A 288,358-nucleotide genomic window follows, 5' to 3' on the forward strand; every position below is an offset into this window, starting at 1 on the left:
TCTTTGACCTGCTACACTTTGAACTTTAAACCTGCCACATTCGACTGAGATCAAAGCATTTATCATTTCATCTGCTATTTTCAGCAAGTAGGGCAGCAGGTGCCTTGTAACTAGTCTCTGGCAGTCATGTTATACCTGTAGGAGAGCGAAAAACCCTAATGGGGCCTGCCCATGGGGGGAATTCAATTCAGTGCGCTGTAGATAGTGCCAGGAGTAAGCTATATTATCTATTCAATTAAGCGCGCTGTTTAGTCCGGCAGACGCCAAGTCGGAGAATGCTGGTTCTCACGACTTAACCTGGGTGTTTAGTTGGAGAATGACTGTTCTTGCAACTAGAGTGCTGGCCGCGAGAATAGCCTCGCAGACGGCACCTTAGTCTGATTTCTCCACGCACCCTCCTCAGGAGGGTGCGAGAAGAAAGAATTTAGTCATCCTAATAGCATGCTGAATTGAGTACTTCCAGGGGCTCCCTCCTGGCACTAAGTGCACTGACTTGAATCCTCCCCCATGAATAAGGTAGGCACAAACTCTTGTAAGTGACAATGAATTGCAATCATAGGCTGACATTCTAGATAATTTTACAGAAGTGTTTATTTTCCATAGTGGTTACATATCTTACAAAACAGAAGTAAGAAAACCATCTTAAAAATGTTGAAATATTCTCTTTAGAATGAAGATGTTTTCTTTAAATAGTTATCCCTTCCACTTGGAGATACACAACTAAAAGGTTGTTTCACACTACAGAGAAAATTTGGCTTATTCAGATGAATGGGGTCAGGTTATCATTTGCACTATGAAGTTCCAGCAGCTGAATCAAACCATTGTTAATTTTAAATTAAAATTGACATATTAAACAAAAATCACAGTAGCCCTTTGGATTAAGGAAAAGTATATATTAGAAAAAAAGGCATTCAAATAAACTGTAAATGTGACAATGTATAGTAAAAAGGTCTAACTCAAATACAGAGTTGCATTTCACCATGATAATGTCCTTCCTGAAGTCTCTGGTACACCGCATGCTGTATGTGGTTACCGTCATACAACAGAAGTTATAATAGTGACCAGTAATGCGTTCTGAATTTTTTTTATTAGCTGTTAAATATTTGCTAATATACAAAGTTTGCAAAACAAAGAAAAAAAAAAAAAAACACCATTGTTGAAATCTTAAATATTTAACCCGCTATGATATATACACATACAAAATGCTAGTCTTGGAATGTTATATCACAAACTTGCAAATTTCTCCAACTGTATTTCAAGGCTCAGTATCAACACTTAAAATAAGACTGGGACCAAACGGTCAAGTATTCCAGAACAATCAGAAGTCTTTATAACTGTGGCAACTTGTCAACAGGTGTGTCAAACTTAAAGTCTGCCGGGAAGAGGTCCGGAGCCCGTGGGTAGATAAGTCTATAGGACTGTCGGATGGTTACATCAGCTACTCCTGCAATGTCACCGATTTCTGTTGAAAACAATTTTTGAGAGAGATTACATACATGTAAGGCCAGGAAGAGTCTACAGGAGTCCTCCGTAATCACAAACGTTTTAGTGTAAGTTTTGGGAGTCCTTTATGAAATGTAACACCGCACTGTTTGAAGCAGAGCTCCCTCGCATGCTCTAGAAAACATCAGATTCAACAGCACAGAATTACATTTTTAAACAACTTGTGTTCCATTCTCTAGCATGAGAAAAGAAAAAAAGTGAAAAAGCCTGTCATTCTGTAATATCCCACTAAGGGTAGTTGCAGGGTATAGAACCACTTGTACAGAGAGCAGGGTACCCAGCACAGTGCTGGAGAAACCTCCACTCTTCTTAAATTGCAGCATGTGGCCCTTTTAGATAGCAGCCATTGTTCAAATTTAGGTTATGTTATGTCTAGTTTTCTTACAGTACATATAGGCGCTTCCACTTTATTTGAAGCATTTACATGTTTGAGATGTATCAATGTTCATGCTTAATAGTTCTTATAACATGGTTTCTAAATGTTTCTATTGACCACAGACAATTGTGTTAAACATAACCTATGAGTTTTGGCCACAGCAAACAAACACTGACTGCAAGCAGCCCTAACAAGATTATCACACAATTCATTGTAATGCAGCAGAGTAGACCAAGAAGCAGCATAGTTCACATTACTTAATTAGGTCACAGTGATGCAGTCGTTCAGCTCTCATCCAATACACATCAACCCAGGATGTGTGGATATTTACGAGCTACTGTGTACTAATTGGCTGCACTGCTAGCCAGCTCATCATAGACTTCCTGGTAATAACCCAATAGATATTTACGAGCTACTGTGTACTAATTGGCTGCACTGCTAGCCAGCTCATCATAGACTTCCTGGTAATAACCCAATCAGGACCTGTGATCTTGCATCTTTTCACTCCTTGTACAATGGCAAATTTTGTGGTGGATTAACACAATCCAGCGACTGGCTATAGATGCTATTCTGCAGGACTGGTTAGTTTCCCCAACTCTGCTGTAACAGTGCAGGTTTTAAGGCTATCCATGCTTACGCACAGGTAGCTTGATTAGTACCTCAGTCAATTTGATTTAGCCATCTGGACTAGTGGCGCAGTCTAAATTACAAATAGGGGAGCCACACCAACTGCCAGTGAGTCCCGGCTAGTAATGTTTGACAGAGTTTGGGGTGGCAGTTGGTGTGGCTCCCATACCTGAATATTGGACTGTGCTGCAGCCCCACGGGCGCTACCACTCATCCGGACTCGAGCATTGATATTCTTAAAACCTGGAATGTAATGGCATAGTTTGGAAAACTCCGGGTTAGAGAGTACAGAGTCTACTGGACTGTTGGTATCCATGCAGAAGTAGTAGTTGAACATGGGAAACACCTTGTGTTTAAGGACTTGTGAGTGCCCGTCAGAAGCAGAGTTACATTAAGATATTCCGCTACCTAGATGGCAGATGGACAGCTAAGCAGCCTGAGATTAGTTCCTCTGGAAACCTTATTCACACTGTATGAATTTGGCTTTCTACCATTTTAAGTATTCAATGTTAAAAGAAAAAACATGCTTTTTTTTTTTTTTTTTTTTTTTTAAGATGGCTGCCTAAGCATGAATCCATAATGTATTATTACTCTGACCAGACTGCCAGAGTAACTAATCTCAGGGTCATGACACCATATAAATGAGACTCATCTTAAAATTGGTTTTAGCCAACTTAACCTAGAAAATGTTTAAAAAACAAAAAAGGGGTTTAGGGTGCAGTGTAGAGATCTGGGTAATCTGACATGTGGATGGGCATCCCTTGATGAATGTACCCCTCCTTCTCTGCTCTGGCAGCAGTAGCCAGATGAAAACTTTAGTTCCACATAATTCAGCATTTACATGGGCGAGTCTCGTGAACTCTCTCATTAAAATATTGCAAATTGAATATTGTCTAGTAAAGAAAAAAAAAAAAAAAAAAACAATTTTACAGCTTTATTAGAATTTTCTTCCAGCAGACACTGCTCATTAATGAGGAGAAGTAGAAGTCACAGGTCGCAGGCTGCACTATGTATACAACTAAAACAAAATGTAATAATAGATCTGCCCAGCAATGATGAGCTTGTTGAAGACTCTTGCAGGGAAATACAGCCAGAGAAAAGAGGGTTCCTTAGACTTCTGATGGGTCATTCCAGCAACATTTCACTAACCTTTCTGCGTTCTCTTTTCAGCAGATGCTTGTGAAGCCATGTAAATAGCAGCAGCTGCCACTGATATGGGACTTCTTCCAGGGACCAAGTCCAGCTCCACAGCTTTGCGTGCAATGTAAGTAGCTGCCATCTGCACTTGTTTGGTTAGACCCAGGTTTGAACAGAACCTGGACATGAAGTCTCCAGTTGTAATCAAATCCACATTTGTTTCCAAAGCTTTCAAGATCAGCTTAAAACATCTGCCAATTTCTTTCTTGGAGATTCTTGAGACAGCACAGATTTCTACAATGTAAAAAATTAATTATTTGACTACTGTATTCATTTTGTATCAACTAGTAACATTTCATTTAATACCAGCAAATCTCTTTCAGATGGGCTGAGCAAATATATCTAGCTAAGGAACATAATCAGTTTTCTCAACACTGATCCTGAGGGACAGAGATCTGTTCATGCTGTAATTCGTACAATAAGTGATATATTTCCAATGAATGCTACTGATTCTGCAGACATTCTACTGTAGTCATGTATGAGAAAATAAAATTCCATACAGAAGACTAGTACACGTGTTGACTAAAGTAGATTCTGTAATAGTCACAATTTCTTCAGTGCAAATTATTCAGTCGATCACATCTAGTAATTCTCAGTAACCTATGACTGACCTCATGCCCTCACTGAAGCTGTAGTGTGTTTATATACATACATACACGTTTTTAGGAGGGCACGTAATCTTAAAGATATATTAGCACCAAGCATGTTAAAATCTGTTCAACCAGTGGAGAAAGGATTTTGGGGTACTAAGATTAAAAGCTTCCACAAATGTGGGCTTTGTAATATATGCAGGTATGCCCACCCGTTAACATGTACCTTCACTAATTTAGACAATTCCAGAACTCTCCAAGTCAATGATTTTAGTAATTGTAATACATCTTGTGTCATATATCTAGTATGTTAGAAAAACAATGCGTCCACTTCAAATCAGAATACAGGAACACAGAGGTGCAAAAAAAAAAAAAAAAAAGCAAAAAAAAAGATTTTCATGTGATGCCTAGACTAATTCATCATCATGCTGATTTAAATATCGGGTAAGTCCCTAACATTATAGGGGTTCATGTCTGGGGCGTGGGGCACCACACCAATTAAAAATAGCGAAATGTTAGTTAATTCTAACACTAAGCAGCTACTTTTAACTTAAGTGGAAAATAAAATGTGTTAGTGTAACAAGTGAAAAATAAATGTTTGTAATTTATTTGTTACATTATCACACATTTATTTTTAATGTTGGTGACCTGGTGTGGTTTGGCTGGGTTGGTTTAGGGTGCCCCATGCACCAGACATGAACCTCTATAATGATAGGGACTTCGGACCCAATGAAGTTACCTCGACATTGGTGGGTAAGCTCATAACTTATGCCAAAAACCTTGTATAGGATGTATAATTATTAAATAGTTGTATGGTGTATCTGCATTCCCCGCTTTTCTATGTTTTAGTACGAAGTCTCAGCTAGGCAGCACATCCCATTAGAAATAGCTAGGGTGTGCAGTCCAGGCCCTCTCCCCCTAAAATATATCATTTGATTAATAAATCTGGGTATTTAAAGGGCATCAGGAGGCACCTACAATGTTTTATCCTCCAAATGAAGTCCAGCCATCGGGCACATGATGAAACGCGTTGAGATGACTGGGAATGATTGCCATTCTCTGCTACTTGTGACCTGAACCAGTGTCAATTCAAATAAGCTCTCCATATTGTTCTTATGCTGGGCATACACTACACAATTATCTGTCAGATATTTGGCTGGTTGGAATGAAAACCTGTTAATGTACGAGAGCAAATGACAATCATCCATTTGCTCACTAACACTGGAAAACAGACAAAAATGGTTGTTCAGACAAATTGGTTAAAAACACATGAATTTACCCAATTTGAACAATAGTTTGTCAGTTTTCCAGTGTTTTAGACCATATGATCAACTGTCATTTGCTCCCATACATTACCAGGTTTTCATTCCAACCAGCCAGTATGGACAGATATGACAGAAATGTATATAGTGTATGCCCAAGCATAAGATGTATGTTTTTAATATTGCCTATTAACGAGTTTTCTTTATGTAAGAAGTAATTGGTGCCTTATTTCCCTGTTTTTATCCACAAATCAAATTGAGTGACAGTGTAGACGTCAGGACAGAGCCAATTTCCTCCTTTGGTACGAGCATGTGCACTTTTTTATATTTTGTAGTAAAGAAAAAAAAAACAAATCTCCTAAGGGTTTTGTCTAAGCACAGTGCACCCCATCATTTTGGGAATACACTTTTTTTTTTTTTTTTTTTTTAAGTTTTGTTCTTTAAGCACAGTGCCCGTTACAGAATGTCGTTATTTGAGAGACTTGTTTGCAGTGCTTTATTTTGCTCACCAGTTAACATTGGGATTATTGAGCCTATTCTAATTTATTTTATATATACTACTGACTGGCATACCCATTATTATTTTTTATGTACCACTGATTACTGAGATCACCAAGATTCTCTAAGAGGAGAAGTTCAGAAAATCACAACCAGTTCGCTATTTTCATAAAGAAAAAAAAAAAAACACGACATCGTCTCACTTATATACATTAGACATATATACATACAAATATATACAATGTTTAATTTATCCGCTTTCCATATAATTATACCTACAGCTGTTGAAATAAAGTCACCCACATTGCGGAGCTGTACGCCTCATCCATGTAGCTTTTCTCACTTGGAGCCGTATTCAATTAGCGGCGAAAATTGCCATTTGTCGCCAAACAGGCGAAAAAGCAATAGGCGATAAACTGGAGAAGTTTTCTCCATCCCAGACCAGGTGAAAAAAAACTGCAAAATCCCTATTTTTGGCTAAAAATGTGGTGATTTCTTTCAGAACCCTTTGGACACCCCCCTAATGATAAATGACCCCCTCAAAAAATTTGCAAGTTGGACACTGGCGAAAAACAACAAATTTTGGGTAAAAAAAAAAAAGTTGCAAATGGTTTTAATGTATTGGGTCTGATTTTTCAGGGGACGGTATGGATGTGTGAAGTATTGTAAACATCGCATGCGGTTGCAGCAAGCGATGTTATACGATTTTTAAAATTACGTTTGTACAACACGAAAATATAGTTGCACCCATCTTAACGTACCCCCAATTTACGTGGAACAGTAATTTCCTGGAAAAAAATTGCTTCCCATTATTTCAATTTTTTTTTTCACCCAAAATTGCGCGGTTGTGTTTCGCCAAAGTGCACAACTTACAATTTATTTGGGGGGGTAATTTATCATTAGGGGGGTGTCCAAAGGGTTTTTGACGAAAAACGTCAGTTTTCGCCGCTAATTGAATACGGCCTTTGGTCTCCAATAGTCTTATTACAGTGCAGTAATATAAAACACACCATTAATTAGCAGCTAAAGTTTATAGCAAATTATGTACAAACCTATCCTCAGGCCTCAATAATAGATATTTTACAGAGCTATACACTGGAAGAGGTGCTCCCCTTTGTAATGCCAGGTTTAGGGTTTAACGGGGAACACTAATCCTTTTGGAATGCTACAAAGCTCGTGAAGCGGGAACAGGCTGTTAAACAATAGAAAACATACCCTGTCATTGGTATTTGTTTACAGTATAGGGCACAGTGACTTTCTAAGGTACAGAAATCGTAGATTATATAGACGCCAGTCAGTGTTGTGTACTTCAGCTCATTGTGATGCAGCACGACTAAACTATTGCGTTCCCCTGGCTCACCTACAAACCTGCCCTAGAAGCAGCAAGAGAGCAGAGAGACCAGTTATCCCACTGCCTGGTATCAGCTCACTGTTTTAGATTCCCAAACGCGGCCTGTGAGTTACAGCAGGTCTACAGTATTCAGATCCCCGTCCCTGTTGCCATTGCCGGCACTGACAGCAGCTCTGCAGTGTTGAAATAGGTTTCATGTATTGATGGGTGTACAGAATTACTAAGCTGACAGCTGCATTACATGGTTAGTCTGGTTCAGATACACGATAGGAAATGTGAAATAAAGCTGAGCTGATATTTTCAGGGCTTATAGTCACTATATGGGCACCACTAAGTACATTTTATCATTTGTAATAGTAAAAATGCCACGGTGCAGTGTGACCAGCACCGGACTGGATGGCTGCAGCATTTGTGCAATCAGGGGCTGCATTAAAAACACAACTTGAGGCTGTCAAATAGCACAGTGATGGCTCAGCAGCTTACTCAGATGGAGGGGAAATGCACTACAATAGGGCAGTGAACGGATATTGGCCTGGTGTCACCATAAAGTGGTCAAATACAGATGTTCGGCTAACAAAAGCCTGTTCAGGCAAGGAATTTGAACTAAAATTTTGGTGAAACATTAGCACATAAAGCAGCTTACAAAGCTTGCAGCATTCCTAGTATAAAAGCATGTCAGTGTGCCAGAAGCTCTGTGCAGATATACACAGCACCCAAGCAGCAGGTCCTAGGAATATCCATGACCAGCATATAAATGTTACATTCCCCAATGCCACAATTTATATTTCACGTTACAAATGACATAACCAATTCCAAATGTCACTGTCAAAAATGTGTTACCTTTAAAAGTCCGAGGTACACCTTCTTGTCTACATGCAATGTATAGACACGCAGAAGCTATGGCATCGTTTGCTCTCCCCTTCAGGCTTTTCTGTTCATATACTTGCTTAAATAAATTATTAGTCCTATCCTTTAATATGAAAGAAGAAGAAGATTTTATGATCAGGATATTTATGGCTTTTGCTCTAGCATCTCTACATGACTGGTACTTACAATTATATTGCGTGGGAGGTTTATTCTGTCTGCCATAGTTGTGATTTCCTTGAACGCATTCATCATGGCTCGGTCTGAACTGCTCATCGTCCTGCGGTTCTGGTACTTTGAGTTACCAAACTCATCAAAACTGGCTGCACCTGTTCCCTGTAATATAAATAAGGTTATTATAATAGACATTACAACAGAATGAAAAAGAGAAAATGTTCCTGAATTATACTACAGATTAAGAGGGACTATATATTTGCATGTACGCGTGATGTGAAATATATTGTGTTTACCCATCCCATAATCCTAGAAGCTTATCCATGTGCATTGAGTCCATTATGCCTGCTGCCATGCACTCTGGGAATGACATGGGAACAGGATGTGAGCACTAATACATCTATGAAACACTGGAACATTGTTCAGGGGAAAAATATGGTGTTACTAAAATCTGCCAGATGACCGTATTGCTTTATGTCCTCCAAACATTCCCTATAGGCTTATGTATGACCCTAATGTAGGTGAGGTGGACATGAATCAAGTCCCTCTAGCCCCATCGCTGCTGAGGCCACTGCTATGCTGAGCCCACTTTTCCATTTTACAAAAAATCCAAATGAGTCTTTTGCAAGACAACTATTAATAGGGCACGAGTATGGAAGAGATAGATAGGGGAGAGCACAATATTCTCTAAAGTATATTACACGTTTCCATAGAAAAGTGGCTGCGTCATTTAAAAACACACTGTTAAAATGTGAGTGCCCTAACGTGTGCATGTGCCATTGTGGGGGCGATAGGGCAAATTTAGTGCCATCCCCTTATCCAGGCCTGGCCAACCTGCGACTCTCCAGCTGTTGTGAAACTACAAGTGCCAGCATGTTTTGTCAGCTGACTGGCGGGAGGGTGTACCAACCTGTGGCTGGAAAGCCACAGGTTGGCCAGGCCTGCCCTAATCTATGGAAAAATGTATGCTTCCAGTAGCACAGGGTAATTTTGTCTAGCAGTCACCATAGCTACTAGGAAGACCTTTAAAATAATGGAAGACAGGAATGGTGTGATCTTTCCACAGATAACAGCTTCTATAAGGGCACTTACAAAAAAGTAATGCTGGGAATAGGAGTTCTCTTAAATTAAGTGACATTACCTGCAGTTACTGCCGTACAGTTTTGCTTATTTTTATTTCTTAACAGGAGCTCCTTACGGGCGACAGGTGAGACTCGTTCTCTGCAGTTTTAAAAAGGTATATGCAGACAAAGCATCCCACTTGTTGTCCGCAGCAAAAGGTTAAGGGTAAGTCCTTGCTGTACTCTATCCTGAAGCTTCTAGAAAGATAGCATCCTAGAATGTACCAACATTCTGATAGCGGTATGGTTTGATTGTATTCACAATTCATATGAAATGCCAAATATAATTACAATCTCTAAGTGCCAACTGTAAGAATATTTTCAATTCTAATTATGTTAATCCATGAACCTGAACTCAAAAAGGTCAAGATTATCTTCAGACTACTTTAGCATTTAGATTTATTAATAAACCATATTCATTACTTTCTTTCCTTATAAGAGCTTTTAACCTTCCTTCACAGAAAATTGTACCCAGAAAACCTGCAGTGTTAGCACTACCATAATTGGGTGATATGCGTGCAGCCGGGCATTACCGTGGAATATTGTGCGGAATTGAATTTTGCACTTTTTATGGCTGTTTATGCCAATATTATTTGCTTTTAATCATCTTTGAACAGCTACCAATATTCCACACACAGTAGAACATTTTACTGCGCACCAATATTGGGGTGCAGATAAAATGAGCAATTTCGCATTGTGCCACTGGTACAAGTGTCCCTGTACCTTTCCAACAGCACCCACAAAATGATATTGCCCCCTATGAGTTGTAGATAAATCAGATAGGTCTTTGGTAGGCATTGCCATCAGATATTTGTGTAAGATCCCACTTCACATAGCAGACACCCTCACACTTCAAACCAGATATAAAAGGGATGAGGCAAACCGGAATCTTACACATTTCTGTATAACTTCTCAAGGTGATCTATTAGTGCAGTTAAAAGCACCTAACAAGTTGGAGAAGTTACCTTGCCAATCATTGTTGTCAGGTCTCCACCACTTAACAGAGGATTCTGTGTATCTCCAACTCTAGATGGATCTTTGGTAGCTTTGTCATTACTAAAAGTTCTCCATTCTGAACCAACATCAATAACTCGATCACCTAAAGGTAGAAATGGTAAGCAAGGATTATACAGAACATTCAGAAGTAGGCAGATCTAGAATGACCATGTTGAATATAAAGGTACTAGAGATAGAAAACATTGCAATAGTGCCATCTGGACTTATAACCAGCCTATCCATGGTGGACAGTGTTATAGGGCTGGTCCTTTTATTAAGGGCTTGTAAAGTTTTTTGTTGCAAATTCACCCTATTCCCAAAGGACACCAACATTTCCTACATGGTTGATGGGAATTACCCAAGTCTACATTTCCTGACAAATATCACAGACAAATCTGAACACTCTAGATAGCTCTAAAATAAGCTTAAATTAATGTCTCCTGAACCCCTTTTTTTTTTAGTGGTAACAGCATCGATAGAACACAGCTTCCATCTTTTAATTGTTAGGTTATGGTTCAAGGGAAGCAGTCTTCCCACTGTTCTGAGGCAATAAGGTTGGGGGAAACTGTTGGTAGAAGTGTGGCTCCAGCTTACTGCCCAGTCACACCACTCATTCGGTGAGCTGTACTTCTAAACTGCCTAGTAATCCTATCCATCTGTCTAGTTAGAATGGTCTTCCTGGAAAAAGTTATCCCCTTGCTTGAATTGTATAGGCAATGTCCTGTAAACAGATTAGTACCCGATACATCAACTACTGCACGTCATTCTGTGCACTGGCATAGCGTATACCTTCAACACCACTATGTCCCAAACAATAGTATCTTGTTGCCAAATTCTGGGGCAGAAGTCAGTATGACTTCAGCTCATTTTGTCTTTTGCATGTAGTGTGGTATGTTAACCAGTATAACAGATGCCAGATCATTTTAGAAGTGGGGAAAACATATGGAATCTACTAAGCCATTTTGGAGCTTAAGGATGGGGGTGTTGGGTGGTTGAGCTGCAGAGCCCTCACCCTTTTACATAATTAGTATGTCATAGGTGACCCAGCCATTTCTGGGGATGATCTTCAAAATTGGTCCACTTGACATGGAATGACCCAGGTATAAGATTGGACTGGGAGTACTTGCTGCTGGACAATTATTGCAGAGTTGCAGTAGTAGGGATATGACGCATGCAGCTAAAATGATAAACCTCTTTTGAATGAGGAGTCTCCTTTAGATGCATCTTTTATATACAGCTCTTCTTGTCCACTACTAAATCAATCCTGCATCTGTACCACCTTTGCAGGAAAAGGGAACATCTAAAAGCTGTGAAAGGGATAGTTAGGAAAAAAAAGATGAGTAATGCTCAAGGGTGTGTATGTTGTAATCAAATGCAAGTTAGGAGGCTCTGGAAAGCTTGTATCCTGTTTTTGATTGTATATTAAAAAGATTTTTATTTTAACCAGTATGCTGACAAAAGGCAGACTCCCACAAAAAAAAAAAAAAAAAAAAAAAAAAAAAAAAAAGAAGAAGACACTCCAACACACTTTACTTTTGGAAATATTAAAACCAGGATCATGCCAGGTTAACATGAAGCTTTGTAAATATGGGAAAATACCTCTAAACATGAAGAGGTTAATAGAATTTAAATGGCCAGATAGGGATTTTGATATGTTTCTCTACAGTCAGTCTTTAGTGGTAATAGCTAATCTATGTATTGTACAGTGTAAATTACCATATCACCTTGTAGTTTTAGAGGAGTGTGTAGTGTATGGCCATTTCCTAGTAATATTTGTGTCGAATAGAGTTGATACGTTTAATGCATTAGATGAACGTGGGTTTATAGATTTGGAAGAGTGTTGCCAGGCCTTGGTGGTAATTGTGTAGTTAGAATACACTGAAGTGCCAAAAATCAAGAGATAGATGCCTAGTACCGCAAGACCCTCTAGCCCAGCGAGTGCAGCAACACAAAGTGGCAGCGATTCCATAAGTGGACCTCTGGAGAAATATTGACCCATGCTGTATGGATTGCTTCCCACAGATCCCCGATACTTGTAGGTGCAGGATCTTGGGTGGGAATATAGCTCTCCACCACGCCCCATAAATGCTCCATTGGCTTCATTTCAGACAAATGTGGTGGGCACATTATTCGTCAGAACCCTTCAGAGTGCTTTTTCAACAAATTCTAGACAACTTGGGACCGATGACACGGTGCATTATCCTGCTGGAATCTTCCATCGTTGTGGGGTACATGTGACCCATGAAGGGCTGCAAATAGATCCAACCCATGCCAAGGAAATACACCACACACCATTATGGAACCACAAAGCCTGCATGGTGCCTTGACGACAACTGGGGAATATGGCCTCATGCGGTGCGCCACATACGAAACCTCCCATCAGCCCGAAACAGGCAGAACCATGACTCATCGGACCACGCCACATGTTGCAAGCCTTCCAGGGTCCAAATCAGCAATGTCAAGAGCCCAGGTGAGGCGCTGTGTCCAGTGTTGTAGTGTTAACAGGGGCACTCTGGTGGATCATCTGCTCCCATATCCCATAGAAGCTAAAGAACGCTGCACTGACCTTCTGTATACGAGTCTGGTATCTCATGCATTAAACGTGGATGCGATTTCAGCCAGTGTCGCTTGTGTTACCACAGACAATTATGGCCAGACCTCTGTTCCCCATCATTAAGCAGTCATGGTCGGTCACAGTGGGTGGTAATGCCCATCATGAGGTCTTCCCAGTACACTCATGACACCGTACATCGAGGAATGCAGATTGTCCGCACAACTTCAGAAATGGAATGTCCCGTCCATTGGGCACCCACTATCATGCCCCGTTCAAACTCTGATAATTCATGTCGCCTTGCTATGAGCAGCCTAGCCAGTGTTCAAGCGGACTCACTAGATGTCACATTACAACTGACAAGTCTGCGCAGTTCCAAGATGTCACAGTATGGTGATGCTACCTAACCATTACATCAAATGACTTTGGAACTTCATTGTATAATCTGTTATATGCTTTAGTTAGCATTAACAGTATTCTTTATACAGTATTAGTGTAGTTTTAAACACTTAACTGGCTAATAGTTTTTCCAAATGTGTCCCCAAAATAGTCAGTTTATCAGATTAGGTTAACAGCCATTTAAACCTGATTCAGTATAAACAAATATGCAGATTTGTTTAAAAAATAAATAATCAAACTATACTGAATTAGGTGAAAAAAAATGTACATAGTTTGCTAATAAAAGATAAATTTTGGGGACATTGGGGCGATTCAACTCAGAGGGAATTAAATAGCACTGGGAGGGAGCTCGTAGCTTTTCAATTTAGCGCTCTGTTTAGTCTGACTAATGATCTCACACCCTACTGACGGTGTGAGGAGAAATCCGATTAAAGTGCCAGCTGCGAGGCTGATTTCCGGTATAGCGCAGTGCTGATAGCCTCACGGACGGCACTTTAGTCGGAGAATGCCTGTTCTCTCGACTAAACACGCAGGTTAAGTCAGTAAACATTGCGGTGAATTGAATAGCTCCCATAGGCCCGTATTCATTTAGAGGCGAAAAGCCGAGATCCGCGAAAAAGTATCACATACACGAACACGCAACAAAGTAATAGGCGGAAAAGCAGCCTGAGACCATTCATGTGTGGGGTTACTTCTCAGCCATGAATAAAGAATGCTACCAAAACATCCTCCAAGAGCAACTTCTCCCAACCATCTAAAAACAGTTTGTTGACGAACAATGCCTTTTCCAGCATGATGGAGCACCTTGCCATAAGGCAAAAATGATAACTAAGTGGCTCGGGGAACAAAACATTTAAATTTTGGGTCCATGGCCAGGAAACTCCCCAGACCTTAATCCCAGTGAGAACTTGTGGTCAATCCTCAAGAGGCAGGTGGGCAAACAAAAACCCACAAATTATGACAAACTCCAAGCATTGATTAGGCAAGAATGGGCGGCCATCAGTATGTGGTCCAGAAGTTGATTGACAGCATGCCAGGGAGAATTGCAGAGGTCTTGAAAAAGAAGGGTCAATACAGCAAATATTGACTCTTTGCATAAACTTAGTGTAATTGTCAATAAAAGCATTTGACACTTATGAAATGCTTGTCATTTTACTTCAGTATACCATAGTAACATCTGACAAAAAGGTCTAAACATACTGAAGCAGCAAACTTTGTGAAAACCAATACTTGTGTCATTCTCAAAACTTTTGGTCATGGCTGTAATCCCTGCCTGGCAGAGACGTGAACAATCTGGTCAATAACTGGGACATTGCTCCAAGGGAATGCGTTACTATAGTCCCTTCAGGGTAGGGTTGCTTAGGCATTTTGTGTAGTGAACCTCCTGGGCTTTTGATACCTACAAAAAAAAAATCCACAAGTGATGGCAGGACGACAGCCATAAAACATTTGCTATTATGGTAGCTATAGACATGCTCCAGAGTAATTTCATTTTATAAAGCAATTGTTGTTCCATATACAACTTCTGCATAAACTTAAAGATTTTCAGATATTGTGACTTTCAACAAGTGTCATGATGGTTCATATAATACATAAGTGTCTAGTTCTTACCTACAACCAATCCACACTCAGAGCAGATCATGTCCCCTGCTCTATAATCTTCTACCAGTATGGCTTCAGGATGATTTGGACAAGTAACTCTTGGCTCCACACTAAAAAAAAAAAAAAATTTTTTTTAAATTGTTCAGAAACGTAGGAACATCATTCTAGACTTCACCAATTAAACACAATATTCAGCACAATTGTAATCATGTGCAATTCGTTCAGAAGGTTTTTGGAAAGGCCCCCATACAGAGATTGATTGCAGCAATCGTGCAATTTGAAAAAGGGAAAGATTTTTATACACAATTGATTGCAAATTGCACGATTGCTGCAATCAATCTCTGATGTATGGGGGCATTTACACAGCTTTAGTGTAAGATTGCAGCACTATAAACACTAGTATTCAGCAGCTAGTTAACCTCTGCCATCTGATAAATTATGACACAGGAATGGCAAATGCTGATATGAGGCAAATGTAAAAGAAACCCAGCATTATAATGCAAAGATTAACCACGTAACTGGCGTGGAGGTATGTGATGCAAACGGAACCAGAAGTGCTATATTTAGCAAGGTCACATCACACGCAACCATGCCAGCCCACTCGGTACCCCGGCTTTAGCAGAGGAGATCCGTTCTGAACTCCAATCTCCCCCTGCATTGATGCAGCGGTCTGTGCCATCACTGCCAAAATCACACCAAAGAATGCCATGCGAATGGCATTCTGGGGTGCATGTGCCTAAAGTGAAAGTACGAGGAGGGATTCCATTCTGAGAACAAATACAAGGGGTGTGCAATAAGTTCCTGGATGTACAGTGATTAGGTTCAGTAGACAATGACTGTCTGGTTGTGAAATGTAAAAGTTCTTTAGTCTTTCAGGACACAGAACCGTATATAAGCAGCACTGCACACAGAAAAAGTCAGCTTGTTCACTTCATTCCATAAGCTCGTTGCTGAGGCCACTGGAGAGCCATGATCTTCTAGGACTTGAGTCACAACTTTCATGCTGTTGCAGATCAGACTGCGAGTTGCTTTTGGGAAAGGGGAAGCCCTGTCCTGAACCACTGTGCTTGCATGGTTTACAGAATTTTGGCACACAAGACTGTTCCTGGACAAGGAGTGCTGCGGTCAACCTGTGTCAGCGATCACAGAGGACAATCTTGCTGCCGTGATGACCATGGCCCAGTTAGAGAAGGAGATAGGCATCTTATCTGGATCCATCTGATCATACTCCACAAAATGGCCTGAATAAAGTTTCTGCATGCTGAGTGCCCAGTCAGCTGACTCGAGAGCAGGTGGCTTGGGTGACTTGGAGACGCAACATGCTGGCCAGGTTTGATGGCGGGTGCTCACTCTGGGAGATCAGTGGTGATGAATCCTGGATCTATAGTATTGACCCAGAGACCAAACAGTCGGCCCCAGTTGTAGGTGCACCACCACAGAAGTTCTGATGTGAGCGCAGCGTGACCAAGCAGATGGTGGCTGATTTTGTGGCCAAGACTGGCCATGTTGCTACTGTATCACTCGTGCAATGGCACAGTGTCACTGTGGACTGGTACACCAACCAATGCTTGCTGCAAGTGCTGATTTCATTTCCAGGCGCCGTCCATCTCGACAATACACCTGCCCACAAGTCCAGAAAAGTAGTGGATTTTCTGGCCCATGAACGTATCCAGGAGCTTGGTCGTCCACCATATAGTCCAGACCTGGCCTCCTGTGAAGTTTGTGTTCTTACAAATCAAGCACAAGGTGCGTGGGAGTCTTTTTGAGTCACCAGAAGCTGCAGTGGAAATCTTCAACCAGCATGTATAAGATACCTGCTTCTGGCAGGTCCAGATGCTTCACCAAGTGGTTTGAGCGCATGCAACGGTTGCATAGACTCCTCTGGCAAATACTTTGAAAAAAATGTAATGTTCACTTTGTTTAGAAATATAACACTGTGTATCGGGAAACTTAAATCGTATGCACACCCCCCTCATATGCTTATCTCTGTGTGCAGAGATCAGCTACAGCAGGAGGACTGATGATCAGTCTCCTGTCCCCCCCACGCTCTGCAATAAGGCGAGGGTCTAGGCCATTGGGGAGAGGAATAATGGGGATATACATAAAACATAGTAACACATGGGGAAAGGGGGGTGCAAGCCAAAATGCACGAAAAGTGACCTGTTTGGGCGCCCAAACGGCACTTTTCGCAATCACACCCAGCACTTTGGTCGGATGTAGCAGTTTTACACAGCTAAACCCGACCTCTTTGGGCGCGATCGACACATCAATTGAATAGCGCCCTGCAATCTCCAGTTATTGTAGACGGCAGTTTGGGCTCGCTAAAACAATTGAATACCGTCCAAAGAATTTTATTTCTTATGCATACAGTAGTGTTCCCACTAGGCTGTTTTAGCGGGGGAGCCACATGCTGCTCAATTGTAAAGGGGCAAAATGCACTCTACCCTTTGAACTGCGCCCCGCTAAAGCAGCCTGTTCTGATGTCCCCACCCAAGGGCCTCAGTGTCCCGTGGGTGGAAAAAATGGTTTTTGACAGCAGCTAGGTGAATAGATGTGACATCTATTCACAGCGAGGGGAGAGCTTGGGGGAAGCCCAGCACTTATAAGTGATGGGCTCACACCCAAGTGTGACAAATTGGGGCATGTCATGGGGACACTCCCCTCTGATATGCCATGCCCCTTTTTTGGGAACACGTGCCGCAAATCTTTGCCTGCATCTCAACGCCCTGACCCCGGTCTGGGGTGGCCACTACGTACTGTATATTAAGACCTACAATATCATCACTCTATGGGCGGAATTCAATTGATTACACGGTCCGGATCTCCCTTCTAAAGTGACAGGAGATCGCGGGACGCTATTCAGTTGATGCCGTTTTTCGCGCCCATAGAGGTCAGGTTTAGCTGCGTAAAGCAGCTAAACCCGACCAAAGTGCTGGGCGCGACCGCGAAAAGTGCTGTTTGGGCACCCAAACAGGTCACTTTTCGCGCATTTCAGCTCTCATCCCCCTGGGGCTGCGAGCTGAAATGTAGTGCTGGCAGCTGATCGCACCCGACAGGAGCAAGAATTGAATAGCTCCGTCGGGCGCGATAGGGGCTGGAATCAATTGAATTCCGCCCCATATTTCAATTACATTTTACTAGGATAAGGTCACCTCTGCACTGCAAGCCATTAGTTGGACTACAGACTGCTGCAAGCAATAAACATGTAAAGAAATATTTATACACAATCTGGTCAGTGAGAAACTAATTTGTAAGCTAGTCAGTGCCACTAATGCAAGGTTGTTCAAAATATGCCTGTTTTTAGACTTGTTAAATTACATAAGTAGTTTGTATCAATTACTGTGGTAGTGTTTTACAGTCCAATAACTGGTTACATTTGAATTAATGTCTTTTCTACTGAAAAGTTGAACGCTATACAGTTAATTTCACTTGAGAAACTAATCTATACACAAATGTAACTGTTCTCTTGACCTTCATTTAAATAGAAAGTTAAGCCACTGCTTGACATTATGTTTTAAAGGTTATGCTAAGGACCTGAATAATATACATTAAATAGGAGAGTTTATACTTAACTAGGAGGGCCTTTACTCAGGGAACAATGGGCTTTATTCAATTCAGCACGCTGTTTGGTCTGACTAAAGAATTTCTTCTCGCACCCAAGGATGCGAGGAGAAATCAGACACAAGTGCGGGGTACGAGGCTGTTTTCCGGTTTAGCACTGCGATAACAGCCTCACGGACGGCACTTTAGTTGGAGAATGCCGGTTCTCACGACTATGCACCCAGGTTAAGTCACGAGCTTCGGCATTCTCCGACTTAGGCCAGTATTCAATTTGGAGCGAAAAGCAGTTTTCGCGTGTTTTTGGCGAATACTTTTTGCCGATGAAGTCATTTCGCCAGACGGAAAAGTACCGCCGTATTCAATTTGAAAGACTTCCCGCCTAGGCGGAAAGTCAATGCAATGTAATAGGAGAAAAAGATTCGCCTATGAAGAGCAGGCGGAAAAAAGTGCAGAATTGGGGGTTTGGGGTGCAATGTTGCGGGAACCCCCATGCAGCCTTCAGACAGCCCCCCAAACCAGCGAACTTTAAACTGGCGGGGTCCCCAAGTATGCCCCAGGTGTTTTTTTCATTGCAGGGGCTTGTGGCAGGTGGATTTTTCACAATTTTTTCAAATTAACTTTAGCAACTTTAAAATATGCTGGCCCCCATTGTCAAGTACCCCAAATTTGCTGGGATAAGTTATTTTCTGCAAAAAAACCTCAAGAATACTATTCTTCACCACTTATACAAAAACGCTATTTAGCAGCTATTGAGCCCGTTTAAAAACACCAAATACCTTCAGCAAGCCAATTCGGGGGGTAGCATAGGGAACCCCCATGTCAGAGCATCTTTTGGGGCGCGCAATACTTTTCCCGCCTGCAAAACACGCGATGTAGGCAAAAAGTCCGGGAGGCAAAAAAGTATCGCGGCTCAGCTCAAATTGAATACGGGCCTTAACTGGCCCGTGTCAGACCAAACAGCGCAGTGAATTGAATAGCTCCGAGAGCTCCCTCCCAGGGCTTTTCAGCATTGCGTTGAATTGAATCGAGCCCAATGACTGGCAGCCACTGTTTCTGCATAAATATCTTGTGGCTTGGTGGAATCATGCAGGGCAAGTAATGTGACAGTAGCTGAATGCTGCATTGCCTGCTTTGACATGTAGACCCTGTTCTAAAGATTTGAGAGGATGTGTCATGACTGACTTTACAACTGGGTATTAATTTACATGTAGCCGCCCAGTTGTTTTGTCAGTCATCTGCAGCATAGCCAATGGCCGATATATATCTGCAGATATATCGACTCATCGTGCTGTATGTTGCTGCAGAGGCTGCTGGTGACTGACATGGCGAGTGGGCAAGCAGATTGAACTGGCATCACGAGATATTTACGTCACATCTGTACACACACTGTTTGGCGCAAACAATATATAACCGCCGTTCAATTGAACAGCCGATATATCGGCCAGTGTGTACCCAACATTATGGTATCGACTTTGCAAGTTTTTCCTCGCCCATCCCTCGTGCCGGGAGGATATGATGTGCTATCAGGAACAGCCAATTGTGCAGATATTGGGATTTGAATGCCAACCAAGGAATGTTTCTTGCCTCTAATATACCACAAGGTTCCTACAGAGCCTCGCAGTGAATGGACTTGCTCTTTAAGTGTAAACACAAAAAAAATAAATTATGTTACCTCCCCACTGCACTACAGACCGCTGAATAGAAATGCTTTCCTAATGTATTTTACCATCATGGCGCATACCTAAACATTTTACATTTGGGGCTAGGTGGTCTTTTATTGAGAGAATTGGTTGCTATGGAACACTTCTCCACTTATTAAAGCTTGATACTTCTACCCAAAGTTAGTGTTAAAGTTTTTGTTTTATAAAGTTTAATAAACTATAAACAATTCCTTCCAAAAAGTTTAAAAGTATATTTTCTGCGTTGACTTACATCAGATAAGATTTTACAATAGGAATTACGCTTCATCTTTTCTTCCAAAACACTTCTGGGAGACAACATGATTACTAGAGGTTGTGTGAAGGTATTTTCTCTCTCACCAAGGATAGAGCCACCTAAACAACACACACACCCTGCCATTTTACACACTTTGCCTACACCCTTCAAATAGCAGCTCGATTCATATTTCAGTGCCATTATAAACATATTATAGCTACATTGCAATATGTAGTCATCCAACCCTTTCAGGTCACATTTTTGAGTGTATTTCCTTACTAAAAAACAGACCAACAAACAGGTACACGTACACATACCTTCAGTGTCAAAGATAACACAAATGTCACTGAGCACTTCACAAGCTACATTCAAGTGATTGCTGGCTGGGGGAGTTATTACTGTAGGGATTTCTGGAAACATGCTATAAATATGAAGAACTGTGATTACTCCATTACTTTAGCATGGTAGATCCAACATAAAGACTTATGCTCTGCGGTTTTCTTATAGCAAATTACATGAGACATGTTCAATTACACCCTGAGAATGACAAAGTTAAAAAGCAGAAGTGTAAATGCGAGGTCTGTTTTTTGTTCTGTGGAGGGTATTTTGTATTTCTTTCTTTAGTAAAGTAACTGTAGAAGTACAGAGATGCTGCTGGGAAGTTATAAATCACACAAGGAGAAAAACTCATCTACATGGACAATGGGGTGATTTTATGGGGGGGGGGGGGATCCAATTAGTTGCGGGGATTACCCAGTGGACGGCAGTTCAGTTAACCCTGCACATAATCTCCCCTGGGTGGATTTTACTTTGTAGCTACAAGAAGGTAAACTAGAAAGGCACCATCAGGTGTAACAGGCAGGGAAACCCATTGATCAGTTTCCGTACATTAACCCTTGATTTACCACGTAGGGAAAACGCTATTTCATTGAATAAAATGTTCCCGTGTGGAGCGGATAATTAGCCGCAGGGTAAACCTAATTGAATTCCCCCCAAAGAGTTGCTTCATTGCTGCTTAAACTAGGCACAATCAGCATAGAAATTTACCTGCACGGAGTTAAGGACACCTGGTGGTGGCACCACATTAAAATATTTATTTTCTAAAACTTTATTAGATAAAAGATATGAGAAAGATCTAAAATTTCATTACAGGTTGAGTCTCCCATATCCAAAATGCTTGGGACCAAGGGTATTTTGGATATCGGAATATTCCGTATTTTGGAATATTTGTATACCATATTGAAATGTCTTCGGAATAGGGTCCAGATCTAAATACAGAATGCATTTATGATTCATGTACACCTTATACACAGCCTAAAAGTAATTTTATACAATATTTTCAATAATTTTGTGGTTCAAACAAAGTTTGTGTACATACATGAAATTAATTTATGTTTCATATACACAAAGCCTATAGGTCATTTTATACTTCAATTTGAATAATTTTGTGCCTTTTAAACAAAGTTTGTGTACACTGAACCATCAAAAAGCAAAGTTTTCACTATCTCAGTCATGCTAAAAGTATTCCGTATTTCGGAATATTTGGATATGGGAGACTCAACCTGTAGTACTTTTAGGGGGTGATTAAATTGTTTTGGGCGGTGATAATTGGTGCCCGGCGGAGCAATGCAATTGTTTTCGGTGCCTATTAATTCTTCCTAGTCACACCCAAAAGCATTGGGTTTAGGAGTGTTAAGCGGCTAAACCCATCTAAAGTCCTGGTTAGGGCGCCCAAACCATGGACTTTCGCACATTTCTGCTCACCACTTCAGGAGGTTGTGAGAAGAAATGTCATCGCCCACAGCACTTGTGCCCAATCAGAGACACAGTTTAATTACTCAGGCACCCAAAAAGAACAATTGAACTTCCCCTTTAAAATGTTAAAACCGTAGTCTTATATGGCACTTAGAGCTGTACATTAATTTAAGGTGAAATGGTCCAGATAAAGGGACTTGTTACAGATGTAGAAATAGCCTCATGAAACAGCTGCTAAATGGATGTGTGTCTTTAAAGGCCAGCTCAATATTATGGTATTTGGGGCAATTCAATTGTCGGGTGCCCACAGCGGCACAATATAAAATTGTTGATGCTGTCTGGCGTGAGTGCCATAGGCACAAATTACTAATGACGCATTGACTGATTTCTGCTCGCCACCTCAGGTGGGTGCTAGCAGAAATAATGGGCGCCCACGGCACGCGCACCCAGTGGTACCAACAATTGAATATCACCCTTCACTTTAGACGGGAGCCGCAGACACTCAACAGGGGCATACAAGGTAGGCAAAGTAAGTGCAGATGAGGCCATTGCTAATGAGAGAGCTTACACTACTTGGAAGAGGACACAGCTGAAACAGGGGTGAGTGTAGCTCAGACTTGAGATTTTGACAGCTGTCCGAGTAATACATGAAGCACATGACTATAGATTGCCAAAAACAAAAAGCTAAAAACTTAAGTTCTAGAGATTGTAGGATGGAGAAAATAGTAAATTTAAAAAAATAGGGGTGCGCAAGAAAACTTAATGTAGGGGCTACCGTAAATGGCCGATGTGTGGGCAGATAGGCATCGCAGAACATTGTCCTGAAATGAATCCATCCCTTAACTACCCCCGTACCCCAAAGTGGATTTAAGCTGCTCATTAACAGTCCAACGGGGAAATTAATCTCTAATGTTGGGCCTACACTGCCAGACCGACAAGACATTTTACCTGGCAGCCAGTCACCCTACAGATTTCACGGGCATACACTAGAGATCTCACAGTGTATTGGCCCAGATATCCGCGCTCCACCTCCGTGGAGAAGACATTTCCCTGTTCCTTCCATGGAAGAACAGAGGAAAGGTCTGTTGGACGCAGCTGGGTATACACTGCCTGATGCGACTGACATTTAACAAAATATCACATCGGACGGGCCTTCCTGACGGATCGATATTTAACCCTTGGTTGCCCGTACACAGTGCAATTATCAAGGTGATCCACCGATATTGTGTGAATCGCCTCGATAATTGTATAGTGTATGCCTGGCATAAGTGATGTGCAATGCTCTGCTGCACACATCTACTATATACAGTACTGCCCGCATCACAAGTGTTTAAACTTTCCATTGTATGGGGTGCGAGGAAAATGTGCAATGTGGATGGATGCGATGTGCGTTCCAGAACAGCACATCACATCACTGCCACCATGCTGAATTCAATTCCCCAGACAGATACATAACCTGTATCTCTACTGTGATACAAAAGGTTGTAGAACACTGCACTTACATTTTTAAGATCTTTCTCCTGCAGCATCATCTCTTATTGTTGTGTGACCACCATTGTATTATACAGCTGCATGGTAAAACATGAATCTCCTTTTGTATGTCAGTTTATCAAGCTGTCCATATTCAAATTACTATTAGTGATTTTAAAGGTATACCTTTGTATTTGACATGCAATAGATCAGGTGGTACATTTCTGCCACATTTATAACAAATGCTGATGGTTATTTACTTTACACAGATTCTTCTATGATTGTTCATAGCCAACTACTGTGACACTCCGCTAATCATAATAAGTATTTTAATGCATCACAAACAGGTGGTGTGACAGCAGGAAGTCCATCACAAATAGTTAGGTAATTGTCTATGCATGTCAACTACATTACAAGCAAATAGAGTCAGGAACAGTAGCTGAGAAAAGCACCTTCCACAGTCAAACATTCTCTTTTTCAACAATGTTTAGCTATTCAGCTCCCCCCTAACTACCTGTCATATCAGTTTCCCTTTCAAATTACAGATTTATGGGTTCGGTTTTATTCGGTTCCTACCGCTAACTTAGCGCAAGTTCAGAATTCTCTTATTGGCTATCCAAAACACGTGACAGCCGGATAGCCAATATGACGCAGTTTTTGAGATCCGAACATATCCAAGTAACTCAGTAAAACCGAAACGCACATCTCTATTTCAAACGGCATGGTCTTTATCCAGCCTCTGGTTTCATTTCTAACAAACTAGAAGAAAAGAAAGATTGAACAGCCACCATGCTTTGGAAGTAGGATAGTAATGCGTGTACACACAAACAACGGATTGATCAGGAGTCCGATCCGCGTCAGAACAGCAGATTGGTAAGCTATACACACTTACCAATCGGCCACACGATATTTCTGGGCTGACATCACAACTGGGCAGGCATTTAAGTTTACCCATCCAGTTGAGATGTCAGTGTCGGCGGTCCCTGGAGCAAGTGTACGGGCAGTCAGCCGGTCGCCCATACACAAATGCACAGCTATATCTTGCGGAGATATCGCCATCGGCTGTGCTGCAGGGCTGACCTGATGTTTGTACAGTGTCGTTCACAGACATATCTGGTGTACAAACCCACTGACATACTTGCAAAATATTGCTCGTCAAACGAAAGGTACATCGACAATAGCTCACCCAGCATAAAGGTCATTAAAATAACTTTGTTCTTAGCACAGCCGCTACACCATTTCCATTATATTGGCACCATGGCGAGGGTCACAGATCAACTGCAGCACAAATCTCTGGGCAGAATTCAATTGTTTCCAGCCCCCATCGCGCCCGACGGAGCTATTCAATTGTTGCTCCTGTCGGGTACGATCAGCTGCCAGCGCTCCATTTCACCTCGCAGTGAGGGGTGCGAGCTGAAGTCGGCGAAAGTGACCTAATGGCACTTTTCGCGATCGCGCCCAACACTTTGGTCGTGGTTAGTGGGCTAAACCCTACCACTTTGGGTGCAATCAGCACGAAAAGCTGGAAAAATTGAATAGCAGCCCGCGATCTCCCGTCACTTTTGACGGAGGTCCGGGCCGCGAAAACAAATTGAATTCCGCCCTCTGAGTCTGTTTAATACAAGAAAACTATTTTAATTTAAACTGGGATAAGTTCTTACTTTCTATTTAGTCAATGTTTTCCATTACTACAGGCCAGGTCCCGTTGCTCAAGACAGCAAGTTTTGAAAAATGAATAATGTACTGCCAAATAAAATTCAGCATGGAGATATGCACAATGATAAATGTGACTATGCAACAAGGGTTCTCTGTATTACACTTGCATAACTCCATTCCGGCATACACAGCATATCATAGTATGGGGCAGAACATTTCAGCCCTCAGGATACACTAAAAGTGCATGGTTTTCCAAGTGTTTCACAGAATCACAAGCAAAATAATTAGAACCACCTGTGGATCTCTGAAAAGGTATCAGTAATAAATACACCTGTGCTCCAGCACAGACATATGGCAAAATATTCACTGTTAACGCGTCCAAAAGGACTGGATTTGAGAAGCACCGGTATAGCGTACCAGAGGGCAATGGCACATCCAGCATATTAAAGACAGACTGTGCCGAAACATACCTGCGATACACACGCCAACTAATAAAAAAGGAACAACAATTCCCAGCTCAGTTCTCTCCATACCAATGCACTGGCCAATAATTATTAAGGGCGGAATTCAATTGATTACGCGGTCCAGATCTCCTGTCTAAAGTGACAGGAGATCGTGGGCTGCTTTTCAATTGCTGCCGTTTTTCGCGCTGATCGCGCCCATAGAGGTCAGGTTTAGCCACGTAAAGCAGCTAAACCCGACCAAAGTGCTAGGCGCGACCGCGAAAAGCGAGGTTTGGGAGCCCAAACAGATCACTTTAAGCACATTTCAGCTCTCATCCCCCTGGGGCTGCAAGCTGAAATGTAGCGCTGGCAACTGATCGCGCCCCACAGGAGCAAGAATTGAATAGCTCCGTCGGGCGCGACTGGAAACAATTGAATTCTGCCCTTTGAATCAATTCCTGGACAATCCACACAAAGTGGTTTCACTATGGTCAAAGCCTCTCCTATAGGGAAGCCCAGGTCAGGTAATCACCTGCTGGCAAACACGGAAGTGCTGCTTTGGATGCATTAATAATGGCCAGTGGGAGCTTTAAAGGCTATGTACTGGTTTTTTTGTGGTTTTCTCAGCTACAGGATAATGCATATACAATAACATCTAGCAATGGTTTCCAGTAGCATTATTTGGTCAAACTGATAGCCAGTAGTCCTTCATACAACTATTGCTGCAAACATGTCTTTAGTGAAGATTCAATTCTATGTGAAGTGCCACCGGCCATCACAGCTTTGCCTGGCTGCGCAATATAATCAATTTATAGTAGTGCTGAAATCAATAGTTTTTCATCGCACCTCTGTTGGACGCAAGGGAAAACCTGCGATAACAACAGATGCGATGTGGTGTTTCGGAACAGCACATTGTGACCTTCACACAGAAATGAATTCCCCTTTATGCCAGCTTCCATTTATAGATGCATCTTAAAACAGATTGGTCTCTGCAAACATTAACTAGGTGTGGCAACACAGTATCATCAAAGAAAGGCATGACATGCACTAACAGCTGCATCAAACATCTAGCATCATAGTTACAAATGTAAGCCATTGTTTCTCCTTCATAAAATGTATTTATAGTAAGCACAGAAATGGGTTTTGCTCACATGCCGGTCTGAAGAACTTTAATCATACAAGTCATGACAATGCATCAGCCCATTGAATGGCCTTAAGAAATGTCAACTAAACAAGATATTCAGGTGCTGTTGCGCGCGCCAAACAGCTGAACGCCCAGCACTTTTGTCTGATTTCTTCTTGCAACCCCCGGGGGTGCGAGAAGAAATCCTTAAGCCGCCCAAACACTGCGGTGTATTGAATATCTTAGGGAGCTCCCGCAGCTATTCAACATCGCACTGAATTGAATTCGGCCCTAAGGAAAGAAATCAATTGTTTTTGCACATTCGATTGTCCAACTAAACGGATGGGCAATTTTCAACTGTTGTACGTTAGAGCGCATGAAGCACAAATAGACTGGGCGTAGCCTCGTAAAGCGGCTATAACCATCTACAGTCCTGCTCAGTGCACTCAAACAGAATTTGGCTGCCAGAATGATGAACTTTCACGATTTCTACTCAACACCTCAGGAGGGTGCGAGCAGAAAGCATGCATTCACACCCATCTGCAGAAACAATTGAATCGCACCAACAGGCACAGAAAAACAATTGAATTCCCCCTAAATTAACCTCACTTATTACAAAATAGTGTGAGAATTTTATGAAAAGGTCACTTCCACATCACCAAATGTAAACCTGTTAGGTTTTTATTTTCTCGTTGAAATGTCCTAAGCTTGAGTTTTACCACGTTAAGGACACACGACCCACAGAAGTCACTGACTGCTCAGAAATCAGTAAATAAACTCATTACAGTCTGATTTATAGGATGATGATATTTTATTAGTGTCTCAATCAAGCACTAGCTGGGCAAAGTCAGCATAGATTACAGAGTATACTATACAGTACAATGAACATACATACACTGCATAGGAGATCAAGGCCAAATCAACATTCATTAGGTCAACAATCATTGTCGACACCAGAATGTTGAATGTTATGGCGACGGAGAAAGTCATCATTATCAGTAGGGTTAGCATTAGATGTCAGCATTGTGAACAGGTACTCTGTCGACAGGCAGCCAGTGGCTTATCACCTTCTGTGGAACCACAAATACCAGCATGCCAAAACTGCAGCTACCCTCTAGCAGGACAGGCACAGACGGATTACCTGTAGCCCGGGGGTAAAGTCACAGGGTAACGCCAGGGTAGGAGTCCATGCCACCTGCAGTTATAGGGACAAAAAGACTGAGAACTCAGCAGCTAGGGGAAGTCCATGCCGTGCTCGCTAACCCTGCTGGAGGTAAAGGCGGCGGCGGCTGCCCGGCCCAGGCCACTGCACATGAACTCCGGAGCCCGGTACTTTACATACAGAGAAACAGCCGAACCCGGCAACAATATAAGCGACGGGTCACTCACCGACTCGTCGACGCCATTATTACGGCGTCCGTCAACCTGAGATACCCGTGAGGCTGCGAACCAGCAGGCACCGCGCTTCTCCTTATATAGAGTGCGATCACGTGGTGCAGGGGACGCAGCCAGCTCCAAACGGCGGCCCATTGTTACCTTCTGCACATGCGTACAAGGCACCACTCTGCACTGCGCATGTCACCACCTGACAGCAGCTGCAGAGCTAAGCTGCAGAGTGGCGACGTCATCACAGTAACCTGGTGAGCACCGGACATGCGTCGCTGATCGCACAGCTGCTTTGTACCTTGTTTCGTGTTTCGGTTCATCAGTTCTACGTGGTGTATATGAATTTCAGTATAGAAATACTCAAATAGACAAGACAGAACGAGGCTGAAGTTGGCTTCTTATTCATGTTCCAGCCTCTTACTCACTTCTTATTCATTTTGCAGCTTCTTATTCACTTCTTATTCATTTTCCAGCTTTTTATTCAGAAAATTTTATATTAAAACATTTAAATAAAGTTAGATCACTAAACTAACACTATGTAAACGAAGAATTGTGTCCCTTACACAGTTTTCAATTGTTAATTTTCCTGGCACAATAAGGATTTGGTCATAAATAGGGCAGTAAAGCAGGCACAGGCACCAGATTTTGTCATTTTGAATAAGAAGCTGTAGTTGTGCAGGGGTTAACTAGCCTCAGTCATCAAATTTTACACTGGGAACATACATAGGGTGGTCACATACATATGACCCACTTGGCATTTGCTTTGACCAACAAGGATTTTGGCATAAATAGGACAGTAAAGCGGGCACAGGCACCAGATTTCTTCATTTTGAATAAATACCTGCAGTTTTACAAGGGTTAAATAGCCTTGGTCAACAAGTTTGACGTCAGACATGTCTGGGTGGAAGAGTCAGTTTGGCGGAAATGGCTGAAGATCTCCAGCGACTGCAGAAGACACCGGGCTTAATAGAGAAGAGCTCCGACGGTGCCGCTGCTGGCCAAAACGGGCCAGCGGCAGAAGAATGCGGCTGAGTGCTGCAGTGGTTGGGAAGTAAAATAGCAAATTAATAATTGTCAGGGATTAGGCCCATGGCCACTGTGGGCGTTAAGCTCTAATCAGCAGGGATGGCCTTTGTTAGGCGGACAATAAGCCTGAGCCAGAGGGCACTAGTCCTACAAGGTATAAGGGGCAGGCCATATAGGGTTCATTTGGGTTCCACATCATTAACCCATTGCTAGGTGGGCAATAGGCCCTACATATAGCCGTATTCAATTAGAGCGGATCTGCAATACTTCTTTGCCTCCCAGACTTTTCGCCTACATCGCATCTTTTGTAGGCGGAAATGTATCGCGCGCGTGCCCGCTTTACCCCGCATGCTATTTGAAAGTACACGAAAATCGGACCTGGCGAAACTTGAACAGGGCGGAAAGTACTGTCAGATTTGGGGAAATCAGCCTGACACCCCCCAAAAGATGCTCTGACATGGGGGTTAGTTATGGTACCCCCCGATTTGGCTTGCTGAAGGTATTTGGTGTTTTTAAATGGGCTCAATAGCTGCTAAATAGTGATTTTGTATAAGTGGTGCAGAATAGTATTCAGGAGTATTTTTTCCAGAAAATAAGTTATCCCAGCAAATTTCGGGTACTTGAAAATGGGGGCCAGCATATTTTAAAGTTTCTAAAGTTAAGTTGAAAAAATAGTGAAAAATCCACCTGCTTCAAGCACCTGCAATGAAAAAAACATTTGGGGCATCACGACCATCGGGCTTGCGACGAGACCCTTGTGGTAGGGTCTCGTCTGCCGCAAGCCCTGGAGTGCTTTCGGCTCTATCAGAGCCTAGAGCACTCCCACTGACATCACTTGTGATGTCAGTGGGGCCGGCCCCAGACGGTAGGCATTCCCATGGGAACGCCTCTGTCTGGCCAGCCACGCCCCCGGCATGCCCACCAAAGGGGGCGTGCTGTCACTCGCCATCGACAGCACGCCCCCTTTGTAGCGAGACCCATAGCGACGGCTTGACTTGGCTGTCGCTATCCGGGTCTTGCGCACGACGGAGCCGGCTCCCTCGTGCGCACTGGGCCAACATCGACACGCTTGCGAGCGCTCACAAGCGGGTCTGAATCAGGCCCTCTGTGCAAAGGTTATATGGTCTTTTTAATGTATAATTCATAGTCATATGATTATTGCTACGGGATTATAATGATAAATTTGAATATTGTCCAAATTGACAGTAAAATAGTTATTTGATTGGTCTCATGTCTTTAGGGGAGTATGACAATGACAATTATTTGATTGGCTTATGTGATATTAACAGTTTGATATATAAATGTATAAAAGATTGATGTCAGTTGGCAATAAATTATTTTGCTAGCTCTGTATGCTACACAATAAATCTACAAAAAGACTTCATCGTTTTAATATGATCATTGCCGTATCAGTATCACGTTGCACGGATGGTGGGCACATTACAACAGGTGTCTGCCTAGCACTCATGAGCTCCCCTCGTCTACAAACACTCCCTTCATTGCCACGCACACCAGCAGCAAATGGACCAGGGATGGCCATTGCAATATGCCTACTGATGACGTGTAGCCATCACAAGGTAACCAGTGGTTACTTAAAATGCATGTGCAGTAAACCCTCGAAGTTTGTGCATGCGCAGTCGAGCTGTGCTGCAGATACTCCTTGGTGCCTACAGCAGGATGGACACAGACATCGGAGAGACAAGAGTGCAATGGCAGCAGTCAAAGCAATCCCAGAATCAAATGTAAAAAAAAATAATTTCTGAATCAGGAACATCGATGTGGCCATCGAAACAAAGGTTTCAATCGTTAATACATGTGCACAGCACTCATTTATGCCTGCTCCAAATAGGACGAAACTCCCCACTTTCCCACTGCAGGACAAACATGTCTGCGAGGAGACAAAGGGTTTGATTCAGAGTCACACGCTATGCCGACTGATGTTTTAAACACTGCACGTGTCCTGCACTGAAATGCAGAAGGAATTTGGACACAGGAAAAGGGGTTCCTGGGAGGTAACGAGGGTGGCTAGGCAGACGGAGGCAGCGGCTGCGTCTAAAGAAGCATAGTCGCTCACACAGAAGGACATGTTCAGATGAAGAAACTGCACTTGCCATAGGGCTGGTAAAAGGTTCGATGGTGCATCCAATGATACTTCTAAAGATGCACCAAAACGGATTTACACAGATGCAAAATTGGGCATTGCAGCAGAATTAGCATAAGAACCCGATGCGGCGAAAGGCACGGCCACATCTGCATCAGACTCAGAAACCCTCAAATCTGGACAGTTGGGAGGTATAGTCCCCTGACCAGCTTCAAGACGGGATTAGAGTAGTACATATTTTGAGTACTGAGGACAGGAGATTGTAAGTAGATAGGTATATATTAGGGTATGAACTTGAGAGAGCACATGGGTCATGTCTGTGTATATATTAGGGAGTGTGTAGGTGGTTCACTGGAAGGGTAAGTAGTCACTTACTAGACAGGATGTTTCTCTGCATTGAAGGTGCTTTTGGAGAGGCCAAACTTCAAAGCAATTTAAGCCTTGTGCTTATGTAATGTAATTATATCATTCTCTGCATGTTTCTGGCTCCTGATTGGTTTATCCTTCCTGTTTGCTGTTATATTGCACTTTAGGTTTTGTCAATTTGAGCAAAATATTTTCTTCCTACTTGCTGCCTGTCCTGTAAGAGCGTGACTATCTCTCTAAAGTGTATACTGGTGGGATAGCCTCTTGCCACTGAAGAACTACAATGCATCCGGAAAGTATTCACAGCGCTTCAATTTTTCCACATTTTATTATGTTACAGCCTTATTCCAAAATGGAATAAATTAATTTTTGTCCTCAAAATTCTGCACACAATACTCCATAATGACAACGTGTAAAAAGTTTTTGAGATTTTTGCAAATGTAATTAAAAAAAAAAAAAACCCTAAGAAATCACATGTACATAAGTATTCACAGCCTTTGCCATGAACCTCAAAATTGGGCTCAGTTTCATCCTGTTTCCACTGAAAAAAAATTTGACCGAAATTTAATTTTTCACCAACGAAATTTCGGTCAAATTTTAAAATTTTTGAAAAATGCATTTAATGTATTGGGGCTGGTATTTTGGAGGGACATAAAGATACGCCAAGTGTTGAAAAATCGCAAGTGGCTGGCGTTTTTTTAGCGGTTTTTATCATTTGTGTGACTTCCTGTTTTAGCAGAATTTTTTGTGTTTTTTACATTGTAAAACCGTAATTGCAATTACTAAAATAATAGTTTTTTTTATAGGACACCGACTGGTGCTTTACTTGGTAAGGGAGTGCAGCATAGACTCAATAGTACGCCATTCCTCCTCACATTTTGTAAGGGCATCCTTCTTACTATAAAGGACAGAAGGACAAGGGTTTCAAATTTAATGTCCAAAGCGAACAAATGTTAGATAAAGGATAAGTATGGAGTAACAAGTCCTATCCTGGAGGGGCCACTCTTTACATCAGAGTACACAACATTTTTATCCCATTGCTTCCACGAACTGCCTGAGAACCTCACAGCTGGCATTCCGGGATACGTCGTCGCACACTGTGACCATCAACAGATATCAGTGAAATATTAGCCAAGGAGCCATTCCCTACATCAAATGATGAGCATATTGGATGTGGCTTCACCTGTTAAAACTTAATGTAAACTATATACATTTTCGGTATCCATATAACACCTTACAAATGAATGGTTGGAGAAGCACTAGAACTACCCATTTTCCTGCATGTTTCCGCTTTATAGAACATTATTGGTTATAGTTCCCCAGGTCAGAGCTGCATACTCTCATCCTTCGTTGAACCTTCTTCATCTGGAGTGGCTTTTTCTTTCTGGGGGACTCCTGAATTTTGGGAAGTCACCATTCTGTATGCTGCCTACTTTGTAGAGAAATGGACACAGCGCGATTGTCAGCAGGTCCCATCATCTTAGCACATGCCCCTATTGATCCCGTGATTTCACCAGGAGGAGGGGGGGGGGGTTATTTCCAGGGGGTTACGACAGAAAGACACTAAGGGCCGTATTCAATTTGGAGCGAAAAGCTAGTTTCGTCGATTTCATTTATCCCCGTATTCAATCTCAGCGTCTTTTCGCCGGAGCGATAACGCAATGCAATGTAAATTCGCCTATGGATACCCAGTGGAAAAAAAGTGCAGAATCGGGGTTTAGGGGTGCAAAATTGCGGCAACCCCCTAAACCCTTTTTACAGCCCCTTGATGCTAATTGCGTAAAAAAATGCAATACCCAACAAAAAACACCCCAAAAAGGGGGAGGGTTTTTTTTTTATTGCAGGTGCTTGCTGAAGGTGCGTTTTTTGGTGCACTTTAAAGCTTTATTTTAGTGATTTAGAACTATGCTTGTACCCATTTTCATGTACCCCAAATTTGATGGGACTACTTACTTTGCCCCAAAAAAGTTGCAAAATGCTCTTCTTCACCACTCGCTCAAAGATGCAAAATAGCGCCGAGTTTCGCCGAGTCCCGTTTTTGCCAATTTGGAATTGGATACGGGCAGACACGCGCGATACATTTTCGCGCAGAAAAGCGTCAAAAAGTCCGGCAACTGACTTTTCGCTCCTAATTGAATACGGGCCTAAATGTTGAATATTGCAAATATTAATGCTATTTGATATATCATTTTGTATTGTGTTCCTTATATTATAATCTTGTCTCTCAAACAGGATATTTATTCCTATCAGTCATATTGTGCTCAGAAAATATACATTGACAGTAAGAAATCAGACATGGTTTTTTATTTTTTATTTTTATACAAAGAACCAGCTTTAGTTCTCCCCAATCCACATCGCTGATAGTGTTTTATGATGCACAGTCAATCAGTGAAGATGGAGCACATCAATTTAAAATAATCTTATGTAAGCAGTACAGTATTTTAAATAATATACTTTATTCACATTATCATTTAGTTTGTTATAAAAATGTCAGATAAAACAGAACCTTAGTAAAAGTCTATGTTACCTAATGCTACATGTCTGGTACAAGCATCAGAAATTGCACAGTAGTTCATTTAGGTAGACAATACATTTTACTTATTCCAGTTTTTCAGGATCTTCTCAGCAGCATCAAATGTTTCATCTTGCTATATAAAAACAAAGAAAATATAGCATTAATGTATAATATTATATTTTAGTAAACAATGATAATCGTATGCTGGGTACACACTGGCAGACATACTGGCCGACTGCCCATACACTTGCTGCAGAGGTTGCAGGGTGGGGGTGGGGACACGCGGCTAGATTATGGTTGTTCAGTGTGTATGAACGACCATCATCTACAGACATATCTGGTAAGAGTGTACCCAGCTTAATAAGTTTGGATGCCACATGGGTCTGCAGAGACTTGACAACCTTCTGCGACTAGATGCAATGTAGTTTTAGGGCTTGTACACATGCAGCACCTAAAGGGCCTGATTCTGAGTCGGACGCAGACTGAAGGCAATGCTGACCTTCACGTAGTTGAGAGATTTGCTACTGCGCATGCGCAACAAATCCTGTAAACCCAGATGACACATGTGTTACCCTGAGTGTACGCACTAGAGTGCTATTGTGATCGGCTCAAACGGTGTCAGAAATCGAGCGACAAAGTGATGGGCCTTCCTGTGCGGTGGCCTGAATTGAACACAAAAAAAGTCTGTCTCATGGGCATATTATGGGAGAGTTGCGGGTGTGGCAGTAAAAGCATCTGTGCTCTCAGACATAGAGCACACACAGAGGCCATGTTCAGATAGAGAAATAGCACCTGCTATAGGGCTGGTGCAAGTGTAGATGGTGCACGTGATGGTGTGCCAGTGTAGATGGTGCCTGTGATGGTGTGCCAGTGTAGATGGTGCCTGTGATGGTGTGCGGAGAATCTGTTACACTGAAAGTGGAGAGCTCAGGGATTGGACATACAGATGCCGGCTACTACACCAGGGGAGCGCTGATATTAGCATTTGCATATAATCGCTCCCATGACTCCACCAACAGACGCAAGAGCGGTCTGAGCAGCATCCACGTCTGAATCAGGCCCAAAGTGCATTGTGAATGTAGTGCCATAAGGACATACTAAATGAATGTATAGCATAGTGAAAATAGAGTAGGGAGCAACCTCATTAAATCCATAACACTTTCTTCCACATATTGTCACATAACTATACTCTCTGTGGGGCTGATACAGACTTAAACCCAAGTCAGCATTTTCTGCACAGAAGTAAATGTGTATTTTGGTCTGTACCTGTACGCATGGTTTTATACCCATCATCATCAGTGCACATTTGTACCATCCTATACTAGGCGCAAAACATATGCACAACTGTGCATAGCCCAGAGGTTCCCAAACTCCGCCATTACAGTCCAGGTTTTAAGGATATCCATGCTGGAGTCCAGATGGTTAAATCAAATTGACTGAGGTACTAATTAAGTGTGTCTGTTCTCAAGCATGGATATAAATTAAAAGAGGACTGTAACGATGGAGTTTGGGAACCTTTAGCATAGCTCGTAATTCAGTCTACACATCCACACTGAAGTTCAGGCCCATTACAACCCGCTTACTCCTCTTCAGACGCAAGTGGAAATATGACTGGATTATGTACTACTAAGCATTGTCTGTACGTCTGTTCAGGGTCTGCGGTGTGAGAAAACACACATACAGTATTACGCTCTACCACAATCTGAATCAGTCCTTGTGTCAGGAATACTGCATGCAGTAATAAAATGAGGCAGTGTTTTATTACACTAGCAAAAGGTAAATTTTTCTATCTGTTCCAATACAATCCATTCTGTTGCTGCTGTAATGTCAGCAAATATGTATGCTGGTTATCTGCAAACTGGACTACTGTAACTTCCTCTTATCTGGCCCTCCCTGCCTCCCACCTCTGTCCACAAAAATCTGACCTCAATCCTGCTGCCCGGCTCATCATCCTCTGCAAACATACTTACTCTGCCTCCCCACTCCAACAAGCCCTACACTGGCGCCCCTTCCCCATCAGAATCCAATTCAAACTTCTTACACTTACATACAAAAGCCTTCCCCCATTCCTCTCCCATTTACATCTCTGACCCTACCTCTGTTCATACTCCCTCCCACCCACTTCACTCCACAAATGAATGCTGCCTCTCTTCCCAATTGATTACTAACTCCTACTCCCGTCTCCAAGATTTTGCCCGTGCAGTTTCTTACCTATGGAATTCTCTCCCTATCAGACTCTCCACCACTCTACAAAACATCAAACGGGCTCTCAAGACCCACTTTTGTTTATCAAAGCCTTCCAGCACTCATCCTAACACACTGGTCCATGCTCCTTGCTCTCTGTCTCTCCCCCCTGTGACACCCCTGTCTGTCTGCCCATCCTCTTTAGACTGTAAGCGCTCACGAGGGTCCTCTTCCCTCATTTATACCATCATCTCCTCCCCACTGCCTACACCACCTAACCCTTGGGTTCTACCTCCCTATTGCTTATTTGGGTATGATGACTGCTGATGCAGTAATGATTATAAACCATGTCCATGTCCTGCAATGTTCTGTACTGTAAGTCACTTCTTTCTTGTTTTGTTCATACTGTTTGCTTATGTACTTTGTAAGGCGCTGCTGCTTGCGCCATATAAATAAAGTATAATAATAATCCAAATTAAATTATTGCATTCTGAAATTAAATAGAAGCTTAACACTACCAATAAAGATACCCTTATTATGAAGCTTACCGTATATACTCGAGTATAAGCCGAGTTTTTCAGCACAAAAAATGTGCTGAAAAAGTCCCCCTCGGCTTATACTCGAGTCAAGTGTAGCGCTGACCGGACGGAGTTCGGTCAGCGCTACACACTGCCAAACACATAGCCGCCAGAGCCGGCAGCTATGTGTTTGCTGTAATCAGCAGCCGCTGAGAGTCTGTCAGACTCTCAGCGGCTGCTGCTGCTCCCACTGCGGGAGCCATCTTCAGGCTCCCGCAGTGGGTGATGGGAGACACGTCGTCATGACGACGTCTCTCCCATGCAAAGCGGCCGGAGGAGCGGACAGTGGCGGGACCAGGAGCGGACAGCGGCGGGACCATGAGCGGGAGTTTCAGGTAAGTGTTTTTTTTTTTTTTTATTGTTATCACGTCTCTCTCTACTAGGGGGGGGGGGGGGGTACGACTACAGGGGGCACTACCAGGGGGCGATGACTGCAGGGGGCACTACCAGGGGGCGATGACTACAGGGGGCACTACCAGGGGGCGATGACTACAGGGGGCACTACCAGGGGGCATTATCAGGGGGCGATTACTACAGGGGGCACTAAAAGGGGGGAATACCACTGGGGGAACTACCAGGGGGGGATTACTACAGGGGGCACTACCAGGGGGGGATTACTACAGGGGGCACTAAAAGGGGGGATTACTACAGGGGGCACTACCAGGGGGGATTACTACAGGGAGCACTAAAAGGGATTACTACAGGGGGCACTAAAAGGCGGGATTACTACCAGGGGGGGATTACTACTGGGGGCACAACCAGGGGGAATTACTACTGGGGGCACTACCAGCTGTTGCCATTTCCCACACTAGGCTTATACTCGAGTCAGTAAGTTTTCCCAGTTTTTTTGGGTAAAAGTAGGTACCTCGGCTTATATTCGGGTCGACTTATACTCGAGTATATACGGTAATTAGAAAAAACAGGCATTTATAATGGATGCGATTCCACAGAAGCCTGCAACAAGGGAAGACATGTAATGGTAATGTTGTATGCTTTCTAAAAGGTTTAATGCATACACACACTGCATATCATGGTCCTTTAGCATTAGCTGACAAACTGGTTGAGTCCAATTTTGCCTGAAAAAATTAAAGATTAATTCCATATATACAACTCACTGCTTAAGTCATATGTAACCATCAAAGATAAATACAGCGCATACCTTGTCAGGTTCTCAATAAATACACTCTAACACAGATTCACTGATAATAAAATATATATATGTATTTATTACAAAATATAACATTTAATTAATCATAAATCAGGCAAAAAAATTCCATATAGAGAAATTATAAAATTAGGGGAATCTAATACCGGTATACAAAATAGACAATACAGGACTACAAAAAAGGACAACATGCAGTGTGACTGTTTTCGGGGTGTCCCAATTATGGTACACCTTATAGGGATGTGCCTCTTCTGTGTAATGAGAGGTAACTGGTTAAAATAAAAGGTGACATGCTGGTGGCGTTTTACTCACCTTTTGAGCAGTATAAATCTGCTGTATTTAACCAGTAAGTGGTCCAAATTCTGAATGAGAGTACAGCTTGTGTATTGTCTATTTTGTATACCGGTATTAGATTCCCCCTAATTTTACAATTTCTTTATATGGAATTGTTTAGCCTGATTTTTGATGAATTTTATATTTCTTAATAAATACTATATATATATATATATATATATATATATATTTATCAGTAAATCTGTGTCACAGTGTATTTATTGAGACCTGACAAGGTATGCGCTGCATTTATCTTTGATGGTTATTGTGATTTCTAGGTAAGCTCATGCAGTACTTACATATATATGGCAGAAACTTGTCATCCAACCCTCTCTCAGAAAGCGCAGCCTTCACCACCTTTTTCGGCTTAAGTCGTATGTGCCTACTCTCCCGGAACGTCTGGGAGACTCCAGAATATCGGGTGGCAATCCCGGAAGAGTGGGCAAGTCTCCCACAGCCACTTGGAAAGTGAGCGCTCCAGGCGGCTAGATGACGCAATTCACGCTGAATCACGTCATTGTGATCACGCCCCCACATCACAATGCCAATAATTGCAGTATTGTATAGCAGAGGGTTGGGCCATGATAATGCAATTATGCCATTATGCCTCCGCACCGCTCTCTTAGCCACGCCATACTCTACCCCTGCATCACCAACCTGGCTACTCAGAGGGGGCAGCCAGAAACTGGCAGCTATGGCTTAAGTAGCTGGAAATAAAACACTATTATTAGGTATATAATCCTCAAAAAAGTGGTGTCACAATGGTCTTGCTGTCATTTTTGGATGCAATTATGTTGCATGTATTATATGTAACCTTATTAACTTAACTGCAAAGTAAAACAATGATAAGGAGAGGTATATTCAATTAGGTGCAAGAATAGAAAAAATCCTGCACCTGTGGGGTTTTTCCTGCAAGTGGGGGATTTTTGCTCTTCAGTTAGGTGCAGAGTTTTTCAGTTTTTGAGCACCGGGAGGTATTTTTCCCTCGCACCTCCAGCGCAAGTCTGATTTTTCCTAAAATCATTAATTTTAGGAAAACTCAGCGGGACACCCCGAGGACTAATTAAGCAATTGGAAGTTTCCAATTAGCTTAATTAGTCCTTAATTACTCACCTTCCGAAGCGGTCTTCTTCCTCCAGCGTCGGGAGCCGGGTCTTCTGCATCAGGGTAAGTAGGTCAGTGTGTATGAGTGTTTGTGTGTGTGTGACCTCGACCCCCCCCCTTCCTGTGTAAGTGTATACCCCACAGCATCCCCCGGGGACTCCCAGCAGCCCCCTCCCTAGTGACAAGTTGGAGGGCACCGGGAGCCGCGGAGACTACCGGAGACCCCCTGGACATGTAAGTATATATATTTTTTTCTTTTTTTTTTTTCACGTGCCTCCGGCTTTTTTAGCTCCGAGCACCCCATGACCACTTCTTTTTAATTGGATACCACGGGTATTAGGAGCGCACATACCTGCGGTAATCCAAAATTGGGTGCAAGGTTTTTTTACCTCACTAAACCTAGCACCCAATTGGATATACCCCAAAGCCAAGCAAGCATTTTATCACTCCGATGTCCACTATAAGTCACTGTTCCACTGGAATCTGTGCCTAATATTTTCAGTAAGACCACTTATCTCTCTAATGAATATGCACATTCATTGTGCACAACCCTTTAACAATACTGTAAAGCCTTACCTTGATAAAGCAGAAACGTATATACTTTTCAAATTGTTTTCTAGACTCTGGTCCACAAAATGCTGTTATTGGTATAGCGGCTAGTTTCTAGAATAGATTTAAAGTATACAACTGAAATGTTAGCGTTATAGGTTTACAGTCACACAGATGTGTCACACTTTTTAGAACGTAAAACTAGAAGTTATTTTCTTTAATATAAGACCCTGCAATTTGTTTCACTGTGAGGTTCAGCAGAATGTAACATATATTAAATCAGAGTTAGTGGCTCTCCAACAGTTGTGACACTAAGGGCCTGATTCAGAGCCGGACGCAATTAGCGCTCGCTCGTTCAGAAAAAGGGGGTAGCTATTCAAATGAACCGTTCGCTCTTTGCGGTCTGTTGACGCCTCCATGTCTGAACGTGCGAACAAAACATGCAGACGTTTATTTGAAAAATACGCCCCCTGGCCGCTCGCATCATACGTCATGTCCGCTATTTATTAGATTAATCGAGTACATCGATCAGCGTATGAACTGCTCGCTATTCTTGTGGTTGGTTTTTCCTACCACTATATTGCGAGCAGTTCTGACTATAAAACAACCAGGTGACGTGGTCAATGATGCTGCTGTTTTAATTATGCACACCCATAAAACGCCCGTTTTGACCTTTAAACACGCCTGCGTTCTTAATTCCACTCCCCGTTTTCAAGCACCTTCCCGTTACCACCCACATACGCCTCATCCTGTCACTCAAAGTAGCAGGCATTCGCTATATAGCGAACAACCGCACTGACTGGTTCGCGCATGCGTATTATAAACCGTACGCATGCGCAGATATGCGAACATCGCTCGGAACGAGCGTACTGCCGCTTACGAGCGGCTCTGAATCAGGCCCTAAGTCCCAGCACACCCTCCCTATGGTTACATGCTTTGGAACCGCAGAGTACCAAACCTACTCATTTAGATCATAATAGTGACCCCACTTCTGATTGGCTGATATTACCTAAATCTTTTGCAGGGCAGCTATCTAAAATAATATCAAGTTGTTCCCGTTGCATTACTTAATTGACTTTTACATTTGAAATACAGCAGGACAGAAGAGTCCCTTTTTATTTTTAAAGAGGAGAAACAAAAGATGTAAAAGGTCTTTGTATTTAATTCCATTACAATTTTGATTTTCTCATTTATGAATTACAGTCAATGCCGTTGTCGAAGCTGGATAACTGGCTGAGACAAGATCAGTTTAAAATTGAAGCGTGCGCGACGACATCTTGTGAATGGCAGCTAGACTCCATTTTAGAAACAAGAATCTGCAAGACGCCATTTTGCGACCAGCGTCACTTTAAGTTACAACTCACAAGCTAAGAACAGATGGCAATGTTTTTGATAATCTACCAAGGGCAACTAGAAGAACAGCCTCATGAGAAAAAGTAAATAGAATAGACAATGCACCAGAAACTGTGAGTGTTTTACATACAAATTGGGAATCCCTGTATGTAGACAAGTATAGTTGTGGCAATTGTAATATAACCCAGGCATTGATCTACACAATTGAATGTGTCTGAATCCTAAACAGGTTTTAGCCCCACACCCAGACAGTATGGCCCCAGCTTCACAGCTGGAGGTAACACATTTGCATTGCAGTCTGAAACTGTGAGTGAGGAATGATATGTGTGTGTATGTATGTACGTGTATATATATATATATATATATATATATATGTTAAGTCCATCATAGATGGAATCTCATGCATAAACACCGCACATTACGCACAATTGAGCTGCTAACATGACGCCCAGTAGCAAATGCACAATATCCTGCATGCGAATGCTGTTTATTAGCATCATGCGATTGAATCTTTCACCATTTCACATACACACATTAATACGCACAATTGCGCTGTTAACTAATTGCATATTAGCGAATGCTTAAGATCCTGTATGAAAACGCTGGTTGTTAGCTTCATGCGCACGCATCTGCCCCAAGTTAACTAGAGTCTTTACATCACACATTACATATCCACATAAAAGGTTTAATGCGCTTTAAAGTATAAGATTTAAGTTGGTTCAGTTAGTTTAAATGCTGTGAAATAAAGATATTTGATAACTAAGGTTTTATACATGCTAAGAGAGCTGTGTTTGGTTTCGTACTGATGCGTACTCTTTCAACAGAATTCCGGTACTATCGGTGTGCAGATCGCATCATGCATTCTCAACTTATGGACCGCAGAGACTACAAGCAACAAAATGTATATTTTATGAACAACTGTTAGGATGACTGTTAGGGTGCGGGAGGGCAGAGACCCCCTGTTGTTGGAGGCTGGGTTGAGTCTATTTGAACCAGCCTGTTAAACGCTCTGTAACAGATGGTTCCCCCATGGGAACCAATGGCATAAGCAAGAAACTTCTCTATTGTCCTGTCTATTCTGGGGGGGTATAAACATGTGTGCTCAAACACTGGGTCTTTAGTCTTCTTGCTGAATGCTGATTGACAAAGGTTTTTTTCCTGAATGACGGGATCTGGTCCAGAGCGCATGCGTATGTATACTGTACTTGGGGTCTGTATAATTCCTTTACCTCTAATTGTGTATGGATCAATAGCGTGTAACTGACTGTACTTTTTACTTGAATAATACTTCGGAACCACACGTTCCAAGTCTGGAGTCTTTTATTTACTGTATGACTGCGTACGCAAATTGGCATTATCCTTAGAGGTTTATAGATAGGATTTTAGAAGGTACAGGCAGGGGTATATAGAGGTTCTGATCCAATATCGCCACCGTATTATCTTGTGTATGTATACCTTCCAACATTTAGGAGCAGATTCAATAAGCCCCACCTCCTATCTTCCCAAACTCTGCCTGATCAGACCACCAGTTGAGTCTGCAAATTAGGACTATCCTTCCAAAATTGGGACAGTTAGGAAGTACGTGTATATGACAGTTCATTACATTATTATATTGTTTACAAACAGGGTAATACTACTATAGTATTTACTACTAGCACTTCCAAGTTGCACATACACCTTTTTGTGCTGTGTGTTTTTTCCTCTATATGTTAGGGCCGCAAGTGTGTCTAACTGCAGATGAGCTGCTTACAAGTTAGTTGGTGTAAAACTATAGGTGTGTATGGGTGTGTGTGTGTGTGTGTTTTAAAAACAAAACAGAGGATCTACCACGTGTGAGAATGATATTACCCACCTTGGTTTTAATCATCCACTTCACAAATTTATAATCATATGGTTCATTGTCCGTCATATGAGAAAGATCCACACCTTCAATAGATAATAAAGTGATTTAAGATAGATGTGTTATATTTCTATGGAGCCCTTTACCTGACTAGTTACTAACCATTCATATACTCACAACACAGTCAACTGAATTTAATAGGCAGGATTTGACACTGTTGACAAAGTCTATTCACTGGGCTGTCATAACCAAGCTGCATTTATGTTCTCCTCTTATTTAAAGAATTTCCTTCCGTATCAACTCTTCCACCTACAACCCCTTTTCTCTTTAATTGAATATGCATGTCTTCTATTTACCGATTTCCAATAGATGCTATTTTTCTTGTGTTTATAGGTATATAATATTGTAATTTTTTAAATAGAATTTGGACTATTTATAATTGTTACTTTTTTGTATCTTTTGTTCCACTAAATACAAAAATAGAAATAGAAATGTTATTTTGTGTTCTATCCTTTCGGTATATAGTTTTGGAAATATGCAAAAAATCCACAAGGTGGCAGCAGATAACAGTAGAACAGCATATTGTAAATCAGTCACCAATTGTACACTCCTGCAATGATCGCCTACAGACATGTCAGTCTGTCATTACAAGGAAAAAAGCACAGTAAAACTAATGTTGGAGCGCTAATGGTGAGGGTGTATAACATTAAAAAGGTGAGCAGCTGTAAATGAGAGGATGGTAAATCCTCAATAGATAGCACAGTACATACAAACAAGAGTAAACAGCGCTCGACTAGTAAAAATACAATTACTGTTTTAATATTGATGAATAGGTAATAAACCTTAATCAGCACATTGCTAGCATAGAATCATAAAAAAATAAATTAAGAATGTACACATCCTTCATTAATCTCTCAGATAATAAGTCTTGATCACATAGAGAACAAGTTCATGTATCCATGTATTAAGTATAGGTTATAATGTGGATTAATGTCCAGCCAAATAATTACCCAGTCCAATGTCCACATAGGTGTGAGGTCCATTTGGCAATGCTGGTATGCTAGTGCACAATAGGTTCCCCCAAACACAGGTGTGTGAAGGACTGTTGGGACAGGTCCAGTGTCCAAATATACCAGGGTCCAGTTAGCGAATCTGCAATTCGCACAGTAAGGTCTACTATACATGGGAGAGGTGAAGGATACATGTGTGTGGGGTGGCGGGCTGGGCCCGAGCTTAGTTCTCTATGGCCGTTATATAGATGACCTTTTTATTATTTGGGATGGGTCCCTCACATCTGCACAGTCCTTCATTTCTTCACTGAATTCTAATAATTACAACCTTCACTTCACTTAGACGTTTCACCGTCAATTTGTTAATTTTCTGGATGTGTCCTTGGAGATATATCAAAATAGAATTGTAAAAAGTAATAACATTAAAGGAGGTGGGGACTAATGCTTATCTACATTTTAAGAGTTCACATCAGATAGCATGGAAACGGAATATTCCCAAGGGCCAACTTATGCGCTTGAGAAGAAATTGCTCGGACCTTACTAGTTTCAAATCACAAGCAGATAACATGAAGCATTCTCTGAGGTAATTTCTATGGATAGAGGATCACTCCTAAAAACCAAAAAGAATAAAACCTCGAACTATGACAACAACAGAGAGAGGAATAGCCTTTATTTCAACTTATAATGACTCCCATAATGAAATAAAGAACATCATAGCAAAAAACTATGGTATTTTAAGACAGGATAGGATCCTAGGTGGGGTGATTCCCCCCAGACCTGTGTTTACCTTCAGACGGAAAAAATCCTTGAAAAATATGTTAGCTCCGAGTTTTTTAAGACCATCTGAAAGAACCAATATGGGTGTCACCTGGCTTCCGTCTCGACCATTAGGGTGTTTTATATGTGGGAGTAATAGATGCAAGACTTCTGAACACACAACCAATGGTATCAAAAATAGCGCTATACCTAATAGTGAGGAGACCTACACAATCAAAGAGTTCATTAACTGTAACTACAAGTTTGTTGGATATATGTACTCACATGTGGTTGCAATCTAAAACACGTGGGTAGGACAACTCAGTGCCTTAAAATTAGGTTTATGGAACATCGGAGAAATGTTATTAATAGACTACCGTCCCATAGCGTATCCCGACATTTTAATGAGTTTCATAATGGAGACCCCTGTTCTTTCAAACTTACTACTATTAAGAAGATTTCCATCACCCCCAGAGGAGGGGGCCGGTTTAGATTATTGTGCAAACAAGAACTATTCTGGATATTCAGAATGGATTCTCTGTATCCGAGAGGCCTAAACAAAATGATAGAATTGAACTCAGGGCCTGATTCAGACCCGGTCGCAAGCGCTGAGCGCTCGCAACCGGGTCGATGGTGGCCCAGAGCGCATGCGCACAACGGAGCCGGCTCCGCCGTGCGCATGCGCGAGACCCGGATAGCGACGGCCAAGCCGTTGCTCCGGGTCTCGTACCAAAGGGGGCGTGCTGTCGATGATGAGTGACAGCACGCCCCCTTTGGTGGGCGGGCCGGGGGAGTGGCTGCCCAGACGGAGGCGTTCCCCTGGGAATACCTACCGTCTGGGGCCGGCCCCACTGACATCACAAGTGATGTCAGTGGGAGAGTTTTCGGCTGTTAGAGCCGAAAGCTCTCTGGGGCTTGCGGCAACGAGACCCTACCACAAGGTTCTCGTCGCAAGCCCGATGATGGTCGCGATGGTTTTGACCATCGCGACCATCATCATGGCCGCTCGCTATAGCTGTGGGTGGCAACCCACAGCTATGCGAGTGGCCAGGAGACCGTTCCGAAAAATTAAAAATGTCCGTCCCTGAATCAGGCCCTCTGTTCCTAGTTAACACCTACATGTTTGTTCCCTTGGGTTCTTGATGACCATTAGTTTTGAGACCAATAGATTTACAATCTACCCCCTCCCTTTGTCCCAATGCCTGATCTTAGCTTCTAATGAGTTTATTCTTTCTCCCATGTTATGTGCCATGGAAGAATTATCCATTTATTGAGGTTGAAGAAATCTTCATCCAAATTGTATCCAGGTGGCATATATATATATATATATATATTTATTATTTATTTATTACCAGTTATTTATATAGCGCACACATATTCCGCAGCGCTTTACAGAGAATAGTTGGCCATTCACATCAGTCCCTGCCCCAGTGGAGCTTACAATCTATATTCCCTATCACATGGAGCCAAATAATACCAGTATATTTTTGGAGTGTGGGAGGAAACCGGAGTACCCGGAGGAAACCCACGCAAGCACAGGGAGAATATACAAACCCCACACAGTTAGGGCCGTGGTGGGAATCGAACCCACGACCTCAGTGCTGTGAGGCGGTAACGCTAACCATTACACCGTCTGTGCTATATTATATTATAATATATATATATATTTATTGTTTGTATTAAATCAGCTATAGATGGAAATTCCCTTGAAAACATTTTATGTACTACTGCAGGGGACATAATTGTGAGCAATCTTCCATCTATAGTTTTCCTATGTAATTACGTTTTTCAGATATTATGTATTGGTTTTATTCATTTAGATTCTATTTGTTCAGAATAGATGTCTGAACGGATCATATCTGGGTTTGACACTGTTGTTCCCTTTAATCACGATCCTATCAAGACAGCTCACGTGATTACCTTCAGTAGCGTGTTCCATAGCGACATCTGTATCACGTGACAAACTCTCAGATCATGTGAGCGGAACGTCTGTATACATCCAGCCTCTGCAGCATGTGACGGAGGGAAGATCACGTGAACATGGCTGGATCAAGACTATGACGGTATTCCCCCTCTCAACACACGTATGTTTGTTTACATCACATGGACGGAGAGGACCAGGTCTGGTAAGTGGCGGTAACCTTGGTATTAGATTAATGAATAAGAAAGATGTATGAATCCACATTTGGATAGGTCTGTCGACCTTAGAGGTTTTTTTTTTGTATGTGTTTATAATGTTGTTTAAATGTGTTTTATATAAGTAGTAGGCTTAAGTGCAACAGCTGCTAATTAGCAGTCATTTTAGAATAGGAGTATAAATAGCTCTTACGGCCATAATACCAACACCTTTCATAAAGCTGTGATTTGGACACAGCGAAACGCGTCAGTAATTGGCTGCCACACTTGACATTACTCCTCCTGATCCAGAGAAATGCTTGCTGCATTACACTGCTGTGCTTGGCAGGTGAACATTACCATACCAGCCTTCTATTGGACCTGTGCCCTGGGGAGCTTACTGTGCGAATTGCAGAATCGCTAACTGGACCCTGGTATATTTGGACATTGGACCTGTCCCAACAGTCTTTCACACACCTGTGTTTGGGGGAACCTATTGTGCACTAGCATACCAGCATTGCCAAACGGACCTCATACCTATGTGGATATTAATCCACATTATACCCTATACTTAATACATGAATACATGAACTTGTTCTCTATGTGACCAGTGTCACGACCCTGTCTAGTTGTCACCTTTTTGCCTTGAGACTTACCCCTGTCAGCTGTCCCATGGATCTGTGTTTGTAGTTCTCCTGGGGGATCTGCTCTGACTTCTCTATGCATTCCTGTCACAGTGATTACTGCACCTGGTCTCTCCTGTCTGTGAGCACTGCTAGCCCTGATTGGAGTCACAGGTGTAGTTCTGATTCTCAGAGCTGCAGAGATGAATACTCCCTCTGCATGTTGTGCCTTCCACCACTCAGAATGCTACTGCCAGACCACCTGTCCATATCCACCAATTGCTGCCAGACCCAGGGTATAAGTTTCCTCCCCTGATAGCATTCTGGGCCTGAACATCTCGTCTTCCCGTGGTGTATGGTTCATGCTGTTTCTGCATTTCAAGTGTATCCCTGAAACCTGCTACAGCAACCCCCGATGCTTCCAGAAAACCTGCTACAGTAATACCTGGCATCCAATCATCCTGTTACAGCAATATCTGGCCTGTGCTCTGCTGCTAGTCCTACTCCTGGTTGGTCCCTGGCACTCTGTAAACCTGCATCGTGTCACCCTGCCTTGCTTCCTGCTGTGGTTCAACTCCTGCTCCTTTTACCTACCTACTCCCTCCCTGAACCTAAAATTCCCAAACCTACCCATTCCTTCCTGAAACATGTTATTCCCAATTATCCAATCCAGCCTGCACCTGAGTTCCAACCTTGTCACAGCATTTCCGGATCACCCTGTTTAACCCTCGTCTCAGCATTACCTGATTTCCCTTCAGCCATTGTCACGTTATTCCAGTCCAGAGTCAAGTTCCAAGCTCATCAGTTCTATCCACGTAGCCACCCAGCTACCAGCGTCTACCCACGGCTATCCAGCCGCTCCACGTAGCCACCCAGCTACCAGCGTCTACCCACGGCTATCCACCCGCTCCACGCAGCTACTAGCGTCTACCCATGGCTATCCAGCCACTCCACGTAGCCACCCAGCTACCAGCGTCCACCCACGGCTATCCTGCCGCTCCACGTAGCTACCCAGATACCAGCGTTTACCCACGGCTATCCAGCCGCTCCACGTAGCCACCCAGCTACCAAGGTCTACCCACGGCTTCCCAAGCCACAACAAGTAGCTTCCACGCTACCATCCTTCTGCAAGCCCATCTACTAGTAACCCGACCAGCTCAGTCAGCCTACCTGCCGGTCCCAGTCCGGTCCCTCCAAGTTCCTTCTGGTCACATTCCAACGTCTCAGGTTTCCAGTTCCAGTCACTCATCACCAAAGGCAGTTCTCACTGATACATACTTCTTATAATAAAAGAGCTATTCATCTACATCATTTGTGGTTCCAGTCATGCCGGCCTCCGTTGAAACCCGATCACCACCTGAGACAGGTAACTCACAGACACCAATTGTGACAATCAGGACTTACTTTCTGAGAGATTAATGAAAGATGTGTAAATTCTATATTTATTTTTTTATGATTCTATGCTAGCAATGTGCTGATTAAGGTTTATTACCTATTCATCAATATTAAAACAGTAATTGTATTTTTACTAGTAGAGCGCTGTTTATTCTTGTTTGTATGTAGTGTCCGTCTGTCATGGCTTGTGTCTGTACACAAAGGTAGGATTCATTACTTGGTTTAAAAAGTATAACGGGTTGCACAATTGTCTTTTAATTTATTTTTATAAAATAGATTGATGAACAGCTCTGTTCTATAAATCTGTGCACATCACAATGAAGATACAAGGGGGTAAAATACACTAAGAATAGTGTTTGATCCGAGATTGCTCGAGCTGAAACAGGATCAGCATCGCTGAAACACCGGACTTTTGGCAGCTGAAACTCAAATTTACCAAGAATCGTGTTTTTCGATGGTGTATGTGATCGTCTTTCTCCCCGAGTTTCCTGTGTCTGACCAAAGCCAAACAAACAACCTGCACATGTCAGTGAGATACGTGCAGGCTGCTTGCATAACCAGCCCCAGGCTCCTAAGCCAATCCTGGTTCTAAAAATACGGGGGACAAAACGTTTAGGGTTCCCCCATATATTATGAACCAGCACTGGGCTCTGTGAGCCAGTCCTGGTTTTAAAAATACGGGGAAATAAATGGCGTGGGGTTCCTATATTTTTAAGACCAGCACCAGATTCAAACTAGCCGGGGTGTAATGCCACAGCCAGGGGACCCTTTCACCGGGTCACCCTAGACAAAGCATTAACACCCCAAGCTAGTCAGCCCAGGCAGGGGGATCTAAAGGGAGGTGAGGACCCCCCAATAAAGGGGTCCCCCACTCCTAAGCACCCTAAGCCTAGGCTGAAGCCTGGGGCTTTTCCCTGCATCCCTGGTCGGTGGGTGCAGGAGCTATAATGGGAATAATAGATGTCTACTATTGATTTTTACAGTGGGACAACAGGTGCCAGCGTGCCTGCCCTTTGGCACTTGTGGAACTACAGTGCCAGCAGGCGGCCGGCACCCATACCCCCACTGTAAACTTAAAATAGTAAAATAATGACAGTACACACACACCATAGATAGTAAAATATTATTTATTTATTTTTAAACTAGGATTGGCTGAGGAGTCCGGGCAGGTTATGCTTTGGAGGGGGAACCCCATGTCATTTTTTTTTTGTTAATTTAAACCTTTTTTTCTAATTACAGGCAGAAGCATACACAGATCACACTGATCTGTGTATGTTTCTGCCAAACACGCAGCTGAGGAGGTAGTCTATTTGAAACTTCTATTTAGGACAGAGTTTGCTAAAATTGCACCAGTGATTATAATCAAGATTCTTGGTAAATTCCAGAGCTGTATTCCTGGTTATGAAAAATACCTGCGAGTTTGGCTGATGGTGTATTTATTTCTATTTGTGTTTTCACCCGTGTTTTAAAGAGTTTCATGATTGCTCAACCAATTTTGCAATTAGTGAATTTCGGAGTTCTAAAACATGGCCAAACATGCGTGATTGCAATCTCTACCAGACACGGCGCTTATTAAATTCAACCCAAAGTCTTGTAAATGTGTTTCAGTAATAACTACAGTCCTCTCCTCCCCCCCCAAACCTGCAATTCATTTCTCACTGACTGGTAATGTGCTCCTCCAGCACATTCCTCCTGCATTCAGTATAGGGAGGACCTACTGTCATACATAGAAAGGTGAATATAGAAGATTTTTGCTGTGACTTACTGCCTAACCAGTATACCAGACAGGGAGTCATGTGGACACGAGTGCCACGTCAATCCGTGCATGTTTCTGTGTGTGTGTAATATATATATATCTATATCACACACAGTATATTATACCTATGTTGACAACTCACATATTTCACACATGGCGTGTGTTATATATATATATATAAGATAGGGGGTACACCTTTGGTGCGAACTTTGAATGTTAATTAAATTGGAGAAATTTCCACCACTTAGGGCAGTGGTTCCCAAATTTTTTTGAATCACGGCGCACTAGTGTATCAGCATTGTTTTCACCCAAACCGCTAAGCCAAAAGTTTGTTATGAAGAAATTCAGATTTTTTTTTTTTAGTAAACTAGTAAAGTGAAGTAAATTGTGCTTACCTGTCATCCTTAGGTTCAGTTATGTGGTGGTGGACAGGTTTGTGCTTCTATTTGTCCAGATATTTACATTACATTGACCATAAATAATTTCATTTGGTGCTGGACCACCAACCTGAGGCACCCCTGCAAGTGACCCGAGGCACCCCAGGGTGCCACGGCGCACAGTTTGGGAACCACTTACTTAGGGGGATTTGTTGCAATATTAGCTGTTGGTCAAACACAACCTTCTAGTTACTCTTCATATCACCCTTTGTTTATGTTTGGGATATTACTCATAAAATGAAAGCCCTATGGAAGCCTATAATTCTTATACCTGAATATTTTATTCTTAGTATATCAACAGAGGTAAAACTATATAAAACAATTTACAATACAAGTCAATACATAGATAGCATAAAACAACTTTTTGTAAACCTGCCCCAGTACCGAAGGATAGATGTCATCTGCCACCTACACCCTTAAAAAGGTTATTAAAACCGAAACGTTGGACTCAGTGCTATGTTATACATATACAAGCCCTCTGAGTGCCGCCTGTTTTTATATATATATATATATATATATATATATATATAAAAAACACGTGTCTCCTTGTGCAATATATGTAAATTAACACCAATCTGAACAGAATATATATTGAGGTGATAAGTCAGTTATCTCTGAACCAAAATGAAATTATATAGAGCTTCTCTGAATCATAATTTTATTTTCAGTTTTTATGGATCACATGTTCTTCCCACTTCCTTCAAACAGATCTTGAATATTCAGAAGAAAAGATGAAAAGAGAAGATAATAGCACACTTCATATTACATATTTTTTAGCAAAGTTCTTATGCCGGTTAAAAACATACATTGTACAAAAAACAATATTGCTTAGCTGATAAGACACCAAACGTTGGATAACAGGATTTGTTGTCGTTAGTCTGACCCAAACAAAAACTCAATGCTTTTGTCCTGCTCCACCATTGTGGACAGTATAATTTATTTTTGGTATGGGGAAAACTAGTTATCATCCTTATTATATATTTTGTTCACATTGGTGTTCATTTGGAATTATCGCCCAAGGAGGTGACGTTTTAGTTTTGTTTCTTTTTAAGATCTTTTTCACCTACAACTGCAAACTAGGGAAGCCAATCCCTGGATCCCGGACATTTTTGAGTCCCAAAAATACCCAGGATTATAATTATTAAATCATGAGTTTTAGGTGAGTCAACACATTGTGCATTGGGCCAGGGACAGTGAAATAATAATTCTTATCTTCTCGGTCGCATTATTCGGTCCTCTGATCTCAAAGCTGCCTGTAGAATAGATGCAGTCCAATGATGCAGTTGCCCTCAGTCAAGTCACAGAACTCCAGCTCTTCTACTGCAGCTGAGCTTGGGAGAGGATCGTACAACGCTCCCACTGACCAGAGAAGCCCCTTCTGACCACCGCTGTGTGACTAAGCTAAGTGAAATGGTGGGGGGAGGAGGACAAGGGATGCCAGGGGAGGACGAGGAAGAAGGAAAGCAAGGTGGGAGGGGACGGAAAGATATCTTTATACAAATCAATCCCAGGATTGAGATTTTATCAATCCCGAATCCTGGGATAAGAAAAATGGGACGGGATTGGCTTCCGCTACTGCAAACAGTCTATCGTTTGTTTTCAGATAAACAGGCAGCTCTTCATGACCAGTAGAGAGCGAAGAGGCCTGTGTCATCTTAATCTTTCTCTGCATTAAATTGTGAATCTCTTAAACGCTGAAGTACTGAATATTTTATATGTGACAAAAAGCAAGAAATGTTCTGTTACCTAGTACAGAGACATCCACCATCATGAAATATCCTCCTTCTGGGATTATTGGTGTTAATCCAGCTTCTTGCAGTAAAATAGCCATTCGATCACGCTTCACTTCCAATTCCCGTGGCAGCGAATTGAAGTAACATTCTGGCTCATCAATTCTTTTAAAATCCTTGAAGAGGGCATGAGCTAGAGCTTCCTGCACATAGGAAACGCAATGAGGTGACATAGTAAAGCCACACCACCAATCCTCCCAGTGCTGCAACCCTCCCAGCTGCCCATAACACTTATAAATAAAAAATAAAAAAGTTTCTGGAGACCATCACAGACAAATACAGTAAAAACCAAAAACTTAATGGGCTCCTCTTCTTATAATAGTGTTTGGACATTTCAGCCACACCCATTGCTAAAAGGTGAATTAAATCAAGCATACAGCCATGCAACGTCCGTAGTCAAAAATTAGCAGTTGAAGTGATTTTCAACATGGCAGTCACCTTCCAAAAAGTCGGCTAATCAAATACATGCACTAGGCAACAGCAAGAGCGATTATTGTGAAATGGAAACATCTAGGAGGAATAAATGCTCAGCTGCAAAGCAGTAGCCTAGATAAGCTCACAGAACGGGATCGCCAAGAGATTCGAAATTTACCATGTAAAAGGGATCTGTTATCGGTTGCAATCATCACTACTGAGTTCCAAACTGCCTCTGGAAACAACAACATCAGCACAATAACATCGGTTGGACTGGTGTAAAGAACTATTGGACTCAGCAGTAGACACATCTTCTCTGGAGGGACAAATCACGCATCTGGTGGATGAATCTGGGTTTGGAGGATGCAAGGAGAATACTTCCTGCCTGAATGCGTACTGCCAACTGTAAAGCTTGGTGGGCAAAGAATAATGGCATGGCTTTTTTTTTTGTCACTCTGTTGTCTGGGTCCGTTAGTTCCAGTGAAGGGAAAAATTTATGCTACAGCATAGAGTGACATTCTAGAGAACTTTGCGTCTGCAAAGGGAGTACCTTTCTTGTTTCAGCCTGACAACACCCTGTGCACAAAGTGAGATCCATCAAATAATGGTTTGCAGAGCTTGGTGTGGAAGAACATGACTGGCATGCACAGAGCCCTGACCTCAACCCCACTGAACATCTGTGGGATGACCAACTGCAAGCTAACCCCAAACCAGCATAGTAATAGCCATCACTTGGAATGAGACATAGGTGTGTGATGTTGGTGTGTGTGTGTGGGGAGGGAGAAGGGGAGAGAGAGAGAGAGAGGGGAGAGAGAGAGGGGAGAGAGAGAGGGGAGAGAGAGAGGGGAGAGAGAGATTGAGAGAGAGAGATTGAGAGAGAGAGAATCACTTAGCAACCCTTGAGATTGACGGTAGTTTGTAAAGTAAGTAACATATATATTATTGCTGTTATTTGCAGTTACTTAAACTACAATCTACTGTCAGTCGCAAGGATTGTTAAATCCTACCATTTGTATTTTATGACAGATTAGCACTGATACTGTTATTTAATAAAACAAAAATGAAAAGTAAATGAAGTGTTTTTTCTCTGGACACGGCTCATACTTACTTGCAGTGGAGTTGGGCAGGTATACAAACAGTTCTGCTGGACGGTTTGCAAGTGTCTGATGAGATGTTCCGGGCCAATGGACCAACCAAGCTGGGTATCAATACTGAATAATTAGTCATTGCTAATTCATCACATTCTAACCTAAAGAACTATGGGAATATCCAATACAGAGATATGTTTTGTAAGCAGTGAATGGGGCATATGGTTATAATTGTGGGTCACAGAATACAACCACTAGAATGAATGCAGCTCAACTGCTAAATGCAAATTACAAAACCACATATTGCGATTTATTCATGCATTATTCACACATGGGAAAATGTGTTAAGCAATGTTTTACAACACTGTCCAGTTATTGTAGCATACATAGCAACATCACTTCTGTCAATCGTGTAAATCCAGTGCACACATTTACTTTCACCAACACAGAGCCTTGCATTTATTAATCCATGTGCTCTGCCCACCATCTTGTTACCTGTAGCTGATTATCCTGCAGAGAAGTTATCCAGCAGGATGAGCTTATCTTAGGATATTATAAAATACATTGAGATGGCAGGGTTCGTAAAGGGAACATCCATTTTATAGTGCACCTACTATACAGACAGTAGTGCCTCAGAGATGTCACTTTTGCTAGCGATGGCTAGTGTTCATCAATAAGCAACCTAAGCCCACAAGATGGCTACCTCCATTGTGTGAGACAGACACACTTTACTAGGCTGCATAAAGTTCTTACCTTCCACCCTGTTACACTAAAAGTCTTCCCCGCGCTTCCTATTGTTATGGTTCTCTCCCACATTCCGGGTAAATTCACTATAAAATAATATCAAATACATTGTGTTACAGGTAGTTTTATACTAATATGCTATATAAAACATGCAGTGCTGGCCGTAAATTTATTTAATGACATTGTTCATTCCAATGTTGTATTTATTTATAAAGATAATAAACTAATCATTTTTAAAACTGTGCTGACAGGAGAGGAGCAGTTCATTGTTCGACCACATAGCAAAACTTGGGTAGGGACCTGGCGATTCCGTTGTTTCCTCGCAGACCACACACTCTGCTGTGATTATGGCAGAGAGAATGAGAGTGCCTCTTCTGACATGCACAGTCTATCGAGAGCAGAGTTAGGTCCACAGCTGGTTGCCAGGCAACGGAGGCTGGTCTTTGTAGATGCTGTTCCGGGGTCTTCCCAGAAGTCTAGCAAATGATGCTGACTGGGCCGTGTAGTATAAGTTAAGACCATGGTAATATTGCTGTTCCCTGAAGACTGGTTTATTAAGGTCCGAAACGTTGGAAGAGATGGTTGATCTTGTCAAAACTATATGTGGATCAAGACCGAGGGAGTGCCATCCCGAGGGAGTGCCATCCCCAGTAAATTCGGTGTTTGCAACTGTATCGCGCTGCCACTACACAGGGGTGTTCAGAGAAAGGGTGGCAAAGATTGTGTACCCATTTGATGGTAGACGGTGGACTTGGAGAAATGTCTATTTTACCCTTGATATAAAGAACCCACAACAGGCTAAGCTCATTACTACAACACTAAGGGGCAATTCAATTAGACCCGAAATTTTTTCCGGTGTGGTTTTCAAGGTTTTTTTTTTTATAGCCCAATTCAATTGCTTCGCATTTTTCCACCTGAAAAAAATATTTTTCGGGTGGAGAAAACACATAGAACCCGTGTTAACATAACACACGGACCTGTGTGTTTTCGTGGCCCCGGGTGTCATAACTGGGTTGCCTCAGGCAGGTGAAAACAAATGGCCAATAAGTGCCGGCTTCCTGTCAGCAGCCCAGCACATGCTGCTGTGTGCTGGACTGCAGTGAGACCAAGGGGACTGCTGCTGCTGAGCAGCAGTCTCTCCTCTCCCTGTGTGGTAGTGGGGGGAGCGATCACACTCATCGCGGCCCTCCCTGGATTTGCCCCTGGCTGAGGGGCTCAGAGAGCCCAACCTCCTTAGGGGTGTGTGGCCACGCTTTCCAGGCCATACCCCCTGATTAGTTCTGACTTCAGAACTAATTTAATTACCCCCTAAGGGGTATATTTAATAAAGTTCGATTTTTATTGATTATAAATTGATTACATTTGACCGTTAGTAAATATACCCCCCAAGGCCCTTATTTATGGTATTTCAGGGGAGGAAAACTGGACAGTTAATCCATAGATTTAAAGAAGCAATCATTTAAAAAACAAAACCAGGTTAGTTTTGCCTTTCAAATTATTGCAGCTTTATATATATACATAAACAAGCTTGCCACAGTTTTGTCCCAATTTAAAATCGCATCATTGAGTAACTTTGATATAAGAGAACACCAACAGTAAACCAGGAATAGTATAATTATCGTAGAAGTATTCAGTACCTATTTTAACATGCTTGTTTCCAGAGTACACCAGCCATTCATAAACTTCATCACTGAAACACAGTGTGTCATATTTTATACAGAGGTCAGCAATAACCCTTAGTTCTTCTTTTGTGTACACCTAAAATACAGGAGAGAAAGTATTTTATTCCCACTTATTCACATCAGAGGTAGCAGTTTCCCTGATGTACGTCTGTCCTGAATGATGCATAATTTGCAGATATCCTAAAAGGACAGGTAGACTAATCATCAACTGTGGACTTACATGAAATAATAATTAAGCTACCTGAGTTCATGTAAGAATATCTAGAAAACATGCATTGTTAGTGCCGCCTATAGAAACTGGAGCTCTGAGAAGGTTCCTCACTAACCAAACACATATCTAATATTGTGGGGAGGAAGACAGTACAGGACGGGACATAACAAGAGATATGGTAAGAACTTACCTTTGTTATCTCTGTTTCTACGAAGTCCTTAGGGTCCACAGGGATACCTTGGGGTAATGGAATGGGCTTATCCATGGGCACCACACAGTTAAAGCTGTCATCCCAGGATGCACTGGGCCTCCTCCTTATACCCCGTCCCCAGGCCAAGGCACCTCAGTTTTAGTAGCAAGCTATAGGCCGGAGGAGGAGAAAAAGGAAGAAGGAAGTCTGGACCACACAGGAATCACATTCTCACAGAAAAGGAGACAGAAACTGGCGACCAGAATCTCGCCCTACAGAAGCACAGGGCGTCAGGGCGGGCGCCCTGTGGACCTTAAGGACTTCGTAGAAACAGAGATAACAAAGGTAAGTTCTTACCATATCTCTTGTTTACTAATCCAGGGTCCTTAGGGATCCACAGGGATACATTGGGGATGTCCCAAAGCAGTATCCTTGGGAGGCTCCTGTGCACAAACGAAAAAATGAAAAACAAAAAATGGCAGCTGCTCAATCAATCTCGTAGTACTATTTTCAGGTGCATGAAAGGGAGGGGTCATACCAAGTAGAAAAGGGAGGGGGTTTTAACCCCCTATTGTTCCTCAGCACACTGAACCATACTAGCAACAATATATGAACACTATATGGTAATAGAATTTCAGAGATATTGGTTGCATGCATTTGCAAATACATGGGAAGCTGCTAGGCCTCGTCACAGCTTCTCTGTCACTAGCAGTCCCTAACACTAATGGGTTCACGTCCAGGACACAGAGCACCCTAAAACACATCCAGCCCAGGACCCCCCTGGGGTATCACACGAAAATGGAAAAAGAGTGACAGTGCAGTGTAAAGTAAAGAAGTGTGCGGGGTCCTGGGCTGGATGTTTTTTAGGGTGCTCTGTGTCCTGGACGTGAACCCGTTAGTGTTAGGGACTGCTAGTGACAGAAAAGCCGTGACGAGGCCTAGCAGCTTCCCATGTATTTGCAAATGCATGCAACCAATATCTCTGAAATTCTATTACCATATAGTGTTCATATATTGTTGCTAGTATGGTTCAGTGTGCTGAGGAACAATAGAGGCTCCTGTGCAGAAAGGAGTACCCGCCGCCCGAAGGAAGCATCCTGAGAAGCAAATGTGTCAAAGGCGTAATGCCTGACAAAAGTATGGGCAGAGAACCAAGTGGCCGCCTTACAAAGCTGAACAGCCGAGGTGCCACGGCGAGCTGCCTACGAAGGACCCACAGACCTCGTAGAATGCGCCTTCACAGAGGGTGGCACTGGAAGACCCTCTTGAGTGTAAGACTCAGAGATCGCCAGGCGAATCCATCGCACCAAGGTCTGCAGGCCAACCCCTTCTTTGAAAGCCATATAGGACAAACAAAGAGTCAGATTTTCGTAAAGAAGTGGTGCGGTCCACATAAATCCGCAGCGCCCGTACCACATCCAATGAGGCCTCACCGGCCGAGAGATCCGAGGAATTAAAGGCCGGGACCACAATTTCCTCATTAATATGGAAACTAGATACCACCTGTCGAACTGGATTATTGGCTGAGACAAGATCAGTTTAACATTGAATTGCAGCGACGCCATTTTGCGAAATGGCCGCCTAAGCGCCATTTTAGATAAACTCACACTTTAGTACATGTGGCGATAATACTATTAGCATCATGTGAATGCATCTGTGACCATCGCCATAAGTTACGGAGATTCGCCAAAAGCCTATTTCATGACTTTACGTATTATAAAGGATATATTTCAGAAATGGCTTTACAGTGTATCAAAAATTGCATTGCATTAGATGAATAGAGCAAATGGCTACGTGACAACTAGCTTGTGTAGATAAGCTTCCTGGACAGTGTCTGCTCTCACTACAGGTGGCCTGGCTCGAATACACACCTTACATTAGCAAGCTTCCTGCAATGACAAGACTTCAAAGACTAGAGTGTTATCTTAGGTTTGTGTCATGTAGTTGGGCTATTTGCATTTACACAAGAGACTGGGAGAATAAAGGGTTCTTCTTTATAGCTTGGGAAAGGGGGGGGGGGGGGACTGCTGACAGAGTGGGCATGTGGAACTATCAGGCTCAGCATGTCACACTGCTAGATGTTCACTTAGTAAGTGTTAAGTGCACCATTTCTCATACACACATTAATACGTCTTTATATCAAACCCCGCATACTCACACATTACATATTCACACATAAGGTTTAATAAGCTTTAAAGTATAAGAATTAAGTTGGTTCAGTTAGTATAAATGCTGTGAAATAAAGATATTTGATAACTAAGGTTTTATACATGCTAAGAAAGCCGTGTTTGGTTTCGAACTGATGCGTACTCTTTCAACAGAATTCCGGTACTATCGGTGTGGAGATCGCATCATGCATTCCCAACTTATGGACCGCAGAGACTACAAGCAACAAAATGTATATTTTATGAACAACTGTTGCATGGATGTAGCATGGGGGCGGGAGGGAAAGGACCCCCAGTTGTTAGAGGCTGGGCGAGTCTATTTGAACCAGCCTGTTAAATGCACTGTAACAGATGCTTCTCCCCTGGGAACCAATGATATCAGCAACAAAATTCTCCATTGTCCTGTCTATTCTGGGGGGGTATAAACATGTGTGCTCAAACACTGGGTCTTAGTCTTCTTGCTGAACGCTGAGGGACGAGGGGTTTCTTGCTGATACCTAACATCTGGACCAGAATGCGCTGCGTATGTATACTGTACTTGGGGTCTGTATAATTCCTTTGCGTCTAATTGTGTATGGCTCAATAGCGTGTAACTGACTGTACTTTTTACTTGAATAATACTTTGTGCTTCGGAACCACACGTTCCAAGTCTGGAGTCTTTTATTTACTGTATGACTGCGTACGCAAATTGGCATCATCCTTAGAGGTTTATAGGTAGGATTTTAGAAGGTACAGGCAGGGGTATATAGAGGTTCTGATCCAGTATCATCACACCTTAGGAAGGAATCCAGGGCGGGTTCGAAGAACCGCCCGGTCCGAGTGAAAAATCAGAAAGGGGGGGGCGACAGGAGAGAGCCCCCAGATCCGACACTCTTCTGGCCGAAGCTATAGCCAGAAGGAATACTGTCTTTGTCGTAAGCCATTTCAAATTCACCGAACCCAAAAGGTTCGAATGGAGGACCTTGGAGCGCCCTCAGAACCACAGCCAGATCCCAATGAGCCAACGGAGGGACAAAGGGAGGCTGGATGCGAAGGACACCCTGAATAAAGGTACGGATATCAGGTAGCGTAGCAATCCTATGCTGAAACCAAACCGACAGGGCAGAGACATGCACCTTTAGTGAGGCGAGGCGTAGACCTAGATCTAAGCCCGCCTGGTGGAAAGCCAGCACTCTGGGTATCCGAAACCCCAGAGGATCGTACCCTCTAGGGCGACACCACTCAAAATAAGTATGCCACACCCTGTGGTAATTTCTAGCCGAAGAAGGTTTCCGAGCTCGTAGCATGGTATTTACCACAGATCTGGAGAAACCCTTAGACCTCAAGAGGGAAGTCTCAAGATCCGTCTGGGCCACACAGGAGCCACCAGTAGAATCTTGCCTCCTTCCTGCCTGAACTTTCGAATTACTCGAGGCAGAAGGGAGAACGGAGGAAACAGGTACGCGGAACCGGAAGTTCCACCGTACCAACAGAGCGTCCACCAGAAGAGCCCCTGCTTCTGTTGTTCGGGATCCGTACGCCCACAGCTTGTGGTTGTGTTTGGAGGCCATTAGGTCTATTTCGGGAAGGCCCCACTTGTCCACCAGGAGTTGAAACACCTCCTGGTGAAGAGACCATTCCCCCCGGATGTACATCGTGACGGCTGAGGAAGTCCGCTTCCCAGTTGAGCACTCCCGGTATGAACACAGCCGAAATGGCTGGGAGATTGCCTTCTGCTCAGGTCAGAATGCAGGATACCTCCCTTAGAGCCGCTTGACTTCGAGGTCCTCCTTGACAGTTTAGGTAAGCCACCGTGGTGGCGTTGTCTGACTGAACCTGCACAGGTTTCCCCTGCAAGATCAGTCTTGCTTGTTGCAGCGCTCTGAACACTTCCCGAAGCTCCAATATATTGATCGACAGGAGCGATTCCTCTGACGTTCACCGGCACTGGAAGACGTGTGGGCCCGTCACAGCACCCCCCGAAGGCAGGCATCCGTTGTTAGAAAGACCCAATCCGAAATCCAAAACGGACGTCCCTTGCTGAGATGGGACTTCTGTAACCACCAGGTCAGGGACAGGCGCACCTCCGGAGAGAGCCTGATCATCTGTGTCTTTATCCGACGGGGAATTCCATCCCATCTGGAGAGGATCAACATCTGCAGAGGCATGGAATGGAACTGGGCATACTCCACCATGTCGAACGTTGACACCATGGAACCCAGTAACCTCATTGCCGAGAGAAGAGACACTCGGTGACTCTTTAGACCATTGCGTATCCTGGACTGCAACAGTGCTATCTTTTCTTCCGTCAAGGTGATCCTCTGCTGCTGAGAGTCCAACAATGCTCCGAGATGGACCATCTTCTGAGAAGGAATTAGAGAATTTCTTCAGTTCACTAGCCAGCTGTGAGCCTGCAATACTGATATTGTCAGTTGCAGATGGTTGCAAAGGACCTGTGGCGACCCTGCCAACAACAGAAGGTCGTCCAAGTAAGGTAACAGGCAAACCCCCTGCAACCGTAGGTGTGCCGCCATGACCGCCATTACCTTTGTGAACACCCGAGGGCCCGTGGAAAGGCCAAACGGTAGAGCTTGAAACTGGTAATGGTGGTCCGACACCGCAAATCTGAGGTAACGCTGATGAGCTTTGGCAATGGGGATATGCAGGTAAGCATAAACTTGTTCAGGGACTTGAGGTTGAGGATAGGTCGGAATGATCCATTTGGTTTTTGAACCAGAAAGAGGTTGGAGTAATATCCCGTCCCCCTTAGGGGTAACGGAACAGGCACTATGACTCCCATATGGAGCATAGAGCGCACCACCTCCTGGATCGCTAGAGCCTTCGTTGGATCTGAAGGAAGGCCTGCTGCTAAGAACTGAGGAGGAGGCCATCTGTGGAAGGAGATGGCATATCCCTGAGATACCACCTCCATTACCCAAGTGTCGCTGGTGGTCTAATACCAGCACTGGGCATATTGCAGAAGTCAGCCTCCCACCTTGGGGTCCCCCAAGGGGAGGTCCAGCCCTTCAGGCTGAGGGTTTGTCGTCTGGTTTGGAGGCTGGACGTCTTGTACTCCAAGCCTGTTTCTTGGGCTTGGCGGTCTTTTTGGGACCAGAAGATCTCGGGAAGGACTGCACCTTAGATTTGCCCTGTGGGCGATAGGGACGAAAGGACAGGTTTTTAGACCCTGACGGAGTCGGGGCAGAAGGAAGACATGACGGTTTGGCTGCCGCCAGAGTGTCCACAATTTTGTCCAAAGCAGGCCCAAACAGGACCTGACCATTATAAGGTAAGCCTTCCAAACCCTTTTTGGATTCCTCATCCACCCTCCAAGAACGTAACCACAAGGAGCGGCGAGCAGACACAGCCGCCGCGGAAATCCTAGAAGTCAGAAGACTAAGATCCAAGGCCGCTTCGTTAATGTACGTAGCAGAATCCCGGAGATTACCCACTAACACAACCTGTTCACTGGTAACTTCCGAAGCAAATGATGCTTCCAATGCATCTGCCCATCTTTCCATAGCCTGGGCCACCCAGCAGATTGCCACAGCTGGCCTGGATGCTCCTCCAGCAAGGGAATAGTTAGATTTAAGGCACAGTTCCACCTATAGTCCGTAGCGTCTGTCAGCGAAGACATTGACGGCATAGGTAGAGTCGCGGTCTTTACAAAGTGCGTCACATGAGAATCCGCCTGAGGGGGAGATTCCCATTTAGTGAAATAATCCTCTGCAAAGGGGTTTGCACGTGCCGGACGTTTTTGAAGCTGAAACCTCTTACCTGGAGATTTACACACTTCCTCCAAGTGATCCACTAGCTAACCAGATAGGGGTGCAGAAGCAGTTTTTCCCCTAACGTCCTTAAAATAAGCACGTGTAGGTGCTGCAGGTAAGTTGTCGTCAGTAATCACCATGGCCGTACGGACCGCCTGTATGAGACCTGGAATATATATTTTGGACTTAACCTCCGCCCCTACTTGAGGAGCGTCAGTGTCCGATAAATCCAAAATCTCGCCATCATCAGTTGACCCGTCATCATCATCTAGTTGTGTAGACGGAAATTACAATAGTGTTTTTTTAGCAGGTGTTGGGTCCTGCAATATTCTGCGCCATAGCGGACACAGAGTGCGCCCAAACAGGTTCCACCGAAGAACCTGCTGATACGGGGGGAGGGACAACTGCCTGCTGCGCGAACCCTAATTGGGGAAAACACAGGGGGGGCTGTTAACCTATTCACAAGGATATTCAAGGCTTGTGCAAAGGAAGCCCATGGGGGTTCCTGTGAGGTACTGGGTACAGCAGAGGTACCAGGAAGAGACAAACATGTAATACATATACCATCCTGAAGTACCATCCCCTCACCCACATCTGCTCTACACCTAGAGCAGGAAAACAGGAGAGGTGCACCCATAGACACAGAATCTTCACTGGACATAGTGGTATGTGATTTTCCCACAGTAATGAACACTTTAAACTGTGAGGTAAATTCCCACCCTGACAGTACTGGCAACGAGAGGGCTGAACAGATAGAAGAAATAGGGATAGTTAAAATGGCTGACAGGAGAGTATCAGACACACAGCGCTAGCATAAAAGTCACATAAAATGCAGACATTCCTGCACTTATTGCACAGACCTACAGCCTGGCAGTGACAGCGCTACATACACTGACCTTGACAATGGAGGAGAGGTATGCAATGGGCCACCCAGGCTCCGCACCCTGCACCAGCTTACTGCGCATTCCAACATGGCCGCCGGAGAGAGCAAGAGAGGCGGGCCTGGGGAACTCTGCCTCAGCCCGCCAAATCTCTGAGGAAAAGGCGCTGAGAGCAACAGGGGGAGGGGCCTCCTGTGCTTGCAGGCTGTTAACCCCCGGGATGCTGGAGCGCTTCCATAACGCTCCAGCCCCGTATCCCTGGAAGCCTAGTGTGAGCGCAGGATCAGTACCTGGCTCCACTATCCTGCCTTCCCCAGGGAGCCCCCAGCCCTGGGGACACTGGACTGTGCAACAGCGGGCCCCTATCCGCAGACGCCCGCTGCTTACATGCTGCTGTCCCCGTAAATCCGGCCACAGTCCTCGACCCCCCGGGATTCCACTAACTGGAACCCCCAAGAGCCCTCTCGTTCCCCGGATCGCTACCGGTGGTCGGCGCCAGCGGGGGTGTTGGAGTGGTAGCACAGGCTTCCGCTGGACTGTCCATGCTGCCACTCATATATTTCCAGCTCTTCAGGGCCTGTGAAACACAGCCCCCCTGTGCGGTGACCAGAGTCCCGCCGGGCACCAACTGAAACGGAGGTGCCTTGGCCTGGGGGCGGGTTATAGGAGAAGGCCCAGTGCATCCTGTGGATCCCTAAGGACCCTGGAGTAGTAAAAGGAGTTGTCATGCATCCGTCTCATGCGTGTGTAGCAGCATGCAGAGAGAAATCACGTCACACATCAGAGCTGTAATGTAGCAACACAATGTAAATATCACAGGTGCCCGTAACCAGCATCAAGCAGATATTTACCTTCATTAGTGTACATTGAACAAGGCTGATTGATATTTTTGGACGCACATGGTTACATCACAGGACTGTCACCTGAAATCAGCTGTGTAGTCTGTAAAGCTACCATATCAGAAGCTTTACAGACTACACAGCTGATTTCATGTATATAATTAGATTATCTAGCCAAGTAACCAATTACAACAATACAGAAATTATTCTGCTCTTTCATCCTTATAGACCCTGAATTTTCTATCCCAAGCTGTACAGGCATTGAATGCAGATTTTTTTCTTACCTTGCCCATAGGGTTGTTTGGAGTGTTTAATATAATAGCCTTTGTTCTGGGACTGAATTTACTGGCCAGTTCCTCAGGATCTAAAGTCCAATCAGCACTTGATACAGTACTTTTACCACTGTCTTTCTGTGAATAACAAATGTCAATAACATTAGTAGGTGTTTATATACTAAATCAGGGCAATGCAATTCTCGGTGATGTGCGGTCGTGATCATCCTTGAGAATTACTGTAGCCCAACATTGCTCATTTTCCTGCAAGGGAAACTTGGGGTTATTGGTGTTCGCATTCCAACTGTCCCCACAAAGTTACAACGGCACTGTACTGAGAATATAATACCCCCATAGAATTTAATAAACCTTACTGGAGCTATACACAATACTATTTAGTAGTTTGTACTGTTATATTTAGTATTTTCACCCTATACATTACAAAGCAAGGTACGCAGTGTTAAACAAAATCAGAAGAGCACAAATCCCAACTTCGTGTACTTAAATTTAAGGAACAGCAACGCAAATCTTCACACAGGGCAACATACAGAAAAGGACAACTCACAGGAGCAGAGGAAAGAGATGGTGCTCTCCATATACCTGTATATCAGATTCTAAACATCATTTCTCTACTTAGTTTAGAAAATGACATGTTGTTGCTTGGTATGAGGGACTCCACCTTTTGCTCTGCAGCAGTTATCATAATGTTTCCAAGGGGGGAGAGAGTTACTAAGGTAAGTAGTGTTCCTGTAGCAGCCTTGGTTTGGCAGGACTCTTGTCTTATGTAAAAATTTATGCAAGAGTGAAGCCAACGGGTGCCCAAATTTCATGTTTGGGTAAGAGATTGATTGACCACTTATATCTTAAGTGCTGACACTACCTATAACAGTCATATATTGCTTGGCTACCAGTTATGGAGAGTAAGGGACTAGTTTTACATAATGGAAGTGACACAATGAAGTTTTGATCTATAAAGTTCCCTCCTCAGTGCCGGAGATAATCTCCTGTTGTCAGGACTCTGCTCTAGTAGTGTGCTTTGGTGTAAGTTTCATTACTGGTACAAGTAGTACAATGTTACATTATTCTATACTTACATATCTCAGTGGGATGGTGACAGGAGTGGCGCCAGCCATCTTTACCATGGGGTAATAACAGTCAAAAAAAGGCTCAATTATTATCACCTATTAAACAAAACAAAAAAATATATAATTATGAATCACAAAATGAGGCAGTACATACCTGTAAGTGCATAGCTACAAACATCATGTATTTTCTGTATAAGCTATATACATGAAGATTCTTTAACAGTAAACAATGGTGACTGATCTAACAGCCCATCTATTTGCCATCAATTTCAAGTGTTGAGATCGTTATTGTCTATCGGCACTTTAAGCCAAAGCAACAGAAACCATGAGCCAAAAACCTAATGGAACAGCAGCATTTAGCAAATCATTTTCAGACTGAAGCCCAACTGTTTATACTTAAAATCCACAACACAAGCACTAAAATAATAAGCCGGGTACACATTACACGGTGTGTACCAGACACCCACTATGGGACGAACGACATGTGCGGCCGTTTGACACCACATGATCTGGTGAATGCCCGCACGATATGTCATTCACCAGTCGCATCAACAATCATGGGGTCATCACCAAATTGACAGACTGAGCAGCATTGGGATGGATATCCTTGCGCGCAGAGTGTGTGCTTGTGTAGCGAAGGTAAGTGCTGCTGACACGAGTGTGGATTCCCATCCCACACTGGCTATACTAGAAAATTGGGATGTGTAACGCTCAGACCTATTAAGTGGTTTCAAATGATTGGTTAATGTGTAAAGACGAATGGACATAAAATGTTGCAAGATAATAGTTTACTGGTCTCAATAGACAACAACAGTAAACAGAATACTAGAGAAATGTAGCAAGCATAGATGTGGGGTGATTGGTAGGAACAAATATTGTAATGTGCAGAATTACACAAGTGGGGCAATCTTGGACATGCAGGATGCGGGCAAAACAAAAACCGGTGTGTGGTCCGGCCCGCTGTAGCACAATGCAGCTTGAACGTATAACACACACTGAAGCTACATAACGCTCACCTCATCACCTTCTTCAACTAGGCCTTGGATTGCACTGAAAAGGGAACCATAAGCTCCCACTGTCACAAGGATATCTTTGGTTGGATTAATCTTCCTTCCAGTCACTTTGCCATATACTTGAGACAATGCATCTACCAGCAGTGGGTGACCCTGAACAAAAACAAGAACAAAAAACAGATCATATGTATGGAGCTATAAATAGGACATTCTATAGATGAATTGAAATAAGGGTCAATGTTTCACTTCTCTCTTATATCTAAAGAGCCGATTCGGAGTCGTGCGCTGCTGCGACCGCTTTATCGCCTATGCCATAGTTGCACCTGTAATTTTATGCCATTGCTAGTATCAGCCCTTCCCCTGGTGTACAAGCATGCGTCTAAATGTGCAAGGACTTAGGCACCCACTTTGGGCATCTTTAGACGCAACAATCCCACTTGCTGTGTTTTCAGGCGTTATCATCGAGCACACCATCCAAACTTGCCCCAGTCCCATACTAGGTGCAGACTCTCCATCAGCTTATGGCCTCCAATGTAAGCAATTAAGTGCTTTGTGTTTGCAACCAGTCCTGCAACACGCCCATAAGATGGTACATGGGACACATGTGCTGTAAGACTTTTGAATCTATGAAAATAATGAACTTTTCTATCACCATTATTGTACCATAACCTGCTATTATTAATTATTAGAAGTATAAAACCCAAGTGCAATATCCAACAGTTCCCCCCGTATGTCAGGCTGACAAGAAAAATATGTTAATATATTGTTGCAGAATAGTAACAAATTGCATTATTATTTGAAGAATATAATGAATGACAACACTATCATAAATGTAATTTAGTTAATGTAAATCAAGACAGATATACCTGCTAATGAGAATCTTATATAAAATTAATTGTTCCATTTATGCATTCGGTTACCCCTTCACCGATTGGGATAAAACCAACGCAAGATTGTCCATTTGGATCCTGGCTAGGTTTTATGGGGATTTGGGTACCAGTCAGATCTCCCGTTGGTGTACTCTGGGCAGATCTTTGACCCGGGGAGCCTGTTCTGGGATTTCCACTGGATGGACTTCGATGAAAACTTCACATAGGGGTGGCAATTGGTCAGGGGATGCCTAATGGAATGGTTGTGGTCCCGGTCGGACTTCACAGTGGAGTGCGCCGGGCAAAACTTTGACCCAGGGAGCCTGTTCTGGGACTTCCACTGGATGGAATTGGACAACATCACATAAAACTTAATAACTTGAAGATTTAAACCCGGGCAATACCAGGTACTTCAGCTAGTAATACATATATATATATAATCTAAAATGACATCATAACTAAGTTCAGTAGAACTATCATAATGGGGATTACTCTGTACTAAGGCAGGTCTGCACATTACATCATTATTATGCACCTGGCCAGCAGCATAGCACCCATGAAAATATTGTTTAAAACATTGGCATATACAAACTCCTATAACAACACTGTCCCTGGACTAGAAGATTGACCATAAGATGGTAAATCATCAATATATTTAGTATATTGAGAAAAACATCAGTCTCTACTCACAAAGCCACGTGTGTACTGGTTCAGTTTATCCACCGCTGCTGCTTGTGCTAGCCCTTCTTTCACGTAGGAAGGAGGAGATATGTCTGGGAATCCCTGCCCAAGATTGACAACTGTTGGATCTGCAGCAAGTGCCGTAAATTCAACCCTGTACAGGAATACATCATATTACCACCATATAGCATGGTTACTGGTAGGAGTAGAGGGTTACACATTGTCCCTTTTATACATGATGTGTAAATAAAAAATCCCAGTCAACTTTACTTTAGAAAGTAAGATCATCTAACCCATTAAAGACAATGTATATGTTTATTTTATTTCCTTTAAATTAAAAACGTTTACAAAGCAGTAGTATAATGCAAAAATATACTTAGCTAAATATGTCCACCATTTTCTATTTCACTCCCTTGGAGTAGGTGGCTTTATCAGGAGGGATAGGCGTTTCTAATGCAGCAGACACAAGGCTCAATCCAGGTAACATATCATATATAATATCATTGCGGCTGAAAGTAAGTTCGGCTATATGCCACATTCATGATGCAGTCATAGGGCTGCGTACATAAACCCACGAATCTGGGACGAAATAGGGCCAAGAAGAGGGGGGCGAATTTCGATATGGTTGGTGGCGTTTTCACGCCGTTGCAAAGGCAACTCCCACCTTGAGTTATTTGGATTGAGCCCACTGAAGGATTCACAGCCAAGATGACTTCCACTGTGTAGAACAGTGCTTCATAACAACTGAAATGACTGCAGTCTCTGGAACCCTCCCAGGCTTTAAAAGTGAACTGCTGAATTGGAGAAACATTGGGAAACACTTAAGAGTCGGGTTTATTCTTAGGTTCAGTTATGTGGTGGTGGACAGGTTTGCGCTTCTGTTTGTCCACATATTTACATTACATTGACCATAAATAATTTGATTTGGTGCTTAGCCACCAACCTGAGTCACCCCTGCAAGTGTCCTGTGGCACCCCAGAGTGCCAGGGCACACAGTTTGGGAACCACTGTCTTAGGTGGTTGTGGTTATCAAGGAAGGAGATGGATGCATAAAGGTGCGTACACACACAACGATTTACTAAATGAATGGTTTTAGTAATCGATTTTCGTCAATTTTTTCAAGGGAAAAATGAACGAAAATCGTTTACTAAAATCGTTTTCTTACTAAATGTAATGAACGATTCTTTTGAACTACAAACGATTGTTGCATATTCCCTTACTGAAAATCGTTGAGTTGGTCAGTCTGACTGAACTACAAACGTGACCGTGCATGAACGATAATCGTTCATCGTTTTAACTCAGAAAGAACGATTTTTTCAACGACAGAACGATAAACGATATTGTTAATCGTTCAAAAAATCGTTGTGTGTATATGCACCTTAACAGGTAAGCACAATTTACTCCACTTTACAACTTTACAAATTTTTTAAAAATGTCTCAATAACAAACGTTTGGTTTAGGGGTACCGTGAAATCAATGCTGATACTCTATGGTGCCGTGATTCAAAAAAGTTTGGGAACCACTGACCTAAGATCTAGAAAATCTTTACTGAAGTTACAATATAGCTTGATAGCACTAGATGGCAATGTGCATGCTATGTATGATAGAAGGAATTTGTCATAGTCTCCCTTAGGGCCGGATTCAATTAGCCGCGAAAAGTGCCGTTTGGAGAAAAGTTTTCGCCGATTTGTGCTTTTCGCCTTTTTCTACTTTTCTCTGTATTCAATCCCAGGACGATTTCACCTACACGAAAACTTTACATGAAAGAAAGGCGAAAAAGTTTCTCCACATATAGGCAGGCCAATCGGAAGTGCAATATTGCTATTTTGGGGTGCAAATGTGGGGAATTGATCCAGAACCCTCTGGACACCCCCCCCCCAATGGCTAATCGGTCCAAAAAAACTTAAAAAATAAATAAAATTAATATACCTCAAAAATGACATATCAAAAAAAAAGCAAAAAGCGTTGGAAAATGGCTAAAAAGTGGGGGGCCTGGTATTGTGGGGGGCTATATAGATGAGACAGGTTTTTTTTTTTAGATTGCAAGAGGCTGCAGCAGGTGTATTTTTAAGGATTTTTTTTAAACCTTCATTTTAGAGACAACAAAATACACTAGTACCCATTATCATGTACCCCAAATTTAACTACGGTACTTATTTTTCTGAAAAAACATTGCTTTCTATCATTTTCCACACACATGCAAGTATGCATATAACAGCCTTTTGCAACAAAACAAGTCCACTAAATACCTTTATTAGGGCTACTACTACTATTCTATATAGATTCCCAGGGTCCCTAAAGCTTTTTATGGGTTATAGACTAATTTCCCCCCCCCCCAAAAAAAATGTCCTTTTCACTAGTTTTGCTTGGTATAACATTTGCCTATCTGCGTTTTCGCCTGTATTACAATTGAATAGGGCGAAAAGCGGCGACACGCATGGAGAAAACAGTGCAGCAAAACAGGCGAATGAGGCAAATTCATTCCGCTTTTTGCCAGACGGCACTTTTCGCGTGTAATTGAATTCGGCCCTTAAATGTAAAGACTTGACATAGTTGAAAGGAATGGTCAGGGATAAATGCTACGTTCTTTATATATCAGGTTGTGCTACTGCAGTATAACTTGGGAGCCAAGCTGTAACATCTACTACATTGATATGTCATTTACTGTACAGGGTTCGGTATATTTTGTCAACATTCGTCAAGTCAAAAGAAAGTAGACATGTGAATGTCGACATTGTTGTAATGTCAACATGCTTGACATTTTGACACTGACCACATTGTCAACATGGATTAAATGGTTGACATGACTAGAATGTCGACAAAATGTTCATGGTGGTCTAGCGGTGACTTATCTGGTTTGACGGGTTCAGCAGCTCCATCGGTGTCTTCCAGGTCTAGTGGTCAGCTGGTTAGTCTAGTATCGCTAACCCCTAACCCTAGTTCTTAACCTTATCCTCCCATTCTGCAGCCTAACCCTCCCCTCCTGTAGTTCAACTTTATCCATCCTGTCCATACAGAATGTCGACATTGTGAACAGGACGACATTCTGCAGATGTCGACATGTTCCATGTTAACAATGTTGACATAACAGTCAACAGTGTTGAGTCGACATTATGATTTTAGACATTTTACTTTAAGTATACCTTCTTACTTGTTGCCTACGTTGATATATTGTAACTAAAGACTCTTAAAGATTCCTGAGTATTTAGAATTTTAGGGGGTAAGAATAAAACCTGAAAATTACACCCCTCATCTATCTGCCCTACTTTTATCAGTCACAAAAGGTCAAAGCAAGACTGATCTTCCTCTATTGCTGCCCCACTCAGTAAACCCCTATACTGTTCACGCTATTCCCCAGAAACCAAATTGCTCGCCCTCAGCTTCTAAAGCCGGGTACACACTAGAAGATGGTTAGTGTGCCTGACATCTTCAGCGTCAGGGCCCGGGATCGGCAAGTGTATACACACTTGCTGATGCCAGCAGCGATGGAACAATGGCAAGGCCATGCTGTATTCGGCAGCATGGCTCACGCTAACGATATCCCCCGTTAGTCCTGCATGTAGGGCCGACGGAGGATGTCGCTGGCAATGCATGGGATGATGCATCGTCAGCGACATAGCGGGTACACACTAGACGATGTGCCGCTCCAATCCAACGGATCGGATGACTATCGTCTAGTGCAGGGGTCTTCAAACTTGGCCCTCCAGCTGCTGTGGAACTACACATCCCAGCATGCACTGCCATAGTTTTAGCATGCTGTTATATCAAGAAGGTGGTAGTGCATGCTGGGATGTGTAGTTCCACAGCAGCTGGAGGGCCAAGTTTGAAGACCTATGGTTTAGTGTGTACCCAGCATAAGCCTTCTACTCCACCACCCCTTCTTACATCTCAAACCTCATCTTGAAGTACTATTCCTCCTGCTTAGATCTGTCCCTGACTTGTGCCCTGCTTCTTTCCTGTTAACAACATCTCAACCACAGCCTACAAGACTTCTCGTTTACTACTACCTACTTACAGAATTTCCTACCATGCCTGATCAGACTTTTTTTTTATATTCTTTTCACTAGAACCCTAGTTATACCCATACTGCTCGCCATTGGAAAGCACTGTATGCAGGTATATACACATCTCTTGTCTTTCTGTCTCTCCCCGTAGATGCTTCTCTCTTTCACCTCGTATGTTTGTGTGTCTTTTCTTTCCACATTGTGGGTGTTTGTGCCTTTGTTTAAAATGTATTCAATCTACTTTTCTCCCCTCATCTCATCGGTTCCTAAAGCTCACAATTGAAGGAACTGCCATTTGACCAGAACCCACCCCCCTCACACTCCAGGTACTTTCTCCTTTTATCAGCAGGAGTATGTTACATTCATTAAACAAACTACAAATTATTTCAAAAACTTAATTAATTTCAAAAAAATACTTTATTCAAACAATAAAGCATATTTTTAATTATATTAATCTGTTATCACCCTCCTGAGATGAAGATAAGAGAATAAGTATTACGGAGGTTCAAGTACTTTTCTAATACTGTTAAACAGGACTCCTGATACCAGCATTTGGAAATCCCCATCTAAAAATCCTGTATTTGCCCCTGACCATAAACACAGGATCACAAACTGTAAAGATTCCCAGTATGGATAATAAAATGTGTATTTGGAACTCGGAGTTGGTAGATCTTTTGGAATTGTAGCTCCTTGACTAGATCTAGAGGGACTGCACTGCCGTGAAATTGTCGACAACTATGGGGACAGGGAAACGCTGGCATTATTATCAGAACACACATGTAATGCCGCTAACGGCATTTTAAAATAGACGGCATTCGACGTTTATATAGGTTGAGTCTCCCATATCCAAAATGCTTGGGAACAGGGGTATTTTGGATAACGGAATATTCCGTATTTTGGAATATTTGCATAACATAATGAAATATCTTGGGAATGGGACCCAAATATACACATAGAATGCATTTATGTGTTATATACACCTTATACACACAGCCTGAAGGTAATTTTATACAATGTTTTCAGTAATTTTGTGGCTCAAGCAAAGTTTGTGTACATACATGAAATTCATTTCTGTTTCATATACACCTTATACACACAGCCTGAAGGTAATTTTATACATTATTTTTAATAATTTGTGCCTTAGACAAAGTTTGTGTACATTGAAACATCAAAAATCAAAAGGTTTCATTATCTCAGTCATGCCAAAAAAATTCTGTATTTCGGATATGGGAGACTCAACCTGTACATGCTGCATTATAAGTTTAATGCCGCCCCCTTTAAAATGCAGTTACTGGCATTACAAGTGTGTTGCGATAACAGCACTGTCATTTCACAATTGTATCTAACCCAGAGAGATCTATAATAGACCTGTAATATGGGCTGCCATTATATCTTGCTGCCTACATCAATGTAGTCTAGTACTACAGAAACCTACGCAAATACTCTGCGTGTGAGTGTGTTAAAGTAATAGAATGTTGGGAATTTTAGTCTGCTGTATTGATAATTCAATTATTTTAATCTTCGATTGCTATAGCAAATGTCTCCTATTTTATTTTAAGTGTACATACTTTAACGTAACTATTTACTTCTATAGACACCCTCTAGCACTGTCCGTTTACAGTTTTTTCTTGATAATATGTAATATTAGTATAACCAGAATAACAAAGTTTCAAAGAGCATCTTTATTTTAAACTGGGTAAAAACTGCACAATATATCATTTGCACAGCCGACGCACAATATATCGTTCAGTACACACGATATATCTGTGTACTGAACGACATTATTCACAGATATATAGTTTCGCGCCCATGCAGCACAGAAGATGCAATATATCTGAAAGCTATATCGTGCACATCTGCTGTGTGTACGGACATGCAACCAACCGACCAGACATGCTGGCCATAGGAACCAGCGACAATGACAATGCCGGGCAAATTTAAATGCCTTTAAAGTTGTGATGACTGGCCAGACATATCGAGTGGTTGATTGGAAAGTGTCCATGCTTAGCCAATCAGTCGCTTGGTCGGCCACTGCGTCGGTCAGGTGTGTAGCGCACATTTCAGTAGCTGCAGATTAAAGTAACAGCATTGGGAAATAAGACTAGTTTGATTGCAATACTCATTGTAAAGAGACAACAATTACATAATATTCATCAAGAACTTTTCTTGCAGAGGCCTATAAAAACATAATTACTTATGTAGATTAATCCACACATGGTATCATAATAGAGTTCCTTTCTACAGTGCTATTGCATGCTCTCTGCTACCAACAGATGGTAGTATTGAGTTATAAATGGGAATACTGAAACATTGTGCTCAAACTTCAAGTGAGGACAATGGACCTCATTCAGAGCCGGACGCTATTTGCGCTCGCTCGTTCAGAAAAAAGGGGTGGCTATTCAAATGAACCGTTCTCTCTTTGCGGTCTGTTCACGCCTCTAGGTCTGAACGAGCGTACAAAACATGCGGTCGTTTTTTGAAAGCTACGCCCCCTGGCCGCTCGCATCCTACGTCATGTCCGCTATTTATTAGATTAATCGAGTACACCGACCAGCGTATGAACTGCTCGCTATTCTTGTGGTTGGTTTTTCCTACCGCAATCATGCGAGCAGTTCTGACGATAAAATAACCCAGTGACGTGGTCAATGACGCTGGTGTATTAATTATGCACACCCATAAAACGCCCGTTTTGACCGTTTGGCACGCCTGCGTTCGGATCTCCACTCCCTGTTTTCAAGCACCTTCCCCTGTTACCACCTACAAACGCCTCATCATGTCACTCAAAATAGCAGGCATTCGCTATTTAGCGAACAAACGATTTTCGGCCACACTAACTGGTTTGCGCATGCATATTATGATCCGTACGCATGCGCAGTTGTGCAAACATCGCTCGGAACGAACGAGCGGCCGCTTACGAGCGGCTCTGAATCAGGCCCAATGTGTTTCAGAAGCACTAAGCGCTCTATTTAATAACATTATTTTTACTAAAATAAAGTAGAGATGTGCAGGCTTGGTTTGGTTTTTACCACCAAAACTCGGGTCTCCGAAAGAGGCAAAACGTCACCTTTCATGGACAAACATCATCTTTCCAGGGTGATTAGTGCTGCAGCTCCTGCACTGCGACCTTGGTCAGCTACTGCATAGAATAGCTGACCGGAGTCACAATGCAGGCCGGGAGACCAGCTGACCGGAGCCCCAGAGCACATCACCGACATCACCGGAGGCAAGTGTAATCTGAGCGGGGTGGGCGGGGACGCAAGAAGGGTGCGGTAGTCAGCGGTGGGCACATGCGCAAACAGTGTCTCTGTATTTTTTCAGAAAAATACAGGAACAGAACTTTAATCGCAAGCTCTGTCCCTGCAAGGGATTTTTGATAAATTCCTGTGATATTTCCTAAATTCACAATGCGAATGTAGTCGGAAATATCACACTACAACCGCATTTTAAATGCGGATTGTAGTAAATAGTGCCCTAAGACTGTGTTGTTTAACAAGATGGGTCATATGGGGAAGTGGGCAAGGGAACTGGAAACCTAAACAAAGAAAGTAGATGAGCTGATGGAAAAAAATGTAGAGCAAAGAAAGAATACTGATCTGAGAGTATATATTTAATAACATGTGAGAACTGTGTTACATGGTGTATATAAGGGAATAGCAGGGCAGCTGTGTGAGATGGTTAATGTAGTGATCTGTATTAAAGTGTATGAACTGATGGAGAGCTGAATATACTGAATGTGAAGGAGCTCTGACAAATTATTGTACTGATAATGAGGGATATAGCAGAATGCTGTATATACGGAAGTAAGCACAGAAGTATTTCATGGTAAGTCTGTACAGTAAGGTTATATTTTATTATTAGGGTTACTTTGTATATGATAAGTGCAAACAGGGTTAGAACAGGAAGCAGATATAATGGCCATGACAAGTGAGAACGTAATTAGAACAGGTAAAGCAGATGAGAATTACATGCGGAGGGAATAATTCTAGGATGGCTGAGGTCTAGGTTACAGACCCTACGTATGAACTGTAGCAGACTATAGGGCAATACAATTAGATACTAATGCTGTAGTATAGAAATAAAAAGGATCCAGGCCCTCAAATATATTGTGGGAAATGTTAAACATTTGTTGGTATTATTTTTAAATAAGGAAAGCTTTTTCCACAGTATTAGTCACGGGTTAGGTACAGTATCCAAACAGGCAGAATCCTATTGGCCGGAATGCCGGCAGTAAATCCAGATGGTAAAAATGCTGGCGATTTTCTGGCCAACCCTAACCCACCCCTACCGCAACCTATCCCTAACGACTCCCCCCCACAGCCTAACCATCCCATCGACACTCTAACCCTCCCCTTCCACAGCCTAACCCTAACACTAAAGCTGGCCACACATCTAAAGATCTGTCCAACCAGCCAACTAGTTGATTGTATTCCTTACCAGATTTTCATTCCAACCAATCAGCAATTTGCTCCCAAACACTGGAAAATGGACCAAAACTGTTGTTTGAACACATAATTTAGATCAAACATTTAACAAACTTGTTTGAATTACCATTTTCATCTGTTTTCTGGCATTTAGGAGCAAATTGCTGATAATTATTTACTCCCATATGTTACCAGATTTTCATTCCAACCAATCAACAAGTTGGCTGGTTGGATGTAAGTTGGTCCAGTGTGTGGCCAGCTTTACCGTTTGAAGTTGTCAGCATTTTGACCCGTCGGGATCCCACAGCCGGTATAATGAGCGTCAGGATTCTGACTTTAGGGATGCTGACTACATCCCTTAGCCACATCCCTAGGCTCCACAATCAGACACCTAACAAAAACGCTCTATTAACCCCAATCCTAAGGAGCACCAAGGCAAGAAATGAATACTATAGTGGATCTGCTCTGAAATATGAAGTTTATCATTCTTATACAGTGACTTCTTACCATACATTGCCATCAAGTCCTTGGATCCGTTTAGCATTTTTGTGTCTTGAAGACATAGTCTGAAAATAAAGAAATTAGATGAAGTAACTCAGTGTAACTCAAATCGCACAGACCAAGCAAGAAAACGAATATTACAAACCAACGTGGTAGTAAAAAAACAGTGGGACATCTGCAGGCTATTCTCCGCCGAGTCCAGGTAACCTGGGTAGAGTGGTGTTCGAGCTACGCATTTCAAAGGTTAATCTTATTAATCAGGCTATGAGACATAGAAAAACTAAACTCAGTTGAAACACCAATGTGTAAATGTATGAATGTATAAATGAATAGGCAAGCAAGCAAATTAATGAGTAAACATGCACAAGTAGGAGAGATGAGCCTCTGAATTGCGCTGAATCACAAGTAGAGTGATACACATGTATGTATATGCAAAAGGCAAACACAGGTATAGTCTATATCTGTATCCTCTTCTAGTGCATGTCTTTCAATGGGGGCAATTCAATTCGATGATATATAGTGCTGGGAATGAGTGTCTGCAGCTCTTCAATTGTCCCCATCGCGCTCCACAGGTCGGGAGACGCAGTTTACAGCGCCTGATGTCGGGTGTTTAGTTGCAGTAAACAGCATTCTCAGTAGAGACGAGTGGGTCCGGTTCCCTGAGAACCGGACCCACCTGAATTTCGGGGATCCGGGGCAATCCGAGCGCAGCTCGGGTCTCCCTGCCGGACCCGAGTCAAAACCTTGCGACCCCTCTGTCGAGTCGCAAGGTTTTGTTTTCAGCGGGCTTAATGCTGATTGCAATAAGCCCATTGAAAACACTACAAGGGAGGAAAAAAAGATGGCGCCCGCCATCCCCCGCCGCCAGCACACCCCGCTGCCGACACCCCCACTCCTGCACTGCTGCCCAATGTACTGAGGACACCGTCAGCGACCCCCACACTGCCGACACTCCCACAATGAGGACACCACCAGCACCCCTGCACTGCCGACACAGTCAGCAAACCTGCACTGAGGACACCGTTGGCACCCCCGCTCTGCCGACACTGCCGGCACCCTGCATTGAGAACTCCCCTGCACTGCCGACACAGTCAGCAAACCTGCATGAAGACAACGATGGCACCCCCGCTCTGCCGACACCCTTCACTGAGAACACTGCCATTCCGTGTACTGAGGACACCGCCAGCATCCCCCGCACTGCCGACACAGTTAGCAAACCTGCACTAAAGATACCGCTGGCACCTCCGCAGTGCCGACAGCCAGCAAACCTGCACTAAGACACCGCTGGCACCTCCGCACTGCCGACACAGCCAGCAAACCTGCACTAACACACAGCTGCACCCCCGCACTGCCGACACAGCCAGCAAACCTGCACTAAAGACACCACTGGCACCCCCGCACTGCTGACATCACCGGTACCCTTCACTGAGGACACTGCCAGTACTGCAGCACTGCCATTCCATGTACTGAGGACACCGTCAGCAACCCCGCTCTGCCGACACTGCTGTCACAGTAAGTGCACTATTGGTGTATCCAACCCACACTGTATAACACACTGTATCAGTGTTGGAAATTAGAAACTGAACCGCCACATGTTAGTGCCTCCCACTGTGTCACTTAGCTTAGTCAGCCAGCTAGCTGGATGCAACCTTTTGGCCTTAACTAGATTAAGCAAATAATATTTGTGAGGTGGTCAAAATTGATTGGAAATTACTGGAAATAAATGTTATTGAGGTTAATTATACTGTAGGAACAAAAACAGGGCCATTTTATGTGATTTTAGCTGTTTTTATGCTTTTTTTTAAGAAAAAATCCAGATCCAAAACCAAAACATGAAAACAAAACACGGAGGTGAGGTTTTGGCAAAACCAATCCAGATCCAAAATCAGGGTAGATCCAGATCCAAAACCAAAACACGGGGGTCCGGCGCACATCTCTAATTCTCAGTCTTATATTCTGCCCGCGATGCTGTTAGCGCACGCGCTAAGCACTTTATTAGCATCGCGGCACTAGTTTAGTCGTATTTCTGTTCGCACCTCAGGAGGGTGCGAGCAGAAATCCTCTAGTCACAGGTTAACAGCGCGGCCAATCGAATGGCTTCGGGAATGCATTTCTCCACTATTCACCATCGCATTTAATTGAATTGCCCCCTATATGAGTAGTCTTGGTGAGTGTTGAGTACATATGTTTTACAGACATCTATTTGTAGGAAGTGTGATAGTTTTGTGTTCTGGAGGCTACACCTTATACAATTGGACTACCGGGAAAGTTTGATGAGTTTGTGTATTTTTTGGAAAGAATGTTGGGATTTGTGGTTGGTTGGATGTTTTAATGTTCTGGACTTATCTTGTTGGCTTAGATGTGTGCCAAGACAGTTTACGGTCTTGTTTCACTAACAGTGTTGTTGCATTGTCTGTGAGGGTAAACTTTTGATTTTGGTTTAAGTGTGGTGTGTATGTTTCAGGTTAGATGTGTACTGTACAGGAAAATGCCACAATGTATAATATTATATATATATATATATATATATATATATATATATACACATATTATATACAGGTTGAGTCTCCCATATCCAAATATTCCGAAATACGGAATATTTTTAGCATGACTGAAATAGTGAAACCTTTGATTTTTGATGGTTCAATGTACACAAACTTTGTTTAAGGCGCAACATTATTAAAAATAAAGTATAAAATGACCTATAGGCTGTGTGTATAAGGTGTATGTGACATATAAATTAATTTTCATGTATCTACACAAACTTTCTTTGAGCCACAAAATTATTGAAAATATTGTATAAAATAACCTTCAGGCTGTGTCTATAAGGTGTATATGAATCATTCTGTGTTTAGATTTGGGCCATATCCCTAAGACATTTCATTATGGTATGCAATTATTCCAAAATACGGAATATTCCGATATCCAAATTACCCTTGGTCCCAAGCATTTTGGATATGGGAGACTCAACCTATATATATATATATATATATATATATATATATATATATATATATATATATATATATATATATATATATATATATATACACACACACACACACACTGGACTGATTTCCAAAAAGCATAGTTACAATCCAATTTCCAGGGACAGAATTTGAAGACGTGCCCATAGATAAAATTGCAAAGCAAAGATGCTCAGTTATGCAACACACTAACAAACAGTTTGAAATAACACAAAATAATATACATTTATTAAGGCTTCTTAATATAAAAAACTTTTTGAGGAACATTAGTACACCGAAACCACTAGGCAGACAACAACAGGTCAATGGGTAGGTAACACAAAATAAAATACACACGTAAATGAGGGACATGTTGAATGGAGATATTTTGACACAGGAAAAGTCCTGAGTTTATCAACTGTTAACCAATCATCTATTGCTTGTATGTATGCCCCAGGTGATTTTAATTAGTATTGGTCCTTGCATTGCAGTACACACATGTAATGGGCACTATTACAGGTAAGTTCTAGATAAATTTATACTGTGTGTCAGTATTAGGGATGTTAGGGATCCACCTGATGAGGTCACCGTGAAGTGGTAGGTGGGCAAACATCTTTGGCCAAATATGTACTAAGAACCTCTATATAACACCATGTTAATTGATAGTTTATTATATTTTTGATATTTTATTATTCTTAGTACTTAGAGTGTGCATCAGCTTCCCCCCTTTTTTCTGCAATAGAACTACAGTTCTCAGCATGGTAGCACCTCTGATAATGTTGTAATTAGGTTGTGCAGCCCATCCTCCCCCCCCTTTTTTATGTATGTATGTATGTATATACAGGTACACTACTGTTCAAAAGTTTGGGGGTCACCCAGAGAATTTCATGTTCTACATGAAAACTGACTTATTTATCAAATGAGTTGCAAAATTAATAGAACATATAGTCAAGACATTGGCAAAGTTAGAAATAATGATTTTTATTTGAAATAATAATTTTGTCCTTCAAACTTTGCTTTCGTCAAAGAATGCTCCTTTTGCAGCAATGACAGCATTGCAGTCCTTTGGCATTCTAGCTGTTAATTTGTTGAGGTAATCTGAAGAAATTTCACCCCACGCTTCCAGAAGCACCTACCACAAGTTGCATTGGCTTGATGGGCACTTCTTCGTACCATACGGTCAAGCTGCTCCCACAACAGCTCAATGGGGTTCAGATCTGGTGACTGTGCTGGCCACTCCATTAGAGACAGAATACCAGCTGCTTCTTCCCTAAATAGTTATTGCATAATTTGGATGTGTGTTTTGGGTCATTGTCCAGTTGGAGGAAGAAATTGGCTCCAATCAAGTGCTGTCCACAGGGTATGGCATGGCGTTGCAAAATAGAGTGATAGCCTTCCTTATTCAAAATGCCTTTTACCTTGTACAAATCTCCCACTTTACCAGCACCAAAGCAGCCCCAGCCCATCACATTACCTCCACCATGCTTGACAGATGGCGTCAGGCACTCTTCCAGCATCTTTTCACTTGTTCTGCGTCTCACAAATGTTCTTCTGTGTGATCCAAACACCTCAAACTTCGATTCGTCTGTCCATAACACTTTTTTCCAATCTTCCTCTGTCCAATGTCTGTGTTCTTTTGCCCATATTAATCTTTTCCTTTTATTGGCCAGTCTCAGATATGGCTTTTTCTTTGCCAATCTGCCTAGAAGAGACTCTAGTGTATTTGTCTTCTTCCACAGTTGTGCATCGGGCCCTCCCACTCTCTTTTTCTACTCTGGTTAGAGCCTGTTTGTGCTGTTCTCTGAAGGGAGTAGTACACACAGTTGTAGGAAAGGTTCAGTTTCTTGGCAATTTCTCACATGGAATAGCCTTAATTTCTAAGAACAAAAATAGACTTAAGTTTCACATGAAAGTTCTCTTTTTCTGGCCATTTGGAGAGTATAATCGAAACCACAAATGTGATGCTCCACATACTCAACTAGCTCAAAGGAAGGCCAGTTTTATAGCTTCTCTAACGAGCAAACCTGTTTTCAGCTGTGCTAACATAATTGCACAAGGGTTTTCTAATCATCCATTAGTCTTCTAACGCGCTTAGCAAACACAATGTACCATTAGAACACTGGATAGATGGTTGCTGGAAATGGGCCTCTATACACCTATGTAGATATTCCTTTAAAAAACAGAGGTTTACAGCTAGTATAGTCATTTACCACATTAACAATGTATAGAGTGTATTTCTGATTAATGTTATCTTCATTGAAAAAAACAGTGCCTTTCTTTCAAAAATAAGGACATTTCTAAGTGACCCCAAACTTTTGAACGGTAGTGTATATATGGTCCATAAATGTGGAAACACCCTTATAAAAAAGGAAATGAGTAAGGAAATATAAATCCAGTGTATACACATATGATGTGGGAGAAAACTTTTTAAGGTTGTCACCAGTATGGCAGCCATCTTGAATTTGGTCATCTTGGATGCAACTCTATTTTTTTATAATTGGAAAGGTAGTCATGTGACACATCAATCAGATGCAGAATTTCATAATAAAAACAATGGTGTTCTTTGTTTTAACGTATCTTTATTCATTCTCGAGTTGCCATTGTCATTAATGGCAACCTGCAAAACAAAACTCAGTTAAAACTGGAGAATGAATAAAGATACATTAAAACGAAGAACACCATTGTTTTTCTGCATCTGTTTGATAAGTCACATGATTACTAGACACTGGTTTAATAGTGTGTGTGTGTTTGTTTTACTGTAACCAGGTGCCTTATAAACTTTGGGTAGAAGAAAATACCTGAATATTATTAGCGAGAATGGGGCAATTGTGAACAGTCACACATGTGCAATACATGGATTTACGTCTTGGAAGCCATACAATTTGTGACCAGTGCCAGGTTCAAGTAGCGGATGATAATGGTCATTAGGGCATATTATGCTTTTGTGTGAGTGTCAAATATAAATGTTTTTCTGTATAGAAAGTTGATTCTGCTGAGGTTTTTATTTTTAATTTACTTAAGTAGCAGTAAATGCAGTTGTTGAACAAAAACATGTGAGAAAATAGGACGTGTCTGTATTGGGTGCATGTCATAAACCAGGTACATAGGCTACATTTGCAGACTGGCACTCATCTTAAGATAGACAACACTTTAGTGGCCCATACACCTACACAATCAGCTTCCGATCCGTTTTACATGCAACTACCCTGCAGTTCCGTCGGCACGTTTTTTTTTCTTTGCACAGGATCAGTCGTATGATCGATCCTGTGCCTCACGCGCTCATTAGAGAACAGGGACAAACAGTCATTGAAATGACTGATTTGCCACACGATGGATCGCATGTAAAAAAAAAAAAAAATGCCACGTTCTGAACACGATACGATGGAACATATGTGCTGCACATATGATCATAAGATACAATTGAAGGACCCACGGGAGTGCGCATCGGATGTAAAAATGCACGATTTGAACAAGACTGAACGTGCGTTGAGTCGAAAATCATGTGATCGTCTAGAAATCGCGTAGGTGTATGGGGGCCATTTGCCAAACATTTGTGCCTGCTTTTTTATTGGTGAAACTGCAAACAATTCTGCATCAGGAATGGTCTAAATAGCATATCAAGCCATATACAAGATTAAAATTCTGATTGAAGTGCTATTTTTAGGGGACAATCTTAAAAAAATTGTATGAAATACAATGAATATGTTCTATACAGTGTAATATAAAGAAATATTTCCCTGCATTACATTAAATGACTACTGAAATAAAGCATGCCACACAAAAATAATCAGTTTATGTAATTTAACAAGACTCATCAACCTTTAGCACTCTGAACAGAGATTAGTTGAGATGCAGACTGGGAAGAAATCGGATGGGTGCATCAAATAGGATGTAGTCGTATCCTGACGGTCAGGATTCCGCAGCCAGAATCCCAGTGCCGGAAAATCCAACAGCAGTATGATTCCTGGCTCCAGAATCCAGAATGCTGACATCCAGACAGTGAGCATTAGGGTTAGGCTGCGGTGGCGGGGGGTTAGGCTGAGGGAGGGGAAGGTTATGGTTAGGCTGCGGGAAAGATGGGTTAGGGTTACTTCCCAAATTCTTTCGGGATTCTGACTATTGGGATGCCGCTGTCTGTAATCTGACCATCGGCATCCTGAACACCGGGATCCCGTACCCAATCCCATCAAAGTGAATAATGCCTAGAATAATCCTAGGAGTTGTATAAATAATGTTGAAGGCGTTGTCTCATCATTGAGTGAGGATTTGACATTTCTACACTGCCTTTCCCCAAACTACTACATATGTGGTTTGGGCAATGGTACTCCCGAATAGCCAAACATTGTACCACACATGGTAGACATGGGAGAGAAAGAGAGAGATAAAAGTTCTCTCTCTCACCCATTCTGTATCCAGACTCTGTGGTGACTTCATTTTAAATAAGGGATTCCCCTCTTTCAAACAATGTGCTCCCTTAAGTAAATAGCAGACAACACCCAATGCTACAAAAAGCATTAAGAAGACCACAGATGGGGGGGGATTCTACCGCCCAGATCTCTCCTATCATGGTATCGATCAACACAAGAGTACCCTCATTTCAAGCGGAAACCTGTGTTTTATCAAAGTAGTAAACATTGTTGGACTACCATCATAATTCTACACATTTTTTCAAACTCGTAAAAGTAAAAAAAAAGCATATTTTTGTTTTATCACTATCTGCACAATAGATTCTATTATAAAAATCGACATGTAGGGGTGATTCATTTGTTTTTGGGCACCCATAAGTAATGGGAGCCTGTTGACCGGTATTCAATTGTTATGCCAATGTACCTGGTAAAGGGTGCGACAAATAAAACACTGTTTGAGCACCCAAAAGACAGACATTTCACCAATTTCGGCTCGCCACCTCATGGGAGTGTAAGCTGAAATAATAGGCGCCCGCAGTACTGAATTGAATTGCTCCGTCGGGCACCCATTATTTACAACCACAATAAAACAATTGAATTCCCCCGGTACAATCCCTTTTTTTGATGTTTTGGAAAGAAAGATTACTGCCAAAGCAAAAACTGCAAAGTATTGTTGGTGGGGTTTATAAAAATAATACACATTTAATTTATTTTTATTTTAATAAAATAAAGCACTTTTTTTTGGTAGACTGTCTTTGCCTGGTAAGGAGAAATAAGCAAACTAATGCTATTGTCTGGAAATGTAGTCTTCTGAAGGAAAAATATGAGATATGGTAAGAACTTACCCTTGTTATCTCTATTTCTACGAAGTCCATAGGGTTCCACAGGATACCTTGGGGTATAGGTGTGACGTCAGTCGCAGGGCACCAAAGAGTTAAGCTTTCAGCCTCCCAGGATGCACTAGGTCCCCCTCCTATACCCCGCCCCCGAGCCAAGGCACCTCAGTTAGTTACCAAGCCATAGGCCGGAGGAGGAGAAGGAAGAGAGAGAACAAAGATCTGGACACATACAAGAATCACATTCTCACCAGAGGGAGAAGGAAAACCGGTGACCAGAGCAAAGCCCATCTGCAGCACAGGTGCGACAGGGCGGGAGTCCTGTGGAACCCTATGGACTTCGTAGAAATAGAGATAACAAGGGTAAGTTCTTACCATATCTCATATTTTCTACTTCAGGGTCCATAGGGTATCCACAGGATACCTTGAGGATGTCCCAAAGCAGTATCCTTTAAGGGTGGGGACGCTCCTGTGCAGAAGGGAGAATCCGCCGCCCGAAGGAAGCATCCTGAGAGGCGAAGGTGTCAAACCTGTAATACCTCACGAAGGTATGGACAGAGGACCACGTAGCAGCCTTGCAGATCTGGACTGCAGAGGCACCACGTCGAGCTGCCCACGAAGGACCCACAGACCTAGTGGAATGAGCCTTCAGAGAAGGAGGAACCGGTAGGCCTTCATGAAGATAAGCTTCAGAAATAGCCATACGGATCCAGGCTGCCAAAGTTTGCTTTGAAGCAGGCCAACCCTTTTTACGGAAGCCATAGAGGACAAACAAAGCGTCCGACTTCCTAAACGAAGAAGTGCGGTCAACATAAGTCCTTAAGGCCCGCACAACATCCAAAGAGGCCTCACCCACGGAAAGACCCGGTGAGTTAAAGGCCGGAACAACGATTTCCTCGTTAACATGAAGCTGGGAAACAACTTTGGGAAGAAACTCAGGCCGAGTGCGGAGTACTGCCCTGTTCCCATGAAAAACCAAGAAAGGGGGTCTACAAGAAAGAGCCCCTAACTCAGAAACACGTCTGGCCGAAGCAATAGCCAGAAGGAAAACAGTCTTAACTGTTAGCCATTTAAGATCCACTGATCCCAGTGGTTCAAACGGCGGTCCTTGGAGAGCCCTCAAGACCACAACCAAATCCCAAGGCGCCACAGGTGGAACAAAGGGCGGCTGAATGCGGACAACACCGTGCATAAAGGTGCGCACATCCGGGATTGTAGCAATCCTACGGTGAAACCAGACAGACAGGGCCGAAACCTGTACCTTCAAAGAAGCAAGGCGAAGCCCATGATCTAGTCCCGCTTGCAGGAAGGCGAGAATCCGAGACAGACGAAACTCCCGCCGTGCATAACCTCTCGGTCGACACCACTGGAAGAACGTATGCCACACGCGATGGTATATCCTCGCGGAAGACGGTTTCCGAGCTCGCAACATGGTACGCACCACAGAGCTGGAAAACCCCCGGGACCTCAGCATGGCCGTCTCAACAGCCACGCCGTCAAAGACAGCCGAGTCAGGTCCGGGTGACGACAAGGACCCTGAGACAGGAGGTCCGGTCGTAGCGGCAACCGCAGAGGACTGTCCACGGACAGACCCTGAAGGTCTGAGAACCAGTGCCGTCTGGGCCACGCGGGAGCTATCAACAGGAGCGTCCCTCCTTTCTGTTTGAATTTCCGGATTACCCGTGGAAGAAGGGAGACCTGAGGGAACAGGTATGCGAACCGGAACGTCCACCGGACGGACAGAGCATCCACCAGAGACGCCCCTTCGTCTCTTGTGCGAGACCCGTACACCGGCAACTTGTTGTTGTGCCGGGACGCCATGAGGTCGATCTCTGGAAGACCCCATCTGTCCACCAGTAGTTGAAAAACGTCCGGGTGCAGGGACCATTCCCCCGGATGAACGTCCTGGCGACTTAGAAAGTCCGCCTCCCAATTGAGCACTCCCGGGATGAAGACCGCTGATATGGCCGGAAGATTGCGCTCCGCCCAAACCAGGATCCGAGACACCTCTACGAGAGCCGCCCGGCTTCGGGTTCCTCCTTGCCTGTTTATGTAGGCCACGGTGGTAGCGTTGTCCGACTGGACCTGTACCGGGTGACCCTGGAGAAACCGATGTGCCTGCTGGAGAGCATTGAAGACCGCACGGAGTTCCAAGATATTGATTGGAAGCTCCGCTTCTGTCGGCGTCCACCTGCCCTGGAACAGATGTGGACCCGAAACTGCTCCCCAGCCCCGAAGACTGGCGTCCGTTGTCAACAGGACCCAATTTGGAACCCAGAACGGACGTCCCTCGCTGAGGTGGGTCGTCTGTAACCACCAAGCAAGGGACAGGCGAACCTCCGGGGTGAACACAATCGTCTGGGACTTCAGAGACTGAGGCAGCCCGTTCCACTTTGACAGGATCAGGTGCTGCAGAGGTCTGGAGTGAAACTGGGCATATTCCACCATGTCGAACACCGACACCATGGAGCCTAGTAACCTCATCGCCAAGTGTAGAGACACCCGGTGGCTGTGCAGACAACTGCGCACCCTTGACTGCAAAGCACAGATCTTTTCCTCCGTCACGAAGATCTTTTGCTGTCCCGAGTCCAATAAGGCTCCAAGATGCAGAATCCTCCGAGACGGGATTAGAGTGGACTTCTGCCAGTTGATTAGCCAGCCGTGCCGTTGCAGCAGGGCAATGGTCAGGTCCAAGTGGCGTAACAGGAGCTCTGGAGATCCCGCCACCAATAACAGGTCGTCCAAGTACGGCAACATGCGGACTCCCTGCAGCCGCAGAGAAGCCGCCATGACCACTATCACCTTGGTGAAAACACGTGGTGCTGTCGCCAGGCCAAAGGGTAACGCCCGAAACTGGAAGTGGTCGCTGCGGATTGCAAACCTGAGGAACTGTTGGTGACGCAAAAGAATAGGGACATGCAGGTAAGCGTCCTGTATGTCCAATGACACATGTAGTCCCCAGGTTCCAGCGCCAGAATGATGGACCGTAGGGTCTCCATCCGAAACTTCGGGACCCGCAAAGACTTGAGTGCTTTGAGGTTGAGAATCGGACGATACGACCCATTGGGTTTCTGTACCAAATAAAGATTTGAATAGAAACCCTGGCCCCTCTGGGAGAATGGAACAGGCACTATAACTCCAGCCTGGAGCATAGTGTGCAATACCTTCCGCAGCTCCGTAGCCTTGTTCCGGTCTGATGGTAGACCCGTGGTGAAGAATCGAGCCGGGGGTCTGTGCCGGAAGGAGAGGGCGTACCCGTGGGAGACCACCTCCAGAACCCAAGTGTCTGTCGTAGTGACCGACGAACACTGGGCGAACTGCAGCAGGCGGCCTCCCACCCTGGGATCCCCCAAAGGGAGGCCCGGACCGTCAGGCCGCAGGCTTGTCATCTGGCTTGGGGGCCGGACGTCTGGTACTCCATGCCTGCTTCCGGGCTTGACTGATTTCCTAGGGCCAGCCTGACGAGGAAACGACTGTGGTTTGGGCCTGCCCTGGGCCCTAGATGACCGAAAGGACGATGGTCCAGAACCAGAAGGAGCAGCGGCCGACGGGAGGACAAGCCGATTTGGCTGCCGCCAGCGTGGCCACAATCTTATCCAGATCCGGACCGAAGAGAACTTCTCCGGTAAACGGCAACGCTTCCAGACCCTTCTTGGAATCTGCGTCCGCCTTCCAGGATCGCAGCCACAAGGTGCGACGAGCAGCTACCGCTGCTGAAGAAATTCTAGACACCAGAGTACTAATGTCTAGAGCCGCCTCGTTGATGTAAGTGGCCGAATCACGGAGATTGCCAATCAACTCCGCCTGTTCGGCCGGACAGACGGAATCAAAAGAAGCCTCTAATGAATCCGCCCAGCGCTCCATCGCTCTGGCAACCCAGCAAATGGCCATAGCCGGCCGTGCTGCCCCCCCCCGCAATGGAATAAGCGGACTTCAGGCAGATTTCCACCTTGCGGTCCGTAGCATCCTTAAGGGAGGACATGGATGGCATCGGCAATGTGGCACTACGGACAAGACGGGTCACGTGAGAATCCACCTGTGGAGGGGATTCCCACTTAGCAAAATAATTATCCGCGAACGGATAAGCCACCGCCAGGCGTCGCTGCGGCTGGTATCTTTTGCCAGGCTGTTTCCACGCCTCCTCTAAATGGTCCACCAACTGACCCGAAAGAGGAAAGACTGTGGCATCGCCCTTCACGTCTTTGAAAAAGGCATACTTAGACTTAGCCGCTGGGGGAACTTCGTCCTCAATCACCAAGGCTGTGCGGACCGCCCGAATAAGTCCAGGAATATATACTTTGGACTTAGCATCAGCGTCCTTAGTATGGAGAGGTTCCTGATCGTAAGGATCCAGAATCTCACCATCATCAGACGTCCCTTCGTCATCCTCATAAGGAGCGGATAGAGACGCCACCGGCCGTTTATGAGGCCGCATCACAGACTCCCCTTGCAACACATCCGACAAGTGCTGTACAGAACTCGTCAGGGAGTTAACCCACGCTGGCTCCTGAGAAACCGGGAGCGGGGAAATAGGGAGACTGTGGGGTACCACCAATTGTCGGGGGAAACCCTGCATGGGTGACGACACCACAGACTGCTGGGCCAAATCCATCGGAGTAAACGTGGGCTGCGGAGCTAACTGGCCCACTAAAGCTGTTAGCGCCTGAGCGAAACAAGCCCAGGGCGGCTCCTGTACCGGTGCTGTAACCGTAAGAGGCCGCGCCATGGACAAACACTGCCGGCAAAGGCCCTCCGCGCTACCCTCCCCCTCCGCTAACGGTACTTTACACGTGGTACACTGTAGCCGGAAGGGAAAATCACTTTCAGACATGATGGCACCACGTATGTGACCCCTCTCACCAATTATATATTAAATAGGCGAGAGACCACCCTGCAGCACCGCACCGCAAGGGCTTAGCAGAAAGAACAGGGACAGTAATAAAGCTGACAGTCTTGAGAAGAAAAGTTACAGGCAGCAGCGCTAGCACAGTCACATACAATGCAAAGAAAATCAATTCCTGCACTAACAGCGCTGATCACTCAACTACACAGACACAGGGCCTGGTAGGACACAGCGCTGCATACACAGACCTGACCACAGCGGAGGAGAGGTATGCGGGGGGACCCAGACCACGATGCTTCCAATGCAGGCTTCCAGCAGCGTTCACCATGCTTCTGAAAAGATGGCCGCCGAGGAGCAGAGAGAAGGCTGGCCTGGGGGAGGAGCGCTGACACAGGGCCAGTCAGCACAGTGCAGAGAGGGCTGTGTGCAGCGGGGGAGGCGCCGGCTGTGAGACAGGGAAGGCGCGCTCCCCTGGCATGCATTTAACCCCTGGGACTCCCCAGCGCTACCGCTCTGCTGCGGTCCGCTGTCCCAGGGGGTAGTGGAAGCGCAGGTTGGTTGCCTGGCTCCACGCTGCAGCCAGTCCCCAGGGAGCCCCCTGCCTGGGGACTTAGGACCATGTGATCAGCGGGGACCCACCACGGGACCCCGCTGCTTACCTCTGTCCCCCTTGAATCCGGCCATGGTCCGGAACATCTGGGGTCACCGCTAGTTGTGACCCCAGATGCCCACCAGCATCCCCGGATCAGTACCGGCGTTCTGGTACCGGCGGGGTGTAGGGAAGACAGCATGGACGTCAGGACTGACTGTCCATGATGTTCATCCAGATGTGCAGCCACAGCTGCATGAAGAAAAGCTTCAGGGGCTCTTCTAGCCCCCACTCCAACAGGTGCACCCGACTCCGGCCGGGCACCAAACTAAACTGAGGTGCCTTGGCTCGGGGGCGGGGTATAGGAGGGGGACCTAGTGCATCCTGGGAGGCTGAAAGCTTAACTCTTTGGTGCCCTGCGACTGACGTCACACCTATACCCCAAGGTATCCTGTGGATACCCTATGGACCCTGAAGTAGAAAAACAAAACAAGGTATAATTTGTGTGGGTACTGCACAAATAATAACAGTGCCAAAATATGCTCAGTGACAAAGGGGTTAAAGTCAAACACAGCCCTAATACAGATTACAGTTCTTACAAAAATGAAGACTACGCAATATGTGATGTGTTATTTTTCTGATTGTAGCAACTATACCAGATTTTGCCTCCAACATTTTGCTAAATTAATAACGGATGATGATTTTCCAATTGTTAGAAATGTCTTTTCCAATTTAAGCCTGTTTTCTTTAGATCACTTTAAACAGAATTTGGCTAAAATATGTTTGTGTATACTGCATTTGGATTAAAATAAACAGCACATATTTGTACTAATCAACAAAATAAAAGTAGTTATTTCCCCACGGCACTTGTGTGTGTTTGTAAGAGTTATTATATTTAGGCCAGAAAAAGGAACACGACACAAAAATTTAACAACAACAACAAAAATATCTTCAAGCAACAACAAACAAATATAAAATGTATGCACATAGAGGATTCATTTGTATTTCCAAAAATAACCTTCAAAATATAATTAAGCGCCACCACCAATGCCAAAATCAATTTTGCAGTAAGACCATTGGAATGTAGAAAGCAATACATACAGCTGTAGTGGAAAAGCTGAGGAATTGAGAGGAATGAACTGTCCTCAGCAATTGAGAGCGATTCCCAAGGCGGCAGACAGCACGAAAAGCAATCAACATGCCTACAGAATGGGTCAATAAAAGAGGCACATCATTAGGTAAACAAGGCAACAATTACGTTGCTGCATAAAAGTAAGCAGCCAATGTCACAAATGGGAAACTTTACAAAGCAATAATATACCATGAAAATTACATTCATAACATTTCCAGATCAAATTTTCATAATAAAGCAAACATTCATACACAAAAACCAAACTGTTGATTGGACCTGAAACCTATACAGACTTTCAAGATATGGATGATGATGATAATAATAATAATAATAATAACAATATATTCATTCAGTGTTTCTGAAGAAGCTAGTGATCAATAATACTTAACATATTTTTTAATATTTTAGCCAATTTTTAACACTGGGGGAATTCAATTAGCCGTGGGGTAATTTAAACAACAATTTCCTTGCACGGTAAACTAGGTGTTAACATGCACTAACACACTGAATCTGCATAAACTGCAGAACTGATGTCTTTCCACCACTCCTTAATCCCAAGAGGATGCATCTAAAGCTGCGAGGAAAAGTTCTCCTCTGTAGTTTAACGTGCAGGGTAAATCCCACGGCTAATTCGATTCCTCCCATTTAAAAAGAATGTCTCAGCTGAAATTTTGCTAGATATTCTTCCTAGAGCAGTCCATTAGAGGAAGCAGTAGTTTCACTATATGGGGGTTGTTATATTGTGACCATTTACAGAATGTGTAAAGAAAGTAACTTATCTACAACATTACATTTCATAGACATCCTTTTCATACATTTGGAGATATTTGTATTTGAAACATTGCCATAATAGGGCACATCTTGTTTTTGTTGTCCGTTAGTTTGATCTGATCAATGAGTATTTAGACCGGGGTGGGCAAATAAGTGGTACTCCAGCAACTGGTGAACTACATATCCCAACATGCTTAGCTAAAGTTTTGGCAGTCCCACAGCACTGATAAAACTTTAGATGACCCACCTATTGTATAGATTAATGGTGAAAGGCTAGTAAATTGCCAGTATTGCTGAACAAAGATGTGTCCTTGGAGATCATTAGCAAAATGCATTGCAAAAATGGTGTACCAAACAAACACCCCTATGGGGTCTATTTACTAAGTAGTGCTATAGGAGACAGAGTGAAAAGTGATAAGAAAGTGATAAGGTGCCAGCCACTCAGCTCCCAACTGTCATTTTTCAAACACAGCCTGTGAGATGACAGTTGGGAGCTGATTGTCTGGCACCTTATCACTTTCCACTGTCTCCTAACACTGCTTAGTAAATAGACCCCCATGTCTTTGCAAGACTGAAAGCAACATATCCTATCAGTGGGTTTGACCATTTCCGAAACCTTAGAGCAGATAACCAACTTTGCTATCCCAACTACCCTGAGAAATCTGAGCCATATAATAAACTTGAAAGACAACAGGGGATATGTGCAGCGGCTTCCTTGCATCTGGCGATACCTGATGCAGGTAGGGGCAGACAGACTTATAGTGTGCGCGGCTGCTAACAAAAAGGGGGCGTGGCCTCACAGATAGGGCGTGGCCTCACTGCCCAAACCCCCCATTTTAGTCACTCCGGTGATCTCGGGGATGTGGATTGCCCCCGGGGATCAGTCTTTTTGCGTGTGCTGCACGTAATGCTACAGTGCAGCACCCAACTCCTGTACATGAGGAAGAGTCGCCACTTTGGAGTCACCCCTCGGCGGGTAACATCCGGGTGTGGCCCATACCATCTTGTGATGCCACAGGAAATGTGGTATGGCTTTTGACGATTTTATGATCGATTTGGAAAACCTCTGATTTACTAAAGGTCAAATAGCAGATAACATAGTATATTTTGAGTCTGCACAATTTGATGGCAACCAATTTTTTCAAATGGCAAGTATGCAAAACCACTGGAAAAGAAGGCAGTTTTTGTTTAGACATAGGGCCTGATTCAGATCCGGACGGTAATGCACAGCCGCAAGGATGCAGCTGTGTAATACCGTCCAGAAAAAATGAAAGTACTGCAGGTATCATCTATAGGAAGCAGGTGCCTCCTGACAGCAATAGCGATCCAAGTGCAGCGTCCGTAGCTGCATTAGATCACCATCGCGACCATCAGCCAGTCTGAGTAAGCTTCAGCTTACTCAGGCTGGCAGTCTGCGAGGCCAAGAAATCTGCATCCACCCGCGAAGACCCTGGCCTCGGCACTCCAGGAAAAGAAGGACAACACGTCCCAGTTTCTGGGAACGCAGACCAGGCACGCTCCATCTGTGCATGAGATCACAGGATCTCTCCGCCACATGCACAGTTTTCTAATATTAGGAAAACTGCAATAATATACGGACCTTCATAAGACCCATTGTGCTGATAAAGAGGTAGCTCAAAGCACATTAGGGGGTAAATTTACTAAGAATCGAGACGGCCCCGATTTTCAAGGAGATTAATCTTGCTAGAACTCGCCAAATTCGGGTGATTTAATCCCTTTTTTTTTTTTACCAAATTTACCAACAGGCGATTTGAGGCTAAACGAGTTGGCCGATGGTGAAGCAGAACGAGATATCTCTCCCGAGTATCTAGTTTTGCAGGAGATTACTCCCCCTAGATTGCAGTGTTTTCTCTCTGCAAATCTCTCCCGATCTAGCAGCCTACACATATCAGTGAGATATGTGTTGGCTGCTTGTGTGTTAAGACTTGCAAAAAAGGGTTAAATGTTATTTTAAAAAATTACGTGAGGTCCCCCCCAGAAGACTAACCAGCCCCGAACTTGCCAGCCTGTCCTGGTTCTTAAAATTACAGAGAATAAATGTGTAGGGTTCCACTGTAAATTTACAAACTAGCACCAGGCAGCAGGGACAGAGCTGGTTTTAAATATACAGAGAAAAAAAATGGCGTGAGGTTCCCCTTGTATTTAAAATCAGCCCTGGACCCTTTCTAGCGGGGGACTGATGCCACAGCCAGGGGAGCCCTTTCACCAGGCCCCCCAGCCGCAGCATCAGCCCTGATGCTAGTCAGCCCAGGCCAGGGATCCCTGGGGAGTTGAATACCCCTCCAATAAAGGGGTACCCCTCTCCAGGGCACCCCTGGCCTAGGCTGGTAGCCTGGGGCTATCCCCGGCACCCTAGGGCGGTGGGTGCCGGGTTGATAGTGTATGTGAATTGTAAAATAAATGGTTGAATATTGTCTTTGGTTGTGGAACAACACGTCTCAGCAAGCCTCACCCGCATGCTGGAATTTGGAGAACCACAAATACCAGCATGCGGGGCATTACGGGCCCGCTGGCACTTGTAGTTCCACAACCAAAGCAATACGTAAAAACACAACATACACCGTGACAGTAAAATTTTATTATAACATACATGCGCACTCACACTCACTATCACACATACTCACCGAAGTAATCCATAGGGATACCTATAAAAAAAAATCCATACTCACCTCTCCTATGCGTAGTTCACGTCCTCTTCTCCAAGAAGGCATCCAAAGGGTTAAAACAAAAAAACAGGTGTTCCCGAATCCAAACGGACTGAACAAAGCTATGTGTTTCCACATAGCTTTACTCCGCGCAAATGACCGGGACACACGTGGGCCCAGTCATTGAAGAAGCTGCCAGCCAATCAGCGGGCATCTCTGTCGGAGCAGCTCCCTAATTGGCTGTGTGCGGTCAGCGTGTCTCCCCATAGACTTCTATGGGGAGAATTCTCCAATGAAGTCTATGCTGGGAACAGCGACATTGTATCTACTGCTGTAACCACAAGGTTAATTGAGGTTCACCCTTGTGGTTACAGCAACATAGTGCCCGCTCAGCCGCGGGATTTCTTCATAGAAATCCCAGTGCTGAGCTTTCATTGGCTGAGGCAAGCCCTCCGCTTCTCAGCCAATGAGTGGTCCCCACCATTGACTTCGTTCTGCAGAGGAAGTTAAAGAAGTTAAAGCCCTTTTGCAGTCCTCCCCCCCCCCCCCACCACTTCCACCTCTCCCCTATCCCCTCCTCCGCTCTCTTCTACTGCCTGCTCCCATCTTGCCCACCTCCTTAATCTCTAATCTCTCCCGCTCTACTGGCACTGTTCCTTCTGCATTCTGGCATGCCCTTGTCTCCCCATTCGTAAAAAACCTAACCTTGATCCTAACATTCTCTCTAACTACCGACAAATCTCTCTCCTCCCTTTTTGCCTCCAAAATCCTTGAGTGTATTGTTTAAGGAGTTTGGAGGCAAAAAGGAGTTTGAGCGTAACCGCCTCACCACATTTCTTTCCTCCCACTCCCTCCTTTACCCTTTTCAGTCTAGCTTCCGTTCTCTCCACTCCACTGTAACTGCCCTCACAAAAGTCAGCAACAACCTCCTTGCTGCCAAATCCAAAGGCCACTACTCCCTGCTCATTCTCCTTGACCTCTCTGCTGCTTTTGACACTGTGGACCACCCTCTACTGCTGCATATCCTTCACTCCCTTGGTCTACGCGACACTGCTCTCTCCTGGCTGTCTTCCTACCTCTCTGACCATTCCTTCTCTGTTTCCTCTCACAACGACTCCTCCCCCCCACAGCCTCTTACAGTAGGTGTTCCCCAAGGTTCTGTTCTTGGAACTCTCCTATTCTCTCTCTATACGTCCTCTCTAGGTAAACTCATCTGCTCTTCTGGCCTCCATTATCATGTCTATGCTAATGATACTCAGATCTACCATTCACCTTATCTTTCCCCCTCTCTACTGACTGGTATCTCTGTCTCTCTGCTATCTCTTCCTGGATGTCCCAGCGTTTTCTCAAACTCAGTGCTGTGAGGCAGTAATGCTAATCATTACACTGTCTGTGCTTCCATTATATTTGATATTTTATCAGTAAAGCTATATATTTTTTAATATTTTGAATATGTCATGTCCCCTCATTACCATACCAGTGTTTTACAAATCTCCAATATTGTTGTCTATAAGCACATTTCCTTTCTATTTGTTGTTTGCAGTTTAATGGGTGAATTTATTCACTAATTCCCAATTGGAATAGCTGCTATTTCCTATTTAAGTATACGCACAGGTGATTTTTGGTATATTTATAGAAGTGCTCACTTTTTTGATTAGCGCAGAGGAACCCCTCTTTTGTTTTTGGCTTTGTAAACTGCAGCTTAATTCACTGCAAAATTCTTGAGCTGCGAGGTTCAGTCTGACTGTGGGAACTCGCGCACGGGGTTAACCCCGCTAATTGAATAGCTCCTGCACGGCAATTAGCCCACAGTTAATTGAATACCCCCCTATGACTTCCAAAAAGCTTAAAGCTGGACTACCATTTTAAGAAATATTTTGCCAAGGAGCCTCTTCTCCTAGCCAGAACCTCAGGGTTGCTCCAAGCAGCCGTTTTCCCAGATTATTTAACAGTCCAGGCCAAAAATTCAAATTGGGATATGGAGAGGTTCAAGTTATCAGCGGAAGGACCACAGGACGACAGTTTGCGATAGACCCCACTGCTCACATAGCCCCTCTGCCATCATTTAAAAGAGATAAACAAATGACACATTCTGATTCTATATTACAGAACCAGCAGAGGTAAAAAAAAAGATGTGGAGCTCCTGCTGAGGGGGGAAGGGGGGTACCTTATCAAATTATTTTTCTAGGTGGCAGTATAGGGAACACTCTGTTCAGGGTTAATTGTTCTTATAAAGTATTCAAATATTTAATGGGCTGTCAGAAGTTTCCGTAAGATTCTTACTATGCTAGAATTAGTATTACAAACCCATTTTTTGCAGGGTTGCCATCTGTGGTGACTTGCGCAGCAGCTGAAGCTGGGAACGGGGTGAGCTGTGAGGGGAGGTGAAATTGGCGTCTGCTGTCAGAAGAGGTGGGATTCAGATGAGTGACCATACAGCTGCGAGGGGAGTTGGAAGGAAGCCAGTGAGGGTGATTCAATTGTTTTTTAAGGCGTGATAATTAATGAGCGCCCAGTGTTGCAATTCAATTGTTCTGGCCACTCAATTATTGCCCTCTTCGCCCCGGGTTTAGCCGTGTAAAACGGCTAAACCCGTCTAAAGTTCTGGTTAGGGCGCGCTAACTGCGGTTAGCGTGCCCTAACCAGGAGGTTTCTCACACATTTATGCTTGCACCCTCCTGAGGGTTGCGAGCAGAAATGCTGGCGGCTATCGTGCCCTGACGGAGCAACAATTGAATTGCTCCGTTGGGTGTCTTAGAAAAAAAGCCGCCGGCAAAACAACTGAATTCCCCCCAGTGAGAGCTGTGCGAGTAGGTAGCAGAAGGCTATGTCCTGGCAGGCAGCTAATGAAATCTGTGAGGATAGCTGGTAGGGGACTTGGCCTTAACAGACATTGGGTCCAATATATAATAGTTTCAGATCCATGATGCACCAAAATGAGCCGGATTAGCATAATTGTCTTCAATGGAAGATAGGTATCTAGTGTAAAGCAATGGTTGGATATGGCTGAGTATGACAATAAGCAGTGCACACGGTATATTGAGATGTTTTGGTTATAAAGATGTATCAGTGTGGCTACATCTATTCATCTATTTTTCTTACATACAGTTATTCAAATAATAAACTTGTGGAATAGCAGTTTTAGATCATTTGAGCTGTGTTGTCACCAACTTGACAGAAAACTTAAGTTTGACATTTTAAGATGACTAGGGAGGAGGATTTAAAAGAAGGAGGTGACCAACAGAACCAGAGGTAACAATCTCTGCGGTTGGCTTTCGACCAAGGCTGTCAGATTATGCAAGGTGAACCGTGCACAGAGTAAAGTAATTTAAAAGTCTTAACTTTATAATGGCATTCTAATTCAAATTAAAGAAACTGTTTTATTTTACAAAAACTTAATTTCCCTTCAATACCATACACACACATATATTGTAAATGCCAGTATAACTATACTGAATATATACACACACACATTTTATATGCGTACAAACAATAAACACATTCAGCATATTACATACATACACTATGAACACACATACACTGATCAGCCATAACATTAAAGCCACTGACATGTGTAAAGTGAATAATATTGATTATCTCGCTACAATGGCTCCTGTCAATATATTAGGCAGCACGTACCGTTCTTGAAATTGATGTACTGAAAGCAGAAAAAACAGACAAGCGTAAGGCGACTTTGACAAGGGTCAAATTGTGCTGGCTAGACGGCTGGGTAAGAGCATCTTCAAAACAGCAGGTCTTGTGTGGTATTCCCATTATGCAGTGTTAAGTACCTGCCAAATGTGGTTCAACGATGAACTGGCAACATGTCATGAGCACCCAATGGTCATTAATGTGCGTGGGGTGCAAAGGCTAGCCCGTCTGGTCCGATCACCACAGAAGAGCGCCTGTAGCACAAATTGCTGAAAAAGTATCAGAACACTGAATGCATCACAGCTTGCTATGTATGGGGTTGCATAGCCACAGACTGGTCAGAGTGCCCATGCTGATCCCTGTCCCCTGCCAATAGTAATAGGCACTTGATTGTCAGAACTAGACCATAGAGCAATGGAAGACAGTGGTCTGGTGAATCATGTTTTCTTTACATCATGTGGCGGCCGGGTGCGTGCGCATCATTAACTTAGGGAAGAGATGGCACCAGGATGCAATATGGGAAGGCAGCAAGCTGACAGAGGCAGTGTGATGCTTTGGGCAATGTTCTGCTGAGAAACCTTGAGTCCGGGCATTCATGTGAATGTTATTTTGAAACGTACCACCTACCTCAACATTGTTGCAGACCAAAAGTACACTTCTTCATGGCAACTGTATTCCCTGACGACAGTGGCCTTTTTAATGCATCCTACCAAACTGAAAAAAATTGTTCAGCAATGGTTTAAGGAACATGACAGAGTTCAAGGTGTTGACTTGGCCTCCAAATTCCCCAGATCTCAATCAGATTCTGCGAGATGTGGTGGAAAACTAAGATCAAACCATGGAGGCCCCACCTCGCAACTTTCAGGACTTAAAGCATCTGTTACTAACATCAAGAAACCATAGGACACCTTCAGGGGTCTTCTGGAGTCCATACTTTCATGGGTCAGAGCAGTTTTGCCGCACGAGGGGGGCTACACAATATTAGGCAGGTGGTTTTAATGTTATGACAGATCAGTGTATAGAATGTCGACATATGGAGTTTCTCGAGCTGACAGAACGCCTAGCAAGAGGATACATGATATTAATTATTTTATACATCCCGATCAAACTGGCTTCATGCTGGGTAAATCCATTACTCAAAATCTTAGGCGTCTTTCCTATCATATGCAGGTGTCCCATAGGGATGCTCCTTAAGCTGTGGTGGTCTCCTTAGAAGTAGCCAAAAACTTCGAATTTTGTAGAATGGGAGTATTTATGGGAGGGCTTGTCTAGGTTTGGTTTTGGTCCCAGATTTATTAGCTGGGTCCGTCTTTTGTACTCTTCCCCTGCAGCCAGTGTCGGGGAATGGTTTTATCTCCTCTTCTTTTAAGCTCGGACGTGGCACATGCTAGGGGTGTCCTTTATTCCCTGCTTTGTTTGCATTGGCTATGGAGCCCCTGGCGTGTCTCATTCGCTCAGATTCAGCTATATAGGGTCTGCGGGCAGGCCGTGTAATCGACACAACAGCTCTTTATGCAGATAGGCTGTTGTTTATGGTGGATGCGGGACCATCTCTAGAGCGTTGGATGGACGTTATTAAGGATTTTTGTTGTTTTTCAGGATTACTGATTAATTAGTCCAAGGCTAGTATTTTTCCTTTGAATGGTTCCCTGCCTCATTCCCCTTTTCTATCCTGCCCTCTACAATGGACTCTCTCCTTTCGGTATTTGGGTGTCTCCATCTTGTCTAATTCTGCTAATTTAGTAGAACTTATAGTGGTGCCTGTTACTTCAGCATTTAAACATAGGATTCATGTGTGGAAAAAACTTATGCTTACAGTCCTAGGTCGCATTCATTTATTTAAAATGTCTATTCCTGTCTAAATGTCTTTATGTCCTATAGCACTCCCCTGTATTTACTGCTAAAAAAGTTTTCTCCCTCTTGATTCTATTCTTTCTTTTTTTTGTGTGGGGGGATAAAGAGACCTTGGATTGCTCTCCGTACCCTATGCAGATCTAAATCTTCAGGTAGGTTGGCCCTTTCTAACTTACTTATTTACTTTATGGCATCACAACTGTCCCACTTAGTAACCTGGTTATCTGCTGGTACTGATACCACTCTGGCTGGTCTCTTGATGACCAAGCGGGGGCTCCTTTACAAATGTTAATCTCGGTAAAAACGCCAGGCAGATCTCCCCCCTTACTTCAACAGGCTCGACTGGTTTGCACTTTCTCAGGGATTGTTTGGGAATGAGGGTATGGACCTTGTGGTTTAATGGTGGTTTTTCTGAATTGGGTGTGCTGGGATCTGAGTCCCTTTGGATTTCTTATGGTATCAAAACCCTTGGTCATTTGTTTCATAATGGAGTTAACCACTCCTTTTATTATTTGCGTATGGAGTTTGGCCTTCCTCGTACGTTTTTTTATAGATACCTTCAGCTCAGTCATGCCCTGCAAGCTCAGTTTGGATCTGATCCTATTTTATTATCACCCTCTCTTCTTAAACTTGCGCTGGTTAATGATACCATTGGCCATGAATGTTATGTTTATACTAGTCGTAAGGCCCTTCCTACATTTCACAAGTTATGGGACAGATGGGCTCTTTCTTGATTGGGCCTTCGTAGACCTGTTGGGAGATCCTTCCGTGTAATCTATCCTTTTCTATCTTCCCTCTCCTTATCTCCTTAGCTTGCCCCTTTTGTTTTCCTTTTACCTCCATGTGCGAGCGGTTTATAAGCTATATTTGTGTTTCTGGGTTCGTCTTATCACTGATATCCCTCTGACTGTATATTTTGTTGTTTAATGATGCGTTTTTTGCTGGCAACACTCATATCTTTTGCAAATTTACCTGTATTTATTTTTTTTGTTCTGTTTATAAAATACTACAATTTAAAAAATAAATAAATAAAAAAAAATAAAAAAAAAAAAAGAAGAGGATACAGGATGCCACTGTCCTCCACGTTTCTCAGCCGAACATGTCCCTCATTCATCCAATATTATTTGATCAGTTTTTCCCTTTATTCTCTAGAATAATATGAGATATGGTAAGAACTTACCCTTGTTATCTCTATTTCTACGAAGTCCATAGGGTTCCACAGGATACCTTGGGGGGGGTATAGGTGTGACATCAGTCGCATGGCACCAAAGAGTTAAGCTTTCAGCCTCCCAGGATGCACTAGGTCCCCCTCCTATACCCCGCCCCCGGGCCAAGGCACCTCAGTTAGTTACCAAGCCATAGGCCGGAGGAGGAGAAGGAAGAGAGAGAACAAAGATTTGGACACATACAAGAATCACATTCTCACCAGAGGGAGACGGAAAACCGGTGACCAGAGCAAAGCCCATCTGCAGCACAGGTGCGACAGGGCGGGAGTCCTGTGGAACCCTATGGACTTCGTAGAAATAGAGATAACAAGGGTAAGTTCTTACCATATCTCATATTTTCTACTTCAGGGTCCATAGGGTATCCACAGGATACCTTGGGGATGTCCCAAAGCAGTATCCTTTAAGGGTGGGGACGCTCCTGTGCAGAAGGGAGAATCCGCCGCCCGAAGGAAGCATCCTGAGAGGCGAAGGTGTCAAACCTGTAATACCTCACGAAGGTATGGACAGAAGACCACGTAGCAGCCTTGCAGATCTGAACTGCCGAGGCACCACGTCGAGCTGCCCACGAAGGACCCACAGACCTAGTGGAATGAGCCTTCAGAGAAGGAGGGACCGGTAGGCCTTCATGAAGATAAGCTTCAGAAATAGCCATACGGATCCAGGCTGCCAAAGTTTGCTTTGAAGCAGGCCAACCCTTTTTACGGAAGCCATAGAGGACAAACAAAGCGTCCGACTTCCTAAACGAAGAAGTGCGGTCAACATAAGTCCTTAAGGCCCGCACAACATCCAAAGAGGCCTCACCCACGGAAAGACCCGGTGAGTTAAAGGCCGGAACAACTATTTCCTCGTTAACATGAAACTGGGAAACAACTTTGGGAAGAAACTCGGGCCGAGTGCGGAGCACTGCCCTGTTCCCATGAAAAACCAAGAAAGGGGGTCTACAAGAAAGAGCCCCTAACTCAGAAACACGTCTGGCCGAAGCAATGGCCAGAAGGAAAACAGTCTTAGCTGTTAGCCATTTAATATCCACTGAGCCCAGTGGTTCAAACGGCGGTCCTTGGAGAGCCCTCAGGACCACAGCCAAAACCCAAGGCGCCACAGGTGGAACAAAGGGCGGCTGAATACAGAGAACACCTTGCATAAAGGTGCGCACATCCAGGATTGTAGCAATCCTACGGTGAAACCAGACAGATAGGGCCGAAACCTGTACCTTCAAAGAAGCAAGGCGAAGCCCATGATCTAGTCCCGCTTGCAGGAAGGCGAGAATCCGAGACAGACGAAACTCCCGCCGTGCATAACCTCTCGGTAGACACCACTGGAAGAACGTATGCCACACGCGATGGTATATCCTCGCGGAAGACGGTTTCCGAGCTCGTAACATGGTACGCACCACAGAGCTGGAAAACCCCCGGGACCTCAGCATGGCCGTCTCAACAGCCACGCCGTCAAAGACAGCCGAGTCAGGTCCGGGTGAAGACAAGGACCCTGAGACAGAAGGTCCGGTCGTAGCGGCAACCGCAGAGGACTGTCCACGGACAGACCCTGAAGGTCTGAGAACCAGTGCCGTCTGGGCCACGCGGGAGCTATCAACAGGAGCGTCCCTCCTTCCTGTTTGAATTTCCGGATTACCCGTGGAAGAAGGGAGACCTGAGGGAACAGGTATGCGAACCGGAACGTCCACCGGACGGACAGAGCATCCACCAGAGACGCCCCTTCGTCTCTTGTGCGAGACCCGTACACCGGCAACTTGTTGTTGTGCCGGGACGCCATGAGGTCGATTTCTGGAAGACCCCACCTGTCCACCAGTAGTTGAAAAACGTCCGGGTGCAGGGACCATTCCCCCGGATGAACGTCCTGGCGACTTAGAAAGTCCGCCTCCCAATTTAGCACTCCCGGGATGAAGACCGCTGATATGGCCGGAAGATTGCGCTCCGCCCAAACCAGGATCCGAGAGACCTCTACGAGAGCCGCCCGACTGCGAGTTCCTCCTTGCCTGTTTATGTAGGCCACGGTGGTAGCATTGTCCGACTGGACCTGCACCGGGTGACCCTGGAGAAACCGCTGTGCCTGCAGGAGAGCATTGAAGACCGCACGGAGTTCCAAGATATTTATTGGAAGCTCCGCTTCTGTCGGCGTCCACCTGCCCTGGAACAAGTGTGGAGCCGAAACTGCTCCCCAGCCCCGAAGACTGGCGTCCGTTGTCAACAGGACCCAATTTGGAACCCAGAACGGACGTCCCTTGTTGAGGTGGGTCGTCTTTAACCACCACGCAAGGGACAGGCGAACCTCCGGGGTGAGCACAATCGTCTGGAACTTCAGAGACTGAGGCAGCCCGTTCCACTTGGACAGGATCAGGTGCTGCAGAGGTCTGGAGTGAAACTGGGCGTATTCCACCATGTCGAACACCGACACCATGGAGCCCAGTAACCTCATCGCCGAGTGTAAGGACACCCGGCGGCTGTGCAGACAACTGCGCACCCTTGACTGTAAAGCAGAGATCTTGTCCTCCGTCACGAAGATCCTTTGCTGTCCCGAGTACAATAAGGCTCCAAGATGCAGAATCCTCCGAGACGGGATTAGAGTGGACTTCTGCCAGTTGATTAGCCAGCCGTGCCGTTGCAGCAGTGCAATGGTCAGGTCCAAGTGGTGTAACAGGAGCTCTGGAGATCCTGTCACCAATAACAGGTCGTCCAAGTACGGCAACATGCGGACTCCTAGCAGCCGCAGAGAAGCCGCCATGACCGCCATCACCTTGGTGAAAACACGTGGTGCTGTCGCCAGGCCAAAAGGTAACGCCCGAAACTGGAAGTGGTCGCTGCGGATTGCAAACCGAAGGAACTCTTGATGGCGCAAAAGAATAGGGACATGCAGGTAAGCGTCCTGTATGTCCAATGACACCATGTAGTCCCCAGGTTCCAGCACCAGAATGATGGACCGTAGGGTCTCCATCCGAAACTTCGGGACCCGCAAAGACTTGTTGAGTGCTTTGAGGTTGAGAATCGGACGATATGACCCATTGGGTTTCTGTACCAAAAATAGATTTGAATAGAGACGCCACCGGCCTTTTATGAGGCCGCATCACAGACTCCCCTTGCAACACATCCGACAAGTGCTGTACAGAACTCGTCAGGGAGTTAACCCACGCTGGCTCCTGAGAACCCGGGAGCGGGGAAATAGGGAGACTGTGGGGTACCACCAATTGTCGTGGGAACCCCTGCATGGGTGACGACACCACAGACTGCTGGGACAAACCCATCGGAGTAAACGCGGGCTGCGGAGCTAACTGGCCCACTAAAGCTGTTAACGCCTGAGCGAAACAAGCCCAGGGCGGCTCCTGTACCGGTGCTGTAACCGTAATAGGCCGCGCCATGGACAAACACTGCCGGCAAAGGCCCTCCGCGCTACCCTCCCCCTCCGCTAACGGTACTTTGCACGTGGTACACTGTAGCCGGAGGGGAAAATCACTTTCAGACATGATGGCACCACGTATGTGACCTCTCTCACCAATTAAGTATTAAATAGGCGAGAGACCACCCTGCAGCACCGCACCGCAAGGGCTTTAGCAGAAAGAACAGGGACAGTAATAAAGCTGACAGTTTAGAGAAGAAAAGTTACAGGCAGCGCTAGCACAGTCACATACAATGCAGAGAAATAACAATTCCTGCACTAACAGCGCTGATCACTCAACTACACAGACACAGGGCCTGGTAGGACACAGCGCTGCATACACAGACCTGAGCACAGCGGAGGAGAGGTATGCGGGGGGACCCAGACCATGATGCTTCCTTCCAGACTTCCAGCAGCGTTCACCATGCGTTGCAGAGAAGATGGCCGCCGAGGAGCAGAGAGAAGCTGGCCTGGGGGAGGAGCGCTGACACAGGACCAGTCAGCACAGTGCAGAGAGGGCTGTGTGCAGCGGGGGAGGCGCCAGCTGTGAGACAGGGAAGGCGCGCTCCCCTGGCATGCATTTAACCCCTGGGACGCCGCAGCGCTACCGCTCTGCTGCGGTCCGCTGTCCCAGGGGGTAGTGGAAAGTGCAGGTTCAGTACCTGGCTCCACGCTGCAGCCAGTCCCCAGGGAGCCCCCTGCCTGGGGACTTAGGACCATGTGACCAGCGGGGACCCACCACGGGACCCCGCTGCTTACCTTTGTCCCCCTTGGATCTGGCCATGGTCCGGAACATCTGGGGTCACCGCTAGCGGTGACCCCAGATGCTCACCAGCATCCCCCGATCGGTACCGGCGTTCTGGTACCGGCGGGGGTGTAGGGAAGACAGCATGGACGTCAGGACTGACTGTCCATGCTGTACATCCAGATGTGTAGCCACAGCTGCACTGAAGAAGCTTCAGGGGCTCTTCTAGCCCCCACTCCGACAGGTGCACCCGACGCCGGCCGGGCACCAAACTAAACTGAGGTGCCTTGGCCCGGGGGCGGGGTATAGGAGGGGGACCTAGTGCATCCTGGGAGGCTGAAAGCTTAACTCTTTGGTGCCCTGCGACTGACGTCACACCTATACCCCCCCCCCCAAGGTATCCTGTGGATACCCTATGGACCCTGAAGTAGAAAGAATAGTTTTTCTAATGGGCTTAACCTATCTGAAATCAAATGTAAATTAATTCTCTTATTGTGTTGGATTTTATGTTGGATTCTTACATATAAAAAAGGTATTAGTGCCTTCTACCAAAGATTCAGTAAGAAGTGGTTAGGTAGCCTTCCCTAAATATTCCTCTTCACTCAGGATTGACACTATATAGATTTTATAAGTACAGCGGCACCAATAGATTGGTGGCAATTAATGTGCGCCAGACGGAGCCATTCAATTATTTTTGGCGGCCCAAAAACACCGGATTTAGACACGTAAAGTGGATTAGAACGCCCAAAACAGAGACTTTTAGCACATCTCTGTTCGTCACCTCAGGAGGCTGCGAGCAGAAATGTTGACCCCCACAGGCAATTGATCCAGAACGGAACAATTGAATCGCTCTGTTGGGTGCCCATTACCGAGCAGCACACTGAAAACAACTGAATTCACCCCTTTCTGTATAAACTCTCTGATCTTGTTACATTCTCAGTTCTATCTTTGAGCTCAGTGTCAGAGCTGCATTCTGCTATAATTTATATCATTGTTAAATGAGTACTCATATCACTGTCAAGTTTCCTACCTATAATGCTGATTTTCCAAGCAGTTCCTCATAGATATTGTGTCTGAACAGCTGCTGCTGTAGTCATTCTGGACTATGATAATAGCACTAGCTGAAAGCACAGACCTCACTATAATAGCACTAGCTGAGATCAAAGACTGCATTAGCTGAGAGGAGACACTATTAGACAATCTAGAGTAGGCTCTGACACAAGGACACCTGAGCCACAGGGAAGTAGTAATTTATGATTACCCTTTAGTTATCCTACATAAAAAAGAAGTTGATCAATGCAGGTAAATTTTGAATGTAACCTGAGATAAGAAAACTCTAACATTTAGCTATGTCACAGATAATATATACTAATCAGACAATACTTCTAGAACTTCAATACTATAGGATTTCCCGCTAGGCTGTTTCAGCGGGGCGCAGCGCCCTGCCCCATTTCTGAAGGGCAGAAAGCACCCTGCCCTCCAGCGCGGCGCCCCGCTGAGAGCATGCGAGTTCTGTCTCCACCCGTGGGTCGCAGTGTCCCGTGGGTGGCCAAAACGGCGGCGAGGCGATCACAGCCGGTGAATGGATGCCAGGCGCACGCGCCCGGCATCTATTCACAGTGACTGCAGCGCTTGGGGACTGCCCGGCATGTCCGTAAGTGCCGGGCACGCCCCCCAGGAGTGACGAAAAGGGGGGCGCGTCGTAAAGACGCCCCCTTTTCTTTGGCCACGCACCCTTTGTGGCTGCACACGCCTTTTCTTTGGCCATGCCCCCTTTGTGTCCGCACACTGCCCCTTTTCTTTGGCCATGCCATCTTTGTGGGCGCGCGCAGAAGAGCCCTATCTCTAGGTCCAGCACCCAGGCCCGCCAAGAGCCGTGGCGGGCCCGGGTAACAGGGAACGTTGCCTAATCGCGGGAGGGGTGGCCATGCCCCCTTCGAAAAGAAAAATAAGATTTTCAGCGCTGCGAAGCGGCGCTGCACGCTGGCGAGGGGTGGGCTCTGAGCCCCTCAGCCCGCGCAAAGCCAGGGGGGTGCGATCAGTGTGATCACTCCCCCCCCACAGGCATAGGAGACTGCTGTGCTTAGCAGCCACGAGCAGTCTCCCACTGCAGCTCAGCACACGCTGTGTGCTGGGCTGCTTTGAGGGAGGGGGGGCGGCATCGGACCCGGGCCCCCACCGGGCCCCTCAGGAAGCCCGGGCCATTTGTACCCGCTCCCCCCCCCTCTCGGCGCCCCTGCTGGCACCTTACCTGCTGCTGGACCTAGAGTGAACACTAGAGAGGCCAGGTAACATTGTACCATATAACAGTTAAATTGTCTGCAACAAGTATTTTATGTGAGGGAATCAATGTCAAACATTAGCCAACCAGTATGAGAAGTATTATTTACCACAAAAGTGGTAGTTTCTGTTGGTCAGGTGATGTTAGGAATGACTAGAAACGTAGTAATTTATTAATTTGCAGAGTAAGCATTTATGCTTAAAGTTGTGCCACTGCTTGCAAACTGAGGGCCTGATTCAGCAAGGAACGCAGACGCTAATACGCACGCAATTGGTTGATGTTTATGCTCTGCGCATGCATCGCAGTGCGTGAACTAGCAATTGCGATGGGAACTGCAATTGCTGAGGCTACGCAGACCCAGAGCACAGTGATTGACAGGAAGTGGCGTTTGTGGGTGGTGGTAGGGGGCTGGGCAGGCGAACGCAGGCGTGCCAGTACGTTGCAACACTGTTGCAGGTGCGTGCATAAATTATCCAATGCATGGCTATAAGCAGCCAAAGCCAGATAGCCTGCGTGGCTGGTAGTAATTTCTGAGTAAGGTCAAGGCTTGTGCAAGTGTGCAAATGGGTCCGATGTTACTCGATAGTTTCGCTATGGATGCGAGTAAGTGGGCGTCCTTAGGTTAGGATGCGATCGCAATGTGAATGCAAACATTAAAATAGCACCACTGCGGTGCGTGCGTATAAGCAGAATTGCGATACGTAGTGAATCAGGCCCTGAGAAAGTAGCCATTCAGTAGGCTAATCCAATATTCATTAGAATTCATTGGGAAATAGTGATGTAATTGAGACACAAGGTGTTTCAATGGGGTCTTCTGTTTCTAATGAATGGATAGGTTGCATCCTAATAGGCTCATCTTGCAAAATGGTTGCCTCCGTGGCCGTTTTTAGGCAAATAGTACACTTTAAGCATTATCTATTAGTAAAAACATTTCATAGTTAACAAAATGGCCCTCCTTACATCAACAGATGTTCTCGGAATATGACAGGTGTGGTTTCACTGTGATGGTAAAACATGCTTTAGCCAATCATGTGTGTTCACTGGACATGCTTTAGCCAATCATGTGTGTTCACTGGACGTACATGAGCCTGTGTGGTATGGAGTACGAGACACATGTTGCATGAACATACCCTTACTGTTTTTCAGCCCCATCTACTCCCTCTACCACCTCTTGATGCCCTTCATGCAAGGAGATGCAAGTGCTACTATTTGTTATACATGAGCTGTGCCTGAGCCCTATTTGGATGATATAGCCAGACCCAATTTATGATAATTATCCTGAATAAGACTCTCTGGGTGAAGGACACAGTGTGCTGTTCTGAAATGGCACATCGCTTCCGCCGGCATCACAAGTATCCCCTGGAGGAAAGCTTGCGGTGATAGTACTGCCGTAATTGGCCGATATGTGCTCGGACGGCATCGTCGGACATCACTTTGAATGGATTCTGCCCCATAAAGATTAAAATGATAAGCAGGTATAATAGTCCACTCAATGAAGGCGTTTTTACCAATGTCATCTGTCAGCGTTAAACATTATTAAGGGCGCCTCTAAACAAATATGCATAACTAAATGTTCCACTGCACTTTAAGCTGCACATATACAAAACGAATTTTACAATCAAATTAGGTGCATTGTCAGTATCATTTAGGAAATAATGTGAAATCATCCTAAAACACAAAATATGTCAGCCCAAAATGATCAAACACACTAGAAGGACCCCATAGGGTCTGGCTTTCTGGTCAAATGGCAGGATCGGTTACAACTGCATGTGAGTAGCTAAGCTGAACAGAGATGGGGGCAAAGCAGCTGAATCTGCCCATATATGTTACAGCCATGGAATCACCCATTGGTCAAATAATTTGAAACATATAATATTATTTTCAAAGTGAAAAACATAGTATATCTGAAGACAATCTCTGCTGACAAGGCAACTGCATGTGAGGATGGTTCAATAGTCTGTAAGAAAGAGTATTTGTTTTTTATAATTCTGGGAACTGAGGTTTAAGGGAGGGGGTGCTGCCAGCATGTAAGGGCAAATTGAAGTGGAGAAAGAAGAGGGGGGGGGGGTGGAGACCCTCTTTTGCTACATAATAATATGGAGTACCCGAATCATTTGTATTTACAGTGGCGATAACAGCAAAAGTTAGGTATATTTAAGTGTTTTTATTTTATTGAATTAGTTATTTATTTTTTATAACTAGAAATCCATTTTCAAATGTCACTTGAGGGCTCATACACAAATGTGTGAAATCTGTTAATGTGTTTTATATCTGCATAATCCAGAACACTGCATTAAAATATGAATTGTTTCTTAAGGTGGGTACACACTAGAATGATATCGGACGATTTGCCGTATTGGAACAACATTATCTACATCGTCTAGAGTGTGCTCACAATTGCGCGCTCCCACGGACGACATACAAGATTGTTTGACTGACCGTGCTGCTAGGTCAAACAAACGATATTGTGCATGTGGCAGTGCATTTTAATGAGGGACGGAACAAGGTATTGTTCAGTCGTTCATTAAATTGTCTTGTGTGTACCGGCAATCTGTGATGGTCCGAGGCAAAGGGAAATCGCCCCGACTATCAGCACGATTGCCGGTCGTCCTAATGTGTGCCCACCTTTATTCTGTAAAATTACACTCTACATTTAAAATGTTACAATTCACCTTGACCCATTTATAAAGCTGTAACGGAAATGTCCTCTGTAATACGTGTGCGCAATATAAAGAACTGTTAATAAGTAATGCACATTACCAATACAACAGGGTAAAGGTGCAAAGTAAGTAAAAAGGATTAAAGGTGCATAAACACCTACAGATATATCTGTTCAATCTGTCTGGTGGGAAGGAAAATCTGGTCTGTTTTCCAGTGTTTGGTATAGTTATTTGCTCCCATTCATTACCAGATTTTCCATCCCACCAGACGGATTGGACAGAGATATCTATAGGTGTGTACGCAGCTTAAGAAGCATCTAAAGTGTGTGTACATTTTTCACGGGGTTTAAAATAAAGTCATACCCTGTACAGCTATTAATACCCCTCAGGGAAATGATTGTAAAAGTCACAATGAAGGTGACTGGGAAAGGCGAGAATGTGACAGATCTGCTCTGGTGATAAACATCATGTGCCTTTACTGATAGCCTACCTAAACTAAACACAGAATTCTTCTGCCGCTTATACAACAGCACTAATGGCTACAGAATTCTATAATACTGATCTTATGATTGCACTCTAACAGGACAAAGTATTACAAAATGTGCTTTTAATGAAATGATTGTTAAAAAAAAATAAACTTGAAATTAATTTACAGATGTGTCCTCATACACATCTGCTAACTGCCCTTTTCGGCACGCCATGTCTTATGCGGCTTTTTCCCGACATATACAAGTGTCGCATATCAGATTAATCAGTGCAGTCTCCTAAAGCGGTTTGTCACATCAGTTTATGACTAAGACGCATTTTTGGGCAAAAACAATGCAAGCCTAGTCGCACGGGACCTGGCAGCTCACTCACCCCAGGTGTCTTGCGCCACATGACGTATTGACGCTAGGTGTATGAGGACACATCTGTATCATTAGAAATACAAATACGTGATTGGTAAGTTCGTAACAATGAAAGTCCATCCGTTAGAATTTATTAAGCATCCAGTTAATGTAATAAAATATAAAAGTAGCAACTAAATGAACCCAAAATGAAGTACCAGGCGAGTAATTTATTGCCAATAAAATAGGCCGCGGAGCCTTAGCCCCTAGCTTCTTCCTGACTAATGACTAGTCATCCCCAGCACTTATTTCTGTATTATACCCTACAAAGCTTCACCTTCAGATCTTATGGAAGCTTGGGGGGGAAACAAAATAAAGTGGAGAAGTTGCCCGTAGCAACTAATCAGCTTCTAACTATAATTCATCCAGCAGAGTCTATAAAATGACAGTCAGAAGCTGAATTGTTTTATCTTCCCCCATTTTCTCTCTCTTTAAAGTTTGAGAAATCTCTCTCCTATCTTGTTCTTTGCTGGAAGCAGCCATCTTCTGCATCAAGCACAACAAGTTGTAAAATGCAGAATTGCATTGTGTGTACTCAAGTCTGACACTAAGGTATATTTACTAATGTGCGGGTTTTTAGAAGTGCAACCAATCAGATTGTATTTAACATTTATGTAGCACCTCCTAGCTCTAGAAGATAATAGCTAGAATCTGATTAGTTGCTATGGGCAACATCTCTACTTCTAAAAACTCTCATTTTAGTAAATATAGGCCTGCATTTCAAAAGCTGGTGAAAAATCTGATGAACTGTTAGATTTCCTTGTTATACAGTACAATGTAATTCCCATTAACATGCTTGCCTATATGTTACGGTATAATTTTTAAATGCTTAACTTCTTGCTGAGGGACTCATAGCACAGTACAGACTCCCATTACATTAGGCCCTACCGCCACTCACTTCTAAGATTTCTTTTTTATAAGTCAAGAAAATAGAGGGACTATGGGGCTGCCGTTATTTCAAATAACATATCAGTGTTGTCCACTGTTGGCTTCTTGAATGGATTCAATATTTCTAATAATTTATTCAAGCTCTATAGATCGGGCCCTGTTTTGATTGGTCAGTGGTGCCTGCACTCTGGTGAATGGTCGGTGCAGTCCAGCAAATAGGGTGCTGGGAGAAGTCTAGTGATTATACCAGCTCTAAATGCTGTAGAGGCGCAGTACAGGTTAGCACGGCCTGTGTTTCCACTCTGCTAGTTAGTGCATGGGTGGAAGGACACAGCCTGGGTACACACATCGTTGAGTGTGTACCCAGCTTTAGCCTGATTGTCTATCTGTGGTGGATATTGCGGTACCTCTGCTTGCCAGTCAGCAAGGACAGGGGATTGGCAAGCTGGCCCAGGGTGTTTACTGGTGCCACCAAGTTGTCCCTCATTGATGGCAGAGGGATCTGAGAGCAGGGGGCACGCATACGCCCTCCACCCGGATTTCGCTGGGCATCATTAGAGGCAGTGGTAGGGAAATGCTGTAAATGGACGGTGGGGCTTCCATCTGTGCAAGTCAAACGCAGACATTTTAGAAGATTTTAAAAAAATTAAAATTAGATTTTATATATGAGTATAGCAAAGTGCGCCTGGGCACGTGACCTATTTGCAGAGTAACCAGGGAAGACACTGGAGTCCGTAACTTAATACATGGTATAATGTAAATAGATGTATGGGAGGACACTGGGCCCTGGGTGTACAGAATGTTAAGTTGCGCAGCAGAGGTGCTGGTGGTCCACACGTGGTACAGCTTAACCAGGTCTTAGGTTTATTTAACCAGATGAACAGGTACAATAACAATGCTGGAGCAGCCTGGGCATTGTAGTGCGCAGCAGGATGGTGTATGCTAGTGGCGCTATGCCCCTTAGTAATAGTGGTTGTGGCATAAGGTACTTGCAGTACTCGTGGGGCTGTATGTGGCTCTTATGGCTGGGAGTCTCAGAGGGCATGTCTTGTCTCCTGGAACACCAGAGAGGTAACAAGCGTCAAGAGGGCGCACATGCACAGTAGTGCATGTCAGAGGTCAGGCCTCCTGCAGAGCCGCGGCTGGTTCTAAAGCCTGCCAGCACTGCTGCAATATGGATGAGGCAGTGCAGGAGCATTCCTCGTCCAACAGTACGTTTGTTTGCCGAGTGCCACACCTCCAGCATTTACACATTTACTACGTATAGGGGCATATCAAATTAGGCACAAGTTTTACCGCAAGAGGAAAGCTCCAGGTTTAATGCCTGGAGCTATTCAATCATTGAGGGGTCTATTTACTAAGCATTTGAAAGTGATAAAGTGAACGGAGATAAGGGGCACATCCACTAGCAGACATAGAAATGACTGCACGATTACGACATTGTAATCGTGCAGTAGTTTCACAGTCTGGTGCTGTGCCTACACTGAACGTACAGTCATTCAGTGTAGGCACATCAATCATCCCCTAACATGCTCAACCTGATATTATCATCAGGTTGACCAGCATGTTCGGACGATGATTGATGTCGGAAACAACCAGCGGGAGCGCGCATCACTGGTAGTTTCCGACATTTACATCCCAGATGTGTGCCCAATTACTGAACGATATCACAAATTACAATGTCGTAATCGTGCAATTGCTCTGTTATCGGGTAGTGGATACGCGGCAATAAAGTCCCAGCCAATCAGCTCCTGTCATTTTTTAAACACAGCCTGTGACATGGCAGTTAGGAGGCGATTGGCTGGTACTTTATCTCCATTCATTTCATCTCCATCCAATGCTTAGTAAATAGGCCCTTTAACCATTTCCCTGTGCGGTAAAACCTCTGGTAATAAGCGGTAACCCTTTGGTTCCAGAATCGAATGGGTTTCCCCACGCATGAATTACCATAGGTGCATTTTTACACTGACTTTTCCTCACAGCTCCTGAGGCTGCAAGGAAAAGTGCACCCTCCGGTAATAAAGTGCACCCTCTGGTAATGCGTAGGGATCGGCTGCTATTTGAATCGGTCAGCGCTGAGAATCAGCCGCAGGATGTATTTGTCTAGGATAGCATCCACTGATTTAAAAGGAACTATTTGGAGAATTTAGGAAACGTGTATTTGTTTGGTATTAGCTATATTTTCTTTTATCAAAAGCCCAGAACATAAAAAATATATTTAAATCAGTATGCTGCCAGATTTAAACACTATTGTTTCTGAATTAAACATAACCAATATAAATTTATCTAATAATAAATAGATTCGCAATGCAGAATTCTATAAAAAAAAAAAAAAAAAAAAACATTTTGCGATTTTTACGGTGGCCAATAACTGAGCAGGTTATGGATGGTGCTCACACAGGAATATGTCAATGAAGCTAGTTACACAGGACATGCCTAGGGGAAGCACCCATCTGTCTGCCCTATGTGTACTCCTATAGCACTGTGTTATACTTACTGGCTGCTGACGCTCCTTACTGACGCTATTATATAGGGGATAGAACTAGCTGCTGCGTCCTTCTGTCCCTCTATCACAGCAGCAGCATGGGGAGGAAAGGGAGGACACTGGGTTACTGCACACAGACTCTACACACAGGAGACGGTGATTGGAGGGTTTTCCTGAGTGAAGGAGTGATCAGCCAATAAGCAGTTCAGGTCTCCGCCCGGCTTTGAAGCCAGTATTAACTGTTTGTTGTTTCCATTCCTGGTCCTGTACGCTGACTGACAGGGCTGAAGACCAATAAAATGAGGCGATGATAACAGTGCGAGCCACCATTGGCTGTTGTCTGCGGCTGTACTCTGCATCTGTGAGGGAGGAGGAGGAAGAAGCAGCTGACAGACAGACACAGAGGCCAACAAAAGAGGGAGATGGGGTAGATGTGAGCTCAGCCATGTAAGTGCCATAGGTGTGTCTGTCAGTGTCCCTATACCGTGCAGGCCATATACATAGCTCGTACCCTGCTAAGGGGTTGATAAAGGATGGGTGGGGGTGGTATATAATGAATGTCATTGCTTCCTCATAACCGTGCACATTGTAAAGTGGTTGCGTGTAATAGTGCAGTTATTTCTGTTATATAGTCTCTGCATCACTCTGCACTTGGGAATATGGTGATTAAATAAGGCTGGATAGTAAGAAACAGCAATGAGAGGGCCCTGACCACTGTTTTATAATATATATGGGGAAATAGGACTTTGATGATGTATGAGGTTATATGCCAAACATGGGTGCAGCCAGACTGCAATGGTCAGTAAGTGCTTAGTAGGTTGGTTGGGTCTATAAAGAGAATAAATCATACTTGCTGCCTTTTAGAAGGCTCTCTCTGGAATGGTCACGGAGGGGGTAATTATGTCCGAGATGCAGGGCGCCGCCGTCACGTTATCTTGGCTCTATCCTTGCTGTACAAAGCCAAGATTTGCAGAATATTGTAGTGATGGGTGGGGTCACAATGACCTATGTAAACCACATAATCAAACCCCCAGGCCACTCACTTTACTCATAAAGTAGGGATTGACATCGGAAGCCAGCATAGAATGGATGCCAGGCTTCTGACATCAAATCAAGTGATGCACATTGACCCTGAGCGCTGATATCCGCCAAATCAAGTGATGCAATGGTGAATACCAATCGCATCAAAACCATTCAACCATCGATGGTTACTATATGCGCAGAAACAGTACGCTGAGCTGCGGACACCACTTCCGCGTGTCCCAGCGGCTTACATCAGATGAGCATCAGAAAGATGCATCCAATGGCTGGCAATCATTGAAAACCCACAATTCGTTGGAAAAAGTGTTGATCGGATCAGGAACATTGATGGTTGCTTACCACAGTTTCTGATATCCATCCCTATCAGGAAGTGGACAGAGAACCCAATTGTTTGTGTATATCTCCATTGGGTACTAGCTTGAGCAGTCTCTGTACTGTGGGCCTGATTCAGACCTGCTCGCAAGCGGGTCGATGGAGGGGCACGCGCGGGGTGTGCAATGTGCAAGCCCCGGAGTGAGTGAGAAATTCACTCGCTCCGGGGCTCGCTAAAAACGGGGCGGCTGTTGATGTTGATCGACAGCTCGCCCCGTTTTGTAGGCGGGGGGGCTGAAGGAACGCCTGCCGTTTGTGGGCGGCCCTACTGACATTACCAGTGATGACATTAGTGAGCTTCCGGCTCTATCACCCACAGCTTAGCGAGCGACCAGGAGGCTGGCTTTTAAAAAAAAAAAGGCGGCCCACCCTTTCAGAAGTCTCAAAGAGCCCCCTGAAACTTGTGGCTCTCCCGGAAAGTTGGCAAGCATGGAATAGAGGGTTAATAATGGGGTTATTCAGCAACTTGCCCAGGGAAGGAGCTTCAGGGAGCGTTTGTTGTAAAGTCTTGTTCTACCAGTGAGAAAATTCCACAGAATGGGTGCAGCTAAAAAATGTTTCTTTAACAATATAATACAGAACATTTTTTCAAAACAAGAGTTTTCAAGTTTAAGTTTATGCTCCCTGAATATTTCTTCTACGTCTATTAAACCTAGTTAACCTTGTAATTTCTTGCTCTATAGTACAAATTGATAAAGACTTATTGTTTTATACATTTAAATTTAATTGTTCTTCCATGACACAACACAGACACCGCTGGCTGCAAATGCTAGTTGGTTTTGAAGTAATTTGAACTAATGGGTGCCATTCCCATACTCATACAGATGTGTCCTCAAACGCCTAGCCTCAATACGCCATGTGGCGTGAGACGCCTGGCGCGAGTGAACCTCCAGGTCCTATGCGATTCTGCTAGCACCGAGCGTCTTTTTCGTATCGCAGGCAGTGCATCTTAGTCACAATGCGACGCACCACGAGACGGCACTGACTAATATAATATGCGACACTTGTATATCTCTGTGCGTCTGAGTCTGTAAATGAAGAACGGAACTTTGCGTGGAAGAAAGCAGGTTGCTGCATTGTAGCACTTCATATACAGATGCAGACTCAGTCGCACGGTTATACAAGTGTCGCATATCAAATTAATTAGTGCAGTCTTATGGTGGGTTTTAGTCACATCGCGTTGCTCCATTATCGGGCGAAAAAGAAACTCCGTGCTAGCAGAGTCGCACGGGACCTGGCAAGCCGAGAGGGGCTGTTTGACGTGACTGCAGTAATAGTGTATGAGGACACATCTGTATATAAGCTTTTACAAGTGATAAAATAATTTTTAAAAAACTAATAGTCAAAGCATGTCTATTGATGGCAATCTGTAAAGATTCCCATTCCCACTATGGGCCGTATTCAATTAAACGAGAAAAGACGAAATCGGCTAAAAAGTTACGCCTGTTGCCGCATTTCGCCTGTTTGCGTCTTATCTCCAAAGTCAATTCCAGGACGTTTTCGCCTAAGCGGAAAATCAATGCAGTGGAATAGGCGGAAAAGTTTCTCCAATGAATGGCAGGCGGAAAAAAGTGCAAAATCTCTATTTTGGGGTGCAAATGTGGGGAATTGATTCAGGACATTTTGGACACCCCCCACCCCAAAGGGCAAATCAGCCAAAAATAAATAAAAAGATTACCTCAGAACACCCCAAAAAAAGACGTGTCATTTTTGGGGTGAAAATGAAAAAAGTGGGAGGATAAGGATAAAAAGTAGCGAAATAGGTTTCTTGGGGGGGCTGTATTGATGGTATAGGTGTTTTTGGCATTGCAGGTGCATGCAGCAGGTGGATGTTTCAAATTTTTTTAAAAGTGCACTTTAGAAACACAAAAATATGCTAGCACCCAGTTTCAAGTACCCCAAATTTGACAGGACTTTTTCCCCCCAAAAATACTATGTTTTCTATTATTTTTCACCACTTTTACAAATATGCTCCTAGAAAGCTTTTAACACAAATTAAGGACAAAAAGTACTTTTATTACGGCTAATAGTACACATATGTAATGATTTCCAATGTCAGTGCGTCTTATTTTGGGGTACAGACTGATTCCCCCAATCTAATCAGTACTTTCTGCCTGTTATGCATTCACCTATTTGCGTTTTTGCCTGTTCTGCAATTAAATAGGGCGAATCGTGGGGATGCGCATGCCGCAAATTCGCATCCCAAACAGCCGAATGCGGCAGTAAGTACAACAGGCAAAAAGTTTCCTACTTTTTCGTCTAATTGAATACGGGCCTATGTGAGAATATTGTGCTTCTGCTTCCCGCACTTATTTACATTTTCAGCAGTCTGGTTTGAATTCATTGATGGTTAATGTATTTTCTAACATATTTTAGATCAGTTCATTGTAATTGGAAAATATATTAAGAAGACACAAGGAAATGAGTAATTTTGACAAATAGCAATTCATTACAAATGTAGGGACTTCCTTCTAATTATTCTTTATTAATATAGCGCTTTTCTCTCACTAGCGGACTCAAACCAGATAGTGAGGTAGTCATGTCCAGTTTAATTTTTATTTAATCATTCACATCAGTCACTTCACCACTGGACCTTACAGACTTATGCTGGGTACACACTGGTGACGGTCGATATATTGGCCGATCAATTGATTGGCCAATATATCTGCTGCCCGTCGGCCAGCCGGTTCCAGATAGGTGATCGTCGTTCAGTGTGTATGGACGACCATCATCTACAGATATACAGTACCTGCAGTTCACTCGATCTGCAGATATATTTGTCAGCTGTGTACCCACGTTTAGGGGTTTCCCGGGCAGCTCCCTGGGGGAGAGAGTTGGATCGCCGGGTCGAGTGACCCGGCAATCCAACCCAGGTAACTAGCAGGGTTTAACACAGGCGTAGCCCGTGAAACCCTGCTGTGAGAACAGCGCACTCCGGGTCACGATGACCTGGAGTGCGCTGCTAGCCGGCCGATTGGTCCGGCTTCAGTGGCGCTTGGAGATGACGTCATCTCCAAGCGACCACTTTCACTCCGCAAAAGCCGGGTCTATGCAGACCCGACTGCGGTGTGAGCGGCGCTGACTCGGGAATATCCCGAGTTGGCGCCAGCAAAATTCCGGGTCTGATCCGGATAGGAACTTTGTTCCAACTCCGGGTCAGACCCAGAATTTAGGTGGAAAAGGGGTATTAGTAACTTGGACTTTTTAAAGGTTATTTTCTTTAGCACATATTATTAATTTTCTCACACGGTCATAAGACCGGCTTCCTGCAAATCAAAGACCCAGCATCACTAATGGAACCTGTAGTGCTCCCTGATTTACAGTGTAAAGATAACCTGCAGTCCTTTTACTTCTATGCAAATATGATTGTGTAATGCTGCCCATCCACTAGGCGATTAAACCTAGCGATTGAGCGATAACGACAGTCGTTATCGCTCAATCGCTTGAAAATCGTGTTCAAATCGTGTAGTACAATGCCCTAAACGACCAGCGATGCACGATAACGACGCTCGTTTCAGTCGTCCTGTTTTGCCCCTTCAATCTGTCATTATTGGACATCGTTATCGTTCAATCGCTCACATTTTCAATGCCGGAACGACCAAAGACCAATGACCTACCATATAAACATATATAGATTTAAATAAAAATTTCAGCTCACTTTTATTAACAAATGGTTTGAAAAATTGTTGGTCTATGGTCTTTGGTCGTTTTGTGCAATCGTTCACAAATCGTTCATGCACATAAACAATAAATTGATGAACGATTTGTGAAGATCTTTTAATCTTTCATCTTTCAAAGACAAGTCTGCTAGTGGATGGGCAGCTTAAGAGTTACCATTTAGTGTCAAAGCTTGTCAAACAGTAATTGCTATGCTGTATGTCAAATAGCCATGAGAAAAAAGCTGTGTACCTATACTTAAATATGTATCAATACACAGGATAGCAAGGTTAATAATCTATTTAAATTAAATTTCCTTGAATTGTTTCAAAGCACCTATCATGTAGCTGTTATTTGGTCAAATAAGTTTAGTGAATTCTAATACCCATATAATTTTACAGTAGGGATACATAGAGCCGTATTCAATTTGAGCGGACCCGCAATACTTTTCCACCTCCTGGACTTTTCGCCTACTTCGCCTGTTTTGCAGGCGGAAAAGTATCGCCTGCGAATCCCCATATTCAATTTGAAAGTATGCGTAAACGGGACCCGGCGAAACTTAAACAAGCGGAAAGTCATTTCAGATTAGGGGAAATCAGCCTGACACCCCCCCTCCGATTTGGCTTGCTGAAGATATTTGGAGTTTTTAAACGGGCTTAATAGCTGCTAAATAGCGTTTTTGTATAAGTGGTGAAGAATAGTATTCAGGAGGTTTTTTTGCAGAAAAATAACTTATCCCAGCAAATTTGGGGTACTTGACAATGGGGGCCAGCATATTTAAAAGTTGGTAAAGTATAGTTTAAAAAAAATCGTGAAAAATCCACCTGCCACAAGCACCTGCAATGAAAAAAATCACCTGGGGCATACTTGGTGACCCCCCTGGAGTCTAGTGCGCTAGTTTTTAACTTTGTCCCACAACATTTTTTTTTTTCGCCCTAATTTGAAAGTGATTTTTTTTGGTGTCCATAAGTGTTTTTTTTTTAAATTTTGACGCAGTTTACCTTTGGGGGACTGTCTGAAGGCTGCACGGGGGTTCCCGCAACGTGGCACTCCAAAACCCCAATTCTGCACTTTTTTCCGCCTGTTATTCATAGTCAAAACTTTTTCGCCTATTACATTGCATTGAGGCGGAAAGTCTTTCAAATGTAATACTGGGTAAAAGCAAAACAGGCGAAAATTACGTCATCGGCGAAACTTTTTCGCCGATCTCGGCTTTTCGCTCCAAAATTAATACGGGCCTTAGTCCATAAATCTGTCTTTGAGTTTGCTTCTAAAACCAGCATAGGCAGATAGTGACCTAATTAATGATGGTTACCTAAACATTGGCCTAAATATTGTGAAGACCACATTCTATACTGTATGTAAAGCTGGGTACGCACTGACAGATATATTGGTCGTAATGTACCAGTGATATGTCTGTGAACGGTGTCGTTCACAGACTTTAGGCGACGGCTGTGCTGCACAGCCGATGGACAGATATATCTGCAGATATATATCTGTCCATCGGCAAGTGTGTACAGGCGATCAGCCAATCGCCCGTACACATGCAGCGGAAGCCGCAGGGAGGGGGGTGGTCCCGCAGCTGCCTGGAAGATGATGGTCGTTCATCTATTTATTTATTTATTAACACCTTATATAGCGCAGCATATTCCGTTGCATTTTACAATTGGAAACATTTATAGAACAAAACAGGGTAATAACAGACAGACATAGAGGTAAGAGGGCCCTGCTTGCAAGCTTACAATCTATCTACAGATATATCTGCTAGGTGTGTACCCACCTTGAGACGCAAAACAGGGAGATTTCTCTGGGTACTCGCCGAAAGATGTCTCTGCGTGCGCAAGCCCCGGAGCGAACGAGAAATCACTCGCTCCAGGGCTCGCAACAAAACGGGGTGGCTGTCGATCGACAGCTTGCCCCGTTTTGTAGGCGGGGAGTGGGGGGTGGCTGGCCTGCCGTTTGAGGTCGGCCCTACTGACATCACTCGTTGTGTCAGTAGAAGAGCTTCCTGTCCTATTAGAGCAGGAAGCTCACTGGGGCTTGCGGGAACGAGGCCCTACCACAATGGTCTCGTCGCAAGCCCGATGATCGCGACCATCATCTGGCCGCTCGCAAAAGCTGTGGTTGGTCACTCACAGCTATGCGAGCGGCCAGGAGGCCGGCTCCAAAAAAAAAAAAACGCCCTGATACAGAGCGAGCGCTCTGAAAGTTCGTCCGGCTCTGAATCAGGGCCAGTGTGCGGAGGTTAGACGAGAAACCAGCACACTAGTTATAATAATCTTCATAACTGCACATCTGCCAGTGAGGTTTTCTTACATTGGGGGGGGGGGAATTCCGTTCCCGACATTGTCGCAACATGCCCTTTTTTTGTAACGGCACGTTGCATCCGTCGGGATCACATTTCCTCTATGGGTAGTGAGGGAAAACTTGTGATTTTGGAACTACTGTAAATGGCCAATGTGTGCGCAGCCAGGCATCGCGACACTGCCCGTGGCACATTGAGCACAAATTCCTTCCATTTTGTTCCAAATGGAAAACACAGGTGAGCAGAAACATGTTACTAAAAGTCTTTTAGGAACTGCAAGTGGTATTTTGTGACATATACTTTTGCACAGGCAAACTAAAGGCACTGTGAGCCAAAATGCTAAGACAGTTGCAGTTATTATTATTATTATAATTTATTTATATGGCGCCAAAAGAGTTCCGCAGCGCCTTACAAAGTACATAAACAAAATAGTAACCAGTGACTTACAATACGATACAATGCAGGACACGGACATGTATAATAAACATTGTTACATTAGCGACCTTTACACCCGCATAAGCAGCCAAGTGTAAGTTGCCCAAGTGGGGAGAAAGAGATAAATTACAGTAGGGAAAAGCACAAGAGGGTAGAGGGCCCTGCTCAAAAGAGTTTACATTCATTAAGGGAGGGGCAGACAAACAGGAGTGACACAGATGGGGTAGGCGGGGAGGAAGGAAGTTGCAGAAGTAATCGCCATGGTAATTCCTTGCTAAGTGCAGATTAAACATGCAAGCTCTGTTGTGCACTAAAAGTACAAACAAGGTGGGACAGGATTATTTAAATCACCTAAAATGGAGGATAAGGTGTATTGCCAGGGACATTCCCTGCTGTACAGACGGGCGCGCAGCATGCTCCTCCCTTTAAAAAAAAACCTGTTATTCTCCACAATCTCTAAGGTCCTGGAATTTGGGCCGCCTCCTATGCTTAAAACGGGATGCACTTTCCAATAGACCAATATATCAAAAGCTTGATACACACAAGTGATATTTTTATTTTTACACTAGCATTTGGCTGCAGCAGATACGCTCGCGTGGATGTCTGTTATTGCTCAGCTGAACTAATTTTCCATAGACAGTAGTGGCCTCTGTGATGTAAGTTTTATATTGTAGCGTTCCCGCTAGGCTGTTTTAGCGGGGCGCGGCGCCCTGCCCTCCAGGAGGAGGGCAAAAAGCACCCTGCCCTCCAGGAGGAGGGCAAAAAGCGCCCTGCCCTCACAGCCTGCGGGTGCCGTTCTCACCCGCGGGACGTAGTGTCCCGCGGGTGGAGAAACATGCGGTGTCCCGGTCACCCCCGGAGAATAGACGCCGGGTGCATGCACCCGGCATCTATTCTCCCTTTCTGCAGCGCTTGGGGGCTACCCGGCATGTCCGTAAGCGCCGGGCAGGCCCCCAAGTATGATGAAAAGGGGAAGCGTCTTATAGACACGCCCCCTTTTCATGACCACACCCCATTTTCGGGCGCACGCGCATAAGGTTGCCCTCTCTAGCTCCGGCGCCCTGCCTGCCGCCGGAGCTAGAGTTAACACTATATTGTACACACTGAACACAAAATGTCTTTGTAAACAATATTTGTAGTTTTTACTTAAGGGATTAACACAAAAAGATGTTCGGGTCTACTCTCTCGTAAGCAAGTCACTTAACCTACACTGACTAGTGATCGCAAATACGCACTATAGCGCGTATTTTACCCACTTTTGAGGACCAGGGACTCCCTTTTCAAAAATGGTTTGATCCCCGGGGACGCACTCTGCTGCAGCCAATCCTTGGCCACCAATTAAGTGTATGACAGGGACGGGCTGGGACGGGAGGCAGGGAGGGGAATATGCCTCCCGGGCTGGATCCCTCTGTCATGAACCGGTGAGGCGGCCGCAGACCACTATGTGTGGCAGTGACAGAGAGAAACCTCTTTTGGCCAGCTCCCATTCGGCAGGACCGCCCCTTGGTTCCGTCAGACGCTGTGGAGCTTCAATTTGGGAAGTGGGTATGTCGCAGCTGATGACCCCGGCGCCGGTTGAAGTTCTGCGAGCAGGGACTTACTGTGTTGCAGCCAGGAGCATGGGAGACAGATGAGGGCAGAAGGAGCATGTGAAGTGACAGATGCCTTCCCTCCAACACCTTCACTAGTGGCATAGGCTGGGTGCTGGGGGAGCGATCCCCCTGCTGGACGGTCAGCAGTAAACTGTTTCCTGTGCACTTTATTCTGCACATGTGCCCGGCCACAGGTGCGGTACTTGGGGGGCCTGCTGCTGGAAGTGGCAATGGAGTCTCGCTCGGGGCGCACATAGAGGGTGTCCGGGGGGACCTGGCTGGCTGTCTAACATACACATGCAGTCAGATTGAATTGCAACAAAATCATGCACCCGGATCCCCTCCCCGCAAGCTGCAAGTTCCAGGGTCGTGCAACACTGAGACATCACAGAGGGCCAACAGTGCCTACTGCAGTGATCTGTGCCAGCAGCTGAGGTCAGTCCAAACTGGAATAGTATTTCAGAGATGTGCAGATTTTTTTTTTCTGGAGGGGGTGAATGAGCTAGCTACTACTACTACTACTTTAAGCTGCTATCTACTCTTAATATGCGTACACACTGGGCAATAAAGTGGACGACTGAACGATAACGATATCGTTATCGTTCAGTCATCCACTTTATCGTCCATTTTTAACCCCAAAAAGATGAACGATGACGACGACGCGCGTTCCCGCGGGTCGTTCGTCATCATCGTTCATCGGGCTGACATGCAGGCCAACCTGACGATCTCGTCAGGTTGCTGCATGTCAGGGAATGGGGGAGAGAGCCCGGCGCTGAACGATATCGTTAATGATATCGTTCAGCGGCTGTGCTCAATGTCATGAACGACATTGAGCACAGCCTACCGGGGATAACACTACACGATATTGCTCAGGGAGCATATCATGTAGTGTGTACCCACCATTAACCCCTCCCTTCCCCCAGCAGTGCCTGTCCCTAATCTCCTCCTTGCCCCCAGTATTGCCCCAGCTGCAATGTCCCATAGTATCATCTGTGGCACTCTTTCTTTTTTTTTTTTTTTTTTATATTTCTTTATTGAAACACAGTAGTTGCAGACAACAATACGAAAAAAAATAAAAAAAATTACACAGATAGAATTGGAATCGGTAACATTGGTATACTTATAGGATATGCATAGAGAAATCAATATCTAGTAGCCGAAGTTGTATCCAATCAGTAAATAACTTCATCAATACATCTCTGTAATGCAGTTCGTAAAACAATATAAATATAGACATAAATGACACCAAGAATTTCGTGTTGTATGAGCCCGGGCTCCCGACATCTCTTCATGACTCCCAATGGGACAATTACATTTTTTAAAACAGTATCGGAGGATCATTTGCACAAGTACGCGTTTCATACCAAAGTGTGTTCCTAAAACATTTCTCTAATTGTTCTTTCAATGATTGGGACAATGTTTCGATGTAGCTTTCCCAAGTGGAAAAGAATATTTCCGTGAATTTCTCTTTCTGCATCGTGGCTTCAAGCCATTCCATTCGAAAGATATGGAAAAGTTTCCCTTGAAAGTTTGTTAATGTCGGTGCTGTGGGCTGCAACCATACCTGCAGAATGCATTTCTTTGCTACTGCCGAGATAATAATTAATAACTTTTTAACCCCTCTCTGTATTTTAGTTTCCTTAGGTGTAATAATGAATATTGGCCATTCAGGTGTTAATGGGAGGCAATTTACTAAATATCTGTTGACATAGTTTCCCACCAAAACCCAAAATCCTCGTATAATCGGGCAGCTCCAGAGACAGTGCATCAATTCTGCATCTTATGCTCCACAGCGAAGGCACCCAGAATCCTCCAGTAATCCTATTACATATCTATGATTGGGAGTAAGTTAGGTCCTGCGTAATATGTTCAGGAAGAGTTCAGTGTAAGAAGTTGCTTGCACCAGCTTAATTAATTGTTCAAATGAACGTAGTATATGATCTATGGATAGAGACGGAAAATACTCTTTCCATTGTGCCAACCCTCTGTGTTGAGTATTATAATCCAGAGGTTTATGTAAGAATGAGTAGTGTTGTGTTATGGCTTTATTTTGAGAGTTCTCCGTAGTGAGTAGAGTATCAAGGTCATTATCGTAGTCATTCGGGGCTAACTTTCTAGAAAGTTGGGCTATGTAGTGTTGTGCTTGAAAGTATGATAAGGGTGAGGAACTAATAATTGGGTATTTGTCTCTGATTTGGGTTAACGTTAAGGGCTTTCTTAAAGTAATATCTGTGAAATGCCGTATAGAAGTAATTCCTCCTCTATGCCATAAGGTAAAGGGATGTCCAGCATTACCGTGTTAGAAATTTGGGTTATGTACCAATGGAAGGTGTAGGGAAAAATAGGGATTTAATGTGTGTCTGTGACGTAAAATATGCCATAACTTTCTGGTGGTCATTAAAAGTGGATTGGTCTGAATGGACTCCGGTATTTCCTCATCATGTAAATGTATAAAAGAAATAATATTTATGTTGCCCAAAAAGGCTGCTTCCAGTGAAGTGTTGGCATATTGGTTTTTGTTATGAATCCAGTCCCTTAAATAACGGAGATGTGCAACATGACTATACACAGTAACGTTTGGCAAATTTATGCCCCCATTTGATTTATGTTGTTGGAGTCGCACCATGCCAATTCTGGCTCTTCCGCCCTTCCATATGAATGTTCTCATTAGCGTTTCTATTTCTAATGTGTCCCTCTTGGTCAATAGGATAGGGAGAGATTGGAGTGGGTAGAGAAGTCTAGGAAATAGGATCATCTTTATTAAGTTGGCACGACCCATATAAGAGATGTTGAGGTGTTTCCATCTCTCGACATCCTGTTTGATAGAATATAAGATATGTTTCATATTAATTGCGTATAAGCTTTGAAGGTATTTGGGTAGTTGGATTCCCAAATAAGAAATAGATTTAGTTGTCCATTCAATTGGAGTTTCTCTAAACCAGGATGGTCGTGCACAACCCTTTTTTAAATAAAGTGCCTTTGACTTTTCAAAATTTACCTCGAAACCAGATATTGATCCGATATTCGAAATTCGCCTTATTAATGAGCTAAGTATTCTCCGGGGTTCAGATATAAATAAGAGAACATCATCTGCAAATGCAGACATTTTAACAGTTTCTGTTCCAATAGTAATTCCTGTAAATTGTGACCAACTTTGCAGTATTCTTAACATAGGAACTAGTGCCAAGTTAAAGAGCATAGGGGATAGTGGGCAGCCCTGTCTAGTGCCCCATGTCATCGTTATTCCTTCCCCTATAATTCCATTGATAAGCAATGATGTAGTTGGTTGTGTATAAAAAATTTTTATTAGAGATTGGAATACCGGGCCAAAGCCTCGTCTATCAAGAATTGCATAGAGATAGGGCCAAGATACCATATCAAAGGCCTTAGTGGCATCAAGGCTCAGGAGCATGGACGGGGTCTCGGGTTGTAAGTTAGCTGCCATTACCGCTGCTATTGCAGTACGTATACCTTTCACTGAATGTCTGCCTTTGGTAAAGCCAAGTTGATGTGGTGTAAGTAAAGTTGTAAAAAATGTTTGAAGACGATCTGCCAATATTTTAGCTAATATTTTAAAATCAATATTCAATAAAGTAATTGGGCAGTATGATGACATTAATGTTAAATCCTTATTGGGTTTTGGGATTAGAGAAGTGTAAGCTTGGTTAAAGTTTGGGTAATAAGGGGTATCAACTCTAATTTTTTTAAAGAAAGCACATAACATTGGGACCATTTCATGTTGTAATATTTTGTAATATTCTACCGAATAACCATCAGGTCCTGGCGATTTATTGAGGTGCATGGAGGTATATTGTAGCGGAAATTTCAGTTTTGGTAATATTACTTTCTAGTTCCTCACATTGTAAAGGTGTTATGCATGGCAATGCTGCTTTGTCCAATAATTTTGTTAATAGAGCAGGATCATAAGAATTTGCAGTATATAGATTTTTGAAATATTCCTGAAATTTTTTAGTTATGTCTGTATTTTTGGTAAATAATGTCTGTGTATGAGTGTCTCTGATGGAAGTTATGTGATGTCTTTTTTTAAAACTTTTTGTCATGTTCGCCAGTAATGTGCCGGTCTTGTTGCCCCACTTAAAGTATTTTTGTTTCGTATGATCTAGTTTTGTTTGTGCCTGTACTAAAACAAAACTATCCAGTAGTTGTTTCGCTTCTAGGTAAGCCGATTGTGTTTCTGGTGTGGTTTGGAAAATATAAGCCGTCAGTGCTGTTTGTAGGTTTCCCTGTAATGTCATATATTGTGCCTTGTTATCTTTATTTCTCTTCGCAATGTAAGAGAGGATGTGTCCACGCATTACCACTTTGGATGTTTCCCAGAATAAAATGGCAGTGTCCCAATGGTCTATATTAGTATCCATAAAATCTGTCCATTTTGCCACCAGGAATTTATGGAATTGTTCAGAATTATATAAATACGACGAGAAGCGCCAGAGAAAAGGGCGGAAGTTATTTGATGTTGCAGCCAAAGTTATTGATACTGGTGCGTGATCAGATACTGCGATGTCCCCGATCGAGGTAGATATTATGTCTGGAAGAAGAGATGTGGATATTAAAATGTAGTCTATGCGTGAGAAAGATCCGTGGACCGCAGAGTGGAAAGTATATGATCTATCTGTGCAATTATGTAGTCTCCAAACATCCACTACAGTAAGGTCATACATGAGTTGTGGGATATGTGTCCAGTGAGTGGCAGAAGGATTTGCTGGAGTAGGTAATTTATCTATCATTGGGTTAGCTACAGTATTCATATCTCCTCCAATTATTAAGTTGAAGTTGGCTCTGCTATGCAAAAGTTGTGTTATGGATTGGAAGAAAGCTTGTTGGTCATTATTAGGTGCATAGAGGTTTAACAAAGTGTATTTAGTGTCATAGATTTGAATGTCCATCAATATGTATCGTCCTTCTGGATCTGAGGTAGAAAATAGTATGGTATATGGTAGGTGTCTAGCAAGTAAAATAGCTACACCTCTGGATTTTGTGCGATATGAGGCCGATATACATTCACTAATCCATCTGTCCTTCAAAATAGATTTGTCGCCCTGTTTCCAGTTGGGTCTCTTGGAGGAAAGTTATGTCAGGCTTCAGTTTATTTAATGACATAACTATTTTTTTACGCTTAAGTGGTATGTTAAAACCCCCTATATTCCAAGAGGTGACCTTGATTTTTTTAGCAGATTGAGTGTCAGAGGATGTCATGTTTGTTATGGGAGCAGTCATCCAACGTCTAAACCAAGGTGTAAGCTTAAAAAGTATGAAGTAAAAATAACTGAATCCCCCCTGTCCCAGCCAGCAGGGAGGATTAATTGTGAATATATCACGACATCAAAGCCCGGGCCTAGATCATACAACATAACTGAGTCATTATAATAATACAAACATAAAATGTGTTTCAATACTTTTTCATATTTTTTCCTAACCAACATCTGACTGTACCTAGTCTGATTGTATTTCTCAGACATCGGTGAGCAAATATCAACAAAAACAATTCAAACAAAAACAACAAACAATAGCATAGCGTAAATAAACCCATTCCCATTACCATGAGCTGTAAATTCCCACATTTTTACAATATACATAAAACATGTATTTATTGAGGAATCATCAAAACATCAAGCAATCCTTAAGTGTTATTAGTAAAATCTGATTGGGAATGACCAGGGGAGCTTCTGGAAGAGAGATTTGAAAAAAAATCTGTACGCGCTCTCTCAGGATTATCAAAAAATAGCGTTTGGCCATTGTCAGTGACTTTCAGTTTTGCTGGGTATAGTAATGCGAATCTCTTATTGTGCTCCACCAGGAACTTGCAAACTGAGGAAAACTCCTTGCGCTTTTGCGCTACCACAACCGAGAAGTCTTGAAATATAAGTATACGTTGGTCCTCAATTACTAAATCTCTCTGTTTTTTAAAAACTGATAAAAAATTTTCCTTAACTCTATAGTCTAGAAACTTCGCAATCACAGGCCTCGGTCTGTTTCCCGGACCATCTTTTTCCGGGCCCAATCTGTGTGCTCTCTCTATTTGAGGTACCCCTATATCATCCTGGAGATCAAGACTTGTAATTAAAGTTTTTCCCAGGTATTCAATCAATGAAGATCCTTTGACCTGTTCTGGTATACCTATGAATCTCAAATTGTTACGTCTATGCTGATTCTCTAGGTCATCTACCTTTTCTAACAACAATTTGTGGGAAGTTACATAGGAATCGTGTGATGTGCAATTGATCTTCCACATCGCTTGTCCTCTGCTCAACAGTGTCTAATCTATTAGAATGTTCCGATATTTTAGACAAAGCTGTATCTAAGGAGTTTTGTATTTTGTCTAGCCTTTTATCAATTTTAGGGGCAATTTGATCAAGCTTTTCCTCCACTTTTGGAAGGAAATCAAGAAATTTCTCATCCATTAGAGGTTTTTTAAGTGTATCAAATTTTTCATCTATTTTAGGCATGATAGCACTTAGCAAGGCCATTGCTAAATCTGGGTTTGGGATTACAGAGTCGGCTTTCCTCGTGTCAGGATTATCAGCAGGGGGGAGTCTGTGTGGGGGAGGAAGGAGACGTGCCTACTTTCGCTGGAGTTTTATTTGGCTTGACCATTGTGCGAGATGAGGTTCTCTGCGGTAATGGAGGCACAGATTTGGAGAAATATTTCTCCAAATACCAGACACAGTAATACAAGCCAATATATTCCACCCACACTCAAAATGTATGTCAGTTGTAGTGTGGCCAGTAGATGGCAGCAAATATATAACAGAGAAAATATTCCTCCCTAACATATTGAGTTAATTGTGAATAGTAGTGATAAAGAATACAATAAGCCCTGCGACAGCAGAATATAACAGTAAATGCAGATATTTAGTGAGTATACTCACGAAACCACTGTAGTTTAAAGGAGCTGAATATTTAGTTCACCAATATAACAGAATATGGTATTAAATAGTCAACAAAAGGTCCCGAATTCCTCAGGGAGATAATGATTGTCAGCAACTTTCTCAATCCACTGGAGTCCAGATAATGGTATCTGACAGGTATACAGTCCCTACACTCCTTAAAGATAGCAGAGGGGACCAGGCAGCAACACTCAGCAGACTCAGAGACAGATGGTCCACATCAATAGAGATCCGCGGAAAGGACACAAATGTTTTAAGAGGGTTAAAGGGAGCCAAACAGCGGTATCCAGCAATCGTAAGGAAGGGTGACCCACAATGGCGGAAATTAGCGGGATAGGGCTCAATTGGCATCAGAAGGGCAGAGGGAGTTAAACAAAAGCGCCCAGTAGCTACAGAGATGAGCGGCGGAGGCCTATAGCGGGATAGGGCTCAGTCGTAGTCAAAAGGGGACAGCCTCGTAGGGGCAGGGAAAGGCACCAGGAGGTTCCCGCATATGTTACTCCAAGCTCAGGGTATACCAGGATAACCTACCGGTCCTAGTAGTCTGTCCACCGGAGCACCCAGCTGTGCTGGCTCCACAATCACAGCAAGGGACCCAAGGACACCCAGGTCAGGGGGGCAAGCTTGTCGATTGCGGTAACAAGGCAGGTTAAAGAACCGGCAGGCTACCAAGGCTAGGTCCAGGATGATATCTCCGCACTTCAATGCCGAAGGATTATTGTCCTCTCAGTCGTCCAGGGCATACGCTCCGGCGGACCCGCGGTGAGCCTCAAATTGCAAGGTACCAGCCAAGGCAAGGGTGTAGGGGAGAGAGCAATATCGGTGGACGTTTCGGAGAGCCGTAATTAGCGCTACATTGTCCAGTGCACCACCCACGTGGGGATTCTCAGGCCGCCGGCAGAGATGGGCGTCAGATCGCGGTGTATCATACACAAGTCCCGCCGCCTCTAGACTCTTCCGCCGCGGTCAGTGGAGGAGTGTCCCCGCCGTTGTCGCCTCTTCAGGAGATCGCGGATATCACTTCCAGCAGGGAGGCCACCGGTCCACGGCTATAGGTAAGTGCCAACGGCGCTCAGGGTGGTGGTGATAGGGAGGCTGTCCTTGTAGCTGTCGGGTCTCTTGTCGGTATAGAATCTTAACCCGGCGTTGTGGTCTCCCACCAGTAAGCACCGCCAGGTATGAGGATCGTCAGGGACAGCTCCACAGTAGGTTCTGAGCTGTATGCCAATTTAAGATGGCGCCGAATGCTTTCGCGCCAAGAAGGCCAAACTTCGTGGCCGGACTCCGGGATCAAATGTATGCTCCGAACTGGCCACCGAGTGTCACCAAGTTAGACTCCGTATTCTCCCCTGTCCAGGGGGATACTTATGGTCAGTAGGTTTTCGCTTGGAGAGACACAATGCACCTGAATAGAAAAAGCCAGATCGGGAGCTAAGCTAAAACGCGGCCATTTCAGATGCCCCGCCTACCGGAAGTCCATTGTGGCACTCTTTCTTCCTCCATCTGCACTACTCTGATCCCCCCCCCGAACCATGCAACTCTGTCTCCCCCCACCACCCGCACCACTCTGGCTTCCTCCCCATCCACACCAATTTGTCTTCCCCAATCCCTACTGCTGTGTGGTCTCCAAACTATGGTAGTCTGTGTTCTCTTATCCGCACCAATCTGTCTGGCTTTCTCCATCTGCACCCACCTGCATCCGTGCCACTCTGTTTCCTTATGCACCACTGCCTTCCCCTAAACCACGCCGCTGTCTTTCTTTCCACTGTGGCACTCTTTCTTCCTCCATCTGCACCACTCTGTCCCCCCCAACTGTGCAACTCTGTCTCTTCCCCCCCACCTGCACTACTCTTTCTTCCTACCCATCCACACTAATCTGTCTTCCCTAAACCCTACTGGTGTGTGTTCTCCTATTTGTGCTAGTCTGTATTCCCTTATCCGCACCAATCTGCACTGCTCTGTCTTCCCATGTCCATATGCCACTCTCTTCCACCATCCACGTCGCTGCCCCGCCAAACCGTGCCACTGTTTCCCCCCATCCGCACCACTGTTTTCCGCCCATCTGCATTACTTTGGCTACCCCCCCCCCCCCGCTGTACTGCTTAACCTTCCCTCCTCTACATGCCTTTGTGTCTTACCTACCCACGCTTCTGTGTATCCTCCGCCTATCACACCACTTTTATCGCATCTGCACAGCTCTATTCTCAGCTTTGACCTCAGTTGCATAGACTGCATGTGTGTATTCCAATGAGCACATAATTCTGTGAATTAGCAGCTCCACCATTTTGTGAGTGACAGCAATCTCATTCTGTGAGAGTGGTGAATCTGCCGTTAACCACAGGGTGTGATGGCATACCATATCTGTATTGCGCAAGGAACACGTCCATTAAGGCATCAGCCTTAATGATCATAATTTCATTGCTTTTTGAAGTTTGAGTGTCAGAAAATCAATAAGTTTTGTGAATTTTCAGATCATGTCTAAGCAGCCTTAATAGGACATATGAAACCGTAAGGTTTTTTGTCTATGGAATTTCATAGCTTTTTAAAATGTATTAACTATCAGGGTTTGGATGAGCAAACCGGGCCACCTGCAGGGGAGAAGGGCAACAAAATGGTACACTAACGCAGGTGGGAGAGGGGACAGCACACAGGAGGTTGGTTTGGGAGGTGCAGAGTGCGAGATGGCTGTAGGCGTGTGGGGTAGCGGCAGCAGCGGTGCAGTGCAAAGGCGGCATCAGTTGGAGACAGAGGGCTCACTTGTAGTGCGTATGCGCCTGAGAAAATCAAATCAATAAGTCATAGATGGAAGAATGCAGCAGTGAGATCTACGCATCTATGTTAAAAGTTGAATGTGGAAAAAAAAAAAGTGTAGCCCCCCCTCCCCCCAGAAAACAACCAGCCCCAGGCTTTGGAGCCCAAGTACTGGTTGTGCTAAATACAGGGGACAAACAACGTAAGGGTCGCCTGTATTAAGTACAACCAGCACCAGGCTTTTCAGAACCTGTCCTGGTTGCCAAAATACGGGGGACAAATGACGTAAGGGTCCCCCGTATTTAGTGCAACCAGCACTCTGAAAATACAGGAGGAAAAAAAATGCATAGAGCTCCCCCTGTATTTACCAGAACCAGCACCGGACTCCGTCTAGCAGGGGGGTGATGCCACAGCCCTTTCACCAGGCCCCCCAGCCGTAGCATCAGCCCAGGCCGGGGATCCCTGGGGAGTTGGGGACCCCCCCCAATAAAGGGGTCCCCCTCCTCAGGGCACCCCAGGCTTATAGCCCGGGGCTATCACTGGCACCCCTGGGCGGTGGGTGCCGGGTTGAGGTTGATTATGTATAGTGTGGTGCATAAGAAAATTTAAATATTGTCTTTTGCAGTAGTACTACAGGTCCCAGCAAGCCTCCCCCGCATGCTGGTACTTAGAGAACCACAAGTACCAGCAGGCGGGGCATTAAGGGCCTACTGGCACCTATAGTACCCCTACAAAAGAAATATTAAAATAAAACAAACAGACACAGTTTTTAAAAGTAGTTTATTATGCCGCACCATCACCTGGAGGGCAACGGCCTTTAAGCTCTTTTACATGGCCATTGCCCATCCAGGGCTTCTACGGCGTCTTCACCTGGAGCGCGGCGGCCATTAAGCTCTTTTGCACGGCCACTGCCCAGTCAGGGCTTCCCGGCATCTTCTTGCTTCAGCTGGTCTCTCCAGCTCCCTGGCAGATGGACAGAATTGACGGAGCACGCTCTGGCTCTATTTAAGCCAGCCGAGGGGGCGGGGCGATGACTGTGGCCATCTTTGAATTTCAAAAATGGCGCTGAGGCACCATTTTTTAATAGGGCTTGGAGAGCTGGGCTGGATGCCGACCGCTGGGAGCTCAACTCCCAGCACGCCAGCAGGTATGTGCCGGAGGGCTGTGTCTTGCACTGCAGCCCCCGGGCCACCTCCAGAGATGGCGTGGCTTTGTGCTGGCTGCTGGGGACCGGGAGCCGCGCTCCCGGCGCCCCAGGGCAGCAAGAAGCTGCTGCAGCCGGGACAAGTGTATGCAGACACCCACTAGCGTATGTAGAGACGCCCACTGGCGCACGTCATCTTCAGGAAGTGTTTTAAAACAGTGGTACATCGAGCACCATCGGATGCGATCACAGCGCTTGTGGTTGCATTACCCCACCGCAAGCACTGCGAGGACTTCAGTGTAAAAAACAAGCATGTGACGTGTACTGTGACACTGCCTGTTAATTATGCACGCCCTAAAAACGGCGTTGAAACACTCAGGCACGCCTGCGTTCGCACCTCCACTCCCCCGTTATTAGTGTCCTGTCCGTGTTACCACCCACTAACGGCCTCTCCTGTCACTCATTTCACTGGGCTGTCTTTGCTGGGCGAGCGAGCAGGCTGCGATTGCACAGAGTAGTTCGGGCACGTGCAGAACAAAGCGTGCGCGTACGTAAACCATCGGGCCGCTTGCAAGCGCACAGCGCTAGCGAGCGGCTCTGAATAAGGTCCAAGGTTATATGTCTGCAAATTAACATTTTCTGTTTGGTGAATGTTCATGACAAGCAATTTCTCATGAGGCTGTATGAAATCTGCTGGGTTTGGTACTCATGGCTGTCCAGATGGATCAGGGAGGGTACAATTAGTGCTTTTGGGCGATAAGAGCATACGCAATCAGATTATCATTAAACCATATTTACATTTACAATCTATACCTCATTAATAGTTCTCATATGCTGATTTTTTGGGCTACTACACACTGGAAGCTTCTGACTAAAAAGATGTATTGAGCATAACATTTTCATTATTTATTTTAGGTACTTTTTTACCTTAGTCATCTAGTTATTGTTAATGTTACAGATTTTAAACTAACCAATTTTTTGTATATTCTGGAATCTGGATATATGGCACATTTATCAATTTTAAATGAATGTATTTGTTGTATAGTCCTTCATTTCATAAAAGGCCTGACTTGTATGCCTTGAGATATTCTTATTGTATGTATAATTAACCCTAGTTTGTGTTTTAGGGGGAAATAGATTGTAAATGTGAATAAATATATGCAAAATATATTGTCTATATAAATATAGAATATTAATAATTAGCTGATAAATGTTGCCCTCAGTTAACGATTTATAGTATTTATCTTGTAGTGATTATTTTGGCTTTGCTAGGCTATACATTTCTTGATTTACTATAATCCAGATTTCTAATTATAAACTGTATTTACTCTCTCAGCGTTCATAGATCAGGTGGTGTTACCACAGCAGATCCCTGTCGTTTAGCAAGTGTATTATCATTTGTCTTTTGAGTTTAATTAATAAGATCCTTATTTAGTTCAGATACTATAAATAACTAGAATATGATTCCTGCCAAATAAGGTTTTCAGGCGTTGCTTCCCAGCAAGGTACTAAGTAGACATATCTGGGAAAGTAACCTGCCTTTGAGTTTGCTCCTTAAACAACATTGATGGAAAGAGACAACATGAATGCTGCTACCCAAAAAAGGACATATAGCACATTCTATACTCTATATAAGATACACAGCTGTGAACCGTCTCCATGAGTATTTGTCAAAGGATGTTTGTTCTGATTCAGTGTACATTTAAGAATAAAATGTGTTACAAAAAAAATGTATATACGTAACTAACCACATTTCAAACTGTCTTATGATGCATTATTAAATGTGTACCTAATGTGCTTTGTTTAGAAATATTTTTTTTTAACATTTTGCTCTGATTTGCTTAACTGTAGGCTTCGAGAAAATGTGATTAACATTTGCTTAGCTTGCAAGACTTTTATCATCAATTTGAATAAATAAAAATATTTTATAGTACAGGTTGAGTCTCCCATATCCAAATATTCCAAAATACGGAATATTCCGAAATACGGAATTACTTTGGCATGACTGAAATAATGAAACCTTTGATTTTTGGTGGTTCAATGTACACAAACTTTGTCTAAGGCACAAATTATTTAAAAATATTGTATAAAACAGGGCTTGACAAAACCCGGGGGCCAGGTCGCCATGGCGACCAGATTTGGCTGCCTAGGGACCACATTTTCAGCAACCCCCTGCCTCCCCAGTGGCGTATCTACTGTCCCTGCAGCCTCCACGGTGTCTTGGTGGCAGCGCCGAACAAGGGCGGCGCCGGCGTCAAAGACGTGAGGGGAGAGAGGCAGCCACGCTGACTGCTGTACCTGCGCCGAAGACTGGACTGAAACTGGAGTCACTGTCAGGCGGACAGCGGGCGCATGGGAGCCGGCGCTGTGATACAGGGCTGGCTGGGCAGAGGCTGCTCCTCCTGGCTGTGTGTCACTGTGTGACTGAAGGTGCAGTGCTGAGGACCGCAGGCGGTCTGCGGGGGCATGGGAGCCGGCAGTCGGTGATACAGGGCTGGGCACGGCTGCTCCTGGCTGTGTGTCACAGTGTGTGACTGTCAAGACAGTCATTGATCATCATCCTGATTCCTGAGATGAGGACCGTGGGCAGCCTGCGGAGGCGTGGGAGCCGGCAGTGTATGATACAGTAGTTATGGGTTTTTTTGTGTGTAAGGGGCACTGCATGAGGGGGGTGGCTGCTACAGGGGGCAATGCAGAGGGGGGGTGGCTGCTACTGGGGACACTGTATGGGGTGGCCGCTATTGGAGCACTGTACAGGGTGGGGCCGCTACTAGGGGCAATGCATAGTGGGGACTACTACTGGGGTCACTGCAAAGGAGGACTACTACTGGGGGCACTGTATATGGGGACTACTACTGGGGGCACTGATTAAAGGGGCACTACATAGGGGGACCACTACTTGGGCACTGTATAGGGGGGTGCACTACTAGGGGCAATGCATAGTGAGGACTACTACTGGGGGCACTGTATAGGGGGGACTACTACTGGAGGCAATGCATAGGGGGGACTACTACTGAGACCAATGCACAGGGGAGACCACTTCTGTGGGCACTGTATAAGTGGCATAGTTAATGGGGCACTACTGTGGGCATTGCATAGCGGACCACTACTGTGGGCACTGCATAGGGGTGCCCAAAGCATATTCTTGCACCTGGGCCCACCACTCTAATTCGGCCACTGCTGGCGGTGGCTTTGCTTGCCTGGGGTGGTCTTTCTGGGGGTTGGTTGCCTGGAGAGGGGGGTTAGCTGCACCGTAATGTGGCTGTGGGAGGGTGGTTTACCTGGGGTACCCCGTTAGTGGTGTGGCCATGGGGGTTGGTTGCCCGGGTCTGGCTCCTACACTTTCATCCTGGCTCCTAGATTTTAGAAATATCTGTCAATTTGTCAAGCCCTGATATAAATTACCTTCAGGCTGTGTGTATAAGGTATATATGAAACATAAATGAATTTCATTTCTGTACACAAAGTTTGCTTGAGCCACAAAAGTATTGAACATATTGTATAAAATTACCTGTATAAGGTGTATATAACACATAAATGCATTCTGTTTGTATATTTTGGTCTCATTCCCAAGATATTTCATTATGGTATGCAAATATTCCAAAATACGGAATATTCCGTTATCCAAAATATCCCTGGTCCCAAGCATTTTGGATATGGGAGACTTAAACTGTATAGCAAATATTATATTCTACATCCCAATACGCATGGAAGTAAAAATACACCCACAAAACCTTAATATATTGACAACCAGTGATAAATGCACCTAGGTTCAGAGCTAAATTCCCTGTCAGCCAATCAGAAGCATCCATCTTGTGCTGGCGACTATTATGATAACCTGAACTACTGTTGTGTAAGACCTCTAGAGTCACACTGGCGAGGTTTTCATGCCACTAACAGCCCCCTGTTGTTCCCTTAGAGCTGAGCACGCTCAACGGTACTTAGGTTGCCATCTGGACTTATGCTCGGAACAGTAGAGGCTTATGCTGGGTACACACTGGCAGATATATTGGCCGATCAATTGATCGGCCAATATATCGGGTGCCTGTTGACCAGTGTGTACCAGTGAAATGTCTGTGAACGATATACCTGTACTGCACAGCCGATGACAGATATATCTGCAGAGGCCACAGATAGATGTTGCAGTACTGAGGTGGTTTGGGCAGCTGGGCCACAGGCTGATGTCACTGCACTGAGATGATATGAGCGGCAGGGCCGCAGGTTGTTGTCGTTTTTACATGGGGACTGAGCAGCTGGTGGCGACTGCAGTGATGACTAAGGCTAAAGCCACACATCTAAAGATTATCTGTCCAACCAGCCAACTAGTTGATTGGTTGGAATGAATATCTGGTAAGGTATGAAAGTAAATGACAATCTGCAATTTGCTCCCAAATGCCGGAAAATGGACAAAAACTGTTGTTTGAACAAATAGTTTAGCTCAAACATTTAACAAACTTGTCTGACGACCATTTTCATCTGTTTTCTGGCATTTAGGAGCAAATTACGGATCATCAGTTATTCCCATATGTTACCAGATTTTCATTCCAACCAATCAACTAGTTGGCTGGTTGGACAGAAAATCTTTACGTGTGTATGCACCTTTAGGGCTGAATTCAATCAGCTGCGAAATGTCACATTTGGCGAAAAGCGTTCACTAATGCGATCTTTTTGCGCTTACCAGCGTATCGCGCTATCCAGTTCCTGCAGTTTTCGCACGTGCGAAAACTCCATAGGCAGAAACAGGCGAAAAGTTTTCATAGCCTCAGAGGCAGGTGAAAAAATTAGCCAAAATCCCTATTTTTGGCTAAAAATGTGGGTGCTTGGTTCAGAACCCTTTGACCCCCCCCCCCCCCCCCCTTATTGACTAATTAATGTCAAAAAATTATTAGCTTCATTCCACCTAAAAATTACATGTCAAGGCAGAGGTTCTGGCGGGCAGAGATTCTTCACAACCATGAACAGGGCCAGGGTCTTACACTAAAAGCATAAGCTATAACCGGCTAGGAAGGTGCAGCCCTGACTTCCTTATAACAGAGAGATCCACCAAGGAAAGACTCTAATTACAGAGTACAAAGCAAGAGAAAAGAGAGAGAACTCTCTATTTGGGGTCACTCTTAAATCCAAGTAAATTAATATATAACATTTAATAGATATACATTAAAATGGTTGCCACGTTACAGTTCCTTGATGGCAATGGACAATGACATATAGGAACGAGACAAAACGAAACATATAACAATGATATATAAAAAAGCAGGGTGAAATAATTAACAACGGGGTAATGTCAGAAAAAAAGATTTAAACATGTAATCTTGTGGTGAATACTCTGAGTTAACCCACTAAAATTACAGTCAAATACCTTAAATGAAAAAAATTGAAAGAAATATTAATAATTATAATATATATAGAAAAACAATTATTAAGGTTAGATAACCTGTGGCAGCATCAACACATCGTTATTATATAGAGACTCAAAGTTTTAGAGATAGTGATATCTCCAGATAGCTCCCACTATACTATAAATAGGTAAGCACAGTATTAATGGTAGATCCCAAAAAATAGAAGTAGTACATTAGTAGTAGTACACAGCGGGAAACACCGATCCGAGATGCGCGTTTCACAAGCTGCTTCCTCAGTCTGAGGAAGCAGCTTGTGAAACGTGCGTCTCGGATCTGTGTTTCCCGCTGTGTACAGACGGGACCACGCAGCACAACACACGGATAGACTCCTGATCAGGCACATTCAGCTCACCATTTGCCGACCTCACTCTTAAGTATACAGGTACCGCTCTATTCCTGCTCCCAGGTACACATGCTTACTCGGCTGCATGTGCAGGTGATTGACTCTGCTCTACCCCCAAGGGCATACAGAGCATTACTTACCTCGTGTGAGTCGCAGTGCAGCCTGTACTATACTTCTTTCACACCAGAGTATACGATTCCGTGCTTCTCACTACTCACCACTACCGCTGAGGCATGTGACTAGCAGCGGCATTTGGGACGATATTATACTGTGGCCTTTATTTATTTTGAGCCAAGTTTACCTTTCATTACGAGATTGTTTATTATTTATGAGCACTCTCATTATAGCCTGATCTGCATAGGTTCCTGCACTATTTTACACACCAGGTTCCTTTTCCACATCAGTCTTAACAGCAGATGCTCAATTTACTTTTTCATACCCTTGGGTGAGCCTGACAGCACGCTCACATCTCATTCTCTGATTATCACAATGATATGCAGCAGCTGCTGTCCTGACTATTTAAAGGGAGCTACTTTTTTTCTCCTTCTATTCTTTTCTTTTCTCTTCTCATTTTTTATATATCTATTTCCAGCGGTACCTGCAGATAGTGTATTTAGACAACATCTGAGGCTTACATTTGCACTGTATTTACCTGCCTTTTTCCCTGTACATACTTGGATGACAGACTGATTATTCCCAGTCCACCTGTATTATCCATTAGTACAGTGGATGTTGGTTACAGATATTTCCTATGTGATACACACTCCTCCGTATTGTTAAAGATTGTGTTTCTTTGATAATAGTATACAGGAAGCTCTTTACAGATATCAGCTTGAAATGTACTACGTCTATTTTTTGGGATCTACCATTAATACTGTGCTTACCTATTTATAGTATAGTGGGAGCTATCTGGAGATATCACTATCTCTCCAACTTTGAGTCTCTATATAATAACGATGTGTTGATGCTGCCACAGGTTATCTAACCTTAATAATTGTTTTTCTATATATATTATAATTATTAATATTTCTTTCAATTTTTTTCATTTAAGGTATTTGACTGTAATTTTAGTGGGTTAACTCAGAGTATTCACCACAAGATTACATGTTTAAATCTTTTTTCTGACATTACCCCGTTGTTAATTATTTCACCCTGCTTTTTTATACATCATTGTTATATGTTTCGTTTTGTCTCGTTCCTGTATGTCATTGTCCATTGCCATCAAGGAACTGTAACGTGGCAACCATTTTAATGCATATCTATTAAATGTTATATATTAATTTACTTGGATTTAAGAGTGACCCCAAATTGAGAGTTCTCTCTCTTTTCTCTTGCTTTGTGCTAATTAATTATACTCTCAGGGGAGCACCTCCACTTTGCTACTCTCCTATACCCCTACTGACCATAGGGCCCTGATACAATTTTTTTGATTGTGGATTTCTTCTATTACACCATATATATACAGTGTTTATATTACATTATCCTGTGCTCATCTAAACCCCTCCGTTCCCCTTCCCTTGGCATTCTTCTAATTACAGAGTAGAAGTAGCTGCAGTGCTGCACGTAGTTGTAGATCTCATTCGCCCCAGCAGTCCCTGTGGCCGCCTGGCGACCTGGTCGCCTGCCAACCGCAGCCGGCGTCTTACCCCGGCGTCCTGGTTGCCTAACAACCGTCAACCCTTGCTGCTGGAAGCTTAGCAACAACCGGGACCCCAGCCAGACGCGATCCGCAGCGGCGGCTCTTGACAGTGACCATCATCTTCATTAGCAAGTATTAGCTCCAGCTCTCAGCCAACCGCAGTTGATACACTATTGACAGGCATATATTTACAGATCTGCATTTACTCAGTTAACATGCCCTCACTGTTTTGTACCCAGGTTAGACCGCTTCTCCTCTGTCCCACCTCTCTAGTTGCAAACCAGCACAAGTGTCAGCTGTAAGCAAATCCACACATGCATGTAGCTGTCTTGGATGTTATGCACAGTAAAAATTTGCAGATTTCACACTGCACAAAGGGTTAAGTGCCCAGAGCTATTTAATTGCCCACGCAGTAAACGCAAGACTAGTGGATTTCTGCTTGCACCTGCCGAAGGAGCAAGCAGAAATCCACGCTAACTAGTGCCTTTATGTGTCTGCGGTTCACGCACGCAACATGGACCGATGACTGCAATATTTTCCCAATGACTGCAAGATTTTCCTCTCTGCAATAGGACCTGAATCCTATGACACCCTTGAGATCCGGGAGATTGGGCCTCTCCTGCTTTTTCACATTTCTAAGTGCACTTGACCAATGTAATAGGGATGGCCATCGTTATGGAAACCATCGATGGCAAAATAGCAAGTAGCCATCGATGGTAACCAACTATGCAATGGATGACCATCGATTGTTTCACCAACCGATGGCCATCCCTGTTCTATGACTGGCTCATGGGCCAATCAGAACCGGGGGCGTGACTTTGTGGATGTTGGGGGGTGGAGCTATGCTCAGTGTCCTGGCACCATGTAAAAAACTATTCGGTTATGCTTTTCTATCGATGGAGGGAAACCATCTGGTTCTCCCCCATTGATGGGAAAAACATTCAACATCGGCCATAAACCATCGATGATTATGAATTATCGATGGCCATCCCTACAGTGTAATAAAATGCTTAATACACACAAATGATACATGTAACAAAGAGAGTGCTTGTTTTCATCTCGCTTATGCCATAAATTAATCATGTTGTTGTAGGGACTAAATTTAAATTAATGAAGGGGCTGGTCCTAAAATAAAAACTATGAAGTATATTGGAGCGATTCATTTGTTTGTGGGTGGCGATAATGGGCGCCCAGTATTGCAATTCAATTGTTCTGGGTGCCCATTAATTATCGCCATCATCGCGCCCAATTAGATCGGGTTTGGATGTGTAAAACGGCTAAATCCATCTAAAATGCTGGTTAAGGTGCTCAAATTGCTGTTTGGGTGCCCTAACTACGGGTTGATTGCACATTTTTGCCCTCACCCTCCTGATGGTGCGAGCAGATATGCCAGTGACTATAGCACCCGAACGGACTACCAAGTGATTTGCTCAATCGTGCGCCCAAAACAAATTGCCGTCCAAAAAAACAATTGAATTGCCCCCTATGTGTCATTTGTAGGTTTCATTCCTGGACATTTTTAGAACATGCACTAGAATGCAGAGCTAGATATGGGTGCATTTTACGAGTGTTTCTAGAGTCTGAAGTACAGTGCATCTGGAAAGTATTCACAGCGCTTCACTTTTTCCACATTTGTTATGTTACAGCCTTATTCCAAATTGTCCTCAATTCTACATACAATACCCCATAATGACAGCGTGTAAAAAGTTTTTTTGAGATTTTTGCAAATTTAATTAAAAAAAAAAAACTAAGAAATCACATGTACATAAGTGAAAAAAAGAACAGAAAAACACATAACCTGCGCCAGTCACAGTACTTCAAGATCTCCACTTTTTAGGATCAATGTGCCATACATAGAGGATGATCTAATCCTACAGGAGACCTTATAAAACTCCCCGTGGGAGTGAAAGGAAATAAAGTGCATATAGTGAAGGACAATTTTTAATAGTGTAACAAGAGACATAACATTAAAATAGCAGCATTCTTTGGGCAAGGTGTCCAAACGGACAAAGGTGTGTAATTACCAGATGGCGGAGGAGTAAAATACCCCAATGAGCATGAGATGTAACACATCAATGAAAGTCCCGGAAACTCCACTGGTCCATGCACATGTCCCCAGCTCTCCGGTAACAGTACCTCCGTCTGTCCTGGATAACCTCACAGCACTGACGCGTTTCGACCCCTATCTGGTGGTCTTTATCAAGGTGTCCTGATTGTGTATGCTGCACTTACACCCATCCATCCCTTAAATACCCTAAGATCCTCATCTAAGCACCGCCGGCGCAGCTGATCTCTATACATAAAAAACTACATTGTCCATGATCCTTTCCTGCGCCGGAACAGTGCTTCCTGTTTGTCCACTAATACTTCCGGGTGACAAGGCCAATCTCCATCTCCACGCTACAGTATTCTCTCTCAAGTTCGGCATGTTACTTCCGGCATCAGTCTTGTCACTATAGTAACGTGGCGCCTGACCCAGATGATATGGCGTCACTTTCCTCGTGTTATGTCCAGACATCCGATATGGCACACGTTGTCATGGTAATGTAAACACAACACGGGACTCTCTTGTAGACGTAATGCTTTTTAGCCAGTGTCTTTGACACGTCTATAGGTTGATAGTCCATACATAGCAGTTTCCAAAACATAGCCCTCAATAAATTCAAATATAAAAAAATTAATAATCAAAAAAACCACATCATATTAATATACATATAAAGTGCGACGTGAATGTAAATCCATACACCGTGCAAATACGCAACAAAGTGCAAATCTTCATAGGAACCATTTCACCTCGAAGTCTATATTAATGCCTCCTGGTTCAAGGGTGCCAAGATTAAATATTGTTTTCATCTCAGCCCTGGCCAATTGTTTGGCTAAATCTCTTCTACGCCAGTGGCCTTCAATGTGATGTAGTCCCATAAAACACTTAATCTCTGCAGGGTTGCTATTATGATATTTCTTAAAATGATTGGACAAAGCATGTGTTTCCAACCCCTTGTGTATATTCCTTAGGTGTTCACCAATACGGGTTTTTAGGGGCCTTGAGGTTCTCCCAATATAGAAAAGGTTGCAACTACACCCTATAGTGTAAATAACACTTTTTGTGTTGCAAGTGATAAAGTCTTTTATTATACAAATTTTCCCATTAATGGTCACTTCAGTTATTTTGCTAATTCCATCCCCTTTTATTCCTCTACATCCTAAACACATCCCGCAACGGAAGAAGCCTTTGGACTTATTGCCTCCTAAATTTTTCCTTGGTAGTGCACTTCTTACTAGATTGGTGCTTAGGTTTGGTGCTTTCCTATAGATACACTTCGGTATTTTTGGTAATTTTGCACCAATTATCGGGTCCTTTTTTAAAATTCCCCAATGTTTGTACAAAGACCTCTCTAAAAATTTATGTTGGCTACTAAATGAGGTAATAAACGCCCACTCAAAAGAAGAATTGGTTTTCTTATTCGTATTATATTTCAGAAGGTCTTCTCTTTCAATCTGTTCAACCCTTTTGTTGGTTTGTTCAATACTTTCCTTATTATAGCCTGATGCTAAAAATTTGGCTTTCATTCTTTCGGATTGGGTTTTATAGATGTTCGGATGGCTGCAATTTCTTTTTAGTCTCCTTAGCTGACTTCCTGGGATAGAGAGTAGCCAGTTTGAATGATGACAACTATCCGCTTTAAGATAAGTATTAGAATCGGTGGGTTTAGAATAGTTGCTGGTATGTATTTGATTACCTTCAACCTCTATAGTAATATTTAAAAAATTCACTGAATTTGAGCTTTCCACAAATACAAACTCAATATTTAAAACATTATCATTTAAATAATTATAAAATTCTTTTAAAAGTATTTGTCCCCCTTTCCAGATAAAAAAGACGTCGTCTATATACACAAAGTCGGGACTGCCATGGGCACCAAGTTTGCTCCGAGTTATGCTAATATTTTTATGGGGCAGTGGGAGAACGATTTTATCTGGAACCACAACCCATTCGGAGCAAACTTGGTGTCCTGGTCAAGATATATAGACGACGTTTTTTTTATCTGGAAAGGGGGATGTCCTTGAGTGGCCCAGCCAGAGCCACTCCGATTGAACATCTCTAGAGAGATTTGAAAATGGCTGTGCACCGACGCTTCCCATCCAACCTGATGGAGCTTGGGAGATGCTGCAAAGAGGAATGGGCGAAACTGCCCAAAGATAGTTGTGCCAAGCTTGTGGCATCATATTCAAAAAGACTTGAGGCTGTAATTGCTGCCAAAGGTGCATCAACAAAGTATTGAGCAAAGGCTGTGAATACTTATGTACATGTGATTTTAGTTTTTTTATTTAATTAAATTTGCAAAAATCTCAAAAAAACTTTTTACACGTTGTCATTATGGGGTATTGTGTATAAAAATTTGAGGACAAAAATTAATTTATTCCATTTTGGAATAAGGTTGTAACATAACAAAATGTGGAAAAAGTGAAGCGCTGTGAATACTTTCTGGATGCACTGTAGTTCTACACGTTATTTGCTAGGTGAACAAGCAGGCTCGTAATCATATTCATGGCAGATTTTGTAAGTCCTTTTTGGTTTAGAATTTTTTGACTTTAATAAAAATAGTTTAGTCTGGCTGGAGTGTGGAGAGTAATATTTGCACATTTTGTTTATGATGATTATGATGGTTTTAACTTTAAACATGTATAGAGTTAAAAGCAGACTGATATGTTATCACAGAATTGGGAGAACATAGAAAAGTGGCACAACAATTATAGCAGCTGTACCAACTTTAGCTAATGGTACAATCGCCCGTAAAAATTAATTGTAGTTCTTTAACCTAAATCACTATGGTTACCTGAAAGAAGATGCATTGTTTTGTTTATTTTATTATTTGATTTGTGAGTTCAACCTGCTTTTACCAATTTACATTCTACCGTCATGAGATTACCAAGGCAACCACAGTCTCATGTACGTTCCTTCCTTCTTCCATCATATGACCACTGAGAAGCTTGTCCTTTTTGCACCATGGGCGTATCTGAGGAATAGGATAATTTATTAGTATACTGCATGTGTTTTTTTTGTTTTGTTTTGTAAGTTTTTATACTGTCAATTTGTCTTCATTATTGCTGCCTCAATAAATAAAAAATTTTATTTAATTTTGTGCTGTGCTTTAGTCAGTGTTTCATCTTTTCTTTGCTTTTGTTTATTACATTTTGATATACACTCTGTAAAGGGGCCTATCCATTAGCAGATGTTTTTCTGAAACATGAAAGACAAAAGATATCTATTGAAAATTCTGGTGGCTGTGCTGAAAGATATCTGTCATGTTCATGACAGATTTTGGCAAAAGATGAACGATATCGCATGACATCATTCAGGGAGTGGATTTTTTTCTCTGCAGCACTCTGTAGCTGCTGCTAATATCTTTATCTTTCGTCGTTTACCGCATATATCTGGCAGCGATATGCGATAATTGACCAACTTGTTGGAATAGATGAAAGATTCAATTTATCGGCCGCGGGAGTGCGCATCTGTCATCGTTCAGGGCCTATCCATAGTAGATAAATTGAACGATATATCGTTCAATCATTCAATTTATCTGCTAATAGATAGGCCCCTTAACACGTACACATATATTTTTGAGGCTATTCTTGAAACCACTGCTACTCTCTTCTTATTTTCTGATTAACCTGGATTATTCTGACACGTAGGTAAAAAGTAAGACAATACAGTTTTTCATCCTCTACAAATGTATTTCTTGCAGTGCCACAGTTAGCCTCCCAGCAATTAGGTAGGTAAGGGTTTTTGAAGAGGTAATTCTAAGAGACTCCAATACTAATAAAATATATTGAAATAAACATATTTGTAATGCCCACATACTATAATATACCACACAGTATTTCCCACAATTGATAATTTGCCACACATTTGTTCCCAAAATTCATATGCCACACAGCATTGCTGCCAATTTATAAGCCACACATCAATGCCACAAATTCAAAATATGCTACACAGCAATATCCCCAATGTAATATTCATAACACATGTACTGTAAATACATGTGTGCACCTCAGATTAGATTGTTGCAGAGTGCCTGTTGTACAGTCTTGCTGGCCATGGATACTAGATGCAATCTGAAATATCCGCGGATAGCAGGAATCATATACTGTAGGTTCAGGAAGAGACCCAACCCCCTAGTTTATCCCTAGGGCACAGAAGCCACAAACCTCGGGTGCTCCCATCCAAGGGTTCAGTATTCAGACAGGGTGCATTCCACTGTTTCATATAGCGGACACCCTGCTATAATCCGGGAACCAAATATCAGCAGGTGTCAGATTGTTTGGACGCCCATGTTCTACAACATGTGTTTTTCAAGTTTAATTTTACTTTCAAGAGACATTTTCTATAAACCTTAGCAACTGGAGGACTGCAGTTGAAGCATAAACTATTATTTATTTTCTTGGTAGAACCAACACACATAGTAAAAACAGTTTGTGCAGCTCTCTTAATTAGGGTATTACTCATCTTTTGTCTGTACTTTTAGTAATTTGAGCCTTCTTTTGATCATGCTAATTAAGCCTTATTTTGGATATTTGTAGTGTACAGGGCCACTTTAGAAATTTATGAAAGACATATGCAAAAAGTATGTCGGAGCTTTGTTATTCGGTATATTATTAAATGTCTTTTTCTTGTCTGGTATTTTTGTGCTGTATTTTAATGTGTCTTCAGGATTTTATATTCACGAATTATTTTTGAATTGGTAATATGGCTTTTGCAAAGTGGATCAATAGAGTTTGAAAACTAAAAACAAATCCTCCCACAGTCCCCTGACTAATGGTGCGTACACACTACACGATATGCTCCCTGAGCGATATCGTCTAGTGTGTCCCCGGCAGGCTGTGCTCAATGTCGTTCATGACATTGAGCACAGCCGCTGAACGATATCATTAACGATATCGTTCAGCGCCGGGCTCTCTCCCCCATTCCCCAACATGCACCAACCTGACAAGATCGTCAGGTTGGCCTGCATGTCAGCCCGATGAACGATGATGACGAACGACCCGCGGGAACGCGCGTCGTCGTTATCGTTAATCGTTATGTGGTTAAAAATGGACGATAAAGTTGACGACTGAACGATATCGTTATCGTTCAGTCGTCCACTTTATCACCCAGTGTGTACGCACCTTAAGGACTTTAGCAGTTTTAATGTGGACTTTAAAAAGCTATAATTTTATTTTAATGCAACACACAACACTTTAAATCTTGCAACAAAACCCCTAAATGTTAATAAAGGATATATCCATTAAATTTAAAGGAGATGCAATTGTTTGTTTGTTTTTCCTATAGGACGCTCTGCGCTGTCAGCTCAAAGCAGCAGTGCTGAGCGTCCTATAGGACGCTCTGCGCTGTCAGCTACATGCAAAAGCTGCTTGGTGCTGCCCGGGTAGCACCATTCAGACAGAAGCAGGGTAATTTCCCAGGACTTAAGTCCCGGGAAAAACCCTGGTCGATTGCAGGGGCGGCTACCCGGGAACGTGTTCCCGGGTAGGTACCTTTCACACAGACATGAGACCCAGGAATTTTGGCCGAGGCAGGCCAAAATCCCGGGAATCTCAGTATGTCTGAAAGGGGTATTAGAGTGCCCAAAAAAAACTATTGAACTCCCCCAAAGACAGACAGACTCCACTGTACATAGGGCCTGATTCAGACCCGCTCGCTAGATGCTTTCTCACGCAGCCAAAGTATGCAAATCCTGCAATCGCACGGCAAGGCATCGCAGTGTGTATTTAGACGACCGCCAGCCTGTCTTAAGCCGCCCACTTTCCCTTAGTGATAAATGTCATCTCCAGGAAGTGTATGTAAGTGCACCGCGAGTGCTTCAGTGTGTAATTCAGCCATGTCACGTGTATTATGACGCTGCGTCTTAATTATGGACGCCTCTGAAATGGCATTAAGACGCTCAGACACACCTGCATTCGCACCACCACTCCCCCGTTTCCATCAACCATCCTCTGTCACCACCCACAAACGGCTCGTCCTGTCACTCATTCTAGCGAGGCGGTTATGGTACCCATTTCAGAGTATACATGAGGTTTTAAAAACTTTAACACACATTATTGAGGACATTTCTAAAAACTGTAGCGTTAACTATAACAAGCAATCAATCAGATTTGTAGCTGTCATTTTTGTAGTGCATTTTAAGCTCACACAGAGTAACCAGGCTAACCTGGTCGATATCGACCAAGTTGGCCTGCATGCACGGGCGATGGTCGATATCGACCATCCGTGCCCAAGCATCGACCGTCGTTTGGGGGTTGGAAGGGCCCAAAAAAAGGACGATATGAATGATAACGATATAAATACTGTTCATATTGTCCTGTTTAATCGTACCGTGTGTATGCACCATTAGAAAATAACAACAAAACACAACAAAACACCACTTAACTGGCTATTTTTTTTTATCTAAAGAGCTCAACTTTTTGAAAAGTTTAATTATGTTTATAACATTTTTAAAAATGGATTTAATATTTTATTGAAAACAAATGTGCCTGGGGGTAGTCTTGCATCCCAATCTTCTCTATGGGTCCTCATTGTAACAGTACCTCCCTCCCCCGAGTAGCAATGCATCCCTCAGCAGCAAATCCTCTACCTCTCTAGTGGTAATTGATCCCCAGTGGGATATGGCATAGCCCCCACCCACCAGTGTTCAAAGACACCTACTGTGGGACTATCCCCAAGAGTCACTATATATAGAATACTCATCCCCTAATGGGCCAGTAATAGTTTTGTGGGGCATAACCTGATGCAGCTAATGTTTGCACTCCAAAAGGTCAACTTAACAGTGCTGTGGGAAGTTTCCCTCACACTTATGTTACAAGTGCATTCTCCCCATTTGAGTGCCATTCGCACAGCACTCTGGGGCGTAAATTCGGCCATGATGTCGAAGGTCACAGATTTCCTCATTAACAGATGGGGTACAGACGCAGCTGGCAAGTGTCAGCAAAAGCCTAGCTGGCTATGCGACCACATCATTTAACTGATTAATGAGCATTCGCTTTCATTAATGCCTTTTTGTGTTTATGATTTTGATCAATTCTTTAAGTCTGGGGAAAAGAAGATGCAGTGAGTGACGAGGAGGTCCTTTTAAGATCTTTTTACCGCACTATCTGGCAAATCATCAGGGTATATTTAAGTGTTCTTTCCACATCTTTATCTCTTTTCAGTAATCTTGCTGTGCAAAAGGACATTTCATTTTTGAACTGCTTTAAAAGATTAAGTCTATCCACGCAACTATTCAGTTTATTAAAAGAGAAGAATGGGTGACTGTTTAGAGTCTGGAAATCCAATGGTTGGAGGATCCACATTAGACTTTCAATTTAAATGTGGCTCAGTTTTTTTGCTCAGTACTTTCATTATGGTCGCTTGTAAATTCGAAGCTGAATGCTTAAAATTGAGGGTAGAAAGCAGGGGCGTTGTTAGGTCCTAGGACCAGAGGCTCGGGTCCTGGGTTACTGGCATAATGCTTATTCACTTTGAATGAATTTATAGCAATATATTTGATGTACTTCTGCTTTTTGTAGATTCCATCACTATTTCTGCTTAGCTGAATGTTTATTACTTTTATACATCTCACAACAGCCTACAATTATCAAGACATGGACTTCTAGTGTGTGTATGTGTGTATGTGTGTGTGTGTGTGTGTGTGTATGTGTGTGTGTATGTGTGTGTGTGTGGCCCCTAATTATTGCAAATTAGCCTGTGATTGATATCCACTGTGCTTAGCACATCTCTTCTTTCCCGACATGCTCGATTGGTTTAAGATCTGGTGACTTTAAATTACACTAAAGGCCCCCATACATCAGCAATCTGAAAACCACAATTGAACAATTTGAAGATTTATTGCCCGATCTTAGGATTTCCCAATTGAGCAATCTGCGCCCATACACTACAGATCTTTTTCAGTGATTTGCAGATCGATTGCAGCAAACACAGATCTGGCAATCTTGAAATGCCCATCATTTTGCTAGAAACGGTCTGCAAATCTGCTGATCATGTCCATACACTAGCAATCTACAGCCCCAATCGATCTGTCAAATCCAACATGTTGGACAATCTGATTAAACAATTCCTATCACTTTTTGGTTGCAATCTGCGATCTGTGAAGCCCATACATTGCAGATTTTTATACACAATCGATTGCAAATTGCACGATTGCTCCAATCCATCTCTGATGTATGGGGGCCTTAAGTTCTCCTCACTCTCATGGAACCATTCCAGGACTTTGTTAGGCTTGTGGCATGACATTTTATCTTGGTAAGAAAACAAGCCTTCTCAGTTGTTTAATACAGGAGTGAACACTGCGCTTCAATACTAGACAACCTCTTTCTTATATATGTGTACTTTTTCGGGTGGCATAATAGACTTCAAGCACTTTGCCAATCCATTTATGTTTTATGTCGTTATATTTGTTGTTATTCTTGTTGTATACCGGTATTAGGACCACATTGATTATTACATTGTAAGGACATAACCTTGTGATTTACATTCGATCTATATTTATTACAATAAACCCTTTTATAATTTAAATAAGGTTGACCATTATTTTGATTTTATTGTTGATTTTTTTGTCGAATATACTATATGTGGTATAGCGCTGGAAGGTATTTGTTTGGGGTGTATTCTCAGTTGTTTAAGCTGGATACACTCAGTCGAACGATATATCGGTAGCGGATCGGCGGGTGTGTATCGTCGTTCACAGACATATCAGGTTAGTCCTGCAGCACAGAATGCAGCCTAGTCTTTTCCGCCTCCTCCGGCCCACATCAGCCCGATGCCACAGGGAGGCTCCATTTGCCAGGCGCCCGCTGACATTTTGTAACCAGCAGGCACCCGGCTCCCTCTCCGCAGCCGGAGCTGGAGGCTGGAACTAACTCCGGCTTCTGGCTCCCGCAGTGCACTATGGGAGAGTCGTCATGATGTCACTACCATAGTGCAGAGGAGCAGCCGAGTGGACTGGACAGCAGCGGACGCGGGAGCTGAGCTTAAGGTAAGTATTCGTTTTTGGCTTTTTTTGTGCAAGCGACTTTACTACTGGAGGCATTACTCGGGGGGCATTACTACAGAGGAAGCATTACTATTGGGGGCACTAATACAGGGGCATTACTACTGGGGCATTTTACCATGGGGCATGACCACTGGGGGCACTACTACTGGGGTGGGCATTACTATTGGGGTAACTACCACAGGGGACACTACCACAGGGGGCATTACCATTGAGGTCACTACTACTGGGGGCATTACTATTGGGGGCTCTACTACTTGGGGCACTACTACAGGGGTATTTATACAGGGGGCATTACTACTGTGGGCACTACTAATTGGGGTATTGCATAGGGGGCACTGCATAAGGGGCACCACTCTGGGGGCTCTACTACTGGGTGCACTGCATAAAGGGCACCACTACTGTGGGCTCTGTATATGGGGCACTACCACTGTGGGCACTGACACTACTGGGGGCACTGCATAAGGGGCACCACTACTGTGGGCTCTGCATAAGGTCCTCATTGCGCATACCCCCAGTTCGTCCACATTTAATAGGGGCCCCCACATGTTTGTTGCCCAGGGGCCCCCACAGACCTTAATCCGGCCCTGCAGCATCGTACCAACTGCGTAAACATCGGACATCTGAGTAACCCTCAGGTTACTCAGGATGACCAGCAAAATCACACTGCCGGGGCAGCTGCATCCAAGGACACAGCCACTGGTTTCAGCGCGCCCAGAAGACGGAACTAGCACGCCACCGTTTTCTGGGACGCTTCCTGTCGTCACCCCCAAATGCCAGCAGCATGTCAATCATGCTACAGCTTCGGGACACTGCGTCAGACGTTGCTGAAATAGATCTGCACATGCGCAGATCTGCAAACATTGGGGATTTGCCTAAATATCTAAATTAAGTCCTCAGATGTTTATTCGCTCACATTGGAGGTTATACTTTAACGGAGTATCTGCATCTAGCATGGGGCTGGTGCAAGTGTCTATGGTGCGACCAATGGTTACACGTTATTGCATTGTCTAAAGATCCTCAAAGTGGTTGTCTCCATCCTTGCACATTCAGATGCACGGCTGTACACCAGGGAAGGGATTTGTAGCAGTATTAGCCTAAAGTTATAGACACAAGACCAGCAAAAGAAACACACATGGACGCTGCAACATCCAACTCAAACTCAGGCCCATGATCTTCAAAGCTTAGTTTCTTGTGCTAAACACAGTTAATTCTAAAAACCATTTAGATTCAACAGTAATTGCACTATATAGAATGAAAGAAAACAGCTGCTGCTCCTGTGGGCTACCAATCCACAAACACACAGACATAAACAGGGTGGAGCAGCGCTAATATATACCAAAATGTCATGAAAACTGGGTGTGACTTCGAATTCCATGATCTTCAAACATTGCATAAAACAGAACCTCAAGTGTCAGTATAAAATTAATTTTAAATAAACAACAAAATATATATATCCACTTTCTCACTTCCTTTCTTCTTATTTGATAGTTAAATGGAAACCGGATCAAAATAATCTAAGTAATAAACTCAGTTTTAGATAAGAATACTTAAAGCACAGCTGATCTTGGTCTCTAATCTTTAGAATTCCGATTCCTGTTTGGATGCTGCTAGAAATAATACTGTATACATAACTAATCTTTCCCATGTACATTACATGTAGCCTTCCATCTGTAACTACATTACTGTGCTTTTAGTTTGGAATTAATAAATCAGCTGTCAATTGGCTACACAGTCTGAGAGTATTTCTGTTTACAGATTTGGTACTAGATGGATACCAGTAAGAAAGATGGCTCCTTACTGAGTACTGTGGCTTATATAGAGACCATAACAGGACTTGACAGCAATCCTAACTATGGAGGTAACATTCTATAATGAAGTGTCACCGATTCAAGGTACATGGCATGTTGCATGCTGTGTGCATGAAAAGTATCTGTCCTGCTTGCGTGCTTGAGAGTGACAGGAGTGAAAGAAAATTGAGTGGGTTAGAGGCCAACAGGAAATGATGGCACCTGCCGGCACGAACAAGGGTACCCGGAGAGGAGCATGTGCTCCCCCCTTCTTAAAAATGTCCATATCCGTGACCATATAATACACAAGACCATAGATTGAATTATTCTACACAGAACAGAGAAATCTGATGTGACTTCTAATATCCAAAATAATTCACAATGGGGTGTGTCAGTCATTGCAATGCAGGTTTACCTATTGACATTAGAACTTGCCCTTTATACAGATTATCTACTGGAGTTTATACATACATTGGCACTGCTTGTTTTGAAATTCCTCACTGTATAGTTGAGTTCGGAATGTCAACAGTTAAAATGCCAAACATTCATCATGTCAACAGTGATAAAATATTGACATGTTAGAATGCCAACATTTAGTCCTGATAGCCCAGCGGTAACTTACCTTGTTCCCATGAGCTTCAGCTGAGCCTTCCGGGTCCCTACAGTCATGTGAATGTCACTTCCGGATCAGAGCTCCAATCCTCCAGCGTTCTGGTAAGTATTTCTCCACTAACCCTAATCACTACACCTAACCCTCTCCTAACCTTAAAACCCCCTTCCCCGCAGCCCAACCCTCGCCCCCGCAGCCTAACTTTTAATGTTGACATTCTGACAATGTCAACATTTCATCAGTTGACATTCTGAGAATGTTGAGTAGTTGCCTGTCAACATTTTACCAATGTCAACATTGTTACTGTCGACCTTTACATCACATAACATTGTATTTTCATCCCACAAACGCACTTTTTGTGACGGAATTATTTTAGATAATTATTTGACCATGGACACGTTGTTTCTGACCGTTTAGGCCAGAGGTTCCCAAACTCAGTCCTCAAGGCACCAGGTTTTAAGGATATCCTTGCTTGACCACAGGTGACTTAATTAGTGCCTATTAGTGCATCAGTCAATTTGATTTAACCACCTGTGCTCAACCATGGATATCTCTGAAACCTGGACTGTTGAGGTGCCTTGAGGACCGCATTTGGGAACCTCTGCCTTAGGGCCCTAGGCTATCTTGACAATCTATTTCAGGCCTAGACACACAATTGACGTGTTTTCTTGGTAGATTTTTACCTTCTCCACTCTCAGTTTATATTGATCTATGTATTTCAGAATACCATGTACTCTCCAGTAATTGGTAATGTGCCATATAAAATGTCCACTGAAGACAGTTCCCTTGTTTCAGTCACTACTTGCAGTTCATGAGTTCAGCTTGTGTATGCCAGTTAGCTCATTCCTTGTAATTATCCCCATGCCCGTCCCTGATTATGTCTGTATCTCCGTTTTATTAAAGCTTCTCATTCTCTTCATAGTAGGGTGAATTGACTGTGTTGTTTGAGTATACCCTTATTTTTTTTAATAAAATGTTACCGATTTATTTAGTTAAGTTCATCCTGTAAGTGTTTTTTCATAAATTACAGAAGCTTAATAGTTAAACTGTATTTAAAGTGACAATAAAGCATGTCACAAGATACATATATTGGTGGTTCATGTAACTAGCATAACAATATCTAACACGTTAAAACCTGGTATTCATAGCTACTGAATAAAATGCATAATGTCCTCCTGTCCAATATTATAATAGATTATATGAGAATGTTGTTTAGTGACAGGGAATCATTGTACATTAATTGCTTTCCTATGGAGCAGTGGTGTCAAACTTGGGCCCTCCAGATGCAGTGGAACTACACATCCCAGCATGCAGTGCCACAGTTTTGCTATTAGGGCATGCTAAAACTGTGGCAGGGCATGCTGGGATATGTAGTCCCACAAAAACTGAAGGACCCGAGTTTGACACCACTGCTATGGAGGAGAATCGTCTCCTACACAACGTATTAGTGATTTGGCATATTATACTTATGCAAAATGTAATTTTAGGATAACTGCCACTAAAGCAATAATAGCTAATACCACTCCAGAGACCGTAATAAGGATTCCTACTCATTAAGGGTTTTATTTCTGTAAGGTACATGAAATAATACCCACATGATAGGAAATTACTCAACACCTGGGAGGTAGCATTAATACCCACCAGGGGTAGCAATAGAGGTTTGTTTGATGAGCCCAGGAGTAGGTGTTTTGGTTTGTACCGGGAAATAAAATCCTGCTTTCCCTTGTGTTTCTGGTTAAAAATCTAAATGTCTGTCAACTTATTACTCAGTGAGGCTTGGGGAGGCTGTACAGGCGGCAGATTAGCTCAGGTATTTCACCATGCTACTCTCTATCCATTTATAGAGCGATTATGGTGACGCTCCCGTGCTGACCTGCTACACGTACAGGGAGGGTGAGGAGAAACAGATCCAGCACGGAGAAGACATTAGACCTGTCCATTTGATAAAGAGTCAGACTGAGAAGGAATGAGACGGGGAGACAGTGATAAAGAGCGAGGTATGAAGGTTGAGAGGACACAAGGGACAAGTTGTAGCATTACAATGGTAGATAGAGAGTCATTTATATAAATGACTGCACTTATTTTATCCTGGACCGTCCTCTACCATCCCCTGTCCACCGCTTGTTCTCTCTCCCCTATACCCTCTCCTCTACCTGGCTTGAAAACAAGATAAACATTACATTATATGGTGTTCTTCATTGTTGTATGTGGTATTTGACTGTGAAAAACATTTCTTATTACTATTTTTTTAATTATTTAACGTGCTTAAAACAAGAATACTAAACACAGAATTAGCCAAAAACGTAAATGCGAAAACATAAAAACTGCCTTGGGATGAAAAACAATTCTCAAGCTGGTATGCATTCAGGATCCTGGCGGTCGGGATGCCAACGCTTATATTACTGGCGCCAGAATACCGCCGTCGGTCAGAATCTCGGCATCGGGATCCTGACCACCGGGTTGCCGAAGGTAAGTAACGGAGTTGGGGGGAGGGTTAGGTTTAGGGTTAGGCACTAGGGGGGAGGTTAGTTTCAGGCACAAGGGAGGGAGGGTTAGGGTAGGAAGAGGGTGAGGGTATGTTAACCCTGTCGGCATCCCAGTATCGGGATTCTGACCACCAGGATCCCGACTGCCGTTATTTCATACCGATTCCGGGTTCAGAAAGCGTGTGTACCCATTAAAGAAACTACAGTGCAAACTGCAAAGACATACCAATTATTTTGTTACGGGGAGGAAAAGAAAGTCAGGTGCCATAATTTTGCCTATATAGGAGAGATGCACACCTCAGATCGTTAAGGGGGGCACCATGATACCACCACCATCTTCTCTAGATGCCACCAGTGCAGGTTCCCCTAAGCTCAAGGGAATCTTTATGAAATACGCTTTCTGAACCATATCTCTGGTGTATAGTTTCTGCAGTGCTGTAGGTGCAGCATTCAAGCATGCAAGGGCCAAGAGACCTGCTCATGCTCTCTAAACTGTGGCACAGTGCCAGAGTCTACTCTGCCAATTGCTGGGGAGAAGGGGGGGGGGGCTGCGGGAGAAGGGGGTGGAGTGCACAGAGAGAGCACACGGTGCACCTCCTCTTTTAAGCCGCTCCTGTCACCATGCACTGCGAGAGCAGTGTAGTTCTATTTCTTATCGTTTATTTGCATAGGGCCACAATATAATGCAGCAATGCTCAAATAATATTTAAACATTCACAGAAGACCCTGCCCAATGGATCTTACAGTCCAAATAACCACAGACACATACTAAGGTCATCTTTGTCAGCCAACCCAAGCAAAGACCAGGACAAATAAAAAAAAAATATATACAAATCCAATCCGATGCACTGTGAAGCTGCAATGTTTGATGTGCTCACCATATATGGATTTATAGGGCTCCCAGCATTTGGAGATGAAAAACCGGGACACTAGTGTGAAGTGTGGGTAGGCAATTCAATTCACCCCACAGATATAGGCCCTCATTCAGAGGCGAACGCAAGAAGCGAGCGCTCGTTCTGAATGAGGGCGGCCGCTTCTGTTTTTATGTGCGGCCTCCTGGTAACCCACAGCTTTAGCGACCAACCAGGTTGATGGTCGCGATGGTCAAGACCATTGGGGCTTTCGACGAGACCCTAAGGTTGGGTCTCGGCAGCCGCAAGCCCCAGGGAGCTTCCTGCTCTGATCGAGCAGGAAACTCCCCACTGACATCACTGCTGATGTTAATGCGGCCACCCACAAAACGGCAGGCGTTCCTTAAGGAATTCCTCAGTTTGTGAAACCACCCCCCTGCCCCGCCTACAAACGGGCCGAGCTGTCGATCAACATCGACAGCCAGCCCTTTTGTAGTGAGCTCCGGAGCGGGAGAGTTTCTCTCTCGCTCCTGGGCTTGCGCACGCACAGTGCGGCTGCTGCGCGTGCGCAGGGGATAAACATCGACCCGGTTGCAAGCGCTCAGCGCTTGCGACCGGGTATGAATGAGGACCATAGTGTCTACCGGCGCATCTGGCTAGCTGCAGCCTACTCTCCAATATACTGTACATGTATCCCCAATAGCAAATAATTACCTATTTGTAGCTTCCAAATAAGGTAAACCATTTCAGGAGCTTATATTCCAATATACTCTGGTCATTTGGGTTCATCAGGAATTTAAATTATGATAGGTAAAGTTTGTGAGTTATGAGTTTTGGCTGAATATAGGAGGACATTCCTAGGAAAATAAGACAGTGATGGGTGCCCAATGGCTTTCCAGATTATTAGAGTTTTGTATATAAACAGGTTAATTTTAGTACTAGCACATCTTTGAATTGTAGAAATGCCTTCTTGCGAAGTTAATTGAATAACAGTAAACTAACAATATACAAAAATTTAAAGAACGTCTTTGTCTCCATACTACAATGATCAACCTATCATGAGCAAACTAAGGGCCTGATTCAGACCCGCTCGCAAGCGGGTCGATGTTGGCCCAGTGCGCATGCGCACGAAGGACCCGGCTCCGTCGTGCGCATGCGCGAGACCCGTATATCGACGGGCAAGCCGTCGCTATGGGTCTCGCTACAAAGGGGGCGTGCTGTCGATGGTGAGTGACAGCACGCCCCTTTTGGTGTACGTGCCGGGGGCGTGGCTGGCCAGAAGGAGGCGTTCCCATGGGAACGCCTACCGTCTGGGGCCGGCCCCACTGACATCACAAGTGATGTCAGTGGGAGTGCTTTCGGCTCTGATAGAGCCATAAGCACTCCAGGGCTTGCGGCAACGAGACCCTACCACAAGGATCTCGTCGCAAGCCCGATGGCCGCGATGGTCTTGACCATCGCGACCATCTTCCTGGCCGCTCGCTATAGCTGTGGGTGGTCACCCACAGCTATACGGACGGCCAGGAGGTCGCTCTAAAAATTGAGAAGGACGGCCCTGATTCAGAGTGAGCGCTCTGTCAGAGCGTCCGGCTCTGAATCAGGGCCTAACTTCCAAAAAGGAAGGACTGGGAAGCCATTTAGACATTTTTAGTACTCCTTTATTATTACTTTTGTAAATGTTATAATGGTAGTGGCACTTGGGAAAGATTTTTGGCTTCTAATGTTAAACAATATCAAATCTCATTTACTTTCGATGCTGTGCAGATAATTCACTGTCACAGTCTTTCACCTCCAGCTGCTTTTCCTTCATTTTATAGTAACCGGGAAGCGCTTTGTATAGAAATAATATGAAAATTACAGTGATATATGCATTTGCTACTAGGTACTGTATTTGTCAGCAATTATAGGTTGGGATTTCATAGCTGGGGTTTAGATGCCCAGTAGTCTGACCAGTTTAACCACTGAATCAGTGGATTTAATGTCGATGAGGAATAGTATATTCCTGCTGTTTCAAACTCACTGTGGTGTTGGTCATTATTCTCTATCTCTTCCAAAGTAGGAATCATAGGAGAATGCCATAATTGAGCAATCCTAATTTTAGTTGCTATAAGGATGTGTCCCATTATATATCGTTCATTTATAGTCAGGGATTCCTTATAAATGTGAAAGATAGCTATAACAGGCTGTGGGGATATAGAGATCTTTAAAATTTTAGATATCAGAGTAAACACCTTTCTCCATAATATAGTGATATAGGGGCAAGACCAAAATATGTGGAGTAAGGAGCCCACATGGCCACATTTCCTCCAACATAGATTAGATTGGGATGGTGAGATGGTATGCATTAATTTAGGAGTGAAGTATCGTCGATGGAGTAACCGATAATACTGTTCCATATGGGCTATACATTTGGATAACTTAAAACTTGTTTTATAAATTAGACGGCAATCGTCTTATGAGAAGACGCAGGATAGATCTACTTCCCATTTCTGTATTGTTGTAGGTTTATTAAATTCTGTAGGTGTAGTTAGGTAGGAGTACCACCATGTGATACCGCCTTTGCTATTAGCTTTATTTAGTTGAAGAGTTTAGGAAGATCATGGACAGTATGAGGGAATGGGGTTATACTCCATACTAAATTGTGTGTTAATTTGAGTAAATGGCAAGATATTGCCAGAAGTTGTAATTTCTTTAAGGGAGACTATACCCTGTGTTCTCCAAGTCTCAAAACTTAAATTAGGTATAAGGGTAGCCAACCCTTCCAGAGTAAAGCCGGATGAGGGTAAATTAATATCTGATATCACTTTAACCATTTCCAACCAGGCTTTTCTGGTTGTGGATACCGCCGTGGATCTTTCAACCCACGGGATTTTAACCAGAGTTGGCAACCATAAACAGTCAGTGAGCGGGAAGGGTGAAACCATATCACATTCAAGCTGGACCCAAGGCTTTAATTTTTCTTTTGAGAACCAAGGAGTTAATTGTGCTAACAAAGATGCTATTTGGTACCAATGTAAATCTGGAAGTCCCTGACCACCTTCTGATTTTGGTAGGGATAGTTTTCGTGCCAATCTGGGTTTCTTACTCTTCCATATATAGGAAGTAAAAAGTTTTTGGATCCTGATATGGATATAGGCCCTCATTCAGAGCCACTCGCTAGCGGCAGTACGCTCGTTCCGAGCGATGTTCGCACATCTGCGCATGCGTACGGATCGTTATACGCATGCGCGAACCAGTCAGTGCGGCCGAAATTCATGTGCTCGCAAAATAGCGAATGCCTGATAATTTGAGTGACAGGATGAGGCGTTTGTGGGTGGTAACAGGGGAAGGTGCTTGAAAACGGGGAGTGGAAATCAGAACGCAGGCGTGCTTAAAGGTCAAAACGGGCGTTTTATGGGTGTGCATATTTAAAACAGCAGCGTCATTGACCACGTCACTGGGTTTTTTTTAAGCCAGAACTGTTCGCAAAATTGTGGTAGCAAAAACCAACCACAAGAATAGCGAGCAGTTCATACGCTGGTCGATGTACTCGATTAATCTAATAAATAGCGGACATGACGTATGGTGCGAGCGGCCAGGGGGCGTTTTTAACAAATAAACGAGCGTATGTTTTGCTCGCTCGTTCAGACTTAGAGGTGTGAACAGACTGCAATTTGCGAACGGATCATTTGAATAGCCACCCCTTGTTTTTGAACGAACGACCGCAAATAGCGAACGGCTCTGAATCAGGCCCATAGTTTGGAATTAATATGGGTATTGTTCGAAAAAGATACAATATTTTTGGCAGTGCAACCATCTTTAAGGCTGAAAGCCTGCCCATCCATGACACATTGTACATCATCCAATCATTTAATAACAATGACAACTGTCGAATCAGAGGTAGATAATTAGCTGCAATTAGACTGTTAGTAGTAGCTGTTAACTGGATTCCCAAATATTTTATAGAGTGATCTTGCCAAGCATATGAATAAATCGCTTTAAGGGACGTCAATAGACTTTGGGAAAAGTTAATAGGGAGTGCCTCCGTTTTGGAGCAGTTCAATTTATAGTAGGAGATATCCGAAAATGACTCTATCAAGCTATGTAGGACAGATAGGGAGTTGGTCGGATCTGTGAGGATAAAAAGAATGTCATCCGCGAACAGACTTTTTTTATACACTTTACCAAAAAGTAAGGGTCCCGAAATATTATGGTCCTTTCTAATGGCCTCTGCTAGGGGCTCTATCGCCAGGGCAAACACCAGTGGGGAAAGAGGGCACCCCTGTCTTGTGCCATTTGTGATAAAAAATGGAGTATATAATATACCATTGACAAAAACTCTGGCCGAAGGGGAAGAGTATAATGCCAATATTGATGTTAAGATACTGCCCTTAATTCCAAATTTCTCCAAAACTGCTCTTAAGTAGTTCCAGTTTAATCTATCGAACGCTTTTTCCGCGTCTAATGATAGAAGGAGAAGGGGTTGATCAGAACTGGAGAATGCTTCAATAATATTAATCACCTTTCTCGTTTTGTCAGGACCTTGCCTTCCCATCACAAATCCTACCTGGTCTTGGTGTATTAGCGCTGGAAGATGTCTATTTGATAAGAGCTTGGCGAATATCTTTATATCCGTATTTAGGAGGGCTATCGGCCTATAATTAGTAATGGATGTCAAGTTCTTTCCTAGTTTGGGAAAGGCTACTATTCTCGCCTCTAGCATTTCTCCTGGAAACGAGCCCCCTGATGAGATATCATTAAACATTTGTGCTAAAATAGGAGACAGTATGTCTTGGAAGCTTTTAAAAAATTTATTTATATATACGTCCGGTCCGGGCGCCTTGTCTAAGGGGAGAGAGCCTATTACTGATATGATTTCCTCCTCGGACCAAGGATCAGCCAGAGAACTCAAGGTATCATCATCCAATGATGGAAGATCGACGGTACAGAGAAAACTCTCAATCTGCGCTGGCGTAGGTTGGGGCGTCGACGGGTCATCTTTTAAATTATACAGGGAAGAATAATACTGCGCAAAGGATTCTGCTATATCATATGGGTCTGTAATTTTGATACCTTTAATATTGGATATTGTTCTAATGCTCTCTTTTGCTTTTTTCCCCCTCAACTTCCGTGCTAGTAAACGACCAGGCCTGTCTCCTTGATTATAGTACTTTTGACGTAGCTTGAACATTGTCTGGTGCACCTTTTTAAGAGCCAGAGTGTTCCATTCTGTTATAACCTTGAGTAATTCTCTATATACTGTATCACCATTTGGTTTAATTTTATGTTTAGAGTCCAGGTCTGCGAGTCAACATTCAATATCTACTTGGTGAAGAACGGCTGCCTTATGTAAACGAGCCACTGCCTGGATCGCTGATCCTCTTATAACAGCTTTTAGAGAACACCAGAATGTGAGCGAGGAGGTATCTTCTGGTTTTTTGGTTTCTATATACATGGTGAGGTCATTAGAATTTATTTGTTTAGGTTCCGGATTTTCTAGGAGATATTCTCTTAAACGCCAAGGTTCCGGGGGCGTTCTTAATCTGGTGATATCCCAATCTATAGAAAGAGCCGCATGATCCGACCATGCAACTTCTAGGATTAAAGATTGTTTAATGTATGGTAGGGACCATTTGTTTGTTATGGCTAAATTGAAAAGAGAATATGTTTTGTGTATTTGGGAATAAAAGGTGTAGTCCCTCTCCCCGGGATGTCCCGCCCTCCAAACATCATAAAACTCATATTCACTGAGAATTCGTCTAAAGCCCTGAGAACAATCCGAAGAGGGACATGAACCCACCTTAGATCTGGATGTGGATTTATCCCAAAACGGGTCAGGCACTGTATTGAAATCCCCTAATAGTAGTAAAATACCTTTTTTACATGACTGGAGGACGATGCAAAATTTCCTGATAAAAGGCACTTGTTTCATATTTGGAGCGTAGATTGTTGCAATCGTCACTGGAATATTGTCTATTTTACCTACAGCGGCCTTCATGATCCTTTATTTGTTACATGCATTAGAATATAGAATCGCCACTCCTGCTCTTTTACATGGGCCGTTGGATGTGTAACAAAGAGGATATTCGAAATTAGAGATTTGAGGTGGGGAAGAATTCTGGAAATGGGTTTCTTGTATAGCAATTATCTGAGCTTTGCATTTAGCAAAATGTCTCAATGCCAGATTTCTTTTATTGGGGGAGTTGAGTCCCTTAACATTAATAGAAATTATCTTAACCATTTGGATATAAAAAAACAATGCTATTGTATTGTATGTGGAGCAATATCTGTTTAACATTTGAGTTTAGTACCTTGACATTTGTTAGTTTAGTATAATAATAAAAAAATAGGGAATAGAAGGGGGAATAATGGAGAAAAAATTGTTCGTAGAAGGGACTATCAGGGACCACCATCTTAGGCGGTACATTGGGGTGGGTGGCCAATGAGGCATTTAACCCCCGTCGCCCAAGACCTCAATACAATTCTTATTTTAACACATTAGCATTCATTATAGAGAACAGAGGCCCTGATTCAGAGCCGGACACTCTGACAGAGCGCTCGCTCTGAATCAGGGCCGTCCCTTCTCCTTTTTGGAGCGGCCTCCTGGCCGCTCGCATAGCTGTGGGTGACCACCCACAGCTATAGCGAGCGGCCAAAATGATGGTCGCGATGGTCAAGACCATCGCGACCATCGGGCTTGCGACGAGACCCTTGTGGTAGGATCTCGCTGCCGCAAGCTCTGGAGTGCTTTTGGCTCTATCAGAGCCAAAAGCATTCCCACTGACATCACTAGTGATGTCAGTGGGGCCGGCCCCAGATGGTAGGCGTTCCCATGGGAACGCCTCCGTCTGGGCAACCACGCCCGCGGCACGCCCACCAAAGGGGGCGTGCTGTCAATCACCATCGACAGCACGCCCCCTTTGGTGCGAGACCTATAACGACGGCTTGGCCGTCGTTATTCGGGTCTTGCGCATGCGCACGACAGAGTAGCCTCGTGGGCCAACATCGTGCTCAGTGCTCGCGAGCGGGTCTTAATTAGGTCCAGAGAACAAAAAAGAATATATCAACTGGTATGCATCAATTAAAGAGAAAACTTAGGGAAATATTCCCAAATAAATCGATATGCGTACACACCTATTAACTGGGCTGCCGAACTAGCGGCACACGAGCAGGAAATTCAGAACTGCAAGTCAAATAGAAATAGCCGATCTATTGAGTAGGCCAATAATTAGCTACCTCTGTATATGTTAATCAAACCGAAATTAAGGATTCACATATAAGAAACTTCTTAAGATTGAACAATCACTTAATTCCAATAACGCCATACATAGAAATTATTCTGAGAAAGGATACTATATATCGGAAAGCAATTATGACCAGTCCTGGTTTATATGAAGATTGCTTTGAATTGTCTGCGAAATGGTTTCCAAATTCCACTTCACTAGGAGTTGGATCCCAGCAGCCGGATCTGATATGATCGTGGTAGAGCAATTTCTGTTTATTATCAACTTAGTGGGGAAACCCCATCTATAGTTGATGGATGCTTTTTGTAGTGCTCTTGTAACTGGAAGAAATGATCCTCTTAGTGCAAGCGTTGCTGCTGAGAGATCACCAAAAATGTGAATTTTCCCTAGAATGGCCCCATCTGCTGACCTTGCTGCATGAAGGATCGCTTCTTTGATATGAAAATAGTGTTATCGCATCAGAACATCCCTGGGAGCATCAGTAGGAGCGTTACGAGCCTTAGGTAATCTATGAATACGGTCCAGCAAAAATTCAGAGATCTGTGTAGTCGGAAGAAGCTTCATAAATATTTCAGAGACGTAATTTGACAACTCCGAATTCTGGATTGTTTCAGGTATCCCACGGAACTTGAGATTGTTTCGCCTGGACCTATCCTCTAGGTCTGCGGTTTTATTCCTAAGGGAGGAAACTTGTGACTGTAGCTCCTTATGAAGAGTGATCAGGTCATTATGCGACTTTACAACTTCCTCCAATTTGTTCTCTAAGTGATCTGTGCGTGTCCCTAGTTCGTCCACCAATTGCTGACATGACTGCAATGCTGCTTTAAATTCTGATGTGATATCATCTTTAAACGATGCCAGAAGCATTTTCATAGAGCCCATTGTCAGTGGGGTGTCATCTGCCACTTCTAGATGACGGGACGTGGTTGGAGGTTGACCGTCTGGTGAGGTAATTACAGCTGATAGGTGTTTACTGCTTTTATTATGCATCAGACTTATTTTATCGTTTTGAGTGGAAGGAGATGATTTAAAGAAAGATACCGGTGGGACGGTCGATGAAGATTTCGGGCGTTTAGGTGCCATTATGATGTGAACTGAGAACAAACGATTATGTAGCTAATGTGGGTGCCTGTATCGCAGCTCAATATCAGAGGTGGGCGACGGAGGTTAAGGATGGTATTAGTAATAGTACAGCATCTTTTCGGAGCAGAAAATATATCTGGTTAAATTGGCCATGCACCTATATTCCTGCAGGGATATATAGGGTGACTGGAGTTAAGCCGGGTATGGTGAATATAGCATTTATTACCAATGATATATGGTTGGGTGAAAATTGTGCTTTCCAATTCTTACCCCAGGGAGTTAGGTAGTGATGATAGAGATGAGGTCTGTAAGGTGTAACAGCGCTCCAACCACCTGCATAATGACTCCTTTTGGCTGGTAGACCAGCAGCAGAAGCTGTGCTGTATGGAGGAGAGTCCAATATGGCGCCTCCCGCGATTCACGGCTCTAAACACCTCTTTTCTTAGGTGTCTCCCAGGTACCCGCGGCTACCCCCAGTGCTCTTTGCGGGGCCACAGAAGGTCCTGGATCGCAGGTGCCCTGACAGGGTCCGGCAGCGGCTGCAATGTATCCGGGATGTGGCGCGTCTATAGCGTGGAAATAGAGGCCGCGGCTTCTGAAGGTCGCGTAGGCCCCGATGCGGAGGCGTCCTCAAATCCGCTCCCTAGATCCGGGAAGGGAGAGCTGGTCCAGCAGGTCAGCCAGCAGGAGGATAGGCCGATGGAAGCGCCACCCCTAGAGCGAGCAGCAAACGGCAGCCGTAGTGATGACATCACGGGGTCGGCGCATGGGGCTGCAAACTCGAGGCCGTGGCTTCAGGATGGTGAGTAGGCCGCAGATCGCCGGAGCACACCCGGACCCCAGTGAATCCTGGAGACAGAGCAGGGACACAGCAGGCACCCTCAGGCAAGCAGGCAAACCGGGCAGGATACATTTAGTGGGCGAGAACTAGCCTCTACAGCCAGCTTTTGTCGGAGCTGTAGCTAAGCATGTCCGGCCATGAAGATAGTCGGGCCATGCCCTAGGTAATGTATTTAATCGCTAGAATATATATTATTTTATAAGGAATATATATATTTATATATATATATATTGTGGTAACTTGAGGTAATTAGCTCATTAGATTGGGGTCAGTGGTGCAGTGATTAGCTGCAGAATTAGTGTCCACACATGGCATTCCAGTAAAATAAAGAAAATTGTGCTTTAATTCAGCATGGTAATCAGGAAACAAAAATAGAAAATAACAAACAACCTAGCCCTCTCTTAGGGCACTAGCTCACTTCTTGAACACTCTCTATCAAGGTGCAGCTAGTCTGCCAATAAAGTCTCTGCCTGCTTCTCTGCAGCCTGGCTTGGCTTGAACAGCTATACAAACACCATCAGTCTTTGTGGCCTTCCCTGTATCCTCCAGGTATACAGTAGGCCCTTACTTCCTCAGCCTGCAGCCCAGCTGCTTCAATGTCACACAGTCTGAGAGGTTTTATGGTCCCTCCTTGCCTCCTGCAAGGTTGAGACACAGGCCTCCTGGCCCCTAATGGCTCACTTAGCTTCACTGGGCTCTCTGGCTGCCACATGGCCTAATTCAGACCCGCTCGCGAGCGCTGAGCGCTCGCAAGCGGGTTGATGGTGCCCTAATGCGCATGCGCACGACGGAGGGAGCTCCGTCGTGCGCATGCGCAAGACCCGCATAGCGACAGCCAAGCTGTCGCTATGGGTCTCGCACCAAAGGGGGCGTGCTGTCGATGGTGACTGATAGCATGCCCCCTTTGGTGAGCGTGCCGGGGGCGTTGCTGCCCAGACGGAGACGTTCCCATGGGAACGCCTTCTGTCTGGAGCCGGCCCCACTGACATCACTAGTGATGTCAGTGGGAGTGCTTTTGCCTCTGATAGAGCCAAAAGCACTCCTGGGCTTGAGGCAGCGAGGGTCTCGTCGCAAGCCCGATGGTCGCGATGGTCTTGACCATCACGACCATCTTTTTGGCCACTCGCATAAGCTGTGGGTGGTCACCCACAGCTATGCGAGTGGCCAGGAGGCCACTCCATTTTTAGATAGGAGGGCCCTGATTCAGAGCGAGCGCTCTGGTCAGAGCGTCCGGCTCTGAATCAGGCCCACAGTCCCACGTAGACTGCTTCCAACAGCAGCCTGACTGGTCTGCCTCCTCATCAGCCCACACCTGAGCTCTCGTCACAAGGCACACACTGGTGTATCACAACTCAGTATTAACACCCTGTGTGGGAGGATCTCTCCAACCCTACACAGAATCTGCCGCTCACCAACACCATCTCTGGTGACACTGCCACTATATATATATATATATATATTATATATTATATATATATATATATATATATATATATACAGTCAGGTGCATAAATATTGGGACATTGACAGAATTTTCATATTTTGGCCTCTATTCACCACCACAATGGCTTTGAAATGAAACAAACAAGATGTTCTGTAACTGCAGATTTTCAGATTTAATTTGAGGGTAATTACATCCAAATCAGGTGAACGGTGTAGGAATTACAACGGTTTCTATATGTGCCTCCCACTTTTTAAGGGGCTAAAAGTAATGGCACTATCAACTCAAAAGCTATTTCATGGACAGGTGTGGGCTATTCTCTCGTTATTTCATTATCAATTAAGCAGGTAATAGGTCTGGAGTTGATTCTAGGTGTGACATTTGCATTTGGAATCAGTTGCTGTCAACTCTCAATATGAGATCCAAAGAGCTGTCACTATCAGTGAAGCAAGCCATCATTTGGCTGAAAAATCAAAACAAACCCATCAGAGAGATAGCAAAAACATTAGGTGTGGCCAAATCAACTGTTTGGAACATTCTTAAAAAGAAAGAACGCACCGGAGAGCTCAGCAACACCAAAAGACCCGGAAGACAACTGTGGTGGATGACAGAAGAATTATTTCCCTGGTGAAGAAAAACCCCTTCACAACAGTTGGCCAAATCAAGAACACTCCAGGAGGTAGGTGTATATGTGTCAAAGTCAACAATCAAAAGAAGACTTCACAAGAGTGAATATAGAGGGTTCACCACAAGATGTAAACCATTGAGGAGCCTCAAAAACAGGAAGACCAGATTAGAGTTTGCCAAACAACATCTAAAAAAGCCATTACAGTTCTGGAACAACATCCTATGGACAGATGAGACAAAGATCAACTTGTACCAGAGTGATGGGAAGAGAAGAGTATGGAGAAGGAAAAGAACTGATCATGATCCAAAACATACCACCTCATCAGTGAAGCGTGGTGGTAGTGTCATGGCGTGGGCATATATGGTTGCCAATGGAACTGGTTCCCTTGTATTTATTGATGATGTGACTGCTGACAAAAGCAGCAGAATTAATTTTGAAATGTTTCGGGCAATATTATATGCTCTTATTCAGGCAAATGCTTCAGAACTCATTGGACGGCGCTTCACAGTGCAGATGGACAATGACCCGAAGCATACTGCAAAAGCAACCAAATAGTTTTTTAAAAGCTAAAAAGTGGAATGTTATGCAATGGCCAAGTCAATCCCCTGACCTGAATTCGATTGAACATGCATTTCACTTGATGAAGACAAAACTGAAGGGAAAATGCCCCAAGAACAAGCAGGAACTGAAGACATTTGCAGTAGAGGCCTGGCAGAGCATCACCAGGGATGAAACCCAGCATCTGGTGATGTCTATGCATTCCAGACTTCAGGCTGTAATTGCCTGCAAAGGATTTGCAACAAAGTATTAAAAAGTGAAAGTTAGATTTAGGATTGTTTAGTTTGTCCGATTACTTTTGGCCCCTTAAAAAATGGGAGGCACATATAGAAACCGTTGTAATTCCTACACCGTTCACCTGATTTGGATGTAATTACCCACAAATGAAATCTGAAAGTCTGCAGTTAAAGCACATCTTGTTTGTTTCATTTCAAAGCCATTGTGGTGGTGAATAGAGGCCAAAATATGGAAGTTGTGTCAATGTCCGTGTGTGTGTCCGTGTGTGTGTCCGTGTGTGTGTGTGTGTGTGTGTGTGTGTTATATATATATATAATATAAAATGCAAATATGTGAGTTTCAACCTGAGACCACTTGGAGAAAATACATACATAATAAAAAGGTTGTCAATTGACCTAAAGAGTGTGCAAATAAAATAAGTAAATGTATAAACTTGAAAAGTTTTTAATTGAATCAGCAGTGAAAAGATAAAATGTTGGTAAAATGTTTAAGCTCTTTTGCGGGTAGTTTAGGTGCCCGCTGCCAAGGTGCAGTGCTGCTGGTGACTCTCCTTATCTTACCCTGATCCTTGTCGGACGTTTTGTGCTTGGAGTTGCTTGCCTGGACCTCCCTCTGGCAGCGGTGGTTTTAATACTCACTCGTCGGCGCTCTGCAGTCGATGGATTCTAGCGCTGTATTCCATCTTTGGTGCGGGGGTTGCGACGTGCTCCTGGTAAGTTTGAATTTACCTCCGGCGGTTTCTTTGGCTTGTAGATCTATTCATTCAGAGTCGTCGGTGGGTAAGTTGTTTAGGCTCCAATGCTTTTCATCCATATGCTGGACTTTGGCCCTCATTCAGAGCCGTACGCTCTGAGCAGAGCGCACGCTCTGCATGAGGGCCGGGCTCCATTTTCATGGAGCGTCCTCCTGGACGCTCGTATAGCTGTGGGTCACCACCCACAGGCTATACGAGCGTGCATTTTGATGGCCGCGATGGTCGTGACCATCGCGACCATCGAAATTGCGAGCCGGAGCCTGCGGTTGAGGTTTTCAACCGCAAGCTCCGGAGTGATTTTGGCTCTATCAGAGCCAAAATCACTCCCACTGACATCACTAGTGATGTCAGTGGGCCGGCTTCTGACGGGAGGCGTTCCCGTGGGAACGCCCCCGTCAGGGAGGCACGCCCCCGGCACGCCCACCAAAGGGGGCGTGCTGTCAATCAACATTGACAGCACGCCCCCTTTGATCGGACACAACGAGCGAAGGAAAGTCCTTCGCTCGTCGTGTCTGGCGCATGCGCACGACGGAGCTCCCTTCGTCGTGCGCATGCTCAGTGCAGACCATCGAACCACTTGCGAGCGGACAGCCGCTCGCGAGTGGGTCTGAATCAGGCCCTTTGTCAAGGAAGCCGAATTGTTAGTAGCTCTTTCTATTAATAGCCTTAGATCTGTTCTGATTGGCTAACGGGGTTAAAACCACAGCTGGTGGCTAATTCATTAGGTGAACTAGTCACTTTATTAATAAAATTACTTTAAAAGGACTCTGGGCCTGATTCAGAGCCGGACGCAATTAGCGCTCGCTCGTTCAGAAAAAGGGGGTCGCTATTCAAATGAACCGTTCGCTCTTTGCGGTCTGTTGACGCCTCCATGTCTGAACGAGCAAACAAAACTTGCTGACGTTTATTTGAAAAATACGCCCCCTGGCCGCTCGCATCATACGTCATGTCCGCTATTTATTACATTAATCGAGTACATCGATCAGCGTATGAACTGCTCGCTATTCTTGTGGTTGGTTTCTCCTACCACTATATTGCGAGCAGTTTTGACTATAAAACAACCAGGTGACGTGGTCAGTGACGCTGCTGTTTTAATTATGCACACCTATAAAACGCCCGTTTTGACCTTTAAGCATGCCTGCATTCTTAATTCCACTCCCCGTTTTCAAGCACCTTCCCCTGTTACCACCCACATACGCCTCATCCTGTCACTCAAAGTAGCAGGCATTCGCTATATAGCGAACAAACGATTTTCGGCCGCACTGAATGGTTCGCGCATGCGTATTGTAAACCGTACGCATGCGCAGAAGTGCGAACATCACTCGGAACGAGCGTACTGCCGCTTACGAGCGGCTCTGAATCAGGCCCTCTACCCTTCCGTGTCTGCTGACTTTAATAAAACAAACCAAAGCAAAACGTGTGTACCCAATAAATGTAAAAAATTATAAGAAATGTAAACAATAAAAATAGAAAAATAAAAAAAATATATAAAAATATATGATAATATAAAAATACATTAAAAAAATAGAAATAGAAATCTGAATGTAACAAAGTGGTTCTCAGGTAAAATACTGATTGGAAGATATTTTTTTTTTCAGTGAAGTTGTATGTTTGTATTTCATATGTGATTCAAAGTATTGTGTAGGAGAAGCTCTTGTTTAATTGTTTTTTATGATTTTCCTTCAGTTAATTCATAAAATAAGACACAAGCAAAAACGGCAGCATATAGTAGCAATGTTAGGGTTCAATACATACTTGCTTACTTTTACATTTCTGTTCCCGGGAGATGCCCGGTTAACCAAGCAGGAGGGTGGCGATGGGGGGCGGGGCCTGATGATTTGCGTTATTAAGCCCCGCCCCCTCATGGCAAAGTGCCGCGATTGTATCAAATTTAAATAGGATGCAGGGCGAAATTATGTGAATCATGGAGAATCGCGTCATTAAGCCCCGTCCCTGCACGGAGACCTGCGATCGCTGCGGAAATTCTCCCCATTCTGCCCGCTTCACTAGGAAGTGGGCAGAATGCGGGAGAAGTGCCTGCCCATCCGGGGGTGCGGGGGGTTACCCAAAAATCATGAGCCTCCCGTGAAAACCGGGAGGGTAGGCATGTATGGTTCAATATTACATCCCAAGTAGTACGTAAAAAAAGAAAATGTGATTTCCTTTTTTGTTAGATGAGAAAAAGTGTTTGTCCATGATGATTTATGGGCTTTAAAATGTCAAACCGCTCTTCCTGACTTTCTCCATTCCCCATTGATTATACTGTATATGCAACAAGAAAGGAAGCGGCTCCTTGCATAAGACTGTCAGAAATTATATTCACAAATGTAATAAAGTTGTACGTACAATAACAATACTAAAAACCATGTAGAGGAGGCACACTTGGATATTTACGCTGATGTATATATGTCAAGCTCTGTCCCAGAAAGTTAAATAGCGTATCACAATCATCCAGTATTCCCGGGCTCCTGAGCAGACTGGAATCACCTCCTTCTTTGATGATCGGTCCTGGTTGGTCTGTCATGATTTACCTCCTCACCCTGCTGATACATTTCGATAAATGAATATCTTTTTCCAAGCGATCAATGAAGAACAATCAGTTGAAGAGGACAGATTGTAACCGTGAATTATCTACACAGAGCCAAATGTAACTTATCTATCATATTGTTTCACAATTAAGGTGACACTTTGATAGTTTGTGTTTTGGCTGTATTGTGGTTGTGTGCTGTTTCTTTATTCACATTTATATTCACTGTTGTAATGTTGAACATCTGGTACTCAAAAAGAAGAACTCTGTCTAGTACTGTTCTAGATAATGCATTTCTGCTTTTCTGCTTTTTTTGAGAATGTTATCAACAAACCTGAAATATGTAAATGTGCAGTATGTCAGCAAGTACGCTTATATGACGCCCATGTGAAAACATAAATGCTATCCGCTTCTCTATTTGGAAGCCTTTACATGCAGATATATTGCAGTATTTAGGGCTACCATAGAACTGTATTTAGAATTTAAGCTCTTATGAGCAGGGCCCTCTCCCCTCTTGTGCTTCTCCTTACTTTACTATCATCTATTTCTTACCCCCCACCAGGGCACCTAACACTTGGTTGCTTATGCTCTGTTGCATATCTAGGTGTTATGGCCACTAATGTAGCAATGTATATTATCCATGTCCTTGTCCTATATTGTATTGTACTGCAAGTCGCTTGTCAAATTATTTGTTTATGTACTTTGTAAGGCGCTGCGGAACACTTGTGGCACCATATAAATAAAGGATGATAATAATAAAAAGATACAGTATCGTATCAACATTGTGATCATCGCTAGCGGACAATGCAGACACAGGCCTCAACACTCCCAGAAAATGGACTTGTCACACCCCCCGATTTCTGGAAACGCAGGCAGTGTCACCTAAAACAGCTACAGTCTGTCAATCAGGGGGCACTGCATGTGACGACGCAGGACCCATTCTGCACATGCACAGAATAGTGCATGCATTGTCCCCCACCAGCAGAGATGTATGCAAACCATAAGGTTTGTGTGAATCTCTAATAAAGCCCTATATCAGCATCACTTGTAAGTGTCTTACAGCAGTGGGATGGAAGTAATTCAACTTTTTAACGTTTTTTTTACGATCTGTTAATGCTTGATATATGAACATTTACATGTTAGGTTTTCTAGTTCTTAAGTACTTCAATGGTGAACTTTTGTATCCTAACAATATTGTCTGCTAATACCTTTCCTGGCAGAAAGTTATCATTAATGTCTAGTAATGCAGAGTTCCTGTGTAATGCTGAATAAGTATTTTTGATATAGTTAATGTAATATGTTACTAATAGACAGGGCCATATTACTCACAAGACGGGACAGAGTCTGCCTAGGACCCAGTTGGTTCCAGGTTGCCCGTCTCCGGCTTGTGTAGAGATCCATTTTTTTTTCCTTTTAAATGCTTCCTCTAGCCCCTGGCGGGGTGTTATTGCTTCTTGCATCATCTTGCCATTTGAAGGGTTACTAGAGTTACATCGGCAACAACACACTAGAAATGTATCAAGCCTTCTAAAGAGAGTAGAAGTACTTTCTATAAAATTATAGGTACTGTAGAAGCTGATTGGTTGCTCTGGGCAACTTCTCTACTTTGCCACTTACTCTTTAGAAGGATTGATACATCTACCCCACTGGGAGCTGCAGGGGGGAGATCCCTGAATATATGCACTGTGCTAAGTCTTTGCTTCAGGTAGTGATGAATACAAGTGGAACACCAGTGTCTGGCTCTAGGAAGTTTGACGATTATAGGTACTGTGCAGTTGGTGATTATAGACACTGTGCTACTTCCTGGCTTTTGGCTCTGGACAGTTGTTGAATGGAGGCACTGTGCTAGTTCCTGGCTCTGCAGCTTGAGAGTATAGGCACTGTCCTGTCTCTGTGCACTTTGCAGTGTGTGAATACTGGCACTGTGCTACCTCTGTCTCTGTGCAGTTTGTTAATATAGACACTGTTTTAGCTCCTGCCTCTGTGTAGTGTGCGAATACAGCCGCTGTGCTAGCTCCTGTCTCTCTGCAGTTTGTGAATACAGAGACTGTGCTAGCTTCTGCCCCTGTGCAGTGTGTGAATACTTTCACTGTGCTAGCTCTTGCCTCTGTGCAGTTGTGAATATAGACACTGTTCTAGCTGCTGCCTCTGTGCAGTGCGTGAATACAGAAACTGTGCTAGCTCCTGCCTCTCTGCAGTTTGTGAATACAGACACTGTGCTAGCTCCTGCCTCTGTGCAGTGTGTGAATACTTTCACTGTGCTAGCTCCTGCCTCTGTGCAGTTTGTGAATGCTGGCACTGTGCTAGCTGCTGGCTCTACCTAGTTTATGAATGCTGGCTAGTTCCTGGCTCTGTGTAGTGTGTGAATACAGGCACTGTGCTAGTCCTTGGCTATGGGAAGATGGGTTGGGAACGGGATGCCGGCGGTCAGAATACCAACAGTGGCATTCCAACAATCAGAATCTCAACAGAATTTCGTAAGTATCCTAACCGGGCAGTGTTCTCCCCAGAAATTCTTTCCAGCCGGGTGGCATCCAAAAGTAGCCAGGTGGGGGCCTTTGCAATTATGCGCGTGCCGGGAAAAGGGGTATCTCCCTTACCAATCCAGCCCGACAGGTCTCAGGCTGCTCCCCCACTGGCTCTCAGTCAAAAGTGCCCATTATACAGTGCCCCCTGTAGTTTTCCCCTTTATGCATTGCCCCCTGTAGTTTAACTTTGCCCTTATGCATTGCCCCCTGGCTGAAGTAGTGCCCCTATGTAGTTCCCCCAGACTGGTCCCTTATGTAGTACCCCCAGGCTTAAATAGTGCCCCCAGACTGGCCCCTTATGCAGTGCCCCCAGGCTTAAATAGTGTCCCTTATGCAGTGCCCCCAGGCTGGCCCCTTATGCAGTGCCCCCAGGTTTAATAGTGCCCCTTATGCAGTGCCCCCAGACTTAAATAGTGCCCCCAGACTGGTCCTGGCCCCAGCCCAGCACTTACCTTTACTTGCTGGCCGCTGCCTCACGCTGACTGGATCTAACTAGATTCAGCAGGCGTGCGGGGCAGGCTCCTCACGTCGCGGGTGACGTTCGCCACCCGCGCAGTGCATCACTGGGAATGCTGGTCTCTGAAGCGATCGGACGCTTCTTTAGCCTCCGGTCACTTCAGAGGCCAGCGTTCCACAGCGGCGTCGGCGGGGAAAAGTGCCGGGCGGCAGGCTGTTTCTGCCGGGCGATGCGCCCGCAGAAAACAGCCTTGGGAGAACACTGCCGGGATTCCGATGCCAGGATTTTGACCACCGGCATACTGACAACCGGGATGCCGATTACATCCCGGACAGATGGTGGGCACAGATATTAGGCTATTATCCCATATTTGTTTTATGGTTACTTCAAAAATTGTGGAATAACATTTTGGGCTGTATAGTATTGCCTGTTATCAGGTATATAAATACTGGAATGCCTATTGTCCGAAGAAGGATAATTCCACTAAAAACTGTGATTCGGTTTGGGGTAAAATATTATTAAAATTGATACATTGCCAAAGTATTTCACTAATATGTGACTATAAGGCAGCTGAAATGTTGTTGCCTGTTTCTTAATTGATTTATAGTAAACATGCAACATGTACTAGTACATAACCACTTGTCTCCGCATTGGGCTGCTGCAATTTCATACTAAACATTTGTTTTTCACAAACAAAACATTCATCGTCTTTTCTTCCCGTGGGATCATGTTAGTTCTTTCCATGCTTCAGCTTTTCCCAGAGCATCTTGGCCTGCAGAAATCTGAAATGTATCTGTGATATTATCCAGGAGAACAGAGCAGCATCTTTTTGGCTGAATGTTGATAATGCAGAAGTTATTAGTCGCAGTCTGTCTTCAGAAAGTAATCAACAAAATCTTTTCTTTGGACTTGATTATTGTTTATTCCAAAGTGTACTGATGTGGGCTCATGTAACAGATCCTGGTGTTCAGGATTTCTTTAAGTATATCTGCGCCAGCCACTGACAATAGAACCCAAATATGCAGATTTATAGTTGCTAACATTTTACATTAGTCTCCAGGGGTACTTTGCAGTTGGACTGATGCATGTAAGCACAGCGTGAGCAATACCGTCTCAGAGCCTGATTCGTTAGCGATCGCAACTGCGATTACGCACGCAATCGGCCAATTGTTGTGTTATGCGTATGCATCGCAGTGCGTGTGTGTGCAGACTCCACTGCGATCGGGACTGGGAGGGGGGTGAAGATGGAAATATAGGTGCAGGTCAGTGGCTGGCGGCACAGAGCCGCAAGTCAGTGTCTTCTGGTCTTCCACTTGGACCAATTAAAAACAAGAGCTGCAGCTCAGCCAGGCACAAGCACGAACAGTAAATTTTGGCTTAGCATGGCCAGTTCTAGACCAAGTGGTGCCCAGGGCAAAAAGTCCCTTTAGAGCCCCCCATTAAACACTTAACTGATTAATTTGTTTTTTGAAAACCGCACATAAATTGTAAGATTTTTTTTGTTTGTTTTTAAATGTAGAAACATATTTAAATATTTTATCTTTAAAAAATATATACCTAGGGGGCATTTTGCATCCCCCCTCAACTCATGTGTCCACAGAACCCAACCATGAACAATAGCCCCCCCCAACAGTGTCAAAAAATCACCAGCAACATAAACCCCCACCCCCCTAGTGGTAATAGGTCCGCTGGCAGAGCCCCATCCTTACCCCAGGGACAATGGGTCCCCAGTTTAGCACCCCCCTCCCCATGTGTCACTATATATGTAGTCATAGTTTTTTATATATATTTATATTTCACCCCCAAGACAAAAAAATATTTTAACATTCATCATAACCCCCCTTAGTACCAATAGATGGTCTCCCCATGCCCCCCCCCATGCCTAGCCACACCCCCTCACCTTCTTGATGCAGAGTGCAGCGGAGCTTGGTGCAGGGGTGATTGATCATCAGTTCCCCCTGCTGCAGTTGACCTCTGCATACGCAGAGATCACCATACCAGTGCTTGGAGGGGAACTATGTCCCCTTTCTCGCACTTGTGCAGAACAAATCTCCTATGCATTAGCCGGGGGGCAGAGCGGCTGGAGTTGTCACATGTGATGTGACCTTGCCAGAGGAAGCACTTCTGGCTACCGTTAACCATGCCAGTTAAGTGGTTAAAAAAAAAAGATTTAACAAAAAAACAAAACACATTACGGTTTCTTGTGTGTACTAAATAATTCACCACCTAACCTATAATGGTGGTTTCTCTGAAATGGGGAACCTCAGAAGAACTGGGTAAACAGTGTCTTCAGTCAATGGCCCTCATTCAGAGCCGTACGCTCTGAGCAAAGCGCACGCTCTGAATGAGGGCCGGCCTCCATGAAAATGGAGCGTCCTTCTGAACGCTCGTATAGCTGTGGGTTACCACCCACAGGCTATACGAGCGTGCATTTTGATGGCCGCGATGGTCGAGACCATCGCGACCATCGAATTTGCGAGCCGGAGCCTGCGGTTGAGGTTTTCAACCGCAAGCTCCGGAGTGATTTTGGCTCTATCAGAGCCAAAATCACTCCCACTGACATCACTAGTGATGTCAGTGGGCCAGCTTCTGACGGGAGGCGTTCCCGTGGGAATGCCCCCGTCAGGGAGGCACGCCCCCGGCACGCCTACCAAAGGGGGCGTGCTGTCAATCAACATTGACAGCACGCCCCCTTTGATCGGACACAACGAGCGAAGGACTTTCCTTCGCTCGTCGCGTCTGGCGCATGCGCACAACGGAGCTCCCTCCGTCGTGCGCATGCTCAGTCCAGAACATCGACCCACTTGCGAGCGGACAGCCGCTCGCGAGTGGGTCTGAATCAGGCCCAATATTCACTATTCATGTGTAAGACCATATGGTCTGAAAGATGCCTGTGTAAGAATGTAACCAACGTCATCATCATACATCAGAGGATCAACCAGACAATACATAGCAGTAGAAGTTTTGGGACAGGGAAAAATGTGAACTTCCCTGGTCAAAACATTTTTATTATTAAACTGTATTCATTTATATGATAATACCATTTGTATCAGTTTTATGTTTCTTTCGAATTGGTGTCTTACTGAAGATCTCTGTGCCCCAACCTTCTCTTCTAAGCCTGCTAATTGTGAATAATCTCACTCCCCCTCGCTTCTCCAGCCTTGTGCCCACTATGTCACTACCAGCATTGTGCCCCCTGTATCTTCCAGTCTCGTGACCCGTGTCGCTTCCAGAATCGTGACCCCTGTGTCGCTTCCAGCCTCTTACCCCTGTATCATTTCCAACCTTGTGACACCTGTGCAACTTTCAACCTTGTCTCCCCAGTGTCACTTCCAGTCTCGTGCCCCTGTGTCACCTCCAGCCTTGTATCTCCCTTTCCCCAGACCTTTCTAACGTACCTTTTTTGTTAGACTGCCTGCAGCTCCTTTTCCCTTTTGGCAGGGTGATGTGATGGCTTCACGACAAAAGCTGTACAGTGCAGCACAGCAAATAGAAAACTATGGGACATAGATTGGAGATTGCCGCAGCCTGGCAGGCAGCATGATCCATTGTGATGGGCAGGCACAACACGCCTGCAGTGTCAGGGCTGGCCTAGACCCGGCAATACATAGGTGCCTTTTTGTACAATTTTTCAGCAGGTTGCCCCTAATTGCAAATCCCCCACCCCCCTTGGTACGCTACTACTGTGCACCCAATCTGACAGTTAGCATGTTCCTTCCATTTAGCATGTTTCTTCCATAGTTTTCTAATATAAGGAGGGATCAGCAGACACATTCACAACATAAATACAATATTGGTATTCTGCCTCAAATACATATATATATATATATAATATATATATATGCATAACTTCCAAACTGGTAGACTAGCCAGTAAGATTGAATGGGCAGTTTTGTGTGCTTATTAACAATGCTAAAGTGGGGTGAGTTTTGATGTCCTCTCTTTAGACCTGTCTGGCAGCATGTAATATCATCACATTATTGATTTTAACAGAATAACAGTTCTATTTCAGTAAAAATTTCCTATTGGCTGTGACCGCTGATGAAAGTGGTCAATAAAATTCTCATCAGCATATTGTGAAACAGGAAACTTTTGTGGCTTTGCTTCTCTACATGTACAGAGCATAGAGAAAACATAAAGCACTTTTTGCTGAGGTGGTGTTATAAAGATTCTTCATCCTTTCCCTCCTTCTGAATTGCTGCACTTTCACAAGCCTATGAATGCCTGTGTGTGCGTTTTCCACAGGAGTAAGATGGCGCAGGGTTTTGCTCCAGAATGAAAGCAAATGCAGAAATGAAGAGACTGAAATTGTATAAAAGATGCAGACCCCCTGACTGAAGAATTGTCCACTCGGTCTATAGCATTGTGGTAAGCATGACACCTATATGCACGAGTACAAATAATGAAACTGTTGTCTACAAGTGTGGAGGCAGCCATTTTGTTGTCTATACTGATATACAACATTATGCCTAATGTTTGAGCAGTGTTCCTAAGCAGATGATAGGCTGGGTATTGGCTCCAGCCATAAAATGGCTGTCTCAGCTGTGTAGGTGAAGTGAACGGTCTGCACTCATTTATATATCCTCTTCTCTTGAATATAAATATCTTCTAATGAGCATACAGACTGTGTATGAATATTCATTACTGTTGGGCTGCTGGACTGCCAAGAGTGCCTGTGGTAACATACTGTATATTTCTGAGATTCTAAGTTTAGATACTTATTGCATCATACAACATGTACATTGTTCTTTAGGCAAACTAAAGCACTGCTTGAAATGTGCTGACATATTTTAGGGTAAAGAGTAAGGAGGATTTCTCAGTCTTTCTATGTAACATATACGCAAAACTGCATGCAAATCATACTGTCGTGTGAACCATAAATGCTTGCTTACTTCGTTATATACAGTAGCTTTGTATGCATGTCTCTCCTGTGGCACTCCCTTAATTGTACTCCTATTTTTAGCACCCACTTTTCTGTTCAAAGTTGCTAATCATAAAGTTTAGAGTCATAAATGACTACAATACCATAGAGAGAGTGGAAATATAATTAACAGTACACTATCATGAATAGCAACAATGTCTATGGCTTTAGACTAATTTAGGTTTCTAAACTTCATGATTGCCATACAGTTTTATGTGGCATGATAAATACATGTGGTCTTATTGTTTCTGCGAATAACACAGAATGCTGTCATTTATTTTGGTGCATATGATATTTTTAACAACGCAATTCTAATTTGCTTAGCAGTTTGCAGTTGGAAATAGACCATATTTTTTATCACTGTTGTGATAACCGTACGTTTGTGGGATAACCTGAAAATGTAGCTTTATGACAAATAAATTAAACTTTTTATTAATGTGTCACCAATATATAATTGTAAGAAGTGGCAATTAGTAAATGTAAGAAGTGCCAATTATAGTCCCAAAAGAAAACCTGTAACTTTATTTAAGAAAGGGATGAAAATGTACCCAAGTCTCCACCTGGCACACACTCTGTCCTGGTCTGTGTTAGAATCTAAAGCTGGCTATACATGTTACAGAATCAGCTCTATATTACAATACATGCACATGGTTTAAACAATAAAAAAGTCTGAAACACCAAAATATTGTGGTCAAACTTGATCACTGTTATTGGGTGTGTTGGTAAATAACCATCAGTGGACTTTGTATGTGGCCGTCATCTGGCTGCACTAACAGGCCCCAGTTATTTCTGAAGCATTGTACAGCCGAATATTGCCCATTTGGACATTGACGTGTGCAGCTGGCAGTAGCTTTTTAAGTTTATCTGAAAATAATAATAATAATGATAATTTAAAAAAAACTGTGGTATGTACTGTTCCTTGACAGACTTTTGTGAATATTTCAAAACACATTCTTTTTTTTTTTTTTTTCTTCAATATGATACAGTCTTAAACAGAACACTCACCTCTACTAATTTATTTTCTGTATTGCAGCTGCCGCCGGCATAAATCATGATAACTGTAACAGAGCTGAGATTTTTAGCAGATGCCCAGACGTCCTATCACATTTTGAAGCCATGGTGGGATGTATTTTGGTATTACATTACAATGGTGATGCTGATGATTGCTGTTCTGGCAGGTGCTCTGCAGCTCACACAGAGCAGGATGCTCTGTCTTCCGTGTAAGGCAGAGGTGGACAATCATTGTGCACATCCTCTGGAACACGTCATTGCAAAGATCAATTTGTCATCTGGCCCTTTGGGAAAAGTGAGTCACTCCACAGGAATCCAGAATGACTTGCACCGCCAACAATATGCCTATATTGACGCAGTCTGCTATGAAAAACAGCTCCACTGGTTTACAAAGTTTTTCCCCTATCTGGTGTTTCTTCACACAATCGTTTTTGCTGTGTGCAGCAATTTTTGGCTTCATTACCCAAGCACAAGTTCTAGGCTGGAGCACTTTGTTGCTATTCTGTATAAATGTTTTGATTCCCCTTGGACAACCCGAGCCTTGTCTGAGACTGTTGCTGAACAAACTGTGAGAAATCAGACACGCAAAAGATCACGTCTGTTGACTTCTTCATCTATTGCTGAAGATACAGACACAAGGAAACAATCGTTACAACCTGGGGTGGAGACCACTGCAGTGGAGGATGATGCTTCAAGTGTACTGGACAAGAAAGAAGGAGAACAGGCCAAGGCTTTGTTTGAAAAAGTGCGCCGGTTCCGTCTACATGTTGAGCAAAAGGACATCATTTACAGACTATATCTGAAGCAGATCATAATTAAAGTCATCGCACTACTCATAATTATTACATATGTGTGCTATTTTTTGATGCATATAACTTTTGAAATTGACTGTATAGTTGATATAGAAGCGTTCACAGGGTACAAGAGATACCAATGTGTCTACTCTCTTGCTGCTATTTTCAAGGTTTTGGCCACATTTTATGTTCTGCTAGTATTTTTGTATGGATTTGCTTGCTTTTACAGCCTGTGGTGGATGCTGAGAAGCTCTCTGAATCAATATTCCTTTGAAGCAGTCAGAGAAAAGAGTAATTACAGTGATATCCCAGATGTCCAAAATGACTTTGCCTTTATCCTACATCTAGCAGACCAGTATGATCCACTATACTCCAAACGTTTCTCAATATTTCTATCTGAAGTCAGTGAGAACAAACTGAAACAGATTAACCTCAACAATGAGTGGACTGTGGAGATGCTCCGAAATAAACTAACCCGAAATTCCAAGGACAAAGTAGAGCTTCATCTTTTCATGCTTAGTGGATTACCAGACAATGTCTTTGAACTCAATGAGATAGAAGTCATGAGATTGGAGCTTATACCAGATGCTAAACTGACACCAATGATAACCCAGCTGGTCAACCTCAAGGAACTTCACGTTTATCATTCAACTCTCACTGTGGACCTACAAGCTCTGAGCTTTCTAGCGGAAAACCTTGAAACTCTGCATCTGAAATTTACTTCAATTGAAAAGATTCCATCTTGGATTTTCCTTTTGAAAAACTTAAAGGAACTGTATTTAGCGGGATCTCTTGATATTTACAATTTTACACACATTGAAGGTATTCAGGACCTGAAGAACCTGACGGCCCTTTACGTGAAGAGCAGCATTCCACGCATTCCACCCGTTGTTACTGACATGTTACCATTTCTAGAGAAGCTTAGCGTTAATAATGAAGGAAATAGGTTGCTGATCTTAATCAGCTTAAAAAAGATGGTAAACCTTAGCAGCCTAGAATTAATCAACTGTGACCTAGAACGAATTCCACATTCCATTTTTAGTCTGAGTGAACTGCGGGAAATTGATTTCAGAGGAAATAATTTTAAAACGGTTGAGGAAATTATTAGTTTCCAGCATCTGCACAAACTGACCTGCTTGAAGTTATGGCACAACTCCATTGCCTACATCCCTCTTCAGATGGGAGCATTGGCTAACTTGGAACAGCTCTACTTAAATCACAACAACATAGAAATGGTGCCGCTACAACTGTTTTTGTGTAACAAGCTGCGTGTTTTGGACCTCAGTTATAACAATCTAACTTTCATACCAGAGGAGATTCAGCTCTTAAAAAATCTTCAGTATTTTGCTGTGACAAAAAATAGTGTAAGTATCTTCTATAACAGAAATACTGTTGTACTGTCGTAGATTTCTGTGCTATTATAATGTGTGTGATGTAAAACAAGTTACCATCAATTGTAGATTACAAAGATATTTATAGTCCTTTCGTAGTTTTGTAGCGCCATTCCTTACTACCTAATGAGTTGTGATATTTAGAATGGTAGATAAAGGGCCTCATTTATCAATGAGTTTTATCATATGCAACAGGTTTAAAAACTCGTTGCGTATGATAATGGTGCTCCAGCCAATCAGCTCCTGTCATGTGTTTGAAAACTGACAGTTGGGAGCTGATTGGGTGCTGATTGGGTGGAGCACCATTTGTTATACGCAACGATTTCTATATCTCGTTGTGTATGATAAAACTCGTTGATAAATGGGCCCCATAGTATGGTTTACTATGCCCCGAGAATAGTCTGCTTTGGTGCCAGAACGGCAGGATCTATGCAATTTGGCCTCCTTTGTTCGTGGCCAAATGATTTACAGATCCGGACAGTTGGGATGGATTATTGCATTACATTGTGTGTGTGGCTAGTAAACCATGGTAAGACAATAGAAACAACTTTGTCCTGACAGTGCTATTTTAAAATGGGGAACAAAGCTCTCTTCAGTCAGCCAATATTTTAATCGATAAATCAACTTCTCAGACAAACATGTAGTACAGCGAAAAAACGAAAGCACTGACCGTTACTTGTCCCTTTTCTATAGTCTCACAGAAAGAATATTAGAAAGCTATTAACTTCCTTTACAGTCATACTTCTTTGGTTATGTCATGTATTTAAATGATCAGCATATGTTTAACATCTCTAAGAGGAGATATGTTTATGTTCGTTATTCTACCTTACATAATCACAGCTTCTAGACAAAGCACAGAACTCAGACCTCAGAGGTGTCTCCTCTGTGTTCCCTAGTGGCCTGACAACTGGAGTAAAATACTGGGAGAAACCAGGGTGATTTCAAATTCGAACCTTTGATTTAAGGGACTGATTCACTACCGATCTCAACTGCGATTACGCATGCAATTGGCCGATTGGTGCATTCTGTGCATGCTTATGCATCGCAGAGCGCGAACCAGCCACGGCAATCGGGACAGCGATCGCGGTGACTTCGCAGAGTGATTGACAGGAAGTGCCGTTTGTGGGTGGTGACAGGGGGTGATCGGCGAAACGCAGGCGTGCCAGGGTGTTTGAATGCTGTTGCAGGGGCATGCATAAATTAGCCATTGAGATACCGTACGCAGCCTGAGGACTCATAGCGTGTGATGGGGTTAGCAACTGCTGAGTAAAGTCAAAACTTGTGCAAGTGTGCGTGAGGCTGCGATGGTACTCGATTGTACCAATGGTTTTGCAGTTTTGCTAAAAACTACAGATGTGTGTAAGGTAATGTGGGCATCCTTATGTTGTGCTGCAGCCACATAACGATTGCAATGGATTAGCATACTATCGATGTGAGAATGCGTGCGTAATCGCTGTTGCAGTTGCGATCCTTACTGAATTAGGCTCTACGTCAAATCACTGAGCACTAAAATTACAGGAAAATCAAGATGTTGGTTCTAAGTCTTTGGACAAATCCAAGTTTTCCTAAAAACGAAATGTGATTCAGCCGAATGCAAAACTAAATGATGGATTTGGTGCTTCCCTACCCAAAAAAAAACAATTTTTTGTGTTCACACCTACTGTAGGATAATGCTGGTCTCCTTTTTGTTTATTTCTGTTTTTACTTTTCATCCTTTGTCTATTTGTTTGCCTTTTTTCTGTTATTACTTGTTATCCTTTTACTATTGTTTGCCTTTTTTCTGCTCTTGCTTTTCATTTCTCATTTTTTATTCTGTCCAATTGCACCATTGCCCTTTTGGCTGAAGCTTTACAATGATTATTGGGTTTATTTATCCATAACGTACTTATTAGATTTTTCATAGCACATCCAGTAAGAAATCTATTGAAATTAAAAAAAGGCATCATGAAATCACTTCACTAACTCTGAGCACCATACTTTTTACATATCCCTGTTATGGTGAAAATGTTGAAGAACCAAGTACTGCACATCTTTTATGTCTAGGTCATAAATTCGCTAACCTCATTGTCTTCTTCTATTACAGATTGAGACATTACCAGGTGGGCTGTTTAAATGCAGCAAACTACAGTGTTTACTACTGGGCAAAAACAGCCTGACCAGCCTTTCCACACATGTTGGGGACTTGACAAATCTTATAAAGATAGAGCTGGTAGGAAACCAGATTGAATGGCTTCCTCGTGAGCTGGAGTCCTGTCAGTCACTAAAGGTGGGCTGCATCATTGTAGAGAGCAGTGTGCTGTATACACTGCCATCATATGCAAAGGAGAACCAGAAATCTTCTCATAGATAGGAAATCTGCACCTGCCCCTGGCAGGTTTCATATCATTTTCTTATTGCTGTCATCATGGCAAGAACTAAAATAAGCCATTATTTTATTACACTAACCGCTATTAGTGTGAATTTTGTTTTCTTGGGCTACTGTCTTTTTTTTTTTAGATGGGAGTTGCAGTTAATATATGTATGGCTGCAGCAGATGCTCACAGTGTTACCATTTCCAATTTACAAAAAGAGTCGTTGAACCACCCATATAGCATTTTTATGGAAAGGAAAAGACACAGCCAGTCATCTATCTACAGGTTGCCAAGTTACAGCACTGAAACAGTGATGAAGAACTAAACTGTTTCTGATGAACTGTCAAAATAAGTGTTATAATGTAGCACAATTTTCATTATATAGTTAGTATTTTTATGTATTCTTTAAAAAATAAATGATAGATATATTTTGGACAAAATGTGATGCCACACTGAACTCTGGATCTGGGATATAACCAGCGTATGATCAGAGGAATGCAGAAAACAAACAAATATTGAAGTGTGCTAAACTACTGTGATAGCAAAGCGTGTGTGTAGCAACGTGTGTGTGTGTGTGTGTAGCCGCGTGTGTGAGTGTGTGACGCAGAAATGTATGCAACTATTTGCAGCTTTGGAAACTTACTTAGTCCTCGAAGTCCTCCTAAGCAAGGTCTGCCCTTCATTTGATGTCCTATTTTTATATGACACTAAAAGTACACAAAAGACCTTTAACTGAATAGATGTCAGTCACACTACATATTCTTTTTGAATTCATATGAATTAAAATCTTACACATTGTAAATGAGAAACAAAATAGCGTTATATATATCTCTTAAATGACATTTCTTTGATTGAGGTCATTAAAACCAACAGGACCCAATGAGAGCCAAAGTGGAATTTGGATAGGTAATATAAGGAGAGTTCTGTTGATCCAATGAATAGTGGCCACGTCGTCTTTAGCTGGCTGATCCAATCACATGGTCTGACAGTCAGCTTGCCAGGTGTAGGCCCATTTTGTGCAACCACTTGGATGATCAGTTGATCACATTGGCACAGTTAGTGCCATTGAAAATAACATTTTGCTGGCAGTTCGCAGTAATCTGCCAATTAGATAATTCACCAGCCCTAATCAAAGTCTGATTGGTCCCGAACATATTTTAATTAGGAATAGCCTATTGCTTTGGGGCCATCCTAACATTTCATCAAATTGCTGCGTGTATTTGTGCTTTATAATTGAACTGGAATGGAGAACTTTAAGGAACCTAAAGGTTTATGTACTAAGCCTTGGAGAGAGATAAAGTACCAACCAACCAGTTCCTAACTGTTTTGTTACAGGCTGTGTTTGAAAAATGACGGGCTGATTGGTTGGTACTTTATCTCAATCCACTTTCTCTCCAAAGCTTAGTACATAGACCCCATAGTTATTGGAACATTTCTTAGTTAAAACCTTTCTAGCATTCTCTTTTTAAGAGGGCAGCAAGACTATGCCAGTCTAGTCAATGTCCATTTAGTACACTCCCCAACATGGTACACGCTTGTTAAGGGTGCATGAGTTTTTCATCACGTGGAGTGTGCTTCGCGCTGGTGCGCTGAATATACACCTGTCCCCTTTCCCTTTGTATGGCCATTTACTGCTGTGTAGCAGAGCAGCTGTAAATGGGACCTACCTCACCATCTGCCCTGCCGATTGTAACCGTGCCAATGAAATCAGGACAGTGGGGAGGTGTGATATAGGGTTTAGTAAAAACTCTCCAGACAAAACCGCTAATTTTATATGTAAGTGCAAGTAGGATATGAATGAGTGATCCCTATGTGATTTTGCATTGTCTGTACAGGAAGGTACTGTATGTGAAAAGGGATCCTAAGCCAACATTTGGTCTATGCTTGTGTGAGTGGCTTCATCACATAGAGATCTTGTTTAATTCTTACTACTTCCTAAAATGTTAAAAGTACCCATAAATGCCCCTTTATCACTATTTGGTGTAGGTTCTATTGCAGACGGCATAGTCGCAGGCACGAGAAAGTGCAGCTATATGCAGCAATTACAGCTGGACTCGTGTATTTTTGTTTGCAGCCCCGTAGGGCATCATCCAAAAATCATATATCCAGGACGAGATCTGGTCATTGGCAGCGTTTCCAAGCTGATACAACAACAACTTGCCTCCTCCCCCCCTTGTCTAATTCAATTGACCGTATGATGTTGTCTACTTGAAAGCCAAATGTTTCTCATATTCAAATGCATAGACCTTTTTCCCCCAAATGCCCAGTTTGTGAAGTATCCATTATGAATGTTTTGCCTCTTTACTAATCAACAGCATTGTAGTTATTTATTAAAACATGTATTTTGCCAATTTGTCAGAACTCTTCATTAAGAAGTGTTAATTGTATTTCATATATCTGATATATTTTGAATCTGTAACTGTAGCTTTAGTGACATTTGCTTATAGCTAATTTTGATTATTATATTTTTTTTCATATTTTATATATACAATATGAGGGGTCAAATTTAGATGTACAAGGGCTTCCTAGCTCAACTCTAAATCCCTGTGTGAAATTAAAGGTAACCACTATCTATACTATATGCAAGCAGGCAAACAATGGAATAAAAATAAATGTATCTCTTGCTCCACAACATGGTTTGTCCAGGTGGAAATTTGCACCCTTTAGACCAGAGTTTCCCATTATTGGGATTATTGTACCTGTTGAAAACAAAAGCAAAAGAATTTCTTTCTAAAGTTACATAGATAAGTTTAAAAAACCCTTTCACCTACATACAGTGGTGGTAGCAGTTTTGTGAGCTGATCACAAATTTATAAGAGTGCAGTCTCATTACTACTAGTAACTAGTGATGGACATCCTGAGTCCGGCACCGAATGGCTGGCGGGCTTCCAACATCAATACATGAAATTCAATAGCCACTAGCCATCACATCATAACCATAAGATGGTATAACCATCGATGGTTATACTGGTCACATGCACAGAAACAGCCGGAGCTTTACACGTGCGCACAGAGCTGCAGACACCATTTCCGGGTGTTTGCAACTTAATTCTAACAGCCATCGGATGGGCATCGGAAGCAGCAAATGATGGCTGGCGACCATCACAAACCTGGTGTTCTATGAGACCGATGTCTATATCTACTAAGAACTCTTTGGAGTCAATCCAGTTAGGTGTGAAGGGGGCAAATTGCTGTTTAGGTCCGATTTAGAACATGCCACATTTTTGCTGCTTGAACATGAGTGTAAAAATTATAGCATGCAGATTTTCAATGCCTACAAATGGACTACTACAGGCCCTTTGTGTCTGATCCCTTTGTACAGATCACAGGTTCCTAAGTGAATTGATTGGATGAATATTATATAAATAAAACAGCTGCTGCCATTGTGTTTAAGCAATGAGTGCCTTGCAGTAAAAGGGATTATAGAACCTCATAATAATCCACGAAGGCCTTTTTATTTTTGCCATTTATGCAATTACAATAACTTTGCTGCTGGGCAAATTACAAAATGTCTATATATTAAATGTTCTCTTTAGCCACAAATTATGTCACTCCTCTAGCTATTTGTACTATGCATTTGCGTTTTCTTCCGTTCTGTGATAGTTGGAACCTCTCGCACTGATGTTTTAGAGCTAACACAATCTCAAACAATTCATTTTTACTTATTGTTTTGTTCTATACATGTAAACTGATGTACAAACAGTTTTTAAGAACTATACAAACCGTCCGCAAAAATGGAGTACTGTAAATAGTGCATTGCTAATAAATTTGTGACTTAGTTTTTTATATTTTCATAACATGAGAAGAGATTTGGTGGGAACATTTATTAATTTGCTAGAAACCTGCAAAAATTGCTGCGCACAACCTGTGGCAAATTTATAATTGAAGACGTGATTTTTTTTTGCTATGACTTACTCTTCTTCTTCCACAAAATAGGTGCACAATTAATAACTATAAACACCTGATGTCTCGACATTTCTATAATGAAGAGGTGAATAAACCTTTGCCATTTTTCTAAAATATATATTTTTTTGGGATAAGTATAGTCTGCTAATTCAACATACAATGTTTGTGTTTAAAATGTCTTTCGTAAGGTGTGTGTGTAATCCATTAAGAAAAATCTTTTTTGTAATTTATTTGACGCTACAGAATAGTTTGTGTTGGTTGATGGAGAGAATTCCAAAATAAATCCATCAGTTAAGAAACTAAAGCACAAAGGATGGTAAAGTGAGTAGATACTCCTTAAAGCGGACATCTTTAAAGCTTGTGTGTGTATGTATATGACAAAAACACTGTGAAGGATGTCAAGAGGATATATATATATATATATATATATATATTCCCCAGGTTTTTAGCTACTGCCAGGTCTCCTGAAGATTATTAGCAGCTAGACCACCTGTGAGAGGCTGATAAAAGGTGTGTCAGTCTCTCACTGGCTGGGAAACCGGTAAGATGCATGTTGACAGACACTGTCATTACTGTATGTAAGTGCTGTGTTAAAGTCTTCTATTTCTGAGAGCGATGTTAGGTCCTTCCACTGTGATAGGGGAATCATATTGTTTAGTTACAGCCGGACAGACCATAATTTACTTTTATATTTTTTATTTTTTTTTAAGTGCTGATAATAAAACTGTCTGCAGATACTTGTACCAAGGCCCTGGAATGGTGTAACACTACTTGTCTGCTGCATGATAAATGCATCTGTTTACCCTAGGAGATACCACTCTTACCCTGATATCCCTGATACAGCCTATATATATATATATATATATATATATATAATATATGCAAGATCAATATTATTTTTTTATATATAGTAGACCGGTGGCACTGAAGGCGACTTGAAAAAACCACACAGACACTGCTTATTTAGGATCAGTGTTTCAATGCCTCTAGTATTTTCACCAGGATAGCTGATGAAAATGCTAGAGACATTGAAACGTTGAACCTAAATAAGTGGAGTCTGTGTGTTTTTTTCAAGTTGCCTTGAGTGCCACCTGCCTACGATATATATGTCTTCACCCCCCCCCCCCCAGCTGTGGGAGGTAATAGGGAGGCATCGGACGCAGTAAACTATTGACAATAACATGAGTGCAGGCTCACTGCTATATATATATATATATATATATATATATATTATATATATATATATATATAGAGAGAGAGAGAGAGAGAGAGATAAAATATATATATAATTATCTCCACTGAAGTGCTACAAATGGAATTTTAACAGAATGGATAACATACCACTGCTAATGCACAGTGGGCCTCTGGGCTCTAGTAATTCTTTTTGTGCATCCTTATGAGCAGGATTACCAGCTATCTGCAGACAATGTCAAGAAAAGCACAACCGAGTCTGCACAGAGTAGATATCTGTGATAAGCATCTCTAAAGCATACTGGTGGCCTCCACTTAAACAGTTCTTGCTAGAGCCAATCAGTCATATCACTGGGAACACTGAAACATTTTGAGGAATTAGAGACATGACATGACATTGCTATCATTATATTATTGTATCTTACACTTTTTATAATTCACTATAGAGTGTCTATAGGATTGAATTGCAATAATTGCTTCCAATATTTACCAAAAAATGTGTTTGGAACATTAAATAGTTTGCTGATTTAATTATGTGGGTATTTACAACGTTGAGGATTTCATAATTCAATTTCCATGTGTTAAAGAAAAAAGAGGTTAAAGGATTTTGTCCAAGTGTCTGTGGAATATGTATGTGACTTACAGATGTGTCCACATACATCTATCCTCCGTGTGCTACAAGTTGCGTTACACATAACGTGTGAGTGCTGTATGACTCGGTAGGGTAGAGCGTCTTTTTGTGCAACTTTTTACCTTCAGATGAGTCTTAGTCACACAGCGGTGCGAATAGGACGCACAGGCAGCTTCTGCATAGGCTTGGTGCGTATCATTTTATTCAGCAATTGTGCGTTCTATTTGCACCTCTGTGCGAATAAGATGCATCTAAAGGTTAAAAGTCGCAGGAAAAGACACTCGGCGCTACCTAGTCACGCCACGGAATGGAGCGACTAGAAGGGCTGTTTAACGTGTAATGAGGCTAGATGTATGTGGACACATCTGTAGTATTCCGTATTGGTTGATGGCAAGTGTAATGGTATGAACGGCATGCTGTTACAGAAAGGCCTGCAGTGTTATTGAATTAAGAGTTATTGGTAGCAAACCATGGCTGTACCTGAATTTGGTGGGACTATATAGACTCGAGTCTTGGATCCAGAAAGGTATATTCTAATTGACAGTATATATGGCTAAATGGAAATGTCATATATAATCCTGACATCTGTTCAGCAAATTAGCCCTTAAATATGTATTCAGGTATTGATAATACATCTTAATCATAGTAAAAACTATGACGCAGGCCTGAGAGAGGAGTACTAATCAACATTGAATATTTGCACCTCTTGCTCAGATTCTCCCTCTTTTGTTACAATATTCACATTTTGGTAAATACCTTTGCAAGCCGCCAGCTATAAACACCATATACTGTGAGTCCTGTTCAGTGTTTTTAATCCTTTGTGCCCAGAAGCAGAGAGTGTTGTTGTCTCATTAAATCCTATTATGACTATTTACATTCAATATGATAACTTACATATATACAAATATACTAACTCAAAGTGTATGATATATCAGATTAGGCATTATATTTACACAATATTACATGTTTACAATGGATATTTCATATTGGGAGAAAATAGACTGGACTGATCCTGTATTTTCTCTATATAAGAAACGATGGTAATATACTACTTGATGTGTGTACTCAGTGCATTTTGTTGACTACTGATTTAGGGCCTGATTCACTACGGATCCCCAATATGTCTTTCATCTGAGCCTATTTTGTTAATGTTTATTTTTGTTCCCTTAAAAATGTTTTCTGCATAAATGATTGAATAGAATACTAATTCATTGTTTTAAACATCAAAACACTGGTATGCTAAAGCCAGTAGTACCTTGGATTAAACCGCTGGAAAACTTGGCAGACTGCTGCCATTTTTTTGCGTTTTTGCTGACTACAAGATTTAATGTGACGTCAAGAACACACAGCTATGTCAGAGAGTACAGGCCAACATTATGTCATGTATGGACAATCATGCTATAAAATCTGACCCAATGTGTATAATTACCCGACTGTAATAAAGAGCTACTATGCAGCAATGTCTGAGCTGGTTTGGTTACAATGTGTAAGCCAAAGATCCCTTATATCTGGGTCAGCTGAATGGCCAAATCTTATGTTTCTTTTGTGATCCACACAACTGGAGAAAGTTCTCCTTATTCTGGCCCTTTAAATACTGTATTAACTTTCAATTGAATATGGATTTACAAATGTAGCGTATACTGTAGGCCATATTTGTCTGATTTAGCATTAAACAAAATTTATTTTTAAGTGTTACCAACCGTATACTGTAGGGCTATATAAAAGTTAGGAACTCCTAGTTTGTTCAATCTTCCAATAATATTTTCACCAAACCTAAAGTGTTATTTTTTATTGGCTATGGGCTCATGCAAAACGGTGCGTTAATCCCACTATACATGGACCATTGTCACTTTGGTCAGTGTTTCATCATGTACTCTGTCTTATTTGTGTTTTATCTGATTGAAAACAGTCTTGTATCTTCAAGCTGGGTACACATTATACGATATATCTTTCCACCGCGGGTCGGAACAATATATCGTACACATCATATAGTGTGTCCACCCGATCTGTCATTTCCGGTGGTCATTCATCCAATTGCAGGTTCTGCGACCTGGTGCTGTCACATGCAGCATGTAACCATACATCGCACCTTCATACACCGGATCATGCAGTGCATACGGTGTGCGTGATGTATCATTGCATGTCGCCGTTGCTGGGTCACACATCATATAATGTGTGTACCCAGCTTTATAGAGAGAGGGTTAATGCATCAGAGCAGTAACTGAATGTTATGTACAATAGCACTTGTATGTATGAGCCTGGAAAGTTGTAGGCTACTGCTGTTTATTTCTGAATGTACTGAACTGTATTATTATTGCTTTGTTACAGAGGTTTATATGCGCTTTTATTTCCAAATAAACTTCTTTCGCAGTCTTGTCTTGATTTCAAATCCTTTATGATACCCTTTTTTTAACAAATCAATTTGAAATCTGATCTTGTATTTTTTGGCTTGTGTATTCATAATAGTGTTTAATGAAGCATGTCAGTGTTTAAATGTTATCCTTAGAGATCTGGCGGACTTGCTCTTTGGATAGTTTATCTATAAATGTCATGTACTTGTATTGCTTGGAGTAGTAAAATAGATTCAGGCTAAAGGCAGAGCTTAATAGTGGTCTACTAAGCCTTATAGATATTATAAATCACTTTCCACATTTAACAATATTCTCCTCAGGAATGTTTTAGTAAGGAGAGACTTTTGCATGACTTTACAGCCCACAGAATGTACCTAGGGGCGACTTTTTTTATTTTCTTTGATCTAAATGGTAATTTGTGATTCACCAAATCTAGATAAGGTAAATCACTACTTTATAAAACCTCGACAGCCCTCTCCATTCAAATAAATCATCAGTTTCTGCATATAACTGGAGTAATCTAGTAAAGGGCGATTTAGCAAAACGCCATTGAAATCTGCAAAAATAATATCACTGTGTGCATACAGTTGAGATTGTCTATGAACTGGTGAGAAGAGTTGTCTTTTTCATTTCAATGACCTATGCATTTCAATTTATTTTCTAGCCCATGTGCTCTATGTAGCATACACACTGAAATGCATGGGATATTGAAATTAATTGGAGATTTATTCACATTTTTAAACCGGGATATGTAGTACAACTATCTGTGTTCATTTAAATCAACTGAGAAATTAGTTAAAAATTTGGCCACTTAATTCACAATTTAAAATTTTATTTTGGCAATTTCGAATGATTAGAAACTACTGGACAAAATTGCCCTAATAGCTTCAGTGGCAAGTTTCTTACTATAACACATGTATAGATGGGTGGCAGGTTTGTGGCATCACATGAACTGATTACCCTGTGCCCTCAGAATTTCCCTGATACTTTTACTGGATCTCTGTTGTGTCAGAATTTTACTTATGTTTATAATGTAAGCAAAGCATAAACTTGCACAGTAAACACAAGTAGATAGCCACTACATATAAGTACCTGTGTATGTACCACCCTGGCATTCATGCAAAACAACATTGAATTACTGCCTAACAGTTTATAACTTCCTATCCTCCAACAGTCCAGATTTTCACACTCTCAGGGGGCATGGACTTGCCCAGAATGGGAATGGTTTGACCATATTGGGCTGTGGGTGGACTTGCTGGAAGTGTGACCTGACTTATCTTAGTTTTCCAATGTGAATTGAAGGTAGTTATGCTCATTTGACTTTCACGTGAGACTAGTGTTGAGCAAGACAGTTGTATGTCATACGTGTGCCTGGGTTGTCCGTTTTATTAATATCATTACCATGGGGTTTTTATATATCTGCGCACTTGTGTGTGCTTTGAGCTGCATAGGCTATAACCTGTAACCAAACATCCTAGGTTACAAGTCTTCTGAGCAGATAATAAAATCACTCTTTTGCCACATCAATACTTTTTACCCATATACAACAAATGCATGTGCATGGCACAAAGTTAATCACCGTAACACTAGAAAAGAAAATGTAACCAATATCAGTTCTAAATAATATACTTTTATTAATACATTTTGTATTGATGCATTACAGATCAACATAAGTCATCGTTAAATAGTATCATTGCCATTTTCAAAAAGATACAGGTAACATATACTGGTTGCATATACTATATGCCAGTGTTTCCCAACCTTGGTCCTCAAGGCACACTAACAGTCCTGGTTTTAGTGATATCCATGCTTCAGCACAGATGGTTAAATTAAAATAACTGAGGTACTAATTAAGACACCTATGCTCAAGTATGGCTAGCCTTAAAACCTGGACTGTTAGTGTGCCTTGAGGACCGTGGTTGGGAACCCCTGCTATATGCAATTAACATAAAAATTATACAGACATAAATAAAGTAGTGCTTTACAGTCACTAGTCACACTGAAAAAAAGAACATAATAATACATGTGAATATAGAATGGTTTCTAGTACTTCCGTTTGCATAATATATAACATGTTTTTATGAGCCCTGGAGGGAGACACCAGAAATGTCATAATTATTTATTCAAGGAGATAGGCGGGTCCTGTACTTCCAATCTAGTAAGATACCAGGTAGTATTTTTAAGACTATGGTGGATCTGTGTTCTGGTTGTGAGTGAGAGGGTGTCAATGTAAGATTCCCAAAGTGTAAAAAAGCGTTCCTCCTGTTTCTCCTTATGTAGGAGTGTTTTCACCCAATCTTTCCTGAACAAAAAGTGGAGTTTATTAAGAAACAAGGGCATTTGTGGCAGAGTGCTGTCCAACCAATCCTATAACATTGTTTTCTTGCTTGCGGCACGTAAGGCTAATAAGAGCTGTTTGTTCTCCAAAAGTCATACATCTGCTTTGGTCAAAATTCCCAAAATCGTCCACTCTGGATGTAATGGAACAAAATGTATGAGTTTGGCCTCTGCTTATCTGTGGATAAGATGCCAAAAAGATTGAACAGTGGGGCAAGCCCAGAGGCAGAGATAAGTATCTGCTTCCTCTTTGTGACATCTAGGGCAACAATGACTATCCCGTTGTTCCCATATGGAATCGTCTAAGCTCCACATACATACTGGCCGGTAATGTTTTCCTAGAAAATAAAAGGGCTTTTTCCAATTTAGTTATAGTTAGAGAAGGGACATGGGTCAACCACTTAGACATGCCTCCATTAATCTTAGAATGATCCAAAATGTCCCTTAAGAAAGTATAGTGAACTGATATGGCCTTGTCATATGGTGCTGGTTGCATCAGAAGCCTGTCTAACGAATTGTCCCAACCCCCCTCTGAGAAATGCCCAAGAACAAGAGTGATATAAAAGCGGGTTTATAGGAATGCCAAAGGATAGGGACTAATCACAGCATATTGTGAAGATAATTCTGTATAAGTTAAAAGGTGCTTGATGGCAATAGATACCAGAGAGCTAATACCTTTAATCCCAGCCAATTTCCACATTGTGAAGGGGTGAGCAGCCATTCCGTCCAAAAAGTTGGGATTCTGAATTAGAGGGAGGTGCAGGGAGGGATTTAGGCCAGCCTTATTACATAGGATGTGCCAAATATTCCTGTGTACATAAAAGTGGATTTGTTTTTAAAGAGTCTGGTATCTCCTGGTCCTGGTGGAGGAAGCAAATTACGTCCATATCACCTAAGAAGTCCTGTTCAAAACAAGTGTTAGTGTACGTGGAGTTTCTATGAAGCCAGTCACGAAGGTATCTTAGAAGGGCAGCATGATTGTGGGTGATAACATCTGGAAAATGTATGCCCCCATTTGATTTGGGCTGACACAATTTCCGCAAGACTATGTGAGCACGACCTCAGCTACAGCTTTAGTCAGGATCACCGGAAGTGATCGAAGTGGATATAATAGATGAGGAATTGCTACCATCTTGAGCAAATTAGCCCTTCCTATATATGATAATTGGAGATGGTCGCATCCCTTGATGTCTTTAGAGAGAGAGTGAAAATAACTTGTCCCATGTTCAGTCTGTATAAGTCTGCTATATGACGGGGTAGAATTATGCCCAGGTATGGTATGCTTGCATTGGCCCATTGTAAGGGAAGTTGAACTGCCCAAGGGGTTGTCACAAGCGGATCTGGTACTTACAGGAATGAACCCGGGATGGATCCAGGAGAGATGAGGGCAGACGTTTGGTATTGAGAGGACGCTGGTCTGAGAGGAGTGTTGCGGAGAAGTGATACTGGCAGAGGTGTATACTCAGAATGGAGCGTGGATACACACAACAGGTAACTGGGTAGTCAGAGAGGATCACCGTCTGTCAGAATGTAGAAGCAAGGCTCCCTCTAGGGGTGGTAGCAGGGAGTAGCACTGCTGGTCCACAGGATGACTAGGAGGCTGGAACCTGGAACAGTGGATATATGACAGGATACTTGCAAGGAGCTCAGAGAACTAGCACCCAGCTAGGCTGGGAATAACATTGCACTGGCAATTGATGGACTGCAATTCAGTCCTTAAATACCCAGAGGAAGTGCAGGATTGGTTGCTAGGACTCCCGGAATACTTTGCCTGGATTGGTCGAGAAGGGTCACCTGACCAAATCCAAAATGACAGCGCCCATGTCGTGCTGCAGCACTGCCAGAGTGTGCTATGCTCAGACCAGGAACCAGGACACTATGCCTCCAGGCCCCTGTAGCATGCAGCGCAGACCTCCATATGCCCACGCCCCCACCAGAGGGACCCCGCCAGAGCATTCGGAGAGGTATATGCCGCTGACCCTGACCCCTCACAGCCCTGGTTGTGACAGGGGTCTTGTATTTCTACCATACAGCAACATAGCTGTAGATTTGACCATATTTATACTGAACCCCGAAATGGAACCAAATAGGTCTATCAAGTATCAATGAAAGTGACCGTTCAGGATTGGCCACATAAAGAAGAATATCATCAGTAAATGCTGATAGTTTTATCTCTCGGCATTCAATTTTTAGAACCTGAAATGATGTCCAATTTTGAAGTATTTCTTAATAAAGGATCTAAGGCTAAATTGAACAAGAGAGGAGATAGAGGACAACCCTGTTGGGTGCCCCTCCCTAGTGTAAAGCGGGGTCTTATGATTCAATAATAGAGCTGTAGATGGGTTACGACAGAGGTAGCATATTAGATCAATGAATCCTATCTTGAAGCCCAGCCCCTCCAATACCTGAAAGAGGTGCGGCCAGAGTACCATCTCAAATGCCTTATAGGTATCTAGGCTCAGAAGCATGTTCCGGTCATTGGGATAATTATTAGATGCTACCACTGTTGCTACTACCAAATGTATGGCCTTTACTGCATGATGACCTTGTACAAAGCCTAGTTGGTGTTCTGTTAAAAGTGAAGGGAGAGTGGTTTGGAGCCACGTTACCATAATTTTAGATAACAATTTGAAGTCTGCATTTAGTAAGCTGATGGCCCTATAAGAGGAAAGTAGACTAGAGTCCTAATCTCATATATTGCTTTGTATAACTCCAACAATGATGGAGCAATATAGGGCTGCAACATACAATAATAATCTCCCGAAAGACCATCAGGCCCTGGAGATTTACTATGAGGTAGACGTGATATCACCATATTAATGTCTTCTAATGTGATAGTGCCTTCTAGTTTTTCCCTTTGCTCAGTAGTGAGCCGTGGTAATGTGGCCTCAGTAAACAAAATTTCCTGGACTATTGGATCTATTTGAGAGGAACAAAATAAAGTCTTGAAGTATGCCTGAAATTGGACAGCAATATCTCAGGATTTAGTTAAAATCGCCCCAGTTTTCTGGGTGGTTTAGACGTAACAGCTAAAAGTTTAACTGCCTTACTCCCCCAACTGTAATATTTATTTTTTATATAATCTAGGGAATTCTTCGATTGTGTCGCTAGAAAAGTTTCCAGCAGCTGTCATGCCTGCTTGTAAGTAGTCAGCACAAAAGAGTCTAACAGTGCAGATCTAAGTACCGTATATTCAGCTTTAGCCATTTTCTTTTTGCAAGATACATAGCTAATGATGTGGCCTCTCATGACCGCTATGGATGCATCCCAAAAAAAACACAGGGCGATCCCAATATTCCAAATTATCATCAGTTACAGCATCGTTGTTATCTACATTTATTGAACTATGACCATGTGTTTATAGCTGTTATCTTGGTGATGGGCGCACTCCTTGGTGATGTCATCACTAGGTGCCTCTTCGGCGTGTCTCGAGACGGAAGTGGACAGGAAGCACATGGAACTGTTGGTGATGGGGAGCACTTATTTAAGGTGAGTGATTGCTTATGTTTTGTGTCCTGATGAAAATCCTCCATGCGACTAAACCTTTGGTGTCTATTGTCTTTTATTGCAAAGTCCCTGAGTGCCACCGTGTTCGCTGTGCATATGTGTGTGTGTGTATATATATATATATATATATATATATATATACCCTTGAGGAAAGTGGGTTTCCATCGAAACAGCTGTCCGGCAGAAGGGGGTATCTGCTTCTATACCAAGCCTCCCTATAGACATGATGAGTGTCATGATAATCTTCCGTTCGTTGTCATACTTGCTGTGAACAATATGCTGCTATCTTTTTTAATATGAGCACTGTTTGAAACGTTTAAATGGTGGTGTGCTGGTCTCTTTTTGGCTGCTTTTAGTGAGCCGGAAGCTGAATGTTATTATATATATATATATATATATATATATATACTGTATAGTGAACTGTTTGTAATTATGTACTCTGTTTAATAGTCTTGACAAAGGTGCATGTCGGCACAAAAATGTTGACCTTAATGGATTTGATTATGTTAGAATATACTTATATTGCTGAATAGAAGACCCTGAGTACCATCCTTTATTCTGTGGATATGTTTGTGGAGCTGGGCTCTTCATGGATTTGGACACCGGGGCTATACTTGCACAGTGTCAGATGAACATTTGATAGATATATATATATATTAGGGATGAGCAGGTTCGGATTTCTGAAATCCGAACCCACCGATCCGAGTCAGGTTCGAGTTTTCACGCCTGACTCTGATCTGAAATCGAGGCAAAAAGTCATCATCCTGCTTTTTTATGTGGCTGTGATACCGCGCTATTTGTTTTATATACGAGCAGCTCTATTAGAAATGAAATGATGTTGCAAGGTTTATAGAGTGCTGATTGTATCAGATAGAACTGATACTTTGTATAATGTGAATGTATCTATGAATGAACAGAAAAATAATATGGAGCGCAATACCTGTGAAATAAATGATGTTATATGTTTATATTATTTTTCTGTTCATGCATAGATACATTCACATACAAAGTATCAGTTTTTGTGGTTGGTCAAACCTTCCACAATTTTCTTTTTCAATGTTTATTTTACTCTGAGAAGCACCTCCACAGTTTAATATACCCTAAGAGGTATGAATGCTTATATAGTGGAGGTAGCAACTGTTATTCACCTTTCACAACCTATTACTTTGTTATAAGGTGAAATCCAAAACTTGTGCGGTAATATTCCCTACTTCCCCAGTCCTTTCCTTTATACATACAGTTATTTCTGAGTTGATACTCAGTTTCTGACTTCACCAGCACGGTTTTCACCTTTACTGTTCATTTATACAAAGGGTAGATTAATTATTCCCTGTTGCATATGTTACTCACATTACTTTGTTAACATCAATACTATTGTTGAATCTAAATAGTTGACATTATGGCGACTTTTAGTCTCAAACATGAATTAACCACTAAACGCAAGACTCTAAAAGAACTGAGCAGCATTTTTCCAGCAGAAGTGGTTGATGATATACCCAATACTAACTGGGAGGATGATTTTAAACAATAAAAATTCTTTCTTCAAAAACAACTGAGAGTAAACTGGGATGTCACGACATTAGAGAACTATCAGAAACTGAAAATATCACCGAGAGGATTAAGACCCAAGATCTTTCCAATATTCAACCTCATTACCGGAAATCTGCAAAAAGAATGGGAGGCATGCTTATTAAAGGCTCACAAGATCTAATTACAATTCTCATTAAACACAATCTCCTGGTTTTAGAAGATTGTGATAAAGAGATAGAGGCTCTAGGCAAGAAATTATCCCAATAGGAACAAGATAATCAATTTCAAAAGTGCTTTGATAAGAATAAGAAGGATTTAGAAAGTTTTGAGAAAATAATCATTGAAAGGAAAAGGGACAAATTTACCCGGGATAAGAGATTTTGCCATGGGAAGAATATTTAAATGGAATTATGCAAATAAAATCAATACAATTAAACGATATGACGATAAATATCATTATTCTTCCTCAGAAGCTGATTCTTCAGGTAGAGAAGATTTCCCAGAATCATCACCAAGGGCAACAACCTCCTCAATACATAAAACTATGGTTCCTTTTTTAGAGGAAACCAGAGACTTGAGAGGAAAATATCATATTGGAAGAGCACAAGGAGGGGGAAGAAGAGGAAGAGAAAGAGTCATATGGGACTCTCCCCTTCCACAGAGGAAATCAACCAGGACCAACAAACTATAATGAACCCAAACAACATCAACGATGAGCTTAAGATCATTAATTTTTCCGACCAAACTCTTACGACAGCTCAAATATCATTATTGAAAAAAGGTTTGAGCTTTTCTCCATCTATTGGTCTTAATAGATTCTCAATAGAGAAAGATCTAAACTTGTTTGGTAGGCAACTTCTTTTAAAAAAAATGTTTTCCAATAGGATGGAATTAACCAGGAATTTTACTGAAAATGCAACAGAAGCTGACTTGAACTCTGAACAAGAGATCACAGCTCTCAGCATTTTGGAAGAACTGGCAGATGAATCTGTCCCAGTATTAGGCTCATGTACTACAAACAAAAGACCTACATGTAAAAAGAAATCAACCTTCTTCCCACCTGACAATATCTCCCCAGCAGTACAGATCTATATGGGGATGGTATCAAAAGATATTGATGCACTCCAATTGAAGAATTCTCAATTCAGACCATGTCAATCTAATATCTCGAGACAAGAACATTTGGCTCTAGAGGAATCCGTAAGTGGCAACATATTGTAATTAAGCCCTCAGACAAGGGAGGCAATATTGTCCTATGGCCTAAAGACTCTTATATTAAGGAAATAATGAGGCAATTACAGGACAAGACTTGCTATCAACTCTTAATGTTCAATCCGACAGAATATTTCCTATTTGTATGTAAAAAAACTTATCAAAGATGACCTAATTAAAGGAGCAATTACAAAACAAGAATCAGACTTTTTGCAAGTGGACAACCCTAGGGCACCAACCTTTTATGTCCTCCCAAAGGTCCATAAGGATGATGTCAACCCCCTGGGAAGTCCTAACAGGCTAGTAGATTCATTGATATCCACTTACGGGAATATGTAACAACACTTCCATCATTTTTAAGAGACACCACAGATGTTCTTCAAAGATTAGATGATATCAAGATTGATGAACATCATCTTCTTATTGCAATGGATGTAGAATCCCTATACACATCCATACAACATAAGGATGGATTATTAGCAGTAAGATTCTTTTTGAATATGAAAGACCAAAGTGAGTTCTCGGATTTTCTGATTGATCTGTTGACTTTTATTTTACATAGAAACTATTTCACATTTCAAGATAAATTCTATTTACAGACCAGGGGCACTGCGATGGGCTCGACCTGTGCTCCAACCTACGCCAACATATTTTTAGGTTGGTGGGAGAGGGAAATAGTCTTCTCTGAAGAAAACCAGATCCACACGGAACATGTGGAACAATGGTTAAGATATTGATGATGTCCTGATAATTTGGAAAGGCAGTGAACAAGAATTCACTGACTTTATGAAAATCTTGAATACAAATTACTTAAATTTATGATTAACTTGGGAAATCAGCCACACGTGTATCAATTTACTGGATCTAAAGATCATGAGAGGACAGAGTGGCACAATTGAAACAGATCTATTTAGAAAGAAGACTGCAACCAATAGTCTCCTCCACAAAATGAGTTGCCACTTCCCTCCCACCATCTCGAATCTCCCCAAAGGTGAATTCCTGCACCTGAGATGAAATTGTTCAGATGATCTAATGTATAATGAAAGATGCCAAGAATTGACTGTTCGATTGCATAATAGAGGTTATAGCAATTGATGTATCAAAAAGGCAAGGTATACAGCAGAAAAAACTAATAGGGAACACTTAATCTTCCCTCATAAGAAAACTAAGTATGATACCAATGAATTGAGATTTGTTGGAGACTACTGTAGAGAGTGGCAAGCAATTAAGCAAATTCTCCAAACCCATTGGCCCATTCTTCTTTAGGACCTGAAACAACATCTTGACAGTGAAATCTCCATGAGTTGGAGACGAGCTAGAAATCTAAAAGATCAATGTGCTCATAGCCATTTTGTGAATACTCCAAAGAAAGAACCAAAATTGACAGGAACATATCCATGCAGAGAGTGTAAAGCCTGTTGCTATATAAAGAAAACTAACACAGTTAAGAATAGGTTTGGTAAGGAAATAGCCATTAAAAACTTTATGAATTGTAAAGCAATATGAGTTATCTATTGTTTAGAATGCACTTGTGGGAGCAGATATGTAGGCATGACCACCAGAACACTGAAAGTACGTATTCTGGAACATGTCAATAATGTAAAAAATGCCAGAACAGACCTTTCAAAAATGAAGAAAAACACCTCAGTGGCGAGACATTTCTTGTATAACCATAATGGGGATCTGAATCATCTCAAAGCCTTTGGCCTTGAAAGGATAAATCTGGGAATTAGAGGAGGTGACCTCAGTAATACATTGTTGAAAAGAGAGACTCAATGGATCTTTAATTTGGGAACCTTGACACCACAGGGTCTCAATGAATATAATAGTTATAGTGCTTTTTTACAATTAAATATTTATTTGAATACCTATTTTCGAATTATATACGAAATTAAATTGTTTAGTATAATCTTTATGATTTTATTGTTTATTTTATCACGTTCTTCTGTTAAAGTTTTTAATTTCAATTAAGTTATAATTTCAGTGATATATAGACTATATGACATACTTTTACATTATTTTTTAAATGGATTTATGATCTAACACAAATATAATGTTTACAATTGTTTCAAAACTATTCTACACTAGCACCTTTTCACTTAATCATTATATGTCAACTCACTGGCTAAGCATCTATCTAAATTAATTTATAATCAATTTTTACTTCATAAACTAGTTATGACAGCTCATCTACAGACTTGAACATTATCACTATTCACTGTTATCACCCTCACAATATAATTACATTATTCAAACACTGCTCTTACGTTCACTTTTAATATAGTTTTTATATGTGTTTCACATATTTTAGATGCATGAGGATACCATTTATCAACAGGTATATAATTGATTAGGAGGAGAAATAATGTTCAAATTGATACATTTAAGATTTTATATCCGAGGAATTTTATTAATTTCACATTAGGATATCTATTTAGCAAATATATAAAATTTTGTTTCGCTTTAATTGGTCGTCATTAAAATGTGTATATTTTCATACAACAACATATTATCAATTTTATTGAATCAATTTGTTATTGATAATACATATTATTCACATGACAGCTAACAATAGTGGTTAATTAGTAAAACATACAACCAATGATGTGCGATCACTGCACCTCTATTGTTACACAATCTGTTCTCCTGGTATAAATAAAAACGACATATTCTTCCCTTTGAAATGTGCTAATCTAATCCTTTTATTAGAATATGTGACACAAAGTCACTAATTTACCCTTTTAAATGTCAACAACTCTCACTGATTAAATATAAGTTTCCTCACTATGAGTTAATTATGTCTGATGTTTATATTATAAATTACCACTAGCGGATAATGAGTAAAACACACCATAAATACTTAATGATGTGCACTCATTGCGTTTTTCTTCTTTTTTCTTTGGTACACATTCTGCTCCCCGTGTAAAGATGACACGTCCTTCTCCATAAAATGTGCCAATCAAATCCTCCTATTAGAATAGGTGACACAATGGCCCTCATTCAGAGCCACTCGCAAACAGCAGTACGCTCGTTGCGTTCCGATGTTGACTAACCACGCATGCGTCGGTGTTACACTGCGCATGTGCGTACGGCAGATTGCGAGCTTTTTTTCTCTCGTTCCTAAAATAGCGTACAGGAAGTGACATGTCAAATGTGATTGACAGAACAGGGCGTTTTGGGGTGTTGACGGGGGTGGAGATGGAAAAACGCAGGCGTGGCGAGGCGTTTTTGGGGCGTACATACATTAGCAGATGCGAACGTCAAATGTGTTCGGACCGTCACATACGTCACTGGAACATCCTCTTTCCCTTCAAAATGCTCGCACAGTTTAGGGTCTGGATTACTCGACCACATTGGCGATGGCCTTCTCCTCCGTCCCGGGACTCCATGATGTTGCAGCGATTAATCGCGGGTGGTCACAAAAGCAATTAGTGTTGTATTGAAAACCGGCTTGGTATTGTTTGGAAAGCAGTTTATTGGGATAGCACAAAACCGTACGCAGGTGGAAATCATACCTGCTAATGTCAGGATTACACAATCAATTGGCGTACATTTTTTGGGTTTTTTTTGGGCCTCAATTTGTTGTTTATGGCCTATTGTGACAATAATGTCATCATGTTTTAATTAGCTCCCCTTTTTTTTTTTAATGTGGAATTTGCATCGTTATGTGATTTTTTAAACGTTCCTTCAAGAGGCCTTTTTTTTATACAAATGAAATGGTTTTTTGTGTCCTTTTTTGCCTTTAGGGCCAGGATTAAATGTAACCCATTTGTACAATAATGTCACAATACAATGTCAGATTTTTTTAATAAATTTATTGTTTAAACACAAACCAATTGGCATAATATTTTTTTTTTTTTTTTTCTGCCAAAGATACTTTTTATCAAAAATAAATAATCAATAACTGATAACATAAACGTACAAAAATAACTTAAAAACATTTCACAAGAAAGGAGAGGGAAGTTTTGACCAGAAAGGAATATGAGCCAAGCACAGAAGGAGTGTGGGAAAAGTCGCCATTGCTGTCACCGTTTTTTCGCCCGTTTGGATGGGGGAGGGTGGGCGCCAGACCAGGTCCGGGATGCCATCGGGCTGGCCTGTCCAGAGGCAGATGTTGTGGCCTCTGGACTAGGCACAGGGCTAGGCACATTTGGAGGATTGGCTGATGTTGTGCCAGAGGTGGAGGATCCTGATGTTCCGGCAGGAAGGGAGGTCGGCTCCACCATGTGCTGGCGAACGAGCTGCTCCAGGGCATCGGCGATGCGGATGTTGGCCCTGGTATTTTCCGCCAGGGCCTGACCAATGGTCACGTTGGCCGCAGCATTTTGCTCCAGGGCCTCAGCCACCCGTATCAGACTGGTGTCCATCCTCTGCAGAATCTCCGTTTGGAAATCCGATTTGAAATTGAGTTCTGTGAGGAGGCCCACTGCCTGCGAGGGGGCACGCCCTGGACTGGCTTCTGCAGGGTCCTCAGCCGGATGTACTGGTTCCTCCCCTGCAGAGCCAGCAGAAATTCTGCGGCCAAGGCTTCCCTCTGGAGCAGACTCATCCGCCTGTGTCTCTGTTGGAAAAATGAGAAAAGAGTCACATTAGAATCTACATATTGGCACAATAGCATTTCAGAGTTGGTGACATCACAATACTTACCTGGGCCAACATGAGGAGCCGCAAAGTCTGGCATGTCCGTATCCATGTTGGACACGCCAAACACCTCCACAGGCTGCACACACCCCTGTGCCAGCTCTTCTAAATCCATCAACTCCAATGACACAGGGGTGGGACCCCCACCTGTCCCCCTTGCATGCCTAGCCCTGTCCACAAGTTTTTGCTTTAGGCGATATTTGAAGGCGCCCCATCTGTGGGGAAAAATGGAAGCCATTATCCTTTGGTTTAAAATGGGGTTTGTTTTTAGGGGGGGCAAGGGTTTACTTACCGCCGTTTGACATCCCGGGCTAGACGGACATAATCACCCACTCTATTGACAGCAACGGCTACCTCTTCCCACATTCTCCACTTCTGGCTTAGACTCATATTCCTGTCTGCCTGTGGCAGGATGTCCACACACTTCTGGATCAAAACCTCCATCTCCTTTCTTGTGAAATGTGGCTGCCTTTTTTTTTTGCCCGCTTTGGCCGGAATACTGGGCCCAGCAGCCTCTTCCATGTCATCCTCCTCACCTATTTGTGTAAATTTACAGAATTCACAAAATAACAACTTGCCTAATCTTATGTTTCAAATTAATCGTTGATAGAAAATGCATGAAAGACTTACCGCCTGACTCTTGTGCATTTTTTCCCTGGTCTGTCACCATGTCTGCGGTCCAAACAAGAAATACACCAGAATTTGAATGTGTTTTCGTGACGTATTTATACATGCGTCCTTATTTTGCGGCCGCATCATTGATTGTGCGGCCCTATGATCCCTCCTTAATTTGTGCGGGAAACGAAACACTATTTATGGCTTGGTGTGTCTCAAGTCGAGGTGGCGTTTTTGGATTGTTGGAGGTTATCTTGGCTGGAGTTTATTGATTGCGTAGAAAGGAGTTGGAGGTTGTAGATTCGTTTGTTGGTTAGATTTGCGTTTTTTTTTCCGTTATCTTTGTTGGTTTATATTTTTGGAACCTCGTTTGTTGATTTGGTAAGTTTTGTGAAGTCTAACTTTTGTTCAATTGTTGTTTCATTGTGTTTCGTATATTTTGTAATTTTTGGATCCCTAATTTCTTCTATTTTAGATTTTGTTTATTTTCGACCCCAAAGACCTTTTGATTTTGCATCTTAGATATTTGCTCTTGGTAAGTCCATTTTTTATCTTGTATTACCGAACTAATTAGCGATTTTTTAGTAGTTACTCTTGTGACTTGTATTAGCGAACTAATTAGCGAATTTTTAGTAGTTACTCTTGTGACTTGTATTAGCGAACTAATTAGCGCATTTTTAGTAGTTACTCTTGTGACTTGTATTAGCGAACTAATTAGCGCATTTTAAACAGCTTAATAATCATTCTAACTTTTTGGTGGTTTATCTTTCGCTTTTTGAGCCAACATTTCGACCCGTTTTGATGTACTGTGTTAAATGTCGCTTTGCGGTTTTGCTAAATGGGTGTTTGGCATATTTGAACTTTGGTCTAGCACAAAATGTATAAACAAAAATGCACAGAGTGAAATGTGTCAAGTAATTTTGTTGTTTATTTTCAGTTTGGACGTATCATGACAATACCCCGGCATGTAAGCAGCAATGGATGGTATCATCAAGCTAAGTTGTTTTAATATAGTTTTGGGGTGGGTCAAAAGCCTTACTTTGAAATCTTTGATTTTCAGGTTGATCTGGGGCGGATTGTTCTGGCCATGCTCCCGGAAGCCGACCAACCTCAATCTCATCCCAGGCGTAGGCATCGTAGGCATGCAAGGCCCCAGATATTTCGAACACGTGTCACCCTTTTTGGAATGCCCGATGATGAGGTTTTAAGACGCTACCGTCTACCTCCCAAAATCATCATAGACACTCTCTCATTAATAGAAAGTGATCTTGAGCGGCAAATTGACAGTCCAACAGCAATACCACCACTGACGCAATTTATGGCGGTGTTACATTTCTGTGCCTCAGGATCGTTTCAAACAACGGTGGGAATAGTGGCGGGCATCTCCCAATCCTCCTTTTCCCGGATCCTGAGGGCAGTGATGGAGGCACTTTTCAAGCACCTCCATCATTTTATTCAAATGCCTTTGGATATGGGTGCCCTTAGTGTGGCCAAGGCCAATTTTTACCAAATAGCTGGCTTCCCACACATCATAGGGGTTGTGGATGGTACTCACATACCACTTCAGCCTCCAGCACGGCTGGAGGCAATATTTAGAAACAGGAAACACTATCACTCCCTGAATGTAATGGTGGTATGTGATGCCTCCCTCCAGATCCTGTCCCTGAATGCTAAGTTACCAGGAAGTGCACATGACTCCTTCGTCATCCGGCAATCAGGGATATGGCAGAAATTAACCAACCTACAAGCTGGTGATGCATGGCTTCTGGGTAAGTGGAGACCTTTAGTACATAACAATGTTAAGCTTGATACACAGTGTTCCTGATGTTGTCTCTTATTTTTCACAGGAGACAGTGGATACCCTTGCATGTCCTGGCTGCTCACTCCTTATTTGGCTCCCACACCAGGCCCACAAAGTGAGTATAATTCTGCACTTACAGCCACCAGGCAAGTGGTGGAGCGCTGTATCGGCCTTTTAAAAGGCCGATTCAGATGCCTCCACCGCTCTGGTGGCGAGCTCATGTATTTGCCGGATATGGTGTCGAAAATTGTGGTCCTGTGTGGGATATTTCACAACATCGCCATAAGGAGTGGTGTCCCAATGCAGCCAGAGGATGCCTTACCTGAGGATGGCCCCCCCGAGGTTGGTCGGAGGTCAGTATGTGGGGGGGCCATACGCGATGATGTGGTGGCCAGATTTTTTAGGTAAGTTTGACCCAAACTACAGTGTTTATACCTAATGTGTTTGTGTTTGTTTGCGAACATCTAATTTATTTATTTTTCTTTCACCATCTTCTGTTTGTTCACATAATCTTTGCCACTCCAACGCTCACTACTTCCTGCTACCCTTAGCAAACCTGGATCTGGTGATTTTGGCCATATATTCTGGAACCCATATCGCAACGCCATGTTTGTGGAATCATGTTGGCATGGTCCTTCGTCAACCAGTTCTTGATTGTTTTTTTTATTTAAATATTTTATTTGTATGTGTTGTATTTGAGATTATCACTGGTTTTTTTGGGGGGGACTGACCACTTTGATTTCTCATTTATGTTGTGAATAAATGTTTGGAGAGTGAAATGGTCTTCCTTTTTTTGGACGTTAACAGCAAGTGTAACCAGGTTAACACACCTTACATTTGACTAAGGGGTAATCCAGTACTGACACCAGTTGATGTAAACTGAAATATGTTTGCAGGTTCCCAACCCACACCAAAAGGCAGCCTGTCCAAACCTTTGCATTTTGAAGATTGGCCTAAGCAGCTTGCACACCAACTAGGAACCTGTAAAATGGCGAAATATCTAATTGACACTACACCCAAAAAGGGAAATGACATTGTTACTGTTATGTGTTTCTTGTGGCTGTTTAACATACAAATACAAAATACAATCTAACTTTTAAAAAAGGGAAATCCTTGCAGGAACAGTCTACTTATGTCAGGGAAAACTATTTTTGTTTTTGAAAAAAAGAATGAGCCAGAACGTATATTAGAACTACAAAATTTATTTACAAAACGAAAATAAACAAAAAAAACTACTGGCGAAGGATGCCAGACAGCCGGTCAAGGCCCACAAGAATGCCAATGACATGTTGGCGCATCTGGCCAACACAATCGTCCACCTCTTGTCGACGCCTCTGTTCCTCTGTGGGTGAGAAAAGTGTGTGGATTAATAAAACAATAGGGAATCCACATTTAAAAAACAAAAACACAACGAAATCACTCCTAAACCGAAAAAAGAAAAACCAAAACAAAAAGGGGGTGCTGCCAAAAATACAAGGCCTATGTACAAATTCACACAGGTGTGATATGTGTATGTTGAAATCAGCAGGAAGAGGTAAAGGCAAACTGCTAAATCACCAAAAGTAAACCAAACAAGCACGAATAAAGGCACGACACATGATTACATACAAACAGTTTGTGGTTAAAAAAAAATGAGAAAGAAAAACATACCGGGAGCCAAAACGGGAGCTCCGGAAGTCCCTCCATGTTCCTCCTCGGAGGAGCCTTCATTCCCCAAAGAACGGGGAGGGGTAATGATGGACTCCGGGGAGGGGGTAATTGGAAGAGGGGTGGGTGGAGGAGAGGGGGAAGTGGGACGGAGGGGAAGGAGGCCCGACAGTTCCGGGAGAGGGTCTGGGAAGGCTGGGGAGGAGTGGGGTATAGGGGAAATATTTGGGTTGGAGTGTTGGCTGGGGGTTGGGGATAGTGGCCGGGAACGTCGTCTGGCCGGACGGTGACGGCGTAGTCTTGGCTGTCCTCCTAAAATATGTCAAACAAATTGAGGTTAGTTTCTGGGCAAATCCGGGACCCAAATAAAAAAAAAAAAAACAGCAACAAAAAACATGCAAATAGGAGTAGAATGAAAAAAACAGAAATAGAGGGAAAACAAGCACACGCTGATATGAGGACAAATAATTAATAGGACAGACAGGAAAACATGCACACGCAGATATGAGGACAAATAATTAATAGGACAGACTGGAAAACATGCACACGCAGATATGAGGACAAATAATTAATAGGACAGACAGGAAAACATGCACACGCAGATATGAGGACAAATAATGAATAGGACAGACAGGAAAACATGCACACGCAGATATGAGGACAAATAATGAATAGGACAGACAGGAAAACATGCACACGCAGATATGAGGACAAATAATTAATAGGACAGACAGGAAAACATGCACACGCAGATATGAGGACAAATAATTAATAGGACAGACAGGAAAACATGCACACGCAGATATGAGGACAAATAATTAATAGGACAGACAGGAAAACATGCACACGCAGTTTGCCCCACAAACACAAACATGAAAACCACAATACATAACACTTACTTTCAAGGATCTGCATGCGAAAGCATGCCAGCAAGCGGGGCGTTCGCCGTTGCAGGTCTGACCACCTGCGCTCCAGCTGCCCGATGTTGCGGCGTGAACCCAACGACCGCAGGCGGGACCGTGCCTCCGCATACGCGGAGCGCTTCTGACGGTTGGTGATGGGTGGAGGCTGGCTGGTGATCCGCCTATCCATCACCTCCGTAAGCACCAGCAGCTCGCGCCTGGTGAATGCGGAGGCTCTCATGATGGCAATGGAGTTTTTCATACAAAACATTTTTGATAAAGTGTGCCAAAAATTTCTGATTGGCTAAAGTATTTTGGAAATTAACAGGAGCAATTTTATTGGTTAGTGTATGAGTCATGTGTTCAACAGGGCCAGAAATCTCTGGAGAGTTATGATAGGCTTGATGCAGTGACATGCGTTTGCAAATTTAAATAAAGAAATGAACCCCGGAAAATATGCGGGGATCCACAGCAATAGAACAATTGTTTAATTGTGGTTCACATGTTTTTTGAACAATAAAAGCGAATGTTCCATCCGTACGTATTCTGCGGGTAAACACAAACACGGACAAGAGTAAAGTTTCTTGCATTGTGTTGAAAAAAAAAAAAAATTAAGCTAATTGATACATTGATTGGCATGATACGATTGAGGGAGGTAGGCAGAATAAAGGAGCAGGTAATCGACATCTGACAAGGCCACTTCCGGTTTCACTTGTGCGTGCGTTCCCTTCAAGCCATTTCGGGGATGTACGCTCGCTATTTCGCACGCTCGTTAGTTAGAGGAGGGGTCGCCTGAGTTTAGGGAGGAATTTTAGATGCGAATGAAAATACGAGCGAGCCATTGAATTTAAATAATTTTGTACGTACGCCTAACGTACGTGCGCCCGCTTGCGAGTGGGTCTGAATGAGGGCCAATGTCACTAATTCACTCTGTTAAACACTAACAGCTCTCATTAATCAGACACATGCTTCTTTTATTATGACTCAGTCACATTACCTATTGATGACTAGTCACCACTGGTCAGACTATATGCTACTCTGACATAACTGTCGCTTCTGGTTGGCTCCCGCTACTAGAAAAAGCAGGGGAACCAGGAAGCACCGCAGCTGAATTCCGTGACCAAGCCATACACCGGCGAAACGCACGTCGGTTGGATTCAGGTGCCCCGTGACTGCGCAGGCGGGACACCCCAACATCAGGTTCAGCTACACCGTTCACACTTTGCACTCCATACACGGAGCTTCTACTAGCTATCGAGACACGCAATTTCTTGCAGTAAGCAGCATACAGGATGCCTGCTACTCAGTGATTATTAAACAGATGTATCTCTTTTGTTATTTAACATGCATATGTTTCATTCTACATAGAGCAGCATAGTTTTTATCTTTGATGTATTTCATATGCTTATGTTTCTACTATATCTAGAGCAACATAGCTAGTACTGCTGCACTTCCATATTTAACCCTTTGAGTGCTCCACATACGGAGCCTTGATTATCCACAGTGACACTTGATCCTCTGTTGAAGCAATACATGATATATTTGCTTCTCTATGGTTAATAACCAATTGTATTTTATATGTATGGAATTTATCTGAGTTTTCATTTACTCTGAGTGACATTATTGCTAGAACAACATGTTTTATACCTATTGAATGCTTAATATGTTTATGTTTTCATTCTATCCAGAACAACATAGCTAGTACTGCTGTACTGCAGTATTTAACCCAGTAAATGCTATACATATGGAGCATTAACTATCTATAGTGACCCTTGATTCTCTGCTGTAATAATACATGATCTATATGCATCTTTAGGGCTAATAACCAATTGTATTTTATATGCATAGAATTTATCCAAGTTCTTATTTATCCTGAGTGGTATAATTACTGCCGCTTTGTTCCTTATATTTCACTTCTGGAGTCTCATATATTAACATCATATTTATGGGATTTAGTCTCCACAAATATTGAAACTACCTCAAATAGAGGAAGATACCAATATACTGTTTGTTTTATAATAATTGCTGTATATCCTCAGTGAGGGGTTAATAATTAACATTGCTCACTTTTAATATTATTTTCCCAGGGGCTCCCATACCGACCCTTTAACCCTCTAATATGCTGTCCACTACCGTTTGGCAAGACAGTAGGTAGCAGAGACTTGGGTTGATGTAGGAAACCACTGTCTACACTCGTGTTTTTCTAAGGGATTACTGCACATAGGAGATCTCTCACTCATCCTCCTCTGTATTCATACATGAGAAGGAGCAGCAGAGCCTGTGATCAGAATCTTTATCCCAGACTTTTCCTCACACTTCTTTTGATGTTTTTTCTAACAATCTTTTTCCCAGTGACCCGCATACCAACCTGAGAATCCTCTCATTGGTTAACCAATGTGTATTGCACAATAACCAACAGCAGAGATTGGGGCTGACAAAGTGGATCACTGTAGACTTTTTTCAAGGGGTGCTTGCACTAGCAGATCTCTCATTCCCTCTCCTCTACATTGTATGAGAGGCGACAGCAGAGCCTAGTTGCACATTTGGAGACACCCAACTTTATCTATTATCTGTATTTTTAGGTTTCTTTATTTGCCGATCTAAATAGTGATGGTGGTCATTTCGTGTCCTATTGTAGGACCAATTTTTGACAAATCACTTGAACCTGATGTTTTTTACATTATAATTTTAACGTATATGTTAGTGATGTATTTTTGTAAATTCTGTGTTATTTCGCCTTATATATGTTAAGACAACCATAGTGATGTTTAATATATTTCAGTTTTATGTAATCTGTTTATAACTATTCAGTATTTGTTATGTGTACTTGTCAGTCATTTTACTTTGTCTATTATTTACCCATTAAAGGTTAAGTTTTATTTAAGGTGACATAATGCTAATTTGAGTGCTCTCGTTATAGTCTTTTTTTGTGGTTGGTCAAACCTTCCACAATTTTCTTTTTCAATGGTTATTTTAGTCTGAGAAGCACCTCCACAGTTTAATATACCCTGAGAGGTATGATGGATTATATAGTGGGTGTAGCAACTTTTATTCACCTTTCACAACCTATTACTTTGTTATAAGGTGAAATCCAAAACTTGTGTGGTGATATTCCCTACTTCCCCTGTCCTTTCCTTTATACATAAAGCATCAGTTCTATCTGATACAATCAGTCATCATCCCGCTGTCGGATTCTCGCCGGTTTTGGATGCAATAAAAGGTCCCCGCGTTGCCCCATTTTTCACTCCGGCTGTGGACAGTGAAGAGGGAGGGTGGGAGTTGTGTTGCTGTTGTCGTCCATAGGGGATGTGTCCTCTCCAAAGTCCATAGGGACTGGCTGGGCTGTGTTGTGCAGTCAGTTGTCCATAGGGGTTGTGTCCACTACAAAGTCCATAGGGGCTGGCTGGGCTGTGTTGTGCACAGTCCCATAAAGGTTGTAGTCCTAAAGGGGTGCTGTAGTGTTGTCCAGGGGGTGCTCTGTCCATCAGGGGTGCTGCCCCCAAGTGCAAAAAAATTATTCTTTTTTTTCTGTTTGTGTGCGCTGTAGCCACACGTGCATCAACAAAGTAGCATAGTCAATCGTGCGCCTGTGTCATAAATCAAGGGCCATGCTCTGTCCATCAGGGGTGCTCCCCCCAAGTGCAAAAGAAAAATATTTTTCTGTTTGTGTGCGCTGTAGTCACACGTGCATCAACAAAGTAGTGCCAAGCGTGCACCTGTGTCATAAGTAAAGGGCCGGCTGGCTTGTCTCTTGTAGGGTGGTGTAACCCCCAAAGTGCGCTCGAAAAAAAAAAAACTTATGTGTTTGTGACTTGTGTGTGCTGTAGCTGCTAGTCCATCTACAAAGTAGCACCAAGCGTGTGCCTGTGTCATAAGTAAAGGGCCAGCTGGCTTGTCTATTGAAGGGTGGTGTAACCCCCAAAGTGCCTGAAAAAAAAAAAAAAATCTTTTTCTGTGTTTGTGTGTGCCTCAGCCGCACATGCATCAATATCACATAATGGAGGACAAAAGTTTGTCCGATAAAAATAAAATAGGGAAAGGTCAAGAACCACTTCCTCCTAGTGCTGAAACTACTGCCACTAGTCATGACATAGATGATGAAATGCCATCAATGTTGTCTGCCAAGGCCGATGCCCTATGTCATAGTAGAGGGCATATAAAATCCCAAATGGCAAAGTTCAGGAAAATGACCTTAAAAAATAAATGTAAATTGTCTGAGGAGAAACGTAAACTTGCCAATATGCCGTTTACGACATAGAGTGGTAAGGAACAGCTAAGTTCCTCCCCTATGTTCATAATTAGTGTTTCAGATTCACATGACGAAGGAAGCCCTCCTCCTGCTACAAAAATCAAACAATGTTAAGCTGGCAAAAGCACAGCAAAGAACTGTGCTTTCTAATTCTAAGAAGATATCACAAATCCTCATGGAGAGTCCAAGTGTGGCAATGGTTGCGGTACCCGACCTTCCCAACACTGGACGGGAAGAGGTGGCTCCTTCCACCACTTGCACGCCCTCTGCAAGTGCTGGAAGGAGCACCCACAGTCCACTTGCTGATATTCAAATTGAAGATGTCACTGTTGAAGTACAACAGGATGAGGCTATTGGTGAAACTGACGCTGAGGAGGAAGTTGACGAGGAGGATTCTGATGGTGATGTGGTTTGTTTAAATCAGGCACTGGCGGAGACAGTTGTTGTCCGTGGGATGAAAAGTCCATCATGCTCATGCCTGGGCAGAAGACCAAACATTCCACCTCTTTGATCTGGAAATATTTTTATCCAAATCCGGACAACAACTGTCTTGGCATATGTACCATATGTAAAGGTGGTGTCACGGCTTGGCGTGCGCTTGGACCCGGAGTGGAGTCGGATGAGGAATGAGGACCTGTTTGCTGGTACTTGAAGGCAGCCGGCCTTAGGGGAGTATGACTCATGAAGCAGTGGCACGCAACGGGATCAGAACCAGGCTGCGAGACACTGGCGGAACTTAGAGACCCGGGGTAGGCTGGGTATAGCAGGTAGACAGGATCAGGAGACAGGTAGTAACAGGAGCAAACTGCACCAAGGCTGAGAGGGGAGTCTGCTGAAACACACTGTTACTGACACTTTAAATGAGCAAAGGAGCACAGAGAACTAGCTCACAGCATACGCTGTGATAGACGTTGCACTGGCAACTAAAGAGCCTCTGGACAGCCCTTTAGTACCCTCAGGTAGTGCAGGATTGGTTGCTAGCCTCCCCAGCCCAGACTGAACCTGATTGGCCAGAAACGACATGTGACCCAAATCCAAGATGGCCGCGCCCAGTGGTCACAGCATGGAAGCTCTGCCAGTCTCAGCCCCTCTCACCTGCCTCCAGATGGAAGCCCTTGGTCTGCGGAGACTCACAGCACCCAGCGCTATTCTCCAGGAACCTGCACCTCTGCTGGAAACACCATGCCACAGAGCCCGGAGCGGTAAGCGCCGCGATCTCAGCAGCCTATCACCCCTGGTCGTGACAGTACCCCCTCCTTTAGGCGTGGCCTCAGGACACTTCTTGGGTTTACCAGGATTCTCAGAGTGAAACTTAAGCACTAGGCGAGGAGCCTAGACATCTTCAGCTTTCACCCAGCAACGTTCTTCGGGACCGTAACCTTTCCAATCCAGTAGATATTGGCGTTGCCCATAACGAAAACAAGAGTCCAGGACCTGTTTGATCTCGAACTCTACACCCCTCTCAGTCAAGACTTTGGGGGAGCGTGGCAGAGTCGAAAGCGATTCAGGATGAGCGGTTTCAGCAGGGAAATATGAAAGGAATTTGGTATTTTGAGGTAAGACGGAAGTTTTCATTTATAGGCTACTGGATTGATCACTTGAACGATGGGAAAAGGACCGATGAAACGAGGAGCAAATTTCATAGACGGCACTTTAAGGCGAAGATTACGAGTGGATAGCCATACTAAGTCACCTGTTTTTAGGTTGGACACCGCTCTCCTTTTTTTGTCCGTTGTTAATTTATATCGAAGAGAGGCTTTTTGTAAGGAGGAATGGACCTGAGTCCAAATCTGAGAGAATTTCTGTAGGGTGGAGGTCACTGCTGGTACAATCGAAGACTGGCAATTCTTGAAACTCTGGTACTCTGGGATACAGTCCAAAAACTACAAAGAATGGGGTTTGCCCCGTAGATGAATGATAGGAGCTGTTATGGGCAAATTCGGCCCAGGGTAAGGTGTCCGCCCAGTTGTCTTGTGATGAAGACATGTGAATTCTTAAGAAAGTCTCAAGGTCTTGATTGACCCTCTCTGTAGACCCGTTAGACTGAGGATGGTAAGCTGTTGAAAAATTCAGTTTGATTTGAAAGATAGAACATATAGCTCTCCAAAATCTGGCTACGAACTGTACCCCTCTATCAGAAACAATCTCAGTTGGAAGTCCATGGAGACGGAAGATGTTGTCGACGAATAACTGAGCCAACTCTGAGCAGACGGCAACTTCTTGAGGGGAATGAAATGAACCATTTTGGAGAAACGATCCACTACTACCCAGATGGTGGTAAACCCATTAGAAACAGGTAGATCCGTTACAAAGTCCATGGAAAGGTGTGTCCAAGGATGGGTTGGTACTGACAGAGGTAGGAGTGTGCTGGCAGGAACCTTTCTGGATGTTTTATGTTGAGCACACTGTGGACAGGAGGCGATAAAAGCTTCAATTTCCGACTTCATAGCAGGCCACCAGTATGATCGTTGCAGGAATTCCAAGGTCTTGCGTATGCCCGGGTGTCCGGCAAAACGAGAGGTATGAGCCCACTTCAAAAGTTGCTTGCGCATATCTGAGGCCACAAATGTCTTCCCGGGAGGAGGTTGAATGCAAGTGGTAGTGAATACTCTGGAGTCTAGAACTGGAGTTTCCTTATGACTTTCGGAAGATGCGTCGGAGGAGAGTGATCGAGAGAGGGCATCTGCTTTTTGATTTAGTGAGCCTGGGCGAAAAGTTAAAGTAAAATTGAAACGAGAAAAGAATATTGACCATCGAGCCAGGCGGGAACTCAGGCACTGAATATTTTTTAGGTATAGGAGATTCCGATGATCTGTATAAATGGTGATGGGATACATCGCGCCCTCAAGAAGATAACGCCACTCTTCAAAAGCTAGTTTCACAGCCAATAATTCCTGCTCTCCAATGAGATAATTCTTTTTTGCTTGGGAAAATTTCTTTGAGAAGAAGCCACAGGGATGAAACTTGCTATCCTCGAGTTTCTGGGATAGTACTGCCCCTACCGCTTCAGAAGAGGCGTCTACCTCAAGAAAGAATGGGGTAGTTAATGTTGGGTTGTCTCAGCACGGGGGTGGAAATGAAGGCTTGCTTTAAGAGTTGAAAGGCAGTTTCAGCCTCTGGAGGCCATCGGGATGGATTTGCCCCCTTGCAAGTTAGGGCGGAAATGGGTGCCATGAGAGTGGAAAATCCTTTGATAAACCTTCGATAATAATTTGCGAAGCCCAAAAATCTTTGTACTGCCTTCAAAGAATTCGGACAAGACCAGTCCAATATTGCCTGAACTTTCTGGGGATCCATTTCAAGGCCGGCACCTGAAACGATGTAACCTAAAAAGGGAACTGAGGGAACTTCAAATACGCATTTTTCAGCTTTGCAGTACGGGTGGTTCTTTCGTAGGCGAGTTAACACCTCCTTGACTTTTGATCGATGTCTGACAATGTTGGAGGAGAATATCAGAATATCGTCGAGGTATACTACCACAGAGATATATAGTAAGTCCCGAAAGATCTCATTCACAAAGTTTTGGAACACAGCAGGAGCGTTACAGAGACCAAAAGGCATTACCAGGTATTCAAAATGCCCGTCTCGAGTATTGAATGCTGTTTTCCATTCGTCCCCGGCTCGTATCCTAATGAGATTGTAGGCCCCTCTTAAATCCAGCTTGGTAAAAATAGTAGCACCTTTTACTCGATCGAAAAGTTCGGTAATGAGGGGTATCGGGTAGCGATTTTTGATGGTTATATCGTTTAAGCCCCTGTAATCGATGCAAGGACGCAGGCCTCCATCCTTCTTAGACACAAAAAAGAATCCTGCCCCTGCCGGTGAGGAGGATGGTCGAATGAACCCCTTTTGCAGGTTCTCCTGGATGTATCAGCTGACATGGCTTCAGTCTCGGGTAGGGAGAGTGGGTAAGTACGACCTCGCGGAGGAGTTTTACCAGGAATCAACTCAATAGGACAGTCCCACTCCCAATGAGGAGGCAGAATATCGGCTCCGGGCTTACAGAAGACATCAGAGAAGGAGCGATACTGGTAGGGAATTGGAGTAGTGGTTGCAATGTAACTACCTTTGACGGGTTTGATTTGAGGAAGGCAGGATACTTGACATGTTTCTCCCCAGGACAAGATCTGCATGGTGCCCCAATCAATATTGGGGGAGTGCTTGCGTAACCAGAGATATCCAAGGATGACCTCATGGGAGGCTTTGGGAATTACTAGGAATCGGATAGTTTCAGTGTGGAGAGCTCCGATACGAACTGGCACAGGAAGGGTACGTTGAGAGACGATTCCGTTGGTAATCTGAGTGCCATCTACAGCAGATAGAGTGATGGTGTGGTCGAGAGAGGAGACAGGAAGCCGGAGCCTCTGGACAAGTTCAGCGGTGATAAAATTGTCAGCGGCCCCTGAATCGAGGAGAGAAAGAACAGTTTTAGAACCAGTGGAGATCTCAAAAGTAATGGAGAGGGTAGATTCATTTTTTGACGGAGACGGAGACATCACTCCTAACCTGGTGTCTCCGGCACAGATTAGGATCGGGAGTTTCCCGGATGACGTGGGCAGGCTGCAACCATATGGCCGGTCTCCCCCCAGTACATGCATAGATTTTCTCGTCGGCGTCTTTGCCATTCTTCTACCGTGAGGCGGGCCCGGTTAATCTGCATGGGTTCGTCACCCGCAGGTTCAGACGGAGGGAGGGTTGGAGTAGTGGTCGGCCGGAACCTAAAGCGATCTCCCCTAGTTTTTTCACTCTGGTGTTCTCTGTACCGCAAATCCACTTTATTGCAAATGAAGATAAGCTCATTGAGGGTAGCCGGCGGATCACGAGTGGCGAGGTCATCTTTTATGCAATCTGTCAATCCATTCCAAAAGGTGGAAGTCAGGGCTACTTCATTCCATTTTAGTTCCGAAGCCAGCGTTTGAAATTGAATGATATACTGACTGACTGGTCGGTTCCCTTGGCAAAGTCGCAGGATTTCCGTCGCCGCGGAGGTTGTTCTGCCAGGCTCGTCGAAAATCTGCCGGAAGGACGTGAGGAATCCAGAGTAGTTGTCTAGTAACGGGTCGGACCTCTCCCAGAGAGGCGAAACCCAGTCCAGGGCAGAACCAGTCAGTAGAGACACTATATATGCCACTTTGGATTTTGGAGATGGAAAGTTCGCAGGCTGTAGTGTGAAGTGGACGTCACACTGGTTGAGAAACCCTCGGCACAACTTAGGGTTCCCATCAAACTTATTGGGAGTCGGAAGGTGCAAATGAGATGGTGCAGGTGGAACAGGGACAGCTGGAGCTGCTGGCTGGTTGGTGGCGGCAGGCAAATTAACAGTAACCAGGGAAGCTTGCAGCGTATCCTGACGAAGAGACATTTCCTGCAGGAACTGAGCCATTTGGCGCTGAGACGCCTCTAGTCCCTCTAGGCGACTGGCAATACCCTGGAGCAAGTCGGCCCTCAGATCCAGTCCACTGGCCGAATCCATCTGGCCGGTGTAAACTGTCACGGCTTGGCGTGCGCTTGGACCCGGAGTGGAGTTGGATGAGGAATGAGGACCTGTTTGCTGGTACTTGAAGGCAGCCGGCCTTAGGGGAGTATGACTCATGAAGCAGTGGCACGCGATGGGATCAGAACCAGGCTGCGAGACACTGGCGGAACTTAGAGACCCGGGGTAGGCTGGGTATAGCAGGTAGACGGGATCAGGAGACAGGTAGTAACAGGAGCAAACTGCACCAAGGCTGAGAGGGGAGTCTGCAGAAACACACTGGTACTGACACTTTAAATGAGCAAAGGAGCACAGAGAACTAGCTCACAGCATACGCTGTGATAGACGTTGCACTGGCAACTAAAGAGCCTCTGGACAGCCCTTTAGTACCCTCAGGTAGTGAAGGATTGGTTGCTAGCCTCCCCAGCCCAGACTGAACCTGATTGGCCAGAAACGACATGTGACCCAAATCCAAGATGGCCGCGCCCAGTGGTCACAGCATGGAAGCTCTGCCAGTCTTAGCCCCTCTCACCTGCCTCCAGATGGAAGCCCTTGGTCTGCGGAGACTCACAGCACCCAGCGCTATTCTCCAGGAACCTGCACCTCTGCTGGAAACACCATGCCACAGCGCCCGGAGCGGTAAGCGCCGCGATCTCAGCAGCCTGTCACCCCTGGTCGTGACAGGTGGAATAAGTAGGGGCAGCGTGTTCATAAAAAGTTACTGTCAAGTTCAGAAACTGTGGCTAAGACCGTAAGCAGTCCAGGGACACCTAAATCCCTTTGTCCAGTTGTATCCAAGCTAGGGGTGTGCATCGGCCACTTTTCGTGTTTTGGATCTGGATCTTTCTTCGTGTTTTGGATATGGATTGGTTTTGCCAAAACCACCCTTCCGTGTTTTGGGTTCTGGGTTTTGTGTTTTGGATCTGTATTTTTTGGGGAAAAAAGCATAAAAACAGCTAAAATCTGAATTTGTGGGTTTTTCTGTTCCTATGCTATTATTAACCTCAATAACATTAACTTCCACTCATTTCCAGTCTATTCTGAACACCTCACAATATTGTTTTTAGGCCAAAAGGTTGAACCGAGGTAGCAAAATGACTATGCTAAGCGACACAAGTGGGCGGCACAAACACGTGGCCCATCTAGTAGTGACACTGCAGTGGCAGACAGGATGACAGTTTGAAAAACTAGGCCCCGAACAGTACATAATGCAAAGAAAAAAAAGAGGTGCAAGATGGAATTTTCCTTGGGCCCTCCGACCCACTCTTATGTTGTATAAACAAGACATGCACACTTTAACAAACCAATCATTTCAGCGCCAGGGTCTGCCACACGACTGTGGCTGAAATGATTGGTTCGTTTGGGCCCCCACAAAACAAGCTGGCAATTAATCTGTCCCTGCACAAACTGGCTCTATGGAGGCAAGATGTCATCCTCATCCACCAATTCCTCACCCTCTTCAGTGTTGTGTACATCCTCATCCTCACAGAGTATTAATTCGTCCCCGCTGGAATCCACCACCACAGGTCCCTCTGTACTTTCTGGAGGCTGGTTTCCCTGGAAGAATTGATAATTCATTTTGATGAACATGATCATCCTCCACCATCATTCTGTCAATGGTGACCGTATCATATGCAGTGACAGTAGACATTTCAGAAATTGTTGGCAGGTCCTTCATTCCGGACCAGATGTCCAAACTTTGTCCTGCCTGCCCTGCATCACCCCCAGCGGGTTGCTTAGGATACCTAAATTGTTTCCTAGCAGCCCCAGTTGCCAGAGAAAAGGAAGAAGAAGCTGTTGACGTGTCACTTTCCGCTTCAGCAGACAGTGTTTTCACCAGTAGGTCTTTGCACCCCTGCAGGCTTGTGTCGGCTGGAAAGAGTGACACCACGTAGGCTTTAAACCTAGGATCGAGCACGGTGGCCAAAATGTAGTGGTCTGATTTCAACAGATTGACCACCCTCAAATCCTGGCAAAGCAAATGAAGGGCTTCATCCACAAGTCCCACATGCCGAGCTGAATTGCTCCGTCTTAGCTCCTCCTTCACTTTCTCCAGCTGCTTTTGCAAAAGCCTGATGAGGGGTATGACCTGACTCAAGCTGGCAGTGTCTGAAATGACTTCACGTGTGGCAAGTTCGAAGGGCTGGAGAACCTTGCACAACACGGAAATCATTCTCCACTGCGCTTGAGTCAGGTGCATACCCGCTCCTTTGCCTATGTCATACATGGATGTATAGGCTTGAATGGCCTTTTGCTGCTCCTCCATCCTCTGAAGCATATGGAGGGTTGAGTTCCACCGTGTCACAACCTCTTGCTTCAGGTGATGGCATGGCAGGTTCAAGACTGTTTGCTCATGCTCCAGCCTTCGGCACGAAGTCACTGAATGGCGAAAGTGGCCGGAAATTTTTTCGGGCCACCCAAAGCGTGACCTGCACGTTTTTGTGTTTCAGAAAATTCTGCACCACCAAATGTATTGTATGAGCAAAACATGGGACATACTGGAATTTGCCCAGATGTATGCCCGCACAATATTGGTGGCGTTGTCAGATATCACAAATCCCCAGGAGAGTCTAAGTCGTGTAAGCCATTGGGCGATGATTTCCCTCAGTTTCTCTAAGAGGTTGTTGGCGGTGTGCCTCTTATTGAATCTGGTGATACACAGCGTAGCCTGCCTTGGAACGAGCTGGCGTTTCTGAGATGCTGCTACTGGTGACGCTGCTGTTGTTGCTGCGTAAGGTGATACATCTACCCAGTGGGCTGTCACAGTCATATAGTCCTTAGTCTGCCCTGTTCCACATGTCCGTGGTTAAGTGGACATTGGGTACAACCAAATTTTTTTGGACACTTTTTCTGACGTCTCTGTACATTCTTGGTATCGCCTGCCTAGTGAAGTGGACTCTATTTGGGATTTGGTACCGGGGACACACTACCTCCATCAATTGTCTAAATCCCACTGCACTAATGGCGGATACCGGATGCACGTCTAACATCAACATAGCTGTCAAGGCCTCAGTTATCCGCTTCGCTTCAGGATGACTGCTGTCGTACTTCATCCTCCTCGCTAAGGACTGTTGGAGGGTCAATTGCTTAGTAAAAGAAGTAGTGGTGTTCCTACTTCCTCTCTGGGATAATGAACGACTCCCAGCAGCAGCAGCAGTAGGCATAGCATTGCAGGATCCTCCAGAGGAATCCCGGATAGGAGAGGAGTCAGTCATGCAAGTGACTACTTCCGATCCTCACTGAGGAGGAAATTGACGAGGAGGGAGTTGACGGTGTGGTTTGCCGGTGCTTGGATACAACAGGACAAAGGGATTTAGGTGTCCCTGGACTGCTTATGGTCTTAGCCAAAGTTTCTGAACTTGACAGTAACTTATGAACGCGCTGCAAGTGACGTATAAGGGAGGATGTTCCTAGGTGGTTAACATCCCTATCCCTACTTATTCCACCTTTACATATGGTACATATGGCAAGACAGTTGTTGTCCGGATTTGGATAGAAATATTTCCAGACCAAAGAGGTGGAATGTTTGGTCTTCTGCCCAGGCATGACCGTGATGGGCTTTTTCATCCCATGGATAACTGTCTCCCCCGGTGCCTAATTTAAATAAACCACATCACCATCAGAATCCTCCTCGTCAACTTCCTCCTCAGCGCCAGATATACCAATATCGTCATCCTGTTGTACTTCAACAGTGACATCTTCAATTTGAATATCAGCAAGTGGACTGTGGGTGCTCCTACCAGCACTTGCAGAGGGCATGCAACTGGTGGAGAGAGCCATCTCTTCCCGTCCAATGTTGGGAAGGTCAGGTATCGCAAACCGCTGCCACACTTGGACTCTCCTTGGGGATTTGTGATATCTTCTTAGAATGCACAGTTCTTTGCTGTGCTTTTGCCAGCTTAACTAGTTTGATTTTTGTAGTGGGAGGAGGGCTTTCATCGTCATGCGAAGCTGAAACACTAGTTATGAACATAGGGAAAGACCTTAGCCGTTCCTTGCCACTCCGTGTTGTAAATGGCATATTGGCAATTTTACGTTTCTCCTCAGACAATTTAAATGTATTTTTTAAAGCAATCTTCCTGAGCTTTGTCATTTGGGATTTTGTATGCCCTCTACTATGACATTGGGTATCGGCCTTGGCAGACAACGTTGATGGCATTTCATCGTCTATGTCATGAATACTGGCAGCAGCTTCAGCACTTGGAGGAAGTGGTTCTTGATCTTTCCCTATTTTATTTTTATCAGACAAATTTTTATCCTCCATTTATGTGATTTTGATATATACGTGCGGCTAAGGCGCACACAAACACAGAAAAAGATTTTTTCATTTTTTTGGATGGAGCACACTTTGGGGGATACACCACCCTTCAACAGACGAGCCAGCTGGCCCTTTACTTATGACACAGGCGCATGCTTGGCGCTGCTACTGTGTTGATGCACGTGCGGCTACAGTGCACACAAGTCACAAACACAGAAAAAGATTTTTTAATTTTTTTTGGGCTGGAACGCACTTTGGGGGTTACAGCACCCTTCAACAGACAAGCCAGCCGGCCCTTGATTTATGACACAGGCGCACGATTGGCGATGCTACTTTGTTGATGCACGTGTGGCTACAGCGCACACAAACAGAAAAAAAATAATTTTCTGTTTTGCATTTGGGGGCAGCACCCCTGATGGACAGAGCACCCCCTGGACAACACTAAAGCACCTCTTTAGGACTACAGCCTTTATGGGACACTGCACACAAGTCACAAACACAGAAAACTATAGATATATTTTTTTTTTCCGGCACTTTGGGGGTTACACCACCCTTCAACAGACGAGCCAGCCGGCCCTTTACTTATGACACAGGTGCACGCTTGGCGCTGCTACTTTGTTGATGCACGTGCGGCTACTGTGCACACAATTCACAAACACAGAAAAAAAGAATTGTTTTTTTTGCACTTGGGGGGAGCACCCCTGATGGACAGTTCACCCCCTGGACAACATTACAGCACCCCTTTAGGACTACAGCTTTTATTGGACACTGCACAACACAGCCTAGCCAGTCCCTATGGACAACAGCAGCACAACACAGCCCAGCCAGCCCACATGGACAACAGCAAGTGATTTTTTGCAATCTGCGTATGAGTTGCATTGCGCGTGGCGAACCAGTCATTGCGATGGGACAGTGCTCGCCCGTAGCCCGCAGTTGGAACGCTATTTTGAGTTTCAGTGCCGTTTGTGGGTGGTAACGGGAAGGTGCTTGAAAATGGGGGTGTGGATGTGCGAACGCAGGTGTGCCCGACCATCAGAACGGCGTTTAATGGGTGTGCATAATTAGTAAAGTAGCGTCATTACACACGTGACTAGGTTATATTTTAGCCAGAACTGCTCGCAATGTTTTGGTGGGAAAAGGCTACGACAAGCATTGCGAGCAGCTCCGATGGCTCTCGATGTTCCCGATTAATCCTACAACTGCCGGAGATGACGTTTGTTGCGAGTGGTAAAGGGGCGTCTTTATACAAGTGCGAGCGCATAATGCGGCCGCTCGCTATTACTAGTGGGCGGCTTTACGCGACTCAGTGCGAGCACATGATATAAATAGCCGGCCCCTTTTAGCCAGTGAGCGGATGCAAATAGCGTCCGGGTCTGAATCAGGCCCTGAGCCCCTATGGACAACAGCAGTACAACACAACCCAGCCAGCCCTAAAAAAAAAAATGTTGCAGATGGGGGACCTATTATAGAATCCAAAGCCTGCGAGATCCTACAGTGGGATGATGACGTTTTGCCTCGATTTCAGATCTGACTCAGGCGGGAAAACCCGAGCCGGACTCGGTTCCCAGCTGGTATCACGGGGGGCTTGGGAGGGTTCGGATTTCTAAAACCTGCTTATCCCTAACCAAGCACTGGCAAACCACACCGTCAATTTCCTCCTCAGTTAGGATCGGAAGTAGTCCTGCAGGCCATATCACTGGCATGACTGACTCTCCTATCCGGGATTCCTCTGGAGGATCCTGCATTGCTACGCCTACTGCTGCCGCTGCTGCTGTAGCTGCTGGGAGTCATTCATCATCCCAGAGAGGAAGTAGGATCACCACTACTTCTTTTACTAAGCAATTGTCCCTCCAACAGCCCTTAGCAAGGAGGATGAAGTACGACAGCAGTCACCCTGAAGCAAAGCGGATAACAGGCCTTGACAGCTATGTTGGTGTTAGACGTGCGTCCGGTATCCGCCATTAGTGCAGTGGGATTTTGACAATTGATGGAGGTAGTGTGTCCCTGGTACCAAATCCCTTCTAGATTCCACTTCACTAGGCAGGCGATACTGAGAATGTACAGAGACGTCAGAAAAAGTGTCCAAAAAAATGCGGTTGTACCCAATGTCCACTTAACCACGGACATGTGGACAAGTGGAACAGGGCAGACTAAGGACTATATGACTGTGACAGCCCACTGGGTAGATGTATCACCTTACGCAGCAACAACAGCAGCGTCACCAGAAGCAGCATCTCAGAAACGCCAGCTCGTTCCAAGGCAGGCTACGCTGTGTATCACCGGATTCAGTAAGAGGCACACCGCCGACAACCTCTTAGAGAAACTGAGGGAAATCATCGCCCAATGGCTTACCCCACTTAGGCTCTCCTGGGGATTTGTGATATCTGATAACGCCACCAATATTGTGCGGGCATTACATCTGGGCAAATTCCAGCACGTCCCATGTTTTGCTCACACAATAAGTTTGGTGGTGCAGAATTTTCTGAAAAACGACAGGGGCGTGCACAAAAAAATTCTGGCCCCTTTCTCCATTCAGTGACTGCTGCGTGCCGAAAACTGGAGCGCCAGCAAACACTCTTGAACCTGCCATGCCATCACCTGAAGCAAGAGGTTGTGACGTGGTGGAACTCCACCCTCTATATGCTTCAGAGGATGGAGGAGCAGCAAAAGGCCATTCAAGCCTATACATCCACCTATGAAGCCCTTCGAACATGCCACACGTGAAGTCAGTTCAGACACTGCCAGCTTGAGTCAGGTCATTCCCCTCATCAGGCTTTTGCAGAAGCAGCTGGAGAAAGTGAAGGGGGAGCTAAGACGGAGCAATTCCGCTCGGTATGTGGGACTTGTGGATGAAGCCCTTCATTCGCTTTGCCAGGATTCGAGGGTGGTCAACCTGTTGAAATCAGACCACTACGTTTTGGCCACCGTGCTCGATCCTAGGTTCAAAGCCTACATGGTGTCTCTCTTTCCGGCCGACACAAGCCTGCAAAGAGCTGCTGATGAAAACACTGTCAGCTGAAGCGGAACATCAACAGCTCCTTCTTCATTTTCATTTTCTCCCGCAACTGGGGCTGCCAGGAAACAACTTAGGTATCCTAAGCAACCGGCTGGCTGTGATGCAGGGCAGACAGGAACAAGTTTGGACATCCATCTGGTCCGGACTGAAGGACCTGCCAACAATTTCTGACATGTCTACTGTCACTGCATATGATACTGTCACCATAGACAGAATGGTGGAGGATTACATCAGTGACAGCATCCAAGTAGGCATGTCAGACAGTCCGTACCTGTACTTGCAGGAAAAAGAGGCAATTTGGAGGCCCCTGTACAAACTGGCACTATTTTACCTAAGTTGCCCCCCCTCCAGTGTGTACTCCGAAAGAGTGTTTAGTGCAGCCGGGAACCTTGTCAGTGAAAGGCGTAGGAGGTTTCTTCCACAAAATGTGGAGAAGATGATGTTCATCAAAATTAATTATTATTCCAGGGAGACCAGCCTCCAGAAAGTACAGAGGGACCTGTGTTGGTGGATTCCAGCGGGGACGAATTAATACTCTGTGAGGATGAGGATGTACGCAACACTGAAGAGGGTGAGGAATCGGTGAATAAGGAGGATGAGGACGACATCTTGCCTCCAGAGAGTCAGTTTGTGCAGGGACAGATTAATTGCCAGCTTGTTTTGTGGGGCCCCAAACGAACCAATCATTTCAGCTACAGTCGTGTGGCAGACCCTGGCGCTGATTGGTTTGTTAAAGTGTGCATGTCCTGTCTATATAACATAAGGGTGGGTGGGAGGGCCCAAGAACAATTCCATCTTGCACCTCTTTTTTTTCTTTGCATTATATACTGTTTGGGGCCTAGTTTTTCAAACTGCCATCCTGTCTGCCACTGCAGTGCCACTCCTAGATGGGCCACCTGTTTGTGCCGCCCACTTGTGTCGCTTAGCATAGTCATCCAGCTACCTCGGTGCAACCTTTTAGCCTAAAAACAATATTGTGAGGTGATCAGAATAGACTGGAAATGAGTGGAAGTTAATGTTATTGAGGTTAATAATAGCATAGGAACAGAGGGCCTGATTCAGACCCGCTTGCAAGCGGGTCGATGTTTGCTTGTAAGCCAGCTCCGTCGTGCGCATACAAGGGGGGCGTGCTGTCGATGGTGAGTGACAGCACGCCCCCTTTGGTGCGTGTGCCGGGGGCCTGGCTGGCCAGACGGAGGCGTCCCCATGGGAACGCCTACCGTCTGGGGCCGGCCCCACTGACATCACAAGTGATGTCAGTGGGAGTGCTCTCGGCTCTGATAGAGCTGAAAGCACTCCAGGGCTTGCGGCAGATGAGCCCCTATCACAAGGCTCTCGTCGCAAGCCCGATGGTCTGTATGGTCTTGACCATTGCGACCATCTTTTTGGCCGCTCGCTATAGCTGTGGGTGGTCACCCACAGCTATACGAGCGGCCAGGAGGCCACTCTAAAATTCAGAAGGACGGCCCTGATTCAGAGCGAGTGCTCTGTCAGAGCGTCCAGCTCTGAATCAGGGCCAGAAATCCCCCAAATTCTGTGATTTTAGCTGTTTTCATGCTTTTTTCAATAAAAATACAGATTCAAAACACAAAACCCAAAGCACTGAAGGGTGGTTTTGGCAAAACCAATCCAGATCCAAAACATGAAGAAAGATCCAGATCCAAAACACGAAAAGTGGCCAGTGCACACCCCTAATATATATATATATATATATATATATCCTGATGACGGGGATTCGTACACCCGAAACGATGAGTATGAGAAATAAACACTGAAGGTGTTTCACTGATTATCAGTCTCTGAGTTCCGCCCTCAGCTTGCGTTAGTATATATATATATATATATATATATCCTACCTATCTTCACTGCAATGTACCACAGATTCTAAGTATATCACACATCCACTGTACTGTAATTTGTGTCACAAAAATCCTTATGTCTGTGGTTTCATCAGATGAAACCGCTGGTATAAAGATTGTGTGATGTGGATGGATGCATGGTCATTGTCTATAGTTACACTGGTGGATTCAGGACCAAACCAGAAGCATCTCTCAGAAGATACTCTGGACTCTCGTGAGGTAGTTGCAAAATAGGATTTACTGCACAAACAGATATGAGCTGGATGAGTTTATGTAACATGGCCGTATAAACTTTGCTAATGACAACTATTTTCAGTTATGTGGTAATCAGATGATTTAAAGATGTGAGGCAGTTGGATTATTGGATTTGGATGTTTTAAACCTACTAATATGACCACTTACTGCTGATGCATATTAATTAGAGATGAGCTGGTTCGGATTTCAGAGATCCAAGACCACCTGAATTTAACAGATCTGAGTTGGAACCAAGCAGGCTCGATTTTTTCCCGCCTGACTCTGATCTCAAACCGAGGCAAAACTATAGAGTCTGAAATCTCGCAGCTTTCATCTCTATGATCAATGTAGTATATAAGGGACCACGCAACGGACGCCATTTCACTCCAGCTGTGGAGACTGCACAGGGAGGGTGGGTAGTGTAGGGCTGGAAGAGGTGCTGGTGCTGTCTGCTGTGTCCTGGGTTGGTGCTAATCCATTCTGGCTGGTAGGTGCTGTCACTGTCTGTCTGCTGTGTCCATCTGGGCTGTTGCTGATCCATCTGGGCTGTCTGCTGTGTCCTGGGCTGGTGGCCTGGTGCTTTGCTGTCTGCTGTGTCCATCTGGGCTGGTGCAGAGCTGCAGATACATCTTGTCTGGTGCTGTGTCCATCTGGGCCCAAGTTCTGGACTCAAAAAAAAATATATAGTAAAAAAAAAAAAATCAATCAAAGTGTCTTTTATATTTTTGTGTGTGCGTGTTAGGCTTAACCGCAGTACCGCACAAGATCCAGCCAGCAACACAATTTGTAACTTAGTGCTGCCCGACTCCAGTCATGATCAATCTGTGCTCTGGGCCCAAGTTCTGGAGCTGAAAAAAAATAAAAATCAATTGTCTTTTTTACTAATAATTGTCTGTGTGTGTCTGTGCATGTTAGGCTTAGCCACACAAGATCTAGCAAGTCGGCAATGCAACCTAGTGCTGCCCGACTCCAGTCGTGATCAGTCTGTGCTCTGGGCTCAAGTTCTGGAGCATAAAATTTTTTTAAATCAATTGCCAGGAATTACCAAAGTTTATTACAAGCAAAGAATTCATATGTCCGGAATCTGTCTGTGAATTCATGGATCGTATTTGGCCTGAATGCACTAAGACATCCAGTGATTCTATCACTGTGTTCTGTAGTCTTTATTCCTACCTGAATCGCAAACTGAAATACGGAATAGTAAGCACAGACAACATAGAGGCCTTTGTTATTCCGCTGCCTGCATGCCAACCAATACCTCCCAGATAACACCCACTGGGGGGACCAGGTCTTGATGACCATCCCCATCTGCTGCTAGGCCTTCTTCCAAACCATCCATCCTGGACTTCCTGTCCAAAAAGGGTGAGCAGGGACAGAATGAGGAGCTAGATGTCCCCGATGACATTTTTTTTCATCAATAAGATGATGTGGAGAGATAAGAGCTTCAGATGTTGGCACAGGGGCTCCCACCTATTTGGCTTCCCTCCAGAGAACAGAGCTCTGTTCCTCGGGAAGTGTCTATGCCTGAGCTGATAGGTAGGTAGTCTGTCTGTTGGTAAACACCCTTCAGGAGATGGCAACCCAAAATAACAACAACTATAATAATGTGTCCACTGATAACCAGCCTGATCCCTTAACAGCAACATACCCCACATGGCCAACTCATAACATGACACCCAGTTTGCAGCCTCCTCTTCCTTATGACACTAATCCAGTCGCCATGGTTGATCAATCAGCCATGTGTGGTCCACCCATTTTTTGGCCTTCTACATTCTGACATATTCACATATCTAAGAATTAGACAGTGGGAAGAATGGCAATTTGAAGGCCACTAACTCTGGTTTTTTTAATGTCCCTGTACAGGTTTGGAAATTCTGTTACAGAACAGAAGATTTGCAAAGGAATAATTAAGTCTATTGTTTGTTTATTTTTGGAAAGCACACTTCCTGGTCCCCTTCTGGGATGAAAAAAATCCACTCCCAGCACGCAGGCATGGCGCTTAAGAAAGAATTCCAAAATAAGACACAACGTAAGACTTAAACCTTATATCTGAAATGTTGCATTTGTTGCTCTGTTCTGCTTGTTCACATATCTCATATGGTTAAGTGGACAGTGGGAACAATGGCAGTTTGAAGGTCACTAACTAACTATTTTTTTTTATGTCCCTGTACAGGTTGGGAAATGCCTTTATAGAAGATTTGCAAAGCATTATTTGTCAATTGTTTCTTTTTTTTGGTAAGCACTCTTCCTGGTCCCCTTCTGGGATGAGAAAATCAACTCTCAGAAGCAGCAGCCATGCTCAAGGATTCTTCTGTGGCAAGGACTGATGTAAATGTACTGTATCACATTTTTTTGTAAATGCCTCCTCCCCTCCCCTTCTCCCTCATAAATTTTCTTTTGAATCAAAAAATGAAATTCAATTTACTACCAATCAACCCTTCCTGTCCCTGCCCTACCTTCAACTACATACATACTCCAACTCCCTCAGGCCTCTCTTGAATAATAAAAGTGTTTCCTGATGTGCCATGTTTGAAGTTGAACTGCCATGTGTTTGTGCCGCACTGCTGCAGCTTAGCTTAGTCAGCCAGCTATCTTGGTGAAAATTTTGGGCCTAAACTAGATTAACAATTCAATATTGTGAGCTGTGAGGTGGTCATAATTGACTGGAAACAAGTGGAAATAAATGTTATTGAGGTTATTAATACTGTAGGAACAAAAAAAGGTCAATTTTATGTGAATTTAGCTGTTTTTTTTTTTACTTTTTAAGAAAAAAATCCAGATCCAAAACCAAAACACGAAAACAAAACACGGAGGTGAGGTTTTGGCAAAACCAATCCAGATCCAAAACCAGAGGAGATCCAGATCCAAAACCAAATCATGGGGTCGGCGCACATCACTAATATTAATGCCTGGAGGTCCCATGTGCAGGAGTCCTCCCAACCCTACATACTTTTTTTTATTTTAAGAAAGATGGTGCATGTGTTGAAGATAGCTAATCCTAGTTTCAGCTCTCCTCTTGTGTAATAGTGTGCAAGCCCTGAGGTGCCAACTTTCAATCCCCATGGACGGTGTAACTCTGCCGGAGGTTCCAAACACTCCACCATTGGTGCACCATGACTATCACCATCAACACTTGCACCAGCCTGTGGAAGATGCAGTGTCTTCTTCTGAAATTGCTCTGAACATGGCCTCTGCGGTGGCGGCTCTGCATTTGAGAATGCAGCCATAACACACCAATGAGCCGCCCTTTTTTTTAATTCACTTCAGGCCATCGCTTAGTCACCGCCCAGGAACGTCTATGTTTTCCCCCGCCAGTTCTAATGCCAGTGACTCTATTTCTCGCATGCGCAGTAGCAAAAAAAATTGCATTGCATTGGCCTCTGAGTCAGACCGAGATTATTTATTTTATTTACGCGGACACTTTTATATTTTTAAATATATGGCCACTGTAACATTATATTAATTACTGTAGTGGCTAGATGTTTATAGTATCTTGTACCCACAGCATAGGGGTACCAGGAAGGGCCGAATAATTTTCAGAGGTGTGGTATAAAAGATCGACAGTGTATAGATAGATAATAGGTTGACACCAGATGGTTGACAGTGTCAAAAGGTTGACACCTAGGGGACCAAATCCACTGCCGAAATGCCTGGAACTAGAGCACTTTTTTTCCGTTCCCTCCATAGTGCAGGCCAGAATGCTGTAAATGCAGCTATCTCACCAGGTAGGGGAACCTCCCGTTGTTTGGTGTGTTTTTTCCTTTTTTCTGCATGTACAGTAATTTACAACTCACTATAAAACCGCTATTTTACAATTCGGAGGCTATTCTATTTTCCAGTAAATGAGACCCATATTGCAGCAACCTAATAAAGTACAGCTAGCAATGATCTCATTCCATCAGCACGACCCTAAGCAATCTGTATGCATATTTGTATTTACGTGTAATCTCTATACATAGCTCGCTTTAATTGCTCACAGATCTTATTATTGTGAAACCACCGCTACGGACATCAAATGTGACATGTTAAGATTGTTTGTTTGTTATATTTATATTACAATAAATATGACATAAATCTGGAATTTGGGAAAATATTTTAATTAGGCATTGCTTCTCTTATCGGAAACTGTGTTATTGTTTTTGCATATATTTCCCAGAGCCATAAATAACCATAATTGTTTTGTTATTATTTCCGTTTACATACTACTATTAACATCTGTGAAAATAATTGGTCACAAAAGAGATGTAAAATATGGATCCTGTGTGTATTGTAACATAATTTTTGTATTAAACTAGTTTTGCAGGGATCATAGTCCGTAGACCAGGATTTTTATAGTCCTTCGGAATAAATATTTTTGTAATGGGTAACTACACCATTGATATAGCAAATTAACTATGTTCAATAAAGCTGATTCATAGCCAAAATCAATATATATACTGTCAGGTGCATAAATATTGGGACATTGACAGAATTTTCATATTTTGGCCTCTATTCACCACCACAATGGCTTTGAAATGAAACAAACAAGATGTGCTTTAACTGCAGACTTTCAGATTTAATTTGAGGGTAATTACATTCAAATCAGGTGAATGGTGTATGAATTACAATGGTTTCACAATGACCTGGAGCGCGCCACATGCCTGTCGATTGATCCGGCTTCAGTGGCGATTGAAGATGACGTCATCTCCAAGCGTCCACTTCAACGCCAGAAAAGCCGGGTCAATGCAGACCCGGCTCCGGTGTGGACGGCGCCAACTCAGGAATATCCTGGGTCGGCGCTGGGGAAATTCCAGGTCTGATCCGGGTTCCAACTCCAGGTCAGACCTGGAATTTTGGTGTAAAAGCGATATAAGTAACTATATTGATTCTCCCCTAACTGCCTTCTCAATTTGTTGCTTTGAGATGCCGTTATACAAAAGTACAGCTAACTAAACAAGAGTAAAACAATGCAAATACCAAAACATTGGTAATGTACTACTGTGACATTGGCATAGTAATTATAAATTTGAAGTCTGCAAAATAGGGGAACCACCAAGGAAAGTGTATGTGCTGATGCTCTGCTGTACAGTAGTATGACCAGCATGCAAGAATCATGGTTATATCTTTACACAGTGCAAGACAGTCATCAACACATTCATATCCCTTTCAAATGCAATAGCAATGCAGCCCACGCTATTGTTAGGTGCACACAACTCTCCACTCACAAGCAGAGCAGTATGAAGCTTAACTGAGCAGAACAGTCCCCCAAATTCGGGACCTGTACATCAAATATGGAAAGCAGAGCAAAGAGTAAAAATTCTATGGTGCTCCCCCAACCAGCGCTTCAACATAAAATCAGAAGCACCCACATTTAATAATTAGTCTTCTCAACCTGCAACCAACCGCAACATAAAAATTAATAGCATTCACATTTAATACATATTTCCCCCTAATTGGACCCTACACCAAATCAATAGTATTCACATAAAACAAATAGGCTTATACCTACATACACAGAACTGACATGACAATGTACAAGGTTAATAAATAGTCCTCCTTCCCCTATCTAAATGAATAGGTCTTTCAGCCTACTTTAAATGAATATGCAGCACCATGGCCCTCAATGAATTAAATTGACTCAATCAAATGAATAGCCCCCAACATTATAAGATGAGACGTGACCCTCACCCCACAATTAAATTAATAACCCATGCTAACCACCATCACTACATTAAATGTCATCACTCCCTTATTCCATCCACATGCTGTAGGAAGTATACCTTTCTATGCTTTGCTGCATGGACATGTGGTTTGTTGTTCGAGGCATAAGGCATAAGATCATTTCTCTTACAGTGCATCAAGTAGAGTTCTCACGGGATATTTTTTATATATAATATAACATATTACATGAAAAAAAGAAACCTACAATAGTGTGATACAATCAAAAGTTAGTCCAGCCTAATGTAGTAAAACAAATACAAAAAAAATGTGTTGAAGTATCCTTCTCCAGGGAATACAGAAGCAGAATTTCAGACACCCACTGGTTAATCTACCCTTACTTGTTAATGGATGGATAGGTGCTTTTCAACAAATTGTTTGTGTAATCCTCCACTTTCTCCTTCATCAGTGCAGAACATATTATTCAAAACCTAGTTGGATGCTCTTCCTCCAGTTGTGGATAGTTCTCCTGGTCTTTATTGGATATCCTCATGGTTCAGGACTGTGAGCCTATCCAGTAAAGCCCAGAAGAACCATTCAGAGCTGAAGGAAGAGTGGACAAACTTGGACTTAATGAAACATCTTTTTAGACTTGCTATGTGCTCACTGCTAACAACTCTTAACTTGTAATTTGAAGCTTTGCTGACAGAAGTCAGAAATCCTTAACACACCGCAGAGATCTCCTACTTCACTTGGTGTGGAAGGTGTTCCAGTGGTCAGGGCATTTATAATATGTCTGTTTGGGCTCGGGCATCAGGCTCCACAGTATTTTATGCTCTGTCCCTACCTGAAGGCATCCCTGCTTACCTCCAAATCAGTGTTATACAATTCCGGGAGTTCATTTAACCACTTTCTAAGAACAATTTACCTTCCTTTCCTCCATTTTTATGTAAGTGAGGTATGAATGAATAGCCTTACTCTGCCAGGCAGTCCAGATTAGCATAGAAGTTACTCTTCTTTGAGCAACCTGAGTGTACATAATTCGCTACTATTGAGTATACGGTTTTCCTCTCAGTAACTGCCTGTTACTGACTACTCCAGGAGTTCTTAAACTCGGTCCTCAGGTCCCCACACAGTTCACATTTTTCAGGTCACCCAGCATGTGCACAGGTGTAATCATTACTCACTGACACATTTTAAAAGATCCACAGGTGGCGCTAATTATTTCACTTGTGATTCTGTGAGGAGAAATGGACTGTTTGGGATCCTGAGGACCGAGTATGAGAACCTGTGGACTACTACTCTCACTGCATCACAGGCAGGTAACTTGCTGTCACCACCAGGCTCCTACACCGGCACCTGGAACCGCTTCATCCCACAGCCCTGAGCCACTCCCCAGGTGCAATTAAAGTCTGGAAGCGGAGAGAATTTCCCTCCAAAACTTCCTCCAGGATTCTGCTGTGGGGTGGGGGGAACTAATCACCTCCTCTGACTAAATTTGCTCTCTAGAGGCAGAATGACTACATCTCCAGGCAGCAGTCTCCTTGTCACCGTGGCTGAAGTCTTCAGGGCTCTATTGTAGCAATCAGATGGCTGTATTTGCCAGCTGTCCCTGCATCTCCTCAGTTTACTTGTGGCTCAGGAGCCTGGAGTGGAAAACTCTCCAGCAAAGCATGTGCTGGTTGGGATTAATTTGGGGTGGTTGTTGTAGCAGCAGCAGCAGACCGCCCACTGAACAACCAGGGATCTGGTCATCCTCCCAGAGGACTATCAGCTTGTCAGCACCCAGGGATCAATACAATTTTATTTAAACTAATTTAATATATTACATTTATACAATATATTTAGAGACAGAGTCAATTAGAGTATGAGCGCCAACTCATATCAATATACTGGCAAATCTTGATTGAAGAGCAGCGAACAACACAATCTTAAACCGGTACAGTCACACTTGCCACTCTCCTCTGCGGGTGTCAGCTCAGCTCTTCAGAATACCGTTAGGTGAGACTGCACAGAAACCTTTGGCAAGTGAGAGAGAGAGCGCCTAATAATGCAGTCATTTAGAATATTGCTCGTATAAGGATAGTTTATAAGATATGCGTACCAGATAGATGCTATTTAAATAGCGTATCAGCAGAGGTCTTTATTTTCCATATGGCCAATATCCCAGGGTAATGATTCTGCAGCCTCTGCTCCACTTAACGTCAGCATATAACTTTTGAAGTAGCTTACGGTTTCTGTCTGTCTTATCTTTTTTTTTTGCTGACTGTTTTATAAGGCACCAATGCAGACACTGCCAGGGATGATTGCAGCCTTTCAGGGAGTAGTAGGGCTGATTTGGCTGTCCCTCAATATTTAAGGGCCTGATTCTGAGGTAGAAGTAAAACTTTTTTTTTTTTTTTAAAGCTTTACTCCCACCTCAGAATCAGGCCCTTATCTATTGAGGGGCAGTCATACTGTTTTTATTTATTCTCCACCTGGCGCTCAGCACCAGGATTTATTCATCCTTGCACTGTAGCCCAGGATCTAGTTTTACTGGTTTCAGTACTCTGAATACATTAAGCATACATTTTGATATAGACATTTTATATTCTACTATCTATAGTTTCCCCTGCCCAGCCAGCACATTCATTTACACACTAGTCCCATTGTCGCAGATGCTGGATGTAGTTTGGTGCTATGACTCACATCCTGCCTGTATAATACAGTTTTTATTAAGTTGGTCCCTGTGTACACTCCCCCTGGGCATCAGGGGTGTATTAACTCCTGTGGGGGTCCTGTGCAGCTGGACCCCTGCCCCGCAGTTTACCTTAGGCTGGGTCCCTCCTCTTCCGCAGCAACAACTTCCAAGTGATATTCAGGACACAAAAGCAATGTGTCATGATCCTGACTTATTTCCCTCATATTTTACTAATTTGTCCTGTGACTTACCTCTGCCTCCTGTTCTGCAGGTTAGGATATCCAGATTTGCCTGCAGGCTGCAGCATGTGTCTGTGTTGCTAGTTGCTGGATTTCCCTTCTGGACTGATTGTGCACCTTTGAGAAGGGCCGGCAACAGAAATCTTGGGGCCCCCCGGTACACTGATATCTCTCAGGGACCCCCTTCAACCCCCTTGACCCACACATATCTCCCCTGCATTTGCCAATACATGTGTTACAGCTCATACTTGCCTACTGTCCCAGGACTACCAGGAGCCTCCCGAAAATCGGGTGCCGCTCCCGACACCCCGTAACAGTAGGCAAGTCCCCCGGGATGGCAACCGGCCCTCCACGATCGCCACAAAAGTGTCACGGTGTGTGTGTTTTGCCTTTGTTTAACTATTTTACAGTGGGGGTACAGGTGCCGCCCGGCTGCTGGCACTTGTAGTTCCACAAGTGCCAAAGGGCAGGCATGCTGGCACCTGTAGTCCCACTGTAAAATACAATAGTTTAATTCTATTTTTCATTGTATTACCCCCGTACCCAACGCTCCAGGGGTGCGGGGAAGAGCCCTGGGCTTCAGTCTAAGCCTGCGGTTTCGGGGGGACCCCCCTTCTTCCCCTGAGATCCCCGACTTGGCCTGAGAGGCTTGGGCTGATAATGCTTTGGCCCTGGAGACCCGGTAACAGGGTCTCCGGGCTGTGGCATTACAGCCCGGCCATTTTGGGTCCAGTGCTGGTTTTAAATATAGAGGTACCTTACTCAATTTTTCCCCCCCTATATTTAAAACCAGGACCGGCCCTGCAGCCTGGTGTTGGTTTCTAAATTGCGGTGGAACCCTACTCAATTTGTTCCAAGTAATTTTTGGAAACCAGGACTGGCTGGTTAAACTTTAGGAGGGGGACCCTATGTCATTTTTTTTTTTGTACTTTTAACCTTTTTTTTCACTGTTTACAGGCAGAAACATACATGGATCACAGTGATCTGTGTATGTTTCTGCCAAACTCGCAGATCACAGGCAGATGCGTTTATTTCACAAGTTTTTACAGGAGAGTTTTTCCATCTCATGAGAGTTTAGAAACTCTCTGCTTGGTAAATTCCTGAATTACTGTATATCTTCACCAGTGAAAAGGTTCTCGAGTTTTGCCGATAGTGAATTGAAGACAGTTTGCTAACTCTCCAGTATTTTCCTGTAACAAAGGAGATCTCTCTCCCGAGTTTTACATTAGTAAATTTGTGAGTGGGAAAAAATGACCAATCTCTCCAGAGTTTGCAAACTCTCCCAAACTCGATTCTTAGTATATTTGCCCCATAGTGTCATCCTGAATGAAGAGGAGCTATATCAAGCCTCCTAGTTTTCAACCCAGCTTCTCTAGTCCCACTCCTGTTGCAACTCCAAGTCCGAGTCCACTCACAAATGTCAGCCTGACACAATGGCTCTATCACAGTGCCAGAGTCTTTGCTTTCAATGAGCGGTGCCATCTTCCCAAAGATGTCACTGGGAAGATGCTTCTGCTGGCTGGGATCACCCAAGATGACACTTGAGAGATGGTCGCCATGGAGAAAGGGGTATTCTATTGCTGGCACAAGATAAGTATACTATGGGTGCAAGGTGTGCTGTGCGGAGCTCCCTGGACACTGCACACTGCACCCATTATAAATACGCCTATGCTGGGGGTTATCCCTCTTACAGCCACAGCCTAACCATCCCTCCATCGGGTGCCATTTTAGAACATGTGATGTGGGAGTGATGGTTTTAGACGGGACCCAGTTACATTGCTGATATATTGCTGATATATCGGTATTGGCTGTGCTGCAAAACAGATGCGATATGTCTAGACGATATTGGTAACAAACATATCATCTGTACACAACCACTGATGTACTACAGATATATTGCCTGTTCAATATTTGTCAGTGTGTGCCCAGCATAACACACCCTTGTGTTTTAAATGTATATATTTGTCAAATTTGATGTATCTATTTTTTCATTGTAGATTTTATCATCATTGTAGCACATTCTGTGTTTATTATGGAATTCCTGTGTTTGTTTATACTGAAAGGAAAACAGGTTCTTAATAGGCTTTTTTTTATTTATTGCATAGAGTAGTTTGTACAAAAATGGCCTGATACAGAGTAAGGAGCAAGTAGTAATAAACAATTTATTCCTTGGCAAAACCGTATTACGCTGCAGGTGGGGCAGATTTAAAATGTGCAGAGAGATTTAGAGTTGGTAACAGGTACGCCCTAGCTGAATTGTAAATGTTAGTGTTAAAACTATTCAACTACTCCGTCGAACTATATATTACTGTATATACGCTCTCTCCATGGTATGTTTTGTCAGTGCAGCTCCACGTTGGGCTGAAGGCAATATGTAATCAATTTATATAAAGTCTGTTCAAATTATATTTTTAAAAACTTTGTTTTATTTTAAAGCTCATTCTGTTTACATAAAACATGAGTGCATTACAGTACTATGGTCATATACGGCAAACATGTTACTACAAGTCATGCTCCGAATGCTAACTATCCACCTCTTTCCTAATCCTAATTGTTTGTGGGTAAAATATAATTTTTTTTGTCATTGAAGCTCTTTATATTTGCATACGATTTCATTAAATTTATTATGCAACCACAAAAACATTTTGGACCTGTTGGTAAAAAGCAAACTTCTTTTACAACTATCCAGTAACAGACCTTGTGATAACTGCAGTGTAATGGTTAGCAGATTAATAAAGAATCGGGCCACCAGGTGGCACTGTGTAATGGGTTGAAGTTGAGAGCAAATTTCAGGGAAAGGTTTATAAGATTTGTTTGTGTATATATTTTGGTAAAAACGAAAAATTTGTAGATTGGTATGACACTGATTTCTCACAGTAATCTATAGCAACCAATCAACGACTTGATTTCAACAATCCACTATACGGTAAAATAATGAAAACCATTTTCTGGTTCATCCTCAGCAGTTTTACCAGGAACAACTGTATTTCAAAAATTTGTTCGGGTGGAGCTTATATATTAGGGGGTATGGTCACCAAATCGTAGGTGTGAAGTTTTTCACCAGGATATTGTGGGGTATACTGAGTTTTTGCCATGGGGTATTCAAGCTTGTAGCAATGTTTTTAAATACAATGGAGGCCCACTCATAAGGCGGGTTAGGTTGGGGTGCTGCTGTGCTTGACTTTTGTATAAGAGGTATACAGACATGTCTAGAAGTGGGCTAGGGAGTTGTTGCGGTATCTGAATCATGTCTATTTTTAATGCTGATTACATAAAACAAATTAGGGTGTGCTGTGAATGGTATGCTGCCATGTGTCTGACGCAGCCATTGTTAGTGACAACAGTGAGGCAGGTGGACTGCCAGGTGTCTGTGCCTTTCAGTTCATAAGAGGGGAAGGTGGGGCTGTTCTGAGACTGGGGATTGTGTTGTATATTGTAGTATGTCTGTGTGCAGGAGGTAATGTAAGAGTCTCCTTGCAGACCATCCAACTTGACCCTTTCCATCAGGTACAGAATGTATGATTGCAGTCACCTGTGTGAACACTAGTTAATTGATGAAGTGGTGGCTTTCATGTGAAAATTAAGTGCAAAGCCTGGCGTTCTTTACACTAAATGACGCATTGGGGCTATTCAATTAGAGCCGAAGACAGCCCACACTCTGCATTTGGGATGTAGTTTATAGACCCCGGAATGCCGAAGGATGCTGGACCGATTGAGGTAAGCCCGGCCATCCTCAGCACTTAGCCACGGGGGGGGGGGGCCTTTGATTTAGGTTTAGGTACCCCCTAGGGAGGGTTAGGGTTAGGCTAGGGGAAGGGGGGTTGGTTGCCTGCCACTGGGGCGAGGTTAGGGTGACAAACCCCCCCCCGAGGGTTAAGGGTTAGGTCTAGGGTGCAGGAGGAGGAGGTTTAGGTATAGGCACCACTGGGGGGGGGTGTGAAGGGTAGGGTTGGGGTACTTACATGCTGCATTTTATCCTGGAGGCTATTGAGCCACTGGGATTTCATACCCAACCCCTGCAATTAACAAGGATATTTTTTTTAACCTGAAACCATGTAGAGTATCTGCTCCGGTAGTGGTGGGTAGCGCTGATTAGATTGGGCTAAGAGTTAGCCCAAGACATAGCCGCTAAGTTGTTTAGGATGTGACAGTAGGAGAATTGCCGGTAAAGCTTTGGCTTTGTGAAATGAAGATTTACAGATGTGAACCGGCATGGTATTGTGATGAGTGGAGTAGCATTTGCTTTAATAGAATAATTTTAGGCTGTGACAAGTTGTTTCTCCAGCGGACAGCAGCTATCAAAGCTCAGTACGGTGAGCTAGAAACGTGGCTTGTGTGAACCAATATCTGGCTGCAAGTGTGCAGGTAATTATTTACAATTTTTTTCTGTGTTACCTCATTTATAGGGCTGTGCTTCTCAAATCCAGCCCTTGGGACCATGGTCGTCAGAACCCTTGGTGGGTCCAAGGGGGCGGCTCGTCCCCCCTTCCCAAACATTTCAAAGGAGAGGCGGCCACGGACTGTCAGGGCAGTAATAGGCTGCACAGTCCCTGCCCTGCATGGAGGAGGAGGCGTAATGTGCGGTCTTTAAACATCACACATTAAATTTCCTCCTTCATGCAGTGCATCTGCTGTGCAGCCTATTACTATAAAGCACAGCACCTGACAGTCTAAGGCCGCCGATATCGGCCAAGTGTGTAGCCGGCCTTGGTAATGAATACACCTGTGCTCCAGGGAAGAGATATGAAAAACATGCACTGTTAGTGTGTTGTGGGGATTGGATTTGAGAAGCTTTGTTGTAGAGAATACCTATAGGCTGATTGAGGTGAGCTACATGGGTTAGGTATATTTTGTCGACATTCATTATGCACTGGAGCATGAAGGGTCCACAGGGGAATGCAATAATAGAGGCCCACAAAGGGGTGTGGTCAGTCACTGGAGGAATTGTGGCCAATTATAATGGAAAAAAGTTTTGTTATAATTTATGACCCTTTTATATAGAAAACTATAAAACTCCTCCATCAGGGGAATTTCAAGAGAGGAGGGGGCCCATGTGTAGTCTCTGTTCTGGCCCCCCTCCTCTCTTTCTGGCGGCCAGCTGCACACTGAGCGCAGCTCCACACCGGTAGACTCTGGGCACTTGAGTGTGCCCAGGGTACACAGCGCATGTGCAAGTCAACGGGTAAAATGGTGCTGCAGCCATTTTCTAGTTGTTTTACCTAACTCCCTCACTCACCAGAAGCCACAGCAGTCTTAGGCAGCCAGCAGAGCAGTAATCACGGTAGTTCACACTTCATACAGTAACAGTCACAGCCTCAGAGGAGTATGTGATGGGCTCCTCCAATCAAAGCTCAGCACATACTCATCTAACCCCTGTGCAGTGACTTACCCAGGAGTGCACTGCAGTGCTGTCTGACTGCAGTGTGCCCTGGTCCCCGTTCCCTGCATGCAGCTGCTGACCGGGTCAGCCACATTCTTGATGACTGCCCGGCAAGCAGCTGCACTGCCTGTTATACAAACGGTGCCATAGACCACACCTCCCGCAATAGAGGGCATGGCTACAAGTCAGTGGGGCCCACCGGGGATTTCACCAAATCCCTAGTGCCCTGGTCCAAGCCTGCACTGATGACAAAATTACTGGTGGTCTGTGGGACCCCCACAAACCTTAATCCGTCCCTGTTGGTGACTGGTAACCATTCCCTACATACTTTCCAACCTTTAATTTCTCCTCCCCGGGTGGATTGCGACGGGGACGGGGGCTGTTTTTTATTTTTTGTCGTTAAGCCCTGCCCCTTTGCTGTAAATTACTGTGATTGGCACAAATTCACATAGGGGCGTGGCTAAATGACGCGATTAATGAAGAATTGCGTCATGAAGCCCGACCCCCTACATGGGGACCCACAATAGCAGCAGAAATTTGCCCCATTCTGCCCACTTCACTAGGAGAAATGCCTAAACTTCCGGAGGGGGGGGGGTACCACCTTGGTTCAGGGTACAATGGCAAAAGCGGACATGATCAGTTAAGAAACAGAACATCTCGCAGACGCCCATAAAGCAGTCCTGCCCTAGGGGGTTGGTAGAATATCTGGCATTTGTTGTATATTTGTGTACAGTACATAGTACTGCTGATGTATTACTTCATGTGCTGTGTAATGTAGATATCACTGTATCTATTTTATTGTTCTTACCCGTGTGGTCTCTGAACCTATAGAGGCCCGGGTATTCCTGCTTTGTCAAGGCACGTCCAGCCAAAGAGCGGACAAGAGTGATTATAATAGCCGCTATCCTTACTTTATCATCCATTTCATGTAACACCCTACAAAATGTTCCTTTTATGGGTTTTTAAACCAATGAGCATCATTATAAAGGGAACCAGGTACAGGAGGAAGAGATATATAATGTTGATAAGGACTGGTATGTTCACACAGTGATAAGCAGTATTCATGAAATGCATTAAATTCTTAAGCATGATCAACAATTATCACGCTCAAGTACTGTATAACGGACTAATAAATAACATTGATTTCCTATGGGAATAAAGGGAATAATGAGGGCTGTAAACCTATTCTTGGACTTTCATTTATTACAAAACCTTTCCTAAGCGACTACATAGGCAATTATGGTAATGGGGAATGAGACAACTGCTAGCAACATGTAATGCATTAGGTTATTTAAGTGTTACATTATATATATTGGAGAATTTCCTGCTACTGTGTGTGTACCATTTCCTGCGATTAGCCCGGTTTAGTACTTGGAGCATACTGCACACACACATCCCTATTACAGAGCCATGGACATCTGCACATCTGACAAACCTCATATTGTTTCTCTCTGTTTTCCATGTATATGGATGATCATTCTGTACACTCTGTATTTGTGCTGTAATTCTGAATGTTAATGGATGTCACTAATGCAGAGTGCTCTAGCCAGACAGCCAAGCGAGAGAACAATCAGCATTTATTATATATGCAGGCTACACGCATTTAAAGAAGCATTATATTAATTTTGTCAAATAAGGCTCTATAGATCATACTGACAAGTAAAATATATGGTACTGCAACCGCATACATTAATGGAGTACATATTAATAATAATAATAATAATAATAATAATAATAATAATAATAATACATATGCTGCCTCTTATAATAAGTTTGATGGCAGATAGTGCAGTTCTATTACAGTTTATGGATCCTACTTTATGTACTTCAATAATTTAGGTCAAATTGCAGATCCCAAAATAACAAATACAGGTAGAGGATGTTGGAATATCACTGCTAGAATAAGCTAAAAACAACTTCAAATAATATACTTAAAGCTTCATATAAATAAAATTGTCACATGTAACAATTTTACAGTCTCCGTGATCTCTCACTTCTTTGATTAAGCGAGAAATGGAGCTAAACTAAGAAGTATTTTAGGAGAAAAACTAATAACTGTGTTCTTAGTGGTGGTGCTAATGTTTTTGGCCTTGTTGGGGTTGGGTACAGGATCCCGACAGTCAGGATGTTGGCTGTCAAAATACCGACAGCAGCATCCGGACAGAGTTCCAACGCCTAGAGGTAAGTATCCCTGCCCTAATCCTCCCCTTAACCCTAAACCTCCCCCTCCGCAGTCTAACCTTCCCTCCCTGCAGCCTAACCATAACCCTGATAAAAAATGAAGCGCTGTCTGTAATACCAAGTATAAAAACAGAAGTTTAATCACAATATATAATAGTATTTAATCCTTCCCTTTGATACGGATAAGGAAGTAATGTATTTAGCCAATGGTGCGGTGATTGAAAAATGTGGTGCACTCACATTTAAATTGTGTCCATCCAAGAGAGCCCTCTTGACGGGCGTATTAAATACACAGGTTTTCAACAAATACCGCTGCTCTCTGGTATCTGCTTCAAATCACTGCACCATAAACTTTGGAATTACATCATTGCTTACCTGTTTCTATTGCGGAGAACGGAATGTAAACACTTCTATCAAGTTGTATACTTTGTAGCCATTCATGCTTTCAATTATATCATTGCAGCCTTAAGGGTGTTTCATTACAACATTTGTTGCTAATAGTGATTAGAATTGACACGGATACAGTTCACACTGTGTGATTAAATTGCCTAACAATTTTGGTTATAGCATGCATGTATGAAGCTTCAGTTGACCTAAGACTGGGCTCTACATTAATTTTAAATATATTTTTTAATCAGCTATCTTAATAGAGGTTATATATTATATTTATATTCAATATGGTTCCATCGATGTCATCAGGTTGACCTGACTATAGATCATATTTTTTATGATTAAAATTCTGTTTTTACACTTGGTATTACAGACAGCGCTTCATTTTTTATCTGTATTATTTTGTAACCTTGATAGGAAAGGTATACCCTATCCTGATTTGATAGCGGCAGTCTGAGAATCTTAAAATTCAGCTGTGCTAACTTCAGCGCCAGATTTTATTTCTTTTTCTTTATATCTTTAACCATAACCCTCCCTCCCCCGCCCCACCCCGCAGCCTAACCCTAACCCTTCCCTAGTGCCTAACCTCTAGCCTAACCCCAAGCCTAATACTTACCGTCGGGATGTAGGCTGTTGGGATTGTGGAGCTGGGATCCTGACTGCTGTCGGGATTCCAGCACCGGGATTGTGACCGCGTAGACCTCAACTACATCCCCTTTGATGTGATGTTTACACATTTGCACACTGTACCTCTGTAGTTTTAATTTCTTTGCATACCTGTGTGCACTTTAAGGTGATCGAGGGATTGCCCAAGAGTGGAGAGTAGGTAGACGAGTTTGGTATATTTTGCCAACAGTCATAATGTCGACATGGGCATGTCAACATGATTGCAATGTCAACATGCAGCATGTCGTCACTGATGAAAGAAAAGTCGACATGATGAGAATGTTAGCAAAACAGTCTCGGTGGTGCAACAATCACTTCTCTTCAAGAGGGGCTCTGGCGGTGTCTTCAGGGTCTGGCGTTCAGGTGATGTCTTCTGTCTGTCATCTAGTGGTGAGAAACGCCCCTAATCCTAACCTCTAATACCCCCTCTAGTGCCTAACCCTCCCCTCCTGCAGCCTAACCCTCCGCTCACGCAGCCTAATCCTCCGCTTAACCCGGAACTAGTGAACTAATGTGATATGCGCAATAAGAAATGTTTTTATGTACAAGTTTTAATATTGTATTTTCTATATTAAATCATTGAAATTGATACACAAAGAAAGGCCTTGGCCCATTTTTTTTAGTGTGTCTGGCGTGGGGCTTTAATTCCAGATCCTAAATGAATAGAAATGTATAATTCCACTCCATCGCTTAAAGTGTTTGTTGAAAAGATCCATGATCCAGATGCTAAAGACATAATGTAAACCTTAACGATTGTGATTAAAGTACACAAACAATACTGCTTTACTCATTGTTGTTCCATTTTTACAGAAACACTACACTAGTATATTTACTAGAGTGCGGGTTTATAGAAGTGGAGATGTTGCCCATAGCAACAAATCAGATGCTAGCTATTATCTTCTAGATAGCTGATAAGTATTATTATTATTTACCAGTTATTATTTTATATAGTGCACACATAATCTGCAGTGCTTTACAGAGAATATTTGGCCATTCACATTAGTCCCTGCCCCAGTGGAGCTTACAGTTTAAGGCCCTGATTCAGAGCCGGACGCACCCTCAGCTATAGCGAGCGGCCAGGAAGATGGTCGCGATGGTCAAGACCATCGCGCTTGCGACGAGACCCTTATGGTAGGGTCTCATTGCCGCAAGCCCCAGAGAGATTTTGTCTCAGACAGAGCCGAAATCTCTCCCACTGACATCACACGAGTCAGTTCACATGGGAACGCCTCAGTTTGGCCAGCCACTCCCCCGGCCCACCCACCAAAGGGGCGTGCTGTCACTCAACAATTAATCTACCAGTATATTTTTGGAGTGTTGGAGGAAACCAGAGCACCCGGAGGAAACCCACGCAAGCACAGGGAGAATATACAAACTCCATACAGTTAGGGCCATGGTGGGAATTGAACCCATGACCTCATTGCTGTGAGTCAGTAATGCTAACCATTACACAGTCTGTGCTGCCCTGAGAAGTAGAATCCAATTGGTTGCTATGGGCAACACCTACACTTCTATAAACCTGCACTTTAGTAAATGTATATCACTAAGGGCCTGATTCAGAGCCGCTCGTTCGCTCCGAGTGATGCTAGCCCAACTGCGCATGCGTACGGATCGTAATACGCATGCGCGAACCAGTCAGTGCGGCCGAAAATTGTTTGTTCGCTAAATAGCGAATACCTGCTATTTTGAGTGACAGAATGAGGCGTATGTAGGTGGTAACAGGGGAAGGTGCTTGAAAACGGGGAGTGGAGATCCGAACGCAGGCGTGCTTAAAGGTCAAAACGGGCGTTTTAAGGGTGTGCATAATTAATACAGCAGCGTCATTGACCATGTCACTGGGTTATTTTATAGCCAGAACTGCTCGCAAAATTGTGGTAGCAAAAACCAACCACAAGAATAGCGAGCAGTTCATACCCTGGTCGATGTACTCGATTAATCTAATAAATAGTGGACATGACGTAGGATGCGAGCGGGCAGGGGGCGTATTTTTTCAAAAAACAACCGCAAGTTTTGTTTTTGTTTGTATCACTAGGGAGAGGTTAGGGTTAGGCTAGGGAAAGGGGGGGTGAGGGTTAGGCAACCCCCGGGAAGGTTAGGTTTAGGGTGTGGGAAGGGGGGTTAGGGTCAGGCAACCCCCGAGAAGGTTAGATTTAGGGTGAGGGAAGGGGGGTTAGGGTTAGGCACCAACGGGGGGAGGTTAGAGTTAGGCACTAGGGGGGAGGTTAGGGTTAGACACCAATAAGGGAGGGTTAGGGCAGGGAGAGGGGAGGGTTAGGGTGCTTACCAGCCCCAGTAGGGATTTCAATCCATCGGGCCTCCACTGTCTGTATTTGACCAAGCGGCTATTCAGCAGGGGGGGGGGGGGGTTTGGCTGAACGCAGATGTGTGAGTGCATTTGAATTAGGGGTGTGCACCGGCCACTTTTCGTGTTTTGTGTTTTGGTTTTGGATCTGGATCTTTCTTCGTGTTTTGGATCTGGATTGGTTTTGCCAAAACCACCCTTCCGTGTTTTGGGTTCTGGGTTTTGTGTTTTGGATCTATATTTTTTTGAAAAAAAGCATAAAATCAGCTAAAATCACAGAATTTGTAGGTTTGTCTGCTCCTATGCTATTATTAACCTCAATAACCTTAATTTCCACTCATTTCCAGTCTATTCTGAACACCTCACACCTCACAATAGTGTTTTTATGTCCAAAAGGTTGCACCGAGGTAGCTGGATGACTATGCTAAGCGACACGAGTGGGCGGCACAAACACGTGACCCATCTAGGCGTGATACTGCAGTGGCAGACAGGATGGCAGTTTGAAAAACTAGGCCCCAAACTGTACATAATGCAAAGAAAAAAAAGAGGTGCAAGATGGAATTGTCCTTGGGCCCTCCCACCCACCCTTATGTTGTATAAACAGGACATGCACACTTTAACAAAGCAATCAGTTCAGCGCCAGGGTCTGCCACACGACTGTGGCTGAAATGATTGGTTCGTTTGGGCCCCCACAAAACAAGCTGGCAATTAATCTGTCCCTGCACAAACTGGCTCTACGGAGGCAAGATGTCATCCTCATCCTCCTCATCCACCGATTCCTCACCCTCTTCAGTGTGTACATCCTCATCCTCACAGAGTATTAATTCGTCCCCACTTGAATCCACCACCACAGGTCCCTCTGTACGTTCTGGAGGTTGGTCTCCCTGGAAGAGCTGATAATTCATTTTGCTGAACATCATCTTCTCCACATTCTGTGGAAGCAACCTCCTACGCCTTTCGCTGACAAGGTTCCCGGCTGCACTAAACACTCTTTCGGAGTACACACTGGAGGGGGGGCAACTCAGGTAAAATAGAGCCAGTTTGTACAGGGGCCTCCAAATTGCCTCTTTTTCCTGCCAGTACAGGTATGGACTGTCTGACATGCCTACTTGGATGCTGTCACCGATGTAATCCTCCACCATTCTGTCAATGGTGACAGTATCATATGCAGTGACAGTAGACATGTCAGAAATTGTTGCCAGGTCCTTCAGTCCGGACCAGATGTCCAAACTTGGACCTGCCTGCCCTGCATCACCGCCAGCGGGTTGCTTAGGATACCTAAGTTTTTTCCTGGCAGCCCCAGTTGCGGGAGAAAATGAAGAAGGAGCTGTTGACGTGTCACGTTCCGCTTCAGCTGACAGTGTGTTCACCAGCAGGTCTTTGCACCTCTGCAGGCTTGTGTCGGCCGGAAAGAGAGACACCACATAGGCTTTAAACCTAGGATTGAGCACGGTGGCCAAAATGTAGTGGTCTGATTTCAACAGATTGACCACCCTGGAATCCTGGCAAAGCGAATGAAGGGCTTCATCCACAAGTCCCACATGCCGAGCGGAATCGCTCCGTCTTAGCTCCTCCTTCACTTTCTCCAGTTACTTCTGCAAAAGCCTGATGAGGGGAATGACTTGACTCAAGCTGGCAGTGTCTGAACTGACTTCACATGTGGCAAGTTCGAAGGGCTGGAGAACCTTGCACAACACGGAAATCATTCTCCACTGCACTTGAGTCAGGTGCATACCCCCTCCTTTGCCTATGTCATAGGTGGATGTATAGGCTTGAATGGCCTTTTGCTGCTCCTCCATCCTCTGAAGCATATAGAGGGTTGAGTTCCACCGCGTCACAACCTCTTGCTTCAGGTGATGGCGGGGCAGGTTCAAGAGTGTTTGCTGGTGCTCCAGTCTTCGGCACGCAGTCGCTGAATGGCGAAAGTGGCCAGAAATTTTTCGGGCCACCCAAAGCGTCTCCTGCACGCCCCTGTCGCTTTTCAGAAAATTCTGCACCACCAAGTTTATTGTGTGAGCAAAACATGGGACGTGCTGGAATTTGCCCAGATGTAATGCCCGCACAATATTGGTGGCGTTGTCAGATATCACAAATCCCCAGGAGAGTCTAAGTGGGGTAAGCCACTGGGCGATGATTTCCCTCAGTTTCTCTAAGAGGTTGTCGGCGGTGTGCCTCTTACTGAAACCGGTGATACACAGCGTAGCCTGTCTTGGAACGAGCTGGCGTTTCTGAGATGCTGCGACTGGTGACGCTGCTGCTGTTGCTGCGTAAGGTGATACATCTACCCAGTGGGCTGTCACAGTCATATAGTCCTTAGTCTGCCCTGTTCCACTTGTCCACATGTCCGTGGTTAAGTGGACATTGGGTACAACGGCATTTTTCAGGACACTGAGGACACTTTTTCTGACGTTTCTGTACAGTCTCGGTATCGCCTGCCTAGTGAAGTGGAATCTAGACGGGATTTGGAACCGGGGACACACTACCTCCATCAATTGTCTAAATCCCACTGCACTAATGGCGGATACCGGACGCACGTCTAACACCAACATAGCAGTCAAGGCCTCAGTTATACGTTTTGCTTCAGGATGACTGCTGTCGTACTTCATCCTCCTCGCTAAGGACTGTTGGAGGGTCAATTGTTTAGTAAAAGTAGTGGTGTTCCTACTTCCTCTCTGGGATGATGAACGACTCCCAGCAGCAGCAACAGCAGCAGTGGCAGCAGTAGGCGTAGCATTGCAGGATCCTCCGGAGGAATCCGGGATAGGAGAGTCAGTCATGCCAGTGACATGGCCTGCAGGACTACTTCCGATCCTGACTAAGGAGGAAATTGACGAGGAGGGAGTTGACGGTGTGGTTTGCAGGCGCTTGGATACAACAGGACAACGGGATTTAGGTGTCCCTGGACTGCTTACGGTGTTAGCCAAAGTTTCTGAACTTGACAGTAACTTAGGGCCTGATTCAGAGCCGTTCGCTATTTGCGGTCGTTCGTTCAAAAACAAGGGGTGGCTATTCAAATGATCCGTTCGCAAATTGCAGTCTGTTCACACCTCTAAGTCTGAACGAGCGAGCAAAACATATGCTCGTTTATTTGTTAAAAACGCCCCCTGGCCGCTCGCACCATACGTCATGTCCGCTATTTATTAGATTAATCGAGTACATCGACCAGCGTATGAACTGCTCGCTATTCTTGTGGTTGGTTTTTGCTACCACAATTTTGCGAACAGTTCTGGCTTAAAAAAAACCCAGTGACGTGGTCAATGACGCTGCTGTTTTAAATATGCACACCCATAAAACGCCCGTTTTGACCTTTAAGCACGCCTGCGTTCTGATTTCCACTCCCCGTTTTCAAGCACCTTCCCCTGTTACCACCCACAAACGCCTCATCCTGTCACTCAAATTATCAGGCATTCGCTATTTTGCGAGCACATGAATTTCGGCCGCACTGACTGGTTCGCGCATGCGTATAACGATCCGTACGCATGCGCAGATGTGCGAACATCGCTCGGAACGAGCGTACTGCCGCTAGCGAGTGGCTCTGAATGAGGGCCTTATTATGAACGCGCTGCAGGTGCCGTATAAGGGAGGATGTTCCTAGGTGGTTAACGTCCCTACCCCTACTTATTCCACCTTTACATAAGGTACATATGGCAAGACAGTTGTTGTCCGGATTTGGATAGAAATATTGCCAGACCAAAGAGGTGGAATGTTTGGTCTTCTGCCCAGGCATGACCGTGATGGGCTTTTTCATCCCACGGACAACAACTGTCTCCCCCGGAGCCTGATTTAAACAAACCACATCACCATCAGAATCCTCCTCGCCAACTTCCTCCTCAGCGCCAGCTACACCAGTATCCTCATCCTGTTGTACTTCAACAGTGACATCTTCAATTTGCATATCAGCAAGTGGACTGTGGGTGCTCCTTTCAGCACTTGCAGGGGGCGTGCAAATGGTGGAAAGAGCCACCTCTTCCCGTCCAGTGCTGGGAAGGTCAGGCATCGCAACCACCACCACACTTGGACTCTCCTTGGGGATTTGTGATATCTTCTTAGAAAGCACAGTTCTTCGCTGTGCTTTTGCCAGCTTAACTCTTTTGATTTTTTTAGTGGGAGGAGGGCTTCCATCGTCATGTGAAGCTGAACCACTAGTCATGAACATACTAGGGATCGACTTTAGCCGTTCCTTGCCACTCCGTGTCGTAAATGGTATATTGGCAAGTTTACGTTTCTCTTCAGCTGATTTAAATGTTTTTTTCAAGGTCATTTTCCTGAACTTTGTCATTTGGGATTGTATGTGCCCTCTATTATGACATTGGGCATCGGCCTTGGCAGACGACGTTGATGGCATGTTATCGTCTATGTCATGACTAGTGGCAGCAGCTCCAGCACTAGGAGGAAGTGGTTCTTGATCTTTCTCTATTTTATTTTTATCGGAGAAAGTTTGGTCCTCCATTTATGTTATATCGATTTGATATATACGTGCGGCTAAACACAGAAAATATTTTTTTATTTTTGCTGGAGAGTAGTGCACTTTGTGGGTTACACCAGCCTTTAAGAAATGAGCCAGCCAGCTCTTTACTTATGGGACACAGGCGCACGCTTGGCGCTACTCCTTTGTTGATGCACGTGCGGCTACTGCGCACACAATTCACAAACACAGAAAATAATTTTTTTTTTGGTTTGGAGTGTACTTTGGGGGTTACAGCACCCTTTAACGGTCAAGCCAGCCGGCCCTTTACTTATGACACAGGCGCACGCTTGGCACTACTTTGTTGATGCACGTGCGGCTACTGCGCACACAATTCACAAACACAGAAAATAATTTTTTTTTGGTTTGGACTGGAGTGTACTTTGGGGGTTACAGCACCCTTCAATGGTGAAGCCAGCCGGCCCTTTACTTATGACACAGGCGCATGCTTGGCACTACTTTGTTGATGCACGTGCGGCTACTGCGCACACAATTCACAAACACAGAAAAAAAATTTTTTTTTGGTTTGGACTGGAGTGTACTTTGGGGGTTACAGCACCCTTTAACGGTCAAGCCAGCCGGCCCTTTACTTATGACACAGGCGCACGCTTGGCACTACTTTGTTGATGCACGTGCGGCTACTGCGCACAAAATTCACAAACACAGAAAATATATATTTTTTGGGTTTGGACTGGAGTGTACTTTGGGGGTTACAGCACCCTTTAACAGTCAAGCCAGCCAGCTCTTTACTTTTGACACAGGCGCACGCTTGGCACTACTTTGTTGATGCACGTGCGGCTACTGCGCACACAATTCACAAACACACAAAAAATATTATTTTTTTAGCACTTGGGGGGAGCACCCCTGATGGACAGAGCACCCCCTGGACAACACTACAGCACCCCTTTAGGACTGGGACACTGCACAGGACTTTGGAGTGGACACAGCCCCTATGGAGAACTGACTGCACAACACAGTCCAGCCAGCCCCTATGGACTTTGAAGTAGTGGACACAGCCCCTATTAACAACAGCAACACAGCACAACACAGCCAGCCCCTATGGACTTTGAAGTAGTGGACAACAGCAGCACAGCGCAGCACAGCACAGCACAGCACAGCACAACACTACTCTGCACTACACTACACTACACTACACAGCCCAGCCAGCCCTAACTCCCACCCTCCCTCTTCACTGTCCACAGCCGAGTGAGAAAATGGCGCCGACGCGGGTACCTTATATAGGTTCCAAAACCCGCGAGACTCGGAAGGCGGGATGATGACGTTTTGCCTCGATTTCAGATCCGAGTCAGGCGGGAAAAGTCGAGCCTGACTCGGATCTGCCTCGGATCGGGGGGGCTCGGGGGGGTTCGGATTTCAGAAATCCGAACCCGCTCACCCCTAATTTGAATGCCGCTGCAGGAGCGTGCATAAATTAGCCACTGCGATGCCCTACGCAGCCTGAGGCCTGATTGCGTTCGTGGAAGTTAGCAATTCCTGAGTAAGGTCAGGGCTTGTGCAAGTGTGTGTGAGGCTGCGATGGTACTCGATTGTACCGATGGTTTCACAGTCTTGCTAAACAATATGGATGTGTGTAAGGTAAAGTGGGCATCCTTATGTAGTGCAGCTGCAGCATTGCGATCACAGTGGAACTGCGTGCGTAATCGCTATTGCGTTCCGAGGTAAATCAGGCCCAGTGCTAGAAAAATGACAGAAGCTGTTTGGTTGCATCGTACAACTTCTCCACTGTATCTCTCTCCAAGGCTTTATACATCTCTCCTTTGAATAAATCTCTATCTGTTTTTTACCCAACTAAGATGATCTGACCTATTAATTTCATCATTTACCTGTCCTTCACTACGCCTGCGGCATCTACCCTATGCTGTTTCTACTTTTACCTGCATGTACAGGGACACCTGTTTGCAAACTTTAACCCAAAGCATTCTAAGGTACAGATGGATGGACAAACCAGAGAACCTATGAGCTTAAACCATACTTGCCTACCCAACCAGGACCTGCGGGAGGCTCACGATTTTTTGGGTAACCCCCCGCACCCCCTGGGAAAGTAGGCACTTCTCCCACATTCTAGCCACTTCCTAGTCAAGAGGGCAGAACGTGGAAAATGTACTTGCGGATCGGAGGGTTCGTCAGTAGGGGGCGGGGCCTAATGACTCGATTCTATGAGAATCACTCCATTTAACCCCACCCATATTTAAATATGCAGAATTTGCAGTATTATACAGTGAGGGGGCAGGGCTTAATTATTACAATTGTCAGGCCCTGCCACCCACCTGCATATCCTCTCCGGGCAACTCCCGGAGAGGAAAATCTGAATGTCGGCAAGTATGAGTTAATGAGCAAAAACTGGGAGCGCTACTGACTCACTAAGATGTATTTAATAATTCATGAAAACATAATCCAGAAGAATAAATAAAAGCAATGCATGATAAATACACACTGTATCAGATTGTAACAGTATTTATCAGGCATTGCTATTATTTATTATGCATAAGTGTTAGCCACTCCTCCCTGGTGAGCTGCTTCTAGATCCATTTATCCTTTTTCATTGAAGCGCCTACTCTTTCTTTCTCTTTTCTCCTTATTAAGTATGAGTTAAGCCTGAAGCTGGGTACACACGTAAAGATTATCTGTCCAACCATCCAACTAGTTGATTGGTTGGAATGAAAATCTGGTAAGGTATGAAAGCAAATGACAATCAGCAATTTGCTTCCAAACGCCGGAAAATGGATAAAAACTGTTGTTTGAACAAATTGTTTATATCAAACATTTAACAAACTTGTCTGACAACCATTTTAATCTCTTTTCTGGCATTTAGTATCAAATTACTGTTCATCAGTTACTCCCATACGTTACCAGATTTTCATTCCAACCAATCAAATAGTTGGATGGTTGGACAGACAATCTTTACGTGTGTACCCAGCTTTACACACAGCCATCAATCCTAGGCAATAAGGAGCTGCACATACTGGGGACTATTACATATAAAATCAGAATTTACAGGGATATTCAGTGGAAAAAGAAATGACCTCATTGTATGAGTAATAACAAGCTGTTAGTCATGGATGCATTATATTAATCATTAGACTGACCTGGGAGTAACATGCAGAGCAAGTCTTCACCCAGCAGTTGCTTCTGATTTATCACAAAATATGTGAAGTAGAGAAAACGAAAAGAGGCTTTTTTAACAGCCTTTCACAAGACTTGATTTAAATTTTAACTGTAGCCTTAAACTGGGCACACACTACACCGCTGGTTCCCAAATGTTTTTGTTTTTCTTGAATCATAACACCCTAGAGTCGCAGCCTTTTTTTACAGGGCACCCCAGGGCCAAAAATGTTTTATTGAGATAATCAGCAGGAATTAATAAAATAAGTAAATTGTGCTTAACAGTCATCCTTGAGTTCTATTATGTGATAATGGGCACAATTGCGCTTCTGTTTGTCCACGTATTTTATGTTTTGTAACCACTAGCACTGGTATTGCCTATCACACTGGTATTGCCTATCACACTGACCATAAATCATTTGATTTGGGACTGGAGCATCAACTCATGGCACTCCTGCAAGTGCCCTGCAGCACCCCAGGGTATGCATCCCTTGGCTGCACAAATGGCCGAGGAGGGCTCAAGGGCCACATAGTGAGGACCCCTGCATTATACTGTAAGCTCTCAAGGGCATGGTCATTACACCCTTTGTCTCACATCTGCATCTCCCCTGTCTACTCTGTTCACACACTGGCTGTTCAATGTGCAATCTCTATTACTGATGTTTATATGCTCTGTATGACTTGCAGTGTAAAGTTCCACCTCTACTAATTAGCATTGGTAAAGGGGGTATCCACTACACAATTAAGTGGAACAATTGAACGATAACGATCGTTTGATCGTTCAATCGTTTGCAAATCATTTGCAAAAGTGTCTAAAACGACCAGCGATGCGCGTGCCCGCTGGTCTTTTTGACATCTATGATCTCTCCAATATGCTGGTCAACCTGACCATATCGTCAGGTTCAGAATCTTTCCAGATGATTGATGACCCTGCACTGAACGTCTGCTCGTTCAGTGCGGGCTCATCATACAACTGACAAACGACTGCACGATTACAATGTCGTAATCGTGCAGTCGTTTTCAGATCTGGTAGTGGATACCCCCCTGTAGGGATAGCAGGGAATGGCTGCCTTTCGGAGTCATATTGAACTGCTCAAGTAATATGGTATCCAACGGCGCAATTCAAGGTGAGTCAGATACCAAAGTATTGTGGGGCCTTAGGGGCACATTGATGAATATGCACCCATGTAACTGCACATACACTACCTGGGCTTAACCTGAGTTCCATCAATTCATCTTTGTGTTGCAAAATCCTCACCTTTTACACTAAAGCTGCATACACACGTAAAGATTTTCTGTCCAACCATCCAACTAGTTGATTGGTTGGAATGAAAATCTGGTAACGTATGGGAGTAACTGATGATCAGCAATTTGCTCCTAAATGCCAGAAAACAGATGAAAATGGTCGTCAGACAAGTTTGTTAAATTTTTGATCTAAACAATTTGTTCAAACAACAGTTTTTGTCCATTTTCCGGTGTTTGGGAGCAAATTGCTGAATATCATTTGCTTTCATACCTTACCAGATTTTCATTCCAACCAATCAACTAGTTGGATGGTTGGACAGATAATCTTAAATTTTGTGACATCACCACATGTGCACACAAGCTAAAGTCACATTTAAAATTGAATGGGACTCTGGGCCTGATTCAGAGCCGGTCGCTATTTGCGCTCGCTCGTCCAGAAAATAGGGGTGGCTATTCAAATGAACCGTTCGCTGTTTGCGGTCTGTTCACGCCTCTAGGTCTGAACGAGCGAACAAAACTTGCAGTCGTTTTTTGGGAAACTACGCCCCCTGGCCGCTTTCATCCTACGTCATGTCCGCTATTTATTAGATTAATCGAGTACATCGACCAGGGTATGAACTGCTCGCTATTCTTGTGGTTGGTTTTTGCTACCACAATTTTGTGAACAGTTCTGGCTATAAAATAACCCAGTGACGTGGTCAATGACGCTGCTGTTTTAATTATGCACTCCCATAAAACGCCCGTTTTGACCTTTAAGCATGCCTGCGTTCTGATTTCCACTCCCCGTTTTCAAGCACCTTCCCCTGTTACCACCCACATACGCCTCATTCTGTCACTCAAATTATCAGGCATTCGCTATTTTGCGAGCACATGAATTTCGACCGCACTGACTGGTTCGCGCATGCGTATAACGATCAGTATGCATGCGCAGTAGGCCAAACATCGCTCGGAGCGAACGAGCTGCCGCTTACGAGTGGCTCTGAATCAGGCCCTTTATCTACAATTCTGTTTATATCTGCATTTGGGAGACTATAGACAAAAGTCACTAGCAGGGGCACCAAATGGGGAAGGCTGCTATAATGTACCAAAGCCCAGGATTGTCGTTTGGTGGCTGATATACTACTTCCCACAGCTCTGACCTCATATAAACCATGTAAAGCACAATTAAGCAAAATTGCACTTGGTGAATGTGTAGACCATACTTCCCACATTGATTTATATTCGGAAACAGGACACACATGCGTGGCTGCCACACACTAGGGGCTTTGATGCATCATAGTTGGTGTGCTTAGCACTGAAACAACATTTTATTGCAACAAGCACTGGAGGCACCTTCCTTCACTGCGAGTAACAGGGAAATACCTCCTGCAAGTTAGGGCAAATGTGCCAATTGTGGGATTGCCCCTCCAAAATCAGGATAGTTTGAAGGTATGGCAGAGCAATAACATAGCTTTAAGCTTGCTATTGGTCAGTGCAGCCCCCACCCACCAGGCCGAGCATGCACCTGGAGGCGGGGTCAAGGATGTGGTCACACAGACAGGCTGTATTGGTGCCCATGATCCTTGTCCCTAGCCTAAAGATGGGTACACATTGGAGTGATGTCAGAACGATTTTCCGTTAAGTAACGACAAATCTCCTACATCCCTCAGCGTGTACGCTCAATATGCGGGTGCCCATGGTCGCTAGTGACATCATCAGGTTTGACGTGCTGCACATCAAAACTGATTATATCGCATGCAACCTAATGTATATTAATGAAGGCAGGAACAATATATATTGTTCCGTCCCTCTCGTGTGTACGCTCAATCCCCACTCAAGGGAAATCATTGGGAAAGACAGAGCGCTTGCCGGTCATTCCTGTGTGTACCCAGCTTTACTCACAACTACACACAGCAGTAAATCAGACGTATTAGAGTAAAGGTATCAGTCAGACCAAGTACTTATTATGATGTCAGTGTGTAAGTATTTCTGTTTCCAAGACTACTTATGTGTATTACCGGATGACTGCTCAGCTTAGATAACCGTTTAATAATGTTACATTTCTGGCTCTTTGCTTGTATAACTTGGAAACTATTGAAGCATTAAACAACATGCTTGTGTAATGCTATTATTTGACCCACAGTAATCTGTAATAGGTAACACATGGATATTTTTCTGTCACAGGAAACTGTAACAGTAGATTATTTTCAATAAGCCAATGTGAAAAACATATGCTAGATACTTCCTGTGACTATACATATTACAGGCTATTTTCATGTATAATATTAAACTATAAGGTGACAGGCGAAGCAGAGAGTTGACAGAAAACATGCCAGGAGCAATTTTGATGGCGCTTACTACTGTCCAGACTAGAGCACAAGATATGTGTATTAAACATTACACTTAAAGGTGTCATGTGAGAGCCAGACGAGGAAGACGTGCTCATCCTGCAGCTCTGGTTATAAAAAGGGGAGCTGAGAGGGGTAGAAGCAGGTACAAATTACCCAGGCCCGGGCCACTGGCAGTGCAGGTGAATTGTAACCATGCACCCCTGCTAACTAAAGTCTAATGGTGCATACACAGGGCCTGATTCAGAGCCGCTCGCAAAAAGCGAGCGCTCGCTCTGAATCAGGGCGGCCTCTTTTTTTTTTTAAACGGCCTCCTGGCTACTCGCATAGCTGTGGGTGTGGTAGGGTCTCCTTCCCGCAAGCCCCAGTGAGCTTCCTGCTCTAATAGAGCAGGAAACTCACTACTGACATCACTAGTGATGTCAGTAGGGCCGCCCTCAAATGGCAGGCGTTTCTTCGGGAACGCCTCTGTTTTTGGCCAGCCACTCCCGCCTCCCCGCCTACAAAACGGGGTGAGCTGTCAATCAACATCGACAGCTGCCCCGTTTGTAGCAAGCCCTGGAGCGAGTGAATTTCTCACACACCGCACGCGCGACCTGCTTGCAAGCGGGTCTGAATCAGGCCCACAGCACGAGTAAAATGGAAGATATGAATGATAATGATATCGATCATATCGTTGTCATTCATATCGTGCATTTTTCACTAACCAAAGACCTGCGATGCGAGGTCACGTATAGTCGATATCGACCATCGCCCGTGCATGCAGGCCAACCTGGTCGATATCGACCAGGAGACGCCGTTATTGTCGTTGATGGGTACATGGTGTGCTGGATGATAGATATCAATCATCCAGCACACCTGCGAGATTGAACAACGATATCGTTATTGTTGTCGACCGCTCCGTCTGTACGCACCATAAAGCAGGGGTAGCCAACCCTGGTCCTCGAGAGCTACTAACAGTGCATGTTTTCCAGGTCTCCTCTCAGAATCACAAGTGTAATAATTAGCACCACCTGTGGATCTTTTCAAATGTGTTAGTGAGTAATGAATACACCTGTGCACCAGCTAGGTGGTCTGAAAAACATTAACTGTTAGTAGCTCTCGAGGACCGAGGTTGGCGACCCTTGGTCTAAAGCATGCTTAATGGTTTTACCATGTAAACGACAAAACACAAACCGCAAACTCAGTAATGTTGTTCAAATAAAAGACAAGTTAAAAATACTATGCAATTTAAGAATTACATTTGCTTTTTGCTTTGTTTCATTTGCTCCATCCCATCCCCAAATTTACCCTGTTCCCGGCAACCTGGCGGGTCTTACTCCTCTCCGGCTAGATCTGTCCTATCTCCCTAACAGTGGAAGCCATTGGATGGACGATGTGTGCTGCAGGCTCTGCGGTGTCTCCAACATGTATTTACCATCATAATAGAATCATTTATTTAGACTCTTGCAGCAATATTTTGATGTCCTCAAAGATTTTAACTTTCCGTCTTCCAAAAAAAGAATAAAAAGAAACAAAGTGTCTGGGGAAATCCAAGGTACATGGGAGCTGTAAGCTGGGTACACACTGGAGCAATATCAGCCCAATATGTCATTTCTGGCTGAATCAGAACGACATACAGGTCAGTGTGTGTATGGCCAATCTGCGCGCACCTGCGGTTGTTAGCCGTGATATGTAGCCAATAAGACGATAACACATGCGGTGCCATGCAAGATATTGAAGGTTGGAACGAGGGATCATTCCATCCTTTATTACATCATTCTGATGTGTACCACGGATACGATATGTCAGCCGCCATAGAGTCTGAGTATACATCGCTCCAGTGTGTACCCAGCTTTAATGTCATAGTGAATCAAACCTCTTCAGGCATTTCTTTTTTTGTCTTTTTCTTCTGTAGTTTCAGTGATGGAAGCTTGGAGACAGTATTCAGCTGTACCTTAACCATCTGAAATTGAGTTTATTCTCGAAACATGAGATAGCAGACAAAAGATAATAAACTTACCTCAACTCGCAATTGAATTTCTTTTCTCCAGATTGCGCTGTCTGGTCTGCGCTTGCAAATTGTTGTCTTCTGCTTCATGTTTATCTTTTTTCTTTTTTCCCCCTATTACCTGGCAGAACTCTCAGCATTTGTTCTATTTGTTTAGATCAACATATTTTCCTTGAGGGCTGAGGCCTTACATACAGTGTCACAGATACCTTGCACACAACTATAATCTGGACATTTTGTTCTCAGCCAAATAGATTCAGCCATGTGAGCATTTTATAAGCAGCAGCCTCACCCAGGAACATTACATTTTTAAGAGTCCATGTCATGATGAACAATTAATATGGCTCCATTTCCAGCGACAAACTGTCTCCCAACACGGCATAGTTCTCTTGTGTATACTGTAAATGACTATGCATTTCATGTGATCTGTAGGTCAGCTGAGCTATGGAATAATAGTAAGTATTATATTATTGCGTAATAACTAAAAGCTATGAATAGAAAGAGGCAGAATTGTTAGTGGACTTTTTACTAAATCTATTGACACTCAAAATATTCCTGGCGCAAAAAGAAGCAAATGGTTGTCTTTATAAAGCTATAAATATACTGTGGGGCTTTGGAACAGTATTTGTCTTTTTCAGGGAATTTTACGTAATTTTTTTACAGCTCTGAAGAGACCTTGTGGTTACCTATAAATAAACATTATAATTATCATTATTGTTAATAATAATTATCCATGTTTATTAAACTTACCTCACAATATAGGGACAATTTCTGCCAGAGGTATACAACCAGGTGTATGCAGCTCTCCAGCAACTGTGGAACTATACCTCCCAGCATCCCCTGCCACAGTTTTGCTATTAGTGCATGCTAAAACTGTGGCAGGTTATGCTGGAATGTGTAGTCGTACAGCAGCTGGAGGGCAGCTTGATTTAGGCCATGCCCTTTATCCACTCAAGCCACAAACCATGGAGTACATGCCCATTTTTTATATTGCCACACCCTTTTTCCACTAGGCCACACCTCATCCACGAGCATAGTTGGGAGCATGGGCGGAACTCCCAGAGACAATTGAAGTGCCCGTCTCCGGGCTCCAAGCCCTGAAGGTGCTCATCCAGGCAAACAGTGCCTGCCGGGCAATGGCCAACAGCGAGGACAAGGCTCTAAGGAACATGGATACCATCAAGCTGATACTACTGTACCAGGTTTAGAGGGGGCCCGCAGCACACTGCTTATACTTCACAGGCAAATTTTAAGTCAGGTCATTTCTTAACTGCCATTATCAGAGAGCAGCTCTGATCAGGCAGCGTTCTGATCTTCTGCGCATGTGCAGAACAGATTAGAAGCTAGGGATGGCCATCGCTGGGGTGTCCATCGATGGTTACCATTGATGGGCCCATCGTTGATTACCATCGATGGCACCATAACCATCTGTGGTGAACCATCGATGGCTTGCACACCCTCGATGGTCACCTCTGCCGTGGGCACAGCAGGCTTGGGGCCAATTAAAAATGGGGGCAGGGCTTAGCAGCCGCCGAACCATTACTTCTCTGCCATCTATGGCAAAACTAATTGACATCGGCCGGGAACCATCAATGTTTTGGAAATATCGATGCTAGATGACCATCCCTACTAGAAACTCATTGTATAGTGTGTAGGTGTGGGCAAAATACAGTCCGACTGCGGGTGGCCCATGAGGCAATCGTGAGCGGCCCTCTGCAAGGCCAAGTTAACAATGGGGTGGAATGCAGGTGGAGCTGTAGCAGCTCCAGGCTACCCCATGACGGCCATTGTCCTGGCGGTATTAAGTTCCATCCAGGGGTTGAGGTGGTCCAGAGCCCAGCGAAAATGGCATTACACGTCCGTCTCTTCTACTGGTTCTTCCTCCACCATGGTCCTGTCTACAGACTGCAGAGGTGAATGCCTGCGTTGCTCCTCCTCTTAGAGGAGTCATGCAGTGAACCTGTCTGCTGTGCGCCGTCCAGCACAGCAGAAGATGAAGCACTACCATCTGTCAGCCCACTTTTCCCTCCTAAAACGAGAAGCTGGAGGGATGAAGAGCCGCATGGAGCAACCGGCCAGCCCAGTAGACTAGACAGAGAAGGTAACGAATGGGGATGGCGCAAGAGGGACACAGGGCAGGATGGTTACAATGGAGTGGCACAGGGCAGGATGGTTACAATGGAGGGGCACAGGGCAGGATGATGACACTGGTTCAGCACAGAGCAGATTGTTACAAATGGAGCAAGACAGGGCAGGATGATAATGGTGGAGGCACATAGGGCAAAATTATTTGAGAGGCACAGGACAGGTTGATGGCAATAGAGGGACACAGTGGATGAGGCTGGAGATGGGCGGATGGCACTGCAGAGACACAGGGTGTGATTCTGGAAAGACACGAGGGAATGGTGTTGGAGAGATGCAGGGGGATGGTCTAGAGCAGTGATTCCCAACCACGGTCCTCAAGGCACACTAACAGTCCTGGTTTTAGTGATATCCATGTTTCAGTACAGGTGGCTAAATCAAAATAACTGAGGTACTAATTGAGTCACCTGTGCTCAAGTGTGGCTATCCTTAAAACATGACCGTTAGTGTGCCTTGAGGACCATAGTTGGGAACCCCTGCTCTAGAGAGATGCAGGGGAATGGTGCTGGAGAGATGCAGAGGGGAATGAGTCTGAAGTAACGCAAGGAGAATGAGGAGACACATGGGGGAATGGCACTAGACAGACACGGGGGAATGAGGCTGGAGAGATGCATGGGGAGCTGGTGCTGGACAGATGTACGCGGGTTAATTATAATGCCCGGGTGACTCTTGGTGCTTCTTAATACCTGGGTTTTTGTAGATAGTCTCTTATCCTTAAAGTGTTTGTTGCTGTCCCGGTAATGTGGGATTATATGATCCTCTCTTCCCAGCCTCCCCTTATTTTTATTTATTTTTTCATATTTTTTTTTGGGGGGGGGGCGCCAAACTTTAACTTGCCTCCGGGTGTCTGGGATACTTACACCCCTGGTTGGGAAGTGTGCTTCAAATGACTCTGAAGGTGGAGTTAGCAGTTATTAAACAACAAGACATGCCACTATTTGCCTTAACTATATGCCTAATGCCATATTACTGAAAAACATAAGTATTTATTCTTAGCTATATCTAGCTGCTGTCATTTTGAACGTACATCTACAGTATCTGCTTTGCTTTCTCACTGCGCATGGTCTGGAACTGACGGCCTGATTCTGAGTTGGGAATAAAGTAAGAAAGAGCAAGTAACTGCACCGTGGTAAAACTGCAGGTGGGGCAGATGTAACATGTGCAGAGCTGTGTCCAAACTGACATCTAAATTGCAGTATCAAAATAAAGCTGCCCAGCAGCTGCTACATACAGCAGCCAGTATTTACTACTAGTACAAAATAATAGTATTTATTTGCTCCCCTTGCATTGCTACATGGTTTAACCAGGTACACGGGCTGATTCAGACATGGCCGCTATTTTGATTATTATTGCAGCTGGCCGTTGGTTGTGGATCTGCGCATGTGCAGGAGCGCACTGCGCATGTTCAGATCTGGGGATGCAATGTCACTCACAGTGCTCCAAGAGTCACAGCATGAATGACAGGCCATAACTCTGCCAGCGCAGTGAATAGCTTTCCAGGGCGGCGTCCAGAAAACTGTGCTGTCACCTCTGAATCAGCCCCACAGTTACAGTACTTGCTCTTTCTTGCTTTATTCCCAACCCAGAATCAGGCCTTAAGTTCACATACTGTAAGTACCGGATATGACGGAGCATTAGGACCAGATAGGACGCCCTCAGGTTACTGAGAATGGGCGTGTATTTCATGCAGCTGAGGCCAGTAAAGCTGCATCGGAATACACAGAAACTGGCCTCGGCACACCCAAGAAACGGGACTACACACCTTTGTTTTCTGGGAGTCTGGCCATCACCGCCCCTTCCCCACCCCCAAAGGGCCGCAGAATATAAATCCTGCTGTGACTTAGAGGACACTGCAACCATCATCACAGACACCGATGGGCCGTGCGCAGTACAGATTCTGCGCATATACCGATAGGTCACCATCGGAGTTGTACATGAATTTTCGGGTTTGCGTACAACTCTTAAAAAGGTCTATAGGTGTGCTGGCCCACTGACTCAGGTAAGCACAGTGAAACTGCGAGTCCAGGTTTGGGCAGATGTTAAAAAAGTACATAATGTTCTAATATTGGTGAAACTATTTAAAACATTTATTTTTAAATAAATTTACACATTAACAAACGCCCTATGGAAAAGCATTTTAATTATTTCAATCTGTTATTGCCAACCTGAGACGGAGATTACAGCACAGGTGTTACAGCAGTATAAACGTTGTGCTGTGATACCAGGAAAATAGGTTTCCCTAAGCAAAGGAATCTCCCTGCCTGTGGGGGTTACCATTGGCCATAGTAATGTTAATGGCAGAGGTAACCCTTTGTTGTATAGCGTGAAATGAAAGAAGACCTATTGCTGACAAAAAACGCCCATTTTTTCCTGGCAATAGGAATATTAACCCCTTGAGCTGTACAAAATCAGATTAGGAAAGGAGAAACAGGGCGCAACAGAACGTTCCAATTGCAAGAAAAGTTCAAAGCAATTTGAGTATAGATAATAGCTCTGGAAGTAAGCATGATCTATAACTATAGCTATATATGCTGCTGAGAAATGCAGGTGCTTATCTTCCTAGGATGCTGGGTCAGAGCGACTCTCATCCACAATGATCTGCACTTCACGATCTTGTATGTTTATAATGGAGCAATTTATTTGTACACTGAGTTTTCCTCTTCAATGGCTTCATACAAATACAACATTCTTTTCAGTTGCAGACCTTGATCTTGAGTTAGACCTCTGTTGTTCATTGCTTATAATAACAACATTCAACAGTCATGCAAATATTCTGTTCATTTGCTGACCTCTGACCTTCTTCTTTTAAAGAGCAGTTGTCTGGATGATGAGCTGAAGAACTGTCTTTTCTCTGAATGGCAGCCGTTCTTCCTTAGTATCCCAGAGCAATCAAATCACTGACATTCTCTGTTCTCCATGATTACACCATGGTGGGTGGGCCTATTTTGTTTTTTTTTGTGTGTCCACTGTACTGAGGATATGAGATGTAGCTTCAGCAGACTGTAATGGGGCAATGTTAAATAAACTTCTTTTTTTTTCCAAATGTATCTTCCAGCTGTATTGAAATGATACGAAATATAGTTCAGTCGTTTGCAAGATCGCACAGTTGTACGCTCAATATCGCTTATTCTGGGTTCAAAGGAAATCATTGGGAAAGTTGGAACGATTGCCGGTCGCTCCAGTGTGTACCCAGATTTAGTGTTTACTGTCTAAAAAAGAGGACTGTGGAGCTCATTCAGAACCGCTCGCAAGTTGCGGCCGCTCGCTGACAAAAGGGGCCGAATAATTAAATGGAGTGCTCGCACTGCGTCACGTAAGGACGCCCATTATGTTTTAGCGAGCTACGGCAAAGTGCACTCACAAGTGTATAAAGATGCTCCCTTGCCACTCGCAACACACGTCATCTCCGGGAAATGTAGGATTAATCGGGACCATCGAAAGCCATCGGAGCTGCCGCAGCCCTTGAGGTTGCCTTAACCCGCCGCAAGCACAGCGATCAGTGCGCCCTGAAATACATGCAGGTGACGTGCACAATGACGTTACTTTACTAATTATGCACGCCCATTAAACGGCATTTTGGCTGCCTGACACACCTGTGTCCACAACACCACTCCCCCGTTTACAAGCACCTTCCCCAGTTACCACCCACAAACGTCACTCAGAGTAGCGACCTGATAGTGGCATACGAGCAACCAAAAACAGATTGCAAAGACTGGCTTGCACACGCGCACTGCGAATCATGCGCATGCGCAGATGGGTGAAAATCGCTCAGAGCGAGCGAGCGCAACTTAGCGACCGGGTCTGAATCAGGTCCTGTGACCATACTTGCACCACACATGTCCTATCCGCTAACTGTATTTTCCACCAATTTCCGATCAGATGTTGGTTTGGATCCATTGCAGACATTTGATTCTAAAACGCTTAATACTTTAATAGAAGTAATTGTTTCATGTGTATTAGACATATCTAATCTACAATATTATCTTCTCCCAGCATTTGCATTCATTGTATACTTGCAAGCGGTATGCAGTCATTGACACATCACTGGGGTTTTGTAGATTTGGATCAGGATCCTCGGGATCAGCTTTGTATGTGAGAGACTAGTGGAAGCTTGAGGCCTTGATAATGCTCCTGCTCATCAGAACTCTATAAGGAAGATATGAATGGGTGCTTGAACAATCAGACATAATAAAGGCCTGATTCAGAGATGGATGGTAATGCCATGGCAGTACTTGTGCAAAACTATGCAAACATTGCAGCCACTGTGATCTGTACTGAGACGCCCACCCGGCAGCTTTGCAAATCCAAATGACTGCATATAAAGACACAGCATCTGTCGCAGATCAGTCCATAAACAACTTTCTGAGTAATCCTGTGGTCACACTGAATGGCCGCGGGAACTGAGATACCAGAGCTATTTGTAGCTGGATGCTGAGTTAAATACCGATACTGGAACAGAGCTGGAAGCCACTGCAGCCAGGAGATTGTTCTCTGGGAGAAGAGAGTTGTTCTCATACGCGCACGCAGGGGGGGATTCTGAGTACCCAGAACCCCCCCTGCCTGCCGATCAGTAAGTGTAGTGCGGACCACAGCGAGTGCGGTCTGCACTACACAGTAAGAAGCACACCGCCACCGGTGCCGGGTAGTACACTCGCACTACCCGGCGGCGGTGTGTTTCATTTAGCAGCCAATGAGAGTCAGACAGACTCTCATTGGCTACTGCGCCTACTGCCGGACCCAGGCTGGAGCTCACTCATGAGCTCTATCTTACAGCTTCCGCAGTGGGTGATGGAACGTCATGACATCTCTCCCATAGCGCAGAGCGGGCCGGGAGGAAGGGGCATTGCTTTGGGGGGACCACTACTGGGGACACTGCATAGGGGGACCACTACTGGGGGCACTGTATTCGGGGCACTACATAGGGGGACCACTACTGGGGGCACTACATAGGGGGGACCACTACTGGGGGTACTGAATAGGGGGGGCACTACATAGGGGGCACTGTATATGGGCACTACTGGGGCACTGCATAAGGGGCACTACTGGGGGCATTGGTACTACTGGGGGCACTGTATAAGAGGCACTACTGGGGGCACTGTATAAGGGGCACTACTGGGTGCACTGGCACTACTGGGGGCACTGTATAATAGTCACTACTGGGGCACTGTATAAGGGGGCACTGTATAAGGGGCACTGCATAGGGAGTCCACTACTGGGGGCACTGTATAAGGGACACTACATAGGAGGCTCTGTATATGGGGCACTATGGGGGCACTGCATAAGGGGCACTCCTGGGGGCACTGCATAGGGGGAACACTACTGGGGACACTGTATAAGGGGCACTACTGGGGGGTCTTTAATAAATCATGTTGGCTGTATTTAAGTGTCGGTGGCTCGGCGCCCTACCCCAGCTGGCTTTCTCCTCCCCCTGGCTGACTTTCTCTTCACCCTACTCTGTTGCACAGAATTATAACATGGAAATAGCTAACACATTAGAGTAGGGACTTACAGTAAAGTGGGGTCCCTTGACAGAGGCTGCAAGCTTAAATGCATTGTTTGTTATCTAAAAGCACCTACATTTGTACAAACAACTCCCACTATAAAAATGGAGGAAGTTTTCGTTTTGCTAGCCTCCCATCAAAAGACAGAGGAGCAAATGTTACTATTAGTGACCCAATCAATGGGCACAGCAAATGCCGAGGAGCATCTGAAGAAAATGTCTGCCGCAGATGACCCAGAGGCGTATTTGTTAATATTTGAGAGGGTTGCACAGTGCTTAAAGTGGCCAGCAGATACTTGGGCTCGACCAGGTCTCACTCCTTCTGGGAAAGCGCAGTACTTCCACGAATGGGCCCTACTACCAGGGTTCCCTATTTGGAAGCAGGTTGCAGAAGTCACCAGACAGGGGCGAAGTTGGCTCCAGCCAGAAGACCGTACTGCCGCTCAGATTGTACAGACAGTGGTTGTTGACCAGTATATAAGAAGCCTAGGGCGGAATATGCAGTACTGGGTCATACATGCTGAATTTAGAGGAATTAATTACAGTGTTGGAGCAATATGAGACCGCAGGAAATATGACAAAGATGCCAGAAAAGAGACCAGGAAATAGGCGACCCGTTAAGATGGAATCCCATAGGCATGTAACCCCGACTGTCACCTCTCCTCAAGAAAACACAGCTGGAAATGCCAGGGTCATTTGCTATGAGTGCATATAAGGCGGGACTGTCCCAGAGAAACAGAGCGTGGGGTTGCTGGTATGGACGCTATGTACCACGCTTTTTGCATGATTGTACCCCTGGAGTCTAGATCCCCTGTTAATGTGGGAAACTGTGTTACTGAATGGCTGAGAACTCCCAGCTATTATAGACTCAGGGAGTGAGCTAACCCTGATCTCAGAGTCTGTCCTGCCCAGGCCATTGGAAAAGGTGCCAGAGTTAGTTGAAGTACTCTGCTTGGATCCACAGAAAACTTCTCCCGGGTGCGAGTCAGCCTCACCACAAAGGGGCATACTTATGAGGTGGTTGCCGCGGTTGGTCCTAAGCTCCCCTATCCTATCATATTTGGATGCAATTTCCCAGGATTTGTTGAGCTCTTAAAGAAACCACAGAGACAACACCAATGTAAAGTCTCCAAGACCCTACCTCCGAAAAGGGAGAAGAGTGGAAAAGCACGGCCAGTCCTCTTTGTAGAGAGAACCTCTGCGTAATGTCTGAGGAAAGAAATCGGCAACACTTTGCCCAGTTACGGCAAGACAGAAATATTTGCAGAGGTGTTATACCCAATACAGATGTTGCCATGGAAGTGCTGGAAACCGCCACCCCTCAGGTTCCTAGGGGCCGCTCTAGTTTTCTTGGCCCTACAGAAGTTCCACTGCCAGACACCATGTCAGCAAAATGGCAAATAGAAGCAAAATCTTAGTTCTCAATAATCAGGATGCTTTTTCTTCCCTGCCAGGGCGCACACTGCCTTAATAGACCACGAAATAAATACACCTGAAGGAGTGGTCGTAAAGCAGCGACCATAACACATTCCTGAGGCGCGGCAACAAGCTGTCCGGCAAGAAGAAAGTCCGGTCCCTGTACTTCTCGCTAGATCGCTCGGATCGCACTGGTTCTTTGAGGGTATCTTTGTCTGTGGGGCAGCGGAAAAGAGCAGAACCCAGAGTCCGCAAGAAAAGAAGGATGGTTGCTCCTCTGCCAGAACACACGATGTTCAGCGGGTATGAAGAAGGCACGCCTGGAAAGGTGATTTGGAAGGCTGAATGGTTTCAGCTGTCGCAAAAGGAAAAGTGCACTTCCCCAAACTTGGAAAAGTGTAAGGGGGGATGTGTGGTGAGAGGGATGGTCTCTCACCCAAATTGCCTACATTATGATGGGATTAGCTCCCCCCAAGGGAGAGGAAAACAAGATCGGCAAGTTTGGAATTCCGGGTTTTCTGGGCTGCACAGCTTAAACTGGAAATATAGAATTCCTTGTTTGCCAGGTCTCCCAGAGCCAGCAGGAAGTCAGCAGCACAGGAAGGGTTTAAAACTCTCACACACCTGTTGCTCATTGCCCTGATGCTGACTAGCGGCCAGGTCGTAGCTACAGTGTTGTAGTGCTAGGGTCCAAGGGCTATGCTTGGAGAGCATGGCCAATTGTGGCTGCAAGCCACTGCTGACTGTTAAGCACAAGGAGTGCTGGAACCTTTTGTTTGCTTATTTTCTGTTATGTGCCTGTGTGTGTCCAGGCCTATGCTCACGTATGCTGATACAGTGTTTGCTACCATTAAAAGCCACTGCTTTACCAAGTACCTGCTTGTCTGGAGTGCTAATTTTAACACCCCGTGTTACAATGTATATATATATTTATATATATATATATGTGTGTGTGTGTGTGTGTATATATATATATATATATATATATATATCAGAGATGAGCGGGTTCGGATCTCAGAGATCCGAACCCACCCGAATTTTGAGATCCCCCGCCGGCCCCGGATCTCAAACCGAGGCAAAACCATAGAGACAAAATCTCGTGGCTCGCAAGCTTTCGTCTCTTGTATATAAGGACCACGCAGCGGCCGCCATTTCACTCTGGCTGTGGAGACTGAACAGGAAGGGTTGGTAAAGTAGGGCTGGGAGAGGTAGTACTTACCTGTGCTGGTGCTGTGCTGTCTGCTGTGTCCTGGGCTGGTGCACTGTTGATCCATCTGGTGCTGTCACTACTGTGCTGTCTGCTGTGTCCATCTGGGCTGGTGCTGTTGCTGATCCATCTGGGCTGGTGCTGTGCTGTCTGCTGCATCCATCTGGGCTGTTGCTGATCCATCTGGGCTGGTGCTGTGCTATCTGCTGCGTCCATCTGGGGCCAAGTTCTGGACCCCCCCCCCCCCAAAAAAAAAATATTGTCTTTTTATTTCTTTTCTGTGTGTGCATGTTAGGGTTAGCCGCATAAGATACAGCAACGCAACCTAGTGCTGCCCGACTCCAGTCGTCATCAATCTGTGCTCTGGGCCCAAGTTCTGGACCCATAAAAAAAAAAAAGTGTATTTTTTTCTATTTTACTTCTGTGTGTGCATGTGAAGCTTAGCCACACAAGATACAGCAGCGCAAGTTGCAACCTAGTTCTGCCCGACTCCAGTCGTCGTCAATCTGTGCTCTGGGCCCAAGTTCTGGACCCGAAAAAATAAACAATAAAAGGGTCTTATGTCTATTTTATTTCTGTGTGTGCGTGTTAGGCTTAGCCGAATAAGATAAAGCAATGCAACCTAGTGCTGCCCAACTCCAGTCATCATACATCTGTGCTCTGGGCCCAAGTACTGGACCCCCCCCAAAAATAATGTCTTTTGTCTATTTTTTTATGTGTGTTCATGTTAGGCTTAGCCGCACAAGATACAGCAATGCAAGTTGCAACCTAGAGCTGCCCGACTCCAGTCATCATCATTCTGTGCTCTGGGCCCAAGTTCTGGACCTGAAAAAGAAAAAAAATTGTCTTTTGTCTATTTTTTTCTGTGTGTGCGTGTTAGGCTTAGCTGCACAAGATAATGCAGCAACGCAAGTTGCAACCTAGTGCTGCCCAACTCCAGTCATCATCAATCTGTGCTCTGGGCCCAAGTTCTGGACCCGAAACCCCCCAAAAATAGTGTCTTTTGTCTATTGTTTTCTGTGTGTGCGTGTTAGGCTTTGCCGCACAAGATACAGCAACGCAACCTAGTGCTGCCCGACTCCAGTTATCATCAATCTATGCTCTGGGACCAAGTTCTAGACCGGAAAAAATAAAATAAAAAACAGTGGCCCTCATTCAGACCCGGACGCAAGTGGCCGTTCGTACGTTCGGCGTACGTAAAAAAATATTTAAATTCAAGCACTCGCTCGTATTTTCGCTCGCAGCCAAACATCCTCCCCAAACTCAAGCGACCCCTCCTCTAACTAACGAGCGTGTCAAATAGCGAGCGTACATCCCCGAAGTGGCTTGAAGGGAACGCACGCACTAGTACTACCCGGAAGTTGGACTGTCAGATTTAGATTAACTGCTCGTTTATTCTGCCTACCTCCCTCAATCGTATCATGCCAATCAATATATCAATTAGCTTAATTGTTTTTTTTTTTTGTAACACAATGCAATAAACTTTATTCATGTCCGTGTTTGTGTTTACCCGCAGAATACGTACGGCTTAAACATTCGCTTTTAATTGTCAAAATACATGTTTGCCCCAATTAAATAATAGTTCTATTTGTTTTTCTACCCGCATATTTCCTGGAGTTCATTTCTTTATTTAAATTTGCTTACGCATGTCACTGCATCAAGCCTATCATAAGTCTCAAGAGATTTCTGGCCCTGTCGAACACATGACACATACACTAACCAATAGAATTGGTCCTGTTAATTACCCAAATACATTAGCCAATGAAAAATTTTTTGGGCACTTTATTAAAAATGATTTTTCACAAATACACCATTGCCATCATGAGAGCCTCCGCATTCACCAGGCGTGAGCTGCTGGTGCTAACGGAGGTCATGGATAGGCGGATCACCAGCCAGCCTCCACCCATCACCAACCGCGAAAAGCGTTCCGCATATGCGGAGGTACGGGCCCGCCTGCGCTCCTTCGGCTCACGCCGCCAGATCGGGCAGCTGGAGCGCAGGTGGTCGGACCTGCAACGGCGGACGCCCCGCTTGCTGGCATGCTTTCGCATGCAGATCGCCGAAAGTAAGTTTTATGACTGTGGTTTTCATGTTTGTCTTTGTGGCCCTAACTGCGTGTGCATGTTTTCCCTGGCTTTCATATTTATTCTTTGTACTCATATCTGCATGGCCATGTTTTCCATGTAGTTCATATTTATTCATTGTACTCATATCTGCATGGCTATGTTTTCCATGCAGTTCATATTTATTCATTGTACTCATATCTGCATGGCCATGTTTTCCATGTAGTTCATATTTATTCATTGTACTCATATATGCATGGCTATGTTTTCCATGTAGTTCATATTTATTCATTGTACTCATATCTGCATGGCCATGTTTTCCATGTAGTTCATATTTATTCATTGTACTCATATCTGCATGGCCATGTTTTCCATGTAGTTCATATTTATTCATTGTACTCATATCTGCATGGCCATGTTTTCCATGTAGTTCATATTTATTCATTGTACTCATATCTGCATGGCCCTTTTTCTGGGGGGGGGGGATTAGAAAATGGTGTTTTTCGCGGATTTGTGTTGAAACTAACCACAATTTGTTTCACATCTTTTAGGGGCCCAGCGAAGACTACGCCGTCATCGTCCGGCCAGACGGCGCTCACGGCCACTCTCCCCAACCCCCAGCCAACACTCCACAACCACTAATTCCCCTATTCCCCACTCCTCCCCAGCCTTCCAAGACCCTCTGGTTGAATTTTCGGGGCTCCTTCCCCTCGGTCCCAATTCCCCCTCTCCTCCAACCACCCCTCTTTGAATTACCCCCTCCCCGGAGTCGATAATTACCCCGCCCCGATCGTTGGGGAATGGAGGCACCTCCGAGGAGGACGATGGAGGGCCTTCCCGAGATGGCGTTTTATCTTCCGGTATGTTTTTCTTTGGGTTTTTTTTCAACACAAACTGTTTGTATGTAATCATGTGTCGTTCCTTTTTTTCTGGTTTTTTGCTAGACTTTTGGGGATTTTACCGATTGCCTTTACCTGTTTCTGCTGATTTCAACATACACATATCACACCTGTCGGAATTTGTACATTGGCCTTGTATTTTTGGCCTACAACATTTTTGGGTGATGTTTTTTAATGGTGTAATTATGTTTTTTTTTTTTGTTGGGTTTTGGTTTGGGCTTGTTTTTTAATGTGGTTTCATTATTGTTGTATTAATCCCCACACTTTTCTCACCCACAGAGGAACAGAGGCGTCGGGCCGAATTAGCCGCCTGTGTGGCCCGGATGCGCCACAATATAATCGGTGTGCTGGTGGTCCTTGACCATATGTCGGTCCTCCTTAGGGACTAGTTTTTTTTTTTTTTTTTTGCCCATTTTATAAATAAAGTGTTATTTTCTAAGTAATGTTCTGGCTCATTCGTTTGTTCTAAATCAAAGATTGTTTACCCTGACATAAGTAGACTGTTCCTGCAAGGATTACCAATTTTGGACACTAAGATTGTGTGTTGTATTTTTATGTAAAACAGCCACAAGAAACACCTAACAGTAACAATCTCATTTCCCTTTTTTGGTGTAGTCACAATTAGATATTACTACATTTTACAGGTTCCTAGTTGGGGTGCAAGCTGCTTAGGCCAATATTACGAAGCCAAATGATTGTACAGGATTCCTTTGGGTGTTGGTTTGGACCCTGAAAACATATTACATTTTAGCTCAACTGGCGTCAGTACTGGATTACCCCTTAGTCAAATGTAACATATGTGAACCTGGTTACACTTGCTTGTAACGTTCCAAAAAAGGTACCAAATTTCACTCTCAAAACATTTATTCACAACATAACTGAAAAATCAAAGTGGTCACTCACAAACAAAACACACAGTGATAATCACAAATACAACACATACCAACCAAACCAAATAAAAATACAACAAATCAAGAACTGGTTGACGAAGGACCATGCCAACATGATTCCACAAATATGGCATTGCAATATGGGTTCCATAATATATCCCCAAAATGTCCACATACAGGTTTTTTAAGGGTAGCAGGAAGTAGTCATCGTTGGAGTGCCAAAGATTATGTGAAAAAACAGAAGATGGAGAAAATAAAAAAAAATAATTAGATGTTCTCAAACAAACCCTACCACATTAGGTATAAACACTGTTGTTTTGTTAATAATTACCTAAAAAATCTGGCCACCACATCATCGCGTATGGCCCCCCCACATACTGACCTCCGACCAACCTCGGGGGGGCCATCCTCAGGTAAGGCATCCTCTGGCTGCATTGGGACACCACTCCTTATGGTGATGTTGAGAAATATCCCTCACAGGACCACAATTTTCGAAACCATATCCGGCAAATACATGAGCTCGCCACCAGAGCGGTGGAGGCATCTGAATCGGCCTTTTAAAAGGCCGATACAGCGCTCCACCACTTGCCTGGTGGCTGTAAGTGCGGAATTATACTCACTTTGTGGCCCTGGTGTGGGAGCCAAATAAGGAGTGAGCAGCCAGGGCGTGCAAGGGTAGCCACTGTCTGCTGTGAAAAAGAATAGACAACATCAGGATCACTCTGTATGAAGCTTAACATTGTTATGTACTAAAGGTCTCCACTTACCCAGAAGCCACGCATCACCAGCTTGTAGGTTGGTTAATTTGTGCCATATCCCTGATTGCCGGATGACGAAGGAGTCATGTGCACTTCCTGGTAATTTTGCATTCAGGGACAGGATCTGGAGGGAGGCATCACATACTACCATTACATTGAGGGAGTGATAGTGTTTCTAAATATTGCCTCCAGCCGTGCTGGAGGCTGAAGTGGTATGTGAGTGCCATCCACAACCCCTATGATGTGTGGGAAGCCAGCTATTTGGTAAAAATTGGCCTTGGCCACACTAAGGGCACCCATATCCAAAGGCATTTTAATGAAATGATGGAGGTGCTTGAAAAGTGCCTCCATCACTGCCCTCAGGATCCGGGAAAAGGAGGATTGTGATATGCCCGCCACTATTCCCACCGTTGTTTGAAATGATCCTGAGGCACAGAAATGTAACACCGCCATAAATTGCGTAAGTGGTGGTATTGCTGTAGGACTGTCAATTTGCCGCTCAAGATCACTCTCTATTAATGAGAGAGTGTCTATGATGATTTTTGGAGGAAGACGGTAGCATCTTAAAACCTCATCATCGGGCATTCCAAAAAGGGTGACACATGTTTGAAATATCTGGGGCCTTGCACGCCTACGATGCCTACGCCTGGGACGAGATTGAGGTTGGTCAGCTTCTGGGAGCATGGCCAGAACAATCCGACCCAGATCAACCTGAAATGGCAAGATTTGAATGTCAGGCTTTTTGACCCCCCCAAAAATAAAAAAAAACACTTAGCTTGAAGATACCATCCTTTGATGCTTACATGCCGGGGAATTGTCATGATATGTGCAAACTGGAAATAATCACAACATAAATATACATCATTTTATGCTGGCCATTTCTGATTCCAAATTTTAAGCAAGACCAAACATAAAAGGGGAGAAACACACATTTGGGCAAATAGCAAAACGACATTGCGCACACTACGCCAAATTGAGACCAAATGTAAGCAAAAAATGCTCCAGAGAAAACACAAACAATTTTACAGGATGAATAAGCATTTCACAAAGCGCTAATTAGTTCGCCCAGAAAAGTCACAATTGAAAGTAATAAAAATGCGCAAATTAGTTCGCAAAGACAAGTCACAATTGAAAGTAATAAAAATGCGCTAATTAGTTCGCAAAGACAAGTCACAATTGAAAGTAATAAAAATGCGCAAATTAGTACGCAAAGACAAGTTAAAAAAACGCAGCTAAAATAAACAAAAAAAACCCACAGATTTCGGATTTGGAAAAACAAAGGTTACATGTGTAAGGCCAACCAAAGTTGCGTAAAGACAAACAAGAACATTTACAAAACAATTGAACAAATTAACTTACTAAGAGATAATATATAAGAATCCGGAACAAAAGGTCTTTGGGGCAGAGACAAAATAAAACCTAAGAGAGATGAAATGACGGAAACCAAAAATTAGAAAATTCTTAAACAGAAGGAGACACAAATTGACCCAAAGTTAGACTTCCCAAAACTTACCAAAACTGGAAACGACCAAAAAAATTACAAGCGAAAAAAAACGAACGCAAATCAAAAAACGAATATATCAAAAAAAACTACTTCCAAAAACGCAAACTCCTACACCAACCAACAATCAACTCCAACCAACGTAACCTCAAACATTCAAAAAACGCCACCTCGAATCGAGATGCCCCAAGCCATAAATAGTTTTTCGTTTCCCGCACAAATTAAGGAGGGATCATAGGAACGCACAATCATTGAAGCGGCCGCAAAATAAGGACGCATGTATAAATACGTCACGAGACAAAAAAAACATTCTGGTGTATTTCTTGTTTGGAGCTCAGACATGGCTACAGACCAGGGAAACAATGGACAACAGTCTGGCGGTAAGTATTTCAGGCATTTTGACTCAATGATTAATTAGAAACATAATATTGTGCAAGTTGTGAAGTTGTGAATTCTCCAAATTTACCCAAATAGGTGGGTAGGATGACATGGAAGAGGCTGCTGGGCCCAGTATTCCGGGCAAAGCTGCCAAAAAGAAAAGGCAGCCACAATTCACAAGAAAGGAGATGGAGGTTTTGATTCAGAAGTGTGTGGACATCCTGCCACAGGCAGACAGGAATATGAGTTCAAGTCAGAAGTGGAGAATGTGGGAAGAGGTAGCCGTTGAGGTCAATAGGGTGGGTGATTATGTCCGTCTAGCCCGGGATGTCAAACGGCGGTAAGTAAACAGTTGACCACCCTAAAACCAAAAACAAAATAAAATAAAAAATAATGGTTCCTTTTTCACCCACAGATGGGGCGACTTCAAATATCGCCTGAAACAAAAAATGGCGGACAGGGCTAGGCATGCAAGAGGGACAGGTGGAGGTCCCACCCCTGTGTCATTGGAGTTGACTGATTTAGAAGAGCTGGCACAGAGGTGTGTGCAGGCTGTGGAGGTGTTTGGCGTGTCCAACATGGATACAGACATGCCAGACTTTGCGGCTCCTCATGTTGTCCCAGGTAAATATTGTGATGTCACCAACTCTGAAATGTTAGTGTGCCAATATGTAGATTCTAATGTTCCTCTTTTCTCATTTTTCCAACAGAGACACAGGCGGATGAGTCTGCTACAGAGGGGAGCCTTGGCCGCAGAATTTCGGCAGGCTCTGCAGGGGATGAACCAGTACATGCGGCTGAGGACCCTGCAGAAGCCAGTCCTGGGCAATCCCGCTCGCAGGCAGTGTCCCTCCTCACAGAACTCAATTTTAAATCGGTTTCCATACAGAGATTCTGCAGAGGATGGACGCCAGTCTGCTACGGGTGGCTGAGGCCCTGGAGCAAAATGCTGCGGCCAACGTGACCATTGGTCAGGCCCTGGCGGAATATACCGTTCGTTCGCCAGCACATGGTGGAGCCGACCTCCCTTCCTGCCGGAACATCAGGATTCTCCACCTCTGGCACAACATCAGCCAAGCCTCCAAATGTGCCTAGCCCTGTGCCTAGTCCAGAGGCCACAACATCTGCCTCTGGACAGGCCAGCCCGATGACATCCCGGACCCGGTCTGGCGCCCTCCCTCCCCCAGCCAAACGGCCGAAAACAGCATTGGCTACTTTTCCCACACTCCTTCTGTGCTTGCCTCATATTCCTTTCTGGCCAAAACTTCCCTCTCCTTTCTTGTGAATTGTTTTTAATTTTTGCATTTACGTTTAACAACAATTTATTGTTTGCACAATTAATAAATATTGTGGAATGAACACTGCCAAAAATATTTTGGTTAAATATGTGCATTAATTTTTTTGGGGATACCAATAAATTTACATCAAATGTACGACTTTGTATTCTGACATTATTGTAAAAATGGGTTACATTTAATCCGGGCCCACAAGCCAACAACGTTCAAACGAAAAAATTACACATTGGAAAAAAAGGGCTCGTTAAGGAACGTTTAAAACATTACCTAAGGTGGAAAAATCACCTTGCAAACACAAAAAGAGGCACCAAACCTAAACATGATGACATTATTGTTACAATAGTCCAAAAACAACACATTGCGGCCAAAATACACCCCCACAAATGTACGCTAATTGATTGTGTAATCCAGACATTAGCAGCTATCATTTCCACCTGCGTTCGGTTTTGTGCTATCCAAAAAAACTGCTTTCAAAACACATACCAAGCCGGTTTTCAATCCAACACTAATTGCTTTTCTGACAAGCCGTGATTAATCGATGCAACATCGTGGCGTGCCGGGACGGAGGAGAAGGCCATCGCCACTGTGGTCGAGTTATCCAGCCCCTAAGCTGTGCGAGCATTTTGAAGGGAAAGAGGATCATCCAGTGACGTATGAGTTGGTACGAACACATTTGACGTTCGCATTTGTTAATGTATGTACGCCCAAAAAACGCCTCGCCACGCCTGCGTTTTTCCATCTCCTCCCCCGTCAACACCCAAAAAGGCCCTGTTCTGTCAATCACATTTGACATGTCACTTCCTGTACGCTATTTGACGAACGAGACAAAATAAGCTCGCAATCTGCCGTACGCACATGCGCAGTGTAACACCGACGCATGCACGGTTAGTCAACATCGGAACGCAACGAGCGTACTGCTGTTAACGAGCGGCTCTGAATCAGGGCCAGTGTCTTTTGTCTATTTTTTTTTCTGTGTGTGCATGTTTGGCTTAGCCGCACAAGATACAGGAATGCAACCTAGTGCTGCCCGACTCCAGTCGTCATCAATCTGTGCTCTGGGCCGAAGTACTGGGCCCGAAAAAAACAAAAAAAATCCTTTGTCTATTTTTTTTCTGTGTGTTCGTGTTAGGCTTAGCCGCACAAGATACAGCAACGCAAGTTGCAACCTAGTGCTTCCGACTCCAGTAGGCATCAATCTGTGCTCTGGGCCCAAGTTCTGGACCCAAACCTCCCACCCCCCAAAAAATAGTGTCTTTTGTCTAATTTTTTCTGTGTGTTTGTGTTAGGCTTAGCCGCACAAGATACAGCAATGCAAGTTGCAACCTATTGCTGCCCGACTCCAGGCGTCATCAATCTGTGCTCTCGGTCCAAATTATGGACCTGAAAAAATAAAATAGTGTCTTTTGTCTATTTTTTTCTGTGTGTGCATGTTAGGCTTAGCCGCACAAGATAGAGCAATGCAAGTTGCAACCTAGTGCTTCCGACTCCAGTCGTCATCAATCTGTGCTCTGGGCCCGAGTTCTGGACCCGAAAAATAAAAAAAAAAGTGTCTTTTTTCTATTTTATTTCTGTGTGTGCGTGTTAGTCTTAGCCGCACAAGATAATGACCAACTCCAGTTGACCAACTCCAGTCGTCATCAATCTGTGCTCTGGGCCCAAGTACTGGATCCCTAAAAAAAAAATGTGTGTATTTTGTTTATTTTTTTTCTGTGTGTGCGTGTTAGGCTTAGCCACACAAGATAAAGCAGCAACGCAATTTGCAACCTAGTGCTGCCTGACTACAGTTGTCATCAATCTGTGCTCTGGGCCCAAGTTCTGGACCCGAAAAAAAAAAAAGTGTAATTTTGTCTATTTTTTTTCTGTGTGTTCGTGTTAGGCTTAGCCGCACAAGATACAGCAACGCAAATTGCAACCTAGTGCTGCCTGACTCCAGTCGTCATCAGTCTGGGCTCTGGGCCCAAGTTCTGGACCCGAAAAAATAAAACAAAAAATCGTGTTTTTTGTCTATTTTTTTTCTGTGTGTGCTTGTTAGCCTTAGCCGCACAAGATACAGCAACGCAACCTAGTGCTGCCCGACTCCAGTCGTCATCAATCTGTGCTCTGGGCCCAAGTTCTGGGCCCGAAAAAAAAAATTGTGTTTTGTATATTTTTTTTCTGTGTGTTCGTGTTAGGCTTAGCCGCACAAGATAAAGCAGCAACGCAAGTTGCAACCTTGTGCTGCCCGACTCCAGTCGTCATCAATCTGTGCTCTGGGCCCAAGTTCTGGACCCGAACCTCTCCCCCCCTAATAAAATAGTGTCTTTTGTCTATTTTTTTCTGTGTGTTTGTGTTAGGCATAGCTGCACAAGATACAGCAATGCAAGTTCCCCGACTCCACGCGTCATCAATCTGTGCTCTCGGTCCCAGTTATGGACCCGAAAAAAAAAATAGTGACTTTTGTCTAGTGTCCTCTGTGCATGTTAGGCATAGCCGCACAAGACAGAGCAATGCAAGTTGCAACCTAGTGCTTCCGACTCCAGTCGCCATCAATCTGTGCTCTGGGCCCAAGTTCTGAACCCGAAAAATAAAAAACAAAGTGTCTTTTTTTCTATTTTATTTCTGTGTATGCGTGTTAGTCTTAGCCGCACAAGATAAAGCAATGCAACCTAGTGCTGAACAACTCCAGTCGTCATCAATCTGTGCTCTGGGCCCAA

At 43.7% G+C, this 288,358-nt stretch overlaps 3 protein-coding genes across 11 annotated transcripts; 1 reads left to right on the plus strand and 2 right to left on the minus strand.

The window, feature by feature from the left end:
* Window positions 1-573: 573 nt before the first annotated feature.
* Window positions 574-28,541, minus strand: GTF2B (general transcription factor IIB). Of its 2 annotated transcripts, none has more exons than XM_088482207.1 (7): window positions 28,444-28,541; window positions 15,121-15,221; window positions 10,529-10,662; window positions 8,458-8,604; window positions 8,245-8,374; window positions 3,656-3,937; window positions 574-1,462 (listed from the first exon to the last, which is right to left on the minus strand). In XM_088482207.1, exons 1-7 carry the CDS (start codon window positions 28,458-28,460, stop codon window positions 1,329-1,331), a joined length of 945 nt encoding a protein of 314 aa, XP_088338333.1. In that variant the 5' UTR covers window positions 28,461-28,541; the 3' UTR covers window positions 574-1,328. The 2 variants fall into 2 exon arrangements, with proteins under 2 accessions (XP_088338333.1, XP_088338334.1); XM_088482208.1 differs by lacking the exon at window positions 28,444-28,541 and adding an exon at window positions 28,196-28,373.
* A 5,688-nt stretch (window positions 28,542-34,229) lies between these two features.
* Window positions 34,230-116,644, minus strand: KYAT3 (kynurenine aminotransferase 3). Of its 4 annotated transcripts, XM_088482210.1 has the most exons (14): window positions 116,531-116,642; window positions 92,987-93,087; window positions 78,252-78,310; window positions 69,329-69,473; window positions 67,773-67,922; window positions 66,766-66,852; window positions 65,684-65,809; window positions 57,320-57,440; window positions 55,692-55,768; window positions 54,959-55,048; window positions 53,393-53,579; window positions 43,567-43,640; window positions 40,389-40,475; window positions 34,230-34,581 (listed from the first exon to the last, which is right to left on the minus strand). In XM_088482210.1, exons 2-14 carry the CDS (start codon window positions 93,083-93,085, stop codon window positions 34,528-34,530), a joined length of 1,356 nt encoding a protein of 451 aa, XP_088338336.1. In that variant the 5' UTR covers window positions 93,086-93,087; window positions 116,531-116,642; the 3' UTR covers window positions 34,230-34,527. The 4 variants fall into 4 exon arrangements, with proteins under 4 accessions (XP_088338336.1, XP_088338338.1, XP_088338337.1 ...); XM_088482212.1 differs by lacking the exon at window positions 43,567-43,640 and having other exon boundaries at window positions 116,531-116,644; XM_088482211.1 differs by lacking the exon at window positions 92,987-93,087 and having other exon boundaries at window positions 116,531-116,641.
* A 226-nt stretch (window positions 116,645-116,870) lies between these two features.
* LRRC8B (leucine rich repeat containing 8 VRAC subunit B) lies at window positions 116,871-192,043 on the plus strand. Of its 5 annotated transcripts, XM_088482215.1 has the most exons (5): window positions 116,871-116,965; window positions 159,394-159,546; window positions 183,409-183,531; window positions 185,118-187,253; window positions 189,364-192,043. In XM_088482215.1, the coding sequence occupies exons 4-5, from the start codon at window positions 185,136-185,138 to the stop codon at window positions 189,628-189,630; spliced, it is 2,385 nt and encodes a 794-aa protein (XP_088338341.1). In that variant the 5' UTR covers window positions 116,871-116,965; window positions 159,394-159,546; window positions 183,409-183,531; window positions 185,118-185,135; the 3' UTR covers window positions 189,631-192,043. The 5 variants fall into 5 exon arrangements, with proteins under 5 accessions (XP_088338341.1, XP_088338340.1, XP_088338350.1 ...); XM_088482214.1 differs by lacking the exon at window positions 159,394-159,546 and having other exon boundaries at window positions 116,872-116,965; XM_088482217.1 differs by lacking the exons at window positions 116,871-116,965; window positions 159,394-159,546 and adding an exon at window positions 156,959-157,044.
* The last annotated feature ends 96,315 nt before the right edge of the window (window positions 192,044-288,358 follow it).

This window comes from Taudactylus pleione, unplaced genomic scaffold (assembly GCF_031769625.1).
Source record: "Taudactylus pleione unplaced genomic scaffold, aTauple2 ptg000017l, whole genome shotgun sequence".
Taxonomy (NCBI): domain Eukaryota; kingdom Metazoa; phylum Chordata; class Amphibia; order Anura; family Myobatrachidae; genus Taudactylus; species Taudactylus pleione.

Coding starts and splice junctions, on each gene's coding strand:
- GTF2B (XM_088482207.1), bottom strand. Junction 3,938..8,244: donor TGTACCTCGGACTTTTAAAG/GTAACACATTTT, acceptor TTTACATTGTAG/AAATCTGTGCTGTCTCAAGA. Junction 1,463..3,655: donor TGAAAAGAGAACGCAGAAAG/GTTAGTGAAATG, acceptor TGTTTTCAACAG/AAATCGGTGACATTGCAGGA.
- KYAT3 (XM_088482210.1), bottom strand. CDS start 93,085: ATGTTGATTGCTTTTCGTGCTGTCTGCCGCCTTGGGAATCGCTCTCAA. Junction 55,049..55,691: donor TTAGTGTAACAGGGTGGAAG/GTAAGAACTTTA, acceptor ATTGATACCCAG/CTTGGTTGGTCCATTGGCCC. Junction 34,582..40,388: donor TACGTTTCTGCTTTATCAAG/GTAAGGCTTTAC, acceptor GTTTTTATATAG/CAAGATGAAACATTTGATGC.
- LRRC8B (XM_088482215.1), top strand. CDS start 185,136: ATGATAACTGTAACAGAGCTGAGATTTTTAGCAGATGCCCAGACGTCC. Junction 187,254..189,363: donor TTGCTGTGACAAAAAATAGT/GTAAGTATCTTC, acceptor CTTCTATTACAG/ATTGAGACATTACCAGGTGG.